Genomic DNA, 223856 nt, shown 5'->3' on the forward strand with positions numbered 1-223856 from the left:
GCGCTAGAATGAACCTTTCCCAAACTTCTAGATGTAGGTTCTGCGGTGCAGATGAGGAAACACCTATGCGTGTTCTATGTGAATGTGATGCTTTACATCATAAAAGGAGCCTCATCCTCGGGGGACCGCTGGTTAAACCTGAGGATGTTAAAGAGCTCGCCACCTATCTAATAGGCCGATACTTTACGGATCTGGGCTTGGAGGGGGAGATTTAGCAAAATGTAAACTCTCACATGTAAACGGGGATGCCGAGATGCGATCTCTCAGGCGAATGTGTGGTAAAACTATGCACGATAGATGCGCAAATGTTGAGATCCGTACCTTACGTGAGGCTGAGACGAGCATTATCGACAAAATCGAGAAAGGAGCTCTGCGCCGGTTCGGACGTGTAGAACGAATGGAAAGCGAAAGAACAGCTAAGAATGTTTACAATGCGAATGTTGATGGATGCAGAAATAGAGGTAGACCGAGAAAGACATGGCATGACCAAATCCAACAAATACTTGAAGATGGAAATGTCAAAAGTTATGTATGAATGTAGAGGAAGCGAGATCTGTATGCAAAGACAGAATGATGTGGCGTTCTTTACTCTCTGCCTACCCTTACGGTTAAACGGCGTGATGGTTTGTTGTTGTTGTAAACTGTCGCCTTACAAACAGTAGCCAGGCTCTTTACAGACCTGGGCTTGGAGGGCGAGAACTATTCACGGGAGCCGTCGCAATAGATCTTCACAGGTCACAGTGACGTCGGGAGCTTGCACAGCACTGACCCCCCCTTCTAAGAATACGAATGACAAAGAAACTAGGAATGCATGTCAGGATGCGTGGAAGTGTGCGGCGGTCCATCCTCTGGGGGATCTCCTGTCCAGTTACCTGGTGTTGGTCTTCATGACCTGCGGCGGCTGCTTCTCGATGACGAAGGTGGAGGTGACGAGCGTGGACAGCAGCTGCGTGGCGCGGCTGCCCAGGGTCGGCAGGAGGTCGGGAACGCCGGGCGGCTCGAGGGCGAGGCGCTGCCGCAGCCGCTCCGCCTCGCGGACCTGCTGCCGGCACGACCAGATCACCTCGGCCAGGGACTCGCACCTGTGGAGGAGTTACGAGGAGTTACTGACTGCACGATGAATAGGGTATTATCACAAATTACAAATAAGATAGAAAATGCACTATATTCAATATTTAGATTTTTATGGTTTTAAATTATATAACTATTGGTTACAAATTATGTGGGTATGCATTGTTCAAGTATTGTCACAACTTTTACATCCTTTGTACCCACAATATTGTTCACTTCCCACCTGCCTACTGCCGACTGCGACACGGTACAAATTACTAGTACATAAACACATACATTTCTCTATAAAACACACAGTTTTCCCTGAAGATGCCTCCTGCAATGGTAGCCGAAACGTCGGATCAAATCCAACATACACGGTATCACCCAAAAAAGATACATAATATTAATGCTACTAAAATTTGTTGTTTTCCAGATAGTCAACGTGCAAAAATTTTCATTCTTAATTTTGTCTCCGAGACTCGACCCCCGGCATCGCTCGCTCCACGGGTCTCCGCATGACTCTTGGCTTATAAGAATTTTTATCGGATGGTGTGAGAATACAGAATCTAACATTTTTCTTCATTTTAGACGATTCGAAAACATTCCCAAACTCACCACTCTTGAATGGTGTCCAAATTTGCGTTGAACGCGGCTCCGTTCCCGGCCAATTGCTGTTCACGTTTCCACCTGAAAAATACAAACAAAGCTTACATTTTGATTTTATACACAGACAGGCACCGCGGCGCAGCCAGAGGGGGTAGAGATGATTCAGAATAGCGCCGCTGATGTCAGAACACAAGCTCTGTAAAGCTAGGGTTTCCTAGGACAGCGGTGCCCGTATTTTAACGGCCGCAGTGAACGGTGATGCAGTGGACAGCCGTCGTAAAGGTGATTAGAGAGTGGTTTTCTAGGAAAACGGTGTTATCAACACCATTTAACACCGTTTTCCTAGGAAACCACTCTCTAATCACCTTTACGACGGCTGTCCACTGCATCACCGTTCACTGCGGCCGTTAAAATACGGGCACCGCTGTCCTAGGAAACCCTAGCTTTAACGCCCAAACTTTAGTATCTCAACAGCCCGCATTGTTTAGTATCGATCAGCATAGAACAAACTATGGCCTGAATTCTCCAATGACCCGTCTTCGTCGCATCGGTAACTCGAGACAAGATCATCTGGATTTTTTAGGTTTAAGTTTACAAGGATTTAAACGAGCACAAAATAAATAGTCCAGTTCTTGTCTCGATGTCCCTTATGTTACTCAATGCATCTTTTCTTTTTTTTAATGTTTTAAACTATTCTTTTACTAACAATATTTTGAGTTTGTCCAAATTTTTGTAGACAAGGACTGGATTCAACAAATATAGGCAGAATGGTGAATGTTACACAGTGTGTAAAGTGGCCACTTAAACCAGCCATTGAAAGGTCATAAGCCCTGTAGACGCCTAGACTTCTATATTACCTTCTCTTAAATGTTCTTCATCTCTGTTGTAATATGTTAATATAAACAGCTCCCCAGGGAGTTGAATGCAGTCCTTGTCTACAAAAATTTGGACAAACTCAAAATATTGTTGATAAATCCACCCGGTCCATGAAGAAGTATAGAAATTGAAAAAATAACATTTTCAGGCGTTGCCTAGTATGTAGGTGAAATAATTCAATTAGATGAATCTCACCCGCATAAATAAAGGTTTCAGCTCTTTAACTTCACAAACATCAACAGATGAAAGAATTGAAGGAGTATAGATGTTCAAATATAGGCAGAATGGTGAATGTTACACAGTGTGTAAAGTGGCCACTTAAACCAGCCATTGACAGGTCATAAGCCCTGTAGATGCCTGGACTTCTATATTACCTTCTCTTAAATGTTCTTCATCTCTGTTGTAATATATTCTTTTATTGAAATATTTAAACCCAATAAATTGTATACATGGACAATGTCCGTAAATAAATAAATAAGCTTAATTTCTTTTGAAAAAATATCAAATATTGTCAATAGTTTTTATGAAAGTATCAAAGTTTGAAATTTTTTTCAAAATTATCAAAGGGCAGATTTAAAGTGCAAGTGGAGAGTTGTGGGCTGGTTGGTAATCCGTACCTTATCAACTCCTCGTCAAGGACCTTGCTCTGCAGGCTGTTGAGGGCCTCGATGGTGTCCTTCAGTTTGTCCACTAGAGCGAGGCGTGCTTGAAGCAGGTGCGCCACCTAAATTGTAAATTAGAAAAAAAAAAAATTATATATATATATATATATATAGTTGGATAATTTATATAGCGCCATTTTTGTGAAAATCACCTCAAGGGCGCTGTACAATTAATAAATATCCCAGTACGTCTTGCAGCTACAGAGCGCATGGACGTTTGGGATTCTAGTTCCTCGTTTTCAATAAAGATCAATAAAAAATTATAACAGATAGGAGCTAGATTACAGGACGTCTTGCAGCTACAGAGCGCATAGACAGTTAGAAATTTAGCCCCCATTTACACATTTTAAAAATTGACAAATAAATTTAGTGTATTAATGATACTAAAAAAAATAAAAATAATATGAATAATAAAAAGGAGTAAGATTAAAACACGTCTTGCAGCTACTAAGCGCATAGACGATTGGAATTCTAGACCCCATTTATAAAATTTAGGTATTTTTAAGTTGGTATATGAAAGCTAGATAACCAATCATCGTGCAGCTACAAAGCGCATGGACGAGTGGAATTCTAGCAAAGTTAGAATGATATCAATCAATTTATAAAAAATAGAGCATAGTAGTAAGTTTGTCAAGTGTTCATGCCAAGAACTAAGCAATAAAAAACTACATAAATAAAGCACTGTTTCAACTCCATGGTTAACAAAGGGAGATAGATGTCCGAAGAGAATCTTTTGTAGACAGTAGGTAGATATCGTCACCATGTGGCCCACTGGCTGCTGGAGAATTTCTGGAAACGCACGTGTGTAGACTGGGGGATTATGCCTATTGTTCCAACGACTTGGTGTCCATTTTGGTCCGTATTATTTCATTTTATGAGACGCAACATTATATTGGAATAATATCTAGAAAAACGCCTATTTAAATACAGCAAAACCTCGTTTTTACGTTCGTCAATTTTTTATTTTTCCCGGTAAAATGTGTAGGTCCCATATTATTCCACACATTCTCATTCAAATATTCTCCCAATTAACGTTTTTCATAACCCCGGTTTTACGATGAAAATTTTTCAAAACTCATTCGATCTGTCAAAAGACGCTGAACCGCGCGCCGCCGCGTTTGCCCAAAACGGTAAATAAAAAATGTGAACGGTGCACTAAAATCTAGAACATTTAAGAGAAGGTAATATAGAAGTCCAGGCATCTACAGGGCTTATGACCTGTCAATGGCTGGTTTAAGTGGCCACTTTACACACTGTGTAACATTCACCATTCTGCCTATATTTGAACATCTGTATTCCTTCAGTTCTTTCATCTGTTGATGTTTGTGAAGTTAAAGAGCTGAAACCTTTATTGATGCGGGTGAGATTCATCCAATTGAATTATTTCACCTACATACTAGGCAACGCCTGAAAATATTATTTTTCAATTTCTACAAACAACTCCTAAATCTCCGATGGACTTGACTACATCAATTTTGGAGTTTTCTAATAGGTACTCGAAGGAAATGGGTTGTTTTGTTCTATGAAATGACATTATTTTGCATTTTTTAATATTTAGTTCTAATTTATTGACTTTACACCGTCGGTTAAAAGAGTTAATGTCCGATTGAAGAAGAAAGCAGTCTTGTAAAGTTTGAATTATTTTGAGAATTTTGCTGTCGTCCGCGAAGAGCCAAAAACGAGAGTAAGAGAACGATTTAGCAACATCATTAATAAACAAATTGAAAAGCAGGGGTGCCAAATGAGCACCCTGAGGTACACCCGATGTGACATCAGCACTGGTTGATAAATAGTTATTTATCCGAACATTTTGCGTCCTACCAGTTAGATGCGATTTAATAAATGATAGTAATGGATCTCTTATTCCCAAGGCATGTAATTTATACATGAGAAGGATAAATGTATGAGAGAATTGAAAAGTATGGATGTGGGAGCGAAAATGAGTAATCTTACTGTCAGTTGCCTTCTGTACGCCGATGACGCAGTCCTCCTAGCTGACAGCGAAGAGGAACTGCAATCCTCGGTTACAAAGGTTTACGAAGTGTGCAAGGAGAGTGATTTGCTAATGAATGTGCAAAAGTCGAACGTCATGGTCTTTAAAAGAAATGTAACTATGACTGAATGTAAGATTGTAGTAAATGGAGATAGTTTGAAACAGGTCGAAGAATTTGTATATCTGGGTAGTATGTTTACTAGAGATGGAAATATGGACAAGGATATTGAAAGGAGGGTTAGTGCCGGTAACAGAGTTAATGGTGCCTTAAAGTCTGTCGTAGCAAATAAGTGTCTATCGCAAGAGGCTAAATTAGCAGTTCATAATGGAGTTCTGGTACCAACCCTAATGTATGGAAGCGAAGCATGGAGTTGGAAAAAAAGGGACGAAAGTAGACTGAATGCTGTTGAAATGCGATCCCTCAGGCGAATGTGCGGAAAAACAATGTATGATAGGTGCCCTAATGTCGAAATTAGAGCAGAATGCAAGGCCGAGTTAAGCATTATCGACAAAATTAAGAAAGGTCTTTTGCGATGGTTCGGTCATGTGGAGCGAATGAATGATGAAAGAACGGCTAAAAAGATTTATGATGCGAATGTGTCTGGTTGTAGAAGTCGAGGAAGGCCGAGAAAGACGTGGCATGATCGAGTACAACAAATTCTTGAAAGTGGTCATGTGAAAAGTCGGAATAATCGACGTGCGTGCATGAGAAGATGTATGAATGTGAAGGAAGCAAAGGAAGTGTGCCAGGACAGAGTGGTGTGGCGTTCTATCCTCTCTGCCTACCCCTCTGGGGAAATGGCGTGATGGTTAGTTAGTTAGTTAGTTAGAATTTTATGATCTACTTTGTCAAATGCCTTAGAAAAATCTGTAAAAAGAACGTCAATCTGCTGACCATTTTCGAGTGCTTCGACAATAACCTGGGTATAATCTACCAGGTTCGAGGTGGTTGATCTGGCAGATCTAAATCCATGCTGTTCATCGATCAGTATATTCCTAAACATGGGCGTGATTTTGCTAGCAATTATAGCTTCAAACATTTTAGGGATACAAGATAATGTTGAAATAGGATTGAACTACTTGCAGGGGGATGTGTTATGGATAAGCATATGATATATAGTTGTAAGCATAATATAGTAGCATTTTATTTTTATCAAACAAAGAAAACATAGATAAACTAACTGTATTACAAAATAAAGCCTTTAGAATCATTTTGAAAAAAAACAGATACACGAGGGTAAAGTCGATGGTAAATGAAATGAAATTATTAACATATAAACAAAGAATATTTTACAATACAATGATATTTGTTCATAAAATTATAAACTCTAATAAAAAAACAGAATTTTGGAAAAAAATTGATCGGAACCAGCGTGAACACGATCACAATACTAGAGAAAAGAACAAAATTAGACTTCCATTTAGGAAAAAGGCAAAGTCACAAAATTCCATTTTATTTAAAGCAATTAAAAAGTATTACGAAATGGAAAAAAATATTTATGAAGAAAAAAACATATCAAAATTTAAAATAATGGTCAAGACATATGTGATAAACAATTTATAAATTAAATATATTTGCAATGTTATTATTAGAACACACATAACAATATGTATGATATGTGTGCCCTACTTTAAGATTTAAAAATAAAAATAAAAAAATAAATAAATAAATATATTGTCGCGTAGGTAATGCCCAAGGCAGGCAAAACAGGCCGTAATCGGTGTCCTTGGAACATGGTAGGCTTTCCTAGGAAGAACATAGTAACCGTGCCTTCGGGCGTCGTTTCGCGGAAAAATATTAACCATCGTAAAACGAGCTGTTCTTTAGTACCTAATGGAAATTAGTGCTATTTTTAATAAATTTCATTACAAGCGAATTAAATCAATTTAGCATTGGCTTAGTAATAAATTAATATTTAGAAGGGGTTGAAAACCATAAAATTATTTGAGATAAGAGATGTAATCTATTTTCACTTTTATCTGTCAGCGCCTGGAACTGGAGTGTGGAGTGAGTAAGGGGGGGGGCTTAAGATAATACGCATAGACAACTCTCCTCACATTTCTATCTGTGGCCTGTGACATTACCAAAATTAAAATGAATGCATTACCCGTGAGCTTCTGTGACAAAATTTATTACCAACTTACTAAACGATCGTTTTCAAAAGACCTTATTTTCGAAATGAAAATAATGAGTGAAAATATTCATTGTAAGGGCTTATATAAACACTAGGAGAATCTTTAAAAAATCTTTTATTTGTAGAGTAGGTTAAATCCGATATTCCTCCCGAGTGATAATACCCTATTGACTAAATATCTACACTGTACTATGAAGAGACGAAGGGGTAGAGTAAAGATATGTATGGAAAACATGAACACCATTACCTTCTGGTTCAGGACCTGCTCCAGTTTCTCCTTTTGTCCTTTCAGCTTGGCTTCCACATCCTTGGACTGGTGGTTAGCAGGCTGGCCCGCCAGGTGTTGCAGGTGCGCTGCGGGGGTGTTTAAAGGTTAAGGAGTTTAATAATAATAATAATAATGTTTGGATAATTTATATAGCGCCATTTTTGTGAAAATCACCTCAAGGGCGCTGTACAATAAATACACATCCCAACACGTCTTGCAGCTACAGAGCGCATGGACGGTTGGGATTCTAGTTCCTCGTCTCCAATTATGATATATTACAATTATGATATATATGAGCTAGATAACAGCACGTCTTGCAGCTACAGAGCGCATGGACAATAAGAAATCTAGCCCCTATTTACATTTTTTTTTATTTTTTTTTTATTTGACAATGAAGTTTAGAGTTTAAGTGATATTTTAAAAACGAAATAAAAAGCAAATTTATAAAATTGGAAATTAGATAGCAAATAAGTTTAAGTATTAACTACAGTTATTTTGTGATTTATAAGTTCCACCCCAGGGGGCTTCTGCGGGACTCAATCGGCTTTAGAATCGTATGCGACTTCCGTAATTCGACGAGTGACAGCATTCTTGAACCACCCATACGAATGCAGTCGATTGAAAACCAATCGACTTTATCTCGAGTGCCCCAGAGCACTCGACATTGACAATCGAATGCGACATTGTAACTTCGGATGTCAAACTTCCTTCTTGTAAAACGCGAGTAGGTATTTTTGATGTATTTTAACTAACTAACAACAAATGTGAAACAAATATAGCTGTACTTACAATATTTGAGTTTGTCCAAATGTTCGTAGACAAAAGACTGGATTTCACCCCCTCGGGAGTCATTAAGATTAACTAATTACAACAGGGATGGAGAATTCCTTAAATAAGGAAACATGGAAGTCTAGGCATTTACAGGACTTATGACCTGTCATTGGCTGGTTTAAGCGGCCACTTTACACACTGTGTAACATTCACCATAAACTCAAATATTGTAATGAGACCGACTGGTCCAAGAAGAAGATTAAAAATTGAAAAATTGTTTTCGGGCGTTACAAAAATTTGGACAAACTCAAAATATTGTTGATAAATTACCTGGTCCATGAAGAAGTATAGAAATTGAAAAAATAACATTTTCAGGCGTTGCCTAGTCTAGTATGTAGGTGAAATAATTCAATTAGATGAATCTCACCCGCATAAATAAAGGTTTTAGCTCTTTAACTTCACAAACATCAACCGATGAAAGAATTGAAGGAATATAGATGTTCCAATATGGGCAGAATGGTGAATGTTACACAGTGTGTAAAGTGGCCAGTTAAACCAGCCATTGACAGGTCATAAGCCTTGTTGTTGCCTAGACTTCTATATTACCTTATCTTAAATGTTCTTCATCTCTGTTGTAATATGTTAATATAAACAGCTCCCCAGGGAGTTGAATCCAGTCCTTGTCTACAAAAATTTGGACAAACTCAAAATATTGTTGATAAATTACCTGGTCCATGAAGAAGTATAGGAATTGAAAAAATAATATTTTCAGGCGTTGCCTAGTCTAGTATGTGGGTGAAATAATTCAATTAGATGAATCTCACCCGCATAAATAAAGGTTTCAGCTCTTTAACTTCACAAACATCAACAGATGAAAGAATTGAAGGAATATAGATGTTCAAATATAGGCAGAATGGTGAATGTTACACAGTGTGTAAAGTGGCCACTTAAACCAGCCATTGACAGGTCATAAGCCCTGTAGATGCCTGGACTTCTATATTACCTTCTCTTAAATGTTCTTCATCTCTGTTGTAATATGTTAATATAAACAGCTCCCCAGGGAGCTGAATCCAGTCCTTGTCTACAAAAATTTGGACAAACTCAAAATATTGTTTATTAATATTAAGACCCAGACGAGTTGAGTTTCCCTACAGTGTGTCAACAATTTCCTGTTTGATTTCGCGTGTTCATATTTATTAGACGTTCAACCATCAGTGTGGCCGGATATGAAGCAAAGTGTAAACGCATGCAAAAAATAAAAAAATCTGTAAATTGAACACTCTCTAGACGGTAGAGAAGATTCAGAATGCCATCCCAGCTCCACTGGTCGACTCCGGGCTGGTCGGGGGTGGCCGGAATCAATCGACCCTCGTCGTATGGTAAAAATGACATACTGACCGTTTACTTTGGTGCACTCGTGATACTGCAGAGCGAAGGCCTCTTGCTCCTGCTCCATGATCCGCAGTTCGTTGGCGCTCTCCTTGGTGCGCTGGCGCAGCGACTCCATTTGCTGGATCATCTGCAGGTGTGTATTCGTCGTAAGTCTAACATCACTCTTTTAACCGATGGTGTAAAGTCAATAAATTAGAACTAAATATTAAAAAATGCAAAATAATGTCATTTCATAGAACAAAACAACCAATTTCCTTCGAGTACCTATTAGAAAACTCCAAAATTGATGTAGTCAAGTCCATCAGAGATTTAGGAGTTGTTTTGGACTATAAACTGACAAACAACGAGCGTATAGATAATACAGTCAATAAATCACTGAAATTACTTGGCTTCATTAACAGAATATCCTCTGATTTTACTAATTTTATTTTATTTTCTTTTATTCAGGAAACATACAGTACAGTTACAAAGTTTAATATTTTACACAATTGGACTTAATTCTAATGGACCAGCAATTAAATGTAAGGTTAATTATGAAAGTATAAAAAAGAGAAGGAAAAAGAAAACATAAATGAAAGTTGTTTAAAAATTTAAATTTAAGTGAAAAAAATATATTTTAAGGTTTGTAGTTTGTAGTGAGTATTTACAAATGGAAATAATATTAAAAATGAAGAAAATTTGTAAGAGTAATTAAGAATTAAGAATGGAAATAAAGAATGAAAAACATGCTCAGATGTAAAAATAAAATAAAATAGTAATAACATTTTTTTTTAAAAAAGGAAAAACATAAACACATATTTATTTTAAGGGATTCAAAGAAACGATGAGAAGAATCTTTAAGTGAAATATAAGACAGTAAATTTAAATTTAGCTCAATTTAAAAAACATCTTCAAAATTAATGCCACATTATAGTAAGAGCAGCAATATATTGATTTTATTAACATATATAATATAAGTAATTAAAAGTAGTTTAAAAGTATAAAAACATGCCAATGGCAGCAGAGAAAAAAGAAAAAATAAAGAAGGAATAACAAGTATAGCGAGTAATCTTTAAAATTTGAAAAAGCAATATAAGGAGAAGATTTTAATGTCCGTACAATCAAAACTCTTTATGGCTCGACTGTTCGCCCTCTTCTAGAATATGCCTCCTAGAATAGTGGGCTGGTCTCCATTCTATGTCAATCGCATAAATCACATTGAATCAGTCCAACATCGCTCGCTTCGAAAAATAGCGTGGATGCTCGGACTAGAGAGAGATAATTATTCTTACTCTGAAATAGAGTCTATGTTAAATATTTCTAGTCTACAAAAACGTAGAACTAATATTGACTCCATATATATGTTCGGCATACTAAATGGTATAATCGATGTGCCATCATTACTGGGACAAGTCAAATTCAATATTCCGACTCGTAGGTTGAGAAACAATGAAGTACTGTTCATCGATAACAACACTACAAGGCTTTGAAAAATAATGTCCCATTAATTAATAATCAAGTAACTTTCCAATATAGTCCATTATTCGATATTTCATTGTAATGCTCACCCTACCCTCCCCCTCCCCTTTTCCTCCTTTTCCGATTGTTAATCCTTTTGAAATATTAGTTTCATGAGTCATCAACCCTCGGTGGTGGCGTAGTGAAGCATGTGTCTAACCTGCATGTCGATTTTATATTTTTGCAAATCTACTATGGTGAAGGTGTGTAGTGGTATTTGCATGTTGGTGTAGTGTTGTTGTCCTGACGAAGAGACGGGTTACGTCGACAGATAAGTCGGTGAGTGGTTTTATACTAATTTTATTAACATAATATTAAAAATTAACACTTTACTAATCAAGCTATATTGTCATCTAATCAAATATATTTTAAGGACAATACAATATTTCATAGCTCCTAATACACTGGTACCTGAATCACAGAACTAGTCGTCTTACCTTCATGTAGCAAAACATGATCAAGATACGCTGCGATCGGTGTACCAGTTCAGTGCCCTACTGGAAATGAAATTATGATGATGATGATGACATTTACCTCGGCCGTGGCCGTGGACTGCGCGAGGGCGTTGCCAGCGCCCTGAACGAACCGCATCTCGGTGGCCAAACACTGCTTCACATAATTGTACAGAGTCGTCGGATTCGAACTGAAAACATTCACAAAACAATTTTATTACAGTGAAACTGCTGATAATATTAGGCTGATTTATATAGCGTCATTTTTGTGAAGAATCACCTCGAGGGCGCTTCACAATTGGTAAGGTAACTTATTATATTTAATAATAATATTTTGAGTTTGTCAAAATTTTTGTAGACAAGGACTGGATTCAACTTCCCGGGGATCGGGGATCTGTTTATTATTATTATGGATAACTTATATAGCGCCATTTTCGTAATATTATACCTCAAGGGCGCTTTACATAGTGATACTATAGTTAAATAAATTTAATTGAAGCTTTTAAATTTGTAATTTAACTAAAACAATTTATTTTGTTGTCACATGCTACAGATTTATTCAAATGATTTAGAGAACAAGTGGGTTTTGTTATGTATTATAGCAACACTGAGTAGGTACTTGTCTGGATAAATATGATCTGTGCATAAGTGTAAAGTCAAAGTGTTTTTACAACAATAATAAACAGTACTTGATAATGACCCAACATGGGATAACTTAGTGTATCATTAATTATTCAAACATTACATTGGCGACGAGGAAAATGGCACTAAGATTTAGTGAATATGGCCCAGGTAAAACCTGGAGCCATTATATCGACAGATTTTGTTTTGCTCTGGAAGCAAATCAAATACTAGAAGAAAATGTCAAAAAGGCCAACCTGTTAGCAAACTGTGGAGAAGAAACCTACGACCAGTTAGTAGCGTTAATATTACCTAAAAACATCAGAGAAGTTACATTTGAAGAAATTCTGCATGTATTAAACAAACACTACAATAAAGAGCCTAACGAAATCATACAATCTTACAAATTTCACAACCGGCAACAGAAAGTTGAGGAGTCAATAAATGCCTACATTATAGAGTTAAAAAAAATAAGTAAGCATTGTAATTTCATGGATTTACAAAGGACATTAAGAGATAGATTGGTTTGCGGCGTGAATGACAAAAATTTGCAACAAGACTTATTAACGAGAGAGAAATTAACTTATGAAAGAGCAGTAGAAATCTGTCAAGCTTTTGAAAGTGCAAAAAGGGGCTTGAAGACAATACATCTTTCAACCTTGAGCAGTGAAGATAATAGCGAGCCGATGGAAATAAACAAAATAAGTGTGAATAAGAAAAATAATATGCAGATATATGAGTGTAAACATTGTGGAAAGAAACATAGAGGCGAGTGCCGTTTCAAAGAGGCAATTTGCAGGTTATGTATGAAAAGAGGACACATACAAAGAATTTGTTTTAAAAATAAATATAATAATAATAATGTAGAGGAAAACGGCGATGACATGTGTGGCGTGTATCATGCATGGGGGAGTGCAAAGGTGACTCCATATTATGTAACACTCGGTATAAACGGAGTCAAGGTGGATATGCAAGTAGATTCAGGAGCTAGCGCATCCATCATAAGTTACACATATTATCGAGAGTTGTGGCCAAAGAGAGGACCTGAATTGAGGCCCAATAATGCCAAACTCCAAACCTGGACGAAAAGTAGATTAGAGATTATGGGAGAGATGTTGGTAGAAGTCCAATATAATGGAAATAAACAGATGTTAACTCTGTTAGTAGCAAAAGGAAGTGGGCCGAGTCTACTTGGACGAGCATGGTTTGCAGACTTGGGAATCACAGTTGAAGGAATTCATGAGATACACAATATCACAACAGACAGACTGCTTCTGGAAGATATAAAAAAAATGTATAGAGATATGTTTAATGAAGGATTGGGAAAGTATAAGGGACCGAAAGTGTCAATACAATTACTAGAAGGAAAGTCTACACCCATATTCATGAAATGTAGACCCACACCACTGGCGCTAAGAGAAAAAATTAATACTGAAATAGACAAAATGACGGAAGATGGAATATTAAAACCAATAACATATTCAGAATGGGCGACGCCCATAGTACCAATTGTTAAACAAGATGGTAGTATAAGATTATGTGGGGATTATAGATGTACTATCAACAAAGCAACTAATTTAGATACATATCCTTTACCCACAATAAATGAAGCATTATCAACAATAGCGGGAGGTAAAATCTTCACAAAATTAGATTTAGATAGAGCATATTTGCAAGTGGAAGTGGATGATGAGACAGCCAAATTGTTAACATTAAATACACCTAAGGGACTATTTACAATGCATAGGTTACCTTTTGGAGTTAAAACATGTCCGGGCATATTTCAAAGATTAATGTCCACATCACTAGCAAATATAGAGGGCGTATCAGTTATGTTAGATGATATATTAATATCAGGAAAAGATTGGAATGAACATAATCATAGGTTGGAGAAAGTGTTGAAAATCCTACACCAGAATGGACTGCACCTTAATGAAAAAAAATGTTTATTTGGAACAAATAGAGTTAAATATCTAGGATATCTAATTGATGATAAGGGAATACACCCAACGGAAGAGAAAGTAAAATGTATACAGGTGGCACCAACACCTCGTAATACTAAGGAACTTAGAGCATTTTTAGGTTTATATACATTTTATGAAAGATTTATTCCAGAAAAATCAGATACATTAGAGCCATTATACAGATTGTTAGACAACAACAAGGAGTGGAAGTGGACAAAAAAGGAACAGAATGCATTTGAAGAAGCCAAAAAAAAATTAACAGGAGAGTGCACCTTGGTTCATTATGATAGTAATAAGCCTTTGGTATTGTGCTGTGATGCAAGTGAATATGGTGTTGGAGCTATTTTGTCACATGTGATGCCAGATGGAAATGAAAAGCCTATAATGATGGCATCTAGAACGATGCACATACATGAACGAAGATATGCTCAAATAGATAAAGAGGCATTGGCGATAATGTTTGGGGTACAGAAGTTTCAGCAATTTCTATATGGAAGAGATTTCAAAATAATAACCGATCATAAGCCTTTGTTAGGTATTTTCAATGCAGAAAAACGAATGCCAGAAGTATTATCACCTAGAATGTTGAGATGGGTTTTGACTCTAAATAATTATAGTTATTGTATTGAGCATCGACCGGGAAATAAGATTGGCAATGCGGATGCTTTAAGCAGATGGCCGGTAGAACAAGAAATAAAAGAACCAGGAGATCCAGCAGAAGTCTTACTTTTGGAAGATACTCCAACAACATTCCCATACGATTGTAGAGATATTGCGGAAGCCACTCGTAAGGATAAAGTGCTATCAAAAGTATATTATAACGTATTAAAAGGATGGCCAGAAAACGTTGAACAGGAAGCCAAAGTGTATCATAAAAAAAGGGATGGATTATCTATTCAAAGAAACTGCTTGTTGTATGGTAGTAGAGTCATCATACCATTGTCAATGAGAAGCAATCTATTAAAATTATTACATGAATCACACGATGGCATCGTCATATCCAAAGCAATAGCAAGAAGTTATTTCTATTGGCCAGGGTTAGACGCTGATATTGAGAAAACAACGGGCAGATGTGATATTTGTCAAGAGCAAGGAAAGCAACCTAACTCAATCAAACATCAGTGGATTACACCAAGTAAACCATGGGCAAGATTGCATATAGACTTTTTTGGACCTTTTGCAGGTAGGCAGTTTTTAATTTTGGTAGATGCCTACAGCAAATGGCCAGAAATTAAAATTGCTAAAGACGTATCAAGTAATACAGTAATTGCTACGTTAAGGGATATTTTTGCAACGCAAGGGTTGCCAGAAACTTTGGTATCTGATAATGGTACAGCATTCACATCGGAGGTATTTGGTAGCTTCCTAAAAGAGAACAATATCAGACATGTGAAGACAGCACCTTACCATCCAGCAACGAATGGACAAGCAGAGAGATACGTCCAAATCTTTAAATCAAAGTTAAGAAAAATGAGTAATTTACCATGGTCTGTAAAGTTGCCGCGAATATTATATAATTTGAGAACGACACCAAATACAAGCACAGGGAAAACACCCGCAGAAATGTTAAATAAAAGACAATTTAGAACAAGATTTGATAAGTTTCATCCACATGCAGATATTACTAAACAGACATTCCAAAAAGAATATAATCAAAATGTGGAAATACGTGATTTTAATGTAAATGAAAAAGTGTGGGCCAGACAGTACGGAAAGTCTAATAAATGGAGTAAAGGAGTTATATCAAAAATTATTGGTACGTCTAATTATGAAATAAAACTAGATAATGGCGACACACAAAGAAGGCATGTAAATCAATTAAAACATGGAGAAGACAATGAGGTCCAGGAAAATGCCAGAATGGAGGAATTTAAACCTCAATATAGTAGAGAAGAAGAAGAAGAGGAAGATGATATGGTGGAGATCCCTCCGCAGGAGAGGTGGGCAGATATTATAGGAATTCCAAGCACCTCAGAAGAAGCAAACATGCAAGCAGGGAAGGCATTGAAAAGAATGCGAAGTATAGAAGAATCGGAGGTAGCCCAAGGTAGTGACAAACTACCAAGAAATGAGGCACCGGAAATTTATATGAAATGAAGAACATTTATGTTATGATTTATTGTTTTATTTGTTTATTGTGTTATTAGATTATGGTTAGCTTGTTACTAACTTAAATGGAAAGGTATGTTATGTATTATAGCAACACTGAGTAGGTACTTGTCTGGATAAATATGATCTGTGCATAAGTGTAAAGTCAAAGTGTTTTTACAACAATAATAAACAGTACTTGATAATGACCCAACATGGGATAACTTAGTGTATCATTAATTATTCAAACATTACAGTTTTAAGTTTTTTCCGAAACATCACTTCACTTTCGCAGCCTCGCACCTCTGCTGGGAGAGCATTCCACGCCGTAGGGCCTGCGACCGCAAATGCGCGTTCACTGAATTTAGTGCGCTGTTTGCGTAGAGGTATAATGACTTTTCCTCTCGCCGTAGACGTAGCCGATCTAAGCGTAGACGCCTGTCAGCTAGTTCATCTGGAATGCAGAGTTCCCTTAGATATTCCGGAGCAGAGTTGCGCAGTGAATTATACACAAGCCGACAGAGTTTGTATTCGACCCTCTGTGGAAATCGCAGCCAGTGTAGTTCCCGAAGTAGTGGAGTGATATGACTGAACTTAGAGATTTCGAAAATGAGTCTCGCTGCGGCATTCAATACAGATTGTAGGCGAGTCATTTTGTTCATTGGTAGACCTGCGTAGATACCATTATAATAATCGACTCTAGACACTACAAACGCATTTATTAATTGACGGGCGGCATCAACCAGCAAATTTTTGCGTATGCATTTAATTTGTCTCTGCTGGTAGAAGCATGAACTTATCGTTCTACTAATTTGAGCGTCAAGAGAAAGGCCAGAATTGAGTAAAACTCCCCGTAGTTCAACGCTGGGTAAAGCGGTACTCCCTGCATTGGGTAGGGCCGTATCCTGGATCAAATTCTTAAGTTTACATTAACATTATTGAGAAACATGTTGATAAATCCACCTGGTCCATGAAGAAGTATAGATGTTACGGACGTCAAACGGAAAGCGGCCCTTGCAGGGACCGCCCCTGCGCTATATTAAAAGGTTTAGACTTAGGGATCTCGGTATGTGTTAGAAATGAGCTGCCCCTCCAATAAAGACTAGTATTTGTCGCTTTCGGGGGTGGCCTTTTCCATACCGAGACATTTAGAATAGGCATTTAGTTACAAATTAGTTTTAAGTATATTTTTGAATGTGCATCGTTTCGCGCTGCGTTGCCGCCGCAAGAATGCCGTGAGAACTGGAGGGGGTAGTGCCTATATACGTGGAGGGAGGGAGACGGATGGAGCGGGCGTGCGGCCTTCTCTATCGCTCTCTCTCTCTCCGCGCGGCATACGACGGCTAGACCCGCTCGGCGGGGTGAATGGTGGGGCACGTAGTGCGAACGGTATATAACGTGTACAAATGAAAATAAATGACACTTCTTCTCTGACGTTTGGCTTTTACTCATCTCTACTCGCTTCTCCCCGACCCGGCTTTCTACTCGATTCTTCTTCACTTCGCTTGACACCTTCGCTTCACCCTGGACTTGGATTTTGGACTTCTCTCCCTACGGATTCCTGACCACGGCGAACCGGCAACTTCAACCTGAAATAAGAGGCCCTTCTGAGGACATCTCCGGCCCTGACGAGTTAGACAAGATCGCCTAGCCTCCGCTGCCTTACAACCAGTGGATCGGGACGTGTGCGTTAGTGACTGCAGCGGAACCACAACACGACGCCGGTAGCGCGTTAGCTACAATAGAAATTGAAAAAATTTCATTTTCAGGCGTTGCCTAGTTTGTAGGTGAAATAATTCAATTAAATGAATCTCACCCGCATAAATGAAGGTTTCAGCTCTTCAACTTCACAAACATCAACAGATGAAAGAATTGAAGGAATATAGATGTTCAAATATGGGCAGAATGGTGAGTGTAACAAAGTGTGTAAAGTGGCCACTTAAACCAGCCATTGACAGATCATAAGCCCTGTAGATGCCTAGAATTCTAAATTACCATCTCTGTTGTAATATGTTAATATAAACAGCTCCCCAGGGAGTTGAATCCAGTCCTTGTCTACAAAAATTTGGACAAACTCAAAATATTGTTGATAAATTACCTGGTCCATGAAGAAGTATAGAAATTGAAAAAATAACATTTTCAGGCGTTGCCTAGTCTAGTATGTAGGTGAAATAATTCAATCAGACGAATCTCACCCGCATAAATGAAGGTTTCAGCTCTTCAACTTCACAAACATCAACAGATGAAAGAATTGAAGGAATATAGATGTTCAAATATGGGCAGAATGGTGAGTGTAACAAAGTGTGTAAAGTGGCCACTTAAACCAGCCAATGACAGGTCATAAGCCCTGTAAATGCCTAGACTTCTATATTACCTTCTCTTGAATGGCAGAGTTGATTCATTTTCTTTAATTACAGGCATTTACTAATGTATTAAGTAATTTATATTCTTTTAAACATTAAGTTTCTTTATACAACTGTTTTCTATTTTAAAACGTTCAAGTTTGTTAGCGAAAATCATTGTTTGTTTGTTACAAAAATCTACAAAGCAGACAGCACTGTAGTCTTGAAAATATAGCTTCATTAAAGTGACAGCTGTCAAACTAATGTCATTAGCGATGGGAAATTACTGATCAAATCGGCGACCTCCGTGGTGTAGTGGTCAAGATGCTTGACTCACGCACGTAAGGTTCCGGGTTCGATTCCCGGTGAGAACACAAAAATTAAAATGTGATTTTTCTCAAGCCTGGGTGCTCTGTGATGTAATTCACCACTGTAATTGGGCCTCCTGGCCTGTTGTGGTGCAAAAAAAATGTAAAAAAAAAAAAAATGTAAAATGTAAAATCGATTTTATCAGTTATTTCATGCAATCATGAAACTCTGTTTCCGAAAATTGATATAAAAACGCAAAAACAAGCCTATTATAGTGTGTTTAACACAATTATCCATCAATAAGAATACATGCATAAGGTACATTTTTGGTCTTAGGAAATATGACCACATTTCTGATTATCGTAGGCAACTGAAATGGCTCAAAATTAGACAGCGGAGAGACTATCACTCCCTCTCACTTCTGTTCAATGTACTTCATAGTCCTAACGCTCCTATATACCTCCGTGAAAAATTTCAACGCTTATCAGTTCATGGTTTACCTCTTCGTTCTCATTCTCAAGGCACTTTCTTATTACCCATACACAATTCCTCTTTCTTATCTAACTCACATAGTGTCCATGCGGCTCCACTGTGGAATCATCTCCCATCCACCACCAGAGATGTTACTACATTATCTCTGTTTAAATCACGTCTGAAGAAACATCTCCTTTCTCTTCCTTAATCTCTCCTCCTTTCCTTTTTCCTCTTTCCTCTTTTTTCCTTTTTCCCATTGAGTAATAGTTTCGATTTAAGGTAATTTATAAACAAATACGTTTATTTCTATTTTTATATATCTTTAAATTTTTATTCTTTTTTTTTCTATTGAATATGTTCTGTAACTTGAATTATAAAAATAAAACTTTTATTTTATTGGTTGGTTGGAAGAAATTGCCATTTGGCAATAAGCCCGCCAATGTACAAATAACATTATGTACAAAAAGTTAAATAAATAAATAAGACATGTATGCTTCAACAATGTCCGAGTATGTCCAAATGCTTGCAGACTGGCTGGATTTCCTCCCTAGGGAGTTATTCATATTGACTTCACAAAAGTCAACAGATCTCAAAAATCCCTCTCTGTTGCGATAGATTTAAATCTTAATACCTCCTCAGCGAATGAAATCCATCCAGTCTACAAACATTCGTACATACTCCGAGCATTGTTAATTACCTGTATCTCTGACGGAACATCTTGGCAGCCTCCATGAGCTTGATCTTGTTCAGGAACATGTCCTCGGAGCTGAGCGACGCCGCCTTCAGCTCCAGCTCCTGGATGAGGCCGGCCACGAGGTTGCCGATGTACTGCTCGTGCTGGGGATTGTCCACTTCCATGTCGGACCTGCCGTGGAAACAAAATAATTTAAATCGCTACTCCGGCTCGTACGCAGATTTACCAACAATACACGAAGCGGCCTGACATCCGTCCGGCTCCGATGTTTATCTCAGACTAAACGCTTAAAGACTTATAGTCCTTAAAATAAAGCTTAATTAAAAAGACAGACGGCCGGGTAACTCACCACATGTTCTCCTCGATCCAGGAGGCCATGAAGTGGCGCACCTCGATGGGGAAGTGCTCCCCGTAGATGGCCCGGATCTGCTGCAGACTCTCGGGGGGCAGCTGCTGCGCCTTGGCCCACAGCGACATGACTGCCGGCCTTCCTGCGGAACAATCAGACGAGGCACGAGGAGTTATTACTTCGCAAAAGTCAATAGGCGGGAGGGTCGAGGAAATGCGGATGTTCAGACGTAGGAAGAATGGCAAATGTTACGCAGTGTGTAAAGTGGCCACATAAACCAGCCAATGACGGGTCATAAGACTTGCCTATGTTTCAATGAATTTAGTTATATCTCTCGTAATTTCGCTCTATCAAAACTGACAAAGAAAATGACTTCGAAATTGAAATATTTTTAATTATAAAAATGCAAAAATTCTCCTTTTTTAAAAAAATAAAAGCAATTGTATGTTTGTTTGTGTGTCCTTCACATCGCAACAAGGCAACCGATCAACGTGATTTTTTGAACAGAAATAGCAAGAGATGCGACAAGTGTCATAAGCCATTTTTCATCCTGAAAAAATCTCTCCCATGCAAAAATTCTTTTTAGTAAAATGAATTATTCTTTCACGTCGAAACAGAGCAACCGACTGATTCGAATTCGAAGAAGATCATACTTCACAAAAGTCAACAGATGGAAGAGTTGAGGAAATGTGGATGTTCAAACATGGGCAGAATGATGAATGTGACACAGTGTGTAAAGTGGCCACTTAAACCAGCCAATGACAGGTCATGAGCCCTGTAAATGCCTAGACTTCCATATTCCCTTCTCAAAAATGTTTTCCCTCTATGTTGAAAAAAATTTAAATATGAACAACTCCCTAGGGAGGAAATCCAGCCAGTCTGCAAGCATTTGGACATAATCAAACATTGTTGAATTACTACCTGGTACAAGAAGAAGTATAAAAATTGGAAAATTGTTTTCAGGCGTTGCCTAGTAGGTGATTTGGTTCAGCCGGATGAATCTCACCTGCGTGATAAAGGTTTCAGCTCTTTTACTTCACAAAAGTCAACAGATGGAAGAGATGAGGAAATGTGGATGTTCAAACATGGGCAGAATGGTGAATGTTGCACAGTGTGTAAAGTGGCCACTTAAACCGGCCAATGACAGGTCATGAGCCCTGTAAATGCCTAGACTTCCATATTCCCTTCTCAAAAATGTTTTCCCTCTCTGTTGAAATAAATTTGAATGTGAACAACTCCCTAGGGAGGAAATCCAGCCGGTCTGCAACCATTTGGACATAATCAAACATTGTTCAATAAATTTACTTTATTGCAGTTTTACTTGTTTATTATGTGTAATTACATATTTGTTTATAAAATTCATTTATGTGCCCAACAATGTCATTTGCTTACTTTTATTTATTAAAAATGTTTTTAGTTAACTTGTTACTAAATTAAAATAAAAAATTTCCCTACGCCATCTACCAATCTCTGTTAAAAAAATCGCCTAAAGTCGTGGATTTGTGACAACCCTGTTTTATAAACATCTGGAAACGAAAAACGTCTTCACTAAACAAACGACCACGCCCCCTTTTCAAAAATTCTCACAAACTTTGGAATAGTACGGACTCTAAGATGTATATACTCTAAGGTAAAAATAGTGATCAAAAAAATCCCACAAAGGCATGGCCTAAATATAAAATAAATATTTCAACCATGCGGGGAATCTAACGCGAATCGAAAAACTAATTGATTAATTCATTTCTCGCTATTATCACACGAGCCAAGCCACGGGTAAAAGTTTGCATGTAATAATGTAATCAAAATATTACAACAGAGATGAAGAACATTTAAGAGAAGGTAATATGGAAGTCTAGGCATCTACAGGGCTTATGACCTGTCAATGGCTGGTTTAAGTGGCCACTTTACACACTGTGTAACATTCACCATTCTGCCTATATTTGAGCATCCATATTCCTTCAATTCTTTCATCTGTTGATGTTTGTGAAGTTAAAGAGCTGAAACCTTTATTTATGCGGGTGAGATTCATCTAATTAAATTATTTCACCTACATACTAGGGAACGCCTGAAAATATTATTTTTTCAATTTCTATACTTCTTCATTAAATCTTCTTAAATGTTCTTCATCTCTGTTGTAATATTTTAAGATAAAGAGCTCCCCAGGGAGTTGAATCCAGTCCTTGTCTACAAAAATTTGGACAAACTCAAAATATTGTTGATAAATTACCTGGTCCATGAAGAAGTATAGAAATTGAAAAAATAACATTTTCAGGCGTTGCCTAGTATGTAGGTGAAATAATTCAATTAGATGAATCTCACCCGCATAAATAAAGGTTTCAGCTCTTTAACTTCACAAATATCAACAGATGAAAGAATTGAAGGAATATGGATGTTCAAATATAGGCAGAATGGTGAATGTTACACAGTGTGTAAAGTGGCCACTTAAACCAGCCATTGACAAGTCATAAGCCCTGTAGATGCCTAGACTTCCATATTACCTTCTCTTAAATGTTCTTCATCTCTGTTATAATATTTTAATACAAACAGCTCCCCAGGGAATTGAATCCAGTCCTTGTCTACAAAAATTTGGACAAACTCAAAATATTGTTGATAATGTAATAATTTAAAATGCTTTCTCATACATTTGTAGCCCAGCCCTTTAATGGGAATATGACACTAAAATTGAATGATAATTTTTCATTATTTATTACCTTATTTCGTAATGTTAGAAACAATTCCTGAAGGAATTAATGTCAAGTAGAAATGGCAGCCGATGTGGGCGCCACCAGGGCAGAGATCTGTCAGTTCACTTTGCTCGCTAGAAAAAAAAAAGAAAAGATATATTTTTATTATTATTATGGATACCTTATATAGGGCCATTACTGTAATATAATACCTCAAGGGCGCTTTACAAAGTGATTATCTTTATATATATGCACTACGCACGACACTCTTCAATTCCGCGTTCACATTCCTCAGCCAACAAATTTACTTGCGATGTAGACATTTTTAATACGACAATTATCCATTTTAAAACGTTCTTAAATGCACTGTTTGAAACTAATTATTAATGTCATAATAAAACTGTCTTTTCCATATAATTTTTTCTCTGTTTTTGATGTGTATTATTATTTATTTATTTATTTATTCACACTCTTTATCAAAATACAATTCCATGTTCACTTTGCCCAGCTAACAAGGGTACATACCCCGTTCCAAGCTAGGCAATTACATTTTAATATATTATAAAAGTTAACAAATTAATATAGAGCACAGACAAACAAAATATAAACTTATTCGGATACACATTTTGATTCATATACATACAGACATACACATATATACACACGTACATACACCCATGCGCATACACATACATACATTCATAAAAACATAGACAATTTATTTATTATTATCTTTTTCTGAAATTGATGTATCAAATATTTTTGTGTACCAGATATGATGTTATTATCTTAAATATACCCAAACAGAGATTCCAAAAATAAGTCTCGCTGCGGCATTCAATACAGACTGTAGGCGAGTCATTTTATTCATTACCTGTCCAGGGACGACGAAAAATTCTAGTGTAAAAACACCCTTTTAAATAAATATTTTGTTTTTATCAACCGTGTCGGGAATCGAACCCGAGACCTCTTGCATGGTGGGCAAACGCTCTCACCATTACGCCACAAGGCCGACATGCGGATGTTTAAACATGTTGAATGGTGCGTGTTACAGTGTGTCAAGAAGCTTCGATATTCCCTTCGCAATAATGTTTTCCCTCTCAGTTGCAACAAATTAAGATCGAAATAACTGAAATCCAGCCTGTTTATAAACTTTTGAACATACTTAAAACATTGTTGACCAATATGATTATTTATTTTATTTATATATACCCCGAATGGGTATTTTTAAGGACATATTTATACATAGAAAATTATTATAAAAAAGTAGAAAGACACAATGGTGTATAGTAGACTCGGTGGGAGTGGAAGCGGGAGAGAGGTGTTTATAATTGAATTTGATTCAGTGATCGTTTGGAAGAAGACAACTTATTATCACAGAAGCCAAGACGGGTATGTTTGTTGGCAGACCTGAGAATTCTGGGCATAGGGGAATGAAAACCATAGTTAGTTCTATGGTTATCGGTATGAAAGAGTAAGTTTTGTCTGAGGTTTCTAGTTGGGATATTTAATTTTATTGAGCTCAGTAGTTCAGGCGCATCAAAGAGTGAGTTGAGAATTTTAAACAGGACTAGAAGGTCGGATTTATTTTGATGGTCTTGAAGAGAAGATATATTTAAGGTAGTTTCTAACTCATTATACGTATATTGGTCTCCGGATAAGCCCAACCTCTAGCCTATCTTTCTTAAAAATCGATGTTGAACTGATTCAATATTTTTGATGTGAACATCATCAGCTTAATGTTGGAAAAACAAAATACATGGAGTTAGGAAGGAAAAAGCCAAACCCAAGGATGAATGTACTTATTGATAATGAAACCATAGAAAAGGTTAATGAAATGAAATATTTGGGGATAATACTTGATTCAAAATTGACATTGAATGCAAATTTTGAACACGTTAAAAAAAAAATATCAAAAAAAATATTTTTCCTTAGTAGATTGAGAAATAAATTAAATAAAGATACTGCAGAACTAATTTACAAAACAATCATTCTTCCACATATAGATTACTGCTCAACAATATTATTTTTAGCAAACGAAGGAAATTTAAATAAACTAGAAATTTTACAAAATAAAGCGATGAGAATTAAGAAAAATAAATATAGCAATGTAAAAAAAATGAGAGATGAACTAAAATGGTTATCTGTAAGAAGGAGACTTAAATTTAATATGTTGATATTTATACATAAATTCTTTCACGATAAATTACCAAAATATTTTAAGGATAAAGTTGTCTTAAACAAAAATTGTCATGAATATGCTACTAGACAAAAGGATAAAATAAGACTACCATTATTGAAAAGAGCTGAGTCGCAAAATTGTTTGATACATCAAGGGTTTAAAAATGTATGATGAGATGCCTGAATGTATGAAGAATGAAAAGTGTCTGAAAGAATTTAAAAATAAATGTATAAGTTACTGTAAGGAAATGTAAATATATATAGATGATGTAAATGTACATAATAGTTTATATTAGTTTTAATATAAGCTAACTTAAGAAATAAATAAAATAAAAAAATAAAATAATAATATGGAGACCAGATAACAGAGGAATATTCTAGGTGCGGGCGAACTAGGGAACAGAAGAGAGTTTTAAGGGTATTGATATTTTTGAAGTCAGCTGTGCTTCTGTTAATAAACCCAAGAAGTTTTAAGGATTTATTGATAACATGTTCAATATGAATTGTAAAAGAAAGTTTAGTGTCAAGTGTAATACCCAAATCTCGTATACTAGACACAGATGATAATATTTCATCGTTCAGTGAGCAGTCGTATATGATTGGATTTTCATACATGAAACAGTTGATACACATTTTGTAAGCAACGTGTTCTACATCTGTCGACACTTAGCAAACGTGTTTATAAAGAAGTACTAGAAATAGAACATATAGCGGGTTCGACAAATTAATTCATTATTTTTGTCTGCGTCCGGGGGGATGCATAATACAGAACCGCCGTGGACGTAGCTGATCTACGCGTGAGACGCCTGTCAGCTAGCATCATCTGGAATGCAGAGTTCCCTTAGATATTTCGGAGCAGAGTTGTGCGGTGATTTATGCATAAGCCAACAGAGTTTGTATTCGACCCTCTGTGGAAAACGAAGGCCGTGTGATTCCCGAAGAAGTGGAGTGATACGACTGAACTTGGAGATTCCGAAAATAATTCTCGCTGCGGCATTTAATACAGACTGTAGGCGAGTCATTTTGTTCATGCGTTCATAAACTACAAAAGATGTTGTAAATTGTAATGAGGTGCCGAGGCTGGGCTTACTGAGTTCACAAAGCTTGGATTTTTTACACGCAATTTCAACCATATGTGGGATACTTTGTCAATGTTGTCAGCGAAAACACCAATTAGGTACTTAGACACTTAGCCTTAGCAGTTCACAGAGAGTTCTAGTTCCAACTCTGATGTATGGGAGCGAAGTATGGAATTGGAAAAATAATGACGAAAGTAGGTTGAATGCTGTCGAAATGCGATCCCCCGGGCGAATGTGTGGTAAAACGACGTATGACAGGTGCACAAATGTCGAGATCCGTGAAGTGTGTAAGGCCGAGACACGCATTATTGACAGAATCAAGAAAGGGGTGCTGCGTCGGTTCGGACATGTAGAGCGAATGGACAGCGAAAGAACGGCTGCAAGGATCTACGATGCAAATGTCGATGGATGCAGAAAACGAGGAAGACCGAGAGAGACATGGCACGATCGAGTCCATCAAATACTTGAAGACGGACATGTCAAAAGTGGGAATAATCGGCGTGCGTGCATCAGAAGATGTATGAATGTAGAGGAAGCGAGGTCTGTATGCAAAGATAGAGTGATATGACGTTCTATCCTCTCTGCCTACCCCTACGGTGAAACGGCGTGATGGTTTGTTTGTTTGTTTGGTTTTGTCTTTCTCGGTCTTCTGGATCCATCGACATACACATCGTAGATCCTTGCAGCCGTTCTTTCGCTGTCCATTCGGTCTACATGTCCAAACCGACGCAGCGCCCCTTTCTTGATTCTGTCGATAATGCAAGTCTCAGCCTTCCACAGTTCCCGGATCTTGACATTTGTGCACCTATCATACATCGTTTTACCACACATTCGCCTGACGGATCGCATCTCGACAGCATTTAACCTACTTTCATTATTATTTTTCCAATTCCATACTTCGCTCCCATACACTAAAACTCCATTGTGAACTGCTAGTTTAGCCTCCTGCGATAAACATTTCTTTGCCAACGTAGATTTCAGCGCACCGTTCACCTTGTTCCCGGCACTCACCCTCCTTTCCATCCCTAGTAAACATACTTCCCAGATACACAAATTCTTCTACCTGATTCAGAATATCTCCGTTCACACTGATCTCACATTTAGTTATATTTTCATCACTTTCGATTTATCAACATTCATAAGCAAATCGCTTTTCTTGCATACATCGTAGACTTTTGTTACCAAGAATTGCGGGTCTCCTTTGCTGCTAGCAAGAAGCGCGGCATCATCAGAATACAGTTAACAGTTATAGCACTCATTTTTGCTCCCATTCTTAAATCTTTCAGTTCTTTCATGCAGTTAAGATTGCATTTATATTTTAAATAACCTCAAAATTTAAAAACGTCATTCAAATCGCGACGATTGGGAGCAAAACACTAGCCTATGACGCTTTCCGGACCACTAAAATTATTTGAAGATGTTTTTTTGCGTTTTTTAAATGTTATCTCGGCCAGGTAGACGATTGGAATGAAGTTGGTGTCGTAAAAAATGCGAATCGGCGTGCGTTTTCATTGGTATTTTTTACGGAGAAAATGTAGGATTGGAGCAGGTTACGCAGGTATTTTGAAGATATTCATAACCCCGGGATTTTGTTGTACGTTTCCATGGGAACCGCACATTTCTAGGACAGCCAGGCCCGAGGCGCCTACCTTTATCGAGCGTATTGAGTTTTTCCTGGAATTTTGACAACCGGAGCTTCCGTACATCCGCCAAAACCCGAACCCGGCGCAAATACGCGTTGATTTTACTCACTTGACCATCCAAAAGATTCGCGAAGCACTAATTCACAATCCCAAACGCCACTAGCTTAGTTTTTTCATTTCAAAACTGGAGATAAACAAGACACACACCTCGCCGAGATAGCGTATTTTTCTAGGAATCCGCCATTTGTAAAAATTCCAACCGCTCACGTGACACCAGTTGCATGCTGGGAGAAATAGTATGCTTTTGTAACGCTGTTTCTCTCGCACGCATTGCCGCTTGCCTAATTATGTGAAAGAAAACCTAGCACGTACGTCAGGTGATATTAATTACATAAAATGTATACCTCATTCGTACAAACGCAGCAAATAAATAAATGTGAGAATTTTTATTTAATCAGTTCCATTTGGTTTTCATGGCTTTAGTAATATTTATTAATTATTTTTATCTTCATCATCGTCATTCCACGTCCGTTCCTCAGTTGGAGCATATGGTGTCCACAAAGAGTCACGAGATAATACTGTCAGCTACATGCTCCTATGCGTCCTCCCAAGGCAAGGTAGCGTCTCGTAGCTCTGACATAAACTGCCAACAAATAGTGGGCAGCATACGTCCAAGACGTCGAGATCCTGATGCCTTGTAAAGTAGGCAAGAGTGGTTAAGGCTCTCAGGGGTGCAATTATGAATCTTCTCTACCCCCTAGAGAGTGATTAATTTGTGGGTTTTTATTTTTTTTATGTTATAAATAAGTAATTAATTATAATTACATGAAATATTTATCTACCTTTTTAAAAAAGAAATGTACTATTATCACCATGTTTAATTAATATTAACATTATTTTTTAAGACAATATTCTTCAATTTCCAAAAATGTAACATTTAATGTAACTCCAAAATTCATTTTCAGATAATACTGTAAATTTTATCTGGTTTTGTAAGCATAATTTTTTGTGACAGATCCATTTTTAATACATTTTTTAGATAGCCCTGGACAGCAAAAAATAAATTGCGAGGGATATTTCAAGGTCCCGCGATCTCAATCAACTGAGGATCTTAGGAGGAGGCGATTACATCTAGCCCGAAGAGCCAAATTCCCTGGCATGTAACATGTTACTTAACTGTTTTATGTTGATTTTTACAATACTTTGGTGTATTTTTATTTTTCGTATTATATTTGTACGCACTGTTCATTATCTATTCTTATTATTCCATGTCCGCTCCCTGGTTGGAGCATATGGTGTCCAAAAAAATTCCTCCAAGCATCTCTGTCAGCTGCCAGCTCCTGTGCATCCTCCCAAGTCAGGTTTGCGTCCCGTAGTTCTGATATGAACTGCCAACGAACAGTCAGCAGTAGACGTCCAGGACGTCAAGAACCTGATGTCTTGTAAAGTAGGCAAGCGTGGTTAAGGCTCTCAGGAGGCATCCACAGCACATGGCCAAGCCAACCATATTGCCTCCGCTTGATGACAGATGTCACCGGAGTTTGCTGCGTCCGTTATCTTATTACTTCACACTGTTCATTACTGTCAAATAATATTATATTGTTGAAGGCAGGTATACCTTGTAACAAATAAATAAATAAGTATTTTTTTAAACTAAAATCGAATGTATTATTTCTACCTTAAAGATTATTTTGATGATTAATTTTTAAAAGTTTCTTTCTAATAGTAAAAATCCCATACGAAAATGTTTACATATCGCCGCTTTAGTTCGTTTTTGTCCAACAGACCAAAACACAAATCTGCAGAAATAGAGCTTTAAAGTTTTTTTTACGAAATATGCATAAATAATTACAACAACTTAAAACCAATTTCGTTAAAAAACACCTTAAAAAATTTAAAAATATTTTTTTTCATTGGAATTTTATAAATAAAGGCTTTCTAAGTACGTCCGTACATTTAACCCAATTTAGTTAAAAATGGTCTCTTAGACAAAAACGAACTAAAGCGGCGAAATATATTTTTTCTATTGCAGGTTACTTTAGAATCAACTAGAATTGTATTCAAATAACAAGGAGTGATTTCAATACATGCAAATAAGTAAAAATAAATATTTCCCATACCTAATTCAATTTACATCGTCAATAAAATATTGAGCTATTTTTACAAAAAGCCTTAAATTTTTATATCACAAAACACCTACATCTGCGTAGGTACTTTTGACTTTAAAAAATATAAATAATGGACGTTTTTTTTATAATGTCTGCAAAATGTATCCTTGGCGAGGCTGTAATTAATGTAAAAAAACATGTTAAATTATTCAGTAAATTTGCCGCAGGCGCAAATTTGAATAACAAAGATTGTGTATATAATGTAATAAGATGCCGTCTGACAACACGCGCAGTGTTTTTATGATTCATATTGTTTTTCCAAGAACTGAATGGACGGGATATACCAAAGTCCTCCATTTTGATTCACAGTATTATTTCATCTAAGCACAATGCATACTTCAACAATGTTTTGAGTATGTTTAAATGTTTGCAGACATGCTGGATTTCCTCCCTAGAGATTTATAAAGATCTACATTTGTTGCGATGTCGGTCGCGTGGTGTAGTGGTCAGCGCATCTCGGGTCCGATTCCCGACATGGTTGACATGATCAAAAACGGGGAATTTTGAATGAATTTTATAGTCCTTGGACTAAATAAATAAATAAAAATAATAAAAAACGCCCAGCAAATATTTTTTTGTAAAAATAAATAAATTTACCGTCCATTAGGTAAACGATAAATTTATTATTCTGGAATTTTTTAGATAAAAAAAAAACGTTTTTGCAATGTGCGGATCTGAAAAGAGCCCACAAGAACTGACTCTTGTGTGGCTGTGATGTCACACTAGTCGACATAGGATACAAGACTTGATATATCTTTCTTATTTTTTTAAATGATGAATTCGTATTTTTTGTAATCTTCAAATATACATTTTCACACCGGATTTGGAAAGTAAAATTTGTATAACTATGCTGGATGTTAGTACAAAAAATATTTATCATTGCTACTCGAAGAATGTCCTCTAATTCAGCAACACATCTGTACAACGAAGTTGTAGTGGTTAACAAAGTTAGTCGTAAACTTTATAGCGGTTTGCACTCACTTAAAAGATTACAGAATTTCTTGCCAATTAATGTTAAGCAAACATTGGTCCAGAGCTTACTTCTTCCACTCCTTGACTAGGCGGATGTATGTTATCCAAATGCTAACTCTGAATTGCTTGATAAGTTAGAACGATTGCAGAATATTTGTATTCGTTATATCTTTGATCTTCGCAAATTTGACCACATAACCGAGTACCGCACGCAACTACACTGGCTCAGTATCAGGCAAAGAAGAAACATTCACATTCTATCACTTCTTCACAGTATTTTAAATAATCCCACTTCGCCTGTTTATCTGAAAGAGCTCATCCAACATCTTTCACATCACGGACTATCTCTTCGTTTTAGTAACGAGAGAACCCTTTTAATACCCTGTCATTGCTCTAATTTTCTTGCCTCCTCTTTCACAGTAGTAGCCGCTCGATTGTGGAATAATCTACCCATTAATGTTAGAGACGCATTTTAGTCAAGATTGAAATGTCACTATCTAAATATTTAAATTGTTCCTTTATCCTTCTTCTTTCCTTCCCATCCCCTCTCCTCTCTTCATAGTATAGTATTATTTATATATATATATATTTATTTTTGTAAATCTTTGTTTTTAATTTTTGTATAAAATTGTAAGATGCAATATGTCCATGTATTTATAATTTTCTCAAACTGAACGGTTTGGGTAGGTAGGAAGAAATTGCCTTAAGGCAATATGCCCGCCCTTATATGTATATACATTGTTTATGTATATAAAGTGTCAAAAAATAAATAAATATAAGAGAGAGCACGAAGAACAAGGAAGACAGAGACGCTGTTCTATAACGGGCGTTGGGTAAAACAGATTCAGTCTTCAGTCAGTTGATGACAGTGATGGGGGATGCACGCGCGTAATATGAGCGGCGTATTCATGACTTTAAATTTATTTTGCGATAATAGGGCTAAATTATATGTTTATTCGCATAAGTTGTGGAAAATAAATTATTACACAGTATGGCTCCGCGTTTCTTTTTTTTTCACAAGTCTGAACTTGAGAATATTCAGTCTTTTACTAGTGGTAATAGGACGTTACATCACCGCGCGCAAAGGGGTTATTTACCACAGTCTTTTAAGAGTTAAAACAGATCCGGACTGACACCTGACGTAAGACTGATCATCTTGCATTCTTGTAATAAATAAAAAAAGATCTAGATACGCTGCGATCGGTGTACCAATGCAGTGCCCTATGCACCCCTAGCCACAAAAAGACGACGACGATGAAATTCATTGCAACAGAGAGGGAGAACATTTTTAAGATGGGACCACTTTGCACACTGTGTAACATTCACCATTCTGCCTATGTTTGAACATCCACATTTCCTCAACATACTCACTTTGTTATATTTTCCCCGAAATTAAAATATAAATACCTAAATTCCCCATTACCTTTTAAACACTTAGCCTCACCCTTAACCATTGGTTTTTCCCTCAATTATGATCAATGTACATGCTACAGTTCATAAGATTATTTTTATTTTCTACTTAAGTACCTTGAATTATATAACTAAATAAGGACATTCAATCCAAATAATCTTCACATTCGTTTAAAAATGCCCTAATAAGGCGAAACAATTGTCACGAAGTTTTTATTTTTATTTTTATATGTTTATATTTGTAAAAATAAAATAAAGTGTTCAGTAGACTCAAATCAGTGTTTGATTTCTAATTATAACTTAAATATAGAGTGCTACAAAATAAACACCAAATCAATCAACAAAAAAAAAACCTAATTACGAATATATAAATAGCTTAAAAAAGTACAAATTAAATAAAGTGTGTAATTAATTACGAAAAAAATGTTTGTTCAACCAGCTAATAGCAGGCAAGCTAACGTTCGGGCAGGACAACGTCTGTCGGTTCCGCTTGTTTAAAATATAAATGAGGAACGCAGACTAATTTTTGCGAGCATTCATTGGGTCGTTTTTAGTCAAATGACGTCGAGATGACAAGCAGTTAAACGTTCCGAGGTAGATACAGATAGTACAGAAGTTAAGTATACCGTTTCGATATATACAGATGAAGATAGCGTTCATAATAACTGGGGCACTGCAGGCGTCCGTTGATGTCCAGCGGATGTGTTAGAAGACGAAGAAAGTAGACTAACGTTGTAGTCTGTGGCGGCCATAGTTCTTCTTGTTGTAGGTATGACCCGACAAAGCTGTTTGGAAAGAGCTCAGTACGTGAGGTCACCTATTTGGCCGATAACCAAGATATTTGCAGTCGATATATTGGCAAGTTTAGTATCGACAGTCGATACCTTCACGATAAATAGAACATCTAAACTTGAAGCGCGTGATAAAAAAACATTATAGGGGAATTCTGCTTAAGATGACGTAGAGAAAGGCTTTTTTAACAGTCGGGCCAAATGGACGATTCAGAAATGTTCGCCTGTCCAAGAGAGAGATGAAAGTCTTAGAACTCGAAATCATTTTGCGTTCTAACTGAACTTTTAAAAAGGACACTTTATAAAAACACGATGCCAGAAAAACGCGACCAAAGCCTTGGTTGTTGTGACGTCAAGATTCGTGATAATACTCCAAACAAATTTCAATGGCCAGGAACAAATAAACATGAATCGTGGCTTATTAAGGTCGTAGCTAATGGAATAATCGTTTCACTGTAATTGAAAATTACCAATTAATTAATTTTTTTATGCTACTAATAATTCAACGATATTTTGAGTTTGTCCAATTTTTTGTAGATAAGGACTGGATTCAACTCCCTGGGGAGGGAGCTGTTAATATGAACATATCTACACAGAGGTGAAGAACATTTTAGAGAAGGTAATATAGAAGTCTAGGCCTCTATAGGGATTATGACCTGTCAATGGCTGGTTTAAGTGGCCACTTTACACACTGTGTAACATTTACCATTCTGCCCATATTTGAACGCATATATTCCTTTAATTCTTTCATCTATTGATGTTTGTGAAGTTAAAGAGCTGAAACCTTTATTTATGCGGGTGAGATTCGTCTTATTGAATTATTTCACCTACATACTAGGCAACGCCTGAAAATGTTATTCTTTCAATTTCTATACTTCTCCATGGACAGGGTGGATTTATCAACAATATTTTGAGTTTGTCCAAATTTTTGTAGACAAGGACTGGATTCAATTCCCTGGGGAGCTGTTTATATTAACATATTACAACAGAGATGAAGAACATTTAAGATAAGGTAATATAGAAGTCTAGCCATCTACAGGGCTTATGACCTGTCAATGGCTGGTTTAAGTGGCAACATTTTCAGGCGTTGCCACTAGGCAACGCCTACATACTAATGTAGGTGAAATAATTCAATTAGATGAATCTCACCCGCATAAATATAAAGGTTTCAGCTCTTTAAATTCACAAACATCAACAGATGAAAGAATGTTCTTCATCTCTGATGTGATATGTTAATATAAACAGCTCCCCAGGAAGTTGAATCCAGTCCTTGTCAGCAAAAATTTGGAATAACTCAAAATACTGTTGAAATATTAGTAGCATAAAAAAATAAATTAATTTGTAATTTTAAATTACTGCGAAAACGGTCATTCCATTAGCTACGCCCCTAATACGTCACGATTCATGTTAATTTGTTCCTGGCCATTGAAATTTGTTTGAAACATTATCATGAATCTTGACGTCACGACAACCAAGGCTTTGGTCGCGTTTTTCTGGCATCGTGTTTTTATAAAATGACCTCTTTAAAAGTTCAGTTAGAACACAAAATGATTTTGAGTGTAAATGCACTAAGATTAACTTAAAAAAATATTTTATCTTATTTGATTAATCGGGTTGTGGCCCCGTGGCGAATGTTGCGGACTCACGGATCAGAAATCCGAGGTTCAAACCCCACTCTACCCCAACTTGATTTCCATTTTCTAATAGTGAGTTATTTCATTATTTTTTTATTATTTTGGGAATTAACAGTTCTACATACATATTTATAGTAAACAAACAGATATAGTGTATAAACTCAGAACTAATAACAGATTTCCACATAGTATACAAAGTTAGTAAAGAAAATATATTACATATCAAATAAATACATGTAAGTTTATACATATAAATATGTTATATTCATGTACTCGTTAATATTTTTTAATAATCAAAGAGTTTTTAATATATTTTTTAAGAACAGTAAGTTATTGTAAATTGGGCGGGATTAGGACAAGGATGCTTGAAGAAAGGATAAAGAGGGGAAGGAAGATGTACATATTTATTATTATAATGTCTACTAAGTTACATAATTAACATATTACAACAGAGATGAATAACATTCAAGAGAAGGCAACATGGAAGTCTAGGCATCTACAGGGCTTATGACCTGTCAATGGCTGGTTTAAGTGGCCACTTTACACACTGTGTAACTATTTTGTAATTTTGAATTCCCGCAAAAACGGTCATTCCATTGGCCACGCCCCTAATACGTCACGTTTCATATTTATTTGTTCCTGACCATTGAAATTTGTTAAGAACATTATCACGAACCTTGACGTCACAACTGTCAAGGCCAAACATGTCGCGTTTTTGTAGCGACGTATTTAAAAAAAAATCAGTTGTAAATTTTTATAGAACATCGTCATGAATTTTGACGTCTCCATGATTAATGTCGCGTTTCTCCAGTGGCATATTTTTTTAATAATTTATTTTTTAAAGTTATATATGAGAACATTTCTGTACAATATCCATATTGATTTTGAAAGTACAATTCTTATTTTTCTTTTCCACGTCCGCTCCTAAGTGGAGCATGTGGACATCACCAGTTGTCTCCAGGAGACCCTGTCACCAGCCAGCATTTTTGCCTCTTCCACGTCAATCCAGCGCCCCTTGATTCCACCGAATAAAGTCTTAAGATCGTCATTGACGGCCTTCCAGGACGGCGTGAGCCCGCTGGTTTAAAGAAGAGGCAACTTGGGTTTAGGTTCTCCCGAGGCATGCGCAGCACGTGTCCGAGCCAGGTCCACCGCCGCATCCTCAAGACGCTCGTTATAGGAGTTATCGGACTTCAATGTTAGTTATAAAATCGAACCACCTTATACCTAATATTCTTCTCAAGCACTTACTCTCAAAACTCAGAAGTTTGGTGTTTTGAGCTTTGGTAAGGTGCCAAAATTCGCACCCATATAGGAGTACTGGCATTATACAGGAGTTGAAGTGAGTATAGACTAGAGTTCCAGACAACACGCATAATGTTAAAAGTTTCTCTGTGCATGCTTCCATCCTCAGTTATGTGAACTCCCAAGTATTTAAAGCTGTCAACTTTCTGAATCCTCCGTCCATTATTACAGAGAGGCTGATCAGGATCAGGACAGGATTTGTTGCACATAATCTGAGTCTTTTTTGTATTAATATTAAGACCCAGACGAGTTGAGTTTTCCTGCAGTGTGTCAAAAATTTCCTGAAAATCCCCAACAGGCTTTTCAAAAAGAACTGCATCATCTGCATACCGTCGCACAACTTTATCATGTGGCATTGATCCATCAGTATATTGAATAAGAACGGTGCAAGGACGCAGCCTTGCCTCACTCCAGTGGAGACCCCGAACCAATCAGTCAAAGAGCCACCGATTCTCACACGACAATTGCTGTCTATGTGAAGCGCTTTCAAAACAGCAATAATCTTGGGAAGAATGCCATACGCATCGAGAATTTTCCAAAGAGATGGTCGTTATTGATTTTAAAAGTACAATTAATCATTTTATCGGTGTTCGTAGTGTGTGATATTTCCCTATTGCTGTATCAGCGCTGTGCCCTATGCACCATTGGGTGCGGGCAGCGGAATGATGACGACGATACGCGCACATAACGCATACTTATAAACGGGTTGAACTATTGTCATGAATCTATATCTTAAATGTCAATCTTCATTTGCAAGCCAAAAAATTATTCAGTCAAGAACTAACCGCGGCAAGCGTAACTCAGAGATCTTTTATTAGAATCAGTTTAAAAGTGTGTTCTATTTTAAAAAACGTTCCAATTTCCTAATTTGAATGAATGCAACCTTACGCGACCGACGGTCATTTGAAAAACACAAACTTTCGCGCGAAAGCACAGCTAAATAATTTTAAATTCCTTTTTAATTCATCATTCTGTGAATTTTCAGTAATTTCCCCAGTGGAAAAAATTCTAATTTATTCAATTAAATTGAAATATTCTGTGCAAAACAATAATTTTAGGGATTTCTGTTTCCTAATTTGCGTAATTTAATGCAGACATTCATTCTGTGAATAACTCTTATTTTCAGCGGAGCGAAATTTGTAATTCAATTAAAACATTTTGTGAATTTCGGTATTTTTACGCGAAAACCAAATTCACATTTATTCAATTATTTCATATAATCTGTGAACAACTATAATAGTTTAGATTTATTTATTTATTTTTATTTTGATAATTTATATAGCGCCGTTTTTGTGAAAATCCCCTCAAGGGCGCTGTAGTTTATTATCTGCTGGAGTATAATTTCTAATTTACCCAATAAATTTAAAACATTTTGTCGAAATCAAAATTTCGTATTTACTTACACAAATAAACTTCAATGAATTTTTAAAAATCATATTTCAAATTAAGTAAATTAATTAAAATATTATGTCAAAAACCGTATTTATTAGCTGGGACAAAATTTCTAATTTACCCAATGAAATTCGAACATTGTAAACATTTTCATTCATTTTTCGCGTGATCAATATTTCTAATTTATTAAATGAATTTGGACATTCTGTGAAAATCATAATTTTCAGCGGGAACTAAATTTTTAATGTACCTAATTAAACTCAAACATTATGTGAGTTTGCATTAATTTTCTGCGTTTACCATATTTCTAATTTAGTCAATTAATTCAGACATTCCGTGTAAAACCCTACTTTTAAGCGGTAACTTAATTTCTAATTTATCCAATTTAATTCAAACATTGTTGGAATTTTTATTGATTTTCCGCGTTTATGGTATTTCTAATTTAGTCAATTAATTCCGACATTCTGTGAAAACCCCTAATTTTCAGCGGTAACTAAATGTCTAATTTACCCGATTAAATTAACACATTATTTAAGGCTAATATTTTATGATTAGTAAATTAATTTAAACATTCTGATAAAAACCATAATTTCAGCGGGATCTAAATTTCTAATTTACTAAATTAAATTCAAACAATATTTGAATTTTCATAAATTTTCCGCGAGGGTAATATTTTATATTTAGTAAATTAATTAAAACATTCTGTGAAAAAGCAAAATTTTTCAGCAGCAATTAAATTTTTAACTAATCTAATTCAATGAAAACATAACTTGAATTTTCATTAATTTTCCGCGAGATCAATATTTCATATTAAGGAAAGTAATTTAAACATTCTGTGAAAAACCATAATTTTTCAACCGGAATTAAATTTTTAATTAACCTAATTAAATTCAAACATTATTTGAATTTTCATTAATTTTCCGCGAGGCTAATATTTCATATTTAGTAAATTGATTTAAACATTCTGTGAAAAACCATAATTTTTCAACCGGAATTAAATTTTTAATTAGCCTAATTAAATTCAAACATTATTTGAATTTTCATTAAATTTCCGCGAGGCTAATATTTCATATTTAGTAAATTAATTTAAACATTCTGTGAAAAACCATAATTTTTCAACCGGAATTAAATTTTTAATGAACCTAATTAAATTAAAATATTATTTGAATTTTCATTAATTTTCCGCGAGGCTAATATTTCATATTAAGTAAATTAATTAAAACATTCTGTGAAAAACCATAAATTTTCAACCGGAATTAAATTTTTAACTAATCTAATTAAATAAAACATAACTTGAATTTTCATAAATTTTCCGCGAGATCAATATTTCATATTAAGGAAAGTAATTTAAACATTCTGTGAAAAACCATAATTTTTCAACCGGAATTAAATTTTTAATTAACCTAATTAAATTTAAACATTATTTGAATTTTCATTAATTTTCCGCGAGGCTAATATTTCATATTTAGTAAATTGATTTAAACATTCTGTGAAAAACCATAATCTTCAGCGGGATTTTTTTTTAAATTTACCTTATTAAATAAATTCAAACATTATGTGAGTTTTCATTGATTATCCGCGTTTATCGTATTTCTAATTTACTCAAACAATTCCGACATTCTGTGAAAAACCCTAATTTTCAGCGGTAACTTACTTCCTAATTTACCCGTTTAAATTAACACATTATTTTATTCATTTTCATTTATTTTCCACTAGACCAATATTTCTTATTTCAAAAATCAATTCGGATATGGCGATAATTTTCGCCGAGAGCAAAATTATTAATTTACTAATTTAAATTGAAACGTTTGGCCAATTTTCAGTAACATTTGGCGTGAGCCAAATTCATTATTTAGTGATTTTTTACCGTCGGAACAATATTTCTAATTCACGCTATAAAATTCAAACTTTTCTAGAATTGTAAATAACTTTTTACGTGAACCATATTCACAATATGGTAAATTATTTTAGACATTCTGTGAATAACAGTGATTTTGGACGGGAGGAAGTTTCTGATTTACCCAATTAAATAGGAGTATTCTGTGAATTTTCAGTAATTTACTGCGTGAAATAATTTCATAATTTTCCTCTTCTTCTTTGCCTCTTCTCAGTTCATCTAGGGTTAGCCCTTTTGCTACCCAGTTTCCAATTCTTGTGTCATCAAATTCCTAATTAAATTCAAACGTCACTAATTTTCCGTGGGAAGCAAATGTCTATTTTATTATTATATGTCGAAATTAAAATTCAGTGAATTACTAGTAACTTTTATCCCGAACCAAATTCCCAAGACGTGTTTTTTGCGGGAACTAAATTCCCGTAATTCTTAAAATACAGCTTGATTAGAACGACAGTTGTCAGAAAAAGTGACGACATAACTTTGTAGTAACGTCTAAGGAGTGATTTATATTGACACACGAAAAATCATTAGTATCTGGCGTGTTCATTATTTTTTTTAATACAATGCTTGACATATAAACAAACATAATTATTTAAAAATGTTTCAGTATGTCCAAATGCTTGCAGACTGGCTGGATTTCCTCCCTAGGGAGTTAATCATATTTAAATTTATTTCAACAGAGACGGAAAATATTTTTGAGAAGGGAATATGGAAGTCTAGGCATTTACAAGGCTTATGACCTGTCATTGGCTGGATTAAGTGGCCACTTTACACACTGAGTAACATTCACCATTCTGCCCATGTTTGAAAATCCACATTTCCTCAACTCTTCCATCTGTTGACTTTTGTGAAGTAAAAGAGCTGAAACCTTTATCACGTGGGTGAAAAAAAAAAGTTGTTTTTTGTGTAAAAAAGTTTGTTTTTGAATGTTTACAAACAGCATTTGTTTTTTTTGGATCTCAATCAGATTCTTTCCTTTAATTCCTTATAATGACTATTTTTTCGATTCGATATTTGTTTAATATTGACAATCTTTAGTTGTGGAATTAAATCACAGACAAGTACCTAAATGAAAACTATTTTTCCAAGATAATAGCAGGCAAGCCAACGTTCGGGCAGGAAAACGCCTGTCAGGTTCGCTAGTTATTTATACAATTCCATACTTCAAGGTTGGCACTAGACCCCCTTTAGACTTTTTTTTGCCTCCTGCGACAAACATTTGTTTACCAAGGTAGATTTTAAGGCACCGTTCACCCTGTTCCCGGCACTCACCATTCATACACACATTCGCCAGAGAGATCGCATTTCAACAGCATTCAATCTACTTTCATCGCTGTTTTTCCAAGTCCATACTTCGCCTCCATTCATCGGGGTCGGGACCAGGACTGCATTGTGAACTCCTAATTTTACGACTGGTTTATTTTCAAAAATATATTCTAGCTTATCGAAAGCTCCCCAACTTAGCACTAATTTTCTTGGCAACTCCGCTGTCTGTAGCTTAATCACAAATAACCATCGACGTGCATAAAAACATGCTAAGCATTTGAGCGATAACAATGAAAAAGTGGCCACTTAAACCAGCCAATGACAGGTCATAAGCCCTGTAAATGCCTAGACTTCCAAATTTCTTCTCGAAAACTTTTTCCCTCTCTGTTGAAATAAATCTAAATAATGAACATGCCCAAGTTATCGCAGTCATAAGTCAACGCGTGTGTAATCTCTAAGTCAACGCTCGTGTCGGTTTTTTTGTTTTCCTCGTAAATAAAAACAGTTCACTGGCGAAAAATCGGCGTTTACTATAAAAAATAATACAATGTATTGCATTTGCAAAATAGTAAGGAGTATCTAATACAAAAAAAAGTGAAAATTATATTACAATTACTATGGCGACTGCTTTTCGTGACATTTGGCTTTCCTACCGCCGGCTAAATGCATTGAATAGCGTGATAAATAATAAATGAATAAATAAAAGTAGAAGTTTTGGAATATTTTCCATATTTAACCGGTGAAATTCAAATACGTGATTGCGCAGCAGGATTATACGTCGCGAAACGTAAATATTTTTACATTTAATATTAGGTGTTCATGGATGTTCTATTGTGATCGCGTATACAATAAACCACCATGGTAAGAATATGTTATTACGTCGCTTATTAGCACGTCGATAGTTATTTGTGATGAGCTACTGGTTATTGTAAAACATCTCAAAACTTAATAAATCACGATGAATAATTAATTACTGTTGGGGGTGGAACGCCGCCCCTATATTTATCCAGGCAGCTGCTAATTTGAATGATTTAAATATTAAAAGTGAATAAAACATTAGTGTTAGAAAAAAAAGATTATAAATTTGGTTCACAAAATGGCGGTCGATCTAAAATTTACGAAGTTCGACCATACTCCTTGGGGGTTTCGACTGACAGGTGGAAGTGACTATAATCTGCCGCTGACTGTTGTAAAGGTAATATTATTTTTTAATTTGATTGATTTTACATTAGGGAAATATCACATACCGTAAAAGCATACAACATGAGACTCAAATGTCATTTGAGACGAAGCTTCGGCAAAATCTTTTTTTTACAATAGTATTTCATTTCCCTATTCTTTGATGAAATATGAGCAGACTTCTCGGGCCCAGGGATGATTTGATTAAAAGGTATTTGAGCATTGTTTTTCTGTCATTTCCTCGCAGAAGCCACCCGGATACTGTGCGAAAAAGACGACTGCACGTCAGACTGATTGTACCTAATTAAAATCGTCGAAATCGACCGTTTTTCCGTTTTCCGCGCCCCAAAACTGAACCGATTTGGTTGTTTTTCAAAGAAAGAGTGTCAAAAATAAATTATCCGTGTCGGGACTAGAGATGCAAGGCGGTAAAATTACCGTGGTATTTTACGAGAATTTTTCAGATTTCGGTAAAATACAGTATTTTTCGGTATTTTACGGTAATTTTCGGTAAGAAACGAATAGGACGTACTAATTTTTATTTTTCGAAGATATAACAAATAAAGGAAGGCTTGAGAATGGGAGCAAAAATGGGTGATTTAAAAGTCAATTGTCTTTTGTATGCTGACGATGCTGTACTCCTTGCTAATAACAAAGAGGAACTGCAATTCTTGGTAACAAAGGTCTACGATGTATGCGAGAGAAGCGATTTGCTGATGAATGTCGATAAATCCAATGTGATGGTTTTTGAAAGAAATAATAGTATGACTAAATGTGAAATCACTGTGAATGGAGTTATACTAAAACAAGTAGAGAAATTTGTGTATCTGGGAAGTATGTTCACTAGGGATGGAATGACTGAGAAAGATATTGAAAGGAGGGTGAGTGCCGGGAACAGAGTGAACGGTGCACTTAAATAGACCTTGGCAAATAAATGCTTGTCACAAGAGGCAAAATTGGCAGTTCACAACGGAGTCCCGGTCCCATCCCTGATGTATGAGAGCAAAATATGGACTTGGAAAAACAGGGATGAAAGTAGGCTGAATGCTGTCGAAATTCGATCTCTCAGGCGAATGTGTGGTAAAACTATGTACGATAGATGCGCAAATGTCGAGATCCGTACATTATGTAAGGCTGAGACAAGCATTATCGACAAAATCAAGAAAGGAGCTCTGCGCCGGTTTGGACATGTAGAACGAATGGACAGCGAGAGAACGGCTAAGAATATTTACAATGCGAATGTGGATGGATGCAGAAATAGAGGAAGACCGAGAAAGACATGGCATGACCAAATCCAACAAATACTTAAAGATGGACATGTCAAAAGTCGGAATAATCGGCACGCGTGCATGAGAAGATATATGAATGTAGAGGAAGCGAGATCTGTATGCAAAGATAGAGTGTTGTGGCGTTCTATCCTCTCTGCCTACCCTTACGGGGAAACGGCGTGATGGTTTGTGTGTGTGTGTGTGCGTAACAAATACGAGTAGCTTTGTTTTAGGACACGTTACATGACAGTGAAAACCACGTTTAGATCCATCGGGTGGCTGTCGAGGTTTATTAACTATTGTGTGGCTGTGTACTGTGTAGTCACATCAGTCGACATAGGGCACAAGAATTTATATATCTCTTTAATTTTTGTAAACGATGAATTCGTATTTTTTGTAATCCTCAAATGGACATCTTCACACCCAATATAGAGAGCAAAATTTGTATCACTATGCTAAATGTTAGTACAAAAATATTTATCCGCGCTACGCGGAGAATGGATGTCCGCTAATTCAGCAACACATCTATACAGATACCTTATACAAGAGAGAGCACGAATATATAAGTCATAACAAGTAAGACAGAGACGCTGTTCTGCAGCGGGTGTGGTCTAAAACAGATTCAGTCTTCAGTCGGTTGATGGCAGTGATGGAGGATGCACGCGCGTAACATGAGCGGCGTATTTATGAATTTTAATTTATTTTGCTATAACAGGTCTAAATTATATGTTTGTTTGCATAAATTACGGAAAATAAATTATTTAACAGTATATTTTTAATTTTTTTCAAATGTCTGAACTTAAGAATATTCCGTCTTTTAGTAGTGGTAACACGATGTTACATCACCGCGCGCAAAGGGATTATTTACCACAGTCTTTGAAGAGTTAAAACAGATCCGGATACGGATAATCTCACCCACGTGATAAAGGTTTCAGCTCTTTTACTTCACAAAAGCCAACAGATGGAAGAGTTGAGGAAATGTGGATGTTCAAACTTGGGCAGAATGGTGAATGTTACACAGTGTGTAAAGTGGCCACTTAAACCAGCCAATGACAGGTCATAAGCCCTGTAAATGCCTAGACTTCCATATTCCCTTCTCAAAAATTTTTCCCTCTCTGTTGAAATAAATTTAAACAGATCCGGATAAATTATGGAAAAGAAATTATTAAACAGTATGTCTCCGCGTTTTTTTTTCACACTGAACTGGATAATATTCTGTCCTTTACTAGTAGTAACAGGACGTTACATCGCCGCGCGCAAAAGTATTATTTACCACAGTCTTTTAAGAGTTTACAGTATGGGACAAAAAAAAAGAAAAACTGAAAAAAGTACATACCGAATGACCTTGAATGTCCCATACTTTTAATAAATCTCGACAACCACTCGGTGGATCTAAACCTGGTTTTAGCAGTCATGTAAAGTGTCCTAAAACAAAGCTACTCGTATTTGTTATATCTTCGAAAAATAATAATTAGTACGCCATATTCGTTTCTTACCGAAAATTACCGTAAAATACCGAAAAATACCGTATTTTACCGAATGCTGATAAAATTCTCGTAAAATACCACGGTAATTTTACCGCCTTGCATCTCTAGTCCCGACACAGAAAATTTTATTTTGACACTCTCTCTTTAAAAAAACAACCAAATCGGTTCAGTTTTGGGGCGCGGAAAACGGGAAAACGGAACAACAAAACGTCGATTTCAACGATTTCAGTCAGACATAATCAGTCCGACGTGCAGTCGTGTTTTTCGCACAGTATCGGGGTGGCTTTTGCGAGGAAATGACAGAAAAACAATGTTCAAATACCCTTTAATCAAATCACCCCTTGGCCCAAGAAGTCTGCTTATATTTCACACAAAGAATAAGGAAATGAAATACTATAGAGTAAAAAAATATTTTGTATGAAAAATCGTCATGAATCTTGACGTCACAATTATCAATGCCAAACATGTCACGTTTTTGAAGGGACATTAAAAAAAAAATATTTTTTAAAAAGTTATATATGAAAACATTTCTTCACAATATTCATATAGATTTTGAAAATACAATTAATTTTCTAAATTTTATTTATTTATTTATTCATATTGTACTCTTACAAACTATAATCAATAATAAAAATAATGTGACCTCACTGGGGTTGCCCGTGCCGAGGACACTGAACAATAAATATTTTTTTAATGTTTTTACATTTGAAAATAAACAAAGAAGACTAACTTAATAAACAGAGATAATTAACAAATTCAGACTGTTTCAAAAACTAGGTATAAATGTACGTATACATTATTTATATTACAAAACGCACAATGAAAATAACAAAAACCTAACATAAGCTATACACTTGTGGAGCGGTTGATTCAATATTGGTTTGAGCGAATGAGACAATCCATTTTAATTTTACCTAGCTCCTCCACATTTTTTTATGGCCTTTTTAAACATTTTCTCGTTACTAATTGTTTTAATAGATAGCGGAAGTAGGTCATTGATTTTAATTGAATAATACTCATCTCATCTCATATCATAATATTTGTTTACTTCTCGTACCATGTCAGGTGTCCCCGACATTGGCAATCACTTCTAAAAAGGCCTCTCTGTCTTGTGCTGCCCGGAGCATCTCTTCCACACATCTAATTTGGTCCAGACTGCCTCTGCCAGGTTCATTTTGTCCCCGAATCTTGCCATAAGTGTAGGTTGGAGAATTTCATACTTGTCTCCGCGCTGGATGTGACCAAGATAGGGGATCTTATGGATCTTTATACATTTGAACAACTGTCCGTTATGGAACTCTCCTCAGGACTTCTACATTGCTGACAAAATTTGTCCATGGTGTGCGAAGCATGCTTCAGTGAAGCCACATCTTAAATGCCTCCAACATTATTTTTAGCAGGGATGCTGGATTATAACATTCTCGATTCTTGTTGTCAAATTTTTCTCAGGAAACATTTCTACAAGCTGGTTTCTGGAAGTATATATAATCTATGGATATGATAAGGTTTGCTGACGATATTGCTATGGTTGCTGAAAGTGAAGAAGAACTGCAAGAGGCCTTAACAACTATGAAAAGCATTCTTCAAAATAACTACAGTATGAAGATAAATAAATACAAAACAAAGCTACTGACTGTAGGCCGACTGCAACACCAGATGAGAGTAGTGATGTCGGGAATACCACTAAAGAACACCGAGGAGTTTGTCTACCTCGGGAGCAAAATAACGTGGGACGGTCGGTCTAAGAGCGAGGTCGACAGCCGTATACATCAAACTAGACTTGAATTTAATAAAAGGTCAAAAATAATAGAATCAAATAATATAGACCTAAAACTAAGAATACTCCTAATCAAGACCTATGTATGGAGTATCTTGATGTATGGCTGCGAGACATGGTGCCTATCCGAAAGAGATAAACGGAGACTAGAGGCTTTTGAAATGTGGTCCTATAGAAGACTACTAGGAATTTCCTGGAGAGACCACATTACAAATGAGGAGGTTCTCCAAAGAATCGAAGGTGGAAGGCACCTGCTCAGGACCTTGTCCGAAAGGCGAGTGAGATGGATCGGCCACGTAATACGTCAAGAATGTCATAATGGAGGGGATGACCGAGGGGACAAATCCTAGGGGACGCCCACGCCGAGAGTACCTGGAGGACCTATTAGAGGACGTGCGCTGCTCATCATATGCTGACTTTAAAAGAGCCGCACAAGACAGGGAGGAATGGAGGAGAAGAATGAAAGTAATCGCTGCCAGCCAATCCCAGGATTGAGATCAGAGAAGAAGATGTAATCTAAATATACTGTTTTTACTTATCTTTTAAATATACATTTGGACTCCTGTATTTAGTAGCCTTACGTGTCATGTACAAGTAAGTTTATATTGTATTAGTCTGTGGTCTCTATTAATTTGTTGATTATTATCATATATTGGAATATAATTGCCTAGCTTGGAACGGGGTATGTACCCTTGTTAGCTGGGCAAAGTGAACGTAAAATTGTATTTTTGATAAAAGGTGTAAATAAATACCAAATCACAGAGGAACATCAAATTATCAAGACACTACTGGCAAAATCCTAACACAGATCCTATCGAACTCAGGCGAAATTACTTCTCGTCATAATACTAAATACAAAATCCACCAGTAGGAAACATTAGCATAATTGGCCCTATACAACATGCGCTCAAGCAACAGAAGAAAAACATTTTGTATCTATACCAAATCACAGAGGAACGTCAAATTATCAAGACACTACTGGCAAAATCCTAACACAGATCCTAACATACGAGATTTGGGTATTATATTTGACACGAAACTTTCTTTTACAATTCATATTGAACATGTTATCAATAAATCCTTAAAACTTCTAGGGTTTATTAACAGAAGCACAGCTGACTTCAAAAATATCAATACCCTTAAAACTCTCTTCTGTTCCCTAGTTCGCCCGCACCTAGAGTATTCCTCTGTTATCTGGTCTCCATATTATGATGTTCACATCAAGAATATTGAATCAGTTCAACGTCGTTTTTTAAGAAAGATAGGCTGGAGGTTCGGCTTATCCAGAGACCTATATACGTATAATAAATTAGAAACTACCTTGAATATATCTTCTTTTCAAGACCGTCAAAATAAATCCGACCTTATAGTCCTATTTAAAATTCTCAACTCACTCTTTGATGCGCCTGAACAACTGAGCTCGATAAAATTAAATATCCCAACTAGAAACCTCAGACAAAACTTACTATTTCATACAGATAACCATAGAACTAACTATGGTTTCCATTCCCCTATGCCGAGAATTCTCAGGTCTGCCAACAAACATCCCAGTCTTGATTTCTTTGATAACAAGTTGTCTTCTTCAAACGATCACTGAATCAAATTCAATTATAAACACCTCTCTCCCGCTTCCACTCCCACAAAGTCTACTATTTTATTTTTTTATTTATTTAATACAATATAAAATACAATACAAATACATAGTTAACAAAAATGTCTATACAATAGGTAGGTACATTCAATATATATATATTTTTTATGGATATAGCCACTCCACTGGCCCACAGGCACGTTCCGGAGTGTCAGTGTATTTTTTATTTATACATAATTGTACATAATTTCACATCAATTGTGTAAAAATTTAAAAGAAATAAAAAAATTAAAAATTAAAACATATCTACATCAATAAAACGAAAAAGGATTTTCAAGAAACTATAATTACATTCTCATATATGAAACATATTCCTCAGCTTCCTGTCTAGTCTTTTTAGCAATCCATTTATGTACTCTAGCTTTGAAAATATTGTTTTTCATTTTGTTCGCCAATATGTCCTTGCTTAAAAAGTTGTCTAGCTTAGGGGCCAGAAAAGTATAATGCCTTTGTCCGTAATTTGTTTTTTTCTTTGGGAGCAGAAGTATTGTCTTTTGTCTTTGCCTAGTGTCGTAAATTTGTTGTCCGTCATTATGTCTGTCAGGATGTTGATGGAAATGTCTTAAAATTGTCTTTATGTATATTTGTCTTATGTCTAGTACTGGAAATTCTGTAAAAAGTCTATCTGTAGAGTATTGGTAAGGCTTTTTACTGGCTACTCTTAGTAAGGCTTTTTGGGCTTTTATTAATGGCTCTAATGTAGTTTTATTTGTTCCTCCCCATCCTATTATTCCGTAACTAATAGTTGATTGTGCTAGAGCATAGTATACATTAATTAAAGTTGCTTTGTTTAGGATGTTTCTAATGTTTTTAAATGTAAGTGTCCATAAAAATGCCCATTGGGCGTATATATAAATAAATAAAATACAATGAACAGACCAAACTGAACACTTTTCCATTTTACTACGACGCATAAAATTGAATTTTGTAACTGTATTTGTAGGTTAATGAAGGCGGATTGGCGGAGTGCATGGGCTTGCAAGAGGGCGACATATTAGTCGCTTTGAACGACCAAAAGGTCGGTTGGATAACTCACGATAATGCCCATGACTGCATCACGCGCGCTGGCAACAATTTCTTCATCACAGTTTTAAGGTAAACATGATTTTAATACAACGAAATTAAATTGATTTAATTGAAGCATGCATAAAAATATCAATAAAAAAACAACATTGGAGTGAGTGCCTGCGGGCGCTTAATGAGGAATTCCAGTCCAACCCGGAATTAAATTTTTAAAATGTTTTCGTGAACACGTGAATATTTAAAAATTTTGGAGTAGGATGAAATATCTTAAAAACGCACGCAAAAATAAATAAAAAAATGTTAAAAATAGTATTCATTTTAAAATCGTAAATAATGACGTCACTCCTTATATCTACGTGTAGTATTTCCGGTTTCCGCTTTAAAGCCCCCGCACCTTGTAAGGAACGTTTTGACCATATAAAAAAGAGTATAATTTGTATAATTTGACATTTCAACCAGAGATTATGTCAACTTTCTAGGTTTTCCTAAATCGAAACGTTCGTAAAAACAACCATAACATAGAAATGAGCAAATTACGATCAACTTAATGAATCAAAGAAATATTCCATAGATTCTTGTCAGGTCAGTGAAAGTAAGAACGCCAACCGTTTCATGACGTCACTACTGAAAAGTGACACACTGATTACAGTCATTTAGCTCGGTATTTGATAAATGTCACTTTTAAAAATCATATCTTTGTAAATAACGCAAAAAAAAAAGTATATTTTTGCTTAGTTAAATAGTAAAAAAAATTTAGAAAACAGTGGAATTCCTCATTGTGTCGGTGAGTGTAACAGTGTGACATTAATGGGAAGATAAAAACGTCATACCTTCACCTTGACGGTATAGTTGAAGATAAATCTCTAGCGATTACGAAGATATACTACCGACCGCCCACCTTCAAGTTTTGGGTAGGTACATCGATATGAAACAAGGGGAAGCGTACGTCACGGTACACATATCTACGCACCGAAATGACATAGCTTCAGTATGACGTCAGAGTTGAGGAAATGTGTGTGTAAAGTGTCTACTAAAACCAGCCAATAACAGGTCATAAGCCCTGTAAATGCCTAGACTTCCATATTCCCTTCTAAAAACATTTTCGAACTCTGTTGCAACCAATTCAGATCTAGTCTTGTAAATTTTAAATGTCAATGTATATTAACAAATTACAACAGAGATGAAGAACATTAAATGGCTAGTTTAAGTTGCCACTTTACACACTGTGTAACATTCAACATTCTGCCCATATTCGAACATCTATATTCTTTCAATGCTTTCATATGTTGATGTTTGTGAAGTTAAAGATTGACAGGTCATAAGCCCTGTAGATGCCTAGACTTCCATATAACTTTCTCTAAAATGTTTTTTATCTCTGTTGTAATATGTTAATATTCATAGCTCCCCAGAGAGTTAAAAAATAAATAAAAATTTAATTTAATTTTGTCTACAAAAATTTGGACAAACTCAAAATATTGTTGATCAATGTATATGTTCCATATCAAATAGAACTTAATATTCTGTTCATATTATATTTTATAACATTATGTACCTAGATGCTTTAAACCTTTGACTGCATTTCATTAGCTTATTAAAAAAAAAATTTTTTTTTAAATATTCCAAAACCAACTTAACTTCTGAATACATTTCTATATTTTATTACTTTATATTGTATTTTTAAAATTTATGTTGTTTATACACTCATCTTTTTATTTTTATACCAACTATACTTCTTTACACTGTTCCTATCTTTTATTTATTTACATTGTTTTAAAATAAAAAAATATGTTGTTTATATACTAATATCTTATATAACTTTCATATATATATAAAAAAGCTCATCTTCTTTCTTTTATACAAAATTTACTTCTAAACACTGTTCTATCTTTTGTTGCTTTATATTGTTTTTTTTTATATTGTTGCTTTAAAATTAACTTTCATGTATGTAAAAGCTTTATGGGCATAAAAAAAAATAATTAAAAAAAAAATCCCTAAGGAGGAAATACAGCCTGTTTGCAAACATTTGGACATACTCAAAACTAGATTCAAAAAATTTCTTTTCAGGGGCAATTACAACATGGACGAATTACAAAAATACGCGATTCCAGAAGCTGGTATCGATCCCGAGATCCCTCATTTCACCAACGACATCTACCCTTGTCCGCTCACCAACGGATGTGTAAATAAGGTATCATCGCCCTCACCCTTCAGCGACGCCCCCTTTATATACAAACCGATAGCCAAGACATACAAACCTTTCTGCAAAGACCTCTCCAGCATACTCCCCCCTTTAGAGAGACCTCTCATCCTGTCTCCCCTCCACACAGACGAGTTTCAAACCGAGCGACACACTTGCAATCCGCAGATTCAAAAGCCCATAGCCAAACTCGCGACGTGCGTCCCGAAGCCTTTCAACGGCGACATATTTCTAGATCTCAATGCGATAGAAAAGTCGGCCAAAACGACTGAAGAAGAAAAACAGGAAAGATCAGTAATAAATGAGGCTAAATGCGAACTTGTCAAAAAACAAGAACAAAATGTAAAAAAAGATGTAGTGATCAAACAACAAGGAGATGATGTAAAAAAAGAGTCTAATGATGTAAAAACCTGCAAGATAGAAAGTACAACAGATAAAAAAATCAATTGCGAGTCTAAGAAAGAATGCACTCTTAAAGAAAAGAAAATCAATCTCGAGGTCATGTCCACTTACGAAGAAACAATCGAAGATGTCGAGATCAAAAGCTTCAAGAGGATCATTGAGGATTTCGAAAGAGCTTCGACTCCATCTCCGAGTATGTACAAAATGTCTTGCAGGATACGAAATCCTTCCGTCACTCCGGTCACGGAAGTTATCGAGAATGTCGCCGTGGACAGGTTCGAACTTGTTGAAACTGACGAGCTCGTCACAGTCAAGAGATGTGAAACCCCTAAAGAGAAGATCGAACCACCCAAAAGGGCAAGTCCCATCGTAATATCAAAAGAAGTCCGAGAGCTATCCCGAGAAGACGTTTCATTAGAAGAAGCAAAAGTCAAAACAATCAACGCAGCCAGTATTCTAACTCAAGAAGCCAAGCAGAGAAATTATAAAATTCCATGTGTATCCGCAAATATCCCCAACCAGTCTCAAACGGACGTTTTGCTTAAGACTTTCTTCATTCATCTGACCGACGTGATGGTGATCTTAACCCAAATGATCACTAACAACCAGTGCTGCCATTGTTCGTATCTTCACTCTCAACAGCAACAGGCGCAGAAGGAAGTAGTCTGCGGAGAGACTTGCCAACAACTGGCTGGCCTCATGAAGATGTTCACAGAAACTATGAATAAAACGCAGGTTACGCAAGAGACCACGGCCAAGACACAATGCAAAAGTAAAGATATCCATGTCCAAACCACAGTGGAAAAACCTCCGGATCAACCTGTGTCTGTTAAAACTGAAGCCGCAGACACTAGTAGAGTGATGAAGGAAGTGTTTCACAGTGAATTTGGAGTTGACGTTACTGTCAATGGAAAGGACCCTCTTGAATGGTTGGCCGAATTGGACAAGCAAAATTCAAGTCAGATTTTGCTGGCAAATAAGGTTGAGGTTACTGAAGCTTCAGTTAAGAAGGGAGAAATCAAAAAGGTAGCGGTCCGTGAAGAAATAAAAACAGAAGTTGAAAAGCAACAGGAAGAAATTAAAGTTGAAGAGGTTAAAACAACCCAATTAGAAGAGGTGAAACGGTCTCAAGTGGAAGAAACTGTATCACAGTCTGAGTCAGTTTCGCAACAGTGCGCTGAAGTTATAGATCAAGTTATTAGTGAAGCTGTGGTTTCCGAAAAACTTGCAACAATTAAAGAAACGGACGTGGATTTAAATGTAGTTGAATGTGAAAAAACCTGCACTGAAACCATCGCGAAGATTGAAGAACCAAAGGTGGTTGAAGGCACCGTTACAAATAAATCTTACGAAGTCGTTTGTAAGCTCAGTCAAGAAAGTACCGATGTTGTAGAGTCTTTTAGTCTCAATGAAAGCAGCGAAGAAACTTGCGAAATGATCATAGAGGAAGACAGTTTTTCATGCGAAGAAATCTCCCAGCCGCCTGAAAAAGAAAAGAAACGCAAGAAAATGATGAAAGTGGTGGGGAATCCACAGACACCAAACACAGATGAATATCTCTTCAAACTCGACATCAAACTAGAAGGCAAACACCAGACTGACGAAGAAAACATCCACGAAGACTTTTCGATCGTCAGAAAACCGGGGTCCATCGAAGTCAAAACCATCACAGACAATTCGGAAACAAAGCCAGCGGACAACAACGAGATAATCGGCGACCCGATCTCCAAAAAAAGAGAAAGCCTCAAGCTCGATCTGCAAAAAGAAGAAATTTGTTTTGTGGATCCGTCGCAATCCGTCGCCGTGAAGAGGGCGGCGGGGGAAAAGTCTCAAAACCTGTTTGTACTCGTCTGTCAACCCAGCCCCTTAGACCCGAATCCTCCCGATCACCCAACCGTAACACTCCAATCTACTTCGGTCAAAAAAGAATCATCGGCAATGAGCAAAAGTGAGTCTTCCGCAATGGAATGCAGCAAAAGCGAACACGCAGCTTCGGCTGAAGTGACAGTTCAGAACGCCGTCAGCGCGAAAGATTCAATCGTCGAAAGCGCTGATGGCGAAACCGCTTTGGCTGACGTAGAATCCACCCAAACCTTTAGGCTGCCTACTAACGAACCCCCAGAAAGTAGTTGTGTATCATTAGCTCTCCCTAAATCTGCTTCCGCTACAGAGCCAAGTGATATTGGCAGTACAATCACCTCTGCCAGCAACTCGCAGAACTGCTTTTTAAGTACTGAGAATGAAAGCCAAACTACGTTGCTTCAAAGGAAGGTAATGCTTATAAAGCTACATATTATTAACACTAACAAGCACTCAAACAAAGCTTGCCTCTCATTGCTCGAGTCCCGAATGATATTGTGTGGATCTAACTCTGGAAGTGATTTTTGGTTTATGTGTTTTGAATATCATCCTATCATCCTGTCACAACTTTATCATTCACGCATCTCGAGAGATAGTGCACGAAAGCGACGCAATTATCCAAATATCTTTTATTATTTAGTTAGTCCTCAGCATACTCACAATACATCTTGGGATTAAAAAAAACATGTTTTTCGCGAATTTGCTCGTAACGCGCGTCATCCCGTATCATTTTTGCAGCATTTCGTGTGTGATCTAGAGGAAGGCATTTCGTTTTTTTTAAAATAAAAATAGCAATAACACAACAGAGATGAAGAACATTTGAGAGAAGGTAATATGGATGTCTAGGCATCTACAGGGCGTATGACCTGTCAATGGCTGGTTTAAGTGGCCACTTTACACACTGTGTAACATTCACCATTCTGCCTTTATTTGAACATCCATATTCCTTCATATGTTGATGTTTGTGAAGTTAAAGAGCTGAAACCTTTATTTATGCGGGTGAGATTCATCCAATTGAATTATTTCACCTACATACTAGGCAACGCCTGAAAATGTTATTTTTTCAATTTCTATACCTCTTCATGGACCAGGTAATTTATCAACAAAATTTTGATGTTCTGTAAATGTGGATGTTCAAACATGGGCAGAATGGTGAATGTTACACAGTGTGTAAAGAGGCCACTTAAACCAGCCAATGACAGGTCATAAGCCCTGTAAATGCCTAGACTTCCATATTCCCTTCTCAGAAAAATTTTTCCCTCTCTGTTGAAATAAATTAAAATATTAATTTTAATTGTAATACTCGTATTTCAATAAAAAAGTAAAAGTACTTAGAAAAATTAACGTGTTTTTAATTGTTTTATTTTATTTTGTACGCTAAATAATGAAATTTATTTTTATTTATTTATTTAACTTTTTGTACATAATGATTATTTGTACATTGGAGGGCTTATTGCCAAATGGCAATTTCTTCCAACCAACCAATAAAATAAAAGTTTTATTTTTATAATTCAAGTTACAGGACATATTCAATAGAAAAAAAAGATTAAAAATTTAAAGATATATAAAAATAGAAATAAACGTATTTGTTTATAAATTACCTTAAATCGAAACTATTACTCAATGGGAAAAAGGAAAAAAGAGGAAAGAGGAAAGAGGAAAAAGGAAAGGAGGAGAGATTAAGGAAGAGAAAGGAGATGTTTCTTCAGACGTGATTTAAACAGAGATAATGTAGTAACATCTTTGATGGTGGATGGGAGATGATTCCACAGTCGAGCCGCATGGACACTATATGAGTTAGAGAAGAAAGAGGAATTGTGTATGGGTATTAAGAGAGTGCCTTGAGAATGAGAACGAAGAGGTAAACCATGAACTGATAAGCGTTGAAATTTTTCACACAGGTATATAGGAGCGTTAGGACTATGAAGTACATTGAACAGAAGTGAGAGGGAGTGATAGTCTCTCCGCTGTCTAATTTTGAGCCATTTCAGTTGCCTACGATAATCAGAAATGTGGTCATATTTCCTAAGACCAAAAATGTACCTTATGCATGTATTCTGAAGGCGTTCAAGTTTATCGAGTTGCTCACAGCTTAAATCACCTTTGATGTGGATGTCACTACAAGCTGAATCTTAAACGCTCATTCATTGGTGCTTTGACCCTGCAAACAAATCATTCCAAATAGCTCCACTTAACTAAAGCATCATCACGAACCTCTGATCCTTCTGTCATCTCCACATTCTTTAAAGCACTTCATTCCTCAAACTCTAATTTAAAATTTTTTACTCTTTAAGACATTTATTCCACACTCATTTCATTTGAAAGATCATTTTATTCCTCAAGATTATCTAGGAAGGTTAGAAACTAAATATTTAAATTTTTCAAGACTTTTAAAAAAAATTTTATTATATAAATAAAACACGAGTTCACTTTAATCCACAAATTTGGAATATCCAGTGACCGGTTTCATCGCTTTCGCGACATCTTCGAGACTGGTATCTTTATTAAAAAGTTAAATGTATTTATACAGAACAGAGGTAAGGATACATAATTCAAAGTTATTTGTAAGTAAATTAAATAAAGTTATTTTTATCTTAAGGATCATTATCAACAAATTTTCTATGGGTTAACTAATGAATTGATATAATGCTATTTTAATGAGTTTAAGTATTTTATTTTATGTGGTACACACTCACGAAGGATGAGACGAGAAATAAGCTGGCTAGTTTTATCGTTATCAGTTCTGCACTGTCAACTATTCCTGTCACAATTTTGTGAAGCTGTAGTTGGTCCGCACACACTGCGGTATTGTAGAGAAGTGATTCCATGGTAGGCGGAGGCAGCGAGAGTTAAAGACAGAGAGAGGTTAAAGACATAAAATGCTGTGTACTTTTTTGTACGGAGGAATAACTGGCTAGTTTCATCGTTATTTGAGAAGGGGCTAGGCGCTGGGCGCACCTTTATAGATATTTCTTTTGAAGGATGATTTTAACGGAGGTGTTGATTTATAAGAAAGAACAGATATTTTCCCATAAATATAGTTTCCATGATACAAAACATTATTATCGAAAGTCAAACATAATGGTAAGCTGTGCATAATAGCTTATTTGGACGATTCGCTCTTGAGATATGCTGGATTTAATAATAAAAAGTCATGTTCTGGATTCGTTTTGTAGCCGACCTCTGTCTCGATTTCACGAGGACTTTTTCATTCATTTTTTATTTTTTATTTATTTATTTAACTTTTTGTACATACTGTTATTTGTACATTGGCGGGCTTATTGCCAAATGGCAATTTCTTCCAACCAACCAATAAAATAAAAGTTTTATTTTTATAATTCAAGTTACAGAACATATTCAATAGAGAAAAAAAAGATTAAAAAGTTAAAAATATATAAAAATAGAAATAAACGTATTTGTTTATAATTTACCTTAAATCAAAACTATTACTCAATGGGGAAAAGGAAAAAAGCGGAAAGAGGAAAAAGGAAAGGAGGAGAGATTAAGGAAGAGAAAGGAGATGTTTCTTCAGACGTGATTTAAACAGAGATAATGTAGTAACATCTCTGATGGTGGATGGGAGATGATTCCGCAGCCGAGCCGCATGGACACTATATGAGTTAGAGAAGAAAGAGGAATTGTGTATGGGTATTAAGAGAGTGCCTTGAGAATGAGAACGAAGAGGTAAACCATGAACTGATAAGCGTTGAAATTTTTCACATAGGTATATAGGAGCGTTAGGACTATGAATCACATTGAACAGAAGTGAGAGTGAGTGATAGTCTCTCCGCTGTCTAATTTTGAGCCATTTCAGTTGCCTACGATAATCAGAAATGTGGTCATATTTCCTAACACCAAAAATGTACCTTATGCATGTATTCTGAAGGCGTTCAAGTTTATCGAGTCGCTCACAGCTTAAATCAGTCATGGAAACATCAGCGTAATCTAGAATGGGTAGTAGTGATGCTTGTACCAGGGTGCATTTAGTACTAATGGGTAAGAATTTTTGCAACCTTCTAAGTGAGTGTAGACTGAAAAATATTTTGCGGCTTAATTCATTAGTATGAGCTCGCCAGCAGAGATGTTCATCCATTAGTACTCCTAGATTTTTTGCGGATTTCCTGTACTGAATATTGGTACCATTGACAATAAGAGGATTAAGTGAAGGTATGTGTAGCTTACTAAGCAATCTTTGGCTACCTGCAAACATAATTTGTGTTTTAGACGGGTTTATTAGTAAACCATACTCTTTTGTCCATGGCAAGTCCATGTCCATCATTTCATTCATTTCACTTCACTTCACAATTTAATTAAATATTATGTCAACAGGAAGCCCAGCAGAATAGTTTCTCGAACGGCTTGTTGAAAATGGCGGAATCCAACGCGGTTGAGAAGACGACATTCGACGCGAAAAAATCGCTCGACTCCTGCAAATCCGTTCAGTGTTTCAGGAAAATGTCTGCCGAATCCATAGAGCAGACGGTGAAAAACGCGGAGGTTTCTAGACGGCAGTCCGAGTGCCCGAAGACAACGCTGGACGACACTCCCGAGACGCGGAAGATTTTCGAAGACTTCAAATCTCAGTTGAGCGGTATTCAAGAGTCGAAGATGCAGACCGAAGCCGCCACTAAAGAGTGTTTGACAGAAGAAAGTTTGAACGAGAAAGTGGAAGAATTAAAAAAGGTAAATTAGTAAAGAAGCGATGTATCATTTATTTATTTCGTTGCATTTCATAGTGCGTAGGGTATTTATCAGTGGCGAGCGGTGTGTTTTTAAATTGGTAAGCTACGAAAATTCTGATAAAATGTCCATAGCGGTAGTATGGCATATAAAAAACAAGTCTATTTTATATTTGATAAATAATTCCTAACAAATGGCTCCAGCGGCTAATAGTTTCAGTAAAAATATTTTCTAATGTAGCACAAACATTTGATTTAAGAAATACAATTTAAAAAAACATAATTGCAAAAAAAATAGGAAACCCCTAAGGACTCGAACCCCCGGCTTTGTCGTTAGAAAGCAGTGAGCCATCCGCGCAGCTATTTCGTGTTTTGGGCCAATCGCCGAAAAAGTCATTAATAAAACTCATTAATTCATTAGCATGCATCTTTGGTTAAGTCCGACTATTATAACTTGTCTTGAAATAAATCACTATTTCTTAATAAATGGGATAAAAACTAAATAATTTAAAAGTATTCCTTACCGAGTACGATAGTTCACCAAACAAAACATAAATTACGTTTTAAGAATCATTGTTTCATCGACTTTTATATCACATTATTATTTACAAAACGACATAAGTTATACATTTTATAATTCTTCATGTATATTTATTCTTAACACTATACACTAGGAACGTTTTTATCATAACTTTAACTAAATTTTAAAAGTTTAAATGGATACTGAAGAATAACCTACAATATTCAACTGTCATCGTATGCACAAAAATGAATTACAATTAAAAAACAATAAGCGAATCTTTGTTTTTTAAAACCGACTAAAGGATTTATACTATATTATGGATTAAAATATCAATTCGTTTCGATTAAAATATCAAAATATTTATTTATTTTAAAGTAAATTTACTTTCAAACCACCGAAACATAAGTATGATCAATTACTTACTTATTATTGTAACTTTCGTGTTAAGACATAAAAAATATATTCGGTTTCTCTTTCTCACACATAACGAGTGCGTATATTGTCACCTTGTTAGAACGTGTAAGTCAAATTGATGTATTTTAAAGAATACTAGCTCTTATGAAAAAGTATTCAAAGACTAAATTGCGTTAATGAAAGCTGCAAGATTTTACTGTAATCGCAAGTGTAATTTTTCGAACAAGATTCTAAAATTTTAGGTTAAAGACGTGTTTAAATTTGTATTTTTAAATCAGCAGAGTAATTTCGTGTAATCCAGTAGTAATAATTTTGGCCAATAGAGGCGCAACTGGTCGCTGTATGGAATAAAGGAATATGATATAAATTTACTTACCCAAGAAAAGTAATATATTTTTTCGGTGATGTGTTTTTTCCTTATAATACTGTAACATAAAACATTACTTTCGATGTCAAAAAAATATGGTAAGCTGCATGTAATCAATTATAAAGAGCATTCGCCCCTGGTTATACATGACACCTCGCCGTGTGTATAGTTGAATTGTTGATAGGGGTGGCTCTGCAGCTGCTGTTGACCGGCTATCTCGTAATAATAAGTTATTATATAACCCTGAAGATGGCAACGTGAGTTGCCGAAACTAGTCGGTTGTGACAATAAAAAAGTGGTTCATAGAACAAAGTAATTTTATTTATTCTTTTAAAATATAACAATGAACTACAAAGTAAGTGCTACAAACATCCAAAATACAATCTAACATGTTTTTTTAATTATTTGAAAATTTATTTATTAACCCTTACGGATTATTACATTCATTTTACAAAAATGATATAAACAGTTTTTATTCATACTCTGTTTAAAATAATATTTTTTACATCTTTTCAAAAGTTTGTCTGAGTCTTTCTGTTTAGTTTTGTCTGGTGGTTATTGTATAATTTCAGTACCTGGCTTATTAGTCTCGAGTTTCCTTGTCTCGTTTAACTCTTAAAAGACTGTGGTAAATAATCCCTTTGCGCGCGGTGATGTAACATCGTGTTACCACTAGTAAAAGACGGAATAATTTAAAGTTCAAAAGTTGAAAAAAAAAAATATGGAGACATACTGTTTAATAATCCCTTTTCCATTATTTGTGCCAATAAACATAAAATTTAGCCCTGTTATAGTAAAATAAATTAATAATCATAAATACGCCGCTCAGATTACGCGCGTGCGTTTCCCATCACTGTTATCAACCGGCTGAAATCTGAATCTATTTTACACTTTACTTACTTTTGTTTTTGTCTCTTTCACACTAACACCTGCCATATAACAGCGTTTCTGTCTTCCTTGTGATGAGTTCTATCTTCGTGCTCTTTCTTATACATGTGTGTTGCTGAATTAGCGGACACTCTTTTTTCGCGTGGCGAGGATAAATATTTTTTTGTATTAACATCCAGCATAGTTGTACAAAATTCACTTTTCAAATCCGGTGTGAAAATGTCCATTTGAAAATTACAAAAAATACGAATTCATAATTTTAAAAAATAAGAGAGATATATCAAGTCTTTTTTTTATTTATTTATTTACAATTTTAAAAAACCCGTTAGGGTTACATTAGAAATTTAATATTGTCTAGTCATTTTATGTCTCGTCTAGTCTAGTTAGTTCAGTCATCATGTACTTTTTCAGATTGATTTTAAATTTGTCTCCATTAAAAGTTTTCAAGTAGTAAGGTAGGTCGTTGTAGTGTTTAAGTCCATTATGTAGTATTTTTGACTGTCCTGTGTTTGTCTTTGCTTTTTCAATATGATAGTGTTTTTGTTGTCTGGTGTTATATTTATGTATGTCAGCATTTTTGACTAATATTATGTCGTCGTCTTGTATGTTTTCCAGTGTTATTTTGTGCACAATTTTTAAGGTCTTAATTTTAGTCAAGTAGTTTATGTCAAACTGGTGTGTTTTTTTGTACAGTTCAGTCGTAGAGGTCAGGTAGGGTAGGTTGTATGTTAGTTTAAGAATTTTATTTTGTTGTCTTTGTATTCTTGTTATGTCTGTCTTGTTACCAGTTCCCCAGAAGGCGATCATGTAACTCAATTTACTTTTGACATAGGCTTCGTACATCATAATTTTTTCCTTTCTTGATATAAAATCTTTAATTTTGTAGAAGAGGCTATGTGTCCTATGTCGACTAGTGTGACATCACAGCCACACAAGAGTTAAGAAAGTAGTGTATGATATTTTTCTGATATTCTCATATTATGTCCATGTTGACTACATTTTTTTACAGGTTTTAGTTCTTCGTCTACAATTACATTAAAGGCTATTATGGATAAATTTTAGTGATTCTAGTTGAAAGAGTTCAGTTATATTTAATTGCTTAGTTTGTTTAAAAAGTTCTCTAGTAATAGTATTTAATACGCATCTTATAAATATTGAAAAACGTGTATTTAATAAATATAGTTTAAATTCGTGTACAAAATAAATAATAACCTCTTGATATAAATAATGATTTTTTTATTTATTTATTTATTTAAATCTTAAAGTAGGGCACACATATCATACATATTGTTATGTGTGTTCTAATAATAACATTGAAAATATATTTAATTTATAAATTGTTTATCACATATGTCTTGACCATTATTTTAAATTTTGATATGTTTTTTTCTTCATAAATATTTTTTTCCATTTCGTAATACTTTTTAATTGCTTTAAATAAAATTGAATTTTGTGACTTTGCCTTTTTCCTAAATGGAAGTCTAATTTTGTTTTTTTCTCTAGTATTGTGATCGTGTTCACGCTGGTTCCGATCAATTTTTTTCCAAAATTCTGTTTTTTTTAGAGTTTATAATTTTATGAACAAATATCATTGTATTGTAAAATATTCTTTGTTTATATGTTAATAATTTCATTTCATTTACCATCGACTTTACCCTCGTATATCTGTTTTTTTTCAAAATGATTCTAAAGGCTTTATTTTGTAATACAGTTAGTTTATCTATGTTTTCTTTGTTTGATAAAAATAAAATGCTACTACAGTAGTTAACGTGTGGTTCAATAATTGCTTTGTAAATAGTTTTGCAGGGGTCCTTATCAATAAATCTTCTTTTCATAATAAATACTAACTCACCAGTTCGTCGGTACTAAATTAAATTCTCACACTTTTTGAAAAATACATCCAATTTCATTTGCTTTGATTGTTGCTTCTTTTCTTGCAGAAACAAAGCGTAAACTACACATATTTTAATATTCTTTTAACTTTGATAATAATAAAATAAAAAATATGGTCAGACCTTTTTATTTTTCCTAAAAACAAAACAAAAACTAGCTCTGAAACAATTTCACGCACACAATAGGCTGCTCGTGTACACGGTAATATAATAAAACAACGTGTAAAAGTGTGTCTGCCATTAGAATCGCGGCGCCTACTGTCGTCTGGTGTCGGCCGAACCAACCGGCGTAATTATAAATTGACGCAAAACGACATTTACGTTTACCTGTATTAGTATTTGAAAGAAAAATATTAAGGAAGATATTTAATGCTGTCAATCGAAATGGAGTGTAGAGGAGACGGTTTAATCATGAATGAAGCACTGTATGGCGAACCCAACATTGCACAATTCATCAAAATAAGAAGCTTACAATGGCTGGGCCATGTGCACAGAATGAATGATAACCGTACCCCTAAAAAGATTCTTCATATCACTCCGGAAGGCAGACAAAGCAGAGGCAGACCAAAATTAAGATGGCTGGATAATGTGGAAAGTGACATTAGAGCGATTGGCCAGACGAACTGGAGAAGAGCCGCAGGGTGCAGAGAGGAATGGAAATAGATTCTGGGGGATGCCAGGACCCACAATGGGCTGTAGTGCCACTGATGATGATGATCTGAAATGTGAAACTTCCGCAAAAACGGCCATTGCATTCACCATGCCCCTAATACGTCATTTTGGTTCTGAGTCCGCGAACATTTTGAGGCAGGTCAATGACAATGGCAGAAGGCTGATAGAGTTAAATCTCTCAAAATAATCTTTTTTAATTTTTTTATATCAAATTTCCCTAGACAATGAACTATGTCATTGTATTAACATTGTTATAATATATTTATTGATACATTTTGGAGAAACGTGGCCATATAATCAAATTGTCTTATTTTTACCGCGTGTAAGAAACAATTTTTAATATCCTTTTTTAGCACTAAATTTCCTCATTGCAATTATCATAAATGCTTCAATTGCTTTTTACTGTTCAAAATAGGTTTTAGAGAATGGCGATGAACCAATTATTGATCAACCGGCCGCTTTGGTCATGACCAAAGCTTCCAAGAGTTTTGCTTCTGTTCAGCCGAGTAGAGTTACTAATGGACTACAGAATGGAACCGACACACTTCAGAATGGAGCCAGCACATTTCAGAATGGAACGAACGGACTACAGAATGGAGCCAACGGATTTCAAAACTGTACGAATGGTCATGGAATAGAAGAAAACGAGGATGGTATGAATAAATATAAATATTTTTAAAATAATAATTATTACACAAGATCAGTATCTTACTATGTATTATGATAAGTTATAATGTATTCTCTTTAATTTTTTAACCACAAATTAGTAAATGATATATTCTCCTTAATTTTTTAACCACCAATTAGTCAATTATCTATTCTCCTTTATTTTTTATCCACATATGACTAAATGATATATTCTCCTTCAATTTTTAGCCACCAATTAGTAAATGATATATTCATCTTCATTAATTTACCACAAATTAGTCAATGAAATATTCTCCTTCATTTTTTAACAACAAATTAGTCAATTATATATTCTCCTTTATTTTTTAACCACAACTGAGTAAATGATATATATTTCTTCATTAATTTACCACAAATTAGTAAATCAAATATTCTCCTTCATTTTTTAACAGCAAATTAGTCAATTATATATTCTCCTTTATTTTTTAACCACAAATGAGTAAATGATATATTCTCCTTAATTTTTTAGCCATTAATTAGTAAATGATATATTCTCCTTCATTAATTTACCACAAATTAGTAAATGAAATATTCTCCTACATTTTTTAACAACCAATTAGTCAATTATATATTCTCCTTTATTTTTTAACCACAAATGAGTAAATGATATATTCTCCTTAATTTTTTAGCCATTAATGAGTAAATGATATATTCTCCTTCATTAAATTACCACAAATTAGTAAATGAAATATTCTCCTTCATTTTTTAACAACCAATTAGTCAATTATATATTCTCCTTTATTTTTTAACCACAAATGAGTAAATGATATATTCTCCTTAATTTTTTAGCCATTAATGAGTAAATGATATATTCTCCTTCATTTTTTAACAACCAATTAGTCAATTATATATTCTCCTTTATTTTTTAACCACAAATGAGTAAATGATATATTCTCCTTAATTTTTTAGCCATTAATGAGTAAATGATATATTCTCCTTCATTAATTTACCACAAATTATTAAATGAAATATTCTCCTTCATTTTTTAACAACCAATTAGTCAATTATATATTTTCCTTTATTTTTTAACCACAAATGAGTAAATGATATATTCTCCTTAATTTTTTATCAATAATTTAGTAAATGATATACTCTCCTTCATTATTAAACAACAAATTAGTCAATAGTTAATTCTCCTTCATTATTTTACAACCAATTAGTAAATGATATATTCTCCTTCATTTTTTAACCACCAATTAGTAAATGATATATTTTCCTTCATTTTTTATCCACACATGAGTAAATGATATATTCTCCTTCATTTTTTAGCCACCAATTAGTAAATTATATATTCTCCTTCATTATTTTACCACAAATTAGTAAATGAAATATTCTCCTTAATTTTTTAACAACAAATTAGTCAATTATATATGACAAATTAGGCCATTTTACACACTGGAACATTCACCATTCTGCCCGTATTTGAACGTCTATATTCCTTCAATTCATACATCTGTTGATGTTGAATCCAGTCCTTGTTAATAAAAATTTGGAAGAACTCAAAATATTGCTAATAAAAAAAAAGAACGACAAGATTCGTGAGAATGATCTAAACGAATTTGAATGGCCAGGAACAAATAAACATAAATCGTGACGTGTTAGGGGCGTGGCCAATGGAATAACCTTTTTTGCGGGAAGTCAAAATTACAAATTCGGAAATATTTTTTACGGTACTAATAATTAGCAATTTTAAAAAAATTTTACTCGAGAGTAATTTACAGACTTTTATTACTTTAAAAAGTAACAAAAAAAGTGTTATTTCCCCATTCCGGGACGTCAAATACGCCATTTCCCTTTTACTTTTTTAACATAAAATATTATGCATTTGACAATGATTATTTTCCAATGCAGATTTGGGCAAGCCAGGACTGACCGATGAAGAAATAGCTGAAATTATTTCTGGCGAATCCGAGGTACTAAAAGATCAACACGTCATTGGGTAAGTTTAAATTTTTCATTCACATTTATTTTTACATTTATCATCATCAGTCGGGCCGCAGCCCGTTGTGGCCCTCCAGAACCTGTCTCCATTTTTCTCTGCACCATGCCAGTTCTTCGGACCAGTTGCTCTCATCATGAGAGCTCCCATGTCACTTTCCAGATCACCCAGCCGTCTGCCTCCAGTAGCTCAATAACAAATAACTATCGACGTACTTAAAAACATGCTGAGCATTTGAGCGATACAATGAACAATAATCAACGTGCTTAAGTTATTGCAGTCATAAGTCAACGCGTGTTTAATCTCTAAGTTCGCTCCCGTCAAATTGTTTTTTGTTTTCCTCGTAAATGATACAGTTCGCTGGCGAAAAATCGGCGTTTACTATAAAAAAATAATACAATATATTGCATTTGCAAAATAGTAAAGAGTATCTAATACAAAAAAAGGGATAAATCAATAACAATTACTATGGCGACAGCTTTTCTTGACATTTGACCCGCCAACCGCCGGCTAAATGCAATAAATAGCATGATAAATAATAAATAAATGAATAAAAATAGGAGTTTTTTAATATTTTCCATATTTAACAACAACAATAACAACAAACCATCACGCCGTTTCCCCGTAGGGGTAGGCAGAGAGGATAGAACGCCATAACACTCTATCTGGCATACAGACCTCGCTTCCTCTACATTCATACATCTTCTTATGCACGCACGCCGATTATTCCTACTTTTGACATGTCCATCTTCAAGTATTTGATGGACTCGATCGTGCCATGTCTTTCTCGGTCTTCCTCGTTTTCTGCATCCATCAACATTTGCATCGTAAATCCTTTTAGTCGTTCTTTCGCTGTCCATTCGCTCTACATGTCCAAACCGACGCAGCACCCCTTTCTTAATTCTGTCAATAATGCATGTCTCAGCCTTACACACTTCACGGATCTCGACATTTGTGCACCTATCATACATCGTTTTACCACACATTCGCCTGAGGGATCGCATTTCGACAGCATTCAACCTACTTTCATCATTATTTTTCCAATTCCATACTTCGCTCCCATACATTAGAGTTGGAACTAGAACTCCGTTGTGAACTGCTAGTTTAGCCTTCTGCGATAAACATTTGTTTGCCAAAGTAGATTTTAGTGCACCGTTCACCCTGTTCCCGGCACTCACCCTCCTTTCAATATCTTTCTCGCCCTTTCCGTCCCTAGTAAACATACTTCCCAGGTACACAAGTTCTTCTACCTGATTCAGAATATCTCCGTTCACGCTGATCTCACATTTAGTTATATTTTCATCCCTTTCAAAAACCATCACTTTGGATTTATCAACATTCATAAGCAAATCGCTTTTCTTGCATACAGAGTAGACTTTTGTTACCAAGAATTGAAGGTCTCCTTTGCTGCTAGCAAGAAGCACGGCATCATCAGCACACAGAAGACAGTTAACAGTTATACCATTCATTTTTGCTCCCATTCTTAAATCTTTCAGTTCTTTCATACAGTACACCATATTTACACTGGTGAAATTCAAATATGTGATTGCGCAGCAGGATTACACGTCGCAAAACGTAAATATTTTGACATTAAATATTAGGTGTTCACTGATGTTGCATTGTGATCGTGAATACGATAAATAGCCGTAGTGAGAAATTGTTATCGCATCGCTTATTAGCACGTCGATAGTTATTTGCAATTGAGCTACAGAGAGGCGTCCGCAGTATATGGCCCAGACATATTCATCTATACCTTAGTCGTTAACATAAATTGTGTTTGTTCTTTTCCAAATTTAAAAATGAGCACCGGAAGTAAAACAAAAAGGTAAAGATTATACGTCATTCGAAAGAAAATTATCTGTTGTATAAGATAATGTGTTTGCTTTTATGTTACACATATTATTTTATTTGAATACAAGCCGTCAAAACTGAATGTCAATTGAGTGAAAGTGAGCATTTTTCCGCAAAAAGGTGCTGACGATATTTGTGCAGTGTATGCTGAAGTTGATGAGAATTATTTACTAATTTGTTGTAAAATAATAAAGGAGAATACATTATTGACTGATTTGTTGTAAAATAATGAACGAGAATACAGTATTGACTAACTTATTGCAAATTAATGATGGAGAATACATTATTGACTAATTTATTGCAAATTAATAAAGGATAATACATTATTGATTAATTTGTTGCATATTAATGATGGAGAATACATTATTGACTAATTTATTTCAAATTAATAAAGGATAATACATTATTGATTAATTTGTTGCAAATTAATGATGGAGAATACATTATTGACTAATTTATTGCAAATTAATAAAGGATAATACATTATTGATTAATTTGTTGCATATTAATGATGGAGAATACATTATTGACTAATTTATTTCAAATTAATAAAGGATAATACATTATTGATTAATTTGTTGCAAATTAATGATGGAGAATACATTATTGACTAATTTATTGTAAATTAAAATGATGGAGAATACATTATTGACTAATTTATTGCAAATTAATGATGGAGAATACATTATGGACTAATTTATTGCAAATTAATAAAGGATAATACATTATTGATTAATTAGTTGCAAATTAATGATGGAGAATACATTATTGACTAATTTATTGCAAATTAATAAAGGATAATACATTATTGATTAATTTGTTGCAAATTAATGATGGAGAATACATTATTGACTAATTTATTGTAAATTAAAATGATGGAGAATACATTATTGACTAATTTATTGCAAATTAATGATGGAGAATACATTATGGACTAATGGATTGCAAATTAATAAAGGATAATACATTATTGATTAATTTATTACAAATTTATGAAGGCGAATACATTTTTTGACCAATTTGTTGCAAATTAATGAAAAAGAATACATTATTGACTAATTTATTGCAAATTAATGAAGGAGAATACATTATTGACTAATTTGTTGCAAATTAATAAACAAGAATACATTATTGACTAGTTTATTGCAAATCAATGAAGGCAAATACATTATTGACCAATTTATTGCAAATTAATGAAGGCGAATACACTATTGACTAATTGTTTGTATTTTTTGTTGTTGTTGTTACCTCTTGTTCTATTAATTTGAAAAAAAACTAACGCAACTTATGTTAACGCCCAATATAATAATTATTGTATATTTTTATTGTGTGAAATAAGTTTTTGCTTGCAAACATTTGGGCATACTCGAAATATTGTTATTCATCCATTTTCACATTTTCATTAGTTCATAAAAAATACCCATGGACCAAAAAAAAATATATATTTCTAAATTGAATTAAAAAAAAAAAATTCTTACTTGCAAAATGAGTTTTTCTGGGTTATTACGCCATTTGTTCGCACTCTTAGCCAATTCTTTTTTATTTGGAACTAAATCAAATAACGACTCAAAACTGTATTGTAGGATGAACGGCCTACTATTGAGCTACTTGGAAAAAAATACGATCGTAGACTTAATAATTAATAATTTGGTTAAACTTAGGACATCCAACCTAAAATTTCTTTAAAATCCAAGTAACTTTGTAACGACTGAATGTCGCGGAGCATACACGGGGGTTAAATCGATAGGCATTGAGGTCCCTCATCGCTCTGCCACCGATGATCCGCCCTCCCAGTTACAGGCTGTATATATTATTTCTAAAGAGAAATGACCAAAAAATAGTTTTCACAGTAGTAATAATATTACGAGTACAATACATAAGTTGTATTTTTATGTATTTTTTTTAGTTAGTGTATACAATAATGCATTATAAGAATAGGCATATTTATATTATATATTTTTGATTATTATTTTTTCTTTCGTTCTTCATACTTCATAAGTATTTTGAAAAAACAACGCATTATCCATAAATAAAAACTCGATTACGGGAATAATCTAATTCGGTTATTCGAACTCTTAATATTGATAATAATCGTTTGCGATTAAGCACACCCCAACAGATTTTGGCAGATTTTTGTCTGGCAGACCGGTCGTGGACATTTTTACAACGCGTCTGAAAAGCTAACACATTTTGTATGCGTTTGCAGGATAAAGGCGGTAAAATTATCGGGTCGTATGGTTTTGCGTGGCATGTGTGAAAACGGCCATACGGTTAGTATGTCGGTTTCATGTTTCATGTTCTGGAGCCTTATGCTGGAAAGATGCGACATTTTGTCACCTACTCGACAATAGTCGATTGGGCATCTCAATTGCTTTGTCATAATGCTATTCTTGAAAATCCTCCGATAATTTTAATACAAAGACGAAAGAGAAAGTGGCAACGCTAACAAATCCGTATTTATCTATGGCCTATGGCTCTCCTGCCACACGTGAACTTTTATAAATATTGTTGATAAATCCATCTGGTCCATGGAGAAGTATAGAAATTGAAAAAATAACATTTTCAGGCGTTGCCTAGTCTAGTATGTGGGTGAAATAATTCAATTAGACGAATTTCACCCGCATAAATAAAGGTTTCAGCTCTTTAACTTCACAAACACCAACAGATGAAAGAATTGAAGGAATAAAGATGTTCAAATATGAGCAGACTGGTGAATGTTACACAGTGTGTAAAGTGGCCACTTAAACCAGCCAATGACAGGTCATAAGCCCTGTAGATGCCTAGACTTCCATATTACCTTCTCTTAAATGTTCTTCATCTCTGTTGTAATATGTTAATGTTAACAGCTCCCCAAGGAGTTGAATCCAGTCCTTATCTACAAAAATTTGGACAAACTCAAAATATTGTTGAGAAATATTTCATATGAATTTAATGGATTTAAACACATTGTATAATATACGAGTTTATCTCAAATACGACGAGCGATAAAATAATTTTAAAATTATGTTTCTAGTGAAACTACATTTGATAATGGATTTAAAATAAGTACAGTTGTATTTGTTGCACATTTGTTGATACGCCATCAATATAATGTTGATCAGTGTTGTAAATTTTAAGCTAAATACAACAAAAATACACACTCGTCATTCAAACATAAATGCCGAGCTTTTTACAAGACGCAAGTTTGACAGATGAAGTTAAGATGTCGCATTCGCTTGTCAATGTCGAGTGCTTTGGGGCACTCGACATAAAGTCGATTGGTTTTCAATCGACTGCATTCGTATGGGTGGTTCAAGAACGCTGTCACTCGTCGGATTACGGAAGTCGCATACGATTCTAAAGACGAATGAGTCCAGCATAAGGCTCCTTGTCCAGCGCTTTGAGAGCGATGCGGATAATTTTATTACAGTTCGTAGTGACTTCAAAAACTTATAAAGCACTGTCGTCTCCCATCTTCCGGAATAGCATAATACACATATGAAGAGTCGGCTCACCATAGATTGGATCCGGTAAAACTAGTAAGCGCGAACTTTTTTGTCCATAGGTGAATTCATAAAAATTAAATCTCACAATAACTTCAATAATCACAGAAATGATTTTGTTCTAACCTTACGTAATCTCATCATCTTCTTCATACCTCGATTCACGCCCAATGGTGCATAGGTCACTGCGTCGGTACACTAATTGCAGCGTATATCGTTCAGGTGTCAGACCAGAAGGCATGAATTATCGAAGTGAAAAACCAATTAAGTACATTGAAATTTATTGCGAAACGTTTTTGAGACGGGAATATGAAGGTCAGGCTTATGACATTCTTTATTTGATGAGATGTGGATGTTTAAACAAAGGCAGAATTTTGTATGTTACGCAGTCAAGGACAGGTCATAATTCCTGTAAATGCCTAGACTTTCATGTTCCCTTTTCAAAAATGTTTTCACCCCCCATTGCAATAAATTTCAATATTAATAACTCCCTAGGGAGTGAAATGCAGCTTGGTCTACAAACATTTGGACATAAATATTAATTGGTAAATAAATTTTACATTGATTTTGAAAGCGAAATATAAGAACGTTATTTATGATTTGGGTAATTCTTAAGAACAAAATTTATGATTTGGGGAAATTGTAGAAACTAAATTTTTAATTTGGGTAAATCTTAAGAACAAAATTAATGATTTGGGGAAATTGTAGGTACTAAATTTATAGTTTGGGTAAATCTTAAGAACAAAATTTATGATTTGGGGAAATTGTAGGTACTAAATTTATAGTTTGGGTAAATCTTAAGAACAAAATTTATGATTTGGGGAAATTGTAGGAACTAAATTTATAATTTGGCTAAATCTTAAGAACAAAATTTATGATTTGGGTAAATTTTACGAACGTTATTTATGATTCGGGTAAGTCATAAAAACGAAAGCTATGAATTGGACAAATCATAAGACCGAAATTTATGATTTAGGTAAATCGTACAAGTAAAAGGTATCTAGAGTGTTTCAAAATTCCTAGACTGCGCTTCAAACGTGACGATCAGGTATGCAATTGGTGTCTGAATTTAGTGCCATATGCACCACGAGGTGCGGATAAAGAATCGACAGTAAAAAACATTTTTTTTTTTTTTAAATATAAAAAATTTTAAAGACTTTTTTTTTTCATGTCAATTTTAACGAAATCGACGCAAATTAAAAAAAACGACTCAAAAAAACATCGAACGTAACGGAAAATGTGAAAATGGATGAAAAAAAATGTAAAAATGCTGAAATTAAAAACGAACGATGAATCGAAAAGTCTGCAAAAAGTTTTGGCGGCGCACATGAGCCGCCCGGCTGAAAATGACGAAAATTCCAGCATCAACTTCACCAAGATGATGCCCGTGGCGGCTTTTCTGAAAGACTCCGAGGTCTTCAAGGCCCTGAACTCCGAGTCCATCAAGAGCCGCGCGGAGCTGCTGGAGGAGCAGAGAAAGTACACCAAATTTCTGCAAAAGCCAAACAGGCCGATTCCATTTTGCAAGAGGATGGCGGAGATTACAGAATTCAAGGTATTTACAAAATTTATTACATCATTTCATCCGTGAAAATCGCAAGCTATTATGCTTAGAAAGCTCGGTGCTCTGGTGAATCAGATATAAAAGAGTTTGAACTTATGACGTCCCGGGTGGTGTCATTTCAAAGTTTCGGCGGGGATTTTAAAAATTACGAAACTTAAAATCATAGCGATGATAATATACGATACCCCCCGGGGGGTTTTGATCTGTTTTATCACCTCCTTTATATATTAGAGTGATTCTTGCTATTTTTAACTCATCTGAATATGTACCTTTTTTTACATGCAGATTAATCAATTTTGTTGATATTGGACCAAGCTGTCTTTGATAATTTTTACTAGCGATGGTTCAATTTTATTATAACCCAAGAGAAGCATTTTTTTCTAATTATCTACGATTTTTCTGATTTCTCCTATTGTTGCGGGTCTAAGAAAATAGCAAGCATTTATTTGGTATTTTTGTGTTTCTGCCATATTTAAAAATGGGCCATTTATTTTGTTTGCAAGTTTTTTTCCTATATTTGCATAAAATTCATTTAATATTTCTGTTATTTCCACCGGATTATTTGTTACTTTATCATCCATTTATTTTATACTTTATGATACTCGTAGTATTTTGGTGTCTGATTCGATATTTTTAATGGTTTTCCATAATTTATTACTGTTTCCTTCTGCGCATGCCATTTGCTGTTGATAATATTGTTTTTTAGAATTTCTTATTTCATTCCTCAGCTCATTTAGAATATTTTAAAGTTGTATTTGTAGATGTTGATTGCCTCTTTCTTTTACCATTTTTTGTAAACTTGAGAGTTGTTGTATCACACAGAACCACAGAAAAATATCTATTCATAGAATATATTACTTACATTATATTATATGTAGGTACAAATATAGTATTTTTTATAGCTTACCTGTAAATAAAATCACCATTCGCCACTGCTGGATGAGGGTTTCTTCCAAACGTCTCCATTCCTTCCTATCACCTGCTTTCATCATCCATGTTTTACCGCCAATAGAGGCGATCAATGTCATCTACCCATCTTTTCCGTGGCCTTCCAACACTTCTTTTGTATGCCCATGGTCTCCACTTTATTATTCTGGGTGTCCACCTGCCATCACTTTGCCTCGCCAAGTGTCCTGCCCACTGCCATTTCAATTTCGCTGCACGATCCATGATATCCACGACTCCGGTTCGGTGCCTTATTTCTTCATTTCTTATTCTGTCTCTTAGGCATACACCGAGCATCTGTCTTTCCATGGATCGTTGCGTGCAATTTAATTTCTGGCTACTTTTTTGTGTTATAGACATGGTTTCTAGTCCGTATGTTGTCTCCGGCAATATGCACGATTCATATACTTGTCTTTTAAAGCGTAAAGGGACTTGTTTATTTTCAAAAATATATTTAAGTTTGCCGAAAGTAGCCAACTTAGCCCTATTCTTCTTGGTAACTCCGCTATCTGGTTATCTTTACCAAGTTTGACTTTGTGTCCTAGATAAATGTATACAGGTCGCTCACCTTGCTCTTTTGCTATTCAATCTGTTCATCAATGACATAAAAAATGCTTTTCTTACTTCATCAATTTGGCTCTTTGCTGATGACACTAAAATTCTCAAACAGATTGACAGCCCTTCCGATTGTTCACTATTACAATCTGACTTATTGTCTTTTAGCACCTGGTGCTCATCCAATAATCTACATCTCAATTTAAGTAAGTGCAAGGTTATGAGATTTTTTCGTCTGGAAAATCCAATCATATACGACTACTCACTGAACGATGAAATAGTATCATCTGTGTCTAGTATACGAGATTTGGGTATTATACTTGACACTAAACTTTCTTTTACAATTCATATTGAACATGTTATCAATAAATCCTTAAAACTTCTTGGATTTATTAACAGAAGCACAGTTGACTTCAAAAATATCAATACCCTCAAAACTCTTTTCTGTTCCCTAGTTCGCCCGCACCTAGAGTATTCCTCTGTTATCTGGTCTCCATATTATGATGTTCACATCAAGAATATTGAATCAGTTCAACGTCGTTTTTTAAGAAAGATAGGCCGAAGGTTGGGCTTATCCAGAGACCTATATACGTATAATGAGTTAGAAACTACCTTGAATATATCTTCTCTTCAAGACTGTCAAAATAAATCCGACCTTCTAGTCCTGTTTAAAATTCTCAGCTCACTCTTTGATGCGCCTGAACTACTGAGCTCAATAAAAATAAATATCCCAACTAGAAACCTCAGACAAAACTTACTCTTTCATACCAATAACCATAGAACTAACTATGGTTTTCATTCCCCTATGCCCAGAATTCTCAGGTCTGCCAACAAACATACCAGTCTTGATTTCTTTGATAACAAGTTGTCTTCTTTCAAACGATCACTGAATCAAATTCAATTATAAACACCTCTCTCCCGCTTCCACTCCCACAAAGTCTACTATAAACCATTGAGTCTTTCTAGTTTTGTTATAATAATTTTCCATGTATAAATGTGTCCATAAAAATGCCCATTGAGCGTATATAAAAAAAAAATTCATCAACCACTTAGGGGTAGAATTATAGAAAAAAGTTAAATCAATGTGTGATTAATAAAAAAGTTTTTCAAATGAATATGCTCCCGGGGGACCCTAGATACTAGCTTAGGCCCGAATGAGTAGTTTTGTTGTTGACATAAAATGTCGTATATACTGCATTTTGTGGTTACCTACCGTACTGGTATTGTATGGGACTTGTCGCACATTATTCATTCAGTGTGTATCAGTTCAATTTTAAAATAAAATGCTTATTTTTCAGAATACGGCTTTGAAATTCAACATACTTTTGAAAAATACAATTTATAACATTTCTTGATTTAAATTTTAACAAAAAGGTTTCAAACTTTTTACCAAGCTCATTCTTGTACCATTTTTAATATATTTACAAGTTTTAAACAATTATTTTTTACACTTACGCACCCACACACACGCACCCTCTCCCTCATTCATTTACGCATACACACATTCACATACACATGAATACAAACGTCACACACATACAATTACGTAAACTCTTTTCTTATATATTATGTGTCATTAGATTTGCAGTGGATTTTTTTAATTGGCTATACTTATATTGTTAATATTTTTCTACTTTTTTTATTATTTTTAATTTTTATTTATTGGGGATATCAACAGTAATACATGTAACAAAAATACAACAAATAAAATATACAGAGAATAAAACCAATGACAGATATCCACAGAAATACATTAAATACACGTACAATACATACTAGTGTGTTTGTGTGAGCGTAAGTGAGTGAGAGGGTGGGTGAGTGGGTGTTATATTGGAATGAGGGTGGACATGTGTGTAAATATTGCACAAGTGTCAAGTGTCGAAAATATAAACGAAATATTAAGAATTAGAGATAAAATATAATAAAATAAAATTAGATAAAATAAGACTATATTATTATATTATTATTTATTTTGTTTATGTAATAGCTGTAAAAATCCCAAATAAAATAAAATAAAATAAAAAAATAGTTAATTTTGTCACCTGGCCTGTTGACAAGCCCCTAAATTGAGGCTTAGCCTAGGTTATTCATCAGCCAATCGCATTCCTTAGGTACAGATGTGTTTTACATTATTCAATCCATCTTTAACGAATTATTGATCAATCAATAATGAATCATTTTTCGATGCGAATTACCCAATTTAAATTCAAATCAAATTAAGGGACTCTCGAGCCAAATTGATTGTCAATCAAAGAGACATTGCGTTCAAATGTCATGTATATTTACTACGCATTGAGAAACACTTTGGCAGCAAATTAAGTGTGCTGTCTCATCATCTGTCACAATAAGGAATTCCACTGTTTTCTAAATATTTTTTTTCTATTAGCGTACTATTTAACTAAGCAAAAATATTTTTTTTTTTTTTTGTGCGTTATTTACAAATATATGATTTTTTAAAGTTACATTTATCAAATACCGCGCCAAATGACTGTAATCAGAGTGTCACTTTTCAGTAGCGACGTCATGACACGGTTGGCGTTCTTACTTTCACTGACCTGACAAGAATCTATGGAATATTGCTTTGATTCATTAAGTTGATCGTAATTTGCTCATTTCTATGTTATGGTTGTTTTTACGAACGTTTCGATTTAGAAAAACCTAGAAAGTTGACATAATCTCTGGTTGAAATGTCAAATTATACAAATTATACAGTTTTTTTTCTATGGTTTAAAACGTTCCTTACAAGGTGCGGGGGCTTTAAGCGGAAACCGGAAATACTACACGTAGATATAAGGAGTGACGTCATTATTTACGATTTTAAAATGAATACTATTTTTAACATTTTTTATTTATTTTTGCGTGCGTTTTTGAGATATTTCATCCTACTCCGAAATTTGTAAATATTCACGTGTACACGAAAACATTTTTAAATTTTAATTCCGGGTTGGGCTGGAATTCTAAGGAATAATAAGTTATGGAGTCTCTTTTTCACCAAAGACATCAGAAAAGAGGCAAACACCGAACAGAAACCACGGGCTGAAATGAAACTCAACGCGGCTCCCTGCCATAGGAATAGCGAAATATCACATACTGAATTTCTTTTGAAAGTTACATTAAACAATTATTTAGTTATCAAGTAAATTAATACTGTTTAATATTAAAATATAGTTTACTAAGGGTTAGTAATAGGAAACCGGGAAAAAAATCGACTGTCCTGGAAATACTAAAAAAATGTCCACCTTGTTTTATTTAAAAATCTAACATACGGTAAAATAATCGAATTCTTAAATAGTATGTATTTTGATACTTACAAACGACACAACACGGCATAACAACTTTCTACAATTAATGATTTATTTAAACACTTTATTTACCAGTGGCGAGGGGTGATTTTATTAATAGGTAAGCCATAAAAAAAATATCATTTATTTGTACCTACATAGAAGGTACATAATATAATGTAAGTTATATATATTTTCATTTCATTTTTTTGCACCACAACCGGCCAGGAGGCCCAATTACAGTGGTGAATTACCTTACAGAACAACCAGGATTGAGAAAAATCACATTTTTAATTTTTTGTGTTCTCACCGGGAATCGAACCCGGAACCTTCCGTGCGTGAGTCAAGCGTCTTGACCACTACACCACGGAGGCCGCCATATATATATAATTCCTCTGTACGTGTGATGTCACCGTACTCCTCTTAAACGGCTTAACCGATTTACGTGCGGTTTTCAGAGAAATATAGATCTTTGCGCTGTTCGTGTTCGTAGATATTAAAATCTTCATCGAATATTAAAAAAAAGTTAGGATCATAAATGTTTTATTCATCGATCTACCAGGGTTGCATTCGAGGAGCAAAAAATGGAAAGATATGTTTTTTTTTGTGTATGAGAAAAACTTGTTTTTGAATGTTAACAAAAAGAATTTGTTTTTTGTGGATCTCAACCAGATTCTTTCTTAATTTCTACCTATTTATTTATTTTCATTGGATTTTTGGTAACATTTAAATAATAATAAATTCAATACATTAAAAAAAAACGTATTCCTACATAAGTGCACCCCTTTGTTGGTGAGACGACCGGAGTTTGACGTTTGTAAAAAGAATGCCATATTTGAAAAAATATTTATTTTATGTTTTGGAATTCAACTATAAACAAGTACCTAGGTACCTACTAGTCAATGAAAAGTATTTTTCCAAGCTAATAGCAGGCAAGCCAACGTTTGGAAAGGACAACGAATGTCGGGTCCGCTAGTATACTATAAATTACTATTTTTTCTGTGGTTCTGTGTGATACAACAACTTTTATCTATGAAATCAACTCAAACGACGTAACTTCGTGATATAATATATTGTGTAGATATAAAATCCATTTATTTAAAACTTAACTTATAAAAAAGTTTGTAATTCAGTCAGTATTAGTTATTTTCATTACGATTGAAATGTCAACTGGCTGATTTGTTCTAGAAATGAATAATGCCAAAAACGGCCGCGCCGAGCGCCACGTGTATTGCGAGTCATATGTCAAAAGTATCATCTCAAAGAAAAATAGTCCTTAAGAAATAATGTTTGAAATACTGTTTTCCAAACCGAGAATCTTCAAAGAATTTGTGTAATCTGTCAGTTCTGAGAGAAAAATCCCGCTACTGGATTTAATATGTTCAAAATACAGTACACTCATTTGTATGAAGAAATAAGCCGGAGTAATCAGCTAGTTCCTTGGCTCATTGCTGGTGCTGGGCGCGCTTAATTAATACTTTTTATTTATATTTGGAGACACATACGAATGGTGGCAATGATTTATAAGAGGTAGTAATTATTTGTTTGTGTTTCTGTTAATAAAGTCACCATAAAACATTATTATGGATAGTCAAATATAATGGTAAGCTGCTCATAATCGCTTCTTAGGTATACACGATTTTCCCCTGTTATATACATATACAGATTACATACATATGCATAAGGGCGGGCATATTGCCTTTAGGCAATATTTTTATTTAATTTTTTTCTATCACGATTTGTTTTATTGTTTTACGGGTTAAAGAAAGTTTTGCTAACAACAAAGAGGAACTGCAATTCTTGGTAACAAAGGTCTACGCTGTAAGCTGATGAACGTCGATACATCCAATGTGATGGTTTTTGAAAGAGGTGAAAGTATGACTAAATGTGAAATCACTGGGAATGGAGTTATACTAAAACAAGTAGAGGAATTTGTGTATCTGGGAAGTATGTTCACTAGGGATGGAATGACTGTGAAAGATATTGAAAGGAGGGTGAGTGCTGGGAACAGAGTCAACAGAGCACTTAAATCATCCTTGGCAAATAAATGTTTGTCGCAAGAGGCAAAATTAGCGGTTCACATCGGAGTGCCGGTCCCGACCCTGATGTATGGGAGCGAAGTATGGACTTGGAAAAACTGGGATGAAAGTAGGCTGAATGCTTTCGAAATGCGATCTCTCAGGCGAATGTGTGGTAAAACTATGTACGATAGGTGCAAAAATGTCGAGATCCGCGAAGAGTGTAAGGCTGAGACATGCATTATTGACAGAATCAAGAAAGGAATGCTGCGTTGGTTTGGACATGTAGAGCGAATGGACAGCGAAAGAACGGCTAAAAGGATCTACGCTGCAAATGTTGATGGATGCAGAAATAGAGGCAGACCGAGAAAGACATGGCATGACCAAATCCAACTGATACTCGAAGATGCACATGTCAAAAGTCGGAATAATCGGTGCGCGTGCGTGAGAAGATGTATGGATGTAGAGGAAGCGAGATCTGTATGCAAATATAGAGTGATGTGGCGTTCTATCCTCTCTGCCTAACCTTACGGGGAAACGGAGCGATGGTTTGTTGTTGTTTTTAAGATTAATTGAATTATTGTATTTTTGCAGGAACCTCCATATAAAGTAAATATAAAGAAGCAGCCCAAACGGGAGCCTGGAAGCAGCATATTATCCGAGGTAATTTCATTACTTTCTGTGTCCAGGCGAACGAGAAACATTTTTCAGTCCACACTTCAATTTTAGTCACCTTGAAGGTTGCAAAAACTCTTACCCACTAAATGCTCACTCGAACAAGTATGACTGAAATGTGATTATGAACGAAAATATGCCACTAATTATTCATAGATAGCTCTTTTAAAAATGCAATTTTTACCTTTATTTTCAATGGAGATTTTACAAAACCTAGTTGGCGGAAACTTTACACTATATTGATTGTAACAAATACCAGAACAATATAATTTAAGTCCTTTTCACAAAACGATGTACAAAACAAAAAAACTTATATTTTACCTGGTCTGGTATTCTGGACGGAATTGCGCCCGGAAGATCGCTCTGTAAAGCTAGGGTTTCCTAGGACAGCGGTGGCCGTATCTTAACGGCCGTAGTGAACGGTGATGCAGTGGACAGCCGTCGTTACGGTGACTAGAGAGTGGCTTCTTAGGAAAACGGTGTTGTTAAATGTTATCAACACCGTTTTCCTAGGAAACCACTCTCTAGTCACCGTTACGACGGCTGTCCACCGCATCACCGTTCACTACGGCCGTTAAGATACGGTCACCGCTGTCCTAGGAAACCCTAGCTTAAGCGTGTATTTAGTATGTAAATACGCGTTAAAAGTGCTCAGAATACCATCCTTGAAGAGTCATAACTTAAGAAGAGGTATTGCCAATGATATTTTTATGTGTGAAATATTGTCAATAATATTTTGATTTATTTTTAGGGCGTGTTTTTGATACCAGAGGTGCCGATCTTGGTGCCGGAGCCCGCCCCGGAGTTGCTGGTCGCTCCGGAGTACCTGGCCGATTCGGAGTTCCCGGACCTCGAGGAAACCGGAATCCCGCTTCCGGTCAAGACTCCGGAAGCGGAGGCCGCGCCGGAAGACGCACCGGAAGAAACGGGTGAGGAAGATACGTACCAAGTCGGTGTATGGTTTCGAATCATGTAAATATATGTAAACATACATAATGTCTACTTATGAGTCAAATCAATTGACTTAAACACACAGGATGTTTGCTTTTGGGCCAAATCAATTTACTTAAACATATAGATGTTCGGTTTTGAGTCAAATCAATTTACTTAAAACACAGGATGTTTGCTTTTGAGCCATATCAATTTACTTAAACATATAGATGTTCGGTTTTGAGTCAAATCAATTTACTTAAACACACAGGATGTTTGCTTTTGAGCCATATCAATTCACTTAAACATATAGATGTTCAGTTTTGAGTCAAATCAATTTACTTTAACATACAGGATGTTTGCTTTTGAGCCATATCAATTTACTTAAACATATAGATGTTCAGTTTTGAGTCAAATCAATTTACTTTAACATACAGGATGTTTGCTTTTGGGCCAAATCAATTTACTTAAACATATAGATGTTCGGTTTTGAGTCAAATCAATTTACTTAAAACACAGGATGTTTGCTTTTGAGCCATATCAATTTACTTAAACATATAGATGTTCAGTTTTGAGTCAAATCAATTTACTAAAACACACAAGATGTTTGCTTTTGAGTCACATCAATTCACTAAAAATAGAGGTCGTTTAGTTTTGAGTCATATTAATTTACTTAAACATACAGGCGGTTTGGTTTTGAGTCACATCAATTCACTAAAAATAGAGGTCGTTTAGTTTTGAGTCATATTAATTTACTTAAACATACAGGCTGTTTGGTTTTGAGCAACATCAATTCACTTAAACAAACTGGTTGTGTTTTTATGTCATATCAATTTGCTTAAACACACGGAATGTTTGGTTTAGCGTAATAATAATTCATATTTAAATTTATTTTAACAGAGAGGGAAAACATTTTTAAGAAGGGATATGGAAGTCTAGGCATTTACATGGCTTATGACCTGTCATTGGCTAGTTTAAGTGGCCACTTTACACACTGGGTAACATTCACCATTTTGCCCATGTTTGAACATCCACATTTCCTCAACTCTTCCATCTGCTGACTTTTGTAAAGTAAAAGACCTGAAACCTTTATCACGTGGGTGAGATTCATCCGGCTGAACCAAATCATCTACTAGGCAACGCTTGTTACATTAAAAAAAATAAAATCCTTAATTTAACCACTCTCTAGGGAGTAGAGGAGATTTAAAATACCACCCCTGGGCTTGGAGGGCGAGAGCTATTCACGGGGACCCGTCAGAATAGATCTCCACAGGTCGCAGTGACGTCAGGGAGCTAGCGGGTAAATCTTCGAGGAGGGCATAAAGAAGCTTGTGCCGCGGCTCACCACATCCATCGAGCGGGATGGCGATTATGTGGAAGAATAGTCAACATAATACATTTCGAAACACAAAAGAAGAACCATAACATGAACATAAAAATAAACAACGAAACTCTTAAAGAACTAGAACATGTGACTTACCTAGGACTCACAATGGACAGACAATTCAAATGGACAAAACACATAGACGGACTCACTAAAGTAATGGCATCACTACATAGCCTCTTCTACAAAATTAAAGATTTTATATCAAGAAAGGAAAAAATTATGAAGTACGAAGCCAATGTCAAAAGTAAATTGAGTTACATGATCGCCTTCTGGGGAACTGGTAACAAGACAGACATAACAAGAATACAAAGACAACAAAATAAAATTCTTAAACTAACATACAACCTACCCCACCTGACCTCTACGACTGAACTGTACAAAAAAACACACCAGTTTGACATAAACTACTTGACTAAAATTGAGACCTTAAAAATTGTGCACAAAATAACACTGGGAAACATCCAAGACGACGACATAATATTAGTCAAAAATGCTGACATACACAAATATAACACCAGACAACAAAAACACTATCATATTGAAAAAGCAACGACAAACACAGGACAGTCAAAAATACTACATAATGGACTTAAACACTACAACGACCTACCTTACTACTTGAAAACTTTTAATGGAGACAAATTTAAAATCAATCTGAAAAAGCACATGATGACTGAACTAACTAGACTAGACGAGACATAAAATGACTAGACAATATTAAATTTCTAATGTAACCCTAGCGGGTTTTTTAAAATTGTAAATAAATAAAAAAAAGTGTAAACATTTGTTCTTTTTCATTGATTCAGAAGCTGAAGAGATCAAAGAAGAAACTGTTGCGGAAGAAGTCGAAGACAACAAACCAGAGGAGGAGAAAGAATGGAAGGATTTGGTGGTGGATGAAACAATAGGTTAGTAAATATTTACTAACACTTTGTATCCCGGAGCCGTGTAAACACGTGAATGTTATAACCACGCGTTGTGTCCTGGTGTCGTGTTTTCACGTGGTTCACCAGCTGTCTAAAAAAGTTCATTTTATTGACATTTAGTGACTGTTATTAGTACTTTTTCGCTGCTGGCAAACCACGGAAAAACACGGGACCGGGATACAAAGCACAATAAAAAGATTGAAGTTTGGAAGTGAAAATTCTTGATGGAAGTTCATTGTAATTTATTATATAAATAAAACACGAGTGATACTTTAATCCACAAATTTGGAATATCCAGTGACCGGTTTCATCGCTTTTGCGACATCTTCGAGACTGGTATCTTTATTAAAAAGTTAAATGTATTTATACAGAACAGAGGTAAGGATAGATAATTCAAAGTTATATGTAAGTAAATTAAATAAAGTTATTTTTATCTTAAGGATCATTATCAACAAATTTTTTATGGGTTAACTAATGAATTCTTATTCAAAACTCATTAAAATAGCATTATATCCATTCATTAGTTAACCCATAGAAAATTTGTCGATAATGATCCTTAAGATAAAAATAACTTTATTTAATTTACTTACATATAACTTTGAATTATGTATCCTTACCTCTGTTCTGTATAAATACATTTAACTCTTTAATAAAGATACCAGTCTCGAAGATGTCGCGAAAGCGATGAAACCGGTCACTGGATATTCCAAATTTGTGGATTAAAGTATCACTCGTGTTTTATTCATATAATAAATTACAATAAAAAGAGTGAGACAATGAATATTTTTTATTTATACTTTTACAATGTTTGTATTATTTTTTTTATACAAAATAATGTTCCCTCACTGGGGTGTCCCGTGCCGAGGGAAACATTTTACAATAAGTAAAGCATGCCTTAAATTAGTTATTTAACAAAGTTAACATAATAACAAAATAAAAACGCAATTAATCCAATGAACCTAATTATCATTAACATTATAAGCAATATACTATTTGAAAAATCGTATTAACGTCAATGTATCAAAGTGTTTGCTTATTTCTTTTTCGCGAGGTCGACATCCCATCCCATATCATTATATATTAGAAAACCAGCCTGTTCAGAGAGTTGATACCGTACGCGATCTGGGTGTTATTCTTGATAGCAAACTTACATCTGAGAATCACTTCGATGACATACTGACCCGTGCACATAGAAACCTTGGTTTTGTACTTCGTACATGTCAAGTATTTAAAGATATCGCGTGTATTAAAACGGTCTACTTGCTCATGTTCGCAGTTGGCTCCAGTGTGCCTCTTCTGTTTGGTCTCCGCAATATGTCACACATAAAGAAAAGTTCAAGAAAATTCAATGGACATTTCTTAGACATCTTAACTGGAGCTGCAGGTATACCGATCTCAATTATATGTCTTCCTGCAACAAACGCCACTTGCTTACTTTAGAAGATCGCCGTCTACTGTTGGACATGGGGGTGCTTCGTGACATACTCAGTGGACGCCTTGATAGTCCGGCTCTTTTGTCGGAGTTATCATTAAATGTCCCCGGCTACCGCACCCGTCACTCGTCGAGCTCTCTATTTCATCTGCCAGCAGTTCGTACGAACTATGCCCAGAACTCTCCACTTATACGTTTTGTTAGTGAATATAATTTGAACTTTCCCCTTATTGATCCATTTGATTGTAAAAAAATAACATTTAAAATGCGCGTCTTAAAACATACTTTTTTATCTTATACTTAGTTTCAATAATAAAGTCTTATTTTATGTTATTTTATTACATTTTATCTCTAATTCTTAATATTTTAAATATATTTATATTTTCGACACTTGACACTTGTGCAATATTTACACACATGTCCACCCTCATTCCAATATAACACCCACTCACCCACCCTCTTACTCACTTACACTCACACAAACACACTAGTATGTATTGTACGTGTATTTAATGTATTTCTGTGGATATCTGTCATTGGTTTTAGTCTCTGTATATTTTATTTGTTGTATTTTTGTTACATGTATTACTGATAATATCCCTAATAAATAAAATAAAAAAATACATTTAAAAAAACTAAAATAATCATAAAAAACATAACCAATTGAGCGAACATTGCAATTGGCTCTCCATAGAGGCCAATGTTGGCAAAAATATCATACAAAAATGACTTATTAATTTTTTTCAAATAAAAATGAGAAGTTACAATTCATTTAACCTAATATTTTATAATGAGGAATTCCACTGTTTTCTAATTTTTTTTTTCTATTAGCGTATTATTTAACTAAGCATAAATATTTTAATTTTATTGTGCGTTATTTACAAAGATATGATTTTTGAAAGTTACATTTATCAAATACCGCGCCAAATGACTAATCAGTACGTCACTTTTCAGTAGTGACGTCATGAAACGGTTGGCGTTCTTACTTTCACTGACCTGACAAGAATCTATGGAAGATTGCTTTGATTACTTCCATTTAGTTGGTCGTAATTTGCTCATTTCTATGTTATGGTTGTTTTTACGAACGTTTCGATTTAGAAAAACCTAGAAAGTTGACATAATCTCTGGTTGAAATGCCAAATTATACTCTTTTTTCTATGGTCAAAACGTTCCTTTCAAGGTGCGGGGGCTTTAAAGCGGTAACCGGAAATACACACGTAGATATTAGGAGTGACGTCATTATTTACGATTTTGAAATGAATACTATTTTTAACATTTTTTATTTATTTTTGCGTGCGTTTTTGAGATATTTCATCCTACTACAAAATTTTTAAATATTCACGTGTTCACGAAAACATTTTTAAAATTTAATTCCTGGTTGGGCTGGAATTCATCATTATGACACGTTTAAGAAACCCTTCACAAAGCATGAAATTTCACAAAAATGGGCCGGGCACAGGGTAATTCTCTGTGTATTCGGCCGGTACTCAAAGTGTTCAAAATATATTTACTTTTGAATAATGGTCACACAGTTGCACATTATAATATATAATACAGCTTTAGTTGACCAAACAGTGTACATTTATAATGTGCCTACATACAGAACTGCACATAACCTGCATAATCTAGGCTGCGGATTCAAGGCGCAACATCATAACTTGAATTATTTTTGGAAATTTCATTAAACGAAGTTAAAGATATGTTATTAATATCAATACAACTTAATTTCTGATTACACATTTTGCAGGTTCTATTTACAAATGAATTTTGAAAAGATTTAGTGGAACAAATTAACAATGAGGAACTTCAGCCCTACGGGAAATTGGATACAAAAAATGTTTTCTTACGCGGGGTAAAAATTAGAGCATTAAATTGTAAGGCAAAGTTTCTTGAAAATGTACAGAAAAAATAATAAAAAATATTTTGATAAAAACGCACTACTTTAAATGACGTCACTGGTTCATGTGAGTCAACCTATAATCTGAGAGCTATGGAAGATTTCCGGTCTGCTTGTCGCTTCTGGACCAATAGGAAGAACTGAATGGGAGTAAGCGGAAATGAACCTCTGACGTCACACGCGGAGTTATTTCAGAAATACAAAACTTTAAAAAATCGTAGCGCCGATAATACGATATGTAAAAATTAAAAAAAAAAATTGACTTAGTTTAACAGTCTATTAACGAATAAAACTTTTGAAAAAAACCACTGAACTTCCTCATTATTTCAGCTACAAAATTTTTGAAAATAAATTACTCACATATGCTCAATATGCTGTGAACAAAGCATGGTAGTGTTGTCAGAGATACTCAGACGTATGTATGCGAGTCCGCGGTGAATTAGTTAAGAAATGCGATCTCTGAGACGAATGGGTCGTGAAACTATTTATTAATATTTTCGTTTATTTGTTCACATGAGATCATCATCATGATTCCCTTTCCGCACCTGATGGTGCATAGGGCACGGCATTGGTGCGGTGTATCTTGATAAGTTTTGTTACATGAAGGTAAGATGATTAGTCTTACGCTTCAGGGCCCCGATTACAACGGGAAGTTGACAAAAGTTATTTTCGACTGTTTTTAAGGAAAACCGATATTTGTGTACGATAATGAGTATATTTGCATAAATATTTAAAGTATCTTCGTCGGCAACCTATAATTGAACATGTTTAGAAGAAAAATTTGTATGCATATTCTGCTTTTCATACAAAAAACTTAATTTTACTTTGTAGATAAAATTGAAGATAAATTTTAACTACCAGTCCAGTATTTCAATCACAAATAACTACCGACGTGATAACAATTTATCACCATTGTTTATCGTATTCGCGACCACAATGAAACATCCGTGAACACCTAATATTACATGTCAAAATATTTACGTTTCCCGACGAATAATCCTGCTGCGCAATCACATATTTGAATTTCACCGGTGTAAATATGAAAAATATTCCAAAACTGAAATTTTTATTTATTAATTTATTAAAAGCTGTCGCCATAGTAATTGTAATTTAATTTTCATTATTTTGCATTAGATACTCATTACTAATTTGCAAATGCAAGATATTGTATTATTTTTTTATAGTAAACGCCGATTTTTCGCCAGTGAACTGTATTTTTTTACGAAGAAAACAAAAAACAAACCGACACGAGCGTTGACTTAGAGATTACACACGCGTTGACTTATGATTGCGATAACTTAAGCACGTTCATTATTCTTCATTGTGATCGCTCAAATGCTTAGTATGTTTTTAAGCACGTCGATAGTTATTTGTTATTGAACTACCGGGACTATGAAATATTCTAGTGTAAAAACACATTTTTAAATAAATATTTCACGACAACCATGTCGGGAGTCGAACCCGAGACCTCTTGGCCACTACACCGCGAGGCCGACGAATATTCACACAAAGTGATCTGGCGTTTTATTATCTCGGCGTGATGGTTTGTTTCTTGCAGACGAGAATCTCCCCGTAGAAGAACAGCTCGCCAAGGTGCAGAAGCAGCTGGAAGCGTTGAGCAGACTGCCAGCTGCCATACAGCAGACCTTGGACCTGGTCTCCAAGCAGCTGGGAAAGATGGTTCCAAAGAATGAGGTTACCGAACCAGAGAAACAACAGGTAAACAGACGAGAACAATGGGGAAGTTTAGTACAAAGGACTGTGTATGGATTTATATTATAATTTCTTCAGGTGCATACCATAACCCCTTTAATTAGAAATACTTTACTTTTTTTATTTATTTATTTAAATTTTTGCACATAATGTTATTTGTACATTGTCGGGCTTATTGTCAAATGGCAATTTCTTCCAACCAACCAATAAAATAAAAGTTTTATTTATATAATTCAAGTTACAGAACATATTCAGTAGAAAAAAAAGATTAAAAAACTAAAGATATATAAACATAGAAATAAACGTATTTGTTTAAAAAAAACCTTAAATAAAAACTATTACTCAATGGGAAAAAGGAAAAAAGAGGAAAGAGGAAAAAGGAAAGGAGGAGAGATTAAGGAAGAGAAAGGGGATGTTTCTTCAGACGTGATTTAAACAGAGATAATGTAGTAACATCTTTGATGGTGGATGGGAGATGATTCCACAGTCGAGCCGCATGGACACTATATGAGTTAGAGAAGAAAGAGGAATTGTGGATGGGTATTAAGAGAGTGCCTTGAGAATTAGAACGAAGAGGTAAACCATGAACTGATAAGCGTTGAAATTTTTCACGCAGGTATATAGGAGTGTTAGGACTATGAAGTACATTGAACAGAAGTGAGAGGGAGTGATAGTCTCTCCGCTGTCTAATTTTGAGCCATTTCAGTTACCTACGATAGTCAGAAATGTGGTCATATTTCCTAAGACCAAAAATGTACCTTATGCATGTATTCTGAAATCGTTCAAGTTTATCGAGTTGCTCACAGCTTAAATCAGTCATGGAAACATCAGCGTAATCTAGAATGGGCAGTAGTAATGCTTGTACCAGGGTGCATTTAGTATTAATGGGTGAGAATTTTTGCAACCTTCTAAGTGAGTGCAGACTGAACCATATTTTGCGGCTTAATTCATTAGTATGAGCTCGCCAGCAGAGATGTTCACCCATTTGTACTCCTAGATTGTTTACGGATTTCCTGTATTGGATATTGGTACCATTGTATTGCATGAGATATTAATATTGGTCCATAAGGGTTTTACCAGATGGTTAAGTGCCAAATGCATCAGAAATCTGGGTAAATTACAACCTCTGGAGAACGTAATTTCTACCACCAGCTAACTAAACACAATATGAACTTTGTAAGTACATGACTGAAATGTGTATGTTTAAACAAGGGCAGAATGGTAAATGTTGCACAGTGTGTATAGTAGCCACTTATACCAGCTAATGACAGACCCTGTAAATGCCTAGATTTCCATATTACCTTCTCAAAAATGTTTTCAATCTCTGTTGCATCAAATTTGGATGAGAACTAGTGACGTCACGCGGGGCGTAAATAAAAAAAATACAATAATCACTGAATTTTCTCATTGTATGGCTAAGTTTCTTCAAAATGTGTAAAACATCCATAAAAATAAACTACTTTGAAATGTCATAGGTTCATGTGAACGTGTTGACAATACCGAATCAATAAATTATAGCGTTGTCATGTTGCTGATTTAATTAGTAATAATTTGATGATGAATTTAGGGTCCTACTTTTGAATATCACGGGCGGTGAAATTTCAAAGTATTGCTATAATTAATAATTAATGCTATAATTGTTCTTGGTGCTAATGATTATCCAGAATCTCAGTTTTGTTTTATTTTTTACAGGGAAATGGTTGTCCCGAAAATGAAATAAACGGAGAGAGTGGAAAGGATGAGATTAAAGAAAAAGAAGGTTTGTCAATGTCTTTAAATGTAAATAAAACCAAAAATATTTTCTTTTCTTACTTATTTATTTATTTACATACGGCATTTCTGCCATTGACATTTATGTGGTATAAAGAGTGCTTAAAAATAAAAATATTTAAAAAAAATCGAGTATGAAATATTAATATACTCGTACTGTACACATTATTAATTACTTGAAATACATATATATTTTAAAGAAATTATACAATTACAAAATACATTAATCAATCAAATTATAACTATTCCAACCCAATCTTCCGAAGATGATTTGCTCTTTTTGATAAAAATATGTTGGTCACTTTATTTTTTAAGTTAGGCAGAGATAAACTAAATATATCAAAATGTGATGCATATTCATTCCCGGTATTCTGTAATCTAACAATAGGTGAGTTATATTGAGCTACCGTTCGACAATTTTGACAATAAAATATTGTAGATGTTCTGCTTAATCTAGGTGGTACATAAATTGAAATCAATTTCAGTAGATCGGGGGTATCAAACATTGGTTTTATTATTTTATATAAAGTCGTAAGATCGGTCGATGTTCTTCGTTCTTGCAATTTAGTTAATTTAAGAGAGTCTAAAATTTTGTTATAATTTAATTGATTAGTAGAAAAACCCATCTTAAAATTAATATATCTAAGAAATTTATTCTGAATTCTCTCAATAGAATCTGAGAAAGTAATATTGGAGAATTATAATCTAGTTGGCTTCTAACTAGAGATGTGTAAAGATATTTTAATGTGTTTATATCATTAAAATCTTTTCCGGTTCTCAGTACAAATCTTAATAATTTTACAGCTTTGTTAGATATTTTAATAATGTGCTCTTCAAATAATAATTTTGAATCGAACAAAACACCCAGATCGCTCACGGTAGAAACATCAGTAATTTTAATTTGATTTAACATGTAATTAAATAGAATCGTATATGTAATTTTATAGAATCTCAAAGCTTGACATTTGCTTATATTGAGTTGCAATTTATTTTGTTGGCACCAGATGTTTAATTTGGACAAATTATGGGACAAAATGTTACAATTGTTAATGTTTTTTATCTCTTTGAATATTTTCATATCATCTGCAAATATGTGAACATGTACATTATCAAATATATCAATTACATCATTTATAAATATTAAAAACAACACTGGACCAAGATGCGAGCCTTGAGGTACTCCATTACTTATAAGAATTAGAGAATTTTATGAGGAATTTCAGCCCTACGGGAAATTGGATACAAGAATGTTTTCTTGCCCGCAATAAGAATTAGATAATTAAATTGTACTGCGAAGATTCTTGAAAATATACAAAATAAAATATACGTTACCTTTTATTTGTTATAAAAGCAATATTTGCGTTCTTATGGATGGATTAAGGTCGCGAAAAATCGGAAAATTTACCAAAAATAAATTCCTAATAAATTAATATTGTAAAACAAGTAGGCTGTAATGTTTTTGTTTATTTTTAGAAAAATGTCTGCCTTAAAACAGATTGTACCTAGTTAGGCAGACTAGACATGATCCAGAGAAATCTCTACCTGAGTGTTTATGTAGTAGACAAAGTTATTGTTATTGATTATTACTACTACTACTACTACCATCACGCCATTTCCCCGTAGGGGTAGGTAGAGAGAATGGACCGCCACACACGTCTATCCTGGCATACAATCCTAGCCTCTTCCACATTCATACATCTTGTCATACATGCCCTTCGGTTCTGTCTGCTTTTGACATGACCAGACTTAAGATTTTGGTTTATCTCATCGTGCCGCGTCTTCCTCGGTCGTCCTCGTCTCACGTTGCCGTTCATTTTCGCCATATATACTTGTTTTACCATTCTCTCGTCGTCCATTCGTTCTACGTGACCAAACCATCTCAGAGACCCTTTCTTAATCTTATCAATTTTACTTGTCTCAGATTTACACTCTCGCCTGATTTCATCATTCGTAACCCTGTCATACGTTGATTTCCCACACATTCGTCTAAGAGATCGCATTTCAACCGCGTTCACTCGGCTTTCATCCTTCCTCTGCCAGTTCCATGTTTCACTTACATACATAAGTGTTGGGACTAAAACTCCGTTGTGCACTGCCAGTTTAGCTTCGATTGACATATTTTTATTAGAAATTACTGTGCTTAGTGCTCCGTTCATTTTGTTGCCCGCATTCACTCTTCTTTCAACATATTTTTCTACTCTTCCATCTTTTGAAAACAAGTTTCCCAGATACACAAATTCTTCTACTTGCTCGAGACATTCGTTGTTTACATATATTATGCAGTCAGTAACTTCGCTATCCCTTTCAAATACCATCACTTTTGACTTACTTTCGTTCATCGCCAATTCGCTCTCCAGGCATACATCATACATTCTAGAGACTATTTGCTGCAAATCAGCCTTGCTGCTTGCTGCTTGCTAACAGAACTGCATCGTCAGCAGTTTTTGATTATTATTGTGTTTTACCCCAATATTTAATTTTGATGGCCATTTTCAACGACATAAATATTATCAAATTTAAATAGGTGCAAACGAATCTAATCAGTTTAACCCACTATAATTTTAGCGTGCAGTTTAGATTGATGATGTGTGAAATGGGCTATTCTCCGTCGAGTATCACGCGGCTGGTTTGTTTGTTTGGGAATTCTTGAAATAATGAACAGACTTTAGACAGATCAAATTCGTTTAGTCTTACCGCGCGACCATACCAAGGTAGGTTATTTGCTGCTCGCTATCTAGGCTCGAGAAACCGGTCATTTCTAGTCACGCGCGATTGTAAATGTATGGTAAAATCGCTCGCTCTTAGGCGTCAAACAGTAATTTGTCGCGCTCGCTACAGGCCTCGTACTATGGCCATGTGTGGCGTTTTCCATATGTTTTCGTATGTTTGAAATGTCGCGCCTGCTGTCGCCACCGCACTACGCCCGCACCCTGGACGCGCCCTTACATTTCCTGCTATAAACTGTTTTTCATCTCTGTTGTAATTTATATTAACATTACTTGTGTTTTTTTTAAGAAGTGGGGTGCAACGGAGTCGCGGCAAATGAAGAAAACATTGTAGAGAATGGGAAATGTGAAGAAAATGGTGCAGAAAAAAACGGTGTGGAAGAAACAAAAGACGAACAGAATGAAACCAAACAAATTTGTGAAGTCCAGGAGATGGTTACGGAAAATTATAGCGAGGAACAGAAAATACAAAAAATGAAACTAGTAAGTATTAACTAGAGATGAAACGGAGATCCGCCAACCATTGGGTATCTGGCCGGATACTGATCTAATACCCTGTATCACAATATCCCTCCGGGTACCGAATAATCGCTCAAAATCCATCCGGCTGCCAATGCAATATCCGGCCGGATTCCAGATTGTAGTTCAATATCCGGCCAGATACCATCTTAATATCATGCCGGGTTCCAGATTTCAGTTCAATAGGCGGCCGGATACCAACTTAATATCATGCCGGAGAGCAAATAATAGTTCCATGTCTGTCCGGATACCAAGTAGGACTCAATATCCGGCCAGATACCGGGTAATAGTTCAATATCCGGCCGGATACCGTAAAGTTACTTCCCATCCAGCAAATAACTAATATTCGTTTAGCTGCGAAAATTTCATGAAATCAACGCCACTAAATTCTTTTTTTAATATCGACCATGTTTGGGAAAAGGGAAGTAACCTCAATTATCTGAAAAGTGAACTATTTCTCTAAAAAAAAAATACGGGCACATATTTTTTTTTTTTAATTTTTACTCATTGATCGGTAACTGATAGTTAAAATATAATGAAAATATTTCGACTCCCTTTAAATTTATGGACAATAAAATTTGTTTATAACTGTGAGAAAAATTAGATTACTGGGGTGTTTTCATTGTTTTTTTTTTTGACAATAGGCCGGATATCTAGTATCCGGCCAAACTACTATCCGTATCCTCACAAGTATTAGCCCTTCCCCTTACTGTGCTAAAAAAATCCGCGCGTTTCAGCGCAGTGTACTCAATACACATTCATAGAAAATTGCTTTAATCACCTAATTTTGAAGTCAAAAGTTATACTTGAAATATGATGTATAAATATGGAAAAACCATTTGCCAATGTTCACAGCACGAGCAAAATATTCACCCTAAGTGGAGCTCTGAGAGCAACTGAGCATTTTATGCCGCATTAAGTATTTTGAAAATGCATAGAAGGTCCAACTCCGTTCCACGTTTCTCCAATAAAGGCAGAAAATTATAACATATAATATTGTTTAGTCTCCTACCAGTCTGACGATTTCGGTAACGATGAAACCTGCACGTGCAATCAAACAATGTGCATATTTTCAATGTTATAATTCGCCGCTTAATTTTGCGCAGGAGTTGATGAGCGAGTTGTCGTCCGAGCAGAGCCACCGCCAGTTGAAACAGCGGCCGTCGTCCGCTACGGCGTGCCCCCGAAGAACCCCCGGACCCAAGCCCGCGTTTGGACCGATCACGCCCAACACGCGCCCGCTGGTGCTGCCGGGAGGCAGGAAGTGGAAAGGCCCAAAAGACGCCTTCACCGACACATTCATTGCGGAGACTCTCAGTTCTCAGGCGTCCGTTATCAAGGGGACTACGCTGGGGTAAAATCTCTTCTTTTCCATTTTAGACATATTTCAACACAGCTGAAGCTATAAAAAATATGGAAGCTGAAACATTCATAGAGCTTCTGATCTGTCATCAGCTGCAACATTTACTTTTTTGCCTAAAGGTAGTTGGATTCCATATTCGCGTATGGTATTATAGAAAAAGGACGTATGGAGAAAATTGAAAGGGGAATGTTTTACTACTACTACTACCATCACGCCATTTCCCCGTAGGGGTAGGCAGAGAGAATGGACCGCCACACACGTCTATCCTGGCATACAAACCCAGCCTCTTCCACATTCATACATCTTGTCATACCTGCCCTTCAGTTCTGTCTGCTTTTGACATGACCAGACTTAAGATTTTGGCTTATCTGATCATGCCACGTCTTCCTCGGTCGTCCTCGTCTCACGTTGCCGTTCATTTCCGCCATATATACTTGTTTTACCATTCTTTCGTCGTCGTTCGTTCGTCCATTCGTTCTACGCGACCAAACCATCTCAGAGACCCTTTCTTAATCTTATCAATTATACTTGACTCAGATTGTCTCAGGGAATGTTTTAGTAAAACATTTTGGTTATTGGTTTCCACGATAGACAACGGCCGAACTTTTAATTCTCAATTTTTCTCTATCTATGTTGTGGTGCAAAAAACAAAAAAAAAAGTCCTTGAAAAAAAATACAACTCATTGGAATTGTTCACTGTGGCAATTTTAGGGAGAAATCAGTAAATTAATTAGTTTTGTTGCTTTCAAGATAAACAATAGTCTGTATCAATTGCCGATCCTCAAACTATCAGTATACAAAAAAACTAAGATCCGTTAGTCTATGGCAATGTAGCATTGGTATTTTGTTTCAATATTAATTCATTTTTCCCTTTAGAATTTTACCAGGGGAGTGATATTTTTTCCACATAAAAAGTAGCTTTGATACTTGTCAGTTTTCTGGCTCTCCCTATGCAAGAAATCATGTCAATCGGTCTCTCCGTTGCGACGTGAAAGAAGATTGAAGAAGGTTTTCTAAAATAACATTATGACAAAGCAATCGAGAAGACTATTATCGAGTGAGTGACAAAATGTCACATCTTTCCAGCATAAGGCCCCAGCTATACATCCTTTTCCTTCTCTTTCACCCTATGAAAGTACTTTCATTTATCGTGGCCTATAAAGAGACCACAGGGCGCAGTCAACGCCCAGTCAGCCCAAGTCCAGCTCAGCCAGTCACTTAGTTCCAGCATGTTGTTCAAGTGCAGTCTCTTCAGCCCATCATCGCCGCTACGTTCGCACCACACAACCGAGTGATGTATCTTATTCACCATGTAATAAACACGCAACGCTCTACGTATTTTAATTGTGTTTTTTTTTTTTTTAAGGTACACTTTTTAAATCATTCTTATGTTGCTGAAATTCCACTCGTCGATGCGCTTTGTAGCTGCAAGACTTTTTGTGATGTTAGCTATCATATTATTTTTATCATATTATGTAAATGTTATAAACTATCAAATATCTAAATTAAGTAAATGAGGGTATAGAATTTCAACCGTCCATGCGCTCAGTAGCTGCAAGACTTGTTGTAATCTAACTTCTATTTTTATAAATTTGTTTTTTATTTCGTTTTTTAAAATATCACTTAAACTCTAAACTTCATTGTCAAATAGATTTAAAAAAAAATGTAAATACTAGATTTCTTACTGTCCATGCGCTCTGTAGCTGCAAGACGTGCTGTAATCTAGCTCCTATATATCATAATTGGAGACAAAAAACTAGGATCCCAACCGTCCATACGCTCTGTGGCTGCAAGGCGTGCAGGGATATTTATTTATTGTACAGCGCCCTTGAGGTGATTTTCACAAAAATGTCGCTATTTAAATTATCCAAACATATATACAGGGTGTTCTTTAAACCCTGTCACATCCGAAACCACGATGATCAGTATGAGCAAGAAGACATATTGGCACATTAAAATAAATTTTAAAATAAAAAACCGAATGGTTGCTTACTACTGCTGGGGAGAAACGAGGAGGGGGAGGGGGGAGTCTGATACACAGTCAACAGCGCGGCCGCGGCTCCCTCGCTTCTCCCCTACAGAAGTCAGCAACCATTTGTTTCTTAGAATTTAAAAAAAAAAAATTTCTTCGTTCTAAATATTTTTTTTAATGTGCTAAAATATCTTCTTGCCCATACTGATCATTATGGTTTCGGATATGACGGGGTTTAAAGAACACCCTGTATATATATATACGGCAATCTTGTGTCTTCTGTCATCTCTAACTGGGGTAGGAGCTCCAACCCTCAACAATCAAATCCCCCAGCAATAATATCTCTAACATGTATTTCATATGTATATTTCTGTTATGCTCATATGTATATTTAACAATCTCATTGTTTTTAGGAATCAATTCGAAAGCGTTCATCTTCCATACGACGACAGGTACATTTTTCATATTCATATTTTCATACCTTTTTGCATTAAGAAAGTTGGCTTCTACCTTCAATACATATTTATCTCAAAGTAATAATGCGTAACCTAGAGAGGAGCCCAAACGTAGAAAAACCATTCTATGACTATTGGGTATTAAGTTAGCTACAGTTCGCAGCAAAACAATGCGCCGTACTCAGATCGAGAATTGCCAAATGGATATTAATTTGTATTGTAAATACTTTTAAATATGTACTATGTTATTCTCATTTATTTTTATATAATTCGCCTATATTTATTTTATAAAACTGAAAATACACGTGTGTGTTCATTTATTTATTAATTTTATTCACAATGTACTTATGTTACATTTAATGAGACATAAATCACAACTCCATGGAACCAAAGTCCTGTGTTGAGTTTGTTTGTCCGTCACATTTCCGAAACGGCGTGTCGTAGCGGCCTGAAATTTGGACACGTCATTTTAGATGCGATTTCAAGGTTAACGTTGCTATTTTCGAGTATAATTTAAATCGACATATACTCGATAAAAACTTAAACTTTATATGGATGCCTAGTGCGGCCTCGACATATTGCCGTAATCAACTGTCATTATCAACAGTAAACATACTTTAATTCACAAATTTATCTCCTAAATTGAGAAAATATAGTATCTGAAGTAAATATGTTCATATAAGGAAAGTTTTTAAGCAACATAATACACGTGTCGGGACAATAAATGCCAAAAATCAATGTAAATTATGGGAAAATATTCGGAATCAATTACCTGTGGAAACTGACTCCTTTAACAGCTTTGACGCTCCTACTGCTGCAACCAAACAAACTGCAATTCACCATAGTGGATTTTTATTGATTAAATATTCAAGTTATTTACAAACAAAGCCAAGCACAGCAACAAAAGCATCCGATTGAACCGTTATGTTTATGTTGTCAAGCAAAACAAAATGGCCACCAATTTGTTGCTAAGCAACAAACCAACATCGCTTGCGTTATATGAAACAAAGTGATAAGGCTTCTCTCTAGGTTACGCATTATTACTCTGAGATATTTAAACATAATCTAAAACTATGGTTCCCTAAGAAAGCGGTGGAGTTATCTAGCCGCCATTTAGTGATATAGTGGGCGCAACAAGACGGCCAGCTTAACGGTGACCAGTGGTGGTATTCTGAATCTTCTCTATCCCCTAGAGAGTGGTTATACCAGAGATTATTATTTTTTCCATGCACCTAAACTCTGCTTCATTTATGGCCACACTGATGTTGAACGTAAAACAAATATGAACACGCGAAACCAAATATGAAAATTTTCATTTAGACCATTTTAGACCTTAAACGTTACCCAAAACACTTGATTAGGTTTAATTGACCAAATCTCATTAGTTTTTTTTTTCCGTTTTTCAAAAAGTTTTATGCATCATTTGACGTTGCATCATCAGTGTGGCCATTTTAAGTAAAAGTAAAATTTAGGTGCATGCAAAAAATTAAAATACCCAAATTAACTACTCTCGAGGGGATAGAAGGGATTCAGAATACCGCCCCTGAGATGTCAACTTAAAAAAAGCTGTGCTTTTATTTAGCAGCCACGATCACCTGAATTTATTCACTGGTCAATTAATTTTATTAAATGATCAAATAATTTTATCAATTGATCAACTAATTTTATTAACTGATAAACTAATTTTAAAAATTATTTTTTATTTATTATATTTTTTTCTTTGTATTTTACAATAGGTATACATAAGTTACAAATACATTTTTTTTGTACATAAACACCCTTTCCTTTTTTACATACATTCCCTTCTCAAAAATTTTTCCCTCTCTGTTGAAATAAATTTAAATATGAACAACTCCCTAGGGAGGAAATCCAGCCAGTCTGCAAGCATTTGGACATAATCAAACATTGTTGAATTACTACCTGGTAAAAGAAGAAGTATAAAAATTGAAAAATTGTTTTCAGGCGTTGCCTAGTAGGTGATTTGGTTCAGCCGGATGAATCTCACCCACGTGATAAAGGTTTCAGCTCTTTCACTTCACAAAAGTCAACAGATGGAAGAGTTGAGGAAATGTGGATGTTCAAACATAGGCAGAATGGTGAATGTTACACAGTGTGTAAAGTGGCCACATAAACCAGCCAATGACAGGTCATAAGCCCTGTAAATGCCTAGACTTCCATATTCCCTTCTCAAAAATTTTTCCCTCTCTGTTGAAATAAATTTAAACAAAAAAATATCCCACGACGGCATGGCCTATGTGCGGGTGCATTAATTTTATTAACAGATCATTTAATTTTATTAAATGATGTTTCATCATCATCATTCTCTTTCCGCATCTATTGGTGCATAGGGCACTGCATTGGTACACCAATCGCAGCGTACCTTGATAATTTTTGTTACATGAAGGTAAGATGATCAGTATTACGCTTCAGATACCAGTCCAGGGACTACGAGGTATTCTAGTGTGAAAACACCCTTTTAAAATATCAACCATGTCGGGAATCGAACCCGAGACCTCTTGCATGGCAGGCTAACGCGCTGACCATTGCACCACGAGGCCGAAATGATGTTCGGATGTTTAATAATCACATTACAGAGTGGACGTTTCAAGGTTTTGTCCAAATTAAAAATGTTTGATCATTTTCTCAAAGTAAATAAAAATTTTGACATTTTTGATAATACAAAACACGTTTGCGCTCGTTTTTAGACATAAAAATGCAAAATCTAGGGTTTCCTAGGACAGCGGTGCCCGCATCTTAACGGCCGTAGTGAACGATGATGCGGTGGACAGCCGTCGTAACGTCGACTAGAGAGTTGTTTCCTAGGAAAACGGTGTTATCAACACCATTTAACACCGTTTCCCTAGGAAACCACTTTCTAGTCGACGTTACGACGGCTGTCCACCGCATTACCGTTCACTACGGCCGGTGGACAGCCGTCGTAGTGGTGACTAGAGAGTGGTTTTATTTTTTAACGGTGTTATCAACACCATTTTTATAGGAAACCACTCTCTAGTCACCGTTACGACGGTTGTCCACCGCATCACCGTTCACTACGGCCGTTAAGATGCGGGCACCGCTGTCCTAGGAAACCCTAGCTTTATCGACACGCGGGAAAAAACGGCACCGTTGTTTGACATTCTACCAGCGTTGCCAGACCCGATCAAGCGAAAAAGGGTAGATTCAGAAAAATAAATCGGTACATTCGGGAGAGGGGGTAGGAGGGGAGGCGGGGGGCAAAAATAAATTTGACAGTTCGAAATTAAAGCGCCGTTTTGCCTAAGGCCGTTGCTTTAAATAGTTGAAAACGCTTGGTAAATGAACAATTGAAAACCAAAAGAACTGCGTAGGTAGTGTAGATAAGTGAATCACCAAAATATAGTGATTTATAATGTCTTATTTTGCTCACGAAAAATGTAAATTACAATATTTCATTTCAATACGCAAATATTCATTTAAGAAAAGGAATATTTGCGTTCGTTCTTATAAAAAATAATAATATAATACGTAGATTGAAATTCAAAATATTATTTTATTGAATGAATGACACAATTTTATCAAAATATATGGTATTTTTATTGTCAAACAAATAAATAATTAACGTTTTAAAGTTCTTTCAGTGCAACTTAAAACTTAATAAAAACTGCTAACTGCTGAAGTACTGAACAAATTATTAAAACATTGATCAACTAAATTTAAATAGACATTTAACTGAAGGTAAAACCATTTATATTATTTTCAATATGAAAAGTGATCCCTCTACATTTCACTTCATAAAATGGACATATATACATTTTTCAATAATGTCATGAAATTCTACGCCATGATTTATTTTACCATATTATATTCAACAATACTAGCCAATTCCATCATTAATATATCATTCATTGTATACTTATGTACGATAGATAAGCAGTTTTTTAAATAAGCAACTGATGACAATCGAAGTGAGCAAACAAGCAATGAATTATTATAATATGGTTTCGTTTTATTTGCATTGAAATTTTGCTCTGTGGAAAAAACAAGGAAATGTATACAAATCGGTAGAATTTCAATCGAATTCGGTAGATCGGTAGATTGCTCCCAAAATCGGTAGATCTACCGAAAAATCGGTAGATCTGGCAACGCTGCATTCTACTAACAATCAGCGCTCTCTAGCTGACCAGCGCCATCTGTTTTACTGACGTCATCCAATGCTAAATGACGGCTCCGTTCTCTTAAGCTAGGGTTTCCTAGGACAGCGGTGCCCGTATTTTAACGGCCGTAGTGAACGGTGATGCAGTGGACAGCCGTCGTAAAGGTGACTAGAGTGTGGTTTTCTAGGAAAACGGTGTTATTAACACCATTTAACACCGTTTTCCTAGGAAACCACTCTCTAATCACCTTTACGACGGCTGTCCACTGCATCACCGTTCACTACGGCCGTTAAAATACGGGCACCGCTGTCCTAGGAAACCCTAGCTTTAGGAAACCACAGCTCGCCTGTCTACTCTCTGAGATCTGTAATATGGCAATTGAGATTTTTTTTATAAAGCTTCCTAGCCAATGAGGAATTCCACTGTTTTCTATTTTTTTTTCTATTAGCGTACTATTTAACTAAGCAAAAATACAATATTTTTTTTGTGCGTTATTTACATGGATATGATTTTTAAAGTTACATTTATCAAATACCGCGCCAAATGACTGTAATCAGAGTGTCACTTTTCAGTAGTGACGTCATGAAACGGTTGGCGTTCTCACTTTCACTGACCTGACAAGAATCTATGGAAGATTGCTTTGATTACTTCATTTAGTTGATCGTAATTTGCTCATTTCTATGTTATGGTTGTTTTTACGAACGTTTCGATTTAGAAAAACCTAGAAAGTTGACATATTCTCTGGTTGAAAAAAGAGTATAATGAAAATTATACTCTTTTTTTCTATGGTCAAAACGTTCCTTACAAGGTGCGGGGGCCTTAAAGCGGAAACCGGAAATACTACACGTAGATATAAGGAGTGACGTCATTATTTACGATTTTAAAACGAATACTATTTTTGAAATTTTTTATTTATTTTTGCGTGCGTTTTTGAGATAAGTATTTTATTATACTCCAAAATTTTTAAATATTCACGTGTACACGAACACATTTTTAAAATTTAATTCCGGGTTGGGCTGGAATTCCTCATTGGCAACTTTGTGTAACTGTAGAAAAGTGCTGATTTATTTGCCATAAAACATTTTAAAAGCGATTATCTCAGTTCGAAAGTTGAGATGCATCGTTTTGCCATAAGACAGGTGAGCTTAAGAGCCAGTAGCACCAAAATGTTATGACGAATATCTAATACTGTTGTGTCATATTTAGGGTGAATTTTATGAAGTACAACAAGCCGCCGGTGGTATTGGACCACATAAAGGAGTCTTCTGTGTACAAGCTGGTTCATGAAATGGACGACTCGCCGTCTTTCCCCATACAAGCCCGTCCCTCGAGAGTCATGGCTGAGAGTGAATTCCGAGAGGTAACCTCAAACATTTATTTAACAGGTCTACCGAGAATAAAAAGCAGGGAAAGATGATTTTTTCTTATGAAATCACTTTTGTGATGTCAGTTTATTCCTTTACTTTAATATTATTTCAGTTTGTCCAAATGTTGATAGGCTTTTGATCGGTCATTGGCTGGTTTAAATAGCCTGTAAATGCCTAGACTTCCACATTTTCTTTTCTAAAATGCTTTCTTTACCTCAACTCCCTCGGAGGTGAAATGCAGTCTTGATTATTTTCCTGTCTCCTCCCAAACTCTTACCTGATCCCAAATTCTATGCATTCCTTCCCTGGATTATCTTCTTGTCTCCTCCTTACTGATGCCACATTCTTTGTATTCCTTTCCTAGATTATCTTCCGTTCTCCTCCCAAACTCCTACCTGATCCCAGGTTCTTTGCATTCCTTTTCTGGATTCTTTTCTTGTCTCCTCCTTACTGATCCCACATTCTTTGTATTCCTTTCCTAGGTTATCTTCCATTCTCCTCCCAAACTCCTACCTGATCCCAAATTATATGCATTCCTTTCCTGGATTATCTTCTTGTCTCCTCCTTACTGATCCCACATTCTTTGTATTCCTTTCTTAGGTTATCTTTCTGTCTCCTCCTAAACTCCTTATCCGATCTCAAATTCTATGCATTTCTCACCTCATTAGAGATACTATATTACAGAGCCAAACAAAGTTCTGAAAAACTGCAAAGTAAATTATTATTGCCTTTATCCCAAAATATTATCATGTGTTTTTAATTTGTTTTTTTTTACAGAGATGTCGATCTGCGACGCCCAACTCAATGCAGATGTGTCAAAATGGAACCAACGGAGTCTCTTAACTTGTTAAAAAACTAGAAATTATTTAAAAAAACAACATGAAAATTCAATATACATACTTGGTAGATGTTCACAGTAAATAACAATAAAGAAATGTCCAAGAATTTTTACAAACAAATTGAGTGTTTTCAACATACTACAGAGTTTTGTTTGGTGATCCCAAGTAGGAAAAACAATTCAACTTCATTTTATTGGATCAAAATATTTGGGCGTTAAATTGAGACAGCGTGTCAGGCCAGGAATCCTTGAGCAATGGCCCGACATTACGCAAGAAGGCTTAATACTCTCCAATAGTAAGAGTTTTTGCTTCTTAAACATAGTTTCACTGATGTGAAAGGTGTCCATCTCCAAAGTGATAATGTTAAGCTGCAAAACTGCTGTAAAACCGTCTAAAACTGATACTCTCTGAAATGGCCAAGTCCTCGATATAACCTCTTTCAGCCTGAACCCATCCTTTCTAAGCCGTAAATCCAAATCATCACACTGGTTGCTGCCCTCATGGGATTCAAATTATTCTCCTATTATGAGATGAGATCAAGCACTATCCTGAATATAATTTATGACCTGATGCAGCAATTTCCAGATATAACAAGACTTCATTAAGAGTCGGAAAGTATTTTAAATAAATGTAACCAAAAAATAAACCATGACGCCATTTCCCCATGGTGTAGGCAGAGAGGATAGAACGCCACATTATTCTGTATTTGCATAGCGGCCTCGTTTCCTCTACATCCATTCAATCTTCTCATGAACGCACTCCAATTATTCTGACTTTTGACATGTCCATCTTCAGATATTTGTTGGATTTGATCATGCCATATTGTCTTTCGCAATCTTCCTTGTCTTCTGCATCTGTCAACATTCGCATTGTAAATCCTTTTAGCCTTTTTTTCGCCGTCCATTCGATCTACATGTCCAAACTAACTCAGCACTCCTGTCTTGATCAAGATCAACAAGTCGACACTGCCTGTCTCAGCTTAACGTAACGTAACGATCTCGACATTTGTGCACCTATTGTAAAACATAGCTTTACCACGCAAGGATCATTCTATCAAAATATGTCCTTGTAATTGTTAAGGGCAATGAGAATAATCTATCTACATTTATGTTGTATGTCAGTGAGTAACGTATCTAAAATTATTTATTATATAAATAATAAATTAACAAAAACATGTGTAATTTTAATAAATTAATTATAACATGCTATTATTTTATAAAACGATTGAAATAAAATAAAATATAATAACAATTATTTTTTTATTTGTAAGAACACATTTTACTTCTATCACATTTTTTTGGAGGGCTGTAATTTTGTAATGGTTTGAACACGAAAGATAATATTAACATATTACAACAGAGATGAAGAACATTTGAGAGAAAGTTATATGGAAGTCTAAGCATCTACAGGGCTTATGTCCTGTCATTGGCTGGTTTAAGTGGCCACACTTCACATTCACCATTTTGCTCATATTTGAGCATCTATATTCCTTGAATTCTTTCATCTGTTGATGTGTTTTAAGTTAAAGAGCCGAAACCTTTATTTGAAATTCATCTAATTGAATTTTATCACCTATATACTACGCAATGCCTGAAAATTTTATTTTTTAATTTCTATACTTTTTCATGGACCAGGTGGATTTTTTTTGAAAAATTGTCAAAAAATAAAATTTTCAGGAATTGCCTAGTACGTAGATGAAACAATTCTCAATAATCTCTCTCTCTCTCTCTCTCAAAAAAATTGCGTAAGGACGCATTTATTTTATTCCATCAGTGAATCAGTTCGATCAGTCGAAAGAGAAAAAAAGGTGAATAAAATATGGCATCAAAACTAGTTTTCGGACTTTTATCAATAATTTTATATGCCTACTCAAACAGTTCAGTAGAGAAATATGCATACATTTTTTTAAAAATAGAAAAATAATTATATTCTAAAAGTTAAATTTTCAACACAGAAAATACAAACTAAAATAGCATTATAAAGAAAGGAGGGGATAAAAGTGAAAAGGAAGAAATATAATATTCAAAATGATTTGAAAGGGAAGCAAACGCAAATTTCACTACAAGTTGAGTTTATAACTTTGATCATAAGGTAATTTTTAAATTTAATCTATTTTAAATTGGTTTTGTAACTTAGAATATTTTATTTAATAATGATAAAAATCAGTGGGTCTTTTTAGTTGTCAAAAGTCTCGAACTAAACCATGAACTTAATTTAAAAAAAGATATATCGTATTATCAGGGCTGTGATTTTTAAATTTACTTTGCGTGTGACGTTTCAAATTCTCTTCCCCTTCTTCTCAATGATTTCTGCTGATTCATCAGTTGACTTACCGTAAATGGGAAATCTATTGCAACTCTCGTATCATTGGTTGATTCGGAAGAACTATTAGTGACGTATACGACTTATTTTCACACATTTCCAAGAAACTTCGCCCTAAAATTGAATGCTCTTATTTTTACCGTACGGAATAATACATTTTGTAAATCCAGTTTACCGTAGGTGTGAACTTCCTCATTTGGTATTCTAGTAATTATTAAAAAATAAAACTAAATCGCAAAAGGGGACATGTTATGTACCTACCTTTTAAATCTGAAATACCTCTAGCCGTTCGAACCCGGACAAAAAGATACGCATGAATCTATGAACTTTCAATAATACTGACGGTCATTCTGTATCTTTATCATTTATCTTTGCTCCATCTGTCAGTGAAAGCTGTCAGAGTTCAGAATTGCTAAGTGATGACGAAACAAGTGAGAATTTTAAATTAAACGCGCAATAAAACTTCGCCATGTTTTCGCCGCAGTACGGCGCCGCTTTGTTAAGGAACTTTCACCGCTCGTTCGTCAAAGGGCCGCACAAAAAGTTTACACTAAACTCGTTTGAGGTTAAAAAACTTTCTCGGAGGGATTTCAAACCGAACGACAAGTCTTGGTTCTCCAAGAGAAGTATTCTAACGAGATGGTCGCCGATTGTAATTGTTTCGTACGGCTGCTACGCCTGGAACAAAGGAATCACAGAAGATGTCAGCAGCGTCGAAATTGAGTTTTATACGATGCTCCCATTAAGAATCGTGAGCAAAATCTTCGGGGTTGTTGCGGACATAAAAATACCAACGTCAAAGCGAAACTATGTATTCAACAAATACAGTTCTTTATTCAACGTCAACTTAGACGAAGCGATCACTTCGGATTTAACGGATTACGAATCGCTCGGAGAGTTCTTCACGCGTGGCTTGAAACCCGAAGTTCGGATCATAGACAAAAATGGGAGTTTAGTGTCTCCGTGCGATGGAAAACTTTTGCACTACGGTGCTGTTACGAGCGGGAAAGTGGAACAGGTCAAAGGTGTTACGTATAATCTGGAAGATTTCTTAGGGAGAAATACTTGGAGCCGAAGGGTGATCTCGCAAGCGAATAATGTTGCGAGCAAATCGGCGCTCATGGAGGGGTTTTCTGATGATAAATCAAACAGACGCGAACCGTTTGCTAAGGATTCGAAGCGCTTCAAAAATGACGAATATTACAAGTCTGTCTTGACGAATCCCGACAAGAATTGTCTGTATCAATGTGTGATTTACCTGGCGCCCGGCGATTACCACCGGTTTCACTCGCCTTGCGATTGGGTGATGAGGTTCAGGCGCCATTTTTGCGGGAAGCTGCTGTCCGTCAACCCGATCGTCGCGCGGCTGATTCCCGGGCTGTTCTGCCTGAACGAGCGCGCCGTTTACGTCGGCGAGTGGGCGCACGGGTTCTTCAGCTACACGGCCGTCGGGGCGACGAACGTCGGGTCGATCCGGGTGTACAAGGACGAAGCCCTCCGCACGAACGGCCGCAAGAGCCCGACGTGCGACGAGGTCGTCATGGAGCCCGGCGTGGACTACGAGAGGGGGGAGATAATGGGGCAGTTCAACCTGGGCAGCACGGTTGTTTTGATCTTCGAAGCCCCGAAAGAGGACTTCGATTTCGTGATCAGCAAAGAGAGCCCGGTCCGGATGGGGATGGAAATCGCGAGTGCGAAATTCCCGCCGAAGAAAAGGACGTGGTGGTTTTTCCGAACGTAACATAAGGCTGAATTGTTTTATCGGCAATTGAAATTATGTGAAGGCAGAATGATCTCAACAGAGAACAAAAAAAACAATTTTTTAAAGGAACATGGCTGCTATAGTGCTTGAAATACTGTGAAATTTAATTATGTTGTCAATGATATCTCTTGTGGGGCTATGGTGTAACGGGAGTCTACGTAGGATACAAGACTTGATATATAGCGGCTTCAATTCAAAATTGAAAGGGCCACAAATCTAATATTTTACTTTTCCTTAGAGCCAGTCAATGTTTTTTTTATAATCTTTCTTTTTATATTCCTGCTTTTAATGTCATTAGATGCATTTTTTGAACCTGATCTGTCTAATAACGGTGATTTTATTTACAGGTAATCTGTAAAAAATATTATATAATGTATCTACATAGTAGGTACATAATATAACAAACAAACAAACAAAACAAACCATCACGCCGTTTCCCCGTAAGGGTAGGCAGAGAGGATAGAACGCCACAACACTCTATCTTTGCATACAGATCTCGCTTCCTCTACATTCATACATCTTCTCATGCACGCGCGCCGATTATTCCGACTTTTGACATGTCCATCTTTAAGTATTTGTTGGATTTGGTCATGCCATGTCTTTCTCGGTCTTCCTCTATTTCTGCATCCATCAACATTTGCATTGTAAATATTCTTAGCCGTTCTCTCGCTGTCCATTCGTTCTACATGTCCAAACCAGCGCAGAGCTCCTTTCTTGATTTTGTCGATAATGCTTGTCTCAGCCTTACATAAAGCATTAACTTTGTGGTTAAAAATTTTACTAAATGTTATTAAATATTTGTATATATGTAAAGTAGCTGCAAGACGTGTTGTAATCTTACTCCTTTTTATTATTCATATATATTTTTTTAAAAGTAATATTAATACACTAAATTTATTTGTCAATTTTTAAAATGTGTAAATGGGGGCTAAATTTCTAACCGTCTATGCGCTCTGTAGCTGCAAGACGTCCTGTAATCTACCTCCTATCTGTTATAATTTTTGATTGATCTTAATTAAAAACGAGGAACTAGAATCCCAACCGTCCATGCGCTCTGTAGCTGCAAGACGTACTGAAATATTTATTAATTGTACAGCGCCCTTGAGGTGATTTTCACAAAAATGGCGCTATATAAATTATCCAACTATATATATATATGTAACCACTTACCGACTTTTCTATGTCTACCGGTTTCGTCAGGACACCAATTAAACCAACATGCAAAACCCACTATACACCTTCACCATAGTTGTTGCACAAAAATATAAAACCAACACGACATGTATTTTAATAAGCACATGCGCTGATTAGGACAAACACATGCGCTGATAAGGACAAACATGCACTGATTAAATTATGAAAATATAATAAGCACATGCACTGATTAGGACAAACATGCGCTGATTAAATTATGAAAATATTCTCTTGTTTGAGAATTAATGAAAAAAGTAGAGGGGATGGAGGGAGAGGATCAGCTTAAAAGGTTTTATAGGGTGACCATTGCAGTGGAACATCGTATAAAGGACTATATTGGAAGTTTGCTTAATTATTGATCGAAGGAACATTATTACAATGTGAAATATTTCCATATTATTTATTTTTAACCCTTTATTATTTGTATGTAAGATTTTCTCCACTATTTAATTAACTCCAGTATTTTTATTAAAGTCATGATTTCAATTTCAGTGCTGCAGAGCAGCCTTTATTTTATAATTAAAAAATACATAAAAGAATTTGTTACCCACTAAGTCTAAAGACTTTTCGGTGGGAAACATTTTTTTAATTTTTTTTTTTTTATGACAGTTTTAAATTACATTTATTTTATTTGTATTTTACAGATTTATTTATAAACAGGCACTATAAAGTATCAAGAAGATATTTCTTCAGCTCTTTTTTTTTCATTTGAAGATTTTTCATGTTGATTATGGTATGTGGGAGATCATTGAACAATCTTGGAACAACGCAATTTAATGTTCGCCCTCCGAAGTAATTTGCAATTCGGGGAACAGACAGGGAGCCCTTAGTTTTTAATCTAGTGTTGTGAGTGTGGGAAACTCTTTTTTTATATTCCGGATCAACAAAGTGATCTACAATCAATTTGTAGTCACAAAGTTGTTTTACCGGCAGGACATTACAGAATTAAAATTGATTAGGTGATTTGTGAATTCAGTGGGCTTTGCATGTTGGTTTAATTGGTGTCCCGACGAAGAGACGGGTACGTCTCGAAACCGGTAGACATAGAAAAGTCGGTAAGAGGTTATATACAAATATTTAATAACATAATATAATGTAAGTGATACACGAGTATACTATAAATTGCTATTTTTTCTGTGGTTCTGTGTGATACAACAACTCTCATCTATGAAATCAACTCAAATGATGTAACTTCGTGATATATTGTGTAGCTATATTATCCATTCATTTAACATAACTTAAATAAAAGTAAATAAAAAATAGCACAATGAATTCAGTCAGAATTGGGTATTCTCACTACGATTGAAATGTCAACTGGCCGATTTGTTCTAGAAATTAATAATGCCAAAAGTGGCTGCGTCGAGCGCCGCATGTGTTGCGAGTCGTATGTCAAAGAATCGTCTCAAAGAAAAATAGTCCTTAAGAAATAATGCTTGAAATACTGTTTTCCAAATCGAGAATCTTCAAAGAATTCGCGTGCTCCGCAAGTTTACTCTAGGAGAAAAATCCCGCTACTGGGTTTAAGACTTTCAAAATATAGTACACTTATTTGTATGAAGAAATAAGCTGGAGTAATCGGCTAGTTCCTTGGCTCATTGCTGGCGCTGGGCGCGTTTTATTAATATTCGGAGAAAAATACAAATGGTGGCAATGTTTGTTTGTTTTTCTGTAAATAAAGTCACCGTAAAACATTATTATGGATAGTCAAATATAATGGTAAGCTGCGCATAATCGCTTCTATACACGATTCGCCCCTGCTAACTAGAGTTTTGTGCTAACTATCGCCCATAAAGCTCTGAAGCTCTAAAATGCAAAATCCCAAAAGGGCTGTTGCGCGATCTGGGTAATTTATAATGCAAAATCCATGGGAGTCTTTTTCTTGTTGAAAAATATGACTGATTTTTGCCATTCAACTCAATTTCGAGGCTTTCGATTTGTGGCCTTTTTGAATTTAAGCAGTGATATCTCTCTTATTTTTAAAATAATGAACTGGTATTTTGCTATAACACGTCTAAATTATATGATTATTTTTACATATAACTGTTGGCTTTCTTCTGTATGCTGATGATGCCGTGCTTCTTGCTAGCAGCAAAGAAGATCCGCAATTCTTGGTAACAGGAGTCTACTATGTATGCAAGAAAAGCCATTTGCTAATGAATGTTGATAAATCGAAAGTGATGGTTTTTGAAAGGGATGAAAATATAAGCTAAATGTGAGATCAGTGTGAACGGAGATATTCTGAATTATAGTCCTCAAAATGTAACATGATTAGAATGACAGTTGTCAGCAAAAGTGAGGACATAACTTTGTAGTAACGTCTAAGGAGTGATCTGTATGGACACACGAAAAATCATTTGTATCTGGCGTGTTCATTTATTTTTTGAATACAATGCTTGAAACATAAATCAACATTAATATATAAAATCAGCGTTAAAACTAAAATAAACCTAATTATTAACGACGTTCTTACAAGGTTACATCATTCGTAACCCTGTCATACATTGATTTCCCACACATTCGTCGAAGAGATCACATTTCAACCGCGTTCACTCGGCTTTCATCCTTCCCCCGCCAGTTCCATGTTTCACTTCCATACATAAGTAAACACTTACGGACTACACAAACGGACTAAAACTCCATTCTGCACTGCCAGTGTAGCTTCGATTGACATATTTTTATTAGCAGGTAATAAGCCCTGTCGATGCCTAGACTTCTATATTATCTTCTCTAAAATGTTCTTCACCTCTGTTGTAATATGTTTGTTTGTTTCTTCATTGTTTTCACTATACAAATTTGCTTTATGAAAGCGTAAGATTGATAATCTAACATATGCATAATTAAGATGATTCTGTGGTACAAGGGAAAAAGAAAATATGTTTAATTTCTATTATAAAGAGTATTTTTATATATATTACAAATAAATCAATAAAAAAAGCGTTTTCCTTTTATTAATAAATATTTAACTTCAAAATAGTATATTTGTATTCATTTTCTTCTTCTTGCGGTGCCTTGTAAGGTCCCTCCGACGTTGGCGATCGCTACAGCGAAAGCGTCTCGGTCCTGCGCTACTCCGCAGCCAGGACAACTGCTTATTGGATGTACTGGCCATAGTGATTCCTGGGAAAAGACAACGACGGTGGTTTCCCTTTGCCTTCTCTGGGCCTCGATTATGATGGGAAGATAAAGATGCATACATTCACCTTGACGGTATGTTGCAGATAAATTCTCTCTAGCGATTACGAAGATACACTACCAACCCCCACCTTTAAGTTTTGAATAAGTACATCGATATGAAACAAGGAGAAGCGTTCGTCACGGTACATATGTGCGTAGGCACTAAAATGACATTACTTCAGTATGACGTCGTAGTTGAAGATAAAATTCTCCTGACCGATTACTAAGATACGCTACTGATCAGTGACGAATGGCGATTTTATTTACAGGTAAGCTATAAAAAAATAACATGAGTATTTGTACCTACATAGGAGATACATAATATAATGTAAGTAATATATATTATAAATTGATATTTTTCTGTGGTTCTGTGTGATACAACAACTCTCATCCATGAAATCAACTCAAACGATGTAACTTCGTGATATATTATATTATATAGAAATATTATCCATTACATTACATTAAAAAATAAATAAAAAATACCACAATGAATTCAGTCAAGTTGTCAACTGGCAGCATTGTTCTAGTAATTAATAGTGCTAAAAGCGGCCGCGTGAAGCGCTATATGTCCTGCAATATGACGCATGAAAGTAATTATGGTCTTATGTCAACAGTACCATCTCAAAGAAAAATAGTCCTTAAGAAAAAACGTTTGAAACACTGTTTTCCAAATCAAGAATCTTCAAATAATTTGTGTAATCTGCAAGTTTAATCTAGGAGAAAGACATTCAAATTATAGTAAACTTATTTGTATGAAAAAATAAGCTGGAATAATCGGCTAGTTTCTTGGCTCACCGCAGGCGCTGGGCGCGTTTTATTAAAATTAATATTTATATTAGGATAAAAATACAAACGGTGGAAATTATTTGAAATAAATGTTAATTATTTATTTGTTTTTCTGTAAATAAAGTTACAATAAAACATTATTATGGTTAGTCAAATATAATGGTAAGCTGTGTATAATCACTTCTATACACAGTTCGCCCCTGCTACTGATCCCCTCACCATCAAGTTTTGATGCAAGTACATTGGTTTGTATCGACGGGTCTAGAACCCCTGGATACGTTTATCTACGCGTTAAGTGATAAACATTTTGTTCCACCGAGCAATTTTCCTTTAATTAAGATTTATTTAAATTTTTAATCGTTTTGAGGTTGGCACCTTTTTTCTTAAAATCCTTTTAAAAATATCAGAGACAAATAAGTAAATTTTGAAGTCAAATTAAATTCTGACTTAACGTCAGTTTCCGAAACGAGTGGCTAGATGCCAAAAATAATGTCGCTAGATTCTGCCCTATTAATATATAAGAGTAAGAAAGTTGCCACTACAAAAAAATAATTGGTTGTTATATTTTTTCCGTCTGTTCTACTATCTTCCGGAGTGTATGCATCGAGACGTTAAAGGTGTCGGCTTTGTAGTCACTCAGTAGATAAAGGCAGATGATCATTAAGATACCTTCTCGGTAAATGTCAAAAGTAATATAAAAATCAAGTGAGTATTTTTGCTTGAATTGGGATTCATTGGAGTTTATAATCACTTTGAAGCGAGCAGTTTTTATCACAGTGGCTTATTTTAAATATAAATGAGAACTATTTTAAATGTTAATGACGTAAGGAACGCGGAATAAATTGTTGCGGTCATTCATTGGTTGGTTTCGATCATATGATGCCAATATGACATGTAGGTACGACATACCGAGGAAGAAACAGATTGTACAGAAGTTTAGTTTACCGTCTCAATATCTACAGATAAAGACAGCGTTCATAATTGAGGCTCTGGAGGATTTTTCTGTAGGGGTCACCTTTCCTTAGCTGGCCGGTTTTGGTTGTTGGAAACTCGCCTTTCATCCTCTCGTTATCTGCTGTGATCACACCGTTACGAGTGTAATCCCGTTGCCCGGGGTTCGTGACGTGGACGCCAACGAGTTGGACTAGTCAGTAGTGTTGCCGGTGGAATGCAACTGGGCGTTTGTAGCATTTTATAGAATCACACCCTCAAGCAAGATGCGACTCTACTGACAGGTCGAACCCCGTATATACATACAAGGGCGGGCATATTGCCTAGAGGAAATTTCTTCCTGTATACCCAAACAGTTCAGTTTGAGAAAAATGGTAATCGAGTAGTGGTAGAGTGGGATTTGAACCTCGGACCTTCGACCCGTGAGTCCACAATACTACCACTTAACTACAACCCGGTTTGTTTTGGGGCACACATTCGTAGGAGCTGTGGAATGCATGAAATAAAAACACTTTTTACTAAAAAAACTTAATTTATTTTTTTATTATAAACATTGAAACAATCATAAATCCATATATGTAATTATTACTACGTAATGCTTAAATTAAATTATGCCTAAAATGACGTAAAATCATAATTGACAAAGTTATCCAATAGGATGTGAGATGTCACCATGGCTGTTCAACGCATACGAGGTTTGATAAAAAATAAATATAATATTTTATTAATTAGTAGAAAGAGGCTGGTTTTCGTCTCACGCCGACTGGCGCCGACGGTCGACTCGTAGCTAGTCAGCGCCAACCTGTCAGCTCGAGTCGTTTCCGCATCGTGCTGATCACCGTGAAGTACAGACATGATTGTACTCGTCGGCGCAGCTGGCTGTGGAGGCGCGTCAGGGCAGAACGCCCAGCAAGGCTGATGCGCGGATCCAATTTCCCATAGCACTGAACCTCCCCTATTGTCAAGTGCCGATATGAACTCTAAATCACAACCTTTCTTAAATTCATACTTAATTATAACTTTCACATAAAAATAGCCATTTTTGAAGTGAAATCATTTTTGGTTGGCAGTGAGTGAGTCTGATCGTCACGTTTTAAAGTGAAACGCTTTTTCCGATAAATTCGAAGAAATCGAGCCAGCGTAAAAAAAATATTTAACTCGTACCAGGATTTAAAGAATATATCATGATGGAAATCGAGTTCAAGAGATTATTATTTATTTTGTAAATGAATTTAAATAGTTTAAAGTTAACAATGTTTGAGTATGTCCAAATGCTTGAAGACTGGCTGGATTTCCTTCCTAGGGAGTTATTCATAATTAAATTAATTTCAACAGAGACGGAAAGTAACTCAACATAACTCACCTATTGTTAGATTACAGAATACCGGGAATGAATATGCATCACATTTTGATATATTTAGTTTATCTCTGCCTAACGTAAAAAATAAAGTGACCAACATATTTTTATCAAAAAGAGCAAATCATCTTCAGAAGATTGGGTTGGAATAGTTATAATTTGATTGACTAATGTATTTTGTTATTGTATAATTTCTTTAAAATATGTATGTATTTCAAGTAATTAATAATGTGTACAGTACGAGTATATTAATATTTCATACTCGATTTTTTTTCTTTTTAATATTTTTATTTCTAAGCACTCTTTATACCACATATATGTAAATGGCAGAAATGCCGTATATAAATAAATAAATAAAACATTTTTGAGAAGAGAATATGGAAGTCGTCATTTACAGGGCTTATGACCTGTCATTGGCTAGGCTAAGTGGCCACATTGTTAAATTACTACCTGGTAAAAGAAGTATAAAAATTGGAAAATTGTTTTCAGGCGTTGCCTAGTAGGTGATTTGGTTCAGCCGGATGAATCTCACCCACGTGATAAAGGTTTCGGCTCTATTACTTCACAAAAGTCAACAGATGGAAGAGTTGAGGAAACGTGGATGTTAAAACACGGGCAGAACGGTGAATGTGACACAGGGTGTAAAGTGGCCACTTAAACCAGCCAATGACGGGTTTAATTATGTTTAAATTTATTTCAAGAGAGAGGGAAAACATTTTTGAGAAGGGAATATGGAAGTTTAGGCATTTACAGGGCTTATGATCCTTCTCAAAAATGTTTTCTTTTTCTTTTGAAATAAATTTAAATATGAATAACTCCCTAAAGAGGAAATCCAGCCAGTCTGCAAGCATTTGGACATACTCAAACATTGCTGAATTTAAACTGTATTTATTAAATAGATTTATAGGACATGTATTAAATAAATTTATAGGACAATATTTATAGGACATGTATTAAATAAATTTATAGGACAATATTTATAGGACATGTATTAAATAAACATGTCAGATTGTTCTTAGAATTTCGGAAAATTATCCAACTATATATATATACATACATGGCCTGTTCGTGGGTAGACAAGAAGATGTTAAGTGAATTTTTGCTCCTATAATAACTATTTAACTTCACAAACATCAACAGATGAAAGAATTGAAGGAATATAGATGTTCAAATACGGGCAGAATGGTGAATGTTACACAGTGTGTAAAGTGACCGCTTAAACCAGCCATTGACAGGTCGTAAGCCCTGTAGATGCCTGGACTTCTATATTACCTTCTCTTAAATGTTCTTCATCTCTGTTGTAATATGTTAATATAAACCAGTTGAATCCAGTCCTTGTCTACAAAAATTTGGACAAACTCAAAATATTGATGATAAATTACCTGGTCCATGAAGAAGTATAGAAATTGAAAAAATAATATTTTCAGGCGTTGCCTAGTATGTAGGTGAAATAATTCAATTAGTTGAATCTCACCTGCATAAATAAAGGTTTCAGCTCTTTAACTTCACAAACATCAACAGATGAAAGAATTGAAGGAATAAAGATGTTTAAATATAGGCAGAATGGTGAATGTTACACAGTGTGTAAAGTGGACACTTAAACCAGCCATTGACAGGTCATAAGCCCTGTAGATGCCTGGACTTCTGTATTACCTTCTCTTAAATGTTCTTCATCTCTGTTGTAATGTGTTAATATAAACAGCTCCCCAGGGAGTTGAATCCAGTCCTTGTCTACAAAAATTTGGACAAACTCAAAATATTGATGATAAATTACCTGGTCCATGAAGAAGTATAGAAATTGAAAAAATTATATTTACAGGCGTTGCCTAGTATGTAGGTGAAATAATTCAATTAGTTAAATCTCACCCGCATAAATAAAGGTTTCAGCTCTTTAACTTCACAAACATCAACAGATGAAAGAATTGAAGGAATATAGATGTTCAAATATGGGCAGAATGGTGAATGTTACACAGTGTGTAAAGTGGCCGCTTAAACCAGCCATTGACAGGTCATAAGCCCTGTAGATGCCTGGACTTCTATATTACCTTCTCTTAAATGTTCTTCATCCCTGTTGTAATATGTTAATATAAACAGCTCCCCAGGGAGTTGAATCCAGTCCTTGTCTACAAAAATTTGGACAAACTCAAAATATTGTTGATAAATTACCTGGTCCATGAAGAAGTATAGAAATTGAAAAAAAAAAAAATATATTTACAGGCGTTGCCTAGTATGTAGGTGAAATAATTCAATTAGTTGAATCTCACCCGCATAAATAAAGGTTTCAGCTCTTTAACTTCACAAACATCAACAGATGAAAGAATTGAAGGAATAAAGATGTTTAAATATAGGCAGAATGGTGAATGTTACACAGTGTGTAAAGTGGACACTTAAACCAGCCATTGACAGGTCATAAGCCCTGTAGATGCCTGGACTTCTATATTACCTTCTCTTAAATGTTCTTCATCTCTGTTGTAATGTGTTAATATAAACAGCTCCCCAGGGAGTTGAATCCAGTCCTTGTCTACAAAAATTTGGACAAACTCAAAATATTGTTGACAATTACTATTGCAATTTTTCGGTGGTTTAAAAATAATAATTTAAAAAGACCTTTCTAACCAGAGATATGGTCTATACACTATTGATGGTCAAACCAGGTGACAAATCAAGTTCCAGACAGGAATCCAGTTCAGCGAAGACAGCGGCGATATCCTCGTCAATCATGCTCCCAAATGCTCCGCTGTCGTCCGCGCCCGCGCTCGTCTCCTTTGCGCCGTTTATTCGACGGGATTTTCTCCTGGCCAATTTGTTGGTTCGAATGATGCGAATCTTGTTGTCGTCGGAACGCAGCGATCGGTACTTGGGTTTGAGCCTGGCTTTGCCACTATTTTGTCTTTTTGCACCGTTCTCGAGAGACGGATAGAGAATCACGTTCGGTATGTAGACTAGAACGTCGTCCCGATGATTCCACTTGTGACGTTCGCCCACCGCGCCATCGCCAAAAGCAACATTGATATTTTTTTGGTCCACATCTTCACCCAGTCTGTTTGTTTCGGTTCGATTAGTCTCATTTTCATCTTGAGGCATCGCTAACCTATCATTAATGGCGCTGAAATCGTTGACTTCTCTGCCTCCATTTACTGCAGTATCATAACTGATATTTTTTTGGCTGGAATCTTTACCATTTTTGCGTGTTTTGGTATGGTATGTTCTATTTTTGTCATTTTTAGCCATCCCACCTTCAGCTAGGCTGTCATTCAAAATAGCAATGGTATCTCTCTTTGTTCCTTTTGCAAAATAATCACTAATCTTTTTTTGGTTGGAATCTCGGAGGCTTTTGGCTATTTGAGTCTTGTCATTTTTAGCCATTGCTAAGCTGTCATTAAGATTAGTGCTTAAAGCGGCGAATTGCATATTTTTAGGCGAATTCATTCCAGTACCTTTAATTTTTTTATCTTTTGAACCAGGCTTCAGAACAAGGCTTCTTTCTGTTTCATTCTCGTCATTCGCACATGGTAAAATATTGGCGTCATCTCCGGTGTCAAAAGCAATTAGATTCTGTTTATATACTTGGCTTCTAAGCACTCTACATATATCCGTGCTGACATCTTGTTTAGTCTTGCATCCGACACTATCGAGAGTGGTATTCTTGTCCACCAAGCCGCTTAAAACATCTTCCTCTCCAATTTTCTTGTCAGTTATATTCTGATTTGTTGAAATAGATTTTCGCTTTGTGGCATTGTAACCGGCGCTAGATAAAGTATTTTGGTCAGTATCATTTTTAGCCATTATCGCTGTGCTGGATCTTCTCCTTTTGCCTGGCAAAGGTACTGTTAGTTTTTCAGTTCTGTCATCGAGGTTATCAACTTCTATTTTACTTCTACTGGAAATTAAACCAGCAACTTCTTTGATGTCCTCCTTTCTACAGTTAACCGTACTACATTCTTTTTGAGTGTCAAAGTCTGGGCTTTTTATGGTTTTGTTTCTGTTATTATCGAGGGTGGTGATTTTTCTTCCACAATCTTTAAAATCAGCATCTAAAGCGATATTTTCGTCAGTTTTGTTTTGGTTACTTCTAAGAGTTCGCTCATTACTTCCATTTAATCTTGTACATTTATTTATGTTCCTTTTAAGCTTCTGAGATTTTGTTATGTTGACATTTGTGCAAGTGGTGATAATTTCAGTATTCCTTTTGTTGTTTAAAATAATATTTTGTACAGGTTCACGGCTATTCATTTCAAGTGTACATTGTTTCAAGTCATCATTATTGGTATCTGAAGCAATTTTTTCTTCTGAAATTTTGTTCCTATCGAGATTGAGACCTTTTCTTCGATTCAAAATTAATTTGGTATCAGAAACAGCATTTTTTTCGGTTCCAGTTTTGCTATTGTCAACTGTTTTTAAAGTGTTATTTGAACTGGTGTTCGAAACATTCGTGACATCGGTTTTATTAGTATTGACGACATAAAAGCTTTTTCTTCTATTGGCATTTAATCTGGTATTCGAGGTAGCCTTTTCTTTCGTGGTATAAAAAGTGACAGATTTCCTATGAATTGTTTTTACTTTAGTTTCGCCGTTGCTATCTATATTTGTAGTGTCATTTAAATTGGTGTTGGAAAGATTCTTAACATAAGTTTCATCGGTGATGATGGCGAAATCGGTGCTTTTCCTTCTCTTGGCATTCAAACTGGTATTCGAGGCAGCGTTTTCTTCTGACGCTTCTTTGGTGGTACATAAAATGACGGATTTTCTCCGACTGGTTTTCACTTTGGTAATTAACAGAGCATTTTCGCTGCTGTCGCCTGATTTTGCTGTGCGATTTAAGTTGCTATTTGTGATGCTTTTTCTTTGGTTGTCATTTAAACTGGTATTTGAAACAGCGTTATCTTTAGTGGGATAAAGCGTGATAGATTGTTTTTGATCTGCTTTCGATGGGGTATTTTTGACAGAACTTTTTCTATGTTCATTTTTATTACTTAGACATATAATTACCGAATTTGTACTGTCGTAAAAATTGACTTTCAAAACATTCATGCCCTCAGGTTTATTTTTGTTAATTACAATATTGATACTGCCTCTTCTGGCATTTAAAGTGGTATCAAATACAGCGTTGCCTTCAGGTGCGTTTTCATTTACGCCACCATTCAAACTGTGTATATCTTCAGTCTTTTTAATGTTACCAGTAAAAGCAATGGAATGACTTGTTTTGACATCCAAACTGCTACTCGATACAGAATCCCTTCCGTCATTTGAATTCCTGATTAAAACATTATCTTCCAATACATTTTTGTTACAATTTGACAAATTGTCATTTAAATTGGTGTTGACGACGCTTTTTGTAGTTTCATTATTTTTAATATCTGAATTATCTTTTTTTCTATTGGTTTTAAAAGTGGTGTCAAAATACTGTTTACTACTATCGCCGGGGTTGTCACATTTCAAAGCGCTGTCATTAAAACTGGTTTTAATTTTCGTTTCTTTTTTATGTTTCAATCTGTTGCTCAAACCGATATTTTTGTTTTTATTGAAACAAAGGTTTCGTTTGGGTTTCAAACAAATATATTTCACAGCATTATTTGAAGATTTACTATTACACACGCTGTCATTCACACCAGTGCTCAATTTGTCTTCCGAAGCATCTTCATTTTGAATCATTTTCGTGGTGCAACCATTGTAATCTGGTGAAACGCACGAAACATTATCGATTCTCCACATACTTTCAGGTGTATATTTAATGAGATCGAACGGGATCCGAGGAGAATTGCAATTCGGAAGCTTCGAGTGATTGACATAGGAATTAACGCCACCGTTCTTTTCACTGTTATTAACTAAACATGCGTTGTTTGTAGACGTTTTCTTGGCTCGTTTTTTGTGAGCATCGACGCAGACACGCTTCTCGCGTTCGGCTTCGAAACTGTTGTTGAAACGGACATCGTTGCCTTTGTTTTTACGTCTGACTTTCGTGCGGTCATTTAAAACGGTGATTGGAACTTTCCTATCGGATTCAGAGAATACGGACGGCGTACTATTAGAATATTTTGACGAAAATTTATACCCTTTTAGATTACCCTCGGCTTTTCGTTTCAATTTGAGATTAACTGGGGGAAGATTATCGGCGCTTTGCTGGTAATTTTTTCTATAATCGGCGACTAATTCTCTAATGGAGTTACGCATAGATTCTATAGGTTTTATTATCGTATTTGGTGGATATTTTGTTTTGTTTTGAACGATCTGTTGTTTCGATTTTTTTTCATGTTCTTTTGCGTCTTCTCCGTGTAATGATATTTTTCTTGTGGACTTTTGAATGAGATCTTTTGGATCGCCTTTGAGACATCTTTTCAAATTGCTAATTTCATGTTGAGCTACATTTGGCGGTGTACAAGTTTTTGGTTCATTCGCACGCCCGTCTTGTTTAGAAGCGTTGCGTTCTTTTGCGGGAGTCTGCGACCCCTTCATGTCTCGATAGAATTTTATTAAATTATCGATTGTATTTTTCGGGTTGTCGGATATTCGATTCTTGAATTTCTTCAGCTGGATTTCTTCAATTATTTTGTCACATTTTTCCAGAACAATGATCGGGTTGTTCGAGCTCTTCGTATCCGCCATTACGATATTTGAGATGCGAGTCAAAATCTAAAAAACGAAAAACAGACACAATATTACTACTAAATATTTTTTTCTTCTACAAATTGAATACTTAATATATATTTATAAAATAACAAACATAATTGTATTTTTGTTTCCGCAAAGCTGAGGCTTGTCTGCGGGATATTTTTTTTATTTATAAAAGGGAAGTACATACGAGGGGCGTTCAATATATTCTCGGTATTGATATGAAGGAGTGCAACTATGAATGAATATTAACATATTACAACAGAGATGAAGAACACTTAAGAGAAGGTAATATAGAAGTCCAGGCATCTACAGGGCTTATGACCTGTCAATGGCTGGTTTAAGTGGCCACTTTACACACTGTGTAACATTCACCATTCTGCCTATATTTGAACATCTATATTCCTTCAATTCTTTCATCTGTTGATGTTTGTGAAGTTAAAGAGCTGAAACCTTTATTTATGCAAAGTATAAAAAAATGGTATCAACAAATTATTGTTAAAAACAAATAATGAAAATTAGTTAACAGTAAGTATACTTATATGTGAAAATAATATAATATACGGTACACAAAAATATTTGATAAATTAATATCAGAAAGAGATAAGATAATAATAATACACATCAAAAACAGAGAAAGAATTGTATGAAAAAGAAAGTTTTATTACGACATTAATAATAAGTTTCAAACAGTGCATTAAGAACGTTTTAAAATGGATAATTGTCGTATTAAAAATGTCTACATTGCAAGTAAATTTGTTGGCTAAGGAATGTAAACGCGGAATGGGAGAGTGTCGTGCGTAGTTAGTGGCTGCGTATGTACCCGTAGTTGCAAACAACTCCGTACTTCTAGTGACTCGATTAGGTATTTTTAAGTTAATTTCACAACAATCGAGCTCCGAATTTAAAATTTAAAATAAAAAAAGGAGGTCATTTATTTTTCTACGATCTTCTAATAAAATAAAATTTAAAGTGTCTAATAAATACGTGTAATTTATGTTATCTTAGGGAATATTTAATTTATGCAGGTTATGTGCAGTTCTGTATGTAGGCACATTATAAATGTACACTGTATGGTCAACTAAAGTTGTATTATATAATATTATAATGTGCAACTGTGTGACCAATATTTAAAAGTAGATATATATTGAATAATATACTTTTACATTTCTAGTAATATTATAAGTTTTGTATGATTAGTCATTTTATGTTATGTATAATTTTTATGTGACAACATTTACAATAACAATATTATGTGGAAGCCTCTAATTGGACTTTATAATATGTATTTATGGTATAATTGTATCTTATAAATTTATAAATGTCTGTTGGCTTTCCAATGAAATAAAATATAATTATTACAGCTCTACCTAATGTAGGGAGTACCGCTTTACCCACCGTTAAACTACTGGGAGTTTTACTCAATTCTGACCTATCTCTTGACGCTCAAATTAGTAGAATGATAAGTTCATGCTTCTACCAGCTGAGACAAATTAAATGCATACGCAAAAATTTGCCGGTTAATGGCGCCCGTCAATTAATAAATGCGTTTGTAGTGTCTAGAGTCGATTATTGTAATGGTATCTACGCAGGTCTACCAATGAACAAAATGACTCGCCTACAATCTGTGTTGAATGCCGCAGCGAGACTTATTTTCGGAATCTCAGTTCAGTCATATCACTCCACTACTTCGGGAACTACACTGGCTACGTTTTCCACAGAGGGTCGAATACAAACTCTGTTGGCTTATGTATAAGTCACTGCACAACTCGGCTCCGGAATATCTAAGGGAACTATGCATTCCAGATGAACTAGCTGACAGGCGTCTCACGCTTAGATCAGCTACGTCTACGGCGAGAGAAAAAGTTATTATACCTCTACGCAAACAGCGCACTAAATTTGGTGAACGCGCATTTGCGGTCGCAGGCCCTATGGCATGGAATGCTCTCCCAGCAGAGGTGCGAGGCTGTGAAGGTGAAGTGATGTTTCGGAAAAAACTTAAAACCCACTTGTTCTCTAAATCATTTGAATAAATCCGTAGCACGTTACAACAAAATAAATTATTTTAATCAAATTACAAATTTAAAAGCTTAAATTAATTAACTTAACAATAGAATCACCATGTAAAGCGCCCTTGAGGTATTATATTACGAAAATGGCGCTGTATAAGTTATCCATAATAAATAAATAAATATAAATAAATAAATAAAGGCACTAATAAAATAAAATACAACTAAATAAAATTAAAGCTAGGACAAAAAAAATACTACCTCAAGACAAGTTTCGGTCTATCTTAGTGATTTTTCAAATCTATAAAGACTTACACCAAAAAAGTCCAGATCTTGTCTCGAGTTTACAATACGACACAATCGGGACATTGCTGCATGGGAGCCATAGTTTGCGCTGTGTTCATCGAGGAACAGTATATTATTTCGCAACCGGCGGATTAGAACATCGAATGCCACTTGTTCCAGTAACGATGGTAGATCAATTAAGCCATTCGGCAAATTAAACATGAATATGGAGTCAATGTTATTTCTACGTTTTTGTAGACTTGAGATTTTTAACATTGACCCATTTCTCCGCAAGTGTAGTCTCCCCTCTCGAGGCCAATTATCCATGCTAATTTTCTTAGCAAACGATGTTGCACCGAAATATATGTGTGAAATAGGCTATTTTCCGTCGGGTATCACGCGGCTGGTTTGTTTATTTGGAAATTCTTGTAAAAATGAACAGACTTTAGATCAGTTTTAATGTTTTTTAAAGTCTGGTTGACCACACAACCTAGGATGAACATTTTGCAGAAAACAGTCAGCCCTAATATACTTCTAATGTACGCTGCGTCATTATGAATTGAGCATATTGTTTTATATTTATATTAGTGTACTTAATTGTAAAAAAAACAAAAAATGTAAAGCTCTTGCGAGGTCCACAGCCGAAATTCCTCCCTTTTCCCAAATCTACTCGGATAAGTTAGTCGGGAAACAGAATCCACTTGTTAAATACAAACTTTGTGCGTTACGCAAAGCCACTAATAACATTTAAAGAATCGTGAACTTACACGTTTTACTGCGTTGATATTTCAAAGTATCTCGAACGGAAGTTTGGTTCACCGTTTAAAACCACACTTTTTACGACGGGAAGCATTTTTCTTCCGGTGTGAGGGGTGTTTTCGAATTGCTGATCACTGAACGATCGATAGCTCCAATAAAATCACAGGGTCTACGCGAACGGGAGGCGTTTTGCGTCATAAATGATTTTACTTTTGGCACTTCAGAATCAAAATATTAGGCTAGCGTGACGGAAGCGGCGTGAAGGCAAATGTAAACAGGCTAGTGTTGTATTAAAATTGATTACTCGATTGACAGTTGAGGAGCTCGACAAGAACTAGTTATTTATACTCGAATATTTTGTGGCTGGTAAAGTGCTGATTTTATAAACATCCGTATCAGAATCCATGTCCGGGACTCTGCCATTTGCGAATGTCAACTAGATGAGGAAGATTTAAACCATATTTCTTTTGGATGCCCCATAAATGATTGTTATCCTGATTTCCTATCCGACCTCTCTGATATTAATATCCCATTCCCTATTCATATTCTAACTCTCCTGTCCCCACCCAATAAACGTGTATTTAAAATCCTATGTAAATATCTAGTTGTAAATGGTGTAAAGCTGTAAATATGTTTTATTATTATATGTATATATTATATTAAATACTAACATACTAACTTGTACATATTATATTACTAACACATGTGTATATATGTAAAAAAAAAACAAAACTACTCGACACTGGCCAGAACACCCAAGTTGAGATGTGAAAAGGCCATGAAAAAACGAAGAAGAAGAAGAAGAATAAACATCCGTAAGTAAACTCGATACGATTTTAACGACAGTATAACCGCTATACTGCCCTGCTTAGCCCGAGAAGTAGTAAAAAGAACGATTCGTTTTATTTAAAAATAGATATTCGATAGCGGTTGAAATGCGATGTGTGGGAAATCAATGAGCGGGGTTACAAATGATGAAATCAGGCGATAGTGCAAATCTGAGTCAAGTATAATTGATAAGATTAAGAAAGGGTCTCTGGGCTGGTATTCCAAACGAAATTATAGCGCGGTATAGCGCGTTTTTACGTACTAAATACGGATTATAGCGCGCTGTAAACGCGTTCGGAATACCAGCCCTGAGATGGTTTGGTCACGTAGAACGAACGGTCGACGAAAGAATGGTACAACAAGTATATATGGCGAAAATGAACGGTAACGTGAGACGAGGACGCCCAAGAGAGACGTGGCATGATCAGATAAACCAAAATCTTAAGTCTGGTCATTTCAAAAGCAGACAGAACCGAAGGGCATGTATGACAAGATGTAGGTATGAATGTGGAAGAAGCTAGGAATGTATGCCAGGATAGACGTGTGTGGCGGTCCATTTTCTTTGCCTACTCCTATTGGGAAAAAGCGTGATAGTAGTAGTGTTCGATAGCCTCACGTATTTACTAAATCAACAAGTCATTTTTGCTTCTCAAATATGAGATATTATCTTGGAAAAAAGGTCATGACAAGCCAAGCCGCATATGCTGAAGACATATTGGTGAACAAAATGAAAAACGTTATTTTTAAAGCTAGAGTCCATAATGGATTGCTTAAAAGACTAGACAGAAAGTTGAGGAATATGTTTCATATATAAGAATGTAATTTTAGTTTCTTGAAAATCCTTTTTCGTTTTATTGATGTAGGTATGTTTTAATTTTTAAAATATTTTTATTACTTTTGAATTTTTACACAATTGATGTGAAAGTATGTATAATTATGTATAAAATAAATAATACACTTACACTCCGGAGCGTGCCTGTGGGCCAGTGGAGTGGCTACATCCTCTACCACTACAAATATAAATATGAACAACTCCTTAGGGAGTCAATCCAGCCAGTCTGTAAGCATTTGGACATGCTCAAAATGTCGTTGAGTTATGACGTGTAAAGAAATAAGTTAAACCACTCTCACGTAAAGTTGAAAAAAATCTTCAATTTATGTAAAGATTGAATATAACATATTCGAATCTTATTATTCGATTATGTACAATGTGGCATCTCCATACATTTGATTATTTAGGTGTTGGTAGCATTGGTACGGTTTGTACACAACACACACATAACAATCCTAAAAATACATTTTGAGCTACGTTCGAAAAGAAAATGCGATCACTGGTAATGTGACGTGAAGTTAGCAACCTTATAATGAGGAAGTTTGATACGAGCTAAACATACCTGTTTAAAATATTCAGGTCCCCGTAAAATAAGCAGGTATTTTCGTTTTAGATTATAAAATCAACCTCGTTTGTATTGAGAAAAAACGCGGCGATGTTTCAAAATATTTCAATACGAATTTAAATATAACTTTCCAATACATTTTCTTGTTTTCTCTAATCTGGGATTTCTCAGCAATAATGCATTTAAATATAACTTTTTAGTTCATGCCAGCCAATTCCAAAAAGAACCCCATTTTAACCCTTATACTGCTAAACAACGATATATCGTTGTTGTTAATCCCTATCATAAAGTTCTAACTAGACTGATTCTGACGTCATAATCCCCAAAAGGGTAAATGAATTTGGGAACTGCTTGTTGCACTTAACCGTCAGTGGTATAAAACATTTTTAAAACATAAAAATTACTTATTCGACGGGCTATTATTCAGTTTCGTACCTATTTCAGCCCTACGGAAAATTTAATACAAAAAATGTTTTCTTACGCGCGGTAAAAATTCGAACATTAAATTGTACAGCAAAGTTTCTTGAAAATTAATAAAAAATAGTATAAAATATTTTAATGAAAACGAACTACTTTGAACGACGTCACTTGTTCATATGAATCATCCAAGATATATTTTACTCAAATTTTGTTTAGCAGGCATTGGTGGAAGTGGTAGGTTTGATAATAAGGGCACTTTGCCCCGCAATCAACAAAAAAACCATCACATTACTGTCGTTTCAATAATAACTACTAAAACAATGCGCCTTGAGATTGCTGTGCGAGATCATTTTTGTTTGTTTTTATTTTCGATTAAGAAAGGGTTTACAACCGCTGTACGAGAATGTGTTGCGGGCGGCACGAGTTGTCTATCTTGCTCACTCCACTGGGCTTGAATTAGATATTTATGAAATGGAAGATTTTTCTTGGAATTGCTATTAATTTTTAAAACAGTAGTGTATTTGGAAAACAACGCATTCGATAAAATATTTTTAAAATGTATTAATAATAAGATTTCTGATTAGATTCTTGAAAAACTGCGTAGCAGCGTAAGGGTTAAATATAACTTTTTAGTTCATGCCAGCCAATTCCGAAAAGAACCCCATTTTAATTACCGCCTTTACAAATACATACATTAAAATAAATCCCCATTGGCCAGAGCCGTTACTAGGTATTTACAAATATTTTGTCCATTGTTAGTGTCAATTACGACCTCCGGTAAAATTCAAATGACCGAGCGGCAAATTACCCGGAATTCCAAAACCCTTTCAATTGAAAATAATAACTTTAACAATAAATATTGACCCATGTTTTCCGCTGGGGAAAACACAACCTGTTTTTTAATAATAATTCGCAAATCGATGCCCATTAAAATAATATTTATATTTAAAAAACTAATTTAAAAATAACAAAAATAAAACGCATAATTAATTCCTCTGTGACACATACAAACCTTTCTTTTTCAAATTTCGTACATCTTCATTTGTACGCGCGCCGATTATTCCAACTTGCCACTTACTAATTAACTTTTGCGCCATCATTTTCTAATCCGCGCCCGTGGTACATAAGGCACTGCACCAGTGCGCCAATCGCAACGTATCAGCGATTATTTTATAATATGTATGAAGGTATTTCACATCCACCTTGCCAGGAATCGAACCTAGGACCTCAAGTATGGTAGGCGAACGCGCCAACCACTACATTAGGAGGCGAATCATTTCCAATATTTTAATTAATGATTCCTTTCTAATATTCAATAAAATAAATTAGTTAAATGATTGAGTTTTCTATGTTTAGTGTATGTTTATTTTTAATTAATTAGTTTAAACTTATTTAATTTTATAAACGTTCTAATCTTAGTTAATTATAATTTAGTTTTATAAGTAATAATATGCAGAACATAATATTTTAGTTTTAAATATGACGATGTATTTATGAATAAGTGTGGAAAAGAGACCATGAGTTTTAGGCAATAAGTGAAAGGGAGAAGGAGAGACCTCCTAATTGGAGTGTTATAAAACCACCCCAAACGGTCGGAACGACGAGTCGGAAAACAGTCGGGAAGGAGAGTCGACCAAGAGTCGGTCAACAGTCGGGGAAGCGAGTCGAGTCTACGCGATCGTACCGTCGATCGCGGAGACGATACAACGTCGAGAGTCGTGGAAGTTGAAGTGAAGTGAGTGTACGGGTAGCCAGTGCTACGTAGCAAACCTCGTGGAATCCGACTACTCCACGAGGATCACCGGAGGCCGCCTTCCATCCGCGAAGGTCCCTCCACATCCAGGACATCCATCGTCCTCCAAGGGAACGCCAGTTTCTTGCACCGCCAGCGCGTGTGCCCGGCCCACGGCCGGCCAGTCTTCCAGCTGGCTGTCGCCGTCACCGTCGCCACGGGACCGAATCCCGAGAGCCGCCCATGGCTCTATCCATGGCAGATCTCCGCCCAGGACATCGCCCAGCATGTGTTCGTCCGAACACAGCATCCGGACTACCATCCGTCATCTCTCCGCATAAGTGAAACCACCGATAATATTGTGATAGAGTTAAGATATTAGTGAAGAGTGACAATTACAAACTGCATTAGATAAGGACCTAGATCTAGCGAGCCCAAAAAGCCTTACTAAGAGTAGCCAGCAAAAAGCCTTACCAATACTCTACAGACAGACTTTTTACAGAATTTCCAGTACTAGACATAAGACAAACATACATAAAGACAATTTTAAGACATTTCCATCAAAATCCTGACAGACATAATGACGGACAACAAATTTACGACACTAGGCAAAGACAAAAGACAATACTTCTGCTCCCAAAGAAAAAAACAAATTACGGACAAAGGCATTATACTTTTCTGGCCCCTAAGCTAGACAACTTTTTAAGCAAGGACATATTGGCGAACAAAATGAAAAACAATATTTTCAAAGCTAGAGTACATAAATGGATTGCTAAAAAGACCAGACAGGAAGCTGAGGAATATGTTTCATATATAAGAATGTAATTTTAGTTTCTTGAAAATCCTTTTTCGTTTTATTGATGTAGATATGTTTTAATTTTTATTTTTTTTTATTTCTTTTAAATTTTTACACAATTGATGTGAAATTATGTACAATTATGTAAAAATAAAAAATACACTGACTATCCGGAACGTGCCTGTGGGCCAGTGGAGTGGCTATATCCATAAAAAAAAAAATATATTGAATGTACCTACCTATTGTATGGACATTTTTGATAATTATGTATTTGTATTGTATTTTATATTGGATTAAATAAATAAATAAAAATAAAGATCTGTAAGTATTTTTCTTTGTTTCATGTTCTAATATTATTTCCATGTTCTAGCTTAATAAACATAGGTACATAAAACATTCAAGCTTTTTAAATTATCTTCCAATTTACTCGTTTTCAGATTAGATTTAAGTTTTCTTTATTTTCTTTTGGGCTTTAAATTCATTTAGTTTTAATTAGGATTATATTATCATAGGGGGGAATATAAATGGGAACACATGGCGAAGGAACTTACTATTCTACATATCCGATGAGGCACCAGGAAGACGCGATCTTCCAAATTCGTCTCAAGTTTCCGTTCGGCGGATGTTCCCGCTTTCTCTCAGTTAGCGGAGAGACGGACAGCTTCCGTCTATTCATACGTGCGAACGCGGAACTTGATTTTTCACAGCCTTCGAGATGATCAAATCTCATCTTAAATTTTCTCTCGCCACCACTCTCAATACCCAAACAAATCTCAATACTCTCAATACCCAAACAAATACCCAAACAATCCCATAAAAACATTATTTTTTTTTTACATATTGTATTATGTATTGATATTGAAGTTAAGTATTTTTAATTAGCATATTACTTTATTTTTATGTATTTAAGACTCTTCCGAGTTAAATTAAGTACTAGTAATCGCCTGCAGATGACTCTGCAATTTATTTATACTTATATTTTGACCAGATCTTATTACACATTATTTTTGGTACGTGTATTTTGTACATACACAAATCTGGATTTCTCCCAAGGGGGAGTAGGTATATATTTTTTATTAAATGAGAAACCATTCACAAGCGTGTTGGAGCGCCATCTCTGTAGGGATATTAATAAAAAATATATACCTACTCCCCCTTGGGAGAAATCCAGATTTGTGTATGTACAAAATACACGTACCAAAAATAACACTATAATAGGCTTGTTTTTGCATTTTTTATATCAACTTTCGAAAACAGAGTTTCATGATTGCATGAAAGAACTGATAAAATTGATTTGATCAGTGATCAGTAATTTCCCATCATGAATGAAATTTAAGTTTGATTAAATTTAAATTTAACAATGTTTGATTATGTCCAAATGCTTGCAGACTGGCTGGATTTCCTCCCTAGGGAGTTGTTCATATTTATATTTATTTCAACAGAGAGGGAAAATTTTTTGAAAAGGGAATATGGAAGTCTAGGCATTTACAGGGCTTATGACCTGTCATTGGCTGGTTTAAGTGGCCACTTTACACACTGTGTAACATTCACCATTCTGCCTATATTTGAACATCTATATTCCTTCAATTCTTTCATCTGTTGATGTTTGTAAAGTCAAAGAGCTGAAACCTTTATTTATGCGGGTGAGATTCATCTAATTGAATTATTTCACCTACATACTAGGCAACGCCTGAAAATGTTATTTTTTCAATTTCTATACTTCTTCATGGACCAGGTAATTTATCAACAATATTTTGAGTTTGTCCAAATTTTTGTAGACAAGGACTGGATTCAACTCCCTGGGGAGCTTTTTATATTAATATATTACAACAGAGATGAAGAAAATTGAATGGTGAATGTTACACAGTGTATAAAGTGGCCACTTAAACCAGCGCAGTTTAGTTGACAGGTCATAAGCCATGTAGATGCCTAGACTTCTAAATAACCTTCTCTTAAATGTTCTTTATCTCTGTTGTAATATGTTAAATTATATTTTAGTTACACAAAAATTTTATGTTTATTTTTTAACAGAAATACCTTTAAAAAATATTGTTTTTATCTAATTTATGTTTTTTTCGTATGATTTCCTAATTTTGCGTTCGTGTTACCAGACTACAGCCTGATGTGTCAACTAGAAGCGTGTCAAAGCTTCTTTTATGTAAAATTGAAAAATTGGGGTTTCTCAATAAACAGTAAATAAACGAATAGATAAAAAATAAATATTTAGTTCAAGCTGTCGCGAAAATATGGTACAAGGCTGTGACGTGTATTTGACTCATTTGTACATTAGCTGAAAAAAATGCGAGGGTCAAAAAAATTACAAAAAATAAAATAAAACATAGCGCTGTTTCCTGCTGAGATTACTGACTGCATAATAAATGTAAACGACAAATGTCTCGAGCAAGTAGAAGAATTTGTGTATCTGGGAAGCATGTTTTCAAGAGATGGAAGAGTAGGAAAAGATGTTGAAAGAAGAGTGAATGCGGGCAACAAAATGAAGGGAGCACTAAGCACAGTAATTTCTAATAAAAACATGTCAATCGAAGCTAAACTGGCAGTGCACAACGGAGTTTTAGTCCTAACACATATGTATGGAAGCGAAACGTGGAACTGGGAGAGGTAGTATGAAAGCCGAGTGAACGCAGTTGAAATCAATATATGACAGGGTTACGAATGATGAAATCAGGTGTTTAAGTCCATTATGTAGTATTTTTTACTGTCCCGTGTTTGTCTTTGCTTTTTCAATATGATAGTGTTGTTGTTGTCTGGTGTTATATTTGTGTATGTCAGTATTTTTGACTAATATTATGTCGTCGTCTTGTATGTTTCCCAGTGTTATTTTGTGCACAATTTTTAAGGTCTCAATTTTAGTCAAGTAGTTTATGTCAAACTGGTGTGTTTTTTTGTACAGTTCAGTCGTAGAGGTCAGGTGGGGTAGGTTGTATGTTAGTTTAAGAATTTTATTTTGTTGTCTTTGTATTCTTGTTATGTCTGTCTTGTTGCCAGTTCCCCAGAAGGCGATCATGTAACTCAATTTACTTTTGACATAGGCTTCGTACATCATAATTTTTTCCTTTCTCGGTATAAAATCTTTAATTTTGTAGAAGAGGGTATGTAGTGATGCTATTACTTTAGTGAGTCCGTCTATGTGTTTTGTCCATTTGAATTGTCTGTCCATTGTGAGTCCTAGGTAAGTCACATGTTCTAGTTCTTTAAGAGTTTCGTTGTTTATTTTTATGTTCATGTTATGGTTCTTCTTTTGTGTTTGGAAATGTATTATATTGCATTTCTTGGCATTTAGTGTTAAGAAGTTTTTGTTTGTCCATTCTAATAGTTTTTGCACGTCATTGTTAATGGTTTTAGTCGTTTCAATGTCATTTTTGTTTTAATATAAAATTCCTATGTCGTCCGCATTGTTTTTTTCCCATTATGTCACTGTGTATTATGTCGTTAATGTATATTATATAAAACAATGGTCCTAATATTGATCCCTGAGGTACTCCGAATTGCATTGTTGTGATTTCACTTTTGAGTTCTACAATTTTCGTAAACTGTTTTCTACATTGTGGATAGTTTTTAAATATTTTGACATAAATATGGTATTTATTTATTTTGTTCATTAACGCACAAAAGGCATTTACAAAAAATAAAAACAAAATACACGCTAACACGTTAAAGATTTAACACATAATATACAGAAAAAATATGTGAAATTAGTTAGAAAGGATATAATAAAAAGTTTTGCAAAGTAAAAAAAAACAATAACAACAAAGAAATGCAAGAAAAAACATACAAACAAAAAATGCAAAGATATAAGCTTATGAAATAAATTCTGTAAAGCAAACACTGTAAATAAAGAAATAAAGTGTTACGGTATGCAAGAAAGACAAATTAATGTTAAATTAATATATAAGCAACTATATATTATCGCGAAAAAAAAAGGAAATTAAAATATGTTTATATGAAATGCGTATTTGCCAATACTACAATGCAATTTGATATAATAGTAAAAAATAAAAAACAAGTATAAAGTAATAAAAATAAACAAGTAAGTATTTTTTAAATTTATGTAATTGAATTGTAAATGATAATTTGACGAGCAGCTACAAATAAACTTGATATTGTGGACTTATAAGATAACAAAGGTATGACATGACCAAGAAAAGAAAAATAAAATAAAAACCAAAAACAACAACAACAAACCATCACGCCGTTTTCCCGTAGGGGTAGGCAGAGAGGATAGAACGCCATAACACTCTATCTTGGCATACAGACCTCGCTTCCTCTACATTCATACATCTTCTTATGCACGCACGCCGATTATTCCTACTTTTGACATGTCCATCTTCAAGCATTTGATGGACTTGATCGTGCCACGTCTTTCTCGGTCTTCCTCGTTTTCTGCATCCATGAACATTTGCATCGTAGATCCTTTTAGTCATTCTTTCGCTGTCCATTCGCTCTACATGTCCAAACCAACGCAGCACCCCTTTCTTGATTCTGTCGATAATGCGTGTCTCAGCCTTACACACTTCACGGATCTCGACATTTGTGCACCTATCATACATCGTTTCACCACACATTCGCCTGAGGGATCGCATTTCGACAGCATTCAACCTACTTTCATCATTATGTTTCCAATTCTATACTTCGCTCCCATACATTAGAGTTGGAACTAGAACTCCGTTGTGAACTGCTAGTTTAGCCTCCTGCGATAAACATTTGTTTGCCAAAGTAGATTTTAGTGCACCGCTCACCCTGTTCCCGGCACTCACCCTCCTTTCAATATCTTTCTCGGCCTTTCCGTCCCTAGTAAACATACTTCCCAGGTACACAAATTCTTCTACCTGATTCAGAATATCTCCGTTCACGCCGATCTAACATTTAGTTATATTTTCATCCCTTTCAAAAACCATCACTTTCGATTTATCAACATTCATAAGCAAATCGCTTTTCTTGCATACAGAGTAGACTTTTGTTACTAAAAATTGAAGGTCTTCTTTGCTGCTAGCAAGAAGCACGGCATCATCCGCATACAGAAGACAGTCAACAATTATAAATAAAAACCAAATTAACAATTTTTATTTATTTTAAAGAAACAAGCAGTCGGCAATGTTATAATAACATTTTTATTTAAAATATGGTTTAAAGACAAGCCAGCGAAGTTTCTAAAAAAAAATCATACATATTATTAAATTGTGTTACAACAAAAGGATGTGTTTATGTGTATTTGTATGAGAGTAAGTGTAGATGTGTGTTTATGTGTATTAGTGTGGGAGTAAGTGTTCAGGTGTGTGTGTGTAAGCATCGTTAAATAGTATGTGGGATCGTATCGCAGCCAGAATTTTATTTTTTTCATTTCATTTCATTTCATTCCCAAGGCCCAATTACAGTGGTGAATTACATTACAGAACAACCAGGCTTGAGAAAAATCACATTTTTAAATTTTTGTGTTCTCACCGGGAATCGAACCCGGAACCTTCCGTGCATGAGTCAAGCGTCTTGACCACTACACCACGGAGGCCGCCTTAATCAATTTTAATTAATTTGTAAATATAGTTGTTTTACAGATGTTACATTAAGATTTACGAATATAGAATAAACTACCAGACAAAACTTAACAAAAGACTCAGACAAACTTTTCAAAAGGTGTAAAAATGTTATATTATCAACAACAGAGTAGGCATACATAAAAAAATATATGTTATTTTTGTAAAATTAATGTAATAATCCGTAAGGGTTTCCAAATAAATTTCATATAAAAAATGCATTTTTTGTTTTTTGTAATGTAATACGTTATTTTGGGCGTAGTGTGTATTCTATTTCCCCCACTACAAGCGTCCTAACATCTGATATTGATTTTCCAAAGCCTTCCTCACTGAGGCATTCGTCGGTAGTTTCCTGGAAAATTTACTGGCTCAAGTCAAATTGTGCCATGTAATTCGCTTGCTTCTCACGAACCATACAAAAGTTATCGAAAATTAAATCGGTTGAAAACCTGGCGTAGTGCGCACAGCGAAAATATCGCGTAAGATTCGAGAAATTGTCCAAGAGCTTTACCCACGAATTTGTTGTGATCAGTTAATCGATATAGGACAATTGGATTGTGAATTATTAAAATTGTTGATGAAGATCTCACGGCTTTATTCGGAACTAAGGGACGCGGGCTGGCGTAGCAGTGCTGGCTAGCGTTAAGGCCTCCCGGAGGCGTCTAGTGATGTCCGCCTGCTCCATTTAGAAGCGGACGACAAAAAAAATTGATAAAAAATTGTTGTTCTAATATCTCTGTGTACAGTTCTGTGATCTGTGTTTTCGACTCGATGGCTGCTCGAGTGGAGATAGGTCCGCCTCGTTCTGTACTGGGTGACCCATTCTCCTACCATTATTTAGGGCCTGGGTTCGATTCGGACGTGAAACATTGATTTTGAAGGGTGTCCAAATTGATATATTTCATTATTTCTGAACTGGGATCTGAAGATGACCAACGTGGTCTGTTCTTTAGAGGGATCCTCTTCCTGTGAGGTGGAATTCCAGCTGTAATTTTATATTTTAAGAGGTCTTCATGAGGATGAGTCTCGTAAGGCTAATATGTAGTCCAATTCGAGTCTGATGGTGTCCATTCTTTGAATATGACCGCACTAGTGCCTCCATCTTACGGTGTCCTTATTCTGGTGTCCCTCACGCTATCTCTAAGAGTTTTCTCTGTTATCATTCTCATTGTCTTCAGATGAAGTCCTCAATACTTGTTTAATCCTGATTGAGTCTACCCAACTGAAGCAATGTCTCAATCGGATATAAAAACGAAAAAAATGCTCTTCTTGATGCTTGGCAATCGCGATGAGAATCTTCCGCTCCAGAGAGGGCTACTTTTTTTTAACCTTCAATCCGTCATTGCTAAAAATCTTCTTGGGTTATCCACGATCACCGGACTACGCCGTTTTTATCAGGTCATGGTAAATTTTATAACAAATTATTTAATTTTATTGCAACACAGAGGAAAACACCTTAAAATGGAATATTAAAGTCTAAGAACTTACAGGGATTATGACCTGTCATTAGCTGGTTTAATTAGACACTTTACACACTGTGTAACATTCACCATTCTGACTAAGTTTAAATATCCACATTTCCTCAACTCTTCCATCTGACTTATGTGAACTAAAAGAGCTGAAACCTTTATCACACAAATTTAAAAATGAACAACTCCCTAGGGAGAAAATCTAGCCAGTCTGCAAGCATTTAGACACACTTAAAATATTGTTGGACAAATGATTTGTTTTTAATATTGTTGATTCCCCTTCGTGCTGCGGATGTCTTAATCAATCTTCTGAACAGATCCTGTGGTCTTGTCCCTTTCTCTCTCTCTATGCTCGCTACTGTCCGTGGCCCTGTTATGGGTCCAAAAAGTATTTCAAGGCTTTTGAAAAGTACTGTAATAATTTCTGCGAATCGATCATGTCCAATCAATTTGATCCCAATCAGTGAAAAATTTACTTCTCTCCTTTCTCAATCTAATGAAGTGCATTTTATGTACATGTGAATTACCTTCTTGCAACCGGATTACAGAAAGCTCCTTGGGGCAGCTTTTCTCGTTCAGCAGTGAGCAATTTTTGAGCCAAATAGACTTATGCCCTGTGTGCGGTATGTGGTAGGCAAGCTGTCTCTACCCTGGCTTCAATATGAAGTAATCTAGCACTATCCATTGTTTAGATATAACCGCACCAGTTCCTCCGTCATACGATTTCCTCAATCTCACATATCTTTCTAATTCTGGTATTCCCAACGCAATATCATAGAGTTTTGCCTGCTATTATGCTCAGTGTCTTCAGATGAAGTCTTTAATACTAATTTGGTCTTGTCTGTGCCTGCCTTTGCTTCAATGCCATATGTCATTAATGGTTTTACGCATGCTTTATAAATTTTCATTCTACTCTAAATGGCCATATCATTATTTTTCTAAATTGTGAATTTGAAAGCATCAGAGATGGCTAGTACCTTATCAACTTGGGATTGTATTTTCTCCCACAGATCGGCTCCTCCTACCAGGTCTATGTCTAAATATAAGATGGTGCTGACCTGATCTATGAGTTTGTTCTCCACAGTCAAGTTGGATGTTTTTTGGTATCTTAGAGGTTATGATGAAATTATTGTAAAAAAACCAGACCATTACGACCCTTATGCACATGGGAATGAATGGAATTGGAAAAACGAGAATAAAAGTAGGCTCAATGCAGTCGAAACTTGAAATGTGATCTCTCTGTGATCAATTTGTGGTGATCTGTGTGTTGTCGGCCTTGTGGCTCAGTTGTCAGCGTGTTTGCCTACCATGCAAGAGGTCTCGAAATATTTATTTAACAGTGTTTTTACACTGGAATATTTCGTAGCCCCTGTCACTTGAAGCGTAAGACTGATCATCTTACGCAATCGGTGTACCGATGCAGTGCCCTATGCGCCAGTCGGTGCGGTAAAGGAATGATGATGTGTGAGGGGTAGACAAATGTCGACATCCGTGCATTATGTAAGGCTGGGACAAGATCAGGAAATGAGTGCTGAGTTGGTTTGGGCACGGAGAGCGAATGGACGGCAAGAGAACGAATACAAATATTTACGATGCAAATGTTGAGGTATGCAGAAAACGAGGAAGCTCGAGAAAAACATGGCGTGATCAAATCTAAATCAATTCGGAGATGGCGCGCATGCATAAAAAGATGCATGCAAGAGTATGGAAAAAGATTGGTATGGGGTTTGTTTGAAATTATGTTTATTTTTCGTGCAAATCTTTATAACCAGTGATTTGACGTTTCGCTTTCTCTGTTTTATTGATTTATTTATCGTTTATTCGTTATTTTTCCAGCCGTTTTCTAGTTATTGCGTGATATAACTGTGAAGTATGATCTATAATTCTGGTTAACAGTGCTTTTACGAGTGATCAATTTGACAGTTCGCTGCTTTTCGGCGGCCATTTTAATTTCGCGGTTCACTCGTTTGTGTATATTCCCGCTTTTTACAGTTTCGCGAGTTTTGATGATGAAATAATACGCCGAGAGTCGCGTTTTCCCGGCCTTTTGAGTGCCTTGACAGTGCGGTGATTTCAAGTGTCGCCGGAGTGGTGTCGCAGACCGTTTACGGCGTTTTCTACCGTTTTTTGCGAGTATTTTTTCTAAAACGGCGCCGACCACAGTAGCGGATATTCTAGCTCGTCAAATGTGCCATTTGGTTGTGGGGAACGAGGCAGTATCTACGAGGACTAAAGTGGAGGAATTTGTCAATTTTGACCAGTGCTATTTGTTTGGCCTTCCCGTGTCTTTACCGACATGTCTCTTCCAAGGGAATGGAGTTTTACACAGGTAATCCATATTTATTTTTATTTCATTATATATTTTTTTATTTTGTTATTTATTTAACTTTTTGTACATTATGTTATTTGTACATTGGCGGGCATAAGCCCGCCTAGTTGCCATTTGGCAATAATGCCAAATGGCAATTTCTCCCAACCAACCAGTAAAATAAAAGTTTTATTTTTATAATTCAAGTTACAGAACATATTCAACAAAAAAAAAAGATTAAAAAGCTAGAAATATATAAAAATAGAAATAAACGTATTTGTTTATAAATTACATTCAATCAAAACTACTAGAAAAAGGAAAAAAGAGGAAAGAGGATAAAGGAAAGGAGGAGAGATTAAGGAAGAGAAAGGAGATGTTTCTTCAGACGTGATTTAAACAGAGATAATGTAGTAACATCTTTGATGGTGGATGGGAGATGATTCCACAGTCGAGCCGCATGGACACTATATGAGTTAGAGAAGAAAAAGGAATTGTGGATGGGTATTAAGAGAGTGCCTCGAAAAGAAGGTTTTTTTTTTTTCCTTTTATTTTCTTTTATTTAGGAAACACACAGTACAGTTACAAAGTTTAATATTTTACACAATTAGACTTAATTCTAATGGACCTGTGAAGTTTCCATATTAAAAAGCAATTATAAGTAAGGTTAATTATGAAAGTATAAAAAAGAGAAGGAAAAAGAAAAACATAAATGAAAGTTGTTTAAAAATTTAAGTGAAAAAAAGATATTTTAAAGTTCGTAGTTTGTAGTGAGTATTTACAAATGGAAATAATATTAAAAATGAAGAAAATTTGTAAGAGTAATTTAAAATTAAGAATTGAAATAAAGAATGAAAAACATGCTCAGATGTAAAAATAAAATAAAAAAGAAGAATCTTTCAGTGAAATATAAGACAATAAATTTAAGTAAATTTAAAAAACATCTTCAAAATTAATGACACATTATAGTAAGAGCAGCAATATATTGATTTTATTTACATATATAATATAAGTAATTAAAAGTTGTTTAAAAGTATAAAAACATGCCAATGCAGCAGAGAAAAAATATAGAAGTCTAGGCATCTACAGGGCTTATGACCTGTCAATGGCTGGTTTAAGTGGCCACTTTACACACTGTGTAACATTCACCATTCTGCCTATATTTGAACGTCTATATTCCTTCAATTCTTCCAATGCTTGAAACATAAATCAACATTAATATAGAAAATCAGCTTTAAAACTAAAATAAACCTAATTATTGACGACGTTCTTACAAGGTTACATCATTTTGCAAAAACGTTAAAGATGGACAAATTGATCAATGTAAATCGATCGAATAAAAAAATAATTCATTTGATGTTGTTCATGAAAAAAGTACAAATGTCTCATTTTTTGGTGAATAATTGAGTTAAACACACTATAATAGGCTTGTTTTTGCGTTTTTCGTTTCAATTTTTGGAAACAGAGTTTCATGATTGCATGAAATAACTGATAAAATCGATTTGATCAGTGATCAGTAATTTCCCATCACTAATGAAATTAGTTTGACAGCTGTCATTCTAATCAAGCTATATTTTAAGGACTATAGTAGCGCAGAGTTTGACATTTGCAAAATGAATTCTTTTATCTTTTGGAATTCAACCATAAACAAGTTTCTAGATACCCAATTAAATTCAATATTTGAATATTAATAATTTTTATTTTTGGAATTCAATCATACACAAGTATCCAGGTACCTAATTATCAATAAAAAGTCTTTTTCCTTTTATCAGGACAGTTTTTGCACGCTTTAACTACACAGTCGGGTATTTTTCTTTTCAGTAGTGATTTTTGCACAATTTTGATTTAAACACGACGAGCTCTCTTAGCCAATCACATGAAGAGATAAAATGAAAAATTAACCCTTGTTACAAATAAATAAATAGCTCAAAAAAGGCAAAAATAAATCACGTGTGTCCTCATTTATGAAAAAACGTTTGTTCAACAAGCTAAAAGCAGGCAACCCATTTTACCAATGTTGTCATTTGCCATTTGCCATATGCCACAAGCGAAAGGGTATTTACATTTTTATGAATATGTTATTAATTTTCTTTCAGCAGGAGCCTATCGCAATGTCATGTCCAGTGGAAGATTCTGTTCTCCTGGCTGCGGTCCTTAGTCCCAATATTACACCAATACATCAGGTAAGGATATTTATCAAATCGATACCCTAGTTCAATATGGGGGATTCCCATCTTGGTTTGCTATCTCAAAAAGCGTGAGACAGGGATGTGTAATGTCACCATGGCTGTTTAATCTATACATGGACAACTGTATGGAAGAGGTAGAATGTATGGGTATTGAAGCAAAAATGGATGATTTTTCAGTAAGCTGCTTGTTGTATGCTGATGCAGTTCTGTTAGCAAGCAGCAAGGCTGATTTGCAGCAAATAGTCTCTAGAATGTATGATGTATGCCTGGAGAGCGAATTGACGATGAACGAAAGTAAGTCAAAAGTGATGGTATTTGAAAGAGAAGGTGAGGTTTCTGACTGCGTGATAAATGTTAACAATGAATGTTTTAAACAAGTAGAAGAATTTGCGTATCTGGGAAGCATGTGTTCAAGAGATGGAAGAGTAGAAAAAGACGTTGAAAGGAGAGTGAATGCGGGCAAAAAAATGAACGGCGCACTAAACGCAGTAATTACTAATAAAAATATGTCATTCGAAGCTAAACTGGCCATGCACAATAGAGTTTTAGTCCCGCCACTTGTGTATGGAAGTGAAACATGGAACTGGCAGAGAAAGGATGAAAGCTGAGTTTTTCTTATCAAGGTAGAGAATATTGTATCTGTCTCAGTATATTGACATGTGTTTCTCATTTCAGGCTGTACCTTTGGACGTGATGTCAAGTTCCTTGCTTTCGGTCCAGTCGGCTCCAACTTTGGAAGTTCCCGTGTCTTCTCCTCCAATTAGGCCTATGGATCTTCCTCTCACCATCGCGAAGGTAATCAATCGCAAGATACGTTAGTTGCAAAACTCTTTGAGAAATTAGATTTAAGAAATCAAAAATTCCGAGTGGTGTACCAAAGGGGTGATATTTGGGTCTAACACTTTTTTGTTTGCCTCGTTGTTTACTTACTGGTTAGCGCGTTTGCCTATCATGTACATACTATATACAAAGCATATGTATAAAACAACGCCTTAATTTGAATACAACGTATGTCACTAAAATATAACTATTCAGGAGACAATAAAAACATCATGATTCAGTAACTTCGTTACAAGCCTTGGTGGTTTTTTTTAACCAAATATTTTGTATTATCCGAACATATGTAAACTATAAAACTGTTAATCAGAGCTGACGCGAATAACACATCTACGCATTGCGCTTGTGCAGTATCTGCGAATAAGCGCATGGCATAACGTCGTACGGCATGCGCATTATGAAAATACTCTCTATCTCTCTCACGCCCAGACATGCTTATAAGCGTGACAGAGATAACCATTGCTTTCTTTGTTGCTAACGATATCATAAAAATATATACACAGCTGCTCTAGCGTTCGTCCAAACCAGTCAATCATCGGCCATCGATCAACTGACGCGAGCCTTGTGTGATCTGTGTTGATTTTTTGTTGGTTTAGTAGGGGACAGAAGAAAATGATTTGTGAAAGAATTGGATATGAAAAAATACCTAGAGAACAATCTCGTGGAATTATTTATTTCTTATTTATTTTTTTATACATTCTTAAGAAACTACGCCTTACTATTAAATGCTCTTACTTTTTAATTCAATTTGCCGTAGCACAAAACTTTGTCATTACGAATAGCATACGAATAGTCACCTCTCTTTTAAGTATTTTGAGTTTGTCCAAATTTTTGTAGACAAGGACTGGATTCAACTCCCTGGGGAGCTGTTTATTTTAACATACTACAACAGAGATGAAGAACATTTAAGATAAGGTAATATAGAAGTCTAGGCATCTACAGGGCTTATGATCTGTCAATGGCTGGTTTAAGTGGCCACTTTACACACTGTGTAACATTCACCATTCTGCCTATATTTGAACATCTATATTCCTTCAATTCTTTCATCTGTTGATGTTTGTGAAGTAAAGAGCTGAAACCTTTATTTATGCCTTTATTATTTATCTTCATCTCTGTTGTAGTATGTTAATATAAACAGCTCCCCAGGGAGTTGAATCCAGTCCCTGTCTACAAAAATTTGGACAAACTTAAAATATTGTTGATAAATTACCTGGTCCATGAAGAAGTATAGAAATTGAAAAAATAACATTTTCAGGCGTTGCCTAGTATGTAGGTGAAATAATTCAATTAGATGAATCTCACCCGCATAAATAAAGGTTTCAGCTCTTTAGCTTCACAAATATCAACAGATGAAATAATTGAAGGAATATAGATGTTCAAATATAGGCAGAATGGTGAATGTTACACAGTGTGTAAAGTGGCCACTTAAACCAGCCATTGACAGGTCATAAGCCCTGTAGATGCCTAGACTTCTATATTACCTTATCTTAAATGTTCTTCATCTCTGTTGTAGTATCTCTTTTAAGTGACATATGACGGTATTAAATGCAAACTTACATTTTATTTGCGATACGCTCCCACTTGCTATTTAATAGTCCTCACGCTTACACACACCTAAACGCTTACTCTCAGACAAACACACCTCTACACTTACTCTCATACAAATACACACAAACACACCCTTTGGTTGTACCACAATTTGAGATGTTTGATTTTATTTATAAACTTCGCTGGTCTGTCTTTAAACCGTATTTTTTAAATGTTATTATATAATTGTCGACTGTTTGTTTCTGTAAAATAAATAAATAAACTTAAAAATCTCCACCAAAATCGGAAAATGAGTTATTGATGCCAAAATAAACCATACATAAAAACCTACCTACCTAAATAATAGCGTGATTCAAAATCATCTCTAAATCTTGCAAATACGGATTTCAATCATACTGCTTGACACTGCAAACTTAGCATTCTCTATAGAGCTAGTGAAGCAAAATACATAATACGAAATTTTCAACTCTTTTTTAAAAGTTTTTCGCAAACATCTCGCAAGTAGGTAAATTCTACATTGGAGATTTCTAAGTTTGCTTATAAGAAGCTCATGAGCATTCATTGATCTGTAGGATTATGTTGTTGAGGGTTGGTTGAGTTCCTACCCCAGTTAGAGATTGACAGAAGACACGAGGTTGCTGTATTTATTACATGGCGAATAAGATACGGCACTTGGTTGTGTAGCGACGATGATGAGTTGAAGAGACTGCACTTGAACTACATGCTGGAACTGTGTGACGTCGTCGAGCTGGTCTGATGTGAACTGAACTTGTTAGGCTGACTGAAGTTGGCTGCGTCCTGTGGTCTCTTTATGGACAATGTTCCTTTGTAGTTCATTTCTTCATGGTAGGGACGATTTGAATGCACTGCAGAACAACGCTCCCGGTTTAACGTGCAATACTATAGGAGTTGCATAATACGAATGTATTAGATTCGATAGAAAATGATTACGTGGCATCGTCGGTCATTAGTCTACTTCGGGTGAACTAATTTAACACGTGTGTGTCATTGATTATGAACTATGGACTCTACAGATGTCATAAAATTAATGTAATTCAATTGATTTCAGCCTCTGTATCTTCAAAGCCCTCCGGATACAAACATCGAAGAAGACGACAATTTGCTGACGATTTCAAGTCTGACTGGGAGGCCGTTGCTGGGACGGAAGTCGGTAAGGAGGCCGGTGCAAAGCCCGAGGTAATTGACCTTGGAACTATTTTTGAGGATCGAAGTTAGCGCTATGAGAGCTCCTGGTCCTCAATTATGAACGCTATCTTCATTTGTATATATCGAGACGGTATATTTAACTTCTGTTCTATCTGTGTATTACCTCGGTATGTTCTACCTACTTGCCATATCAAAATCATACGATCGAAGCGAACCAACGAATGACCGCAAAAATTAGTCCGCGTTCCTTACTTCATTAAAATTAAAAATAGTTCTCATGTATATTTTAAATAAGCTTCTGTGATAGAAAATGCTCACTTCGAAGAGATTATAAACTCCAATAAATCCCAATTCAAGCAAAAAATGCTCGCTTGAACATGATTTTTAAAAGACTTTTGACACTTGCCAAGACAATATTTATTTATATATATACGGCCTAAGCCAATTACAACAGTTACATGAAGAAACATAAATGCAAGAAACTGAACAAAAAGAACATAAAACTATTTAGCAAAGACAAACAAGGGTAAAACAATAATAGTACACAATATATTTAAAAAAACGAAAGATCGAAAACTTTGAGCTAAACCATGCCAATCCAACTTCATCCCACACTGTTTAGTCGCGAAGAGATCTACGAAAAGCCGGAAGATCTATCCCGAAAAATTCTAAGTCGTGTGATGAATTGACTAATCTACACATTCTGGACATTGGGGCATAAAAACCAAAGTTGCTCTTAGAAGATTTTATAAATAGCAGATTTCGACTTCTGGTGACACGGTTGGGAACATGAAAAGAATTTGATCGCAACAGAGATGGGACATCACTTAAAGCATTAAGTATTTTGAAAATGCATATAAGGTCCATCTCAGTTCTACGTCTCTCCAATGAAGACAGATATGCTTTATATCGTCTGTATTTATCTAGCGAGTGACTACGAAGCCGGCTCCTTTAACTTTTCGATACGTACTCTCAGGAAGACAGTAAAACAGATGGATAAAATAAAATGACTAAATCAATTTTTTTAAGTGGCAACATTTTTACGCCTAGAGGCTCTTATGTGTGAATAGGGCAGAATCTAGCCACATTGTCTGTGCAGATACACAGATAGATAGGCGTCAAACGTCAACAGGTGGAAGAGTTGAGGAAATGTGGATGTCCAAACATAGGCAGAATGGTGAATGTTACACAGTGTGTGGAATGGCCACTTAAACCAGCCAATGACAGGTCATAAGTCCTGTAAATGCCTAGACTTCCATATTCCCTTTTTAAAAATGTTTTTCCCCTCTGTTGCAACAAATTTTTAATCATTTTCAATTTCTTTAATAATTTTTAGTTGAAGTCAAAAGTGATAATATTTTTTATCTAATTGATAAAAACCATAAGCTCATGCTCGCAGTGTGGGTAAAATAGCCGCCACTGACGAAAGCCGGGAGTTACTAACGGGCGTCTGGGAGAAGTACTGGTAACTTTGTTCGCCCGTGTGACGCGTAAAATTGCTCTCATGCTCCCGAATATACCTGTTCTATCGAAAGTGAGACGTAAAGAGTGTGCGAGACAACTTAATATTAGGTTTTGTAATGTATCCAAAATAAAACAAGTTTATTGGATTATAATTCTACTTTATTTTTTATAAATATACAAAGGGTATATTGTGACGCATTTCGTCTTGTTAGGATATTTTCAAAAAACAGAGTTTGTTTGAAAATGTCCTAACAAGACGAAACGCGTACCAATTGTCGGCATACACAATAAATAAATTAATATTAGGTTACTCTTTTCCGGCGTACGTCCGCAACATGCGATACATAGACACATTGGTAAACTTTATATTGTGTTGTTGATTAATATCCGATTTTTGATAAAAAGCTGTTCCTGAAAAGCATTAATAATTTAATAAATAAATTTTTAACGCATGCATAAATGTATAACTAAAGAATACTGAAAATCTCAACCCATCATCATCAGCCGTCTCTTGTCCAATGTTGAACATAGGCCTCCCCCTTTAGTCTCCATATTTCCCTCTCCTGAGCCAACCGCATCCAACCACTTCCTGCAACTCGTCTTATGTCATCAGACCACCTTGTCTGAGGCCTGCCGACACTTCTTCTACCCGTTCTGGGTCGCCATTCCGGGACTTTTTTGGTCCATCTAGAGTCTGTGATTCTGGCTACATGACCAGCCCAGCTCCATTTCTGGTTGGCAGCCCTATGGACCACATCGGTGATCTTTGTTCTCGCTCTAATCCATGTATTGGTTTTTCTGTCTCTCAACGAAATACCCAGCATTCTCCTTTCCATGGCTCTCTGTGTCACTGATAATTTGTGTATTTTTTTTTTCGTGAACACAAAAGTTTCACAGCCATATGTCAGTACAGGGAGAACACAAGCATCAAAAAGTTTCTTCTTTAAGTAAATTAAATACTTCGGAGATTTTAGGATATATGAGAGCTTACCAAAGGCGGCCCATGCTAAACCTCGCCTTCTTTCTGTTTCTACCTCTTGATTGTCTTTGCCGAGCTTTATTTCATGTCCTAAGTATATATAACTATCAATCTTTTCAATTATTTCTCCATTTACTAAGATGTTACATGATTGGTTTGCATCACTCATTACTTTAGTTTTTGAAGCATTCATTTTCAAGCCTATTTTCAGGGATGCTGTATTAACTTCGTTTATCATGTTTTCGAGTTCTTTCTCATCTTTAGCAAATAAGACTATATCATCTGCGAATCTGAGATTGCTAATGAGTTCGCCGTTGATGTTAATACCCTTGTCGTTCCAATCAAGAGTTTTGAAGACATCTTCCAGAGCTAGTGTAAATAATTTTGGGGATATTGTATCACCTTGTCTTACTCCTCTTCTTATGCGGAACTTTTCGCTTGGTTCATGGAGCTGTACAATAGAGGTGGCATTATTGTTTATGTTTTTTAGGAGTTCTGAGTACCTGTGATCCACTCTACAATTATCTAAAATTAACCCATAATTTATTAAATCTTAACCCATAATTTATTACATTTATAGATACGTTAAAGTTATTAGATGCAATGTATACTGGCTACAGACAGTGATAACTGGGATGAGAAAGAGTTATCACCTTAATTTTGCAATTTTTCAGTCTTTCGGAGCCTCTGGACGGTGGTTATGGGTGGTTCGTAGTCCTGGGAGCCTTCCTTGTCCAGTTTTGGGTGGCAGGACTAGTGAAGTCCTACGGAGTCCTCTATGTGGAGGTTCTGGAGACTTTCCCGGGGTCTTCCGCGTCTATGGCGTCTTGGATTCCTGCCATACTCAGCGCGCTGTGCTTGGCGCTAGGTAAAAAATCATTTTTTTCTAATGCATTGCAGTGTGTTTAGTTATTGTTTTGTTTATTATTTATTTACAATACCTGTTTTGAAATTTCTCTTCCACCCGTTGAATTTTTGAGGAAATGTGGATGTTGGAACACAGACGAAAAGGCGAATGTTACACAATGTGTAAAAGGGAAACTTTAACCAGCCACGGGCAGATTACATGTCCCATAAATTCCAGAATTTCATATTTAGAAATTGTTCTGCAACCCCGTCGTTTTGAATCGTAAGGTTAAACCACTGATTAAGCCGGTAAGAAAATCAGGTGTTCAAGTACCTGATTTAATCCCAAAACATTTTACTCGCATATTGCTATCCTACTCTCACAACACAATGACGTATCAACAAATCTTCTAATATGTGCAGTAGGTTTGCATACTCTATTGCATTCCAACGCGATGCTCTTCTGACATTCCATCAGCTACCCGCGCTGACCCTATTTTATTTATTTATTCATATTTTTCGCTTACAAACTATAATTAATAACTTTTTATTAATATCCCTACAGAGATGAGGTAGAATTTTTTCAAATTCAGGATTATGGATATTCGAGCGTTTACAGGGCTTATGACCTGTCATTGGCTGGGTTAAGTGGCCACTTTACGTTTTACAACATTCCCCATTCCGCTTATTAACGAATATCGACACAGGCAACATTTTGATTTTTGTATATATTTTATTAAATGAGAAACCATTCACTAGCGTGTTGGAGCGCCATCTATGTATTGATATTGAAGTTAAGTATTTTTAATTCATATTACTTTATTTTATGTATTTGAAAAAATTCTACCTCACCTCTGTAGGGATATTAATAAAAAATATATACCTACTCCCCCTCGGGAGAAATCCAGATTTGTGTATGTACAAAAATACACATACCATAAAATAATGTTGGATAATTAATAATAAAAAAAATGTGACCTCACTTCCCATCCCCTCTCCTCTCTTCATAGCATAGTGTTAATTATTTAAAAAAAAATATATTTTTATTAATTTTTGCTTTTAATTTTTGTATAAAATTGTAAGATTCAATATGTCCATGTATTTAAAATTTTCTCAAACTGAACGGTTTGGGTAGGTAGGAAGAAATTGCCTTAAGGCTTAAGGGCATATTTGCCCGCCCTTATATGTATATAATTTACAATTTGCTTTTTAATTCAATTACTTTTATTATATCCATATAAAATGATTTTTTTCTTTTTTACTATGTAAAGTTTCACTTTTTATTTTGCATGGTAGTATGCTTCTTATTGTTTCTAAATGTATGCAAAAAAGCATTGTTTATATTTTAAGTTTTTACGCACTATGTTTGTACTTAACTGTATATTTTTTGTAAATGCCCCTTGGGCGTATTGTAAAATTAAATAAATAAATAAAGTGTCAAATAAATAAATGTCAATTCTTTTAAATGTTCTTCATCTCTGTTGTAATATGTTAATATAAACAGCTCCCCAGGGAGTTGAATCCAGTCCTTGTCTACAAAAATTTGGACAAACTCAAAATATTGTTGAGATTGTATTTGTTAAATTTTCTTGTGCTTGTACTGTACTCGCAATACATATATTTGAAATATAACTTTTTTTTTTTTTTTTTTTTATACGCCTCCACTCGTTTGCGAGTGATTTTGGCTCTTAGAAACAAGAAAAAGAAATTTAAAGAATATACGCTTCAGTGAACGACAAAAAAAAAACCATACCCACGAAAAAATATAATATAATGTGAGGTAGTTAAAATCAGTATGAAAGAGTTGTGACAATAAAATATTATTACTGTATAAAGTAAACGTAAACATAAAATGAAATTTCGGGCCAAAAGTAAAGAGGGACATTCAATTAGACTTATTAATTAAATTATGCAAATAATATTTAACAAATTCAAATATTTTTATTATTTGTCCTTAGGAATTTAGTCAGAAGTAAATAAGTATCCAAATCATTCTGGGCTAGTAAAAATTTTACGTTAAGAGGGAACGTATTATATTCTTCACATATATTTTGAAGGAATTCACTTCTTTCGAAGAGGGGACAGTCAAAAAACAGATGATCTAATGTCTCATCGTCATTTTCACAAAGACACATTGCCGAAGTAAAGACACCTATTCTCGATAAATGCGAGGCAACGAGACAATGTCCTATTCTCATTCTTGATATTAAAGAGATGTTCAATTTTGATTGCTTTTCGATTTCAAACCATGGTGTAACGGGGATGGAGCATTGAATACTCTTATAAAACAACCCAGTCGAGGAATTCTGCCAGAAAATTGTCCACTCAGATCTGATTTTATTAATTATAGTTGGTAAACAATCGTCAGTAGGACGACTAAAGGAGTGCGGGATGCTTCCATGAAGGCATGCTTCCTTTGCTAGGTGATCAACTCTTTCATTTCCAGAAATTCCGATATGCGAAGGAATCCAACATAAGGTCACCTTGAAATTTCTCTCGAACGCAAAAAATATAAGATATTTCATTTCACAAATTAGTCCATCATTACTACCATAAATTCCAGATTTCAACTTTTTGATCAGACTTAGGGAATCAGTAAATATTATTGACATAGGAATCTCAAGGTGTATCACTTCCATTAAAGCCTCTTTTAGTGCAATGCACTCGGCAGTAAAAACTGAGGAATCGGAAGGCAGTATGAAAAGTCTACTTAATTGAAAAGTTGGAATATAAAATGCCGCACCACAACCTTGGGCTGTTTTAGATCCATCAGTAAATATAAATGTGGAACCAGGCCATTTTTCTTCTATATTCGCCAAGAAGGTTTGGTTATTACCTTGGTGATTCAATCGAGCAAATGATTTATCAATACTTATATGTTCTTCTATTTGAGAGGAAAATATTAGTGCTTTAAATGGAGTAGAAAATATTGGCAAGTTGTCCCTGGGGTAAATTGTAAATACTGACTGAATATACTGCATGGACGAACACAATAAAGGAATAGATCTGCGAGCGTTTGTTTCATTTGTCATCTTTTGAGTTAGAATTGACAAGGATTTTATCAAAGGATGATCCTCAAATTCAATTCGTTTCAAAACAAATTTTATTGCAAGATATTTCCTGCGCAGCAACAATGGCATTTCACCAGTTTCTACCTGTAGAGATACAATAGGTGAGGACCTCATCGCTCCTAAAATTAAACGTAAACTCTTTGACTGAATTTGGTCTAATTTTTTCAATTGATATTTTGGCAAAGGGTCAAAAAAATAACTGCCATAATCGAGATGACTACGAATCAATGCTTTATACAACATTTTTAAGGTCGACGGGTGAGCCCCCCACCACACTCGAGACACGGCTCGAAGAATGTTAAGGTTCCTCTCGCACTTTGCGACAACCTCTTCTATGTGTATATTCCATGATAATTTCCTATGGATAGTCATACCCAAGAATTTCACTGACTGCTTAATTGTGATCGGTATTTCCTGAAGTTTGATGCATATATCCGGTATTTTATGTTTATTGGAAAATATTACTAATTGACTTTTTGAGGGAGCAACTTCTAAATAATTACTGCTCAGCCACAACTCTAGATAATGCATTATTGTCTCCATTTCGATCGCACCCTGCGTTATGTTTTTATGGTAGAGATAAATAACAAAATCGTCAGCATATTGTAAAATTTTACTCATACTTGGGAGGGAACTATGTAGGTCTATAGTATATATGTTAAACAGCAAAGGGCTAAGAACTGAGCCTTGTGGTAGGCCCTTATAAACAGTACGCATAATCTTACCAGTAGGGGTTTCAACTACTAGCTCTCTCTGGGAAAGCATATTGAATATTATACGTGATAATTTTTTTGGAATACCTGACGTACAAAGCTTTCTTTCCAGAAAAGGGAGGTTAACGTTGTCATATGCACTTGCTATGTCTACAAAACACGCAATAGTGCACATTTGTGATGTCTTTGCAGATTGTATATCCACGTATAGTAAAGCAATGTTATCTAGACAAGACTTTGCTTTCCTGAAGCCGAACTGAGTGTAGGGAAGGAGGCGTTCAGTTTCAACATGCCATTCTACTCGAGCCTTTATCATGTATTCTAGAATTTTCAGCATACAACAAGATAACGCAATAGGGCGATATGAAAAGCCTTTTGATGAACACTTACCAGGTTTCAAAATTGGAATAATAAGTTGTTGTCTCCATTTTATTGGGACCACAGAAGAATCGAGAACATTATTATATAATTTGAGAAGTTCAACGCGAAAGGAATGTGGGAAGTGTCTTATCATTTGATAAGAAATAAGATCTATACCAGGAGTAGAGTCTCGTGCATGACTGATAGCTAAAGACATTTCTTCCAGAGTAAATCTCTGAGAAAGCCAACTTGGTGACACAACTTTTTGTGCTTCCGAAAATACTTCACATTCTTGAGGAACGTACGGGGGAGCTAGTTTATTTACAAAATCTTCAATCCAATCAGTAGAAGAGCTAGACAATGATGATAAGCACCCTTTGAATCGACGTACAGCACTCCAAATTTGAGAAACAGGTGTTTCTGGTGAGAGTGAGGAACAAAACTCACGCCAACCTTGACGTTTTTTGCGCTGAAGAGTTCTTTTAGCTAATGCTTGAAGTCTCTTCAGTTCTAAAAAATTACCCAAAGACATGTTATACCTATACTCACGCATCGCTTTTTTCCTATCAGAAACTATTGAAGTACACTCATCATCCCACCATGGGAGACACTTAACTTGCTTACGTTTTGCCGTTTTCTTGGGGATAAGTTTATCTGCAACTGAGTACACTTCATTAGTTATAAATGATAGCATTGAGTTTGTATCTTCGAGTTCAAAAAAAGGAAAGCTAACCGCTTCCAAGGCAGTTTCAAAATCTTTCCAATCAACCTGTCTCAGATCGTAACCTCTTGGCTGCCGGTTCAGATAAATTGAGTGTAAGGTTCGTTCGAAAGCAAGAATAATTGGAAAATGGTCACTTGAGTGTGAGTCGTCTAAAACCGACCATTTAATTAATCCCGCTAAGTCCGACGTGCAAATAGATAGGTCGACTGCGTTTTGATTCTGTGTGGGGGGGACAAGACGGGTAGGTGAAACATCGTTAATTATGCATAAGTTAAGGCTATTCGTAAAGTCTAAGATAGCTCTACCACTAGAATCTGAAGAATTACATCCCCATGAAATTGAATGGGCGTTAAAATCCCCCAAAAGAATAAACGAAGATGAGAGCTTTGTAGTAATAGAATCGAAGTACGAACTATCAAAATGCATTTTTGGAGGGATATATATAGAAACAAAAGAGATTCCCGATATATCTATTGCAACAACTTGGTAATTTATGTGTGTTGGTATGGTGATGTGAGTGAACGGAATTTCTGATTTGATCAATAATGCTGTTCCCCCTCTACCATCAAGACGATCGTGTCGAACCGTCTTATAGCCAGGGATATTAAAAGTGAAATTTGGTGGAAGCCATGTTTCTGAAATTGCAGCTATGTCAACATTATGTTCTTGAAGTAATGATATAATTTCGGATTTGTTTGAAACAGCACTTCTGCTGTTCCATTGTAAAATAGTTGTTTTGAGTTAAGTATCCACTTCACCGCCATTTTTAATATTATGAATTAGAGAGTTAATTATAGGAATAAATGAAGCAGCGTTGGACGGTTGATATGAATTAGGATTTGATATCAAAGTAAGTAGAAGTTTAGCAATAGAATCAATTAGACTAGAAATATTTGATGGAACAAGTTCTGATGATGTTGAATTCGATGAATTGTTTTGGGAATAAGCATTATTTTGAAGAGCACAGCCATCCGCAGGATTGGACGCCTGTCCATTCCGATAAGAGAGAAGTGATTCATGTTCCTTTGAATTCCATGCCTGAACATGTCTTGAATTTACAGCAGTAGACTTTATAGGAGGCGAAACCATTGTGATGGGAGTTGAAACGCGTTTAATATTTTTGGAAGTTTTTTCCGCATAGCTAATGGTAGATGTGGGATGTAAATTGGAAGCTTCCTTGTACGTCACATTACCAGCGGCCATTGTATGCTTTATATTCTTTTGTCGAGTCAGTTCTGGGCATGAAAAACTAGAGGCACTGTGCGAGCCATTGCAATTTACGCATTTAATGTTTTCAGTCTGGCATACTTCTCCGAGGTGAGATTCCCCACATTTGTAACACCTAGGGATCGATCGGCATTGTGTTTTCGTGTGGCCAAAGCGGCAACATTGAAAACATAAAATAGTTGGAAAAATATATTGCTCCACTTTTAAAGAATTATGAAACAAATAAACGTTATTGGGTAATGTTTGCCCCTCGAAAGTCAAAACAATCGACTGAGATGGTTTCCATGTCACAGTTTCACAAGATTTATCTTTATAATTAAGACGTCGAGCCTTAATTACCTTACCACATCCATAAGGGACCTCGATTGACTCAATAATTTCTTCAATTGTAAGATCTGTGGACACACTTTTTACAATTCCTAATTTGGTTACTTTAAATGACGGTACATAGGCTGTCAGGGAGTTAGTAACGACAAAGTTTGATGTTAAAAAGTTGTTTGCTGCAACGGCAGTCTTAAATGTCAAGGAAATTTTAAATTTGTTTTCCACTCTCACACCTCCTAATATAATGTTACTAATTTTGTTGGTATATAAAAGTTTACCAAAAGTGATAGGATGAAGGGGTTTTGAAGATTCTTGGTATTGAACGAACACCAAGAATGGGCCAGAAGCATTATCCGAATAGGTAAATGATGGAGAGGAAAGGTCGGGAGCAGGGAAAGGAAGTTTGCATGGTTGCAAATCAGGGGAACTGGGTGCCCTGGGTCTTTTTCTATGCTCAAGATCAGGAGGATCCCCAGGATCCTCCATACTTAAGCCTAAAACAACGAAATGCGAAAAAGAACGCAGTCACAGAAATTAAATAAAAATAAATAATAATCAAAAATCGAAAACTTGTCAAACGCTCCTCCCTCGATGTCGAGTTATAACTTGACTAATCCAGTACAATGCACCGAAGAAATATTGTTACTCACACAAAATTGTACGCGCTGATAACAAAACACACAACCGTCCACTGTCGATGCTACGAGACAACTCTGAAATATAACTAGATGTCAACAATATTTTGAATTTGTCCAAATTTTTGTAGACAAGGACTGGATTTAACTCCCTGGGGAGTTGTTTCTATTAACATATTACAACAGAGATGAAGAACATTTAAGAGAAGGTAATATAGAAGTCCAGGCATCTACAGGGCTTATGACCTGTCAATGGCTGGTTTAAGTGGCCACATTACACGCTGTGTAACATTCACCATTCTGCCAATATTTGAACATCTATATTTCTTCAATTCTTTCATCTGTTGATGTTTGTGAAGTTAAATAGTTATTATAGGAGCAACAATTCATTAACAGGTCTAGGCATCTACATCTAACATCAACAGATAAAAGAATTGAAGGAATATAGATGTTCAAATATAGGCAGAATGGTGAATGTCACACAGTGTGTAAAGTGGCCACTTAAACCAGCCATTGACAGGTCATAAGCCCTGTAGATGCCTAGACTTCTATATTACCTTCTCTGAAATGTTCTTCATCTCTGTTGTAATATGTTAATAACTAGATGTGTTATAGACTTTATTTATTATACGAGTTAACGTTTCTTCTAGCTCCAGTATCGTCTGCATTGTGCCAGCGGTTCTCCTGTAGAACCGTCGTGTTTGTGGGAGGATTGTTCTGCTCCGCTGGCCTGGCTCTCACCTACTGGGCGACCTCACTATTGCACCTTCTCTTCACATTTGGAGTACTTACAGGTTCGATTCACCTGTCAGCATCACATTAGACTACTGTTCCATTATTTGGGACCCTTTTGAGTCCAACCACATCCTTAATATCCAGAGGATCTATCAAATCACTGCATTGGATTTAGTTACTGAGATGCGGGATTCGGGTGTGATTTTTGATCAGAAATCGTCTTTTATCAGTCACTTTAATGATATTAGAAGTAGATCTTTGAAGACGCTTGGGTTTATTTTGCGCATCACCAAAGACTTTAAAAATATAAACACTTAAAAAAATTTATACACCTCCTTGCAGTGGCGAGCAGTGAGTTTTTAAATTGGTAAGCTATGAAAATTCTGATAAAATGTCCATAGCGGTAGTATGGCATATAAAAAACAAGTCTATTTTATATTTAATCAATAATTCCTAACAAATGGCTCCAGCGGCTAATAGTTTCAGTAAAAATATTTTTAATGTAGCACAAACATTTGATTTAAAAAATACAATTTTAAAAAACATAATTGCAAAAAAAATTGGAACCCCTGTGGACTCGGACCCCCGCCTTCATCGTTAGAAAGCAACGACCCAACCGCGCAGCTATTTCGCGTTTTGGGCCAAGTGTCGAAAAAGTAATTAATAAACTGGATAATTCATTAGCGCACTAGTGCATCTTTGGTTACATCAGACTATTATAACTTGTCTTGAAATAAAACACTATTTCTTAATAAATGATAATAATTAAATAATTTTAAAGTATTCCTTACCGAGTACGATAGTTCACCGAACAAAACATAAGTTACGTTTTAAGAATCATTGTTTCATCGACTTTTATATCACATTATTATTCACAAAACGACATAAGTTATACATATTATAATTCTTCATATATACTTATTCTTAACACTATACACTAGTAACGTTTTTATCATAACTCTAACTAAATTTTAAAAGTTTAACCATTTAATATTATTAATTAATTATTTGATACTGAAGAATAACCTACAATTTTCAACTGTCATCGTATGCACAAAAACGAATTACAATAAAAAACAATTAGCGAATCTTTGATTTTTTTTTAAACACACCAAAGGATTTTTACTATATTATGGATTAAAATATCAATTCGTTTCGATTATAATATCAATATATTAATTTATTTTAAAGCAAATTTACTTTCAAACCACCGAAACATAAGTATGATCAATTACTGTCAATTACTTACTTATTATTGTAACTTTCGTGTTAAGACAAACAAAATATATTCGTTATCTCTTTCTCACACATAACGAGTGCGTATATTGTCACCTCCCTTAGACTGTCGTAAGTCAAATTGATGTATTTTAAAGAATACTAGCCCTTCTGAAAAAGTATTGAAATACTAAATTGCATTAATGAAAGCTGCAAGATTTTACTGTAATCGGAAGTGTAATTTTTCGAACGAGATTCTAAAGTTTTAGGTTAAAGACGTATTTGAATTAGTGATTTTAAAGTGAGCAGAGTAATCTCGTGTAATCCAGTAGTAATAATTTTGGCCAATAGAGGCGCAACTGGTCGCTGTGTGGAATAAAGGAATATTATAAATTTACTTACCCAAGAAAAGTAATATATTTTTTTGGTGATGTGTTTTTTCCTAATAATACTACAGTGTTATAAAACATTACTTACGATGTCAAAAAAATATGGTAAGCTGCATGTAATCGATTATAAGGAGCATTCGCCCCTGCCTCCTTGGAGAGAGGCATCTTGGAGTGTAATTCTACAATATGGAGCCCTAATTATGCCTCTCACCAAATTACCATGGAAAGAGTTCAGAATAAGTTTTTGAGATATGTTAATTAAATTAGGAATACGTAATGACTTTCGTAACTATGATTATTTATTAAATATATTAAATATGATTAAATTAAGGGACAGGAGAACTATTAATGATTTATTAGTTCTATTTAAAATCGTTAATTCAGTATTGGACAGCACTGAAATTTTGGCCCTCGTTGGTTTTAAAGTACCAGTTAGAGTGACAAGGCTAGTTCAACTTTATCACTGCAACAATCATATCTCAATATATTCTAGCAATTCAGTACTGAATCGTCTACATGCGCTGGGTAATAAATATTCGGATTTAGGTGACATATTTTTATTGAAATTTCCAGCTTATAAACAATTACTTGTAAAACATTTTAGTGTGGAATCAATATTTTAATTATGTTCTTTCTAAGTAGGCATTGAAAAAGTTGTTACTGTATATACTCCACTGTAAATACTTATGTATGTATGTAATGTAAAAGGTACTTGTACCGTTAATTCATGAAAAATAAAATAAAATAAAAATAAAAAATAAAATCGCCTCTCGACCTTAAATTAGTTGCCTTGGGTGGGATGGACAGCAGAAAATGGAGTCATAGAAATGTGAATGTTTTTTTATTAATTTATTTGACTTCTTGATTGTCTTTTTTTCAACATGATACTATTATTATTATTATTTAATTTAATTATTTGTACATAGGTAATGTTATTTTATTTTATTTATAAATCATATAACAAAAGTATTTTACAAGTATAATACGTTTGATTCACATTCCCAGGAGTTACAACAACTCAATTCGGGATATAAATAATATTAACATTTAGAAAATAGCACATTTTGAGAACAACAAAGAAACAAAGCAAGTTTAGCACCTTTATAAATAAATATATCACAACAATATATACGCCTAAAACCTTTTCGTACACAAGCGGAATAAATATATATAAAAAAACGCTTTTAAGAATAAAAAGTAGTGAATCTACTAAGGGAGATAAGGTCATTAACATCACATGCCATGCAGATGATGCTGCCATAGTGATGATGAGAACATATCCATCTCAGTTAGTAAACATCTGGATGCCTAAGAAATGTCGTATATTACCATGAATACATGATTATTGGAAACATAATTCGGATATACAAAACGTGTGTCAGACCAAATCATGGTGTATACAACAGAGGCGAGGATAGATAGAGAGAAAATAAAAAATACGATAAACCAAGTAGAAAAACTAAATAGAAAAACCAAATAACTGCTCAGAACGTCAGAGATGAAAGGACTAAAGGCAATCGCAGGGAAACCCAAAAGAGGCAGAATCCGGAGTCAAGAAGTTAGACGGCATTGCGATATCCAGTGCATAGTAAATAGATTATGGAGAGATTACGTCAATAATTCCATTAATGGACAGCTCCAAAATCCCCTATACCATTTCCCACGAAATCCCGACCGTTTGCCGTTATGTTAATTGCACATTACATGGGTAATGTTATTGTACAAAAACACTAAAGATCTATAATTAAAAAATAAATGTATTTGCATATAAAGTATCGTAAATCAATACTATTATTCAATGAGAAAATGGAAAAAAGAGGAAAGAGGAAAGGGGGAGAGATTAAGGAAGAGAAAGGAGATGTTTCTTCAGACGTGATTTAAACAGAGATACTGTAGTAGCATCTTTGATGGTGGATGGGAGATGATTCCACAGTCGAGCCGCATGGACACTATATGAGCTAGAGAAGAAAGAGGAATTGTGGATGGGTATTAAGAGACTGCTTCGAGAATCTGAACGAAGAGGTAAACCATGAACTGATAAGCGTTGATGTAGGTATACAGGAGTGTTAGGACTATGAGGTACAGTCAGTCGCGTGCACAGAGTTTTAAACTAGGGTAGGCAGTTGAAAAAAATGTACGTTTTATTTAAGTAATATATCTTACTAAATTTATAGTTATTGTTGAAATTACCTAAGCCCCATCGAATATCCAAATAAATGATACGTTTATATTATATGCTATGCAGATGATACGCAGATTTATTTTTATTGCAAACCAGGCGAGAGAAGTGTGCTTGTCAATTTAATTGATGGATGCATCAAGAAAATAGGAAACTGGATGGCTGAAAACAGACTAACATTAAACCCATCAAAAACTGAACAACTGTGGGTGGCTTCAGCCAGACGACAGAATTTGATCCAGGATACGGCTCTACCCAATGTAGGGAGTACCGTTTTACCCACCGTTAAACTACTGGGAGTTTTACTCAATTCTGACCTATCTCTTGACGCTCAAATTAGTAGAACGATAAGTTCATGCTTCTACCAGCTGAGACAAATTAAATGCATACGCAAAAATTTGCCGGTTGATGCCGCCCGTCAATTAATAAATGCGTTTGTAGTGTCTAGAGTCGATTATTGTAATGGTATCTATGCAGGTCTACCAATGAACAAAATGACTCGCCTACAATCTGTATTGAATGCCGCAGCGAGACTTATTTTCGGAATCTATAAGTTCAGTCATATCACTCCACTACTTCGGGAACTACACTGGCTACGTTTTCCACAGAGGGTCGAATACAAACTCTGTTGGCTTATGTATAAGTCACTGCACAACTCGGCTCCGGAATATCTAAGGGAACCATGTATATCAGATGAACTAGCTGACAGGCGTCTCACGCTTAGATCAGCTACGTCTACGGCGAGAGGAAAAGTTATTATACCTCTACGCAAACAGCGCACTAAATTTGGTGAGCGCGCATTTGCGGTCGCTGGCCCTATGGCATGGAATGCTCTCCCAGCAGAGGTGCGAGGCTGTGAAAGTGAAGTGATGTTTCGGAAAAAACTTAAAACCCACTTGTTCTCTAAATCATTTGAATAAATCCGTAGCACGTGACAACAAAATAAATTATTTTAATTAAATTACAAATTTAAAAGCTTCAATTAAATTAACTTAACAATAGAATCACCATGTAAAGCACCCTTGAGGTATTTTATTACGAGAATGGCGCTATATAAGTTATCCACAATAAATATATATTACAAGCCAAGTATTAAATATGTGAAGTGGCCGATAACTTTGTTTACAATTTTAAAAGAATAAAGTCCGTTTTTTATGTCAAAATTACGCGCCTTTCTTTTGTTAAATATTATGCTTTTGTAACATCATCATAAAAGCTATCAGAACGCTTTAAATCCAAAATGTATGCATTGATTAAACACACATTTCCGTCACTATCACAAGTTTCACAAAACTCCATTTCAATTTTTTCATTAACAAAATAAATACGGACTCTATTCTCGAATGTAAAAAAGATATAAATTTAAGGTTATTTATTATTTATCTGACATTCGACATTTGACTGTCTTTTGTAAAATAATAATAGAAAAAAACGCTAGATGTCAGTAAGTGTTCGTTTTTTTTGTTCTAAAACAATTTCTAAAAAAGGCACTGCCTAAAAACTAACCCATACATGCGTAATTACAACTGAAAAATAACTCACACACACACGCATCGATCATGTATACAACACTACACATGAAAAAAATAGGCATATTTAGTTCTTGCCTCTGCCGTTAGCGGCGCGCCGATCGGAACAAAATACGACTTTTACAAATAGTATATTTTATATTATTTTCTGTTATTGTTTTAATAAAATTCTAGTAGGGAAGCACTGCTTATGTGTTTATATGGAACGCACGCCACTAAGTACAGTGAACAGAAGTAAAATGGAGTGATAGTCTCTCCGCTGTCTAATTTTGAGCCATTTTAGTTGCCTACGATAGTCAGAAATGTGGTCATATTTCCTAAGACCAAAAATGTACCTTATGCATGTATTCTGAAGTCGTCCAAGTTTATCGAGTTGCTCACAGCTTAAATCAGTCATGGAAACATCAGCGTAATCTAGAATGGGTAGTAGTAATGCTTGTACGAGTGAGCATTTAGAATTAATGGGTAAGATATTTTGCAACCTTCTAAGTGAGTGTAGACTGAAAAGTATTTTGCGGCTTGATTCATTAGTATGAGCTCGCCAGCAGAAATATTCATCCATTAGTACTTCTAGATCTTTTATAGATTTCTTGTATTGGATATTGGTACCATTGACAATAAGAGGATTAAATGAAGACACGTCTATCTTACTAAGGAATCTTTGACTACCTGCAAACAAATCTTGTGTTTTAGATGGGTTTACAATTAAACCTTTTTTCTTCTTTCGTCCATGTCGACACGACAATTGTTCTAATGAATGGTGCAAAATCAATTGACTTCAACTTAACCCTGGATTACAAACGAACTCCGTTTAACCTGACCATTCGTCGATTTGAGAACAATTTATGAGGTGGATATTTCTAATTAAAAACATATGTTTTTTGAAAGCTTTCAAAAATAATATTCCTTTAATAAATGATGTTCAAATATGGGTAGAATAGCGAATGTTACACAGTGTGTAAAGTGGCCACTTAAACCAGCCATTGACAGGTCATAAGTCCTGTAGATGCCTAGATTTCTATATTACCTTCTCTTAAATGTTCTTCATCTCTGTTGTAATATGTTAATATAAACAGCTCCCCAGGGAGTTGAATCCAGTCCTTGTCTACAAAAATTTGGACAAACTCAAAATATTGTTGATAAATTACCTGGTCCATGAAGAAGTATACAAATTGAAAAAATAACATTTTCAGGCGTTGCCTAGTATGTAGGTGAAATAATTCAATTAGATGAATCTCACCAGCATAAATAAAGGTTTCAGCTCTTTAACTTCACAAACATCAACAGATGAAAGAATTGAAGAAATATAGATGTTTAAATATAGGCAGAATGGTGAATGTTACACAGTGTGTAATGTGGCCACTTAAACCAGCCATTGACAGGTCATAAGCCCTGTAGATGCCTAGACTTCCACATTACCTTCTCTTTAATGTCCTTCATCTCTGTTGTAATATGTTCATATAAACAGCTAACAGGGAGTTGAATCCAGTCCAGTATACAAAAATTTAGACAAACTCAAAATATTGCTGAACTATGACAAAGGCGTATGGTGGGTTTTGCGTGTTGGTGTAATTGGTGTCCTGACGAAGACATGGGTACGTCTCGAGACCGGCAGACGTAGAAATGTCGACAAGTGGTTTAATAGAAATATTTAATAGCATGCATTAAAAAATAAGTGGTTAAAAATGAAGATCTTTTATATTTATTTTAATTCATTACAATTATTTAATTACAGGAATCGGCGGAGGCCTTTCAACGACACCTGGGATTATAATCGTCTCTCAATATTTCGAGAAACACAGGTAATTATATTTCAACTACAGTAAAAATACTATATTTATTTATTTATTAACGGACATTGTCCATGTATACAATTTATAAGGTTTAAATATTACAATAAAATAATAGTTTAAAACATTTTTAAAAAAAGAAAGAAGCATTGACAAACATAAGGGACATCGAGACAAGATCTGGACTATTTATTTAGTGCTCGTTTAAACCGCTGTAAACTTAAACCAAAAAGTCCAGATCTTGTCTCGAGTTAACAATACGACAAAGACGGGTCATTGGAGAATTAAGGCCATAGTTTGTTCTATGCTGGTCGATGAACAGTACTTCATTGTTTCTCAATCTACCAGTCGGAATATTGAATTTGACTTGTCCCAGTAATGATGGAACATCGATTATACCATTTAGTATGCCGAACATATATATGGAGTCAATATTAGTTCTAGGTTTTTGTAGACTAGAAATATTTAACATTGACTCTATTTCAGCGTAAGAATAATTATCTCTCTCTAGTCCGAGCATCCACGCTATTTTTCGAAGCGAGCGATGTTGGACTGATTCAATGTGATTTATGCGATTGACATAGAATGGAGACCAGCCCACTATTCTAGGAGGCATATTCTAGAAGAGGGCGAACAGTCGAGCAATAAAGAGTTTTGATTGTACGGACATGAGTAAAATCAGAGGATATTCTGTTAATGAAGCCAAGTAATTTCAGTGATTTATTTACTGACTTAATACATAGTATTATAATATTGATGTTTTTTGTTGATATTTCTTGATAAAACTCCATAGTTAATGATTATGATAAAATTATAAATAAACTTATCAATGAAACTTCATGGTTTGGTTTTACTTTTCATTATTTTGACTAAGCTTTTGCCTAAGTAGGCATCTTCAAAACTGGTGAACTGTTTACAACGTTTACAGCTTTTACACTATTTTTAACATGTTTTGAAGATAAGATCAAATAAGTATTTTAACAGGGGACAGAAACATAAATATTTATAACGGCTAAACAGTTCATTTTTGGGAGTATTTGGACCGAAATTGGTATTAAGCTTTTATTATTTAAAAGGTGGTAATTAAACCCTGTGAAATCCGAAACAACGATGATCAGTATGAGCAAGAAGACATATTGGCATACTAAATCATTTTTTTGGAACGTATAAAATTTAAAAAAATTAAATATCAAAAAAGCAAATGGTTGCTTACCTCTGCAGGGGAGAAACGAGGAGGGTTAGGGGGGAGTCTGGTACTGCGCCACGCTCCCCTCTCTTCTCCCCTGCGAAGTAAGCAACCATTTGTTTTCTTAAATATTTTATTTTTGAAAATTTTCTTTGTTCTAAATATTTTTTTAAATATGCTAATATGTCTATTTGACCATACTGATCATTGTGTGTTCGGTTGTGACAGGGTTTGAAGAACACCCTGTTTTATTAAATGCATGAATAAATAAATATAATTACCATTAATATTATGTTAATAAAAAATTGTATAAAACCACTCACCGACTTATCTGTCTACCGGTTTCGAGACGTAACCCGTCTCGTCGTCAGGACAACAACACTACACCAACCACCGAGGGTTAATGCTACGCCACCACCGAGGGGTGGTGGCGTAGTGAAGCATGTGTCTAACCTCCATGTCGATTTTATATTTTTGCAAATTTACTATGGTGAAGGTGTGTAGTGGTATTTGCATGTTGGTGACGAAGAGACGGGTTACGTCTCGAAACCGGTAGACAGATAAGTCGGTGAGTGGTTTTATACAAATTTTTATTAACATAATATTAAAATGTTGGACCACAAAGTTAATGCTTTGAATATTAATAATATAATTACCATTCACCATCTTTGAAAAAGTTCAAAAGGTTTGTTCCATAGGAACAATACCCTACACTAAATATATCAGATACGTGGGAATAACCATTGCCGAGTTCATGAAGTCTATTTAATACGGCATTACAAGTATACACTGTCCGTGAATTGTCGCTAAAAAACGGTGGCAGCTGTCTAGTCATTCTTCCAGGCGCCCTGAAGTTGATGAGAGATAACAGTTCAGGGCAATCCCATTTTGAATTTACATTTTTGAATGAATTTAAAAGGTACATTTATATTTATTTATTTATTTAATTTTACAATACGCCCAAGGGGCATTTACAAATAATATACAGGTAAGTACAAACATAGTGCGTAAAAATTTAAAAGATAAACAACGCTTTTTTGTATACATTTAGAAACAATAAGAAGCATAATGCCATGCAAAATAAAAAGTGAAACTTTACATAGTAAAAAAGAAAAAAAAATGGAAATAATAAAAGTAATTGAATTAAAAAGCAAATTGTAAATAACTTGTAAAGAATTCAAACAAAAAAATAAATACATTTTCATATACTTATAAGTATAAAAAAATGGTATCATTAAATTATTGTTAAAAACAAATAATGAAAATTAGTTTACCGTAAGTATATATGTGAAAATAATATAATATACGGTACACTAAAATATTTGATAAATTAATATCAGAAAGAGATAAGATAATAATAATACACATCAAAAACAGAGAAAGAATTGTATGAAAAAGAAAGTTTTATTACGACATTAATAATTAGTTTCAAACAGTGCATTTAACTCTTGTGTAGCTGTGATGTCACACTAGTCGACATAGGACACAAGATTTGATATTTCTCTCTTATTTTTTAAAATTATGAATTCGTATTTTTCGTAATCTTCAAATGGACGTTTTCACACCCGATTTGGAAAGTAAAATTTGTATCACTATGCTAAATGTAAATACAAAAAAATATTTAACCTTGCTACGCGAAGCATGAATGTCCGCTAATTCAGCAACACATATATACAGATACTTTATTCAAGACAGAGCACGAAGATAGAAGTCATAACTAGGAAGACTGAGACGCTGTTCTGCGGGGGGTGTCATCTAAAATAGATTTAGTCTTCAGTCGGTTAATGACAATGATGGGGGACGCACGCGCGTAACATGAGCGGCGTATTTGTGATTTTCAATTAATTTTACCGAAACAGGATTAAATTATATGTTTATTCCCATAAATTATGGAAAAGGAGTTATTAAATAGTAGTCTCCATGTTTTCCATTTTTTTCAAATGTCTGCACTTTAGAATATTCCGTCTTTTACTAGTGGTAACACGATGTTACATCACCGCGCGCAAAGGGATTATTTACCACAGTCTTTTAAGAGTTAAGAACGTTTTAAAATGGATAATTGTCGTGTTGAAAATGTCTACATCGCAAGTAAATTTGTTGGCTAAGGAATGTAAACGCGGAATGGGGGAGTGTCGTGCGTAGTTAGTGGCTGCGTATGTACTCGTAGTTGCAAACAGCTCCGTACTTCTAGTGACTCGATTTGGTATTTTGAAGTTAATGAGATTCAGGAGTTCACAACAATCGAGCTCCGAATTAAAAATTTGAAATAAAAAATAATTTTAAATTTTTTATATACTTGAATAACCAAAACTGATTTCAAAACAATTTATAATTTCAGAGCTTTGGCCAATGGGATCTGCGTGAGTGGAACTGCAGCAGGAAGTTTTGTTTTCCCCATGGTCTTGGAGCATTTGGTTGACAGATATGGATTTCATGGAACCATCCTACTCCTAGGTAAGCTTCAAGTGTTTTTCCTCGAGCCCTAAGAAATGCCTCATGCGTTGTGTTATTTGTGAGCGTGTAATTAATGCCATTTGCGCAATGGACAAATATGTTTGGTAAGTTATTAGATTTAAATTTATCGCAAAAGAAAGGGAAAATAGTTATTTGAAGAGAATACGGATGTCAATTCAATCAAATTAAATTCAACATATTACAACAGAGATGAAGAACATTCAAGACAAGGCAATATGGAAGTCTAGGCATCTACAGGGCTTATGACCTGTAAATGTCGTTTAATGTTTATATCTTTTTAATTTATGAAAACTTAATTGGTCTTTTTATGTTAAAAAAATTTTGTTTTTAGTACTTTTTTTGTATGACTGTATGTTTTCTAAATAAAATAAAATAAAAAAAATAAATAAAAAAAATGGCTGGTTTAAGTGGCCACTTTGCACACTGTGTAACATTCACCATTCTGCCTATATTTGAACATCTATATTCCTTCAATTCTTTCATCTGTTGATGTTTGTGAAGTTAAAGAGCTGAAACCTTTAATTAAGCGGGTGAGATTCATCCAATTGAATTATTTCACCTACATACTAGGCAACGCCTGAAAATACAGTCCTTGTCTACAAAAATTTGGACAAACTCAAAATATTGTTGATTAATTACCTGGTCCATGAAGAAGTATAGAAATTGAAAAAATAATAACAACATCAACAGATGGAAGAATTGAAGGAATATAGATGTTCAAATATAGGCGGAATGGTGAATGTTGCACAGTGTGTAAAGTGGCCTCTTAAACCAGCCATTGACAGGTCATAAGCCCTGTAGATGCCTAGAATTCCATATTGCCTTCTCTTGAATGTTCTTCATCTATGTTGTAATATGTTAATATAAACAGCTCCCCAGGGAGTTGAATTCAGTCCTTGTCTACAAAAATTTGGACAAACTCAAAATATTGTTGATAAATTACCTGGTCCATGAAGAAGTATAGGAATTGAAAAAATAACATTTTCAGGCGTTGCCTAGTATGTAGGTGAAATAATTCAATTATATGAATCTCACCCGCATAAATAAAGGTTTCAGCTCTTTAACTTCACAAACATCAGTTAGTTAGAGTTAGAGAAGAAAGAGGAATTGTGGATGGGCATTAAGAGAGTGCCTTGAGAATTAGAACGAAGAGGTAAACCATGAACTGATAAGCGTTGATGAAGGTATATTGGAGCGTTAGGACTATGAAGTACATTGAACAGAAATGAGAGGGTGTGATAGTCTCTCCGCTGTCTAATTTTGAGCCATTTCAGTTGCCTACGATAATCAGAAATGTGGTCATATTTCCTAAGACCAAAAATGTACCTTATGCATGTATTCTGAAGGCGTTCAAGTTTATCGAGTTGCTCACAGCTTAAATCAGTCATGGAAAATCAGCGTAATCTAGAATGGGTAGTAGTGATGCTTGTACAAGAGTGCATTTAGTACTAATGGGTAAGAATTTTTGCAACCTTCTAAGTGAGTGTAGACTGAAAAATATTTTGCGGCTTAATTCATTAGTATGAGCTCGCCAGCAAAGATGTTCATCCATTTGTTATCCTATATTGTTTTCATTGTACAAATTGATTGCAAAAATCATAAATTAGTATAAAAATGAGTTGTGATTTATTTGAACTTGTTAATTCTTCTTTTAGGAGGGGGTATGCTGCATGTTTGTGTTAGTGCTGCTCTGTACAGAACACCCCCCACCATTCCATCTTCCGGGGATTCGACATCTGACTCTGCCTTACCAGAAACTACCACCGACAGTAACATAACCGAAGGAGGCGTATTATTAAAAGACGAGATCGCTACAAAAGACAACCTCAACTTAGGTAACTAATTCAATAGGGTATTTTCACTCGGGAGGAATATCGGATTTAACCTACTCTACAAATAAAAGATTTTTTAAAGATTCTCCTAGTGTTTATATAAGCCCTTATAATTCATATTTTCATTCATTATTTTCGTTTCGAAAATAAGGTCTTTCGAAAACGATCGTTTCGTAAGTTGGTAATAAATTTTGTCACAGAAGTTCACGAGTAATGCATTCATTTTAATGTTGGTAATGCCACAGGCCACAGATAGAAATATAAGGAGAGTTGTCTATGCGTATTATCTTAAGTTCCCCCCTTACCCACTCCACACTCCAGTTCCAGGAAAACGGATTTCATCTTGCATCTCGAATTTCTTTTATTATTTTATGGTTTTCAATCTCTTCTAAATATGAATTTATTATGGTAATGATAAATTGAATTATCAATTTATCATGAAAATTATAAATCATAACTCGTAGCGTTTGATAAGTGACAGAACATCGTAAATGTAAACAATCAACACATAGAAAAAGGAAGTTATCTACAATACTCTATCAAATCCATAGACATTGATGAAGAAAAATCCGATGAGGTCACAAAACATCCGAAGACGTCATACTTGATGACGTCACGAATTGTCTGTTTTTGGCACCATTCAAATTACTAGAATTTAATCTTTTATATCTCTCTTATTTTTTAACAGATTTTAATAAAAATAGTACAGATCGGCTTGTGATTTTTCAGACTAATTTATTAGCCAATAAAAAAATCCACGATAATTGCCCATTGCACCTTCAAGACATATTGCGCGCTTATGCGCTGACCATTTCACCACGAGGCCGACCACGTTTCACTAGCTGATACTAATTTTGAAATATGATCATAATTTCAATTAAAAAAACTGAATTGAAAGTTCTTCATGTTGAAAATAAAATATTTAAATTAGACAACTTAGACATCTTAGAAATTAAAAGCGATTTATGATAAGAAAAAAAACAAATTAAGAATATTTTTTACTTATATCTAGTAGTTGGAACAATAGGCATAATCCCCCAGTCTACACACGTGCGTTTCCAGAAATTCTCCAGCAGCCTAGTGGTCCACATGGTGACGATATCTACCTACTGTCTACAAAAGATTCTCTACGGACATCTATCTCCCTTTGTTAACCATGGAGTTGATACAGTGCTTTATTTATGTAGTTTTTTATTGCTTAGTTCTAGGCATGAACACTTGACAAACTTACTACTATGCTCTATTTTTTATAAATTTATTGATATCATTCTAACTTTGCTAGAATTCCTCTCGTCCATGCGCTTTGTAGCTGCACGGTGATTGGTTATCTAGCTTTCATATACCAACTTAAAAATACCTAAATTTTATAAATGGGGTCTAGAATTCCAATCATCTATGCGCTTAGTAGCTGCAAGACGTGTTGTAATCTTACTCCTTTTTATTATTCATATTATTTTTATTTTTTTTTAGTATCATTAATACACTAAATTTATTTGTCAATTTTTAAAATGTGTAAATGGGGGCTAAATTTCTAACTGTCTATGCGCTCTGTAGCTGCAAGACGTCCTGTAATCTAGCTCCTATCTGTTATAATTTTTTATTGATCTTAATTGAAAACGAGGAACTAGAATCCCAACCGTCCATGCGCTTTGTAGCTGCAAGACGTACTGGGATATTTATTAATTGTACAGCGCCCTTGAGGTGATTTTCACAAAAATGGCGCTATATAAATTATCCAACTATATATATATATATATTTAAAAGTTGTACCTATCTCTCTTTACACTTTCCATCTTTAGAAGAACAACATGACAAAAAGACGCTTTTAGCTCTGTAATATGTCGGACGTAATACAATATTTTTAATCAGTTTTAGAATAAAAAAGGGTATTATTCTTTGGTTTATTTTACATTGATAAAGAAGTGTGGTGAACCCTTTTGTTGAAATAAAATGTTTAGTTTGACTTGCCGAGCAGAGAGAGCAAAAAGCTAACTGAACCGAAACCGACACGGGACGAGGAGAATAACAAACATTGGAAGTTGGGAGCATAGATAATGTAGAACTATTAGTTGGGAGATTACAGGTTGGGTAGGATAGGTGGATCTTCATCCACTGGCGGTCCATCCAGCCGCAAACCACTCAATCCCACCGACCACTCGCGCAACCAGTATGATTGAAAAATAATGTATTATTTTCTGTTACAGATGGCGTGAAATTGGAAAATAGATTACAGACGCTATTTTTAAATGAAATGTTGATAAATAAAAAGAATTCGCTGATGTCATCAGAATCTAGTAAACTGCATGACGAGGACTTGAAGATAATGGCCCACAGAAATAATCTCATTTGCGAAATTTATCACCCGAGTCTCCTAGAGGTAAAAATTTTTTTATTTGAAATTCTTCAGTGACACATGTTTTTAAGTCAAGCTGGAGCCAGAAAGAGTAAAGAAAGAAAATGCTTCTCCTCTGTGTTGCAACAAATTTAGATTTAAATAACTCCCTAGAAGGGAAATCCAGCCAGTCTGCAAACATTTAGACATACCCAAAACATTCATCATCATCATCATTCCCTACCACGCCCAGTGTAATCGCGGCGTATCTTGATCATTTTTGTTCCATGAGGTAAGATGATCAGTCTTACGCTTCAGGTGCCAGTCCAGGGACTATGAAATATTCTAGTGTAAAAACACTCTTTAAAATAAATAATAATTACTACCTCAAGACAAGAGCTGGTCAATCTTAGTTCTGTGTTTTTTTTTGGGTTTCGAATTAAATGTCAAGGTCACGTCGAAACCTGGCTGGCGGTTAAAAAATGACTAAATTCGCGTTGAGCATGAGTTAAGTGTCAAAATTTTAAAATGCTCGGGGTAAAACGCGGGCTGACTTTTCTTAATAAACACATATTCTTGTATTTTCTCCATGGATTATGGTACTAAAGTAGTGATTTTGCATCATTTTGATTTGAGCGCGACGAGGCCTCTTAGCCAATCGCATGAGGAGATAAAGCGAAAAACCAACCCTTATTTAGAATATATAAATTTATAAATAAACGTGGAATAAACCTATATCATCATCATCATCATCATTCCATTTCCGCACACAATGGTGCTCAGGGCACTGCATTGGCACACCAATCGCAGCGTATCTTGATCATTTTTGTCACATAAAGGTAAGATAATCAGTCTTACGCTCCAGGTGCCAGTCCAGGGACAATGAAGTATTCTAGTGTGAAAACATTCTTTAAATAAATATTTTATGTCAACCTTGTCGGGAATCGAACCCGAGACCTCTTGCATGGTAGGCAAACGTGCTGATTATACTACGAGGCCGTCAAAACTTTGATGTACTAAAAAATATTTTTACAAAAACTAACTAATTTGAACGACGTCACCAGTTCATACGCATCAACCAATGATAAGAAAGTTGTGGGAGATTTCCGGTTTACGGTAAGACAACGGACCAATTGGCAGAATTGACCGAGAAGAAGCGAGAGCGAATTTGAGACGTCACATTTGGAGTTATTTCTGAAATACAAAACTTTAAAAAATCATAGCGCTAATAAAACGGTATTTAAAAACCAAGATGAAGAGCATTTTTTTAGACACTTTTGTCATTGGCTGGTTTAAACTAGCCAATGACAAATCATAAGCCCTGTGGATGCCTGGACTTCAATATTACCTTCTCTAAAATGTTCTTCATCTTGGTTGTAATATGTAGTATGTAATATAAGCAGTTGAATCCAGTCCTTGTCTACAAAAATTTGGACAAACTCAAAATATTGTCGAAATTAAAAAAAAATAATTTTTTCTTAGTTATCAAAAATTTTAACAAATAAAAAAACCTCTGAACATCCTCATCATGATGCTCTTCCTCAACAGGTGACGAAGCCCTCGCAGAATAGGCGGGATTCTGTGGACTCCGAAGAGATGAACGACGTCCTGGGGGAAGCTAAGCGGTGGAACACCAGGTCCAGTGGCCGGCTGCACAGTGTGGAGGATCTTAGTACGGACTCCACTTGTGTTTACAAGTCCCGTTGCAGACACCGGCCAATATCAAGGTTCCAATGATGGCGTTTTATCAAATTATTAAAATCATAACACATTTATTTATTTGTTTGACAAATTGTAGTCTGCGTTGCTTTACGAGCTTTTTAACTCGTCACGTTGCCAATGCAGACTGTAGATATAAGTTATTTATTTATTTAACTTTTTGTACATAATGTTATTTGTACATTGGCGGGCTTATTGCCAAATGGCAATTTCTTCCAACCAACCAATAAAATAAAAGTTTTATTTTTATAATTCAAGTTACAGAACATATTCAATAGAATAATAAAATAAAAAGATTAAAAAGTTAAAAATATATAAAAATAGAAATAAACGTATTTGTTTATAAATTACCTTAAATCAAAACTATTACTCAATGGGAAAAAGGAAAAAAAGCGGAAAGAGGAAAAGGGAAAGGAGGAGAGATTAAGGAAGAGAAAGGAGATGTTTCTTCAGACGTGATTTAAACAGAGATAATGTAGTAACATCTTTGATGGTGGATGGGAGATGATTCCACAGTCGAGCCGCATGGACACTATATGAGTTAGAGAAGAAAGAGGAATTGTGTATGGGTATTAAGAGAGTGCCTTGAGAATGAGAACGAAGAGGTAAACCATGAACTGATAAGCGTTGAAATTTTTCACACAGGTATATAGGAGCTTTAGGACTATGAAGTACATTGAACAGAAGTGAGAGGGAGTGATAGTCTCTCCGCTGTCTAATTTTGAGCCATTTCAGTTGCCTACGATAATCAGAAATGTGGTCATATTTCCGTAGACCAAAAATGTACCTTATGCATGTATTCTGATGTCGAAGTTTATCGAGTCGCTCACAGCTTAAATCAGTCATGGAAACATCAGCGTAATCTAGAATGGGTAGTAGTAATGCTTGTACAAGGGTGCATTTAGTATTAATGGGTAAGAATTTTTGCAACCTTCTAAGTGAGTGTAGACTGAAAAATATTTTGCGGCTTAATTCATTAGTATGAGCTCGCCAGCAGAGATGTTCATCCATTAGTACTCCTAGATTTTTTACGGATTTCCTGTACTGAATATTGGTACCATTGACAATAAGAGGATTAAGTGAAGGTATGTCTAGCTTACTAAGCAATCTTTGACTACCTGCAAACATAATTTGTGTTTTAGACGGGTTTATTAGTAAACCATACTCTTTTGTCCATGTTGACACGCAATTTAGTGTATTAGACATCGATTCTATTGCTTCGCTGGCTAAGTTAGAAGTTAATGAAAAGAAAGCAAATAACTGCCGATATGTACAGAAAAATAGATTTATATTATCTGCAGAAGCCGTATTTAGCAAGCGACTTGCCCTATCAATGGGTGAAATCTTCTGAATCTGAAAAAAATAAATATTTTATTAAGTTTTTACATTTTTTTTTAATATTTTTTTTTTGCACCACAACAGGCCAGGAGTTCTAATTACAGTGGTGAATTACATCACAGAGCACCCAGGCTTGAGAAAAATCACATTTTAATTTTTGTGTCCTCACCGGGAATCGAGCCCGGAACCTTCCGTGCGTGGGTCAAGCGTCTTGACCACCACACCACGAAGGCCGCCGAAGTCAAGGAATAACCCGCTAAGCCTCTATTTCAGAGGCTTGTCAGCAGGCGGGAAAGAGGGGACATGGAAGGAGGTGATAAAAAATTCACCACAACACCCAGACCGATTGAGAAAAAATCTGTCATGGATTTTTTTCTTGCAACGGGCGGGAGTCGAACCTGCGACGCCAATTTCACAGTCGGCCGTCTGACCAACTGCGCCACGACGCACAAAAAGGATTTGGAAAACAGTGGACTTAGGAACCAAAGTCATTATTTCGATTTTTTTTTAATTGTTTGTTGTAGAAAATTTAATTTGTTACAATATTTGTAATGTTCAATTTTTCGTTATTTTGAGTCTAACACGGTTTAAAAAAATATAAACGAAAAAAATGTATTAAGTAAGATTGAATATATATTTTTTCTCGATGCGTTTTAAATTGTTAGCAACAAAACCATTTGTTTATTAACGTTTGTAATTAGTTATTTATGCTCATATTTTTTTCTTTCATATACACTTGCAACCTTGGCGTTAAATCGCAGTTGAATTTTCAACATACATTTTTTTCGTTTGTATTTTTTTAAACCATGTTAGACTCAAAATAACGAAAAATTGAAAATCACAAATATTGTAACCAATCAAATTTTCTACAACGAGCATTTTTTTAAAAATCGAAATAATGACTTTGGTTCCTATGTCCACTGTTTTTCAAATCCGGACCACTGTGCGACGCGCGACGCCTGTCATTAGTGCGCGTGCTTCTGGGTGTGTAAAACAGTGCGTGAGATCTCGCTCTAATTAAATTAATTATGGATAACTTATATAGCGCCATTTTCGTAATAAAATACCTCAAGGGCGCTTTACATGGTGATTCTATTGTTCTATTGTTGTTCTATTGTTGTGTGGTGGTTCTCTAGTATAATTATAGGGAATATACAAACTTATCGCCGAACATACAAAATATTTTTAACGTTAAAATGAAAATACCCTTTTAAGTGATTCTCTGAGCCTCGATTATGAACGCTATCTTCATCTGTATATATCGAGGCGGTATACTTAACGTCTGTGCTATCTGTATCTACCTCGGTATGTTCTTTGTACTTGCCGTATCCACATCATACGATCGAAACAAGCCAATGGAATGAGCGCAAATAATTAGTCCACGTTCCTTACGTCATTAACATTTAAAATAATTCACATACATCAACAATATTTTGAAATTGTCCAAATTTTTGTAGACAAGGACAGGATTCAACTCCCCGGGGAGCTGTTTATATTAACATACTACAACAGAGATGAAGAACATTTAAGAAAAGATAATATAGAAGTCTAGGCGTCTACAGGGCTTATGACCACTTACAATGTAAAGTGGCCACTTAAACCAGCCATTGACAGGTCGGTCATAAGCCCTGTAGATGCCTAGACTTCTATATTACCTTCTCCTTAATGTTCTTCATCTCTGCTGTAGTATGTTAATATAAACAGCTCCCCGGGGAGTTGAATCCAGTCCTTGTCTAAAAAAATTTGGACAAACTCAGAATATTGTTGATAAATTACCTGGTCCATGAAGAAGTATAGAAATTGAAAAAAATAATATTTAAAAAAAAAAATATTTTAAAATAAATATTACCTTCTCTTAAATGTTCTTCATGTCTGTTGTAATATTTATTTATTTAATTTTACAATACGCCCAAGGGGCATTTCAAAAAAAATATACAGGTAAGTACAAACATAGTGCGTAAAAATTTAAAAGATAAACAGCGCTTTTTTGTATACATTTAGAAACAATAAGAAGCATACTGCCATGCAAAATAAAAAGTGAAACTTTACATAGTAAAAAAGAAAAAAAATAATAAATGGATATAATAAAAGTAATTCAATTAAAAAGCAAATTGTAAATAACTTGTAAAGAATTCAAACGAAAAAATAAATACATTTTCATATACTTATAAGTATAAAAAAATGGTATCAACAAATAATGAAAATTAGTTAACAGTAAGTATATATATGAAAATAATATAATATACGGTACACAAAAATGTTTGATAAATTAATATCAGAAAGAGATAAGATAATAATAATACACATCAAAAACAGAGAAAGAATTGTATGAAAAAGAAAGTTTTATTACGACATTAATAATTTGTTTCAAACAGTGCATTTAAGAACGTTTTAAAATTGATAATTGTCGTATTAAAAATGTCTATTTCACAAGTAAATTTGTTGGCTAAGGAACGTAAACGCGGAATTGGAGAGTGTCGTGCATAGTTAGTACCCACGTATGTACTCGTAGTTGCAAACAACTCCGTACTTCTAGTGACTCGATTAGGTATTTTGAAGTTAATGAGATTCAGGAGTTCACAACAATCGAGCTCCGAATTTAAAATTTTAAATAAAAAAAGGAGGTCATTTATTTTTATGTTAATATAAACAGCTCCCCAGGGAGTTGAATCCAGTTCTTGTCTACAAAAATTTGGACATACTCAAAATTTTGTTGTTACTAAAATGCGCTTTATTATTTTAGGTCTCTTTATATAAAACCACCCCTGGATTTAGTCCAGACTCTCCCAAACAAGTTGTCAAATAATTCTTCAGAAGGGGGTGGAAGTAACAGTATGGATGTCGAACGGGTTGACGGAGATTTAGTACTAGGGGATGCCAAAAGGACTTGCTACGACAGAATAACGAGGCAAGTATATTTATCAACTCCCTCAAAGGACTGTGGTAAGTAATTTCCTTGTGCTCGGTGATGCGACACCGTATTTATTTATTTATTAACGGACATTGTCCATGTAAACAATTTATAAGGTTTAAATATTACAATAAAAGAATAGTTTAAAACATTTTAAAAAAAAAGAAAGAAGCATTGACAAACATAAGGGACATCGAGACAAGATCTGGACTATTTATTTAGTGCTCGTTTAAATCCTTGTAAACTTAAACCAAAAACGTCCAGATCTAGTCTTGAGTTAACAATACGACAAAGGCGGGTCATTGGAGAATTTAGGCTATATTTATTTATTGTTGATAACTTATATAGCGCCATTTTCGTAATAAAATACCTCAAGGGCGCTTTACATGGTGATTCTATTGTTAAGTTAATTAAATTGAAGCTTTTAAATTTGTAATTTAATTAAAATAATTTATTTTGTTGTCACGTGCTGCGGATTTATTCAAATGATTTAGAGAACAAGTGGGTTTTAAGTTTTTTCCGAAACATCACTTCACTTTCACAGCCTCGCACCTCTGCTGGGAGAGCATTCCATGCCATAGGGCCTGCGACCGCAAATGCGCGCTCACCAAATTTAGTGCGCTGTTTGCGTAGAGGTATAATAACTTTTCCTCTCGCCGTAGACGTAGCTGATCTAAGCGTGAGACGCCTGTCAGCTAGTTCATCTGGAATGCATAGTTCCCTTAGGTATAGTTTGTTCTATGCTGATCGACGAACAGTACTTCATTGTTTCTCAATCTACGAGTCGGAATATTGAATTTTACTTGTCCCAGTAATGATGGAACATCGATTATACCATTTAGTATGCCGAACATATGTATGGAGTCAATATTAGTTCTACGTTTTTGTAGACTAGAAATATTTAACATTGACTCTATTTCAGCATAAGAATAATTATCTCTCTCTAGTCCGAGCATCCACGCTATTTTTCGAAGCGAGCGATGTTGGACTGATTCAATGTGATTTATGCGATTGACATAGAATGGAGACCAGCCCACAATTCTAGGAGGCATATTCTAGAAGAGGTCGAACAGTTGAGCAACAAAGAGTTTTGATTGTACGGACATTAGTAAAATCAGAGGATATTCTGTTAATGAAGCCAAGTAATTTCAGTGATTTATTTACTGTAGTGTACCGCAAGCAAAAGACGGAATATTCTAAGTTCAGACATTAACCTAGCCGGACCGAAGGGGGGATTTGAATCCCCCATAGACCGATTGGTCAATTTCATTTTATGTACAAAAGCATTCGGCAAACTACAAAGATAAATTAAATACACAAATGAGGAAAATACGCGTACGCCAAAACATGAATAAATTATTGCACGGTTAAAAACACTTCCAATGTTTTATTCTCCTGACGCCATATACAAGTGGGCGCTGGGGTCGTTTGGTCCCCCCGTTCGGATCATGAATAATTTTTTAATGAGGGAAAGGGTTAAAAAAAACATGCAGACACATTATTTAATAATTCCTTTTTTATATTTCATAAAAATAAAAATATAAACATATTACAACCGAGATGGAGAACATTTTAGACAACATGATGTAGAAGTCTGGGCAATTACAAGGCTTATGACATGTCATTGGTTGGTTTAAGTGGCCACTTTACACACTGTGTAACATTCGCCATTCTACCCATATTTGAACATCTATATTCCTTCAATTCTTTCATCTGTTGATGTTTGTGAAGTTAAAGAGCTGAAACCTTTATTTATGCGGGTGAGATTCACCTAATTGAATTATTTCACCTACATACTAGGCAACGCCTGAATTATTTTTTTAAAAGTTCTATATTTCTTCATGGACTAGGTGAATTTATCAACAATATTTTGAGTTCGTCCAAATTTTTGTAGACGAGGACTTGATGAAAGAATTGAAGGAATAAAGATGTTCAAATATGGACGGAATGGTGAATTAACATAACCACAGTGTGTAAAGTGGTCAATTAAACCAGCCTCAGACAGGTCATAAGCCCTGTAGATGCCTAGACTTCTATATTACCTTGTCTTCAGCTCTGTTGTAATATGTTGATATTAACAGTTCCCCAGGGAGTTGAATCCAGTCCTTGTCTACAACAATTTTGACAAACTCAAAATATTGTTGATAAAAATATGATTGTATTTTACCTTTCTCATCATCACCATCATCACAATTTCATGTCCGCTTCCTAGTTGGAGTATATGGTATCCACAAAGAGCTTCCGTGCATCTCTATCGGCTGCCAGCTCCTGTGCGTCCTCCCAGGTCGGGTTTTCGTCCCGAAGTTCTGATATAAACTGCCGACGATCAGTCAGCAGTGGACGTCCAGGACGTCGAGAACCTGATAACTTGTAAAGTAGGCAAGCGTGGTTAAGAGTCTCAGGAGGCATACGCAGTATATGGCCGAGCCGACCGTATCAATCGGCTAGTGTCTCGGACTCACGGACCAAAGGTCCGTGGTTCGAATCCCACTCTACCCCAATTTGATTCCATTTTCTAATAGTGAGTTTTTTACAACTCGTTGAAAATGGCCCTCAAAATTAAATATTTGGGTAAATCATAAGAACGCAAATATTTCTTTTATAAAAAAAACAAAAAAAAAATCACCTCCGCTGCGTCCGTTCTCTTATTACTTCGTTCCTAACACCAAAGATTCTTCTGAGACACCTTTTCCTAAAACTCAGTATTTTGCTGCTTTGGGCCGTAGAGGAGAACAGGCGTTATAAAGGCGGCATTTTGTTTTCACCGAGTAAATAGTTCCCTTTCTTTTTTTACAAATAAAAAAATCATATCCTCTATGAGGCCAAGAGCCCCGTGTTTAGTCAATGGAGATATGTTGCATCTGATGTTACACTGTAGTGCCCAATGAACCATCGTTGAGAATGAGGGTATGATCATTGATCATGTTGGTGATGGTGAAATTAACTGTCTTTTTTTTTTTTCAGATATTTAGATGTGTCTCTTCTTCAGGACACACGATTTTTACTACTTACGGCCTCAGTTGTGCTGATGTCTACTGGATCGCCGTATCTTCTATATTATCTGCCTGCTCACACGCTGATGATTGGACATTCTAAAGCCGAAGCAGGTAAAAATATAAAAAAAAGACGTTGCAACAGGTTATCTTCAACACAGAACTGTGTTCTTCATCAGCACGGACACAAAAAACATAAAGTGCCTTTGAAGAATACAGTTCTGGGTGTCAAATAAAACCGGAACCCTGGTTGAGTGGTTTTGACTCGATCGTAACTCTCAGGAAATCGAGTGGAGAGTAATTTATATCCAAATTTGTTGCAACAGAGAAGGAAAACATTTTCGAGGAGGGAATATAAAGGTCTAGGCATTTACAGGTTGTTTTCCCTTTCTGTTGCTACAATTTTAAATATCATCAAATTTTGAGTTTGTCCAATTTTTTGTAGACAAGGAATGGATTCAACTCCCAGGGGAGCTGTTCATATTAACATATTAAATCAGAGATGAAGAACATTTTAGAGTAACATTCACCATTCTGCCCATATTTGAACATCTATATTCTCTCAATTCTTCCATCCAGTCCTTGTCTACAAAAATTTGGACCAACTTAAAATATTGTTGATACATTCACCTGGTCCATGAAGAAGTATAGTAATTTAAAAAAAATTACATTTTGATGCCTTGCCTAGTATGTAGGTGAAATAATTCAATTAGACGAATCTCACCCGCATAAATAAAGGTTTCAGCTTTTTAACTTCACAAACATCAACAGATACAAGAATTGAAGGAATTTAGATGTTTAAATATGAGCAGAATGGTGAACGTTACACAGTGTGTAAAGTGGCCACTCAAACCAGCCAGTGACAAGTTATAAGCCCCGTAGATGCCCAGACTTCCATATTACCTTCTTAAAAATGTTCTTCATCTCTGTAGTAATATGTTAAATTTAAAAATGGTTAAATATGTTTATTTAAATAAATAGGGGAACAAAATAGAGTAAAAAATGGTTGAAAATAATGCTTATATGATTCTAGGGAGCTTGGTAGCAATTAGCGCTGTAATGGACTTGTGTGGACGACTCCTGCTTGGCTGGTTGGCAGATCTTCACATATTTGACAGGAAAAAAGCCTATTTATTAAGGTACTTTACTAATATGATAACTTTTCTAACTTTTGTGGAAGCGATGATAGTCCGAGAAATTAAGGATTTACTCCAATTTTAGACTAAATAAAATAAAGAGGTTTTTAAAAAAAACAATGTATATTTGTTAGCGGTCAGGCCCTGAAATATCTTTTATTGTTTTATATCTGGAATGACAAAGAATCTTAATTATATGCGTGATATATTACCTATAACTATAGGGGTCCCTCAGGGGTCAATATTAGGCCCCCTATTGTATTTATTGTATATTGATAACCTTAGACATTCAAATTTATCCGAGGGGTATTTCGTATCATCATTCCATATCCGCTTCCTAGCTGGAGCATATGATATCCACAAAGAACCTCCACGCATCTCTGTCTTCCCAAGTCAGGTTCTCGTCCCAAAGTTCTGACACGAAGTGCCGACGAACAGTCAGCAGTGGACGTCCAGGACGTGACAACCTGATGAATCGTAAAGTAGGCAAGCGTGGTTAAGGCTCTCAGGAGGCATCCGCAGTATATGGCCAAGCCAACCGTATCGCCTCCGCTTGACGATAGTTGTTAGCGGAATTTGCTGCATCAGTTATTTTATTACCTCATTCCGCACAAAGTCAAGCAACCCACCGCACACCCAAAATTCTTCTGAGACACCTTTTCTCAAAACTCAGAATTTTGCTATTTTGGGCCCAGTGAGGTGCCACGATTCGCATCCGTAGAGGAAAATAGGTGTTATGCAGGCGTTATATAGGCTGCATTTGGTTTTCACGGAGTAAATATCCAATTTTCAGACAGCCTTTATACTATTAAATGTGGCGCCTGCTATTTCTAGCCGCACTCCCAGTTCTTTTTGAAAGCTGCTATTTTCCGTAACATACATATACTAGCAAGTATTTGAAACTCTAGACCTTTTCGATGACTTGGTTTGACAGAGTCAGGGGATTTTGGGCATCAAGGCATGAAGTGTTACATAGTACATTGGTTTTTGCAATGTTGAATTTTTAACCCATACATGCGGAGTACCTATTTAGTCTGCAGTGGCCTGAAGACCCCTGACCGAATCGCCAATTATAACCACATCATTGGCATACTCTGGGTCGCAGAGTTTTCGGGAGGAGGAGATGGATACTCCTTGATCTAGTGGAATTTACTCTCTTAAGATGAAGTCCATGAGGACTATAAAAAAGAACGGTGCAAGCACGCAACCTTGGCGAACTCCGGTGGTGACGAGTGATATTTGATGTTATTCCATCGACTTTTATAAATGGCATATATCCCCTTATACCATACTTTTGCCGACAGGGAATATTTTGTACAAAAAAAAATATAAAATTTAATGTAATATGTATTGTAAAGCGGTGTATTTTGTCCTAAATAAATAAAGCTATCTTTCCATCTATATGTTTTTCTAAAACGGTACTTCTATTTCAGTGTTTTTGTCGCTGGGGCTTCTGTGTTGACCCTCCCTTTTGTAACGTCTTGGTGGATCATGGCCATTGCATCAGGTAATACTATTTTAGTTATAATTCTGTAATGAAGAAGTCCGAAGTGATCCAAACATGACGATAGATCGTCTAGTAAAATTAGAATAATATTTGTAGACGCTGAAGCCGACATTGTTTCCAGCATATTCGCATATTTTTTCCTATTCATTTTACCCTCCTCGGCAGGGTCGTCTTCTGAAGTTTGTGCGATTTTTGTGGCGTAAAATGTGGCAACCAGGAACTTGTAAAATAAAAAGTTTTCTTACACGCGGTAAACATTAGACCATTTAATTGTACGGCCGAGTTTTTCCAAAATATATTAATAAATATATTATAAGAATGTCAATACAACAAGGAAGTACAATGAGTGCCTAAGGGATTAAAAAAAAAAATTCATTCATTTTTTCCATTACAAACAATGATAAATAATAAAAATAATGTGACCTCACTTCGGGTTACCCGTGCCGAGGACACTTAACAAAATTTTGAGAAATAAATAAGGAATAATTAAAAAAAAATATATATTTATAGATGACGACAACCATGAAGTTTCGCATAAATAAATTGTCTATGTTTTTATGAATGTATGTATGTGTATGCGTATGGGTGTATGTACGTATGTGTGTATGTACATGTGTATATATGTGTATATTTATATATATGTGTGTATATATGTGTATGTCTGTATGTATATGAATCAAAATGTGTATCCGAAAAAGTTTATATTTTGTTTGTCTGTGCTCTATATTAATTTGTTAACTATTATAATATATTAAAATGTAATTGCCTAGCTTGGAACGGGGTATGTACCCTTGTTAGCCGGGCAAAGTGAACATGGAATTGTATTTTGATAAAGAGTGTGAATAAATAAATAAATAAATAAAAAAATAAAATAAAAAATAACAAAATTTTGAGACAATTTTAAACATGATGTATTTACATTTATATTTAATTTACGTATACCTATATTATTTATAATACAGTAAAACCTCGTTTTTACGTTCCTCGATTTTTGTTCAGGACCCATTTTTCTTCATACATTCTTATACAAATATTCCCCCCAATTAACGTTTTTTACATTTTTCATAACCCCGGTTTTACGCTTAAAAAATTTCGGAATTCATTTGATGTGTCAAAAAGGCCAAAATTATGTCATTTGAATTATGCCGCGGCCCGCGCGCCACCGCGTGTGCCACGCGAATGAAGAATAAAAACAGGTAAACAACTAATAAAGGGTAAATTATTGTCTTAACATAAATTCAAAGCAGGTGCAGTGTAATTGAGTCTTTTGTTTAAGTGTCTTCCTTTAGGGTTAGTCTTAGTTTTCATTTGAACAAAAACGTCATATTGACTTGTACAAATCATGATGCGCAGTTGACAAACGTTTAAAACATAACTATAGAAATATTTAAAGTTATAAAAAAGATGGTTTAAAAAGCCGCGAACTATATGACAGTTGTTTTTAGTGATGCCATAGAAAAAAAAGTTATACCGTGTAAAAAAAAAATCCAAAACTTAGGGAAAAATATATTTGGTGTTATTTTATGCAAATACAAAATTCTATTTTCGTTTTTTTACTCATAAAATAATTTTAACATGCTGTTTTTGAATCATATAAAAAACAGATTACATAATATTGTTTGAAAAATATAAAAATATTTTTAGTGAAATCATTGAAAATGGGCGAAAAAAATATTGTCAACTTCCACATATCACCGTTTTGACAATTCTTCTGGAAGTATATGTACACTATAGTGTACCAAATAATTTGTTTTTTGATTTTTTTCCTATTTTTTCCATACATTTTTCATTTCCTCACTTTAGCGTTTTCCTCAGTTTTACACTTTTTTCTAGCTCCCTTTAAAAACGTAAAAAGGGGGTTTTGCTGTATTTTAAAACTCACAATAAAAGAACAAACACTAATTTATATTATTAATATTTAAAGCATTGACTTTGAGGTCAAACATTTTTCTAAATGTTTTTAAATATTTGTATATAACCACTTACCGACTTTTCTATGTCTACCGGTTTCAAGACGTACCCGTCTCTTCGTCAGGACACCAACTAAACCAACATGCAAACCAACATGCAAAACCCACTATACACCTTCACCATAGTTGTTGCACAAAAATATAAAACCAACACGACATGCATTTTAATAAGCACATGCACTGATTCGGACAAACATGCACTGATAAAATTATACAAATATTCTGTTGTTTGAGAATTAATGAAAAAAGTAGAGGGGATGAAAGGAGGGGGTAAGCTTAATTTATACTATACGTTTGTGGAGCAAAATTCAAATATGTGATTGCGCAGCAGGATTATACGTCACGAAACGTAAATATTTTGATTGGTGCAAAGGTTTTCACGGTCACTGTTATCGATTTGTTTCTTTTTTGGGTGATACCGTGTGTGTTGGATTTGTTCCGATATTTCGGCTACCATTGCAGGAGCTAAGCCATCTTCAGGGTAAACTGAGTGTTCACTCAGTTTCCTCAGGCTCCTGCAATAATAGCCGAAACGTCGGAACAAATCCAACAGACACGGTATCACCCAAAAAAGAAACAAATTGATAAATATTTTGACATTTAATATTTGGTGTTCACAGATGTTGCATTGCGCTCGCGAATACAATAAACAACCATGGTGAGAAATTGTTATCACGTCGCTTATTAGCACGTCGATAGTTATTTGTGATTGAGCTACTGACGATAAAACTTCTTTTATTTCAAAGTAGAGATGATTTTTAATATATTTTTTTGTAGGTTCTTATGGATTGTGTCTTGGATGCTGGTTCCTATTGGTTCCTGTACTGCTAACGGATCTCTTTGGAAGGGAAAGAATCAGCTCGAGCTATGGCCTTGTCCGTCTATTTCAAAGCATTGGAGCGATATCAGTTCCACCTCTAGCAGGTAATATAATCTTTGACAGCTAAATTATTACTATACGGGCAATGACGAGTACCGTTCTGTTTGTGAAATAGATTCTATTTCACACACAGAACTGTATTGTATTCTTTATGAATAATAGGGGTCCTGATTCTATTCTATTCCATTCAGGGATTTTGTTTCTATTCTCCATAAAAACATTTTTTTTTTTTTTTTTTTTTTCACATTTTTTAAAAAAATTTTTATTATATTGAAAACATATTATACATAATTATATACAATATTCCCAAGGAGTTTTTAAAAAAAAAACTCATTTAGGGACATACAGATAATATTTTTTTTAGAGACGTTTTTAAATTTTAAACTATAATATTATTTAACAAAAGCAGAAAAATTAAAATTATGATATACTACAAATTAAAAAGGGTATGAAAAATACTTGAAAATAACAGAATAAACAGAATACTAGGCATGGAAATAAATTCAAAATAATGTTTACATTATGCAATCTGGGAAAGAAAATTGAAAAAGTTAAAAAATTACATGGATGTATATATACATACTGAACTAGTACAAAATAAAATCATTTTTTTTAATTAACAAAATATGCGCACACCCAATACAGGTTAATTTTTTTTATCAAAAACGTTGAAAAAATTGAAATTATGTATACAAGCCAAAAAAAGTATATAAAAAGAAAAAAACACAAATAACATTTAAATAGTATTAAAAATTACATATACAAGCAAAAACGGTGAAATATTAAAAGGTATATGTTCAAGATGCGCATTCTCTATAAACTAACATTATTTATTCAAAGTACTTCTGGAAAAAATAATTCTTCAAAAATATTCTTCATTAATAATTATTTAACAATAATAGGGGCCCAAAGTAAAAACCCTGTGTTACACCTGTTGTAAAAACAATGATTTTTTACTTGATATTTTGTTTCAGGGTATATCAGAGATGTCACTGGAGGATATAGTTTATGCTTCTACTGTATGGGGTCTTGTATGGTTATGGGTGCATTGCCTATGCTGTTGGTAGTCTCAAGACCATCACGCTAAATGTTTTCATTGTTACATATTAAAGTGTTATGAAAAAACCATTGAATATTGTTAATAGGATTTTATTAAAGAATTAGGAATGATAAAGATAGTAGGTTCTCAAAAATACTCTAAAAACAATGATTTTTAAAGCATTGAAAAAATTATCCTTGATAGCAAAATTTGTGATGTTTTTGGGTAGCCTGAATGTCGACACAATGAGGAAATTTAGTGACAGTATTTACGACTGTAATATGTAAACATTTGAACGACTCGTATGCGAATGGAGGATTCAAACTGAGCATACAGAGAATTAAAAATTCCGTGCGTTAATGCCATTTTAATTTTGCTTCACGATCCAAGATATCCACGATTCCGTGCCTTCATTTTTTATTCTGTCTCTTAGACATACACCTAGCATCTATCTTTCCATGAATCGTTGCATTCACTTTAATTTCTGGCTACTTTACTGTGTTACAGACATGGTTTCTAGTCCATATGCCGTCACCGGCAATATACGCCATTCATAGACTTGTCTTTTTAAGCATACGGGGACTCGTTTTAAAAAAAAAAAAACATTATATCTTCCACAAAATAACAAAACCTAAATTTAGACTATTTTTTACACAAATGACATCATTTTTACCATACGTATTTCATCATCCATTCATTCTACATGTTCCACATCTTTTGGAACATCGTTTCTTGCAGTTATGAGAGGATGATGGGTTTTCTTTATCGCCTTTGAAACAAAAAAGCACTGCTTGGTACAAGTCACTAAATTTATTCATTGTGAGGACATTCTGCATACGAATAAAACAAGCCAAAATTGAACCCAATTTATGCAAAATTGAAACAAATTATACGAATATTTCATATATCTGTGGATATTATAAAGAATGGTAGACTTTGAATGCACTTAAACACGAGTTAGGTCTAAAATTATTGGCTATATCTTCAAACAAATATCTGACTGCTGTTCTAGTCAAGATAATTTAAAAAATAAGAACGCAGAACCTAATGTGAGGAATTGGTTCAAAAGTGGTCGAGCTAATGACTTCTTTAATCAAAATTTACATTAAACTATACCTTATAAATCCTGAGAATTTTACAATTCAACCAGGCGAATGAATTTTACAATTTCATATGTTATGAGTCTATGGAGATTGTGTTCATTTGTAGATGTAAGAAATACTTAAAATTAGCTAAAACTGTTTTCTTAAATAAAATCAGAAATGTGAAATAGGCTGCTGATATTTAACAAGTGATTTTTTGTTTCACGGATATCATAAAGCGCTATTTTAGGGGTGCTTGACAAAAGTGAATCTATGTTTTATGCATATAATTTTAAGAAAAAGTGGTATTTAAACTGTAAGTGGTGACGCGAGAGAGAGGCACGAAATATATTTTCTCGATGGCTTAGAGAGCGCATGAACTGATCCAAGATGGTCCAACAAGGTCAGCCAACACACACATAATTAAGGACGTTTACTGCCACTTAATATACAATGGAAGTTGACTCACCCGTGTTGAAGTGTTCCCCCTTGCTCCACCAGATATTAAATGCGGGAATGATGCGGATGTTGGGTTCTTTCTTATTCTGCTTTGTGCATCAGTCTTGTTGGATATTGGATGCTGTGATGATAATAATGCTGACACTTCGCGGTAACTTTATAAAGCAAGACAGCGGTACGAATGTTATTTGTTGTTAGTTTTTCATGCGGATCACAGAAGACTTCATTTGTTTGAAGAAAAAATACAGCTGTCAGTTTTATTTGAATATGGAATTTGTGAATTGTTGCAATGCGGTAGGTACTGCCAGGCTGCTCAGGTTCCTACTTCTCAAAGAAAAGCCGACAGCCAAAACATATAAATGGCAGTAAACATTCACGCGTAACCAGTAAGAGTGACGAGAATTTTGTTTTTAAACCGCAGAAAAGCTCCGGTTCAAAATAATTTGTTTTGGGATATTACAGGGATTCAATTAGAACCCCTACTATTAGTTATTTAATAAGTTCATAAAAATCGTTCAATTTTACATTTAATACTTGAGTAGTGATAAAGATCGACAGTTTTAATTTATTATTAAAATTTTAGTTGTGGTGAAAAATAAAAATGGTCGAAAATTAATTGTTGGAAAAAATTTCAATAGGAGCAGAAAAAAATGTAATAAAACCGTAGTTAATTGTATGTAAATGTATGAATATGTAAATGGAGTGTAGAATTTCAACCGTAAATGCGCTCCGTAGCCGCAAGACGTGTTGTAATCTATCCCCCATCTGTTATTGAAATCGATCATAGTTGGAAACAAGGAACTAGAATCCCAACCGTTTATGTGCTCTGTAACTGCAAGGCGTGTTGGGATATTAAATTAACTATACAGAGTCATTGAGTTGATTTTCTCAAAAATGGCGCTGTATAATTTACCCAACTGCGAGGTATGTCCCGAAAGTAAGTTCTGTTCGTATTTCTTTCCATCGCAATTTCGCGCGTGCGTGGTACTTATCCTAACCTATTAATGAGGAGTTGAGGCCATTATGAGCTTGCTGATTGTTGTGTGCGCTTCGTGTTGCTTGTTTAAAATTGAAAATCCACCCGCTTGTAAGATAAGGTCAAATCACCAGTCTCCGTTTATGAACAGATCTGTGGAGTGTACACGAAAACACGAGATAAGTGATTCAGTGGTAAGGAGATGCGTGAGACAGTTCAATAAAGGTCGCGATAATGTGCACGACGATGAACGAAGTGGGCGTCTCCTTTTATGAAGTGGGGAATGCAAAAGTTTGTGCCGCTCCATGATGACGAAATTGTACTGACCGACCGAAACAAGACTTTCAGTCAAAACCGAAACAGAATTTAGTCTTCTGTTTTAGTTTTGGCTGAAACTGAATCCGAAACCAAAATTTATTTAAATAAGTTAAAAATCATTTCAAAATTAGACGTTTTTTTTGTAAACCTTACGAGTTCATTAATTTGAAAAATTCTCAATGTGTATGGTATTACTCCAAAGATTATTGATTTTGTAAAAGCACTCCACATAGACAGCATTGACGTGTGAAAATCGGCAGCTCTTTGATTGATTGGTTCGGGGTCTCCACTGGAGTTAGGCAAGGCTGCGTCCTTGCACCGTTCTTATTCATCATATTGATGTACTTTATCGTATGCATATCAATACCACCTGATTGAAGCATAGAAGTCCCCCTGTAAATTGTGCGACTTGAAGTATGCAGACGATGCGGTTCTTCTTGAAAAGTCTGTTGGTGATTTTCAGGAAATTTTTGACCCACTGCAGGAAAACTCAACTCGTCTGGGTCTTAATTAATATTAATATACAAAAAACGGATTATGTGTAATTACGTCCTGTCCTGACCCTGATCCGCCTCTCTATAATAATGGACAGAGGATCAAGAACAGCTTTAAATACTCGGGAGTTCACATAACTGAGAATGGGTGCATGCACAAAGAGCTCACAACTCGCCTAGGAATTGCTGGAGCAACTTTTAACATGAGGCGTGCTGTCTGGAACTCTAGTCTATACTCACCTCAACTCTAGTAAAATGCCAGTACTCCTATATGGATGTAAATCTTACCACCTTACCAAAGCTCAGAACACCAAACTTCTGAGTTTTTAGAGTAAGTGCTTAGGAAGAATATTAGGCATAACGTGGTTTGATTTTATAACTAACATTGACGTCCCAAAATGGACGCAGCAGCCTCCTATAACAAGCGTCTTGAAGATGCGGTGGTGGGCCTGGCTTGGACACGTGCTACGCATGCCTCGGGAGAACTTAAACCCAAGTTGCCTGTTCTTTGAACCTGCGAGCTCACGCCCTCCTAGAATGATGATGATCTTTCGACTTTATTCGGCGAAACGAAAGGGCGCTCAATTGACGTGGGAGGCGAGAGTGCTGGATGGCGATAGAGTCTCCTGGAGGCAACTGATGATGTCCACATGCTCCACTTAGGAGCGGATGCGAAAATTATAAATAAATAAGTGTAATACGTCATACCACGAAGTGAAGATGTTTTTGATATAAAAAAATACACTTTTAACTTATTTACATAAGTTTCCGTTTCGATTTGGGTTTTGGCCTTAAAACTTATTTCGGTTGGTCACTACGTCTTTCACAAAGTACACAAAAGTATACATTCTTTCACACACGAATTTTTTCATGTGTATTGTGATTTGCTTTCTTTTTTGGAATTGTTGATGGCAACGCAACATCAGCTAAATATGAGATGCGGTCGGTAAGGAAAAAACGTGTTAATTTGTTGTAAGTCAGAATAGAGAGGGCACAAGACAGCTTTTTCAGGATGCGTGACCCTCTTTGCAGTGACTTTAATTTAGACCTCCGAATTAGAGATGCAAGGCGGTAAAATTACCGCGGTATTTTACGGGAATTTTACCAGATTTTGGTAAAATATGGTATTTCACCAAAATCTGGTAAAATGCGGTATTTTACCAAAATTTGGTAAAATGCGGTATTTTACCAAAATTTTGTAAAATACGGTATTTTACCAAAATCTGGTAAAATACGGTATTTTAACAAGATCTGGTAAAATACGATATTTTACCAAGATCTGGTAAAATACGATATTTTACCAAGATCTGGTAAAATACGATATTTTACCAAGATCTGGTAAAATATGGTATTTTACCAAGATCTGGTAAAATACGGTATTTTACCAAAATCTGGTAAAATACGGTATTTTACTAAAATCTGGTAAAATACGGTATTTTACCAAAATCTGGTAAAATACGGTATTTTACCAAAATCTGGTAAAATTTCGTGATTTTTTAAAGTTCGACTGACCCACAATCTAAAATATGCATTTTGCAGAAAACAGCTATAACTCATATTGAATGATATCTCATTTAAACAAAGAATCAATGAGTAGGCACTCTTGATTTAAACGTATTTTTTGATTACTCGTATGTTTTGATTAATGAATTTTTCAAATAAAAATACGTATCGACTTTAATTTATTTAAGAGAACTAGATTTCTGGGCCCCAATGTTAAAAAGTTAACAGAGTTATCTTCGACTGTCTACAAAGAAAAACCGGTAATTGTGTACAAAAATGAATATATTCTCATGAAAATTTAAAGTATCTTCGTTGGTATCTGTTATGCTATCCATAGTGTTGAAGTGCTTTATCTGTTTAGTTTTTTATTGTTTACTTCTTAGCACGAACACTTTACAAATTTACTATTATGCTCAATGTTTGTTTTTGTAAATTTATTGATAATTTTAAGTTGCCAGAATTTCACTCGTCCATGCACTTTGTAGCTGCAAGACGATTAGTAATCTAGCTTCAATAGGTAAATGTTATCAACTATCAAATATCCAAATTGAGTAAATGAGGTCTAGAATTCCAACCGTCCGTGCGCTCAGTAGCTGCAAGACTTAATGTTATCTAACTTCTATTTTATAAATTTGTTTTTTATTTCATTTTTTTAAATATCACTAAAACTCTAAACTCCATTGTCAAATAAAAAATTGAAATGTAAATAGGGGCTAGATTTCTTATTGTCCATGCGCTCTGTAGCTGCAAGACGTGTAATCTAGCTCCTATATATAATAACTAAAGACGAGAAACAAGAATCCTAACCGTCCATGCGCTCTGTAGCTGCAAGACGTGCTGGGATATTTATTTATTGTACAGCGCCCTTGAGGTGATTTTCACAAAAACGGCTCTATTTAAATTATCCAAATAAATAAATAAACCCACAATTGAACATGTTTAGCAGAAAAAAATGTATGCATATTCTGCTTTTTATTCAGTAAACTTAATTTTAATTTGTAGATAAAATTGAAGATAACTTCCCACTGTAATCGGGACCCTGGAGGCATTAATCTTCCCATCAGCATTTAAACTTTAAGATATTTGTAATGCTGTGGGTGTTTTCTGCAAATTGAGAAATGACGTTTTGTGATCAACACTATTTTCAAAAGGTGATTATTACAGTTTTTTGTATGAAAACGGCCTGGCCGTTTTAAGCAGAATTACAGAATTAAATTGACACCATGCACCCGATAATACCAATATCTAAAGTCTGTTCATTATTACGAGAATTTTCAAATGAACGAACCAGCGGCGTGATACCCACAGAGAATAGCCCATTTCATACAAACCATCTTCATCTAAACGGCACGGTGAAATTTTAGTGGACTGACATTTATGAGATTCGTTAAAACCTGTTTAAATTTGATCATATATATACAGGTGTCCCAGAAATCAACGTCAAACCGGAAGCGGGTGATAGGTCAAGTTGTGACAATTATCAGAAAGATGTAAAAAAAACTTTTGGTAAAGAACTTTTCAAATTATAAGCATCAAAAAAAAAATCGGAAAATCTGACACCCTGTGATGATCTTTCAATTTCTGTGACTACAAATATTAACTTTCAAAGATTTTTTTCTGTAATGTAACCATGAATAACCCTTCTGTAAATTTCAGTTTAAAATTAGAACGTTACTGCCTCAGTTTTTAATAAAATGTTAGATTTTTGCCCAACATAAATTTAATTTAATAATAAATTTTTGCCTAGTTAAACAGTACGCTAATAGAAAAAAAATATAGAAAACAGTGGAATTCCTCATTGAGTTTGCCAGGCATTATATAAATAAATAGTTGTAAAACAATAAATGTCGGTCCAGTTGTGAAGATTTTGGCCGTGGTGTGAAATGGGCCAATCACGCGATATCACGCAGTGGGTTCGTGGTTTGCGCGTGCACAGCGGTCCAGTCTCCGTGAATGCACGGTATTTTTTTCGAAATTGTGGACTGTTGATTTCTGCACAACCATTTTTAATTTATGTATATGTAATGAATAACTCGCTTGTTCTTTGAGCAAACAATATGGTCAGTATTATAAGGGAACCATTATTAATGTTCTAATCGGACTTTTTGGTCAGATAGATGATAGTGTAATCGTAGATATTATAAGTATTTTAAGCCATTCATTTGTATCTGCCCAAAGAAAATTAATAAAAACATTGTTCCAAATTGTATTATTGATTTACCTGTTTTTTTATTGAAATTGAAAACATATTACACCTACATAAAATACTGGATTTCACCCCTAGGAAGTCAGTAAGATAAACAAATTACAACAGAGATGGAGAACATTTTGGAGAAGGGAATATGAAAGTTTAGGAGTTTACAAGGTTTATGACCTGTGATCGCGCCACTTGCCCGTTGGCAGATAAACGCTCGTAATTGTCAGTTCGCGGGATGTGTTATTTATTTATTTGACGGACTTATGCAGTCCATTCTAACAATGGTGTTAGTTCCAAAATTAGTTTTACGTAATACGAATAGAGTAGGGTAGATTTTATTAAGAAACCAAGTAAATAAACTCATTTAACATATTGTAGTAGGTTACATTGTTTCGCTAACAAATGTTTTTTAGTAGAGTTGAGTATCATAATTTTTGTGAAATCTGACCGGGATCCTGAACACGTGTTCTCGGCGACAAGGTCGGAGCTGAAATGAACTAGAGGCGGGATGCAGCCGGAGATATAGTCGGCTCTTTTTGGCACATGCAATTTACGTAAACAATCGATACCGTGGACGAAGGCGACGCTAGTTTTTACCATTTACGTAAACATAAGATGACTTCTCATTGGCTAAGAATGCACCAATCACAGACAGCGCTTTACAAAAGGATGCAATCGTTGCGTTGGAGCTAGGTATTTGTGTGTTCTTACAGTTAGTAAATTTGAAATAATTGCGTAAATATTTTTTTTATTTTTTTTATTTTTATTTTATTTATTGGGGATATCAACAGTAATACATGTAATAAAAATATAACAAATAACATATACAGAGAATAAAACCAATGACAGATATCCACAGAAATACATTAAATACACGTACAATACATACTAGTGTGTTTGTGTGAGTGTAAGTGAGTGAGAGGGTGGGTGTGTGGGTGTTATATTGGAAAGAGGGTGTCAGATATCGAAAATATAAATATATATAAAATATTAAGAATTAGAGATAAAATTTAATAAAATAAAACTTTATTATTGAAACTAAGTATAAGACAAAAAAGTATGTTTTAAGACGCGCATTTTAAATGTTATTTTTTTACAATCAAATGGATCAATAAGGGGAAAGTTCAAATTATATTCACTAGCAAAACGTATAAGTGGAGAGTTCTAGGCATAGTTCGTACGAACTGCTGGCACATGAAATAGAGAGCTCGACGTGTGACGGGTGCGGTAGCCGGGGACATTTAATGATAACTCCGACAAAAGAGCCGGACTATCAAGGCGTCCACTGAGTATGTCATGAAGCACCCCCATGTCCAACAGTAGACGGCGATCTTCTACGGAAATACTTTGGCCCGGTAAATGATAAGATGACATTGTCTTTCCTGAATAGGAATAATGTACTGTAATTTTATTTTAATGTAACATTCATATGTTTTAGCTAGATAAACTAGAGTAGTAGCATTGACTTGTAGGATTTATTTAAACTTTTTATTATATAAATCATTATACAAAATTGTAGGATAATATAAACAATAATTAGCCTAGGTATTGTGTAATTATATCTTAAATTAAGAATATGTGTATGTAATAAAAATAAACCATAAAAAGGGAGTGTCCTAGAAAATAGGTGCGCCCAGATGTAGTTAAAAGGGGAATGGCTCCAGGGATCGAGGGTAATTATTTAAGCATCGATTTCTGAGAGAGACGCACAGTTCCGAACAAGAAGCCGCAAGAAAGAGACGAACGGAGATCGCCCAAAGAAGAAATTCGAGACACCATCTAGAGATTCAACAGTGATACTGCTTTATTTTTAACAACCTGTTCTTTGTTATAATAAAGTGCTTGAGTTAAAAAAGTTCATCAGTTGTTTGACTTGAGAAGGAAAGGCGACCCCCTCATATGAAAGTTCTGTCTGTGCTGGTTTTCACGTACCACTGTTGATTTGAGAACAAACAAATATATATATATATAAAGTTGGATAATTTATAAAGCAACATTTTTGTGAAAATCACCTCAAGGGCGCTGTACAATTAATAAATATCCCAGTACGTCTTGCAGCTACAGAGCGCATGGACTGTTGGGATTCTAGTTCCTCGTTTTCAATTAAGATCAATAAAAAAATATAACAGATAGGAGCACAGCACAGTTACAGGACGTCTTGCAGCTACAGAGCGCATAGACAGTTAGAAATTTAGCCCCCATTTACACATTTTAAAAATTGACAAATAAATTTAGTGTATAAAAAAATAATAATAATATGAATAATAAAATGGAGTAAGATTACCACTCGCCTTGCAGCTACTAAGCGCATAGACGATTTCAATTCTAGACCCGGTTTACAAAATTAAGGTATTATATACAAAAGTTGATATATGAAAGCTAGATAACCAATCATCGTGCAGCTACAGAGCGCATGGACGAGAGGAATTCCAGCAAAGTTAAAACAATATCAATAAATTTTTAAAAAATAGAGTATAGTAGACAATTGGTCGAGTGTTCATGCCCAGAAGTAAGCAATAAAAAACAAAATAAATCAAACACTGTTTCAACTCCATGGTTAACAAAGGGAGATAGATGTCCGAAGAGAAGCTTTTGTAGACAGAAGGTAGATATCGTCGCCATGTGGCCCGCTGGCTGGTAGATAGTTTCTGGAAACGCACGTGTGTAGTACTATTATGCCTTTTGTTCCAATGACTTGGTGTCCATTTCGGTCCGTATTATTTCGTTTTATGAGACGCAACATTCCTGTTCAAATTCACTTTTTTACATGAATATTACACAAACGCGTGTATGAGCGGTTTGATTTATCATTTTGTATATTATTAGAAGGCAGATATTTGAAATATTATGTATTTATCAATAAATAAATGGTTAATACAATTTCTTATAATAAATACAATTAAATTAAATTAAAACTAGGACAAAAAAAAACTACTACCTCCAAGACAAGATCCGGTTTATCGAAGTGAATTTTTAAATCCATAAAGACTTACACCAAAAAAAGTTCAGATCTTGTCTCGAGTTTGCAATACGACACAATCGGGACATTGGTGCACGCGAGCCATAGTTTGTGCTGTGCTGATCGAGGATCAGCGCATTATTATTTCGCAACCGGCGGATCGGAACATTGAATGCCACTTGTTCCAGTAACGATGGAGCATCAATTAAGCCTTTCAGAAAATTAAACATAAATATGGAGTCAATGGGGTGGGGTGGAGTTTTGGACGCACATAGTCACCCTGTAGAAATCGCACAGAAGAGTATAATTAAGATAATGTACAAAAAGCATAGACTATTTCCTAGTAACGAATTGTACATAGAGAGCGGACTCCTTAATTTTAAAAAGTTATATTTATTACAATGCTTAAAATATGTACACAAAAATAGGGAATTGTTTGGCAATAATTTAAATAGGACTAGTAGCAGATCAGAAAGTGTACTGTCGGTTCCAGGATGCAGAACTAAGTTCGCACAGAGACACTCTTTCCATGTTGGTCCAAGATCTTTTAATCTCCTACCCAAGGAAATACAAAATATAGAATCCCTTCCAAAGTTTAAAGCGGCTTTGAGGACTTGGATCAGCATGGAAAATACAGATATACACCTATTGTGAAAGAGTCGTACAACAGCATATTCTAAACTTTGATGTCTTAATTACATTGTTTATGTCATTTTCCTGTTATTTCTGTATGATTTTTAATGGCATTGTCATATTTGTGTTTGTATACCAAAAAATTCACCAAAAACAATAAAAAAGGAATGGCCCACGCTCAGACGTTTAAGTCTTTGTGGGCATTTTTTCCAAATTTAAAGCTGTTTATTTTTAGAATATGTATTTTTTCTCTTTTTCTCTTCTAATGTTTAATAAATATAATGTATAAAATATGTAATTTAATACATGCATAATATGTAACAGTATGGAAAAATAAACAAAAAAAAAAAAAAAAAATGATGCACAATAAGTTTTTCTGGATGCCGTGTGTCGTTCGTACTTTTTATCGACGTTTCTGATCGCGTTACGGCGTCCATCATCAGGGTTGATGTTATTTGTGTATGAATATGTGTTGCGTTGGGTACTTAGAATTTGTACCGTGTCGTAGTCGTTTAGATTAATGTGTACCATTATGTACGTAGGATCTATACCGTATCACAAATCTGTGTTAAGCTAGGGTTTCCTAGGACAGCGGTGCCCGTATTTTAACGGCCGTAGTGAACGGTGATGCAGTGGACAGCCATCGTAAAAGTGATTAGAGAGTGGTTTCCTAGGAAAACGGTGTTAAATGGTGTTGATAACACCGTTTTCCTAGAAAACCACACTCTAGTCACTTCTACGACGGCTGTCCACTGCATCACCGTTCACTACGGCCGTTAAAATACGGGCACCGCTGTCCTAGGAAACCCTAGCTTTACATCGCAGTCTTTACGCGATTTCTTTATGACTGGGTACCAGGATGTTTTTGATCGCATCCCATCATCTCTGTTTATGTTGTCGGGATGTTTGTAAATATCAATTGCTTCTTTGACTAGTCGAGTTTGGTGGTTCTTTGGCCTCCCTAAGATTATCGGCTCAAAAGAAAACTTATGCCCCGTTTCTGCTGTAACGCGATCCGAAACGGCGCACAATAATAATTATTAAATTTGTGATGATGGAAATAATAATTATAATCCACGCAATCCACGATCAGTGAAAACGAAGCCGAAAATTCTTCAGGCCGCTTATCATAAGATTTCAATGACAGCATTTGGTTCGGTTCGGCAGGATTTTTTGTATGGGAGATTCAAGCGAAACCGAATCTTCGCTTATTGGCATAGCATGAATGTCGTCGTTTTCGCCTTCGTAACGAATTGTCTTTACCCCATACATTTTCCTTAAAATGCATAGCATGCACGACCATTTTTTTTATTTTTTTTATTTTTTTATTTATTAATAAAACATATAAGACATGAATATCATGATATTATATTCCCAGGAGTTGTACGAGAAAACTCATTTGGGACGGTACATAAAAAAAATAGTACATTTCTTGTAACAATACATAGTATACATTTAAACAATAAAAAATTTAACAAATTTTAACAATCTATGAACTTAATATTAAAAAAGGAAAGAAAACATTTAAACAATCTGTGAACTTAATATTAAAGAAGAAAATAAAAACATTCAAACAATCTGTGAACTTAATATTAAAAAAGAAAAGAAAAACATTTAAACATTCTGTGAAATTAATATTAAAAAAGAAAATAAAAACATTTAAACATTCTGTGAACTTAATATTAAAAAAAGAAAAGAAAAACATTTAAACCTAAAACACAATATATAGACTATTCACAGAAACTGAGCTAAAAACTATCACTTTCAAAAAGATTCAAGAAATAGGTCTTCATTTCTGGTCTTTGAGATTTACCAGTCGACATTTCATTTTTAAGGTCATCAGGCAGTTTATTAAATTGTATACGACCAATGTATTCCAGAGACCTTTTGCCGAACTTCGTGGAACAAAATTTAGAAATGTGAAGATTTTTTGCATGTCGTGTATTATAGTTGTGAATTTCATGATTAAATGTAAGTTTTAAATTTGTGTGAGCAGAAAAGTTCGTATCGCTTTTGCACCGAAAGAAGGTTATTTTACACGAATGCTATTTATCTGTCGTTTGGCAATTCGCTTACGTGTTTTGCAGCTGTCAAAAAGTTGACGGTTTTTGTTTACTGAGTTTTGAATCAAGAAACAGTATTAAATAGTGAAACATTCATCAAAATTCAATGATAAATTGTTAAAGGGGCATATTAATATCAATATCGAGCGTAAATCTTAAAAACTGCTGTGTTTTAAAGAAGGTAAGTAGTGGCCTGAAACACTATTTTATTGCACCTAAAATGTCACTTCAAAATTCGTTATACAGTTGTTAGTGTTGATAGTGATTGATAGTGAATAAAGTTTAAAAAAAAACATGTTTTTCTTATTAAAACTACTTTATAACAATTTATGTACATTGTTTCATTTATTTCATATTTAAAATACCACTAAAATAATTTATTCCGACAATTCGTAATTCGGCTCCAGTGTGCGTCGGTAAAAAGTACGAACGACACACGGCAAATAACCCAGAAAAACTTATTGTGCAACTTAACGGCAGTGAAAATCTAAGAAGTTTAATCGGAGTCAATGATATTTCTACGTTTTTGTAGACTTGAGATTTTTGGACTTACTCAAACATTGTTAAATAAAAAATGATTTATTTGTTGTTGTTCATGAAAAAAAGTATCTAATGTCTTATTTTTATTTTATTTTATAAATAAAAGACGAGTGATACTTTAATCCACAAATTTGGAATATCCAGTGACCGGTTTCATCGCTTTCGCGACATCTTCGAGACTGGTATCTTTATTAAGGGAGTTCAATGTATTTATACAAAACAGAGGTAAGTTAAGGATAGATAATTCAAAATCACTTGAAAGTAAATTAAGTTATTTTTATCTTGAGGATCATTATATTTTTTTAAGGGTTAACTAATGAGTTGATATAATGCTATTTTAATGAGTTTAAGTATTTTACTTAAATATTTTTAAGGCTTACTTCAATACCACTAAATAAAAATAATTTTGACTAAGAATTAAATACTATGAATCAGTGATCAATATTTTCCAATCACTAGTGACGTTAGTTTGACAGCTGTCATTTTAATCAAGCTATATTTTAAGGACTAAAGGTGTATTTTTTTTATGTATCTGTTTTTTCCAAGTGTATTTTTACAATTAAATAAATAAAAAAGGTCTCCGTCTTCATTGAAACACTTAAAAACACAGAATCTAAAAAACGTCCGCTTGTTCAATGTAAGATATTAATGTATTTTGCCGCTAAAGGTCACATTTGCATACATTCTCAGTCAAGGCTGCCCAGCGGGGTGAATTCGACGGGAACATTTTGTGCCGGGAGACGATTTCGTATTCGGAAGCGGAAATGACCTCTATGAGCCCGGGTTTTAAATTATGTCTGTGCGTCTCATAAAACCTAATTTGACCTTAGAACATTGTGGTGTAAAAATAACTATACGTTTTATGTTTGAAGAGAGATGGAGATTTTATTGATATTTAAGGAATTAACTTTGCGGTCAAACATTCCAATGAACGTCAGTTAATATTTTTTATTTATTTGACAAATTGACGGACAATGTCCAATTTAAACAAATCACCTGGCGAAAAACAATAATAATTTGGGAACAAATAAAAGAGTAGCAAATAACAACAAAGAAAAACAAAAGCAAGTTAATACATTAGAGAGGTATTATGGAATCCAGATTAATTCTACAAATAAAGTCAATTTATTGAGAATAATTTTTCAGTATATTTGTAAAAAAACTCAATTTACAATAAAAATAATTAAGTTCTTGATTTTTCTCTATGGATGTCTCCTGAGAGCCTTAACCACGCTTGATTACTTCACAAGGCATCAGGTTCTCGACGTCCTGAGTCTCGATTATGAACGCTATCTTCCTCTGCTCAAAAATTCTTACCCATTAATACTAAATGCACCCTGGTACAAGCATTACTACTACCCATTCTAGATTACGCTGATGTTTCCACGACTGATTTAAGCTGTGAGCAACTCGATAAACTTGAACGCCTTCAGAATACATGCATAAGGTACATTTTGTCTTTGGAAATATGACCACATTTCTGATTATCGCAGGCAACTGAAATGGCTCAAAATTAGACAGCGGAGAGACTATCACTCCCTCTCACTTCTGTTCAATGTACTTCACAGTATTTTTTTATTTATATCCCTACAGAGATGAGGTAGAATTTTTTCAAATTCAAGATTCAGGATTATGGATATTCGAGCGTTTTACAGGGCTTATGACCTGTCATTGGCTGGGTTAAGTGGCCACTTTATGTAGGTACTACAACATTCCCCATTACGCTTATTTAGCGAATATCCACATCAGGTAACATTTTTGGTTTTTTGTATATATGCTACGAATCAAGAACCCATCCACAAGCGAGTTGGAAGCGCCATCTATGCATTGATATTGAAGTTAAGTATTTAATTAGCAGATTACTTTATTTTATGTAGTTAAGACTCATCCGAGTTAAATTAAGTACTAGTAAACGCCTGCAGATGACTCTGCAATACACGTGCAGGTACACGAACCAAAAAAATGTTAAAAAATGTACTTCACAGTCCTAACGCTCCTATATACCTGCGTGAAAAATTTCAACGCTTATCAGTTCATGGTTTACCTCTTCGTTCTAATTCTCGAGGCACTCTCTTAATACCCATTTAAACGGTTGAAAATTAACATGAACCGTGACGTATTAGCGGCGTGGCCAATGCAATGGCCGTTTTTGCGGGAATCCAAAATTTTTAAATATTTTTTTTTTGCTTGTCAAGATATAACTTCATCATAATACAAATTCAAACACGTTTTAAAACTACCGAAATGCAAAAAGTTTACACTCCGCGGAACTGACTCCGTTGAGCGCCTGGCTAATATTGACGAAAAAAATGGCTCATTAAAACAACGCTACCCATTTATTACAAAACAAGTGCAATTTACGCCTTTAGATGCTTATGCTTATGTAAAAAGGTTTAATGCACATTATGGAATTTAATTTGACTGATTTACTTTCTTAAATACGAAATGACAGCCGGTTTATTGCAAAAAAATTACGTTCTTGAAAACTTCAAGCTCTGGTTTCTCAAAAGTAGTGTCAAATATTTAAAAAATATTTTTTGCATTCCAACTAATTGAAAAGGCCACTTTAAGGACCCCTTTCATTTCGAAATTCGGAAAGAAAAAATAGCGGCCCACCCTAATGTGCATGGATCCATTTATCCTAACACATGCTTTGCTGTCCTTATACAGAGACGCAATAGCCCACGTCAGATTGCTGTTAATCCATCCTCCGATAACACCTTCCATAACTTATCTCTGTCAACTCAATCTTCTATACATCCTCTTCCAAAGAAGCTATACGAAATTAAAACAAGCCCAAAAATTTTTAAGCATTAAAATTTCAATGGTTGAACAGAACAGAAATGCAACAATGTTTTGAGTATGTCCAAATGCTTGCAGACTTGCTGGATTTTCTCCCCAGGGAGTTGTTTATTTTTAAATATGTAAGTAAAAAGTAAAAACTTCACAAAAGTCAAAAGATGGAAGAGTTGAGGAAATGTGGATGTTCAAACATAGGCAAAATGGTGAATGTTACAAAGTGTGTAAAATGGCTACTTAAACCAGCCAACGACAGGTCATACGCCCTGTAAATGTCTAGACTTCCATATTCCCTTCTCTAAAAGGTTTTCCCTCTCTGTTGCAACAAATTGAAATAAGAACAGAAATGGGTTATATTTGTTAGGGTAGGTTTTAAAGAAAAACATTACTTTTGTGGACATATCATTTATTTTTATTTTTGATAAAGCATAATATGTGGGTATTTTCGTTTAAGACAATAAATAATATTTTTTTATGTACATGTTATAAAAAAAAAATATGATGTAAGAAATTAAGTATTTAAACACTAACTCAAAAATTTTCTATAAACTGCTTGCGCGGTTCCGAAATAGTTTTAAAAAAATATTTTATTTGACACATAAATTAACATTAAATTATAAGATCGGTATTTTAAGCTGGGCCAATTTTTTGATATGGAAAATATTTTACAGGGCTTATGACAGGTCATATCAGGATACGTGACCTGACCTGTCTTGTTCAAGTCGCCAATTTTACACACTGTAAAATGCACCATTATTTCAATGATTGCATATCTACATTTTTACTACTACAGCCCAGGGCCTCGATTATGATGGGAAGATAAAGACGTCATACCTTCACCTTGACGGTATAGTTGAAGATAAATTCCCTCTAGCGATTATAAAGATATACTACCAACCCCCCCACCTTCAAGTTTTGGGTAGGTACATCGATATGATTCAAGGGGAAGCGTACGTCACGTTACACATATCTACGCTCTTAAATGACATAGCTTCAGTATGACGTCATAGTTGAAGATGAAAGTCTCCCGACCGACTACAAAGGTATAGTACCGATACCCCCACCATCAAATTTTGATGTAAGTACATAATTTTATACCGACGAATCTAGAACCCCTCGATACGTTTATCTACGCATTAAAAGTGTCAAAAATTTTGCTCCACCGAGCAGTTTTTCTTTTAATTATGATTTATTAAAAATTTTAATCGTTTTGAGGTTGGCACTTTTTTTATTAAAAGCCTATTAAAAATATGAGAGGGAAGTAAGTAAGTTTTGAAGTCGAATTAAAATCCGACATAACTGTCACTTTAATAAAACGAATGCCTAGATGTAGAAATAATGTCGCTAGGTTCTCTCCTATTAACAAATAAGGGTATCTAGGCGTCAGACACAGATAATATGCGTGAGAAAGTTACCACTCTAAAAAAATAATTTAGTTATTATAATTTTTCCATCTGTTTAATTATCTTTCCGAGTGTATGTATCGAGACGTTATAGGAGCCGGCTTAGTAGTCGATCGATAGATACATACAGACGATCGTTAAGCGTACCGTCTAGGTGATTTCCAAAAGTCATGCAAAAATCATGTTCAAGCGAGCATTTTTTGCTTGAATTGGGATTTATTGGAGTTTTTAATAGCTTTGAAGTAAGCACTTTTTATTACAGAAGCCTATTTAAAATAAAAATGAGAACTATTTTTAATGTTAATGACGTAAGGAAGGCGGACTAATTTTTTGCGGTCATTCCATTGGCTGGTTTCGATCATATGATGTCGATATGACAAATAGGTAGGACATACCGAGGTAGATACAGATAGTACTGAAGTTAAGTATACCGTCTCGAAATATACAGATGAAGATAGCGTTCATAATCGAGGCACAGGAAGTTAACATATTACACTGTTCTCTGTAGATAAAGAACATTTTAGTGAAGGTAATATTGAAGTCTAGGCATCTACAGGGCTTATGACCTATCATTGGCTGGTTTAAGTGGCCACTTTACACACTGTGTAACATTCACCATTACCAGGAAGTGAAATACAGCCTTGTCTACAAACATTTAAACAAGCCTAAAATATCATTAAACTAACTGGTGTAAAAAAAATTAAGTAGTATACCTTGTCGGCTTCGTGGTGTAGTGGCCAGCGCGATTGCCTACCACGCATGAGGTCTCGGGTTCGATTCCGACATGGTTGACATGTAATATTTAACTAAAAATGTAATATTTTACAGTCCCCTGGACTGGCGCCCGAAGCGTAAGACTGATCATCTTACCTTCATGTAACAAAAATGATCAAAGAGAATGATAATGATGACGAGTAGGATACCGTGATATAGAAGCTCGTATAGCTCTGAAAGCGGTTGGTAGAAAAAATAAAAAATTCGTGGTTAAAAACTTGTTTTTATTTAGGTATACAAATCTTTACACACTGTTTAACTTCACCATTCTTCTTATGTGTAAACATCCATATCCTCAACTATTCTTAAAAATGTTTTCCCTCTCTGTTGCAACGAATTCAGATATTAATAACTCCTAAGAGAAGCAATCCAGTATGTCTACAAATATTTAGACATACTAAAAACATTGTTGATTGAAATAACTAATACAAGAAGAAATGTAAAATTGAAAAAGTATTTTCAGGGGTCGTTTAGTGGGAGATATATTTCAGGCAGCCGAATCTCACCTACATCAATAAAGGTTTGTAGACAGTCTGGATTTCCTCCCATTATTTAGATCTAAAATTGTCGCAACGGAGAAGGAAAACATTTTCACGAAGGGAATATATATGGAAGTCTAGGCATTTACAGGGCTCATGACCTGTCATTGGCTAGTTTAAGTGGCCACTTAACACACTGTGTAACATTCACCATTCTGTCTTTGTTTAAACATCCATGAATAGGGAATCCTCAACTCTTAAATCTGTTGACTTTTGTGAATTTATAAAATGATAAAGGTTCCAGCTTTTTAACTTTACAAACGTTAACAGATGGAGGAGATATGTGGATATTCAAACATTGCCAGAATTGTAAATGTTACTCAGCGTGAAAAGCGGACAGTTAAACCAGCCAACGGCGGTTTATGAGAATGTTTAAAATTCTTAAATTTGGTTTATCCATTCTTAATTTTTTGGACATATTTTTGATGATATATTTGACAAACAAATTTTCTAATTAATAGATATTTGAGACAGTACAAAATATATTTTCAATGTGATATAATAAAATAATCCAGCTTGTAACATACTCTTTAAAAAAATACATATTATCAAAAAATATTACATAAAAATCATTGAAAAGCTTTGAAAAAATTATATCGAACATTGGAAATTTTCAGATGGCAAAACAAAAAATATCTAGAACTGAAATAAAAATTAAATAATCGACAGCCAAGAAATAAAGATGACATACAGATGCAGCTATTACACATTATATAATAATAAAAAGTGAAAAATTATAGAGTACTGATGCGATTAAAGAAAAATATGTACTAAGCTGTGTACGAAAAGCCTCATTGGATTTTAAAATGAATTGGTTCCGAAATTTTTAGATTTATTTACGCCCGTGCCTATTTTTAAATTACTGGAACTTCTAAGTGTGTATTTTTTTTTGTATTTGTTGGTAATCAGCGTTACACTTAAACGTTCGTTGCTAACTTTGTCAGCTGGCTTTTTGCTGGATAATATGTTGTGGAGCGAATTCCTGTCACAAAAATACAATATTTTTTTCTAATATATCGTTCTTTTCACCTACTTTTATAGCTGGCATTGTCAAGATCATAAACAACCCCAAGTCTCTTAAATTAATTTTAGCCAACTTTGCCTCATCGAAAAACAATTCAGATATTTTATAATGTATCGTAAGGATAAAAATACTAATGCAATTTATTTAAAATACATGAATAAATTATGTTGTTAGAATAAAATCTTTGAAACAAAATCCTTTTTTTTCTAGGTCTCCAAACTTTCAAATTGCTTTTGAAATTAGTGACTTTTAAAAAAGCAATAACTTTTAGGATTTTTGCCAAATTTTGGATAAATTTTGTCGGTTGATTATGAGTTTAAGACCAATTGTTTAAAAAAAAAAACGTTAAATAATTTCTAAAGTATAAAAGATAAAAAACATTAAAAATACCCAAAAAATTCAAATATTTTTTTAGTACATCCGGAATAAAAAATATTTTATTTATCCACAGGGATCAATACAGGTCTGGTTAATGGTGGACTTGGAAAAATTATGACACTAAATTGTTTCTGGGAATTTAATACAATGCAAAATAAATTGACAGTACAATGCAGTGTCCTATAAGATAAGTTTGAAGCAGAGTTCATACGAAGACAGACCAATGGACAAGACAATACTGTCTTGTCTTCGTAAACAGCCTTAACCGCACAAGACAATACAGTGGGACAATACAACAAATCGACCGTAGTTCAAACGAATTGTCCTGCGGAGATTGCTTTTTTGTCCGTACATTCGAATATAACTGACGCCTTATCTGTTCGGTATGCTTCGGTATCACTCGGAAATAAGTCTGCCGTTTGGGACGTTTCGGAATTGTTCAGGTGCTCTTATAACGCACCTTAAATCACCCCTGAAAAGTGCCTGCTAACGGCACTCAACATAAACAATCTCGATTTTTTGCACCACAACAGACCAGGAGGTCCAATTACAGTTGTGAATCACAGTACAAAAGTCCCTGGCTTGAGAGAAATCACATTTTAATTTTTGTGTTCTCACCGGGAATTGAACCCGGAATATTTCACGCGTGATTCAAGTGTCTTCAAAACTACACCACGGAGGCCACCAATCTCTGCTTCGCTATAAAAGTCTTTAATCTAAAATAATTTGGTTTACTTCGGTTATTACTAAGGCGGAAAAGGCGTCAGGTATCTCGATCCAAAACGTTTGCTGCTTACAAAGCCACTTCGGGTGGATTCCGCGTGGATAACGTATCGAGTATTTACGAATATGTGGCCCGTCTCGGTTCATGGTTCTGTCCTCCAAATTTCAGTTCACACAAAGACAATAGGTCTGAAGCGGGGACAAGACAATATTGTCCTTTCCTCGTGTACTATTCATAAATAACGAACAATATCAGTGCAGATATAACAAAACATAAAATGACTAATATTTAAATACTTAACTAATTAATAAGTTAAAATAATTCGCGAGTCTAATATATAATTCGAAAGCGTAGATCTTCACAAGATAAGTCGTATCTCATTACTAAAACGAGAAGTTCGGAAAGTCGAATCTTGGTTTGTGAAATCAGTATCTTCGTAGCTGACACCCAAAGTTCTTGGACTGGTTAGCGCGCTCGAGGAGTGAATGTGAGTCCAAACGTGTCAGGTGGAAGGGCAATTGATGCTGTGAAGGTTTTAACTGAATCTGGCCTTTTGCAAGAGATGTCGAAGTTCTGGATGATCGTCGCAAGACCAACCATGCTGTATTTCATCAGCAGACCTTGGCCCAGGCAAGTTCTTTTTCCAATACTGAACGGCATAAAATGTGTCAAATTTTGCTTCATGGTAACGATTTCTTTTTTTGATCTTGCGTGCTCTATTGTTGTGGATTCCGATTTGATTATTTTGTTGTTTTCTTCGTTTTCAGACTCCACGCCCGAGTCGTGATCTGATCCCCTCCTCTCACTTTTGACATCGACGTAGACTCTGTTTAAAAACCTGTCGGGATCGAATTTTGACGGTTCTTCCCAGTACTTTTCGTCCATGTTGATTTTGTAATTGTTGATAATGACGACGGTGCCTTTCTCGACTGCGTATCCGTCGATCGAAGCGTTTTCTGTAGCGACGTGAGGAACGATCGGCGAGGATTGGTATCTGAGTGTTTCTTTTACAGCAGCCATCGTGTATGGGAGAGATTCTGAATCAGCGACTGTGACTGCTCGTTCTCCACCTGTAGCGTTGTCGATTTCTTCTCTTATTTTAGCTGCGACTTCGGGATGTTTCGAGATGATTCCGAGCATTACTGTAATCATGTTTCCGACGGCGGAACTGCCTCCCAAAAAGTCTTCCAGCGTGAAAATGATAGCGTCTCTCGTGAAAACATTCGTTTCATTTTTAAGCGTCTTCAGCAGGGCATCTGTGAAGTCTTTTTCGTCATCTTCGTCGTCTATATTCATTTCCCTAGTGTTGATAACTCGGGTAAGGATAAAATGCCTGATATCCTGCGACCATTTGGCCAATTTTTCCATGTGGTTTGAGTAGAATGGCAGCAACCACGGGAAGACATCCACAGCATAACCTTGGTTGATCTCCCAGAAGATGTTGTCGAAGAGCCTCGTTACTTTTATGTATTCGGGATCGGAGGAATCGAAGCGGATCGAGCACATGTATTGAGAAAAGATATTGAGACATGTCGACATGATAATTGGCTTGAAGTCCAGATCAACTCCTTGTCTTCTGGCTTCGAAAGACTTGGCTGTGATGGTCTGGACCATTTCCTTCATCTCGATGCTTCCAATGTCAGAGATGATTTTGTTGAGGTTGGAGTATGGCTTGGGATCACAGTGTCTTCTGGCGATGTTTCTCCTTCGGATTTGCAGGTTGCACCAGTCACAGAGGGCGAGAGCTGTGAAAAACGAAAAATTCAAATTAGTTTCCCAAATTAAAAACAACTACTGTACAACATCATTATACTTACAGAGGAATATTTTTATTTAATGAAATGAACAAAGATAGTAAAAAGTACAGTCAGAAATACAATATATTTAAGAAAGAAGTGAAACATTACATTTACAATTCTTCTTTATGTAACACTGATTGAAAACATAGATAATATCTTTTTTGTAATTTATATGTTATTGTAAAAATATTTTTGATTAAAATAGAATAATCTATTGTAAGACGTCACTCCCCATTATGTACACGAGAATTTTTTATTTCTTTTACGTAATGGGAAACGTTAATGTAAATATATGTATCTGATTATTGTAAAAAATTGTATTTAGTTGTAATATTGTATTTTAATCTGTTATTTATTTATATACGGCATTTCTGCCATTTACATATATGTGGTATAGAGAGTGCTTAAAAATAAAAATATTTAAAAAAATCGAGTATGAAATAGTAATATACTCGTACTGTACACATTATTAATTACTTGAAATACATATATATTCTAAAGAAATTATACAATAACAAAATACATTAATCAATCAAATTATAACTATTCCAACCCAATCTTCTGAAGATGATTTGCTCTTTTTGATAAAAATATGTTGGTCACTTTATTTTTTAAGTTAGGCAGAGATAAACTAAATATATCAAAATGTGATGCATATTCATTCCGGGTATTCTGTAATCTAACAATAGGTGAGTTATATTGAGCTACCGTTCGACAATTTTGACAATAAAATATTGTAGATGTTCTGCTTAATCTAGGTGGTATATAGAATGAAATCAATTTCAGTAGATCGGGGGTATCAAACATTGGTTTTATTATTTTATATAAAGTCGTAAGATCGGTCGATGTTCTTCGTTCTTGCAATTTAGTTAATTTAAGAGAGTCAAAAATTTTGTTATAATTTAATTGACTAGTAGAAAAACCCATCTTAAAATTAATATATCTAAGAAATTTATTCTGAATTCTCTCAATAGAATCTGAGAAAGTGATTTGATAAGGTGATCATATTGGAGAATTATAATCTAGTTGGCTTCTAACTAGATATGTTATTTTGTTGGCTTCTAACTAGATATGTTATAGATATGTTATACAAATGCCTTTTATAGTTCAGATATACAAAAATAACAAGAAAAATACAAATATGTATGTATAACCTAATGAAGCTCAGCCTCACCAAATGAGGGTTATCACTAGATCCCGCTCAGGGCACTGCAGATTGAATTGAAGCTTACTAGAATGAATCTTTCTGAAAATTATAGATGTAGGTTCTGCAGTGCAAATGAAGAAACACCTACACACCATGCGCGTTCCATTCATAAAATGCATGGACCCATTGGTTCCCCTTAATTTAGCCAAATAATGTAAATAAAATAGCAAGTTTAATAAATTAATTATCAGTCATAATACGCAACATTTAGATTACTATAAACAAATAATGTAAGCATAATTTTATTTTATTTTATTTATTTATTTTTATTTTATTTTATTAACATACACGGCATAATTGCCTTTTACAAATTTATAATATAAACATATAAGGTTTGATATTTTTTAAACTACATATTTGCACTCAAAACTAAGGAACAATAATCAAGCCTAAAAATTATATAACATAATATTTAAAAAAAAAAAAAGTTTAAATAAAACAAAAGTTTGAAAAAAAAAGTATACGAGAACTTTAAAAATTAATATAAAAAGTAAATCAAATTTTAAACATAATAAGGTTTATAACAAAAATATATATAAAAAAAAAAACAGAAAATCATATATGAAGTAACTACATTAAATATGATTACTGCTCATCTTTGAAAAAGTTTTAAGGTTTGTTCTATAAGAACAATACCCCACATTAAATATATCCGATATGTGGGAACAACTATTGCCGAGTTCATGAAGTCGGCTCAATACGGCATTACAATCATACACTGTGCGTGAGTTACTACTGCAAAACGGTGGCACCCGCCTAGTTATCCTTCCAGGCACCCTGAAGTTGACGAGTGACAAAAGTTCTGGGCAATCCCATATAGAATGCACAATTTTATACAAATTTAACAGGTCTATAATTTTTCTTCTATCGTTAAGTTTTATTTTACTAATAATCGTGATAAATTGCGGAGGAATTTTGCAGTCGCTTTATAAAAAAATGTTGAAAAGCAACGTAGCCCACCAGCGCATCCATTTACCAGCGCTGTCATGCGCGTACTGATTGGCGAGTACTTGCTACTGGACGGCTGGATATCAAAGAACGATCGCGATGGAAGCAAACATGTATCCTCTCCCTCATTCATTCACGCATACGCACATTCACATACACATGAATACAAACGTCACACAAATACAATTACTAAACTTCTTTTCTTCTATATTATGTGTCATTATATTGACAGTGGATTTTTTTAATTGGCTTCAGTATTGCTAAGATTTTTCTAATTATTTTGTTTATGTAATAGCTGTAAAAATCCCAAATAAAATAAAATAAATAAATTTGAAATTCCATTCCAGCGCCGTACTGAACGCGCAGTCCGGGCGCAGGCGCAGACTGAAATTCTCACTAGGCAACGGAAGCAATCGAAACATACCAATACATTATTTTCCATGCAGTTTAGGTGCGATGCGAACGCAGCACAGATGCAATTTCGGTATTTTGGCGCTGAACATAATATTAAAATTATTATTTTGTGGTGCAGTAGAAATACAAAATAAAATGTAGAATTTAATTCAAACATTACATCAATATAATAATAACTTGTTTAAAGAAAAACCTACTACTACATATTTTGATTTTTTGGGTTCAAATAATGATTAATTCTTTTTCGTTTAAAAATCGTGTTACTCAACAAAAAAATGACAATTTTGGTTTCAAATAAAATATAACGCCACAAAATACTTCGCAGTTAAATATTATAAATAATATATAGCATATAAAGTAAAGTTGTTTGATTTGTTATTTCAATGTATTTATTTATTTATTAACACTTTGAGCACCGGCCGAATACACATATCAATTACCCTGTGCCCGGCCCATTTTTGTGAAATGTCATGCTTTGTGAAGGGTTTCTTTAACTTGTCATAATTATGAAAATACTTGGTTAAATCAATTCTTACTTCTCGTATTTATTTGAAATAATTTAATTTTTTATTTTATTTTATTGAAATAAACGGCACTTAGTGCCTTTTACATATTAGTTACAAATACAATTAAATATACATACATGTAGGCTTAATTTAAGTAATACAGAGCATTTAAAACAATATTATTAATTTAGAAAGTCTAAGAAATATAAACTAAATAAAATAATAAAATATTACCAGTTATAAAATTATCGATAAAAAAAGATAATTTTGTATTAGAAATACTTTGAACCAGTTAAAAAAATAACAAAGAAGACAATTTTGAATAACATTAAATATATATATATATATATATGTATTATTATTGAAAACTAATATTTAGGTAAATAGCATATGTTTATGTAGAAAAATATACAATGATGTAAAAAAAATGATAAAGAGAAATATTTTTTACTTATAAATTAATTAAGAAAAGAAACGAAAAAAGAAAAAAAAACACTAATAAAGAAGTTCAAAACAAATTTTTAACAAAAGTAACAAATAGTTACCTAGAACTATTACCAATAAAATAAAGAAGAAGAGCCGTTCTATATGTAACAAATTTCATGTGAAATGAGTCACCAATGTCCTGGTACTTATTGCCTACAGAGAGAAGTCTATTGATGACTGCATTTTTACCATATGATGTCGAAGTATTGTTGCCACAGTATTGGTAGGTTTGCCGAGTTGTCCTTTTCGGTACATTAAAACTAATTAGTGATAGTTTTGCCAACATTGGCCTTTATGGAGAGCCACATTGCAATGTTCGCACATACACCTACAGCGTCTCACTCCTTTCTTTGTGCTTTGTACCCGGAGCCGTGTAAACACGTGATTATAATAACCACGCGTTGTGTCCCGGTCCCGCGTTTTCACGAATTTTACTAGCAGCAAAAAATTACTAATTAAAGTCACTAAACGTCAATTAAATGCACCTTTTTGAACAGCTGGTAAATCACGTGAAAACGCGGGACCGGGACACAACGCGTGGTTATATAATCACGTCTCTACACGGCTACGGGATACAAAGTGTTAAGGAAAATTAAGAGTGAATGACCCGTGTAATAATTTGGTCTTGCACAATATAATATATTGTTTTAAAAAAATGCTAAGTTGCTTTCTTCGTTCAACGCTCCAGATTTCTGGGAAAATAATTTAGCGCACGTGCGTCATCGACCAATGGACTTATTCCTAAAAATATAAATTACAAGTAGCTTTGGCGCTACTAACAACAACACGTTACTCAATAGTGTATTCTCCTTCATATTTTTTCAACAAATTAGTTAATAATGCATTCTCTGTCGTTATTTTACAACAAACTAGTCAATAATGTATTCTCGTTTATACTTTTACAACAAACTAATGAATAACGCATTCTCCTTCATTATTTTACAACAAATTAGTTAATATTGTATTCTCCTTCATTATTTTACAACAGATCGGTCAATTTCCTACATTATTTAACAGTCAATAAGTCAATAATTCATAGCATCTTCAACGTACACTGCGCAAATATCGCGAACAGCTTTGGCAAAGACTCCCTCGATTAAACGCGAACAGAAAGAGGTGTCGAGAATGCTCACTTTCGTCTACTTGACATAAAATTTGGAAGATTTAATCAATATAATAATAGACGCAACGTAAAAACAATTAATTTCTTATAGAGCAGAAAATATTCTTTTGAATGACGTGTAACTTTTTAAATTTTAAAAAAAACTGACACATCTTAAGTTAGCACCCAACGCTTAGACGTTTTAACGGCAATATTCCTATTGAGGTTATATTAAAATTTTAAATATATTTCTACGCCTGAACATATTTTTTTATTTACATATTTAAAATATGTATTCAATCCGAATAAATTTTCTTTTGGTTTTCGTGGTCCAAAACAAGTCGTGATAAATCCCGACTTTCACAATTGCGCAACCGTGGAGAGTGTTGCGAAATCACCAGTGATGCATACGGCACTAGGAATCTCCAAATTCATGTAGTAAGTACTACGCGAGATTGGGTTTTGAAAATTATCAGCAATTTTTTTTATTTAAAAGAGAAACACTTCATCAAATATGATTTTTTTTGACCATTTTCTAAAATTCGAAAAACTTGGGCGAGAAAAATGGAAATTGAATTTTATTTATTTATTTATTTATTTTATTAAGTAAACAAACAGTATGTACACATATATTGCCAATTTCTTTGTGTATTAGTGTAAGAAAATATGCACACACCAAAAAAGTTATTTACACTTAAAACAATAATTTAAATTATGTTCAATAAAATAAATGTAAAATAAAAAGAAATAAAAAAATATGTACACAATAATATTAATAAAGTTAAATGTCTGCTTCTCTCAATTACTTAAAAAAATAATTATTTTTTCATCTGTCAGATTGTCGATGAAATCAAAATGGACATTACGTTAGTGTTGCCAGGGTAGTAAATTTTTCAACCCTTCTTTGCTCATCTAATGAGAGAACTAATGAAAATTGGACCTCGGATTAAACAACTCTGTGACATTATTATACATAAAACATCAAATATTATTTAACATGATAGAAAAATATCCGTTTTATGTAAAATAAAATTAGTTTTACATTTTATGTTCAAAGTTCATTAACTCAACTGAATCAGTTACGCGGAGTGTAAGCTTTTTGCATTTCGGCAGTTTTAAAACGTGTTCGAATTTTTTATTTGATTAAGTTATATCATTACTCACAAGAAAATAATTTTATCAATGTAGATAATAAATGTACAGACAGTGATAAACTTCGAACCTCGGTTGAGAGTCAAAAGTAGTATGGAATATTCTTTACGTTTAATCTGATCCAAAATGCAACTTTTTAGACCCCTTACACTTTGATGTTTAAAAAAAATAAACTTCATACTTCATCAGCCCTCTTTACTGCGCATGCCTTAGGAGACCCTAAACCCAAGTTGCCTCTTCTTTAAACCTGCGGGTTCTCGCCGTCCTGGAAGGCCATCGATGACGATCTTTTGACTTTATTCCGCGGAACTAAGGGGCGTTGGATTGACGTGGGAGGAGACAACAATGCTGGTTGGCGATAGGGTCTCCTGGAGGCAACTGGTGATGTCCACATGCTCCACTTAGAAGCGGATGTGGAAAAAAGAGAGATATAGAAGTCTTTTGAAATTTGTTCATAATGGCTTATTGCCAAATGGCAATATCTTCCAATCAACCAATAAAATATAAGTTTAATTTTTATAATTCAAGTTACAGAACATATTCAATAGAAAATAAAGATTAAAAAGCTAAAGGAAGAGAAAGGAGATGTTTCTTCAGACGTGGTTTAAACAGAGATAATGTAGTAACATCTTTGATGGTAGATGGGAGATGATTCCACAGTCGAGCCGCATGGACACTTTATGAGTTAGAGAAGAAAGAGGAATTGTGTATGGGTATTAAGAGAGTGTCAAAATATAAGTATAAATAAATTGCAGAATCATCTGCAGGCGATTACTAGTACTTAATTTAACTCGGAAGAGTTAATAAGAGAGAATACATAAAATAAAGTAATATGCTAATTAAAAATACTCAACTTCAATATCAATACATAGATGGCGCTCCAACACGCTAGTGAATGGTTTCTCATTTAATAAGATATATACAAAAATCAAAATGTTACCTGTGTCGATATTCGCTAATAAGCGGAATGGGGAATGTTGTAAAACGTAAAGTGGCCACTTAACCCAGCCAATGACAGGTCATAAGCCCTGTAAACGCTCGAATATCGATAATCTTGAATTTGAAAAAATTTTACCTCATCTCTGTAGGGATATTAATAAAAAAAATAAATTAAGAGAGTGCCTTGAGAATCAGAACGAAGAGGTAAACCATGAACTGATAAGCGTTGAAATTTTTCACGCAGGTATGTAGGAGCGTTAGGACTATGAAGTACATTGAACAGAAGTGAGAGGGAGTGATAGTCTCTCCGCTGTCTAATTTTGAGCCATTTCGGTTGCCTGCGATAGTCAGAAATGTGGTCATATTTCCTAAGACCAAAAATGTACCTCATGCATGTATTCTGAAGTCGTTCAAGTTTATCGAGTTGCTCACAGCTTAAATCAGTCATGGAAACATCAGCGAAATCTAGAATGGGTAGTAGTAATACACTCTGGTAATGCTTGTTACCAGAGTGCATTTAATATTAATGGCCTAATGGATGGAGAGTAGAAAAAGATGTTGAAAGAAGAGTGAATGTGGGCAACAAAATGAACGGAGCACTAAGCACACTAATTTCTAATAAAAATATGTCAATCGAAGCTAAACTGGCAGTGCACAACGGAGTTAGTCCCAACACTTATGTATGGAAGTGAAACATGGAACTGGCAGAGGAAGGATGAAAGCCGAGTGAACGCGGTTGAAATGCGACGAAATCAATGTATGACAGGGTTACGAATGATGAAATCAGGCGAGAGTGTAAATCTGAGACAAGTATAATTGATACGATTAAGAAAGGGTCTCTGAGATGGTTTGGTCACGTAGACCGAATGGACGACGAGAGAATGGTAAAACAAGTATATATGGCGAAAATGAACGGCAACGTGAGACGAGGACGACCGAGGAGGACGTGGCACGATCAGATAAACCAAAATCTTAAGTCTGGTCATGTCAAAAGCAGACAGAACCGAAGGGCATATATGACAAGATGGATGAATGTGTATGAGGCTAGGATTGTATGCCAGGATAGACGTGTGTGGCGGTCCATTTTCTTTGCCTACTCCTATTGGGAAAACGCGTGATAGTAGTAGTATTAGTAGTATTCGATAGCCTTACGTATTTACTAAATCAACAAGTCATTTTTGCTTCTCAAATGTGAGATATTATCTTGGAAAAAAGGTCATGAAATCAGATCGGCAAGGCGTAAAACAGTTATTTGGTGTAAACTTTGCAATTCAGCATATGCGACTTGGCTACGAATCTAACGACTTTGGAAAATAGCAAATATTCTATAATCGATTAACAATTTTTTGAAAAAGAAATAACTGAAATTAAATTAATCTGTTTCCAACTGCTAAAAATGAGCTACAAAAAACCACTTCAAACTGTAATAGTATAAACCCCCCAAAATAATATTTTTATTATTTTAGTCTGGTCATGTCAAAAGCAGACAGAATCGAAGGGCATGTATGACAGGATGTATGTATGTGGACGAGGCTAGGATTGTATGCCAGGATAGACGAGTGTGGCGGTCCGTTCTCTCTGCCTACGGAATACTGGAAATGGCGCGATGGTAGTAGTAGTAGTAGTAGGAGCCTAATGGATAATTGGCCTTATGAGCTGACGTTGGCTGGTTTACGTGGACACTTTACCCACTGTGGAACTTCGGCATTCTTTTCATCTCTGAAGAAGGTCGCGCATCCTGAAAAAACAGTCTCGCGCCATCTCTATTCGGATTCGACCTCTTGCGAGTGATCCCATTTATCGTGCAGCCAGCATCCTAAATATTTTTTTATATTTTTTTATTTAAATCTTAAAGTAGGGCACACATATCATACATATTGTTATGTGTGTTCTAATAATAACATTGAAAATATATTTAATTTATAAATTGTTTATCACATATGTCTTGACCATTATTTTAAATTTTGATATGTTTTTTTCTTCATAAATATTTTTTTCCATTTCGTAATACTTTTTAATTGCTTTAAATAAAATTGAATTTTGTGACTTTGCCTTTTTCCTAAATGGAAGTCTAATTTTGTTCTTTTCTCTAGTATTGTGATCGTGTTCACGCTGGTTCCGATCAATTTTTTTCCAAAATTCTGTTTTTTTATTAGAGTTTATAATTTTATGAACAAATATCATTGTATTGTAAAATATTCTTTGTTTATATGTTAATAATTTCATTTCATTTACCATCGACTTTACCCTCGTATATCTGTTTTTTTTCAAAATGATTCTAAAGGCTTTATTTTGTAATACAGTTAGTTGATCTATGTTTTCTTTGTTTGATAAAAATAAAATGCTACTACAGTAGTTAACGTGTGGTTCAATAATTGCTTTGTAAATAGTTTTGCAGGAGTCCTTATCAATAAATCTTTTGATCCTTCCCAAAATTGATATTTTTTTTGCAATCTTATTTATTACCATCTTAGCGTTTTGGTGAAATGTAAGTTTTGAATCCAACATTACACCTAAATATTTAATTTCAGTGACTTCATTAATTTTTTCATTTTCTATTACAATTGATGGTGTAATTTCTATTCTTTTGTTTCCTATATTCATATATTTAGTTTTGTTAACATTTAATTTTAATTTATTAATTTTTAGCCACAGTGATACTCTATTAAGATCATGATTTAGTCTGTCCATAATTGTTTTATAATTTTCTCCCGATATATATATTAAGGCATCGTCTGCAAAGAGTCTTATTTTTGAATATTTTAATATTTATACGGACAAACTTGCTCAATAACCCGCGCTCCAGTTTTTGAAGCCATGGGTAAGTTACTGGCTTTTTTCGAATAATTTGGCGTTGGAAATATTAACAATATTTTAAGTTTGTCCAAATTTTTATCGACAAGAGCTGGATTCAATTCCCTGGGGAGCTGTTTATATCAACATATTACAACAGAGATGAAGACCATTTAAGAGAGGGTAATATAAATCATCTACAGGGCTTATAACCTAAAGTGTAAAGTGGCCACCTAAACCAGCCATTAACAGGTCATAAGCCCTGTGGATGCCTAGACTTCTATATTAATAATATAAACGTTGGAAATATTAACAATATTTTTAAATCGTCCAAATTTTTGTAGACAAGAACTGGATTCAATTCCCTGGGGGGCTGTTTATATTAACATAACACAACAGAGATGAAGAACATTTAAGAGAGGGTAATATAAATCATCTACAGGGCTTATAACCTTAAGTGTAAAGTGGCCACCTAAACCAGCCATTGACAGGTCATAAGCCCTGTAGATGCCTAGACTTCTATATTAATAATATAAACGTTGGAAATATTAACAATATTTTTAAATCGTCCAAATTTTTGTAGACAAGAACTGGATTCAATTCCTTGGGGAGCTGCTTATATCAACATATTACAACAGAGATGAAGAACATTTAAGAGAGGGTTATATAAATCATCTACAGGGCTTATAACCTAAAGTGTAAAGTGGCCACCTAAACCCGCCATTGACAGGTCATAAGCCCTGTAGATGCCTAGACTTCCATATTGATAATATAAACGTTGGAAATATTAACAATATTTTTAAATCGTCCAAATTTTTGTAGACAAGAACTGGATTCAATTCCTTGGGGAGCTGCTTATATCAACATATTACAACAGAGATGAAGAACATTTAAGCGAGGGAAATATAGAAGTCTATGCATCTACAGGACTTATGACTTAAAGCGTAAAGTGGCCACTTAAACCAGCCTTTACAGGTCATAATCCCTGTAGATGCCTCGACTTCTATATTACCCTCTTTTAAATGTTCTTCATCTCTGTTGTAATATGTTAATATAAACAGCTTTCCAGGGAGTTGAATCCAGTTCTTGTCTACAAAAATTTGGACAAATAAAAAAGATTGTCGATAAATCCACCTGGTCCATGAAGAAGTATAGAAATTGAAAAAATAACATTTTCAGGCGTTTCCTAGTATGTAGGTGAAATAATTCCATTAGACGAATCTCACCCGCATGAATAAAGGTTTCAGCTCTTTAACTTCACAAACATCAACAGATGAAAGAATCGAAGGAATATAGATGTTCAAATATGGGCAGAATGGTGAATGTTACACAGTGTGTAAAGAGGCCTAAATGTTAATACAAAAAATATTTATCCTTGCTACGCGAAGAATGAATGTCCGCTAATTCAGCAGCACATCTATTATAAAATAAATTCCATTATACAAATATATAAAAAAGATAAAATAAAAGAATTTGAAATGAATAAGTTACCCAGATACCAACATAATATCTAAATTCCTAAATTCCATACAAGTCAGGGTCAAAATAGCTTTGTCTTCAAAGGTGTAAAAAATTATAATAATCTTTCCAATAAACTAAAAGCTATTAAAAATAATATATCAATAAATAAATTTAAAGTTAATCTAAAGAAATTTTTTGAACTCGTGTAAAAACAACATTAAATTTTAATTAATATGAATGTATTATTGTTTTATGTTTTTTCTTTATATATCCTATGTTTTTATTTTTCTTTTCATGTACTCGTATTTGAAATTATGTAAACTCTTATAAATAAATCTAAAACAGTGTAAGTCACTCTCCAAGCGCTAGAGTTAGTCTCTTTTTTGGAAAGTTACAGTGATAATATTTACAAGATGTGTAAAAGTATTTATGTTTAGAATTTTACAAAAACTTGTACTTTTTATGAAATTTATAAATAAAAAAATCTATGATGATACCTTACACAAGAGGGAGCACGAAGATAAAAGTCATAACAAGGAAGACAGAGACGCTGTTCTGCGGCGGGTGTCGTCTAAAATAGATCTAGTCTTCTGTCGGTTGATGACAATAATGGGGGACGCACGCTGGTAACATAACGCTAGGGTTTCCTAGGACAGCGGTGCCCGTATCTTTACGGCCGTAGTGAACGGTGATGCGGTGGACAGCCGTCGTAGCGGTTGCTAGAGAGTGGTTTTATTTTTTAACGGTGTTATCAACACCGTTTTCCTGGGAAACAACTCTCTAGTCACCGTTACGACGGCTGTCCACCGCATCGCCGTTCACTACGGCCGTAAAGATACGGGCACCGCTGTCCTAGGAAACCCTAGCTTAAGCGACGTATTTGTGATTTTTTTTGCTATAACAAGGCTAAAATATGTGTTTATTCGCATAAGTTACGGAAGAGAAATTATTATTTTTTAATTATTTTTTTTATATGTAGTTGCATTATTCAATACCTTGCTTGTAATGTACAAGGTTAATATATACTTCAAAGCGATAGTTATTAATTTGTTTACTTAAAAATATTTACTTTAATGAAAAACTTTATTTCTTTATTTTATGAAAGGATCAGTAAGATGTTTCGGCTGTGACCTGTTTCAAGAGGTAAGGACAGAAAACTCGTCAGAAGAAGGCGGACCGTTGTTATTCGTCAACAGATCTTCCGATCCACCTGAACAGTGTTCGGCATTTGGTGTCCTGCTATCATTGATAGCTTTTATTGCCTTCACTATATCTGTCATGTATAATGATACCTCTCTTGACAAGTCCCTGTGACTAATCACTACATGCACATCGTGTAAATCCTCATTTAGACTTCTGCATCGCGCCTCCAGTTGCATTCTCTGCAGACTAAAGAAATTATTAAACAGTCTTCATGTTTTTCATTTATTTCAAATGTCTGAACTTTAGAATACTCCGTCTTTTACTAGTGGTAACGCAAAGGGATTATTTACCACAGTCTTTTAAGAGTAGTTAAAGCCTTTGTGTAACTTGTTTTTTGTCTATTTATTCAAATTGATTCATGTGCTTTCAAATGAAATTAAGTGTTTGCTGCGATAACATTCCTGGATTTTACAAAAGTCTTTCAACTTTAGATCATTATATCTCAGAATCAGGATTGATGGACTTGATCTATTAATATTTTCACCCACCCATATGTAATTTTTTTTCATATTTATGTTCAATATATTTTAAAGGGAATTTATGCCAACAATGTTTGATTATGTCCAAATGCTTGCAGACTGGCTGGATTTCCTCCCTAGGGAGTTGTTCATATTTAAATTTATTTCAACAGAGAGGAAAATTTTTTGAGAAGGGAATATGGAAGTCTAGGCATTTACAGGGCTTATGACCTGTCATTGGCTGGTTTAAGTGGCCACTTTACACACTGTGAAACATTCACCATTCTGCCCAAGTTTGAACATCCACATTTCCTCAACTCTTCCATCTGTTGACTTTTGTGAAGTAAAAGAGCTGAAACCTTTATCACGTGGGTGAGATTCATCCGGCTGAACCAAATCACCCACTAGGCAACGCCTGAAAACAATTTTTCTATTTTTATACTTCTTCTTTTACCAGGTAGTAATTCAACAATGTTTGATTATGTCCAAATGCTTGCAGACTGGCTGGATTTCCTCCCTAGGGAGTTGTTCATATTTAAATTTATTTCAAAAGAGAGGGATTTTTTTTTTTTTGTGACAGAGAGGGAAAAAATTTTGAGAAGGGAATATGGAAGTCTAGGCATTTACAGGGCTTATGACCTGTCATTGGCTGGTTTAAGTGGCCACTTTACATACTGTGTAACATTCACCATTCTGCCCAAGTTTGAACATCCACATTTCCTCAACTCTTCCATCTGTTGAATTTTGTGAAGTAAACCAGCCAATGACAAAACCAGCCAATGACAGGTCATAAGCCCTGTAAATGCCTAGACTTCCATATTCGCTTCTCAAAAATTTTTCCCTCTCTGTTGAAAGGAATTTATGCCGTTTATGTCAATATAATTAATAAATAAATTACTGAGACCATCTTGTACTATTTGTGCCACAGAAAACATGTCAAAGATGTGCATACTGATTTAATTAAAGCAAAGTTTAATAAGCCCACAATTGTTTATTTAAGTTTTGAGTAGTCATAGAAATGTACTGTTAACACCATTGATGCAGGCGTACAAGGAACATTTTCGCCATAGAATTAAGAATAGTCCAGAAGGAGCGCAGAATCATATTTGAATACATCGGACTGTGTCCAATAATTCCCCTACTCTGCCCCACTTTCGCCGCGCGCATACTTGAAGTCACCGCGTAATATTGCCAGATCGCGAAGAGACAACAGAGTAGATAAATAAAGGGTCATTTGATAAGAGTAATTGAATTTATGAACCTAGAACTTAAAATATAAAACAAATTTTAATTGACACAAAACGAATATGTTTATATTATGCTAATTAATATTTGATGTTTTAAAGATAATTTCGTTTAAATGTCCCCCACGGCGTTGTTTAATCCGAGGTCTAATTTTCATTAGTTCTTTCAATAAATGAGCAAAGTAGGGTAAAAAAATTCTACCCTGGCAACACTAACGAAATTTCCATTTTGTTTCTTCGACAATCTGACAGATGGAAAAATAATTCAATTTTTAAGTAATTCATTTGCTACTTAAATATTCGTTTGTTAATTACACATGAAATGTGACGCCATCCTGTTTCTTTGAGATCCTAGCAGCATTTCTACACTTTAAAAGAACACAGCACGCCTTAGTTTAATTCAAAGCAGGAGTTGCGTATTGAGTGACGTCTTCAAAGGAACTAATGCGACAAAACGTAAACCTACTAATTTATGAGTAGTTGAGTCGTCTTCTGTTTGATGTGCGTATGCGGTTTCTGTACTATTCTTAATTTTATGCTTTTCGCATATAAATCACAAAATTAATAAAAATGCCATTATTGTCTTGTGTCCGCCCATCAAATAAATATCAAGCGCAAGGGCCTCGATTATGATGGGAAAATAAAGACGTCATACCTTCA

General features: G+C 34.8%; 6 protein-coding genes and 1 long non-coding RNA gene across 7 annotated transcripts; 4 read left to right on the plus strand and 3 right to left on the minus strand.

Annotated features, from left to right (window-relative positions):
* Positions 1–872: 872 nt before the first annotated feature.
* Positions 873–28408, minus strand: Stat92E (Signal transducer and transcription activator Stat92E; the record flags this gene model as incomplete). Its single annotated transcript, XM_088237037.1, has 10 exons — positions 28243–28408; positions 23258–23364; positions 20547–20688; positions 20201–20368; positions 11788–11896; positions 9763–9883; positions 7573–7679; positions 3153–3259; positions 1669–1740; positions 873–1082 (listed from the first exon to the last, which is right to left on the minus strand). Coding segments are annotated over exons 3-10 (1022 nt in total), but the record flags the coding sequence as incomplete, so codon positions are not given.
* Positions 20673–104319, plus strand: LOC148274486 (uncharacterized). The gene is made up of 17 exons (XM_088237038.1): positions 20673–20750; positions 49274–49425; positions 51418–54478; positions 58142–58495; positions 63663–63900; positions 65786–65873; positions 72569–72761; positions 80164–80232; positions 80996–81173; positions 83368–83469; positions 88375–88535; positions 90222–90288; positions 93315–93508; positions 94651–94898; positions 97293–97331; positions 102674–102827; positions 103612–104319. Exons 1-17 carry the CDS (start codon positions 20673–20675, stop codon positions 103675–103677), a joined length of 5442 nt encoding a protein of 1813 aa, XP_088093164.1. The 3' UTR covers positions 103678–104319.
* Positions 104320–106367: 2048 nt separating this feature from the next.
* Positions 106368–110986, plus strand: Pisd (phosphatidylserine decarboxylase). Its single transcript, XM_088237040.1, has one exon. The coding sequence runs from the start codon at positions 106465–106467 to the stop codon at positions 107734–107736; it is 1272 nt and encodes a 423-aa protein (XP_088093166.1). The 5' UTR covers positions 106368–106464; the 3' UTR covers positions 107737–110986.
* Positions 110987–115488: 4502 nt separating this feature from the next.
* LOC148274488 (uncharacterized) lies at positions 115489–118719 on the plus strand. The gene is made up of 2 exons (XR_015824292.1): positions 115489–117059; positions 117458–118719. It is a non-coding gene; the product is annotated as an uncharacterized LOC148274488 (long non-coding RNA).
* On the minus strand, positions 117851–125195 carry LOC148274489 (uncharacterized). Its single transcript, XM_088237041.1, has 2 exons — positions 124893–125195; positions 117851–121852 (listed from the first exon to the last, which is right to left on the minus strand). Exon 2 carries the CDS (start codon positions 121823–121825, stop codon positions 117851–117853), a length of 3975 nt encoding a protein of 1324 aa, XP_088093167.1. The 5' UTR covers positions 121826–121852; positions 124893–125195.
* A 10732-nt stretch (positions 125196–135927) lies between these two features.
* On the plus strand, positions 135928–188789 carry LOC148274490 (monocarboxylate transporter 12-like). The gene is made up of 18 exons (XM_088237042.1): positions 135928–136085; positions 138912–139404; positions 141480–141563; positions 142245–142364; positions 145024–145151; positions 148239–148432; positions 156115–156258; positions 163247–163313; positions 166826–166941; positions 168618–168797; positions 170999–171171; positions 172675–172853; positions 176927–177091; positions 180059–180201; positions 181121–181226; positions 182657–182730; positions 185478–185624; positions 186555–188789. Exons 2-18 carry the CDS (start codon positions 139372–139374, stop codon positions 186665–186667), a joined length of 2166 nt encoding a protein of 721 aa, XP_088093168.1. The 5' UTR covers positions 135928–136085; positions 138912–139371; the 3' UTR covers positions 186668–188789.
* A 16233-nt stretch (positions 188790–205022) lies between these two features.
* Positions 205023–209229, minus strand: LOC148274491 (cytochrome P450 307a1-like; the record flags this gene model as incomplete). Its single annotated transcript, XM_088237039.1, has 1 exon — positions 205023–209229. A coding segment is annotated over one exon (1280 nt), but the record flags the coding sequence as incomplete, so codon positions are not given.
* Positions 209230–223856: the final 14627 nt, after the last annotated feature.

This window comes from Micrasema longulum, unplaced genomic scaffold (assembly GCF_059751315.1).
Source record: "Micrasema longulum isolate JH-2025_06_02 unplaced genomic scaffold, ASM5975131v1 h1tg001641l, whole genome shotgun sequence".
Classification (NCBI taxonomy): domain Eukaryota; kingdom Metazoa; phylum Arthropoda; class Insecta; order Trichoptera; family Brachycentridae; genus Micrasema; species Micrasema longulum.

Coding starts and splice junctions, on each gene's coding strand:
- Pisd (XM_088237040.1), top strand. CDS start 106,465: ATGTTTTCGCCGCAGTACGGCGCCGCTTTGTTAAGGAACTTTCACCGC.
- LOC148274489 (XM_088237041.1), bottom strand. CDS start 121,825: ATGGCGGATACGAAGAGCTCGAACAACCCGATCATTGTTCTGGAAAAA.
- LOC148274490 (XM_088237042.1), top strand. CDS start 139,372: ATGTCTCTTCCAAGGGAATGGAGTTTTACACAG. Junction 141,564..142,244: donor ATATTACACCAATACATCAG/GTAAGGATATTT, acceptor TTCTCATTTCAG/GCTGTACCTTTGGACGTGAT. Junction 171,172..172,674: donor ATCACCCGAGTCTCCTAGAG/GTAAAAATTTTT, acceptor CTTCCTCAACAG/GTGACGAAGCCCTCGCAGAA.
- LOC148274486 (XM_088237038.1), top strand. CDS start 20,673: ATGACTGCCGGCCTTCCTGCGGAACAATCAGACGAGGCACGAGGAGTT. Junction 88,536..90,221: donor CCGAACCAGAGAAACAACAG/GTAAACAGACGA, acceptor TATTTTTTACAG/GGAAATGGTTGTCCCGAAAA. Junction 102,828..103,611: donor CTGAGAGTGAATTCCGAGAG/GTAACCTCAAAC, acceptor TTTTTTTTACAG/AGATGTCGATCTGCGACGCC.